We start from the raw sequence: 288,358 nt of genomic DNA, 5'->3' as shown, positions 1-288,358 counted from the left end.
TGTAAAGGTTATTTTGTAACAGGGATTCTACCCAATAACCCAAGGAAATGGTGAAAAGATTAACTCTATAAGGCCTGTATCCCTGTAGGGCCCTACACCTAATTTTGACATTTGCTGGTCTGATAGCCGAGGGCATTGGTCATATAATCACACAGGCTCACCTTCTTGCAGTGGCGTAACTACCGAGGGAGCAAGAGGTGCAGTTGCACCGGGGCCCGCTCCACCTCGGGGCCCGCCAGAGCCACTGACTTTTGTTTTTAGGTTTTTTTTTTTTACAATTTTTTTTTGCCTTTCCTTTTTTTGTGCTGGCTGGTCTGGCTCTTTTATTTGTGCTGGCTGGGCGTGCTCCCTCCGCTTTTTTTTTTTGTGCTGGCTGGGCACCTCCCCCCTGCTGTTTCTGTGGAGCCGCTCTGCTGGAAGGTATGAGGGATTCAGTCGAGGTGGTGGGAAAGTTTGCTACTGTTTTACAGAAACCTGCCGAATGTAAGGGGTTTTTGCATCCTTCGGGTAGGGCAGAAAAGGGATTTGTGTTTGATTGAGTCGTCAGTTTGAGAGGGATGGAACAGACACAAGAGGAGGCCACAGAGAGCACCATGGCTCCCACACCAGAGGGCACATCATGTCTCCACTTCAGATGATTTCTTTTTACTCCAACCCCCCAACACTCACCACCTTAAATTTATGTATTAAAATGAGGCTGCATGTCCCAATAAAGTGAGTTTAGGATGGGCAGTTGGTAGAAGGTGACTAGACCCATGTCTGCTGGGGGGTGGCATGAAGGTCCTGAGTGTGTGTGTGTCTGTATGTATGTATGTATGTGTGCATGTATGTGTGTGTGTGTGTGCATGTATGTATGTGTATGTATGTATGTATATGTGTATGTATGTATGTATGTATGTATGTGTGTGCATGTATGTATGTGTGTGCATGTATGTATGTGTGTGTGTGTGTGTGTATGTATGTATATATGTGCATGTATGTGTGTGTGTGCATGTATGTGTGTGTATGTATGTATATATGTGTGTGTGCATGTATGTATCTGTGTGTATGTATGTATATATGTGTGTGTATGTATGTATATATGTGTGTGTGTGTATGTATGTATATGTATGTCTGTCTGTATGTGTGTGTGTGTATGTATATATGTGTATGTATGTGTGTGTGTGTGTGTAGCCAAGATTTGGGAGTGGTGGGAAGAGTGAATCCGCACTGGTTTACAGTGATGTCTATTGGATCCATTCAAACCTCGTGGTTAATGTTTAAGTGATGATTAAAAAAAAAAAAAAAGAGCTGGGAATGTTCATCTTTTAAAATAAAAATCAGATACTTTTGGTGTTAGGGCTGCTCCACTTTCACCTTTCGTTGCTCCGGATTAAAAGCTCCTTAGAAGAGATATGGGTGGGTTCCAGGGAACAGGGTAAATATCACAGGGACCCTTGGAAATGCTTCTCTGCTGGGTAACAGGGGCAACAGCTCTTCACCTAGATTTCTTCACCTGAGGGGTATATGTGAGAACAGCTTCCCAGTGCCTAGCTGTAAACTACTCATCTCCTGAGCTGTGTGCCACCGGGGGTGTATGAGGCATTGGCTGACCCTGGAACTGGATCAAGGAAACTGGTGACTTTTGCACCAAACCACTTGCTTGGAATATAGAGGCTAAAACAAGACTCTGGGGACGAACAAAGCCTGCTCTGGACATTCTCCTAAAGGAGAACCCCCTGAGCTAAATACTAAAGAGAAGGAAAGCAGAATGAAGAAATTAGCAGGGTAGGTCCTAAACCATCGTAATTAATGGGTGAAAATGTCCAGTGTGTGAGAATCCCCCCACCCCAATGCAACTAGATATAACCCACACAACCTGTTGTGTAACAGCCCCGCTGCCAGTACTAGTGTGGTGGTACCGAGGTTACCAGATTACGTGAGTGACGTTTATAGGAAATGCAGCTTGACGGACAGCATTGATTGAAGTGTAAATTGTATTGGCATCTTAGATACGTTAATTAGATGTTTTCCTGACTTTTCAAGGGATCTGGTGTTGGAAAGCTGTCATTTTAGATTTTATGGCGCAGATTAGCCACTGAAAGTACTCCGGTCAGAATCATGAGGTTCTGTAGAGTCACCTGGTTACAACCCGAACCCCACTGACCCTGCCATTGTATGAGAAAGCTCGTTTTGCAGAGGTCCATAGCCCTGATCGAACTCCTGTCTGTCTCCTCCTTATAGGAATAGTTCAGTGTGAAAATTAAAAACTGTGTAAATAGATAGGCTGTGCAAAATAAAAAATGTTTCTAATATAGTTAGTTAGAAAAAAATGTAATGTATAAAGACTGGAGTGAACAGATGTCTAATAAAACAGCCAGAATCCAACTTCCTGCTTTTCAGCTCTATAACTCTGAGTTAGTCAGCGACTTGAAGGGGGGCCACATGGTACATTTCTGTTCAGTGAGTTTGTAATTGATCCTCAGCATTCAGCTCAGATTCAAAAGCAACAGATATGACCCATGTGTCCCCCCCTCAAGTCTCTGATTGGTTACTGCCTGGTAACCAGGGTAACCAGTCAGTGTAAACCAAGAGAGCTGAAAAGCAGGAAGTAGTGTTCTGACTGACTTGTTATACATCAAATCACTTCAGCCTTTATACATTACATTTTTGGCTAACTAACTATATTAGATACACTTTTTATTTTGCACAGCCTGTCTATTTACCCAGTTTTTATTTTACACTGAACAATTCCTTTAAGGCTGCCCTGTCTGCTGGATTTCATTGACCGTAATAACATAGTAAGTTAGGATGAAAAAAGACACATGTCCATCAAGCTCAACCTTAAAGGAGAAGGACAGTGAGATAATAGCCTCTGGGAAGGGACTGTGGCTGTGGGATAGCAGGTATAGTAGGGAGAGATGGTGTCTATAGTAACAGTGGGATAATAGTCTCTGGGAATGGAGTGTGGCTGTGGGATAGCAGGTATAGTAGGGAGAGATGGTGTCTATAGTAACAGTGGGATAATAGTCTCTGGGAAGGGAGTGTGGCTGTGGGATAGCAGGTATAGTAGGGAGAGATGGTGCCTATAGTAACAGTGGTAAAATAGTCTCTGGGAAGGGAGTGTGGCTGTGGGATAGCAGGTATAGTAGGGAGAGATGGTGCCTATAGTAACAGTGGGATAATAGTCTCTGGGAAGGGAGTGTGACTGTGGGATAGCAGGTATAGTAGGGAGAGATGGTGCCTATACTTGCTCTCTACTTGCTCTCCCAAACCAGTAATGCTGTATTCCAGCCCAATGCGTGGGGGGCCCAGTTTTAAATTTTTGTACCAGGGCCCTTAGGGGTCTAGTTACGCCACTGCCTTCTTGAGAAGTGTTATTAGTAATCGGCTTTCAGCATGCATGAAGAATTTTATTAGGTATGATGTTCTGACATGTAATAGATCCTACTTCAGTGTTGGATACACACAGTAGCTAGAAAGGCAATTTTATATAATCTAATACTAAAAACCTTCTATGAATCAAGTGTAGGATTCTTTGCACCAATACTATAAATTAGATGTTGGGCAACCCATGTGGACCACTCCTAACTCAGCAATAGTAGAGGATAAACAGTTGAGAGCACAATTATCATAGCATGGTCAATATATGTTGAGCAATGTATCGACTGACCCCCTCAAGTGCTACTGATGACTGGGATTAGTTGTGGTTGCCTATATTGAACTGTAACTAGCTATTTGTCACCTAGCATCCTTATAGCTTTGTTACTTATTGTGAATCAATGAAACAAAAGATCAGACCACTCCAGCTCACCGATACTCCCCTCGTCCAGGTGCTCAGTCGACAGTGTCCCCACTGTAAGTATAACAAAAACTCCACAGGCAGACAGCACTTCTGGATGGATTTATTGGGAAAGAAGCTGCTGTATACCGCCTAACCCGTTTCAGGATTGTATCCCTTAATCATAGGCTGTTGTTACTTATTGTACTTATATTGTAGAGCAGGGATCCCCAACCAGTAGCTCGTGAGCAACATGTTGCTCTTCAACCCCTTGGATGTTGCTCCCAGTGGCCTCAAAGCAAGTGCTTATTTTTAAATTCCAGGCTTGGAGGCAAGTTTTGATTGTATAAAATCCAGGTGTACTGCCAAACAAAGCCTCAATGTAGGTTGACAATCCACATAGGGGCTGCAAAATGGCCAATTACAGCACTTATTTGGCACCCCAATAACATTTTTCATGTTCGTGTTGCTCCCCAACTCCTTTTACTTCTGAATGTTGCTCACGGCTTCAAAAGGTTGGGGATCCCTGTTGTAGCGTCTACTAAGATAGAAAGTATCCTGCTAGATATGCTCATACTGTCATTTATCTCCTCTATTAATAAAATAGAAGTATTTTCATATGTAAAAAAAAACAAAAGCCTCTTTCTTAGATCTGCTGGCGTTGCATAAATCACCAAAAACAAAAGATTACTTTATTGGTGTTCAGCCTGGGTCTAAAATGGGACCTAGCTTAGCACAATATGCATCTTAAAGGAATATTACAGATTCTTTGGATTCGGGCATTAAGCTGACAAGCTATTACAATATCACATTTACATTACAGATATCAATACAAATAATTGTTTTTTACTCTGATAGTGGTGTTGCAAAGGCATGGAGTCAAGCTCACTTTGGAGAAGGAGTGGCGTTAATCCTATTTGATGAGGTACAATGCACGGGAAATGAGCTTTCTATAGAAGAATGCCAGAGGAGCCCATGGGGTGAACATAACTGTGGCCACAAGGAAGATGCATGAGTATCCTGTACACCACTGGCAGGTATCCAGCGCAAGTAAATATTAAAATATTAAAAAATGTACAACCTAAATATAACTACTGTCTGCATTTAGACTCATACCCTAGAGCAACAATGTCCTGTAGTCTCACACATGAGTGCTCATTTACCATTTGTGAAAAAAAATGAGTCAACAAGTTGCTGTCAGGTGCAATTCTTTGGGTCTCTGGAATGGCTCACAGAGACAGCAGATTGCAAGTTGGTAGGCACAACTTGCCATTTAAGATGGGCAACACAGTGGCATCCAAATGCAAGCCCTAATGTGCCCAACATGTAATTTAATTTTATAGGAAAATGCTGAAAATGTTTTGCAGATCAGGTAAACATAAGATTCTCTTGGAAAGTCTTTTTTGCTTGCAAGTACATTTGTGCATTTTGGCACGGGAAAAATATTGCCAGTAATAGTAAATAAGTATGTCAATTCCCCACCCCTTACTTCATTAGCATGCCTTCACTAAGATAACATGCAATTATGTATTTCAGCAGACATCTTGAAATTCTGAATAAACAAACCTGTCTTACCATTTAAATATATCTTTACTGTCCAACATATTTATTCAGAATAAAGTGAATATTGTACTGCCGAGTTACCTATTATCTTAAAGAAATTGTGTTTTCTAAAGGTCGTGCAGTTGTGACAACAGTTGTTTCTGTCTGCTACATGTAAAAATGTGTTCTTTGGAGCAGAAATCTTTATTTTATTTTTTTGCAGAGATGCAGTCAGTTTTACTTTATTCAGCCATATTTCTGTTGTCTAAAGTGGGGGTTTTTTTTGCTAAAAAAAAAATAAACTCATTCCTCAGGTCAGGGTGGTAGAAAACAGTAGAAGTCACCTGTGGCCACAGGGCCTGTTTAACTAAGGGTAATAAATAATTCACTGACATAATTGTTACTTGTGAGAATTTTTGTTTCCCAAGGGAAAATGGAAACGTGCAGTGGCAGATTGGGTTATTCAGGGCATTTTGCCTCCTGAGCAATTTTCAGCTCACTGGGTGGGCAACAAAGCACTTGGAATCACCCACACCTGTGGGTTTTATGACCCAAGCCCAGACGGATATTGCTTAAATGACAAAATGTCCTAAATTTCCTGTCACCATTGCCTTTACCAACAAGACAAAAAAGTAGAATAAATGATTAGAAGATAAACCAGTAAACAAAACCCTTTGAAGTAAAGCAATGGTATAAAAAAAGTTTTAACCAAAATAATTTTGACGTTGCAGAATATACAGTAACATTAATGAAAGCAATGATAATAAAGAAAACAATACAGTGTTTAAAGCACAAATTCATTGGGGCGATGCACCAACAAAAGTGGACTTCTTTTGCAATACATTTTTTGCCCGTTCAATCAGGTAAAAATATGTTTAATCCAGTTTCACTAACCCACAGCAAAGCATTGTTATCTGAAGGTAATTTTCTGCATGGGTACTAAGGGGTGCTTGAGCTGGAACAAGCATTGATTTTTTTTCTTTTTGTATTAATGAACCCTTCTTGGTTTTTGTTTGTACTTTTGCAAATGTAATTTTTACATTCTTACATATTCTCAAATAGCTTTTAGTGTTGAACCTAATTTTGCATGACCAATGCAAGTTATAAAAAGTATACCAGATATACTACATCATACCTACATATCACTCTCTATCCATCTTAAGTAAATTGTATGAACAAACACAGAAATAGCTTGAATCTCTGTAATGTGCTTTTCTACCCTGTGGAAGTATTTATAAAATTACCAATGGATGAGAAATGTCATTCTAATGCAATGCTTTCATCTCATTCATCCAGATGGTGCAATTAGACTAGCAGGTGGGAAAGGTAACCATGAAGGGCGTCTGGAAGTGTTCCACAAGGCACAGTTGGGAACTGTGTGTGATGATGGCTGGACAGATCTGAACTCACAGGTGGTGTGTCGCCAACTTGGATACAAGTAAGATTCATTTTCTGTTACTCATGCAAAACATTATAATGAATAGATTTAAATATTCTAATCTGGCCTTTCATAATGCCTTGTCTTGTTTTCTCCTTATTTCTTTAAATAAAGCATGTATGGATTTATCAGAAACTTTGGGAATATAAAGAATGCTTACCATGTTTATCATGCAACATATTGTTTTTAATTGCTTTTAATAAAATTGACAAATATGTCTTCTTGGTATCCTCTACGATTGGGATACTATTTCTATCAATTTATCCTCCCAGGTATTTGGGGCTCCAAGTTTTGAGGGCTGTCTAGGGATAGGGGTGTATTGCAATATACAAAAACCAGTACATGGAGGCTATAGATGTTAAGCTTGGTGTTACGATAAAAAAAAATCTTTTAAAAAATCTTATCTTAAATGTACAATTTGTCCATTAACTAAAAAGACCATTTCAAGCGATATTTTCTAGTTGAAGCTAGGAAAACTGTGGGTGGCCCCTGTTCGGCCCTGCAAATAAAATGACAATGGATGAATTTCACTATGAACAATGAAAACTTTCTAACAATGTCGGACAAAAAAATCATTCTGTGTGTCATTGTTTGGTGTCCACTCATGATAATTTGATGGATTTGTCGGATCGCATTAGAATTGGTTGTTAGGAGGAGAGAAATCTTAACATCTATGGCCACCTTTAAAGTTGTTGAGTGCCTATCTTACATCTGTTTTGGTGACAGAAAACAGGTCACGCACAAAGATTTAATCACACTACATTAAAACTACACCCATCTTTGCGGAGAACTGACAAAATTGCCTTTCCTTGTAGCATCTCCTAACGTGGGCCTCCTCCTGCCTGTCCACTATCTCTACTTGGATGTCGAAATGCTACCGTTAATTAAACCTCTCTAAAATGGAATTGGTTCTCTTTCCTCCAACTAACACCATTAACATCCCGGAAGTATCCATCATAGCTAGCAATTCCACTATCACCCCATCTCCCCGTGCCTTGGGGTTATCCTAGATTTTAAAAATATACTTTGCCACATTTACCCTCTCCTTTGTTCCTTTTTTCCCACACTTCCCCATTTACTTTCCGGTACAACTCCACTCTTCCCTTTTCTGGTCTTTTTCTTTTCCCATTTCTTTTTTACATTCTTCACCATTTGCTCTTCCCCTCTTTTCTTCTTTTTCCCTCTTTTCCCTTCTGCTATCCACTTTTCTTTCTCCTCCATTTTATTTTTTTATATTGTCCTCCCTTTCCTTTTAATCTTCCTCTTATGTTTTCACACTCCAATTATTATTATACTATGGTGGCATATAGGGATGTAGCGAACCGCCGATAATGTGTTCGCGAACGCCGTTCGCGAACACCGGCAAAAAATGCGGACAGTTCGCGAACAGTTCGCGAACTTCGAACATCCGAAAATCGTTCGATTCGAACGATCGAAGGATTTTAATCGTTCGATCAAACGATTTTCGTTCGAATCGAACGATCGAAGCCATTCGATCGAATGATTTCATTCAATCCAATGGCTTCGATCGTTCGATTCGAACGAAAATCCTTCGATTTTAGCGATCGAATGGTCGAACGATTTTGACGCGAACGCCTATTGGCGAACGTCGCGCGACGTTCGCGAACTTGCGGCGGACGCGAACAGCCGATGTTCGCGCGAACAAGTTCGCCGGCGAACAGTCCGCGACATCCCTAGTGGCATAATCTCATTTCTAGAAACCCCATGCTTCTTTTATGGGAAATACATTTCTATATCACTTGTAGAGCATATGGTCACTGAATAGTAATATCTGGAATGCTCCTGTTTGTTTAGGCAGATAATTGCTGAAATAAAAGAGTATTCTATTTAACTGGTAGCTTTTCAGGTGTTAATAAAGCAGAAAAACAACAAAATCAAATATCAGAAATGTGAATCTGATTGTGGATTCAACCGAACAGAATTCCTTTTTTATATGAAGCACACAGTTGTAAAGGAATCAAAGTACAGATGTTAGCCTTTTTTATTCACAGCACGTTAGTATATATTATACATGAATATGCACATGTATTTCTTATTTATATAGTGCTTACATACACAGAGCTGTACATTTCATACAATACATACGTAAATACTACAGATCAGAGGGAAAAACAGAAAAGATTAATAAAATCTGAAAAAGTACATCAAAGATGAAGTGCAAAGAGACACAAGAAAGGTATGCAGTCAATGCAAGCCATATACATAACTGTGGGATTTTATTGAAAAACAAAATACTTAAAATATAACAAGGTAAAAAAAGAGAGAGATTTGTTGAAAGGTGTCTGAAAAAAAGTCACAGAAGATGCCATTTACATGATTGGTGACAATGTTGGTTTGCAGCCTTGGTTATATTACAGGGGCGCTCTGCCTATGAGGCGAGTTGAGGCACTCGCCTCAGCAGCAGCGCCACCCTGGTTACCAGGGGCGAAAATGCCGCTCCTGGAAACTAAGAGCAGAATTTCCGTTTTTCAACCCGGAACGTGCAACTGCGGCTCTGCACTAGCGACGTGGACCCTCTCCTACCCCGTACCGGTCTGGAAAAGTGAGTGCCGTGGGGAGTGGGGGGGGGGCGGCAAAACGAAGCCCGCCTCAGAGGCAAAATGCACAGGATCAGCCCTGGTTATATATAAGCAACCACCACCCACTTTTTGGGATTCAATTTTATTTCAGCTCTGAAAGCTACATCATTTATTTAACATAATTCTTTAAAAATATCTCAATCTGATTAAAAAGCTTTATTTCTCTTGTTTGAAATAAGAGAGACAGCTACTGGAGTTAATCTGTTAGGGAATGACCAGAATTTAAAGAGTGCTGCTTTAGATGATGTCTGTAGTAATTGCTGTAAATCCATTTTCCAAGGAATATACCATTTTTATCTGTTACACCTAATGGCAGAATGCAAAATCTAGAGAATGTTGCTTTCAATCGTGATCCTCATACACAGATAGAAATATGTCCATTTAATTTTTGTTATGTTTTACTGGTCTTTCACTGTTACAATCATTTATTTTCTCTAACCAGCCATATCCTTTCCCAAATATTATCCATGCTGTAGTTGGTATGGACAAAAAATTACTTTGAAAATCACCAGTATATCCTTTTAATATTATATGAATGGAAGAAATGTAGAGTGCTAAAGAATAATATTGTTTTCCAGCATGAAAAGATTCTTACCCTTATATACCTCTTTGCATAGAAATATCATTATTGCAAAAATTTGTTGCTTCTTAAAAAAAACACAAACTTCTATCTCTTACTCACCCCATAATGAATGAAACTGTGGAGGTTTTCAGGTCTTTTGCCACTTGTTTTAAAACTACACCACCCACGTTGTCTTTTTGTATACTCATCATAAACAATGTTGCCTTCACATCTCACATTCCTAGATTGATGTCTGAAAGCCCCTGAGTGAATATACAGATTTGCTAAATGACAGCTGAACTATTTTTTTAAACCAGAAATGGGATCCTTCCAATTGTTCCATAATGACCTTTTTGCTCTGTCAGGAAATTAATCATGCAGTGCAGGTCAACCACCCTAGAGCTACATACTACATGCCAGCAAGACCCATAAAACCCAACTTATCCTATTAACTGATCCTATACAAGCTGTTGCTTTACTATCTTTCATAAAAAGATTTTCTTGGAAAATAACACTCACACACACTTTGCCTCAAAGCACAGGCGATGAAGAAAAAAAAAAACATGGCTGTCTCAAAATCACAACAATGACCGGCTACACCTTTTTAATAGATCATTGGCTACACCTTTTTAATGTGAGTGGCTTTTTATGACTTTTATCTTGGTCAGTCCATTCATACCTGTGCTACTGTAGATGGATAGATAAATGATAGATAATAGATATAGATAGACAGATAGATAGATGATTGATCAATAGATAGATAGATGTTAGATAGATAGATGATAAATAATGATAGATTGATATATGATAAATAGATGACAGATGATCGATAGATGATCGATAGATGATCGATAGATGATTGATAGATGATTGATAGATGATGGATAGATGATAGATAGATGATAGATAGATAGATAGATGATGGATAGATGATGGATAGATGATGGATAGATGATGGATAGATGATGGATGGATGATGGATGGATGATGGATGGATGATGGATAGATGATGGATAGATGATGGATAGATGATGGATAGATGATGGATAGATGATGGATAGATGATGGATAGATGATGGATAGATGATGGATAGATGATAGATAGATGATAGATAGATGATAGATAGATGATAGATAGATGATAGATAGATGATAGATAGATGATAGATAGATGATAGATAGATGATAGATAGATGATAGATAGATGATAGATAGATGATAGATAGATGATCGATAGATGATCGATAGATGATCGATAGATAAAAGATAGATGATCAATGGATGATAGATGATAGATAGATAGATAGATGGATGATAGATAGATGATCGATGGATAGAAAAAAGATAGATGGATGATAGATGGATGATAGACAGATAGATGATAGACAGATGATAGATATATAGCTTATCGACAGATAGATAGATAGATAGATAGATAGGGGCTCAATTAATTACCTTGCAAAAGTGCACACAGTTGAGTGTATTGAAAATATATATGCAACACTCTAGTGTGTCTGCTCTACCTCCTGTTCAAAATCGCACAAAATTGTACCTACTGATATTGGGGAAACCCTGTGGCTACCGCTACCTTCAGGCTGTTTATAATTCTAGGCTGGGAATGGCAAGTGTTATTGTTTTGGCTGGGTTGACTGTAAGGAGTGGTAATATGGGTACATTATTTTTTAACAGACAATAATAAAAGAACAATCCTTTGGTTTTCATCTTGACATCCATTATATTTGCTCTTTACATACACGTACCCTGCCTCTCTGTCGAACAGTTTCAAGATTTAAATTAAGGAGAATTTACATTTCATTGTGTATGGTCATCGTAAGGATGTTTGCTGTTTGCTAATTCTCACAGGATGACAGGAAGCACAGTCTTCTCATGTGTTTAGTAACAGGCATTAATAGGATCTTCTTGTGAATATGAATACAGAGCAGATTGCAGCCAGAACATGACTCTGATTTTTGTTGGCCTAAAATTAACCCCGTGAGCATAGTGACACTCTAGGCATTATCAGTTCTGCTTTTTTGGTTAAGCTAGTGTAGGGGATCAGACACCCCTTCCCCCTGTTCTGCCCGTGACATCACTGAGCCCGGTTATAGACAGGGGCATGACCGAGTGGCTGGAAGCGCCAGAGGCTGTCTGAGAAAAAGAGAAGGACCCAGGAAGAACCTGGGTTTGGAGCCAAATGTAAGGGCTTGTGAGAGAGAGGTTGTAAAAGCACCCCTGCTACAGCCTCCAGCCAGAACCAGTGCATGTGAGACTGTCCAGGAGTGCAGGCATGCTGCTGTTTCATGCTGTGCAGTTTTGGAGTAGAGTTCCGCATCTCTAGAAGTACAGAGAGACCATCCTGTTCACTGCCAAGCTGCTAGAGACTGGTGCCACTGGTAAGATTGATCCTGCTGCAGAACTGCCTGTAATCTCCAGTGTGACTGCTTCTGAGAGCACCCCAGTGAGTGAGCTACCCAATGGAGGATATTGGCAAGGATACAAGTGTGGGGCCCTGGTTTGAGGACAGGTCTTGTGTGTTTACCTGCCACGTGGGAGTGGCTGCTAAGTTCCAAAAGGAGAGGTACTTTTGGAAAAGGTAGCACTACCTTGGGTATAAGAGCTTTGGGAAAGGGACATTCCATTTAAACTGAACTGTGTGAGTAGTAACCCCTTCCAGAGTAATTTGGACTGTGATAATAAAAAGGACTGTGTTGGAGAGGCAGTCAGAGTTCTACTTAATAGTAAGTAAGGTAGGTCCCACGTGTTCCCAGTGCAGGAGTGCATTGTGAATTAGATTACCTAAGTTCTTTTATTACCATTTTACATAAAGTTTATACTTGTTTTATTGCAAACTTGTGTGTTTTATTTTCCTAGTCAAACCCCACTGAGGTCTGCTCCTCAGTGTCCACTAGGTGGAGGCACTGCGCTGTAAATCCCCCTATTGACTCATCTTACAAGATGTTGTCAAAATACTAAATATTACACAAGTAAAATATTTAGGCAAGATAAGGAAAAACAGACTCAACAGCTTGCAAACAAAATGAATCAAACATCTTACCATCTGGAAGTATGAACACAATGGCTTTCATCACATGAAAACTTGCAGACATGCAAAGTAACCCACAGAGCTTGATACAAACAGAAAATAAATAATAATGTTTGTTTTCAAAATAGTCAGTGACATAAGCAAATATCAAACCAACCCCTTGAGACACCACATACAGACACATGGGATAGTCTTGAAATCTCCGCTGTGGTCAAATAAATAAGTTCAATATACTATTTTTGTTTTATTTCATAAATAGGAATATATAAACTTTGCAAAAAGTATTTGACTGTGGTCTGGTAAATATTTTTAAAAAAAAATTGATCTGGTTTCTGTGTACAATGAGACTTTGTCTGTAGCCTATAACTAGGGTTGCCATCTTTTCTGTAAAAGAAAAAAAAATACCGGACATTATATTATTCTAAGTCACTTTTTATTGCTTTTTAGACTCAAATTCCAGATCCAATTGGCTCAAGTCTCCCAAAGTCTGTTTCTATGCCTATAGTTTCAGATCCAATGTAACAGTCTACAGATTCCCATGTTGGATATCCTACACTTTTAGATTTATGTAACCATATTCTGCTTACTCTTTCTGTTAGACTTTCAGAAAATGCTGAGGGAATTGGTCTAGCTAGTAGGACTGTTACTAAATTCAAAAACTCAATTTTGCAACTGTCTAGAGTGCGAGTTAAGTTGAAGTAATTCTTTATATAAAAAATGTCGTTGGCTCTATCTACTGCAACAGTAGGGGGTACCTTCTTAAGTATTATATGAGAGTAAGTTTAATATTAGAAGCTGAAATCTCCAATCATTATTATTTGACTCTTCTTTCTTACTAGTGTCACTGTATAAATTATCTTGAAGTTTCTCTATCTGTGCAGCTCGGATGTTATTGAATGTCTATGGAAAAGCCAAAACGTTGGCATCCTAGAGAACAGAATATTGCGGCAGGTTCATTAATGTAAACGGACAGAGAAAAAAAAATTACAGGTACAGTATGCGATCTGTTTTCTGGAAACTCATTATCCAGAATGCTCCGAATTAAGGACAGGTCATCTGCCATAGACTCCATTTTATTAAAAATTATTCCTTTTTTCTCTAATAATAAAATAGTACCTTGTACATGATCCAAACTAAGATATAATTAATCCTTTTTTGAAGGAGAACCAGACTTCGATATTCTAAGTCGAAGGATTTTAATTCCCAGTCGAATATCGAGGGTTAATTAACCCTCGATAGTCGACCCTTTGTGAATCGGCCCCTGAAGGTATAAAGATCCAAATTATGGGAAAGGTCTGTTATCCGGATAAACCCCACGTCCCGAGCATTCTGGGTAACATGTTCCATACCTGTATAACTTGTTTCATTCAAGGTGTTGTTCAGGCATTTAACCAGTCTTGGCTGAGGCATTATGTTAATTTATAAATCATTGCAAGAAAACATTTATAATGCTGTTTTGACCTTTTACGTTTGTGCTGAGCTCTTACCATCATAAACAGCATTCCATTGACATTTGCTTCAATAATGAATCTAGCAAAGTTTGCCTCATTAAGTCAAAGCAGTCACTGCTCACAGATTTGGCTTGTGATAAGAATTTAGAAAACGAAAATGTATCATTATGTTTGTTTAGCATCTGGACAGGCAGGTGTCCGGAGATTTCTCTAAAACTCCAAAGGGGATAACCTGACACTTTTCAGAAATTTTCACCATTGTAAAATTGTTAAAACTACACATCATCTTGATAGTCACAGTTGTAATCATTTAGGACAAAAAATCTTGGTCGGAAGATGTAAAAGTAGATTTGAGGCTTGCCATCATCATCCTTGAGACTTACATTTCTTTATTTTGTTGTGATTGGATAGTTCTATTACATTCACCTTTGTTCACTTCTTTCTATTGCCCCAGAGAAGTTAAATTGCTGTATATTAGTTCCACTTGGCTTTCATTTAGGAAACCCAATCATAGGCAGATGGATTTGAAAGCTTACTTTACTAATGATTGTAGCTATTTGGGGGTAGGCTAGAAAAGCAAAAGCAGCAGATAATAAAACATCTGTTTGGAGTGAAAGGTTCCACAGTTCCCAAGTGATTGACATCTCGTCATTGGAACAACAGGATTTACTGTCTGCCAGTTCTCTGCCTGACTGAGTGTCTAAAGCTGATTTACACAATCCAAGAACGCTGTCAAACTTAACATACTGCAAAACTGCCAGAAATCAGAGCACAATAAATATCAAGCTTCATTTTTTTTTTATTTATAGACAGCCGTTCTGTATTCTGACATAGAAATGAACAGCATATACAGAACCAAAATGCATTATTTAACAAAAGACTACATGTGTGTTTATTCCATATATGTAAATGCCATAACCAATAGATCTAAAAGTTTCTTATTTCATGATTTCCAATTGAATTAGCTTGAAGCAGGACAAACTTACAAGTAATTCCCCCCCTACAGCTGTTGCTGACGACTTGCTGGATTCATATTCGCAGCAGCCTACAGCTGGCTCTGTAAAATAGAACAGTAGTCCATTAGTGCGACAGATAAAAAATACAGATGTCTCCATTTTTTAACATGTCTGCTATACTAGCAGTTTAGATCCAAGCAAGAATAATTTCTCTATCCCAGGGAATAATATAGGCAATAATTATGTGTGACTTTGATTGAGAAGTCTCGCTTGTTGAACCCGTCTATACAGCCTTAAAAAAACGTATAACACAGTACATGAACCGGCTACAGATACAAACCATCTGTGCTACCCAAACCAGTGTACTGAAATACATACTATTTAATGTCCTTGAAAAGCCAAAACCCCTCATATTTCACATTTTCATTACCTCAATTTTCCTAAGACTGGTATCCGTTACAGAAGTAGAAGAATTAACTTCAACCACAGGGTGTTAGAAAACACACATTAATATTGTGGTTTGGAGTGTGTAAACGTACTTTACAAATGCATTTTATAAACATCTGTAGAAGGTTGGTAGCTAATGTAGCAATGACACATTGAGATTTGAATATGGTTAGCATTCAGGTTTTTTTGTCGAGCCTCATTTAGGGTGACATTGATAAATTACATTTCTGAGCAAAGATTTTTGCAGTTGTTGAATCTCCTAAAGCTCTTGCTTTACTGCTTTTGTAGCTAGAGGGGGCCTAACATGACTATACCTGGCTGTACCTGGTCAACTATTATTATTATAAACATGCATTTATAAAGCAAAAACGATAGATGGGTGTATACATTGAACATAAAGTGAACACGATTCCCTTGTAGCTAGGGATGGGCGAATTTTTTTGCCTTGTTTCTCCGAAAACATAATGCCCATAGACTTTAATGGGCGTCAGCGACATTTCGCCAGCAGTGAATTTTTGGCAAAGTGAAACAGGTAAAATTCGTCCATCCCTACAGCACGCACTCAATGGAACAGCAGACAGCGGTGTGATTAAAACATCTTTATTCACCAGACAATCCTCCTAACGCATTTCGTGTAAACACACACATACTCATAAGAGTCTACAGTCTTGAAATTGTAAGCAATTCATGGAAAGAACTCTGTCCCAGATTTATTTCTCTATCATCTAATAAATACAAGCCATGAAAGTGCCAGATGTATCAAATGAGGTACAGGTATGGAATCCCTTATCCAAAAACAAACAATTTATGTTATAATAAAACATCACCTTGTACTGCTTGATTCCATATTTTGGGGTGAAACAATCCTATTGGGTTTAAATGATTTTTTTAAGAGGATTAAGGAATGCTGAATCCCCAGGCTCCAAGCATTCTGGATAATAAATTCCATACCTGTATAAATACCAACCTTTATTTTTTGTTGTTGCTGGTATTGTTCCATTTCACTTGCGTTAATAACCATGATATTTACATATCTGCAGAAATTATAATTTTATATAATACATTTTTTTAAGGGTCAGTACACAGGGTCGCCTGGGGACTAATTGCCTCTTCTTCTGGGTGACAATCTATCCAAACTACCTTTGCGTGTCTTCCCTTCCGCTATAATGAAAAGTCACCTGCGCTAAAGCATATGCGGCACTTCATTTTCTGAAGTTGCCAAAAGTTTCCTCAGAAGGAAACTTCGGCTGAATTCGGAAAACGAAGTGCCGCGTGTGCTTTAGAGGAGGCGACTTTTCATTATAGAGGGCGGGAAGACACGCAAAGGTAGTTTGGGATCTGCTCGTGTGGACTGACCGTTTTAAAAGTTTTAGATCACCCAGTTATCATTCAGTTATATCTTCATGGTTTGCTTCTTAGATTTACTTGTAATGGAAACACCAAAAAAAGAGGATATATCTGTGGTAAAGCAACAGTGCTAGATTTGTCTATGTGATGCCACTACATTCAGCACTTAAAGGGATAGGCAGCTAGATTGTAGCATAGTGCCTTACGAGACAATATGTAGGTGTGTGCTTTAAGGCTTACTGCTACTTAAACATAGGTGACATACAGTATAAACGTTATTGTCATTTTTTAGGCGTAATGACCCAACGATATGTGGCAGTTCATATAGAGAGGAATGTAGGGTGCAAAGTTTGCTCCAGCTTTTTTGTATTGCCTTTCGCTTTGTAAATGTCCTTTACTATCTCTACTCAAACAAGAATATACAAGTGCAAAAGATTAATCATTTTCTATCTGCATATGATTTGACAAATATAAATGTTCTGTTGCTCTGTCTGAGCATCTGTTTTTAAGTCTATATCCTCTCTCTAATGATTTAACACAAAGTGATATTGAGATCCTGCTGTGAATGTGCAAGTGTCATTCTCTTATATGAAACACTCAGAACTGAGCCAAATGCATGAACCAAAGTAATGAATAAATAATAAAGAGAAAACAATAGACAAGAAATAATGAAATAGTTGTCTTAAAAGCCCTTTGACAACCATAAACAGTGAAGGGTGAACAGGTGAGGAAAGTTCTCTTCCTACTTATGAAATGCTTGTATTCAATAAGATGAAGAGATGAGAACTTAACCCTATCCCTGCCAGACATTTTGTCCTAGATGCGAACATCTACTGCCAAGCAGTTTTTAGATATTTTGCACTCTTTCACTTTAAGGGCCTTTCCTGGGGCGGTCTTTTAGTTTACCCAGGAAAACAATATATTGTTTTTTTCAGGACAACCTGAACTTTCAAAATATGCAAGAATTTTGGTGTAATTCTATTTCTGTAAAAAAATATAGGCTTCTAAGTGTCTAATAAAATGAAAAAAATCATGTTTCACAAAGAACAATCACATATATCAGAAACATCATTTATTTTATGTACTAGAACACAGCCGATTTGGAAAGGTCTATGTCTCCTGAATGCGGCAATACCAAATATATATTGTTTTATGGAGATTTCTCACTTGTATAGATCAAAATCTACAAGCAGTACACTACCAAATTTCCAAAGCACCGCTCCCCAAACGGCATACTTCTGTTTTCAAGGCCAAACATTCCACTAACAGTAGGTTTACCCTAGAAAACTATCCATTATTAGAAAGAACAGATTCTGGTGAATCAAAAATGGGTAAATATATCTATGTACTCCAAACTACCAAGTTGTAATTGTTTCCTAAAGTTATAATGTTTTATAGAAATTGGTGATTTTTTTTGAAAAAAACTTCCACCCTACAGCATCATATCTCCCACACATCATTAGGTATCAATGTAAAACACCCCAAATATGAAAGCCTGGGGTCCACTGAACAGTTTGATGCCCAATATCTATAGGTTTACCTAAGCATGTGGTATATAGGGGCCCTAAAATGTAGACACCTCATTTGAGCTATCAGTTCTATAATTCCAGATACTGCAAAATCAACACATTTACATAGTTTGGGGGGGGGGGGCAAAGTTAGAAAAAAATACATTCACCCCAGAAAACCATATATTTTTGGAAATTACACATTCCCTCGAATCCAAATTGGGTATGCATGTCTTTGTTCTCCAAAGTACCAAGTCGCAAGCCTTTCCTAAATTTGGCGATAAAAGCAACGGTTTTTACATTTCTGAAAATCGCATTATAATCCCCTTTTTTCTATACAAAGGAAAATAGAAGACATGATACAAGAGGCCTTAAACTTATCCATAATTGATGGGACATTAGCATGATTTTTACAACAAGCTCACCCTGTTACTCCAATTTTTTATACTTCGCCTAAAATTCAAAAAAGGTTTGACTGCCCTCCTGGGCAGCCTATAGTCTCCTGCATAGACTCTGTACTTTCACTGTTTTCTATTTTCGTTGACAACATAGTGGGAGGCTATGTTCAGGAACACAAGATACTAATGATTTCCTTGAATAACTAAGGAGTCTAAAGGACATTCCACAAGATAATTTTTACATTCAGATCAGGGGGACGGCGATGTGATCTAATATGGCCCCGTCTTATGCAAACATCTTCATGAATAATTTCGAAAATAGATTTATCTACAAGGATCAAAGATTCAGACAACACTGTATGGTGTGGTTTAGATATATCGATGATGTGTTTTCAATATGGACGGGGCCACAGGAGATCCTACAAACCTTTGTTGAATGTATCAACACTGCTTTGCCCCATATTAAATTTACCTTACACACTGATAGCAAGCAAATTGCCTTTTTGGATACTATGGTTATAAAAGAAAAGGGAGTGTTAGTAACTGATTTGTTTGTGAAGGTGACAGATAAAAATACACTACTGCACTTTAATTTGTTTAATCCAATACAAACAAGAAAAAAATAACTACCTAAATCTCTTAAGAGTTGATAGGATATTGTCGGAAGGTAATAGAAAGTTTGAACAATTAAATAAAATGTAAGATACATTTTTGCAGAGGGGATATCCTGTATCTCTTTTATAAAAAAAAAAGGGCCCTAATAGGCATACATTTCCTGGGCATAACTTTGTAACTAAAAACCCCTGTCTTTGTGAACACATGCATTTGCATATCTACTAAATTACTTAGACAGGGGCCCAGGGAATGTGCACTGACCCATTTGGTTATGTCTTTCCTTATATTCCTTATGTATTTGATATAGTATATCACCCATGCAAGGGTACCCCCATTAAAATTAAGGGGTATTATACTTGTACATCTACTTATGTTGTTTATGCTATTAAATGCCCTTGCGGTCAATTATATGTAGGACAAACTACAAGGATGGTCAGGGTAAGGATACGGGAACACAAATCAGCTATCAAACTAAAAAAATGGATCAAGCAGTGTCTGCCCATTTCACCGAGAAAGGCCATGGGGTTCAACAGCTAAAATTTCAGATAATAGATAATGTACCAATGCTACGCCGGGGTGGCGATAGAGTAAAAGAGTTACTAATTAAGGAAGCGAAATAGATAAGTACTTTTGAAACTTTAGAACCCCGTGGTCTTAATCGAGAATACGATTTGCACCCGATATTTAGATAACTGTTTTTAAAGTTTAGATGAGTCTTGCATTTCATATTTGTTTTTAATTATAATGTTACTTTATTTCTTGCAGATTATGGAGTCTAGAGAATTGGTCAAGACAGTTTTGTGTGTTAGACACATGAGTAGAAGAATAGTTATGCAAGAAATAGATAAGTGACACAATTTGTTTCAGAACAATGTATGTTTTTATTGAGGATATGTTGATACAATGTTAAAAGAAAGCCACTAGAGGGCACTGTGTAAGAACCTTATAAATTGTAACACCGTGTTTCAAACAGTATGCTTGATAAAGGGCCAAGGTTTGGTCAGAAACGTTGCATGTACCGGGTCAGAAGCCAAATGCTACAATCAGGGGCGTAACTATGGAGGAAGCAGACCCTGCAGCTGCAGGGGGGCCCAGGAGATATAGGGGCCCCATGGGCCCTAATTCATATAAAATTTCAATAAATATTGGAGAAACAAGTCAACCCCAAAACATTTTGGGGGCCTGAAAAATAATTTGCTGTGGGGCCCAGTAATATCTAGTTACGCCACTGGCTACAATAAAGGCTTTTTATTTAAATATTCCTTGAAGCTGTGCTGTGTTATACACTGGATATTCGCCAAGGGTCTACTGAACAGTTTGATGCCCAATATGCATTGATATCCCAAGGCAGCTGGCATGTGCGGACCCCAAATGTAAATAGTGCATATGAGTTTTCTCTGCTGCCGATTCACCTTCTGTAAACATAGACCCTTGACTTCATATTATGTGCCTCAAGACCCTCCTAACAGCAAAGACCCCCCCAAAACCATATATTTTTGGAAAGTACACATTCTGACGCACCCAACAAAGAAAAGACTTCTTTCTACACCAAACTGCAAAGCTTTTCTAAACGTAGAGATTTTTACAACATTTCTGAAAATCGCCTAAAAATGTTGCAGTTTGCCCCATTTATTGCAGACAATGTTTTATGTACAAAGAAAAATCACCCTAAATATGGACATCAGAGGTCTATTGAATAGTTTGATGCCCAATATGCATAGATTTACCAAAGTATGTGGTGTGTACGGGCCCCAAATGAAAAACATAGAGAATCTTGCCTTAATATCATAAATATTTGCTCATAACCCTACCCTCCCTTCCCCTCACTGAACTGAAAAAAAAACAACATTCCCATGAAAATGATTAATAACCGGTAGCAAGTGGGATGAAGTATACCCGGTAAGGATCAGGCCCTGCAGTTCTGTTACCAGTGAATAAAGTGTTGCTTAGTTTGCCAACAGACAGAAAACAGGAGTGAGCTGACAAATGACATTGTCTGGCTCATGAATCTCAGCATTGTTTTCCACAGCCTATTTTATATCAGTAATTATTACACACAGCTGTACAATTAGAAAATCGCACTTGCAAAGAAATGACTCAGTGATGGAAATGGAGCGGTGGCTTGATTTGTTTATGCTCTAAGTGGAGATATTGATGTATAACTTGCCAAGTTAAAATATAGATGGGTGAGTGGGTCAGCTGGTCCTAGTTATAAGATAGCTTTGTACATTTACTCTCCAGTAAATGTGAGATAACTCTGAGAAGCACAGCTAGTTGTCTATTCTCTTTATCACATTATTTGTATTATTAATTGCCTGTGTACTTACCTGCTGTGCCGGGGCAATAGCTTTTGCAGTCTGCCCTCAAATTAAAGGCAAGGTACTATCTGGTGCAAGGTGCAGCATGCAACTCTGTATTTCACACCTGTCATAAGTAGTTGATAAGTACAGGGCTGTATAGCACCTTGTATACACTGGATATCTCTAGATTGCCTTTTGCACAAGATAGGGACAGCAGGCCCACATATCCCCCCAGCACACCCCTCATGAACACAGCACTCCTGAATGCAGACAGCACTGTAAATAACAAAAAATGAAAAAGTGTATGTGCTCCAGAACAGTGAATGAACTATAATACAGCAGACCCTGCTGTCACCACTGCTCTAGAATGTAGTGGAAATACTTGTGCTTAAAGGGGCAGTTCACCTTAAAGTTCACTAAGTACTTTAAGTATGTTATAGAGGGGCTAATTGTAACTTTGGCCTTAATTTTTGTATGTTCTATAGCTTTTAAACTATTGGCCTTCTCACTCCCGTTTTCAATTTAGGGTCACTGACCCCTTCTAAAAACAAATGCTCTGCAATGCTACAAATGTATTGTTATTGCTAATTTTTATTACTTACCTTTCCATCCAGACTCTCTCCTAATAATAATATTTCAGCTCTAAAACCTGCCGGATTGTTGTTTTAGCCTATGGGGGACCTCCTAGAGTCATTTGGTGGACTCGTACGATTCAAATGCGATTGAAAACTGACCTATTTGGCCCAAAAAAACCTTCAATTTAATTTTGGTTGATCTTTTTGAATTCGAAATTCGACCCTTGATAACTCTGCCTCTTAAAGTTGATTTAAAGGTGAACAACCCCTTTAAGAGCACAACCTGAAGACAAAAGTGAGCAAAGTTCTAAAAACTTGGCATTTTTCCCTTGGCATTGTAACTTAGGTCTTCTATTCTAACTAACTCAACTGTATTCTTATTGAACTTCTACGGGTCCAGCAAATGCAAGGACTATGGCTTATTATGGAGAAGGAAAGGGGCCCATTCATGTTGATGATGTTAGGTGCACAGGAAATAAAAGGTCATTGTCAGACTGTATTAAGCAAGATATTGGCAAACACAAATGCCGCCATAGTGAAGATGTTGGTGTGATTTGTGATTACATTATTAAAAAGTCCACTGTTACTGCAAATAAAGGTATGTACTTTATTAAGGAAATCTAACACGCTTAGCACGCTGTGGCAAACATTTTTTGACCATGTCTAATTTGTGAGACACGCTCCCCAATAACTACTTCCCATTTTACAGATACACCCTTGGTGAATATATAAATTAACACATGTTAATGTATAATACACCAAGAAGTCATAGCAGGGTGGCACATTGGCTATTCCATTTATAAATACCCCCAGAAATCATAGCAAGTTGACACAGAGGCAATTCCATGTATGATTATTAATGGGTGAATCTGACCCATGTCATTTGGTCGAAATTTGTGAAACGGTGAAAAACTGCAAATTGTGCAATAAATTTTTGACGCGTGACAATTTTTTCCAGCCATTAGAGTCTATGGCCAGCATTTTAGTGGTGAAACTTGGTGAACAATTTCCCTCATAACTATGTATAATATGTATGGGGTGGGAAATTCAAACTGCTATTCTCTGCATAGCCATAACTCTCCTGCTGCAGCACTTCTACTTCTGGATTCTTCAGCTTCTGTTGAATACTGCCACCTGCCTGTTCCCTCCTGTGCCCCCTACCTGTAAAAACAATTAATTATGGGCCCTGATTATATTCCTGCATGGAGACATTTCCAAGTTATTTTGCCAGACAGGGAAGCTCCATGGGGTCAATTTTCCAGGGGGACTGAAGTGCTGAAACAGGGCAGATCCCTGTAAAATGGGGACGAACGGTCATCTTATACTATATGAGCACTGTATATAAACTCTGGAGGCAGAAGCAACTGCTTGTGGAATGTGAAAACCGTAGATGTCTACAGTATATATTCACATCCATGTGTTCACACCCAGCTGTGTGCCAGAGTAAGACAGTGGACAGCCTGTGCATATGTCTTGGATATACATGCCCCCTAACTTACCTTCCAATAACTACATATATAAGTGCTATCCAACTTCTGTGTTATCGAGGGACAAAATTTTCAGGTCTACATGGTGGAGTACTCCAAAGAAAGTGAGCTTTTCAAGTGTGGATAGGGATTCTTTGGATGGTTCCCTTGCTGGCTCTTCCCCTATTTCTTCACAGAGTAATAGAAGCGAGAAGGCGAAAGATGTATTTGTGGGAGAGCATCATCATTTTTTAAAGAAAGGTCATACGGGCACTGGCCAGTGGACACAGAAAAATGCAAACAGGGAACTGTGGAAACGTCAACCAGAGGAACCAACCAGGGAACAGGAGGACAAGAATCGATACGTCTTACGAAAGAAACATCCGAGAAAGTATTGAACTTGTCTTCAAAGGTCTTAACACCACTTCAAGTACAAGTATTGAGCAAGGGACTTTCTTTTTCACCAGATAGGAACTATTTTTGACACAATTGTTGATGTAAATAACTTTGTACGTAGAGTTGTACTTAAAAAACATTTCCTACAGATAGCACAGTTGAATAAGGGATTAGGAATAGAGGGAGAAAACCCCCAACAGGGGAGAGAAAGCAATGTGAGATTCAAAAACAAAAGCGATTTTTACCCAATACAGTTGAGGGGCCCCCTGGTAGAACAATTCCAGAGGAAAGTCGAAGAGAGCCTATGGGAACGTGATTCTAAGGTCAGGAGACAGGGGGATAGGTTAACTAATTTGAGTGAGAAAGAGAAACAAGTATTGAATGTTTTAAAAAAAGATCAAAGTATAACCATCAAAAACGCAGATAAGGGCGGTATGGTGGTTATACAAGACTCATGATGTATAGAGCAGAAGCCCTTAGACAGCTTAGTGATCAAGAGGCGTATGTGAGACTAAAGGGGATCCCACTAAGAGGTTCCAGATGTTATTAGAGAGCATGATTGAAAGGGGGGTGGGGGACGGTGTGATAGATGTGGTATTGCGAGATTATTTAATCCCGCGATCGATAACTATCCCCACCTTCTATCGCCTGCCTAAAGTCCATAAGAAAGAGAGACCTCCTTTGGGAAGACCAATTACTTCTGGAATTGGCTCCCTAAATGAACATCTCTCCGAATGGATTGATGCACATCTGCACCCCCTGGTGGGGCGTTTGGATAGTTATACTAGGGACACCACACATGTATCACAGCGATTAAATGATACTGGATGGGCAGAGAATTGCGCATGGGGTACGCTTGATGTGGTTTCCCTATATTCCTCAATACCACACGCTGAGGGTATAAGTGCAATCCAGTATCGTTTGATAAAATACAGTGATTACTCAGAAAAAATGATACAATTCCTTTTGAGTGCCGTCAAATTCCTTCTGGAGCATAATTACTTTGTATTTGATACCTGTTTCTATCTACAAAAGCCGGGTACAGCTATGGGTGCAAAATTTGCCCCCTCATATGCAAATTTGTATATGGGGTGGTGGGAGGAGACATACATCACTATGGAACAGAGGAAACATTAATAGGCTGTACCTGCGCTATATTGACGATCTATTATGTATTTGGCAAGGTTCCCAGGGGGAATTTGACAGCTTTGTGAGAGATTTTAATAGGAACGAGATAGGATAATAGGATAAGATTCACCAGTGAGTTCCGCCTGAACAAAATAGAGTTTTTGGATGTGACATTACGAACAGAGGGCAATTTAATAGCTACAAGTTTATTTCGTAAACCATGCAGTGGGAACACCCTACTGCATGCCTCGTCATGCCACCCAAATAGATTGATAGAGGGTATACCTGTTGGTCAGTTCCTAAGACTTCGAAGGAATTGCTCAACAGATGGAGAATTTGGGTGGCAGGCACGGGATATGCAGAGGAGGTTCTTAGAAAGAGGATACAAGCAGAAAATTATACAAAAAGCCCTTCAGAGAGCAAGAAGAAGTGATAGGGGGGATTTGCTCAAAGAAACTGGAACCAAGGAGAAAAGCCAAGTTTGGTCAGAAAAAGTGGCACTCACAACTGGATATAGCAAACAATTTTTTGAGATATCTAAAATTGTAAAGAGATTTTTGCCTATTCTTTACGGTGATGAGCACTTCTTTGAGGTGTTGAGCCTGGGAATTAATATTGTCCCCAAACGAGCTCGACCTTAAAGGATATGCTATCACCCAGCTTATTTAAAATGGAATCTAAGAAACAAGATATGGGACCACTTATGTCCGTGGGTAGTTACAAATGTGGTAGTCGCAGATGTATCACCTGTGAACATATGAAAGTGTCTAAGAAATTTAAGTCTACAGTAACAGGAAAGGAGTTTACAATTAAAGGCTACATTAACTGTAACACTACATTTGTGATCTATTTGATTACCTGTTTGAAGTGCTGCAAACAATATGTCGGTTGTACTGGTAGAAAATTGAAAGAAAGAGCGAGGGAACATATGTCAAATTAGGAACCCCAAAACAGTGGAAAAAAGTAACATCACTAAGCATTTTGCAATGTGTAGTGGAAGGGACATAAATCAATTTTCTATCCTGGGAATAGAGAGGGTGAGATTAGGAATAAGAGGAGGGGACCATCAGGAACTTTTGGAGAGGAGAGAAGTATATTGGATTTTTTACTTAGGAACACGTTTGCCATTAGGGTTTAACTATGAATTTGACGTGACATGTTACACTTGAATGTATAAAAATGGTAAAGGAATATACTTATTATATAACACTACTAACGGTATGTAGCGATAATGATGACAGTGTATACAATTTATATGAATTTGGCAATAATGTCAATAACAGGCAGAGTATGTCGCACACAGGCAGAGCAGGACACACACAGGCAGAGCGGGGCACTCACAGGCAGAGCGGGGCACACACAGGCCGAGAGGGGCACACACAGGCAGAGCGGGGCACACACAGGCAGAGCAGGGCACACACAGGCAGAGCGGGGCACACACAGGCAGAGTATGTCACACACAGGCAGAGCAGGGCACACACAGGCAGAGCAGGACACACACAGGCAGTAATTCTAAGCTCTATAACCCCTGCAAACAGTAGTATAATTATAGAGGAAGCAGACCTTGCAGTTGTGGGGGGACAGAGGGACCCAGTCTGCTTCGCCTATAGTATAGAATTCCCCCTCTCCGGCTGCTCTCTTACCTGAGACGTGAATGGGCAGGAGGGCAGGGGGTGGGTCTGGGTAGGGTTGGCTGTACGTGCCAGGATCCTCCGAAGATTATTTTTTTCCTTTACCACATATTTATGCCACTGGTTGCACTACATATAACAAGTGCTGCTGTGTATGTTTCACTTCACTGTACGCTCTGTTCTCATACACAGACCCTTTAAAACGCTGTACTCCCTCTTGTCCATTCTAGTGATTAATTTAAATGGTAAATTTGGTACATTCTATTGATCTTTAGCTGAATGCTACAGTTATTTTTGCAGTGAGAGAATAATCTTTAACATGCTATTTATTTCACATGAGGCACAATAGTACTGTAGGATTATAACAATTAATCCATTATTTTTTTGGAATTTATCATTCACAGTAACAGCAAAAATAGGTGGTGTAATCCCTTAAAGGATCTATGACAATCTATTGATAACAGCGGCATAATGATTTGACCCCCCACAAAAATTGTTTCCACCTCTTTCCCTGGTCAAAATATTGAGTCACATGCAGCACCCCAATTTTACCTGTGTGATAGGTCACCCTGGGGGCCCTGTGGACATCGAGTCTGCTTCTTATATTACACCACCAATAGCTGAACATGAAAGTTGATATACTGATTTTAAAACTATGAAAACAACATAAAATTGTCATAATGAGCACGGAAACTTCCCATTTTACTAAGCCACTGTATAAAAAATGGATAGTTGTACCATGCTTTTTACTGCATGCGTGACCAGTCTTCATGGGGTCTCACGCATAATCACAAAAGATGGCAAAGGCAAGTGCAAATTGATTTGTATTCTTATAATACAAATATACTCCCTAGCACAATTGCCCCTTCATAAAATTGCTGTAAAATGTTGTGTCTACCACTAGGAAAAAACTATGCTAGACCTGGGGCACATATTGCAACTGCATTGTTATGAGCCTCACACACCAGCACATAGGTGCTGGCAAAGGATTTGTCTATATGGTTCCCAAATGTATGTTATCTCTCTGGCACGTGCATTTTGGCACAGTGTATGAAGAGAACCCTGGACATAATTGGTCATTGACAGGTGTATTTATCAGGGCTGCCAACCGGTGCATTAAGGCTGGGTGTAAAAAATTACATGATGTTTTAGAGCAGACACATTTCTGTGTATACATTTATTATAGTAAATGAGGCCCATATCTAGCTATGTAACAGGGGCAGGTAAGGGATATGAGAAACTAGTGGGATGAATTAGGAAATGATATAACAGAATCTCTATCTCTGAAAATATAACTTGAACATTTTTATTCACAATACACTGACATCACTAGTGATCAATGAGGAGATACCCTATGCTCTAAACTTACATGTATATGATTTATTTGTTACAAGAGCAGAATCATTTCTGATTTTCTGCACATTTCTTTTTACTGATCACAGCCATTATACTTTTTAGAGGTTAAACAAATATAACCTGTCTAAGTCTACCTTTCAAAGGGTTTATGAATTTTCATTTTTAGATCTTGTATCTCATTACAAGCCTGACTAAACAAAAATAAGCAAGAGGGGGATCTGTAACCTAGGACCATGATATTTGGAAAACTCATCAGAAAAACCATTTAAACTCAAAATGTGAATTCCTGTACAACAAAGAAACACTGGGATTAAATAATATGTAACACCGTTACCTCTGCCTGTTGTTTTTATATTATATTTAATCTTATATAGTGCTACTTATGATATAAAACAGTATATAATGTATTTTTATGGTAAAGGCACATCTCTGCACCCGAGAGAGCTTGCAGTCTGTGCCTGTTGCTGTAGGGGTCAGTGGCCCTATTTGAAAGCTGTAAAGAGGAAGAATTGAACACTAAAAGTGAACCTATTTAACAAATCCGAAAGTGTGAATCTGTATTCATTTGCTTTCACTCAGTATTTAGTGTGAGTCGCCTTTGTGCAGCAATAACTGTAACTAAACATTTTAGTAGCTGTTAATCAGTCCTGCACAAGGACTAGGAGGGAGTTTAGCCCATTTATCCATACAGAACAGTTCCAGCTCTTACATGTTGGTGGGTTTCATCACATGAACCACTCACTTTAAGTCTTTCCACAATATTTCAACTGGATCAAGTTTAGGACTTTAACTTGGCCATTCCAGAACACTCACTTTGTCCTTTTTTTAACCATTCTTTGGTAGAATAACTTATGTGTTTAGGATCGTTATCTTACTGCGCGACCCAATGTCTCTTGAGATTCAGTTCAATGACATTGATTCAGTCTTGACATTTTCCTTAAGAATTCTTGCTATAGTTCAGAATTCATTCAATGATGGCAAGCCATCTAGGTCCAGATGCAGCGGACCACATGGAAGGGAAATTTGGTTTCTACAGGTGGCGCCTATTAACTGCAAAGGGTTTATCACTTTGTTGTAAGTAATCTTTACTTGTCATTTAGCAGATTGGTCATGTAAATTGCAGGAATTGTCCACAACGGTGCTACTCTCAAATGGTGTGGGGGCGGGGATCCTGAGTGTTGTAGTTCTGCAACAGCTAGAGAGTCAGCTGTAACCTAGCCTGCAGTACAGTACACTTACACTTTCATCAAGCTTAAAAAAAATGCAGCACGTTTAACTGGTTCTTCCAAAACATGCACAATTAAAATTTGCAATGTGATAAATGGCTGATGAAGAATATTACATTATATTTCATTGTTTTTCATATTTATGACTTTCATTACATTGCCTTAAAATATTTTTAAATGTTAAACCATAGTTTAGTAGTGTTGCTGAAGATTATATCATCGGCAGTGGTACAGCATGACTTTGCAGGGTCAAGGATTATCTAAATGAGGCTCACCAGGACACCGGATGGGCTGTAGATTTTGTTTACCATCTCTGAACTGCGCAGTAAATCCTTTCCAGTAATAGAAGTGCACAATATGCTAGGTAGTTCCAACTGGGCCAGCTTGTTTTCTGCTTTATTTGGTAATTACATACACAAATGCCTTTCACAGTACAGATGGAAAGTACTATAAAAATTAATAAGAAAAGGCCTTAGAGAGCAGGTTTACCTTACACTGGGTATTATTACAACACCAAAATAGAGCTGCAAAGTAAAAATGTGTTAATGAACATATCTTTTACACCGCATGTGGCAAAGTGCCAGCAGGGCTTCATTCTGGCTCGGTAATAAAAAAGCAGCCTTAGTGGTGTCTGGTGCACAGTGAAGTTGTTTTTCCTCCTCATTTTTTGTACCATATGGGTTGGATAGTGAGCAAAGCTTATTTACTAAACCTGTGCACTTCACAGACAATACAAGAGTTAATGGGTTTTTAGTGCTGATGCACTTATAGCAGCCGCATGCTAATGTTAATATTGAACCAAAATACAAATAAGTCTTATTTTACGTAACTAGGAATAGAGTTAGAGCAACCATGTCAGCCTTTTTTTTGGTATTGGTGACTACATGTGGCTCCGTAGACATAAACCTGATGCCCTAATATTCCCATAACATTCTCCTATTGATGGCTATTTTGTTAGTAGAAGGTTTGCATGTTAACAAAAATCGCCATTGCATGCCAGGCAATGTTATAAAGCATGGCAGTTACATACTTTCCAAAAAATGCAGTTGTCCTTTATGTGTTTATAAAAAATGACTGCAATGCCAGAAGAGAATGTACTGTATGTGGGCAAACTATTCCATGTCTTTAATATGGGGGCATACACAGAGGAAGAATAATTTATCAACGGGGGAGTAAGGTGCAATATGCAAATCATTGGAGCAAATTGTCATGCTTTTGTTCACAATGTGCCCCCCCCCACACACACACACACCTTTTTCAGCATCTAACAATGTCAGGCCAACACCTGAATGGGGCATTCCATGAATCCACTATGATTTCTCCTACTTGTGTGTATCATTCTTGACATGCAAGTAAGAGCATAGGCACGGCTACACACTTGGCTTTGAGTACATTGCAAGTGCTTAATGCATGTTGGTATAAGGGGGTTAATTTTATCTGGCACCTGTGTCGTACTGATACCCTATACCCTAGAAAAGGTACTGATGTAGTGCAGTTATTTTCTGAAAAAATAAGTTTGCTGGAAAAGTAATAGTTTTCCCTCCTATAATTTATTCTTCCTTCAAATTTCTCCTTTTTACCCATTCCCCAGTCTACATAAGTAAACCCCAAAAAATGTAAAGGCCATGAGCTGTTAGTACCAAGCAGTCACTAACAAAATGACCATTAGAGAGGAAGACTAGTAGACTGAGCAGAAGATCAGTTACTGTGTGTCAGACACAACCACAGAAAACAAAGACTCTTCAGGCGTCTTTAGCTTCTATTCTTTGCACACAGTAAAATGGTTCTTAGTCAAATGTCTCTACATATGTGTAGAACCAACTGTTTTAGGGTCCCTTTTGGCAGGCACTTTCTGAGTCTCACTGCATTTGTTCTCTTTAGAGAAAAGAGCCTGAACCTGATGGTGGCAGGTTTCGTTAGATGAGTAAAATATTTCTGTTTTGCCACACCTAATGTAACATTGATATCAATTATCAATGCAGAACCATCACCACTTGTCTGTGGTTCAAGATTACAACATTGTCGGCCAAAATGTATTATTGGTGGGAAGAACTCTGTAAGGTAAGTATGACATCAATATTCGTGTGCTTTGGAGGGGGTTATAGGAATAGTCTACAATGTTTGTGTTCACTAAGCACACATACTGTATACTGCACATTTAGACAATTCATCAAGTCCATTTTAGGCATGGGGCTTGTACACTGTTTATCTCTTCTCAGGCTCAATTAAGCAAGGCACACCCTCTCAACCTATCTCTGGTGCTCTGAGCCAGGAAGGATCGGCACCCCCCTAAGTGATACTATCCAGAAACAGAACTGACTCATGGATTCAATTTAATATGGGGAAATTCCCCTGTGGCTTATGCCAGTAAGTAGATACACATTTCATTGGTGTGCCCTTTTATTGAATAAACTGAGTATGAAGTTCTGCCACTTATGAATGGTTATGTTTTGTATGCATGGCACAACATCCCGTAGGGAAAAATGTTATACCCTTGGGGACACTACTATAAAAGTAACACTGATGAGAGATATTCTCTGAAACAAGTGTGCCCTATATCGATAGGTTAACAGTTAAATATTATGTTACTAAAATGCATTGCTATAACATGTAAACAAAATATAAATACTATACCTTACAGTATCATGATGGGAGAACTAATATTACAATATTCCAAATAATAGATAAATCCATTCCTTGGATTAGAGGGGATGACTTTAAAAAGCGACTGAGAAGTTAGTACATTGGATTTATCATTTAAAGGGATTCTGTTGTGCTTTTTATGGTGTCGTTTTTATTTCTACATTACACAGTTAAATTACAAATAATTCACTCTACCATATAAAAAATTTCTAAACCAAGAAGAATTTTTTTTTAGCTGTGATATTTGTGTGTAGGCAGCCATCTTAGGTCATTGTGGTTGACCCTGTGCTTTCAGAATGAGTCAGTGTTGCACAATGGAACTGATTTCAGATAAATTATTGTTTCTCCTATTCAATGTAACTGTAGGACCAGACAATTATGAATCAGAATCTGCTCTCCTGCTGCCTGCACCTGGAAGCATTGTCTCTTCTCGGTTTCAAGCAGACGCTGCAGATTTTGGTACTAAAATGCGTAATTTTGCATTTCATAAAAAAATCTGTACTGCTTACAGCAAAGAAAAGGGGAGTAGCCAGGCTGTCTGAGAATCTGTATCATATATAGCCTTAGTATTATGTGCTATTCTCTACCAGGGAGCTGTTTTCTTGTGTGAGGGAGCTGTTATTTGGTTACCTTTCGGATGTTCTGTTGGGTTGCTGGGGGGGAAAGCATACAGTATCACTCCAACTTGAAGTGCAACAGTAAAAAATGACCAAAGTTTATCAGAGCACATGTCACATAACTGGGGGCACGTGGGAAATTGACAACATGTGTAGACCCACGTCAGATTTTAAAATTAAACATTAAATAGTATGTTTGCTATTTTGAAAATGTATTTCAGTGAATAATTCTGATGGACTAGTGCTATTAACTGATGCATTTTGGGAAAAATCTATGTTTTTCTTGTGACAGAATCCCTTCAAAAACTATCAAATTTTTTGGTGGTATGCATAGAAAGTGGGAGGTTTCATGTTCCTATTAAGAGCTATTTCTTATTATTACCCGATTGAAACTGTGTTCAAATTCCTGTGTATTTATATGGATTATGAATTAATATTGCTATGATGAGAAATCGTGGCTTGTTTTTATCTCGTTACTTTCATATTATGGATAAATATTTTTACTGGGAGTAGCTATCAATGTTCTCTCTAATTTCTTCTCGGATATGTGTGCACATTTTAAACTTGTGTGTGCAGTTTTTTAAAAACTGTGTGCTCAGGTCAGAATTGATCCAAGATGTTATGTTTTCACACAAAATTGTGCGCACCACAATATGTTTTGTGCGCTGGCCCCAAAATGTGTGCACTCACGCACAAGTGTGCACCTTAGAGGGAACATTGGTGGTTATGTGTGTCTATAAAGTGTAAATTGCATTTTGGGACCTTGGGCTTGCTTCTGAGTATGTGACTAAAAGCCACTTGTATGGTAACCTTGCAGCTCCATGGTACATATATTTTATATAACAATATGGATGTAATAATCGATATGCAGTCTGTGCTACTTAGACATTGTCAGGGAGCCGGGAGCTCCCTCCAGGGAGGTAGTCAGGATCAAGGAGGAAGCCCTCTTGAGGGAGCAAGGTCGCGGTATCCAAAGGGTTAAGCAAGCGGATGGTCAGAGTCCAGGCAAGAGTTCAATGGCAGGCAGATCAGGATCAAATAACAAGAGTTCAGGCAGAGGGTCAAAACCAAGGCAGGAGCAAGAAACAAGCTGGGAGCAGGAATCAGGAAACAGGAGCAGGAATCAAGGTTGGAGCAGGGATCAGGAAACACAAACAGGAACCCAGGATCAATGGCAGCAAATCCTATTCTTGGGCGCCCTTCTGGCATCCTGGGCGCCCTTTTATAGTTGAATTTGGCGTCATAGTGACGTCATTGGCGTTCTTACACCGGCGTGCTCGTGTTTACGCATGTGTCAGTGTTGCGGCGCTGGCGTCCCAGCGCCCACATGGGCCGACTGGGTGCCGCCATTTTGGATTCTTCGCCGCCGGGAGTAGACGCTTCCCTTCGCGCTCCCGGCAGCCTTGACAGACATTAATACAAGTGTTATTAAAAGAGAAGAGATAATGGTCACCTATTTTTATTAGCTCTGTTTGATCTGTTCCCGTAATATTATGAAAGCAGGATTTGTATTATTATGTGATGGTTGTATGTGACAAGTGGACTCCCTGATACATTCAGTGATCTCCTGGGGGGATACATTTATTATGGTTATGACTATGAGTACTAACTACACCCGGCTAGTTTTCATTTTTCTGTCCTGTTGTTACCCTATAAAGGGTTATTTATGGTTCCTGATTATTTCAAAGAGCCACATATTTTATGTTGTTGACAGCTCAATACAATACCTTTTGGGAAAAAAGATAACCACATTTTGCTTTGTGTATCTTCATTGTGCAACATGTGTGCAGAATGATTAATGGGCCAAGAAATTACTCAGTCATTCATTATTATACTAAATTTACATGAAAACATTTCAGAAAAGAAATCTGCAGGGGATAGGTGTGCATATTAGTGTAGTATACATGTTAACACCCATCCTGAGAATAATAAATGATTTGCATTTTCCTCCAAGAAAAAAAGGGATACGTTTTCTTAAATTACTCACTGTCTTCTTCATATATAGGAACATCAACGTAAGAGATACTTGAAAACAATTTGTATGGAGAAAAACAACATACATATATTTATTTTATTGCAGATGCAGGTGTTCCATATAATAACATTCTAAAATGCAAAATAATGCATTCAGGACATGCAGGGCTAGGCAGGATTAATGTTTTTTTCCTGAAGGCACCAACAGAGAGAAGACATCTAGGAATGATTATTTCAGCTCGCTTGTAGTAAGTAAACAAAATAACAGAGCAGCTGTGTATATATAACATTTCTGCAGATAGATTAGCACACTATCTGCACTGAGCTTGCTCATATACATTACTTGTAGTGTACAATACATATGTAATATGCATCAGGCAAGAACATTTTCTCACTAATGACCACAAGTGACCTGGATTTCTTTCCTTTTAGAAGGGGCTGGCTATGGCAGGTGGCTTTGGAAGATTATGTGGCGCAACTCTGATCAGTAGCTGCTGGGTCCTTACAGCTGATCACTGCTTTACGAGGTAAGGGGACATACAGTAGCTGATCAGATCAGATGAGTCCCGATTAATTGCGTTTACGTTAATTTCTTGCTCTAAATAGAAATTCTTTATATAAATATAAATGCTATATATATTCTGTATATAATAGATATTAAATTACTGATTTATGTTATTTTATGTGAACCTAAGTTTGTAAGCATAGCAATATACATTAATAAAGATAAATAGGCAAGCCCAGGTAAAGAGTAACAGAGGTGCCGAGAGTAGACACAGTTCATTGGCGCTTATCTGTCAAACAGGTAGAGAATCCAGAAAGAGGTAAGACGAACTCAGAGTCAAGCCAGGCACTAGTCGAAAAGTCAGAAGCAGTTGTATCCAAAGGCGAATCCCTAAGTAGAGTCAAAGCAGGCATCAAAAACACTTAGTGTAAATCAAACGACGATCACCTCGCCCTGGGCTGCAGGCTTTGGCATCTATTGACATGCTGTGTGCTTGCATCAAAATGTGCCGGTGCGTCAAAATGTGCCACGTCAGAGACTGACAATGATTTCAGTTTTATTTTTTATTTTTTCCACTCATTAAGTTCTTAATGCTAATACACACAAAAAAGGGGGGGGGGCTTATTTATAAAAATCCAAATTTTTCTTGTTTAAATAAAAAAAATCTGACCAACTAGAATCCACAATTGGACCTTATTTATTATTTAAAAAAGCACGATTTAATTGGATCGAGGACAAACTTGACAAAATCGAGCGAAAAACCCGAAACACACGATTTTTCCGATTTTCGATTCGGTAATCAGTCGATTACTAATTGCTAATTTTAGCAAAGACCACAGAAACTTAAGACCTCTCCCATTGACTTACATAAAACCTTGGCAGGTCTGAGATGCCGGTTTTTCAGATTCAGCTATTTTCATCCTCAGGGGTATAATAAATCTCGAAAATTGCAAGTTTTTATTTCCACTAAAAATTTGGATTTTTTGAGTTTTTGGCATTCGTAATTAACCCTACGCATATATTTCTCTTTATTTCTATTAAGGCATTCTGAATTCTGCCCACTAGGTGGTGAATATGGTAAATATGCTAAGCGAAAAAATTGTCTGCTATAATGTTAGGAAACTGCATTGCTCTCAAGGTTCCAGACATGATATCATCCAGCCCTGTCAGCATTTTTATTACTGCCCTTCTATTTACTTCAATACTTATTATATATCTTGGAGTCGATTGTCGCCATAGAGTTATAATTGTAACACCAAAAAGAGAAAAACAGAATTCAAATAAAAATTAATCTTTTGAATTAATATACAGGATATTTTTGCATGTTTTTTCCCTGAAATATAATGCACGTTTTTACAGTGTAAAAACAGTGTTTGCTCTGGGCTCAGCCATCTTTGCTCTAAATAAAGGCAGCCCAGACAATTGTCTTCAGTCAAGCCTTAGATAATACATATGGTATGGATGATCTACTCCCTATAGCTTTTCAGACTGAATGTCTGCCTTTCACCCTTACAATCTTTTTGCTCAAATACTGTAAGAATCTCTTATTTGTCTCCTCATTGCGGCAGCTCATGGAAGCCGTCTGTAAGTTCTCACCCAAGTTGGCTTAAGTCTCTAATACAAAATCACAATTTAGCTGTGTCACAAATCCTTTCTGTCATTGCATTGCCAAATCCACCTTCATCTTCTGTGTCACTCTGGAGCTGGGCACATTTGCACCTGGGCAGAAGGCAACTAATTATATTTTAGCTTTCATTAGTTTACCTGCAGCTAGTTGGCGCTGCCACAAATCTAAAAACTTCAATAAAGACACATTTGGCTGTAACTCCAATGGGAGAGTATAAAATAAAAGATCATGTCAGCAGCCAATGTAATATCAGTTCTTCTTGTGAACTATGATATAATATATTCACTAGTATAATAAATATACTCCAAATAGTAAAAGTGGCCATCAAACAACATATTGGCCATTAATGTTCTATTCTATGCATCTCTGTTTCTCTGTATCTATCAACTAAATGTTTACTTTGGACTGTGGAGCTCAACATCTTGGGTACAAGTTCCCTTACTACACTTCTAGCAGCATCCAGACTCTTTACTACACATCTCCTCAATAAAGTTTGAAAATCTCTATTTCAGATACTAAATAAATCCAAGGCTGTCAGTGAATGGCACAAATACAGTATTTAAGCTTGGAACTTATATTGAGGTGATGCATGGTGATGAGTGTGGTAAAGAATCTCTGTATCTGTGAAAAATGGATTAGAATTAAAAAAAAATTCCATGTTTTGACTAATGCTAAAACCTCCAAACTCTGAAATTAAAATATGTGCATTAGATAAAAGGAAACCAAACCTGCCTCTGCAGCTTCTTCTTCTTTATTTATATAGCATCAGCATAACAAGGTACAAGTTCAACTACTTCAGCAAGTGGGTTGATCTATATTTTCTGTTTGTTTAGTTTTGTGATAAAATGACGGATATTTTTCCTGTTGTCAGTGTGTCGTTCTATGTATCTGTTAAAATGTATGTAATTCTGTATTTGTAATTGTGTGGTTCTGAACAGCAGTTCTGCTAAAGTGCATGCAGACAGTATGTACACTAATGCCTAATGAATATCCACATACAAAACTGTACAGTTGTAAAACATGTTGTGGTTGCTTTGTCCATTATCCAATGCTTGTTACTATGGCTACTGCAATTTGCAATAGGGAATGCGTGACATTTGCTTTGTGAGGATGAACGTGAGCCAAAAAACTGGCAAACCATATGGAAACAGGGAATGAATTCAAACTGCCCAGAATACCAGTTTCTTCAGCTAATGAAACTAATTAAAAATACAGAAAAGTTATGAACTTTACCCAACTCTTTTTATAATGCTTTTTGTAATATAGAAACTTTTATCTTTAAAGCAAATGTCTCTTAAAGGCCATCGATCATTGACATAATTCTAGTGATATTTTGAGTGGATACTGAATAAATCAAGAAATAAACCCATCTGAAGTCATCCCCAGTTTACCTTTTGTGTTGAGTTGTGACCAATATGAAAATAAATAGTTTAAACTGGAAGACATATTTGGAATTATTGTAGCATCCTGTTGGGCTGTAGCCTAATGTCATGGTGAAGAGAATCATATCTTCACATCCAGCATGACTATTATAATTTCCAATTGCTTAGAACCTGAGACCTTCGCCTTTAGTAATGAGAATGACAGGGCACTTCTTTGGGGAAAAATTTTTATAAAAAAATCCATACGCCACACATGGATTTTTTCTTTAAAAAAAAAGTGAGCTTTCCCCCTGGCAGCAATGCATTTATTAACAAGATGGCTTAGAGACATATTCATTTATTTTGAGTAGAAGTATTATGGTATTTGTTATCTGAAAACCTATTACCCAGAAATCTGTAAAACATGGCAAAACCATTTCTCATACTGTCCTATTTAATCATTCTGCTTATTTTGATTTGCTATTTCTGTGTAATAACACCATAGAACCTTGTAGTTGATGTTCACAATAATCCAATACAGAAAGAACCATTATGGAAAGATTCCTTATCCAGCAAACCCCAGGTTGCAAACATACTAAATAATAGACCCCATACCTGTATAAGTAATAATAATTATCACAATAAAGAACTGATCATTCTTTAGCAGCATCTTTTAATATAAACTGCATTTCTGGGAAAAAGCCAAAGAAAACTAATTTGTTCTCTTTTCTGAATAATGATAAACTGAAAATGTGCACTTGTCAATCTGTTAGTGGCTGTTAAGCGAATAAATATGTCTAATTTACACTTGTAAGCAATGAGTATAAAACAAATGATAATTGACTGGAATGTTTGCTGTTCTTGAAGATGATTGTTGAAGTAATAATTCATTGTTATTAGCGTGTGCTTTCCATTCCCAAGGATATAGTCTGTCTTTGTTCTGTAGTTGAATATTCTGTACAAAATTTGGCATGCGAGTGTTTACCACAATTAAAGGTCTTTGTAATCATTTTTAAAAGGCATAAGGGGTAATTTATTTACCGCACTGCAGTGTGCCAATGTGCCCACAATGGGGCATTTACTTCCATAATTCCAGCACCATTGCAGTCACTAGGGAGAGTTGTGCCTGATACAATTGCAGCCAAAGGATCAAACTGCACTTGTGTTTTGCTGTGAATCAAATGCAATGGCACTGAAAATTTTCTAAGTCTGGCTGTTGTCATATCTGACATTTGCAGGTTTGGAGGTGGCAATAGTTTTAGGATTCCCCTGCATCAATAGGTGCAACTGTACAAAATTCTGAAGAGGAGATGGGTATGGTGCATCACTTAGACCATCCAAAGAAGAGCTACTAATTTGATAAAGGGCATGGAAAGTCTTGGTTATAAGAAAAGGGTGGCTAAGTTGGGGTTGTTTACAATGGATAAGATGCATTTTAGGGGGAAATATAATTACTTTGTACAAATATGCTAAGATGCCATATTCTTTATTCACCAGTATGTCTTTCCAACCGATACAAGGGCACCCATTCAGATTAGAAACTAGCTGTCATCTTATTGGATGTAATGAAAATGATGGGATGTACAAATTGTACAAAAGCAAACCAGGACTAGTTTGATTTCCCTCTAGAAGTCAGGAAGGAATTTTCTCCCCCTGAGAGGCAAACTGGAGTTTGTTGAACGTGTCTTTTTTTGAACTTCATGTACAGATATGGGATCAGTTATACAGAAAGCCATTATCCAGAAAGCTCTGAATTACAGAAATAATCAATTTTTTCCCCTTTTTCTCTAGTAATAAAACAGTACCTTGATCGAAACTAAGATATAATTAATCCTTGTTGGAAGCAGAACCAGCTTACTGGGTTTATTTAATGTTCACATGATTTTCTAGTAGACATAAGGCATAAAGATCCAAATTATGTAAATACAGTATCCGTTATCTGGAAAGCCAGCATTCCATAAAACAGGTCGCATACCTGTTTTATATTAATGTGCTATCGACAATGTGTTTTTTAACATTTTATTTCTATTCCATTTTATCAACATTGAGATTGATTGAATCCAATTTTCTGCAAGAATACATATACTTTCCTAGGTGAAAGATAAAACAAGATTGATTCAGAGTTGTTCTGATATTTTTCATAATATACTGTAATGACCATTATGGCTCAATCCAATTATTCCATTTAATACTGCTATGGTTTAATTAGCTGTAATGGAGTTGTCACATTATATAAAACAAGACCACTGTATTGTTCATTGCTTTCACAGTCTCAATTTTCCTTGTTTAATCCTTTCTGAAGTCAAAACCCATGAAAAGTATTACTCATTCCACCCTGCATGTGTGACCTTAGCCTGCATTTTGGACTGCATTAAGAAAGAGCCAATGTGACTAGGTAAAACTAAGTTTTATTTCCTTCCACTCTCTGTCTACCTAGCACATTGAATATGCACTTGTAAATGAAGCTTGCAGTAATCTAAAATGCATTGGAGTTGGCAGGTCACAGAACCACATTAACAACAATGTCAATAAACAATCAATAATCTGCTATGTCATATGGTACATTGCCCCAAAAATGTCAGAAATAACTTTTACTCTAAGTAGGGTTATGGGGTCAGTCCTCCTGGGTAAATGGAAGCTTGATTAATCCGGTACATTAGCTTTGCCTTGATTAAGTACAGGAGAACAAGCAGTGGTTACATGAAATACATTTATTCAGTACATAATGTGATTACTTGCTGACAGTCGTAGTTTAACATCCGCAGCAGATTGATGTTAATAACTATACAGATATGGGATCTGTTATCCAGAATGCTTGGGACCCGGGGCTTTCTGGATAAGGGATCTTTCCATAATCTGGATCTTCGTACCTTAAGCCTACTAGAAAATCATTTAAACATTAAATAAACCAAATAGGCTGGTGTTGCCTCCAATAAAGATTACTTATATCTTAGTTTGGATCAAGTACAAGGTAGTGTTCTATAATTAAAGAGAAAAAAGAAAATTATTTTTTAAAATTTGGATTATTTGCATAAAACGGAGTCTATGAGAGACGACAATTCTGTAATTCATAACTTTTTGGATAACTGGTTTCCGGATAAAGGGTCCCATACCTGTATTAATATGTTTTTTTTTATCTGTAATCCACTTGTGGTCAATGTCTAGGTCACAATGACTGCTTGACTGATTAGAGCGCACAATTAATGTTTTGAGCAGTTCAGAGGAAGCTCTGTCATTTTTTGTTTTTTCTGTATATATTAGAAAGCAATGTCTTCCCAACCACTACCCTCTTTCACTCACATTCACGTGCATACAAAGTGACTAGCAGACATAAATATCTGTGCCAGTATTCCTTATATTGACAAGTATATATGTGCACCACTCTGATAATGAAGTAGTTTCACAACTCCAAATTCGCGGCAAATTTGCGCGATTCGCAGGCAGCGAATAAATTTGCGAAACGCCCACGAAAATTTGCGGGAAAAATTTGCCGGCGTCAAAAAATGTTTTTCCGAAAAAACGGACGCCAGCGCCGTTTCGCGAATTTTTCGCCATTTTGCGAATTTTTCGGCGAAGCAAAACGGCGCAAATTCGCCCATCACTACTCAAAATCAGAAAAAAATAAGTTACCTTGTGTAATGTAAAATGGTTTTCATGAATTCTCTGCAGATTAAATGTGTCTCCTTCCCGGAAAATTAGTCAAAAATATGACCTCACATATCAAGTCTGTTCTTATTACTTAGCCAAGAACCACTTGTGCCAGAACTAGAAATGGATTTTATAATTAGAAACAGAATATGGATGGTATAAAATTGTGCCAAGATAAAAATGAAGCCATGGATAATTCTTTTTCACCCCGTGCACTAAGCATCATAGTCCTCTCTAATTAATGTAAAAATGCATTTTTTATCATCATTGATATGGGGTTTGTATTTATAACAAATCATAATATATTATCAAGATATTATGAAAATGACAGTGTGAAATGAATTCAAATAATGATGATTAGAACACGGCATACATGTGCCATGATTTGCAAACATAGGGTATCAAGTAAAATATTAAATAAACTTGGAAATGTTTCCATATTTAAACCTGCTGCTTATTCTGGCTTGCTTGTAGGGAATATACTATCTGTATATATATTATCAAATACTGTATAAAAGTCAGATATAATCCTAATAAAATAATGATCAAATATAATCAAATGATCAGGTTCATATATTCTTGCTCGTCTAGCCATATGATTCTCCACTAGGGTGATTAAGTCTATCTTGAATTTAAATAAATACTTACTCAAGATATTAACTAGACAGCTTTATTTGAAGTATACATTAATAAAGATTAATATAATACAGAGTATTAAATAATAGCTCATACGTCCTGAAAGCTTGCGAGGACGTGGAGGAACAATTAGCAATACAGCATGCTACCATTTAACCACTTCTTCTTCCATAGAGCTGATCCAGTGGCATCCAATCATCATTCTTGTTTTAGCATAAGTGTGTCAATATTTCCATCTCCATACAATAGCCAAATAAGATACATCTACTGTGTCAGCACAATATCCAGAATGGTATCTGTGCAGTGAGTATGTTTTTGAAACTATAAGTGCTTTTCTTGGCCTTGCACCAGGAATACTTGTGACATGAGACAACAGATGTATTCCTGGTTCTGTGTAAACATTCTACAACCCTAAAAACAGAATGGCCTTTAACCTTGAGCTTCTTCTACAACATAGCAGTTCTGTACTAGTGTCATGTTGGATAATCTTTGTTCTTGATAACAAGAATATGATTACTAATATACGACTATACTCTAAAACCCTGATATCTACACTGTCTGTATTAAAAATATTATTAATCTTCTAATGAAATTTCCCTAGCATGTCATTGTAGGGTGGGATGTAAATGTGGAGTCCAAATAGAGCAAAATTAAATTTTTACCCACAATGCAACAACCATTCCCAGAATTCCACCGTAATTGTATCCACAACAATTAGATGCAAATATGTACAGTAAGTCATAAATTTAGTAAAATATGCTCAAATGGTCACAACCTGGTCATCCAAGAGAATGGGCAGCAAGTAGATACACACTTACACACCCTTCAATTGCATCTCATTCCACAGCAAGCACCTATAGATACAAGGGAGCAGGGGCGATTCTTGCTATAATGCCGCCTGAGGCGGCCTTCTTTCGCCGCCCCCTTCCCTCCTCCCGGCACTAACCATTATAGCGCCGGAGAGGGCAGGGGCGGTCCGCGACGATTCGTGCAGAGAGCGCAATAGCGCTCTCTGCGCTAGAAGAGCCGAATTTCCGGTTTGAAAACCGGAAATTCGGCTCTTAGTTACCAGGAGCGGCATTTTTGCCGCCCCTGGCAACCAGGGGGGCGCTGCCGCCTGAGGCGAGTGTCTCAACTCGCCTCATTGGTGGAGCGCCCCTGCAAGGGAGCCCTTTATTTACCAAACCAATTGATTAAATATACTCTTTTTTGCCACTCATTCTCCACATTATGCATAATTTGTGCATGGTATACATGAGTGTAATTAGCAAAAGTGCTTTGTGTATGACTCTTTAAAGGGGCAGATTTATCAAGGGTCGTAGTGAAAATTCAAAGTAAAAACATTTGAATTTCGAGCTATTTGTGTACTTCAGCTAAGGAATAGTCCAAATTTATCATGTACTGTCTCTTCAAAACTTTGACTTCAACCATTCGCCATCTAAAACCTGCCGAATTGCTGTGTTAGCCTATGGGGGACCACCTAGAACCTATATAGAGTCAATTGGTGGACTGTGAAAAATCTTGGTTTTGCTTTGAAAATACTTTGAATCGAATTCGATCTTACTTCGAATCGAACCTGCAAAAAAAAAACGTTGATTTTTTTAATCAATTTTGGTTGGTCTTTTTTTATTCAATTTTCGAAGTTATGGGATTTCAAAAAAACTCCTATTACTTCGGAATTCGACCCTTGATAAATCTGCCTTAAGTGTTTGTAACACAAAATGCATAAGGCTGTATATGTGGACAAAGTAAATGTTTTCTATGTTATTTTATCTCAAAGCCACAAACCGCTACCAAGGCACAGATCAAGAATACCAGGAATCCGGCACAGTTAACATCAACGTTCGGCTTTATTCACGCATAGGAAGGATGACAGTGGAGGGTGTACAATTCTAACGCGTTTCATGGCCCATAGCTGGGCACTTCAACAGAATGTATGTTATTTTATTTGCCTGGTGGAAGAATGCCTGAAGAGTGCCTGCTCTACAAGTTTTTCGGTTTATCCGCTCCCTATGCTGAGGGCTCAGGGCGTTGCACCTGGGCCTCTTCCTCTATGTGGTGAATTATTACTCTCTTGAGACCCTTGATCCTTTAATATTTATCTATATGGCTTTTTAAAGGTCTTCATTCACTGACTGATTTTACTTCCACTGCTGCACTTATCCATTTTTTCATGTGGGTTGTTGTCATTTGTTAATGTTTAGTTTATGTGGATTTTCTCGTTTATTTTTGTTCTGTTTTTTGCTTACTGAAGTTTTCTTATACTACAGTCAGTTGTTGTTTACAGTGTTTAGCAGAGAGTCTCATTTGAGCATATTGCAATCCGTAGTCATGCTGCTTGTGTCATACATCGATATAAAATAGATATAAAAATATAATATATAATAATATATAATATATATACATGTATACAATATATATACAAAAAACACTCCTGTTTTATAAAAAATTTTTTAGAAACATAGTGCCCTATCATGCAACTGGCTGCATGTAAGTTAAGAGTGATGACATAAAACGACTGTAGTCATTAATAAAAGCAGATGAATCCAATGACCTGATTTACAAAGTAATTTAAAATGAAGTAATACAATGAGCCAGGTGTTAGGTGCATCGGATGAATAATGAGATCCATCTGTATCAGAGAATTGGGATATGCACTGCAGCAGAATAAAGTGGCGGTGGCAACTGCAGACAAATTTTCACCACCATACAGTACCTAGCTTTACAAGCAATCCATTCATTTTTACCAGTGGTTATGACCCACTTTTACTAGTGTACAAAGGGCTCCAGTGAAACTCTGTAAAGTTATTTACCCTGGAAAAACAGTAAAAAAATAAATGGATTATAAAACTGTATATATATAATTTTCAAGTCACCCAAACCACGGATTAATATTTATGGCATAACCCATTCAAATCAATGTGTAAACTGTAGGCCACATGTAAATTCCTACAGTTAAAACTGGTATAAACACAGCACTTTCAGGCTACCAGAATTTTACACAGAAAACTTTTTATGCCAGAAAATGTGCACACTGCTTGATAAATACACTGTTTTTTACACTGCAATGCCTGACCATCAAAATAACATGTGTGGTCTACAGTATCTGTGTGTTTGTTTTTAACAGCATGATAAATAGGCAACTTGTGGACAGATTTATCAAAGGTCAAATTTTGAATTTATTTAAGAAAAAATTTGAACGTCTAATATTTGATCGAATAGTCCCGACCCGAAAATTTGAATCAAATTCAAATCGAGTCTTCCCTATGAAAAAAAAACTTGAATGTCAGGAAAGCGATTAACATATTCAAATGGTTCAACAGTCCTCTGCCATTGACTTCTAAATGAACTCGGCAGGTTTTAGGTGTCGAATATTCGAATTAGAACTTTTTCCATGGTCGAGGTGTGATAAATCTCACATTCGAATTTACATTCAAATTGGGGATAAAAATTTGAATGTGTTATGACACCAAAAAACAATTCAAAAATTCTAATTCAAATTTACTATTCGACCCTTAATAAATCTGCCCCTAAGTATACACAAGAACCTGTTAGATAGATATAGAAATCCCATCCCTTACTTTTACTTTCCTTGGAGTAAGTTGCCAGTGCCAATGCCTACAATACTCCTGGGCTATGTACCATGTACAGAAATATCATTAATAAGGGACATATTTATCAAGGGTCGAATTTCAAATTGAAAAAAACTTCGAAATTCAAATTCAAAAAGACCAACTGAAATGAAGTCCGTTTTTTTTGGTTGAATAGGTCAGTTTTCGATCGAATAGGTCCATATTTGGCCAAATTCGAATCATACGAATTGAAGGAATATCGCATTCGATCAAATTCGATTCTAAGTTTTTCCAAAAAAAAACCTTTGATTTTTCGAAGTCCACCAACTGACTCCAAATGGGTTCTAGGAGGTCCCCATAGGCTAAAACAGCAATTCAGCAGATTTTAGATGGCGAATGGTTGAAGTCGAATTTTTAAAGAGACAGTACTTGATAAATTTTGATATTCGAATTTTCAAATTTTTTTCAAATTCAAATCAAATTTGGACTATTCCTTAGTCGAAGTACACAAAAAACAGCTTGAAATTCTATTTTTTTTTTTCATTCGAAAATTCATCTCGACCTTTGATAAATCTGCCCTTTAGGAATAGTCCAAATTAGAATTCAGCTGAATACAGAGCTATTCCATCGAAAACTGACCTATTCAACCAAAAAAACTTCGACTTAATTTCGGTTGGTCTTTTCGAATTCGAATTTTGAAGTTTTTTCAATTCGACCCTTGATAAATATGCCCCTAAGTGTCACCATTGTTCCCAGGGACAACCCCTTTGCAGCCATCTTTTCAATTAAAACTGTTATCCCCCCACCCCCCAGAATTGTTAGGTGAACGTTGTGAATTCCTTCAAATATCAGAAATATTAAATAAACAGATTCTGTTCAAAGCCTGGCAAAACATAAAGAAAACCTGGCTTTAGGTCTTCCCTCTTCTTATACTCAGCATGCTACAATGGAAGGGGAGCTGGTAAAACCCCTTTACACTATATATATATATATATATATATATATATATATATATATATATATATATATATATATATATATATATATATATATATATATATATATATATATATATATATATATATATATATATATATATAAAGACAGCCAAGGCTAGAGAGAAACACTCCATGGGATAGGTTAAAGCTAGGCTATAATTTACTGGCCAAACAATTGCAAACCTTTACAAAAAAAAGGATAAATGTGTTTGATAGCTTTTGGGTACAGAACTGACTTCTTGATTTCACAGTGGCTGGTTTTCTAATCATAACAGTTAAAACAATTTGGGAGTATGAATATATTTCTCCCGACATTTTTATCGATTCCAACTGAATCAGCCTGGTCTTAGTTATCCTGAGCTAGGCTCTCTTGTCTTTTCAAAGCAATACATTCTATAAAAATATTGCATATAACCCAGGGATGTCAAGACTTTAACAGAGGATATTAAGCCATGCCTTCCCACATGCAAATATAGCAATAAAACAGGAGCGTGCCATTCAGCACTTGAAGCTGTAGTTTACCAACAGTCCTACCATCATCTATCTTACTGCCATATTCATTTGTAATCTGCCTAATGCAATCTATGTGTGAAACTCTGCAGCAGGTTGTGAGATGTACTAAACAAGACTTCAGTAGACTAGTTCAGTAGACCTGTATTTTTTATCTTTATTGTATAAGACTAGTTCAATAGACCTGTATAACAGTTGTATAACTGCATAGTAATATTTATTCAGATCATTGAAATCTGAAATACATTTTATAACATCTATTCAACTTGTTATTAAGATCACAGAATAATATAGGTAGTTCAGATGAGTTCATATCTCTGTGATAACTGCACATACTCTCCAATGTTACTGTTTTATGTTATGTACCTATTGTGTGTACACATATATATATATATATATATATATATATATATATATATATATATATATACTTTCCCTTGTTTGATCTATCTATCTATCTATATATCTTTTATACACTTTTTTTATTTTGTTATATGAGCACCATAATTTTCCCATAGTGTAATTTTCTCATCTCTCTTTAGGTACTGTGTGGTAATAACACGCGTAGCTATATGATACGGGTTAGGGACTATCATACACTCGTACCAGAGGAATATGAAGAGGATATGACCATTTTTCAGATAATAATACACAAAGATTACAGACCCGATGGAAATGACTATGACATTGCTCTGATTAGACTGCACGGGACATCAGAGCAGTGCATACAACTAAACACCCATGTATTACCGGTTTGTTTACCTCTTAGGCGAGAGAGACCCCAAAAAACTGCACCAAACTGCTATATTATCGGATGGGGTGACACTGGTAAGTAACTTCTGCAGGGGATTGTTAGATAATTGCTGATAAGCAACAGTCCACATTATAAGGTGGAAAATCATTATTTTTTTAGGGGCAATCTGTGATCAGGTCTCTAGACAGAGATGCATAAAACAGAGTTAGCTTGATTCATATTTAAAAATAAAGACACCAGTGGTCATTTATGCAAGTCCTGACTGCAAATATATGGAAGTGCAAAGAGCAATCTTTAATGAATGAGATGTTTTTACCTAACCCTGAATCAGTCATACTGGCTGATATATTAGATAGCTTTAGTAAGGGGATTGATTGCTTTTTAGAAAGTGAGGGAATACAGGGTTATGGAAGATAGTACAAGTTGATCCAGGGACTAGTCGGATTGTCATCTTGGAGTCAGGAAGTATTTTTTTCCTCCTCTGAGGCAAATTGGAGAGCCTTCATCTGGATCAAGTAGCAGGTAGGTTTTATATGGAGTTGAAGGTTGAACTTGATGGATGGTGTCTTTTTTCAACTTACTATATTTCTATGTTACACAGCTCCTGACTGCAGCTGTGATCATAAATGACCCCCTAATGCTTATGAGCCAGGAACCAACTCCAGCCATTCAGCTGCTATGTCCCATTCTGTTCTTAGATAGCCACACATTTAAGAAAACAGTGTCTGATCATCGCAATAGCAGTACTGACAGAATCAAGAATTGCTTTCTTACCTCCTAGTAGGTGAATTCCAAATCTTTTCTGAACCCAATGCTAAGAAGAAACATCAATAAAGAGGAATTGTATCTAGAATAATATTTCCTACATTGCAAATATGGCAAACCCTTGAGCAAAAAATCCTTTATAAGATATGTGAAATACGGTGTGCAAAAAATAAACAGTAGGGGGCAGATTTATCAAGGGTCGAATTTAGAGTTCAATAAAAGCTCCCATAAACTCAAATTTTAAAAAAATGACTAATCAAAATTGATCAAATTGATCGTTTGAATGGGATCGACCCGCAAAGTCAATTTGAATTCAAATCAAATTTGAACCTTATTTTTCTGAAGGCTACAAACAATTCCAAATTGATCCCATGACTATAGGCTAAAACAGCAATTCAGCAGGTTTAAGGTGGTGAATAGTACATTTTAAAAACTCAAATCAAATTTTAACTTTTCCCTAGTGGAATTCCACTAAAAAATGATAAAATTCGAGTTTGAGAATTCGAATTTTCACTTCGACCCTTGATCTGCCCCTTAATAGTCAGCAGTGAATCTACAGAATCCAAAACAAGAGGCAATCTGGTTAAGGTTGCTTTTTAGGGCAATGGCATACCAGGAGATTCATTGCCAGCTATAAATCTCGCTTCTGTTGGTGACGAATCTCCTGTAAAAGCTTTCTCACTGGCAACAATTTAAATCACTGGTGGTAAAACCCATGTTTTGCTTCAGTCTCCCAAAATCGCTTGAAGTTGACTCAAGGGGAAATTTGTGCCTTTTGCACAAATCCTGCATGTAGAGAGACATGATGTCTGGTGATTTTAATAGAGTGAGCTCTAATATATCTTCTATGCAAAATGTACAGAATATTTAATTGATTGTATTTAGAAAGTTTCTTATTTCAGTATGCTGAAGCTTATATTTAATTTTAACTTTCTCAATAATTTCCATTTAGGAAGGGTCTCCCTATTAACAACCTCCTTAATCTATAATATCATAACTCACAGAACCACTTTCACTGATAGGAAGCTTAATTAATTAAAATGCTCCCATGAATGAAAGTAAATGCTTTCATTGCATTAAGCATAGCAATGAGGTGACAGATTGAAACATCCAGTTAATTTATATTCAATCTTTTCTAGTTCTAGAAACTTGATATTTATGTTGGAAATCGATTTCTCTTCCTGATCAATTTAAATCTCATTAGCTTCAGGCAATCATTCTGTCAAAGCGTCTTTACTTGTTGTAAATAACGAAGGGATCTATTTCAGGTGTGTCCATTTTGTTCTTTTCAAATCAGATTAAGCATTTTAGCCAGTTTTATATTTGCCTTTAATCTTTGAACTCCAACAGCACAAAAAAAAGAAGATATATTGTCGAGGTGTTCAATTGTTCTAAGTAATTCACAAGATCCATAGGAAGAAATGAATGTCCTGCCTCTTCTCATTTATTTATAAAGTGCAGGCATTATAAACTGGGAGAAATAATGATGCAAACAAACTGGCAAGCATATACGTACCGAAGCAGGCTGAAGTGAGACAATATAGAATAATTTTACAGAATAACAGCACCACTGGCTGAGACACCACCAACAGTGCACATTTGTCATAATATCCTGACGAGGATCTGTCACAATCCCTCCTCCATTTTCATTGTTATTGTCAGTGATAACTTTCAAGCACTCCATTACTGGCTGGTTTTCATGGTGGCACATCTCTGTGTATTGTGCTTCATGAGCTGTAGTGTTGTCAGCTGAGACAAATAAATAATCCTCTTTTAGACACTAAACCACCAGTGCCTGTCACTGTGCAGATCCTCAGGCATCTCAAAATAAAGCTGTTGGTCCATGAAGGTAAAGAGAAGCACTTGGCACCAATCTGTAGGTACCCAGGCCATACTGTAAGTAAGTAATGCAGGCTAATTTTTCCTCATTAATGGACAGTACTATTTACAAATAACAAGTATTGTCATGGAATTGAATGTCGTCTCAGTCTGTTCATGTATGAATATGAGAGGATACACATGACTAGGGACAACACTTGGTTCTAAAGAGGGTACATAATGATCTGTTCCTCCATTTGGGTGGGTGACGCTAATAGCCTGGAATTGTGGATCAATGAGCTAAACACATGAGATTTAAAGTCACATATGATACCAAGTCAATGGACTTCCTTTACGTTAGATTATATAGAGAAGGTGATAGATTGGGCACCACTATTTAGCAAATTGACTTATGGGAACACTAACCCCCCAAAGTACAGTGAGGGGGATCCTCCTACTCACAATTTTTACTGGTGATTCGCAATAACTCAGAGCCTTTATGAAGGGAGACAAAGCGAAGGGACATGTATGATCGCTAACTCCAAAGAGGCTATATCTGGAAGCACCTTGATAAGGACTAAGCCAAAATCCCCCAAAAATGCTAGAGGGTGTTCCACATCACATACATCAAAAACATCTGACCTTCACCACTAGATAATCCTGGAGCTGTATTAGCCACTAAATTGAAGATACAGATGAAGCCACTTGGATTTGTGAGATAAATGCGTCATGACTCAGGGTTAATTGAAGAAACTGCGTTATCTAAAGTCATCTTAACTCATTTAATGCATTTAACCTTTCCATTAGCATACCAAAGCACCATTGTGAACAATGGTGAATGCTTTAATTAGATGGGATGTTGTGACGCAGTTTTCTGTGTTAAATGAGATAAATGGGATATCTGTGTTTAGTTATTCTGTGTCAAACAGACAAACCAAAGTGGCTGCATCTGTAGTTGGAACATTGTGGGTACTGACTGCACTCTAGCATGAGGAGGGGTCTCAGCCTACCAGACAATTTAGTACACTCAGTACTACCACCCCAGGACATAAACATGGGGACAAAATGTGGTTGCTACAGATGCCCTAATTACATGACATTTGGGAGCATGTTTACTGGTGACATTCCCACATCCACATATGGATAAAAGACTGAGTATTCAACATTGGGTCGCTTGTACCACAAGTCCTGCTGGTCTGTCTGTGCCCTTATCCTGAAACCCAGAAAGCTTAAGAGTTACAGGCAGGCAAAAGGCCCTATCCCATAATTCATTTTAAATGGTATAAACACAATCCTATTGCTGCCAAAGCATTGCAGGCAATATATCCTATATCTGTATACATATTTATATACATACCTGTATGTATACAGTATATATATATATATATATATATATATATATATATATATATATATATATATATCATATATAAAGTACACATACACCTAAATAGATTACTGTATGTGCACTAACATCTCTGAGAGGTACTCTTTGTCATATGGTTGTTTTAGCATATAACATAATGGGGGATGTAATACAAAGTGCACATTTTACATGTGTAGGTATAGTAACCTATCATATGTTTGATTTCATATAGGTGACTATAAAATACCAGACTGGAAGCAAACTTTACACCTTTCATTACTTTAGACTCTAAGTGGGGCATGTAGTATAACTGTGAAGCCTAATTGCCTCTTTTATAGATAATTGAGGAGTCCTTTTAGTTTTATTTTAGTTTAGGTTTGCCTAAAGAATTTCTTTAATTATATAAAATTACTTGTTTTATACAATCATTATGCTTTATTCTTTTTATGATTCCTCTTGCATGGAATCAGAAATATGCCGTACGCCTCTGATTTTTATAGAGATTGTAACCATGTTTGAAACTTGCATTTGAACGTTAGGAAAAAAAAAACTTAACAAAAGTTGGTACAAGTATATGGCAAATGTATGTTACAATGGGTTTCAAACAATAACACTATTATATGTTAGCTTTTCATTTAGGTGACAGTAAACCACATGCTGTGATAGTACAACTCATCTCATCAAACCAATATTTAAGGAGAAAATCTCTGTCAAAAAATGTTTGATATTTTGCATTTGGCAAACATTTGGCTTGTATTAACGTGGTAGCTATACTGTATAATATACTGGTTTTATTAGAACAAATTAAGACACTTGTATGTAATATTCAAGGACAAAGATTTTTTTATGCATTTTATATGTATTCTATGTGGGACATTCACTAAGATTCGTTATTGCGCCAGCGTCTGATTCGCCGCGCTTCGACGGGCGTATTTTCGCCAGCGCTACGCAAATTCACTAAAATCCGAAGTTGCATTCAGGGGAAGCATAAGGCTGCGAAGTTGCGCTGGCATTAATTCGCCAAGCAAAGCGAAGTTACGCTAGCGATGCTTAATTTGCATACGGCGCCAAATTCAAGTTACAATGGAGGTATATGTAGCATCACTACACAAGCCTGGGAAACCTTCAAAACAGCAAATAACATTTTTATTTTGCCCTACACATGTGCCCATTGTATAGTTAAGGTGCCATGAGTTAGGAAATGTAGGGGGGAAGGAGGGGAGCCCCAAAAAAAATTTCGATCTTTTTCAGCCTATCACCCATAAAAAATTAAAAAACTCCAGCGTTTTTTGGGACTTAGAAAATTTTTTAACTTTTTTTGAAGCAGTACCTATCTACTCTTTTGCACTTCGCCTGGTCTGAGGTGGCGAAGGAAGTCTGGCCTAAAAGGTAGCGTTTAAAATAATTTGCGCGTTAGTGAATTTGCATAGTTACGTCCGTTGCGGAAAATTCGCCAGGCGTAAGGGTGCGAAGTAACACTAGCGAATTTACGCCAGCGTCTGTTAGTGAATCGGCGAATTAACCGAAATGCGCTACGCTGGCGTATTCACATTAGCGTTAGGTGCTTCGTCGTTTAGTGAATTTGTGAATATGTGATACTATTATATATACAGATAACATGGAATAGTAATATGACCCCTGAAATGCATGGCTAAAAAGATGTACAATTAATAAAGAGGTATGGCCAACCTATTTGATTGGTTTTAATCAGAGGAAGGAGGGGCTGTGTTGATTTTAAATTTGTAGCTGCTGTGATGGTGACATTATCCTTATGATTAAGTACCGGGGAAGTACGAAACTCGTATGGTGGGCTGTCATTGGGTCAGTATCTAAACAATTTTTTATTATGTCAATTGAATAAAAATGGATTTTTATGGATTTTGACTCGAGCTACGCAATATTTTCTGTGAAGTATAGATAAGTAGTGCTTTGGGGACCGGGGCAATATCCCAGTAGTGCATTGCCCAATATAGACTGGCAATTGTATTTTCCCAAGAATTTTTGAATGTGTTTGATGTTGCAGAACAACGACATTAATGTAAGGCGATTTGCTTTTGGTATTTATCAATGATTTCTTTCATTTCTGTAGCTCTTACATTCAGACTTACGTATACAGCTTAATTGGTTGTTAAGCTCAAGAGAGACAATGGTTTAAGTGACACTGCATGGGAAATCCATTTGATCAGTGACTCCAGCTACTGCAGTCTGCAGATGGGCAGAATTAGAAGGAAAATAAAACATAGCAAACAATAAAATGAAACAGAGGAGGTGCCATTGGGGTAAAATACAAGCCTGACTATCTTGCTATGAAATGTAAATGTTAGATGGCTCTGAATGGTATTGAAAGCTACGGAGGGAATCTGCAAAAAAAAAAAAAACATTGATTAGGTTATAAAGGATGGTTGTATATGTAGATTCAACACAGGTATTTCTAATGACCGAATCCTGTTGTTTTAGTGGGTTTTTTTCTAATGCCTAACCAATTCCATTTCTTAATACAGTTCACCTGGTAGGCCTGTGGGGGCATATTTATCACAGAGTGAAAATAGAGTTTAGAAATAAGAAATCCATTGGTTTGTATGGGATTATTTAGGGGAATATGTGCCCTAAAATATCCTATAAAAGCCAGAGATATCTTAGGAAAATGGGGAAAATACATAGAAAGAACAACATAGGTCTGTGTTGGAGAAAGATAGCTAGGGTTTGTGTGATATACTTCTGTTAAAATTAGTATGTGCTAGTTTTATCTGTCGATGTCCGTAGCGAAAATTCGCCAGGCGTAAGGGTGCGAAGTAACACTAACGAATATACACCAGCGTTCGTTAGTGAATTTGCAAAGTAACGAAAATGCCCAACGCTAGCGAATTGACGCTAGCGTTCAGCGCTTCAGCGCTTAATGAATTTGCCCCATAGACTCCAATGGGAGCCCAAAGCAAAAAAAAAAATTGTTGCCCAAAGCAGGTCAGATTTGCCAATCACTAACTAAGATCACTTTCTCTAAAATCACGAATGTCATGAAATGTATTAAAAAATCCAAATGTACCAATAAAAAAAGGGTAATGATGTGCTAAAAAATACGAATATCTCTAAAACTGCAAAAAATTTGCAGCAATAAATATTCCAAAACTCCCTAGAAGTCAAAGTTCATTAAAATCAGTCCAATAAGATCAGCACAGCTCTCATTGACTTCTATAGGACCTCGACAACTTTTACTTGGCAAACTTATGTATTGGATGTTTTCATGGTTTTTACACTTAATAAATCTTGAATTTTTAGAGATTTTAAGAAGTATATCGAAAAGCCAAACACTTTTAGAGATTTGTGGAAAAAATAGAAATTAGATAACAAATACACATTATCATATATGCAGTTTTCTTATATTTCATTGTTTTAAATTTAAGCTGCCATATACTGTATATGTGTGCTTTTTTCCTTTAGTTATATGTGTATGAGCACTAATATACCTGCATGACATTCAACACAAATGTAGCTATAATATTCAACTGAAACCCCTCACCATTCTGTACGCTCCTATAAAATGACAGATTTTTTTTTTATGTTTTAAATCATAAACATATAATTCACTTTATATTTAAATTATATTATTTTTTCTTTATATGGGGCAAGATTATAAAAATGACCATGGACTGTAGATCAGGACACAGGTGTTAAATTACTGTATAGCAACTGTTTGAATCCTTGAAAGAAAAGTTCTGCCAAACATGCATCTAAAAGTTATTCTCCCTATACACATATTTTAGTCTCGCTGGTCTCTTTCAAATGATAGATATGTATTTGCCTGTGTATTTAGTTTGTTATGCTTGTGAAACAGTGTTTGGAAGGCTATTGCACTCTGTTGCTGTACAATGGAGGATTAACGGCTTTAGGATGGGTTTCAGTGGGACAATCTGTTCCAAATTTAATTAAAATTCCCATTACAAAGTATAGTCAAGAGAAAAAATTGTATTCCTTTATCTTGCTGTATTTTCTATGTGCCATTTCACTACAGTGCTAAGTTAGTTTTTCTTTGTTTATTCCCATGATTGGGAGCATTTCACTTGGGTTTGCTTTAAAAGGCATAATTGTTTGAATGCATGTATAAAACAACATTTATATACTAAGACAGGGATCTCCAAACAAATGACAGACTCCAATTTAAAAAAGCATTTGGGGGGAGCCACACAAGCATGAAGCAGAAGGGCTGTGATTGGCTGTGTCTTATGCCTTTACAATTTGCCAGTGAGGCAGAAATTTATAAACAAATTAAAGCGGATCTATTACCTACACATAAAAAGCTGTATAATGAAAGTCCTTTGCAAATTAAACATCAAACCTAAATTTATTTTTTCATTAAAACATCCATACCTGTTATAAAGTTCTTTTTATATTTGAGATGTCAATCAAACATTACCTGCTCCGCCTCTATGCCTGAGGCAGTCAATTACTTTCACTTTCCATTCAGCAATTCCTACATGTCGCTCACATTTCCCCTTCCCTCCTTGCACTCTATAATTGTGTAGGGCACCATGCATGGGCATTAAGCCCCCCCATTCTGGTGCAAACACAATATTTTGGGGTGATGTTTAATTTGTCTCTAAGGGCAACTTGTAATTGGTCTTATTGTACCTTTCAGTTCTGTCCCTCTTCATTCTAACTTGTTTTGGCCCCTTTCAAAGTGTTTCATGGAACTTCTTGCAAGTGGTTGACAAAATCTATTTCATCTACCGTATATACTCGAGTATAAGCCGAGTTTTTCAGCATCCAAAATGTGCTGAAAAAGTCTACCTCGGCTTATACTCGGGTCAGCGGTACCCGACCCGAGTTGCTGAGATTGCAGTCACATTTAATCATTCCTATACCAACAGTTCACTTAGGGAGAGACTGCAATATCCCACAATGCTCTCTGTTGGTTATATGAAAGAATAACAGTGCACCCTCTGTTGGTTATATGAAAGAATAACAGAGACTGCAATATCACACAGCACCCTCTGCACATGGTAGTGGGACAGTGGGACAATGCACACAGTAATCCGTTTGGCAATTCTCTGTCACCATCAACTTTGCAAAGAAGTCCGGTTGACTTTGGCAGAATGTGCGCTGCTGGGAGACAGGGCTGTAGTTGTGTCTAGGCTTATACTAGAGTCAATAAGTTTTCCCAGTTTTCATAGGTAAAATTAGGTACTTCGGCTTATACTCGGGTCGGCTTGTACTCGAGTATATACGGTACGTGTTCAAAAATTTTTTTGCTGGTAAAAACACTACATTTGTCACATATAGTGTTTTACCAGTGCAATTCTTGATGAACATAGTAAAATAAGTAGAATTTGTTGATAGACAATGCAATTGCCTTTATATTGAAATAGTATTAGTAATTCAAACATTGCTGCACAAAACTCTAGTAGTTTCATGATTGTCATTAAAAATAGCACATTAAAGTCTGCGGAGATGCAATGCAATAAAATCATAACCAATTCTCTGGCATAGATACTTATTTCAAATTATAAGAAATGTAAAGCAAAATAAGGGTTACTTAATCATTTGATCATTTTTATCATCTGTGTTATCTGTTGGTTAATTTTCAGTAATGTATCTGGAATGTCTTATATAGAGTTGGATATTTGTTTAATGAAAGTGTCAGCAGGAAAATGTGTAATAGCTATGTTTATCTATTGCTTTGATGGTTTTGGCCCTACAAACTATCCTTTATCCTTAGCGAATCATTCTATTAAACATTAAGATCCCATCTATTCTCTTCTCTGAAATCACTTTCATATTAGGAAAATGCCTGGCCCAGTTAAGATGAATATACTTTGATAGGTACTTCCTCATCAAATTGAATACATTTGCATCTTTTAGCATTTATAAAAGTGGATACATCTAGCTTTATTCAAACATTTCTATTTAATATCCAGGCTTACAAAAGTCAAATGGGTTCGCATTTTGCTTTAATTGTGTCGCTGAACCAGTCTGATGCATCAGAGAACTGCCTAGCACAAATTAGACATGAATAAAAATGGAATTAATGTATTAAAAAAAAAATTTGTAGGATGGCAGGGCCCCTTTTCTTTGTATGAACTTCTTTTTCTTGCTGAGCTTTGTAAAATTCCTTAATAATTATAAATATGATTTCTCCACACTAATTTTTCCAGCACTTTTCCTGATTTGATATGCTTTCTTCACACCCTTCTTTAAACAGAAAACAGTCGCACTGAGCGAAGACTATATAAAAATACAAACAGGTCACTTTTAATCCATCACCAGGTGTCTAAAATAACACGATTAGAAATGTCAGCAGAGTGCTATGTGTATAGCATAACAGTGCCATGGACAGTAAGATTTCAGCTCCAAATGAGACCCCTCTCTGTGGTGTTCTCACGTAGGCATTCCCTTCACAGCTATGTAGATGAAGTACCACATTTTAATGATCATGAATTCACTAGTGCCAGCTCTTCAGATCAGCATTCGGTAATGCATTAAATCCTCTGTAGACTCATTGTCAACGTTTATTCTTAGCATAATGAGCAAATTCACCGCAGTTCATTATTACAAAATTATACTCTAAATTGATTTTTCTTGTCCAACGAGAGCAAGGGGATTTAAGGGAAAAACTTTTGGTTTTGCCTTTGATTTATAACTAGGCAGTTGGAACAGTGATATAATAACTGACTCTTTCCATTCTCGGACTCAGGAGACCCTTCTTGGTGAGTCCCAGAAACCCCAGTCCAACACTGACAGACCACATGTTATTCAACCCATGTGCCTATCACTACTATGCCTTTGGAGTTGATAAACTCTTAAATTCACCCAGGTGGTAAAGACAATATATTCTACAATTTACCAATATGCTGTCCTGTGAAAAAAATCATAACCTTCACTTTTTGTGTTTTAGAAAGTACAGTTTTACTGGTTCTTCTGGGCTGCCATGGATTCATTAAGATCATATCTATAAAATTTACCGTTTTTCTCTGCAGAAATAAGGTGAGCAACTGAACTTAATTACTTATGAGCTGTGTCATCAGATTCTCACTGTGTTCCAAAAAATATATATACCTCGGTAGGATATCAAGAACTGTAGAGCTGTAACATATTTAGAACATTTTTAATTTGATCGTATGATTCTTGACTAATAGATCCCAATGACTATTAATAACATATTGACTAATGACTTGACACACTTTCTGCAGATACATGACAGGCCCCCTGTGTTAGACAAAATAGCTGAAAAAAATGTTACTGCCACCTGTCTAGCTGGTTTTATAAGATTTTACACTGTCAGAATTATGTATTACATTCTAAACTGGTTAAGGTCAGAGCTGTTTGTCTAAACAACTTTGCAATTAGTGTAAAGTAATTAGTGTAGTATTAGTAAAAAGTGTGCATAAAGGACAAATACTTTTATCTTTTAGTCTCCTTATATCCTAGAAGTAGTGATTTACAGAACAGACATTTTTTACATTCATCTTTCACCACTCTGTCTCTGCTTTATCTTCATCACTTCCCTTCTCTCCTTATGACAGTTCCTGTTACAGTCCAAGTTACTGCATGTATCACAATTGTTAGGGGTCACTCCATGATATATGAGAGTGACATATATAAAAGGACACATTTCATTGCTTCTCTCTCCTTCCACACAGTCACCATGGCTTAAGGACACCAAAACACTTCATTTCATAAACAGACCAGCCAATCTATAGGGTGATTGACATTTATGAGTGAAAAGGAGGTCATTAATAAATATCTTATATTATAGGGTACTATTTAAAAAATAAAATGAATAATACAGAAAATGGCCTGAACACTCTTCCTTCTGTCTGTGTGTTGTTTTTAATATGTTATTGAGTTGGAGAACATTTTCCAGATCTATAAATTATGCAACCCTCTGGCTACTGACTTCTCTCTGATGACATTTCATACAACTACAGTACCTCTCTGCAGTATAATCACACACCAACTTATGTCTCATAAGGGTTTATTCGCTCCAAAGAATAAGTTGCTTTTGCATTAAGTTTGTCTTTTATATGGCCCCTTTCTTTTTACCAATCCATGACCCAGGAATTGATCTGATGCAGGTTATGAATCAGGAGGCAACTTAAGATATACACTATTAATAATCAAAGCAAAGAGTGAGAGAGCTTACTAATATAAAAAAATATTTATTTTTATTTATTTTAAAAATTAGGTCACAAGGCTATTTGTCATTTTGGATACATGTTAATGTTCTGTTCATGTTCCTGTGTGCATCTGCCAAACACAATCCATCACATTCTCCAAAAAGGGTTTGGTGAAAAAGGTTACGGTTCGTTATTGTGTAGTTTCCATCCACATGCCAGCATATGGAATATGGAGCTTCTCATGGTTAATTGTAGGTGGATTTGTAGCTGGTCTAGAAATAGAATGCAGTAGCAATCGTCATAGTAAGGATTGAAAAGTTTTAATTGTGCTATCTGACTTTCTGAAGCTCTTTCCGCAACCAGGACGGTAGTGGTTGACCCAATCTGTGCAAAAGTTTTGACAATTCTACATTATGATCTTGATAATAACTTGATAGAAAAGCTCTGCACTGTATAGACATAGAAAGCAAAAAGAAAGATCATTGTTAAAAGCCAAATAAAAAGGCATCTCTATAGAAAGGGCATTACATCTCAAATTTTGTTTATGAAGTCATAGATTTTTGTGGGTCTCCAGCCATTTGTATTCATACAAAATCAAGTGTTTTCCGAAGTAACAGAAACATTAACATTTGTCTTATCTCTTTTTAGGCTATTGTCTGTTGGTATATAAGTACATAAATGTCCCATGGCCAGCCTCACCTCTGAATCCATTGGAGGGTATTTTCTACCTTTGCTCTTCCCAAGACATTTCGTTTTTCCTTCTTCCAAAAGCTGGCACCAAAATCCTTTTTGAGAATCAAATCTAAAAGCACAATATACAAATAAAAAATGACTTATGATGACAAATAATTAGAACTTGTCTTACTCCAAACAAAGCAAATGTGAATAGGTAATATTTTCTAAAGGAATATCCCTTATATATTTTCTCTTTGTATTTTTTTTCAGTTACGAAACTATATGATTGTTATCTCGAGGATAGAAAAAGATATGTTTATACATATTTTTTGCTCTTGGATATAAGCATAGAAAAATATAAGCATATATTTCAATCATATTTCCTCTCTCCTTCCTCACAGACATCCCTGTTGGGGCACTAAAATGAACTTCTTTTTAAAGACAAGCCAATCATTGGTGTCAGTCAGTTGAGTTGATACTTGTTTTCAAATAAACAGATGACTTTGAAGGAGTTGGTCGTATCCTTCTAAAAACAGGTAATTTAGTTATATTTCCCAGACATAAAGAGGGAAACCTGTCCGCTATTCAGATCTCTACTTTCTCCTTTATATACTACCCCTCCATGTACAATAAAATATTGTGTATTGTAATAGAAAATATACTCCATGCTGGAAAGTAAAGGTAATCCCTGTATGAAAGAAGAAGGACAGGTAGTATCATTGCTCCAGTGATTCTAATTCTTACCATCTACCTCAGGCTGGTTCTGCACTAATTCATAAAAATGCAGGACCCAGGGTACTGTGAGCTCCACACCTCCATTAAGTTTGCCATGTTGACATGTAGTTGTAATCCTGTACAACTAACATGCTAACAAAATTTCTTTTAACAAGCACATCTTAAAAGCCTAGGACCTAGGGTCTTGCTGATACGAACATTTATACAGATTACTGTGCATTTTGCCAAGCAGAGGGCACAGTGACAGAAAGATACTACAAGCTAAACATTTTGTGACTACTAACTACTTGAATCAAAAATCCAAAAATATATTCCCAGTCAATACTTTCAAAGTTAAAAAGTCACTCTTTATTTAGCATAAATATTAAAAAGTAGGCATACAGACCAATTGATGCTCCGCCTTATGCATTTCGCACCCACAGGCACTTATTCATAGGCTATGAATAAGTGCCTGTGGGTGCGAAACGCATAAGGCGGAGCATCAATTGGTCTGTATGCCTACTTTTTAATATTTATGATAAATAAAGAGTGACTTTTTAACTTTGAAAGTATTGACTGGGAATATATTTTTGGATTTTTGATTTGGGTGCCCTTTGGAGTTGGGGGCTATATTCCAGCATTTTTGGCCCTTTTTTTGACAGGCCTGTGTAGACTGCAGCAGCTGAGCAACAAGTGTTTTTTAATAACTACTTGAGACAACATACAATAAAGTATAAAGGAGGGTAACATAAATGGAAAATGTATAAAAGCTTACATGGGAAAAAACTGCAATACTCATTTTACTCATGTAATGTTGCAATTGCTGCCACTATATATTTTTTTTTATATACTTTATCTTTATTTCCAATTTTTCCATTGTAAAAGGAAGTTACAACATGTAAAAATAGCACAATTGTCTGAATCATATACATATTCCAAGATATCTCAGTTTCCACATCATTATTTTGACATTAGAATATAATTCCAATATACAAAGTAAGAGAGACAGGGAAAAGAAAAAGAGAGAGAAAGAGAAAGAAAAAGAGAAGAAAAAAAAAAAAGGGGGAGAAAGAGAACCCCCCAAGACATGTAGTCATCCCACCCCTCTTTCATTTCCAGCTTCATCTAGTTTCACTTTATTCTTTAATTGCATTTAACTCTAGTTCTCCTGTATAACAGTTCTAGCCATCTGCTGCCATAAGATTTTTATATTCTGATGTATCTTTGTACCTTATCCATGCCGACCATGTGGCAATATGTTTTTCCTGTGAACTATTATCATAAGAGATCATTTCCTCCATTTCCCTTATGGATTCGATTTCTCGTATCCACTTCTCTACTGAAGGGGGGTGGATCGATTTCCATTTCCTCGGTATCACTGCTCTTGCTGCTTGTAAGGCAAATTTTATAAAGCTATTTTTTATCTTCTTTATAGAGCCTGGCAACATGGACAGTAACCACACCTCCGGTGCCTCAGATAGATATCCCCCTGTTATTTGTATCAGGTGTTTGTTAATCTGCTCCCAGTACTTTCTTATTTTTGGGCACGTCCACCAGATGTGTAGAAATGTTCCAGGTTCCGTGGTGCATCTCCAACATTGATCTGTAGTTGCTGGGTATATTTTTTTTAATTTTGTTGGATATAGGTACCACCTCGTGAGAATTTTAAAGTTAGTTTCTTGCATCTTCACTGCCATGCTCATCTTGTGGGTAAGTACATAGGCCTTTTGCCACTCGTTGTCTGTAAAAGCTCTTCCAATCTCTCTCTCCCAGTTTATGGCATAGGTTGGTTGATTTTTAAACTTTATCTGGTTTATAATTCCAACTCCTAGTGATACAGTGTGTGTTGGAGGTACCTTTATTTGTATCAATTTCTCAAAAGGAGTAGCACTCTTTTTCTTGATCTCATTTTTTAACGATCTCTTATACCAATACATCAATTGGGTGTATTGAAAATTATGTATTGGTTTCTGTTCTAGTGGTGAGATTAATTTATTCAGAGATATCAGTCCTTCTTCATTCATCACCTCACAGGCTCTTAAACACTTCCCCTCCATCGCGTTTAAAAATCCTCCAGTTGTCATACCTGGGTTGAACTGGGGGTTCCCAGTTATCGGCAGAGCTGGGCCTGCATAATTTATGATCTCAGCTGCCACTATATTTAATCATTTCAGAAAGAATAACACATTCACCTCTTTTTACACCAAAATCGTCATAACATATATACCATGATTTATTACAAAGCTTTATAACCACATGTGGTTTTAGATGGTGTACTTTTGTACCAATGTGATGATCAATGTGATGCCCTTAAGTAAACTTTGCTATTCCTCCTAATTAAGTTCTGTTCACCAGCAGGTACTGTTAACTACTGTATGGTTTGCATTCAAGATCTTTATCTATTAATGGCATTAACCACTAGTTTATACATCTCTATATGAATACCTGGAAGATGGAGTAACACAGTAGGATATAATGAGCTATCTGTCATCAAAAATGTTTACATCCAGTTGGCAACATCTGATCCATACTGTAAATATGCCCCAGTCTAACTTCAGTAGGCTAATCATAGGCCATTGCTGGTTACCATAGGTTACGACATGGGGCTAAATGACCCTAAATAAGCAATTTGCATTTATATTTTTAGTTCAACTTACGCCAGTGCATCGGAATAGTTATAATATGGAGAAACTCCTAGAAACTTTTGAACTTCCTCCATGACATTTGCAGGGTCAGACCGTAGTTGTTGTCCATCAATAATGTGCAACTACAAAACAAAAAAAGTTAAAAACCCATTTAAATGTCTAGAGCAGGGGTCCCCAACCTTTTTGTACCCATGAGCCACATTCAAATGCAAAAAGAGCAACACAAGCATGAAAATAGTTCCTGGGGGTGCCAAATAAAGAATGTGATTGGCTATTTGGTAGCCTCTATGTGGACTGGCAGCCTATGGTAGGCTCTGTTTGGCCATACACCTGTTATTTTTATGCAACCAAAATTGCCTCTAAGCCTGGAATTCAAAAATAAGCACTTGCTTTGAGGCCACTGGGAGCAACATCCAAGGGGTTGGGGAGCAACATGTTGCTCATGAGTCACTGGTTGGGGATCACTGGTCTAGAGAATGTAATATTGTGCATTTGAAGGAATTGCTTTGTTTCCACTAGTATAAATATTAAAAAGAATAAAAAGTATTTCTTTATTTGACACAGTTTTTGTTCAAGGGAAAATTAATTGTGCTGAATTTCAGACTAGAAATGAATTACTGAAAACAAAATATTATATTATATTTTTCTGTAGCAAAAAACTTTTAAAAATGCCTGTTTCCTGAAATTTTAGGAGCATATTTATTATGCTGTGTAAAAAATTGTGGGATAATACACCACATCTCGCCACGTTTGCTGTGTAAAAAACTGTGTAAAATTGCTACTCGGTTTTTCTTATGTGACTATCTAAAAGCAATGTAAAATAAGGGTGTCAAATCTCGCATGGCGTACAGTTACACACAAACTTTCGCCATTTATTTTACACCGTATTTTTTTTGGCAAATTTTGTTTTACACAGCATAATGAATATGCTCCTTAGTCTCATTTTAGCATCTGGGTTACATTGCTATTTCTTTTTCTCTGTAATAATTAGACGAGTTTTGTATCTCTAGCTGAATGTTCAAATAAGAGCCAAAGGGCTAATATAAGGACTTGGAAACTTTTTAATGCACATTACTATTATTGGTACAGGTATAGGATCCTTTATCCGGAAAACCAATATCCAGACAGATCCGAGTTACGGAAAGGCTGTCTTCCGTAGACTCCATTTTATCCAAATAATCCAAATTTTGAAAAATGATTTCCTTTATCTCTATAAATGATAAAACAGTACCTTGTACTTGATCCAAACTAAGACATAATAAATCATTATCAAAATCAAAACCAGCCTATTGGGTTAATTTAATGTTTACATGATTTTCTAGTAGGTTTAAGTTATGAAGATCTAAATTACAGAAAACCCCAGGTCCTGAGCATTCTGGATAACAGGTACCATAGCTGTACTACTTCATTTATTTTATTAACCAGATTGATGCATTTTATAATATATCATTAATCCCCCTTTTTTATTTATTATTTATTTTTGCCATGGGACTTGTCCTTGGTTGGATTAAATTAAATGCAAGACCTGGACTGTTGGATCACAAGAAATTTTTCAAGGCCACACATCACTATTTTAAATCAGTATATGGCTACACTTCATCATATGGCAATAGAAAAGCTATTATATACATACATTAAAACCATTTAATTGAAAAGGTAAGGAACATGGCTTCTTGATTGTGGACAATTTGCAAAAAACACTGAAGACCTGACATTTCAGACAATGTATCTTGAATATATCGGAGTCATGTTTTCACTTGAATACAATTAGCGATTGACGAATTTGCGCCGTTTCGCTTTGCTGAAAAAACCGCAAAAAAATTTGCAAAACTGCGCCTGGGTAACGTTTTTGATGCCGACACCCGTTTTTGATGCCGACGCCTGTTTTTAACGCCGTCGTCCTTTTTTTTGGACGCCGGCGTAAATTTTCGCGCAAATTTGCCTTTTCAGTTTAGTGAGGGCCAATATATTTAGCTAACTCTCTGAATAAAGGATTAAACTTCCTTGCTGTTCACATGGATTGATCATCTCTAATAAACCTGGCTGACTTCTTCCAATAGGATAAGTACATTTCTGAACAAACTCAATATGTTAGACATTGCAAGCAAATTCATAAGGTAGGTAGTGATGGCCGAATCTGTCCCATTTTGCTTTGCCGAAAAAGCCACAAATTTACAGTGAAATTCATGAAACGTCAAAAATTTGTGACATTTCGACACATTGAGTCAATCTCAATTTGGCGACAATGTTAATATGTGCCAAATGCTTTAAAGTCAATGGGCGTTCGAATAATTTTGACGTGCATTCATTTTTATGCGTATGACTATTCTGACGCTGCAGATTTTTTCGCCGGCAAATTTTCGCTGCAGTTTCATGAATTCATTCGCTGGTGCCGAAATTCACCCTGAATTCACACCTGGGGAATTTATTCGCCCATCACTAAAGGTAGGTAATGCATTAATATATTTGTCAGATGTCTAATAATATAAGTACAAACCTCTTTGGTTTTTATGGGCATTTTAGAACATGTTATATCTGAGCTTACACTGGAGTGTTGCTTTTTTTATATAGAGATTTGCATTGTTATCTGTGGCAGCAATTTGTTTCCTGATAATATCGAAGAAATAGGATAAGGTTTTTTTCTCTAGAGATAATGCAGTGTTGTACAAACCGCTGTAAGAGCATATTACTTTTGTAGCAAAATGTTTTCCAGTTTGCAGCTTCAGGTGTCTTTAATATTTAAAGATTTGAAAATAGTAGATAGAGATTCACCAAGCAGTTTGTGACCAACGTGATTAGACAGATATACAAACACAGAATGGAGCTGTCATCTTGGCTTGCGTTGTCTGTCTCTGGATGTGTCTTGGAGTCAAAATGATATATTACCTGCAAGCACTGTTTCTGACATATTGTTGAGAAGTACTAGATATCTGAAAGCTTTTTGCACCTTTGTTTATTGATTTTGATAGGTATCTGCTACTTTTCTGAACCTTACCATTGGAAGTGTGGATAGTTCTCACAGAAAAAAATGTATTCTTTGTTATTTTGATGACTTTATTTTCAAGCTAATTTTTGTTGAAGAACTGGTTAACAATTCTAGAGCTGTTTGGATACAACATTCTACATTTTACATATCAGACACAAAATAGTCCACATGCTTTACGCAAATTAGAAAATTATTAGAAATGATTTATTGTTTTTAAAATAATTATTTGTTTTGCACATAAGCAAGCTGTTTCTTATGCATGTTTTGGTAGTAAATAAATAATAATTATATAACTGTGGAAGCAAGATGGTATAAAGTGCAAGATACGGGCTAATGTAATAAAATGTCTTAAGTTTGCCCAAATCTAGTGACCCATATCAATCAATCAAATGTATATATTAAAACAACCCACCATTATGTGCCACAGATAATGTTTTTCTTTTAAAGCAAGACACATAGATTCTACCCATGAATTAAGTATTAGTTAATGAAGGTGATATTATATATGACATACTGTCTGTACTCCAGTCATTGGAATTAACGTTGCTGCTTAAAATACCTGTGAAGGAGGAAAATACTCCAGCCATTTCTCTATATGATTTGCATACCAACCAGGGACCAAGCATTTCCTTTGAAGCAACTTAAGATGAGCTGGAGCATGGGGTCCAGCCGTTATTACTTCATAGAAACTGAATTTCAGAGCAGTAGAATCTTGATGTGCTCTTTGGTGCTGCAAAAAGATTATAATCTTTGAAAACATTTCATAAATAACATAAAGAAGCAAAGCATGATCTTATAATAAATTAACCTTTCTACATATTAGCCCTTTGATCTGTCTCAGTACGTTTTCCAATGGAAAGGGTGACACCAGAAGATCCATGTTTTATTTCTACTATTTATTTCCTGGGAAAACACTATGGCAACATAAATGTGTCTACTGGATTTTTATCCTATGCATCATTTTCTGAATTACAGTAACCAGCAGGCATTATTGCTAAAACATGCACTTGGATTATTGTAACTGAAGTATTGCAATGTGAATTACAATTTCTAGAATGCATTTAGCTAGTAAGGGCACAAAAAAATGAGGAGCACAACAGCTATCAAACTTGGTCAAATGGTGATTAAAAAGTGTTGCTTTACTATTGTGCTCCATGTTGGCACTTTTGGCAGAACCCCTCATTAAGGCTACACAAGTGCAATGGTCTCATTGTATGCAGAAACTCGTTCCTTGGATAAATAGTCTATACTCCATCATTATAATATTCATAATACTGTATAAGACACTGATGTGTCCATGTTACTCAGGTTAACACTCAGGCATAGTAAAAAGGCCTTGTATTTAACTTAGTATTTATTTGTGCTGTTGGTGGGTTCCAAGCTTTGGCTTTGATGGTGGTCCCCAGCTCTTCTCAAATTTCTTCATCATATCTGTATGTACTCCATTAGACTAACTTGATTTATGTAGGCTAGCAGGAAGATTGCTTGGGTATGTGCATTTCTCTAACCCTTTTCATCTGACCTGAGCTAACAGTGGCTGGGTTGCTAGTGTGTAGTATGCGTTAGAAAAACCATCAAGGAACTATAGGGTAGTACAAACCACCACATGTTTATTTGCCCCAGTTAAAAAGCTCAGCCAATATTTTGATTCAGTAATGAAAACAAATTCCTACTTCCCATTAGTCTTGGGGGGGGGGGAAGTTTAAAAATGGTAGAGAAAAAGTTTGAAAGGTCCAGACTTATATTGTGGGGTTTGGGTGTACGTGGGAACATGACCAAAATGCACCATGTTTTTTGCAACTTTTTTTTAACTGTTGTGCCTGCGCATGGCAGTGCTATGTACTGATTGAACAGGACATGGGCAGCACCTGGGAATCCCCTGACATTCATCAGGGAGTACATGCTAGGAGTGCTGGGGGTTGCAGCAAGATAGGGAGCCCTATACTCATCCCCTGCTTATTGTAAGCATTAAAGGGGTTGCTCAACTTTTTTGTTAACTTTTAGTATGATGTAGCAAGTAGTGATGGGCATATCTGTCCAGTTTTGCCCAAAACAATTTGCAATACGGCAAAAAAATTCAAAAACGCATTGAAGTCAATGGTCATCAAAATAATTTTGACGCGAGCGACAATTTTTATACACACGACTTTTTGTACAAATGCATTAAAGTCAATGGACGTCAAATTTTTTTTGATGCACAACAATTGCCACAAATCCATGCCTGCCGTATAAATTTGCCCATCACTAGTTGCAAGCGATATTCTAAGATAATTTTCAGTTGGTCATCTTTTTTCATTATTTGTTTGTACAGGTATCCATTATCGAAAACCCGTTATCTAAAAAGCTCCAAATAATTAAAAAATTTGAAAAAAATGTTTTTCATTTTTTTAAAACAGTGCCTTGTACTTGATCGAAACCAAGATGTAATTAATACTTATTAGAAGCAGAAGCAGCCTATTGGGTTTATTTATGTTTACAGGATTTTCGAGTAGTCTTAAGGTATGAAAATCTAAATTGCAGAAAGATATGGTATCCGGAAAGCCCTAGGTCCCGAGCATTCTGGATAACAAGTCCCACAAATTTCAGCAATCTGGTTGCTAGGGTTCAAGTTACCCTAGCAACCATGCACTGATTTTAATAAGAGACTAGAATATGAATGAGAAGGCCTGAATAGAAAGATGAATAATAAAAAGTAGCAATTACAATAAATTTGTAGCTTAACAGAGCTTTTAAAAGGGGACAGCAACCCCCCCATTTGAAAGCTGGACAGAGTCAATGAAAAGGCAAATAATTAAAAATATATATAAAAAAAATAAACAATGAAGACCATTTGAAAAGTTGCTTAGGATTAGCCGTTCTATAACATACTAAATGCTAACCTACAGGTTACCAGTCTTTTGGTAGCCTTTGCAGCCCTAGTCTAACCAAATGAGCATGAATATTTATTGGAGTCTTTTGAGGGAATGTAATAAAAGTCGTAACGGAAAAAATATTCGCAATGTGAAAAGTTATGCCTCTGTGCAAATAAATTTGCCTTTGTGTGAATTTTATATAGCTTTTGCGAACCTGGAAACTGTTTAGAGACCAGTTCCAACAGTGGAAGGTTTGCGAATTTTATAGTTAGCGCCAGTGCGCAGTGAATGTAATAAAACTTCTTACTGAAAAAGTTATGTTTGCTCCAAAAGATTACGACACCATCAAGCACTTCTTAAGTGGGCAATGCACAATTAAAATTCGCAATGTAATAACAGTTTAAGGAAGAGTATTACATTGTGAAATTAGACTTTTTATTTTTATTTGTGCTAATTGTTTTGCTTTTTGCGACTTTTATTACATTCCCCCATTTGCCTTTTATTATACTTTCTGTAACAGCTTCAAATTTTATGACTAGGAAGAGAAGAGTGCAAAGGAAAATTGCTTCTGGCATCCCTCTGGCAAACAGCATATATACTGTTTCTATGGAAACGTAGATACTTTAAAACACATCTGTGAAAGTTACAAATTGTTGTTCACAATCATAACAGAACTGTTGAAGCACAGAAGTATTCTTTTATGAAATGGTCAAACTGAAGTGGAACATTAATTGCAAGGTTGGTCTACTGTAATGATCATGCTCTGAATTCAGATGCCTTGTTTACCCCCTAACCTAGTGTAACATTTTTAGATTTATGATCATTAATGTCAAGAAATACAGGTCAAGCTCTCAAGTTGCATTTAATGAGAAGGTATAAATCTGTCTAATGAATGCAAGAAACTTATAAAAACTCATTATGTACTGTTGTTGTGAAGAACGGAACCCACATTTTCAATTTTATGCTAAGCCAAGCGTTGTAGGACAACACATTGTTACACGTTCTCTTGCTAAAAGCTCTTTGGTTATAGAGGTGTAACAATGGCTCTTGTTTGAAAGGCTCTAATTTGTACATATGTTCTTTTCTTGCTTGTTAAATAGTCTGTGAACAACTGTAATTATACTTAATTTGTTTAAGGGTCTATAGAAAAAAGAGTTACCAGTATTTTTGGTGTTATCGAAAATGAACCTCACTGATAATAAAAATGTAATTGTGCCTCAAATATTTAGGGGCAGATTTATCAAGGTTCGAAGTGAATTCGAGGGAATTTTTGAAGGAAAAAAAATTCGAAATCGAAAGTTTTGGATACTTCGACCATTGAATAGGATACTACGGGGCACATTTACTTGAAGGAATAGAATAAAAAATACTTCGAATTTCGAAGTATTTTTTTGGCTACTTCGACCATCTAATTAGCTTCTTCGACCTTCGACTACGACTTCGAATCGAACAATTCGAACTAAAAATCGTTAGACTATTCGATAGTCGAAGTACTGTCTCTTTAAAAAAAACTTCGACCACCTACTTCGCCACCTAAAACCTACCAAACCTCAGTGTTAGCCTATGGGGAAGATCCCCATAGGCTTTCTAACCAATTTCTGATCGAAGGAAAATTGTTCGATCGATGGATTAAAATCCTTTGAATCTTTCGATTAGAAGGATTTAATCAATCGAAAGAATAGCGCTAAATCCTTCGACTTGGCTATAAACGGAGCCACTTATTCTAGGTAGCTTTTAAAAGGTATTAACTCCATTTCCCAGTTCCTTTCAGAGATTTTATTTACTCTTTAAAACTGAATGCAGCATGATAAGGGAACAGCTTTGTCAAAGGGATTAGTGTCAATGAGGTTAATAAAGCAACTTTAATGCGCAGCATGGTCATATGCTAGGAATCAAGAAGTGTCTATAGTGTTAATGAGGTTAACAAAGCAACTGCAATGCACACCATGGCCATATGCTAGGATTCAAGATTTGTCTGAAGGCCTGAATAGAAAGATGAGTAATAAAAAGTAGCAATTACAATAAATTTGGACAGATTCGCTTATCACTATGCTTATCACTATTTACAAGTTATAAACACATTAAGGGGGCTATTTATTAAAGTCCAAATGCTAAACCTTCAAAAATGTGAGTTCATTTACTAGAATATTAGATATTAGGTATTATCTGCTCTGAGTTTCGTATGATAATCCTAACATTTAGGGCTTTTCTGCCACTTTCACGAAAATTTTTGTCTTTTCAGGGCGTCAAATCCGAAAAAAAATCAGATTTTTTATGCTACAATCCAAAAACATCACGTTTTTCATGCGACAATCCGAAAACGTTGCGTTTTTTGTCAATCCAATTTTTTCATGTTTTTTAATTGATAAATAAGGGTATATCGTGGATTGGTCTGCCTTTTTTTATTTAAAAAATCAGAAAAATTCAGATTTTGATAAATAACCCCCTAAAAATGAATTAAATGAGCGATGGGCAAATTTTTCCCGTTTCAGTTGGCCACGAATTTCGCAAATTTCCCGGCGTCAAATTCGGCATTTCACTAATTTTTTTCCATTAATGTCAATGGGTGTCCATTAATCATCACCGGCGTCAATTTGCCCGGAAAAAAAAAAATTCACAGCAAATTTGCGAGTTTATTCGCCAGCGGCGAAACTTGGAAATTCGCAGCTAATGTGCGCCTGTCAAATAAATTCGCCCATCACTAATTATATTTTAAGAAAATGCATATACATAAAATGAGTAAAGGGGTGGTTTACTTTTAAGTTAACTTTCCTTGTCACCCATGGCAGCGATTCACCAATGGGTTAACACCTCCCTTCGAGCCAATGGACAGGAACCTCCCCTAGCAAGATAAAAGTGCCCGCCCCTCTCATACTCACTGTCTTTTTTTATCCTGTCCTGGGCTGATGGAGTCAAGGAGCGTGGCAGACGCAGTTTCCCAGCAGCAGGGGGTATCTCTCTCTCTCTCCATAATCCCCCCTACTGTGATGGAGGTCCCGCTGCTCCCCCTTGGCTGGGGTTAGCGAGGGAAGGCTGTAGGTTGCAGGAGTAACTGAGGGCTGTGTCTTACCTCCCGCCTGTGCGGGTTAGGTAGCGCAGATACACAGGGAAGCGCCGAGCGCGCGTGTACTCGGAAGTGACGTCAGCGCGTATCGACGTAGTGACGTGCCGGTTGGAGTTCCGGCGCCAGCAGCAGGGCGCACTCAGGAGCGCTAATGGCGGAAGTCGCGGACGCCATTTTGCTTAAGGGAAAAAGTTTGAACTGGCTGATTTGGCGCCAAAAACACGCCAGGGATGGCGAAAATCACTGGGCCATGCATACTTTAAGGCAGGTAATCAAAAACACCTGTTTGGTATTGGATTGAACATATCTTCTAGCCAGGTTTATAAGGGAGTGTGCTTCCTGTTGGCAGCCATTTGCAAGAAAGTGTTCAGAACCTGATTCATCAGATACAGGTATGTGCAGGAATGGGAGTGATTTTTTCTGGCATTGAGGTGCAATCTAAAGGTGGTTCCCCTTTTTCTACAGCACGTTAATGGATTCAGGAATGCCGGGCAAGCCGCCTCACCCCAAAGGGAAAAGGGAAAAAAAAAAAAAAACTCCAGAAAGAGAGAGAGAGAGAAACTACAGGTGGCTAATGCATATACAGTATTTATTTTTGTCATTGAACAGCCTTCCTGCCACTGAAAAAAAAGATAAAACGCCAGAAAAAACAGCTCCAGCACAAGTTCAAGAGGACGTAGGAGCTTCAACTTCCCAGGGGAATCAAGCCTTGGTTGATTCGTTGGCTGCAGTGATTAAACAAGCAGTAGTGCAAGGTTTCCAGGAAGTGGCTACATCTAAAAAAAGATCGAGACATGCTTATTCAAGGCAAACAGAATCGCTATCAGAAATTTCAGAGGGAGAACTTTCAGAGTCTGAGATAGATTCTCCTTTAGGATCAGAGGAAGGCGAAATTGAAATGGATGAAGAGTCCAATTTCGATTTAACAGTCATAGAGCCACTGATAAAAGCAGTTCGTCAAACGCTCACATTTCCTTTGGAGCCAAACAAATTATTTCCTTCTCTCAGGAAAAGATCGATATTTTTCCCAGTTCATGCTTCAATAAAAGAGATAATTGCAGCAGAATGGAAGAAGACGGAGAAAAGACCCCAAACAGGGGGAAAATTCCAGAAAAAGTATCCTTTTGAAGAAGAAGATGCAAGGTGTTGGGATACACCACCGAAAGTGGATGCAGCAGTCGTGAGATTACCGAAAAAAACCACTCTGCCAGTAGATGATGCGGCAGTATTTCGTGAACCGATGGAAAAGAGAATTGAGTTTAATCTTAAAAAAGCATTTGTAGCGGCAGGGGCAGCCTGCAAACCAGCAGTAGCACTGACTTCAGTCTCCCGAGCTTTGAAGGTGTGGCTTACGGAAGTGGAAGAAGCAATCTCTTCCAACGTGAAGAGGCCTAAACTGTTGGAGATGCTATCTGACTGCAAACTGGCGGTAGATTTCATGTCGGAGGCATCGGTCGATCTGGTGCATCTCTTGGCAAGGTCCATGGCATTGTCTGTAGCAGCGAGGAGAGCCCTCTGGCTGAAACCTTGGTCGGCAGATGCAGCCTCTAAAACCAATCTATGCCAGCTTCCGTTTGAGGGGGAGATGCTGTTTGGTGAGAAGTTGGATACTATCATCAAAAAAGTCTCTGGAGGAAAAAGTGTTTTTCTACCTCAAGAGAATAGAAACAAGAGGGTGAGATATGAAGCACCTTTTCATAGAGATAGAGAAAGATCTTTTAGATCATCCAGACAGTACAAACCTGGAAAAGAGTTCTATAGACAGTCATCATGGAGATCAGGACGTCAGAACTCAAGAGGAAATTCTAAAAGATCCAGAGGTTTCTCTTCTTCCACCTCATCAACACAGCAGCAATGAGATTATCTTGGCTCAGATAAGAGTCGGTGGCAGGTTGGCACAATTTGCTCAAGTCTGGGCCAGAGATGTGCAAGATCGCTGGGTATGCGACACTCTGGAAAGAGGTTTTTTGTTAGAGTTCTCAAAAATTCCAAAGAAGGATCATTTTCTAACTTCAGTTTTCAGAAAATCTGAGAAAGTTCAAGATCTGGTCCAGGAATACATGGATCAGCTATGGGCATCCGACGCAATAGAAACAGTTCCCCTTCACGAAAGAAGAAGAGGGTTTTATTCAAGACTGTTCCTAGTAAAAAAAGCCTCAGGAGCTATGAGGCCAGTATTGGACATGAGAGAGTTAAACAAGTTTCTACAGAAGCGAAGTTTCAAGATGGAGTCTTTAGCATCAGTCATCCAAGCAATGTCGATTGGGGATTGGCACACAAACATAGATTTAAAGGACGCTTATTTTCACGTTACAATTTACAAAGATCACAGAAAATATCTAAGGTTTGCAGTGGGAGAAGTTCATGTACAATTCAAATGTCTCCCTTTTGGCCTGTTACAGTCCCCAAGGGTCTTCACCAAGATTCTAGTAACTTTGATAGCAGAATTAAGAAAGATAGGAGTCTCAGTGTTTCATTATCTAGACGACATCCTGATAACAGCAAGAACACAGAGAGAAGCAGAATTATATACAAAGAAAGTCCTGGAGTTTCTACAAGAACATGGATGGATTGTAAACATGGAGAAAAGCAATCTGACACCTACAAGATCCCTTATCTTTCTGGGAGCATTTTTTCAGACACAGGAGAATTTGGTGAGCTTGCCGGTAGTAAAGCAAGAAAAGATAATTCAGGCAGTGGAAAACTTCAGGAGTCAGGAAATGGTATCGGTGAAGCACTGCCTAAGGATTCTAGGCTTAATGTCATCAACAATCCAAATTGTAAAGTGGGCAAGATGGCATTCGAGACCACTACAAAACTTCTTACTTAGGCGAGTGAAGTGTCCTCAAGAAAACTTGAGAAGATGTTTAAAGTTAACAAAAGATCTAAGAGAAGACCTAAGCTGGTGGTGTATGACGGACAATCTGCAAAGAGGTACCCAACTAAGAGAGCCAGAGTGGACAGCCGTAACAACAGACGCATCAGGTATCGGCTGGGGAGCACATATGGGAGATTTGTTTGTGCAAGGTTCTTGGGATTTGAGTCAAGTATCCTCAAATATTCTAGAGTTAAGGGCGATAGGAAAAGCCCTGTTAGCCTTCGCAGATCAGCTATGAGGAAAAAGTGTAAAAGTCTTTTCAGACAACACCACAGCAGTATCCTATATTCAAAAGCAAGGAGGCACAAGAAGCATGGTGTTACTGCAGGAGGCAGAAACAATATTCCAGTGGGTAGAAGTTTGGTTGGAAAATCTGACAGCAGTACATCTTCCTCGTGTCGAGAATCTAAAAGCAGATTTTTTGTGGATCCAGGAGAATGGAGTCTTCACAAGGACATTTTTCAAGACCTAATAGATACTTGGGGAGTGCCAGAGGTAGATGCCATGGCAACCGTCCAGAACAGGAAATGTCCGAAGTTTTTTTTCCAGGTACCCATGCGAAGAGGCAGTAGGCGTAGATGGTCTGAGACAAGATTGGTCAAGAGAGCTGATTTATGTATTTCCACCAATTCCCCTTGTCTGGAAAGTTCTAAAAAAGATAGACCGGGAATCAGCCAATGCAATAGTAGTGATACCATTTTGGCCAAGAAGACCATGGTTTCTGTTGCTTCACAGATTGGCTCTTGGAGAACCCAAAGAAATCCCAAGATTTCAGGGGTGGCTATCCCAGGGGATGTTTCAGTTCCACGGAGAGGACCATCTAGCCTTGAAGGCGTGTAGATTGAGAGGAAGGAGCTGAAAAAATTAAATTGTAAAGAGAAAGTGATATATTTTCTGCTAAAATCAAGGCAAAGTTCTACATCACCACAATATTACAAGATTTGGGATAAGTTTGTGCAATTTTTCATTTTAGAGGGGCAGGACCCCTGTTCTGCTACAGCATCTACAGATGAAGCCACTTTGATTTGTGAGTTAAATGCGTCATGACTCAGGGTTAATTGAATAAACTGTGCTATCTAAAGTCATCTTAACTCATTTAATGCATTTAACCTTTTCATTAGCATACCAAAGCACCATTGTTCACAATGGTGAATGCTTTAATTAGATGGGATGTTGTGATGCAGTTTTCTGTGTTAAATGAGATAAATGGGATATCTGTGTTTAGTTATTCTGTGTCAAACAGACAAACCAAAGTGGCTGCATCTGTATGGTGGTAGATTTTCTTTTTTCCTGATATGAAAAGGGTCTGCACATGAATACCCTCAGAGTGCAAGTGTCAGCCATCTCAGCACTAACAGGAAAAGTTTGGGCTATTGAGAAGGTTCTTCAATGCCCTGAAAAGGGTCAGACATCACATACGAATATATTCACCACCTTGGGACTTGCCTTTTGTCCTAGACAGACTAACAAAACCACCCTTTGAGCCTCTGGAGGAGGTTTCTTTATGGAATCTTACGCTAAAGGTTATCCTGCTAGTGGCCATAACATCAGCGTGTAGAGTGGGCGAGCTAGCTGCACTGTCGTCTGTAGAGCCATTTACAATGATATTTGAAGATAAAGTTGTGCTAAGGCCTGCTTTTAAATTTTTGCCGAAAGTCATATCGAAGTTTCACATGGATTTGGAGGTATCCCTTCCTTCTTTTTGTCCATCTCCAAAGACAGAGAAGGAGAAGCAGTGGCATAAATTAGACTTAGTCAGAGCTCTCACAATATATTTGGAGAGTACAAGAACATGGAGAAAATCGGAACATTTATTCATCATTCCATGTGGTTTCAGAAAAGGGAAAGCTCCGTCTAAGAAGACAGTAAGCTCCTGGATTGTGGCAGCGATTGCAAAGGCGTACAATTCGGCGGGCAGGAAGGTTCCTCTGGGGTTAAAAGCCCATTCAACGCGTGCATTGGCAAGTTCCTGGGCGATGGAAGCCAGGGCATCGCCAGAAGCAATCTGCAGAGCGGCAAGATGGTCGTCAATCAATACGTTCATCAAGCACTATAAATTGTATATCCTTTCCTCCCAAGAAGCAAGATTTGGGAGAAAGGTTCTTCAAGCAGTTGTTCAAGCACATGTTACCAAATAAAATGTTATGTTTACTGCATTCTGTATGAAGTCCCTCCCTGTTAGCTTTGGTAGTTCCCATTGGTGAATTGCTGCCATGGGTGACAAGGAAAACAGGAAATTGTTTCATTCCTTACTGTAATTTCTGTTTCCTGGTCACTTTCCATGGCAGCATTCACCAAGGAATGTCCCACCCTGCTGGACAAGCTTTTCAACTAAGACCGTGAGTATGAGAGGGGCGGGCACTTTTATCTTGCTAGGGGAGGTTCCTGTCCATTGGCCCGAAGGGAGGTGTTAACCCATTGGTAAATGCTGCCATGGAAAGTGACCAGGAAACAGAAATTACGGTAAGTAATGAAACAATTTCCTGTTTTTATAATGTTACAGAATGGATAATTCTAAGCAACTTTTCATTTGGCTTCTATTTTTTGATTTTTAATTATTTGCCTTTTTAAATGTGAGTCACTGATCCCATCTTAAAAAACAAATGCTCTGTAAGGCTATACATCTATTGATATTGCTACTTTTTATTGATTTGAAATATTTTATTTGGTTTTCACAATAAACAATAAAAACCAATATGATAACAAATAGTATGCAGAATAAGAAGATTAATACAATGACATATTATACAGAATGTATAACTTACAATTGCTACTTTTTATTACTAGTTTGTTTTTTATACAGGCCCTCTCGTATTCATATTCCAGTCACTTTTTCAAATCAGTTTATGGTTGCTATGGTAATTTGGACCCTAGCAACCAGATTGCAGGAATTGAAAACTGTAGAGCTGTTGCATAAAAAGCGAAATAACTCAAAAACCACAAATAACAAAAAATGAAAACAAATTGCAAATTGTTTTGGAATATCACTCTTAACATTATACCGCAATGAAATTCTGAATCTTAAATCTGTTGAAATCATGTAAAAGTCAGTGGCAGATGTCCCTTTCACAAGTGGAAGATCTTTCTTCGATCCAAGGTTTTAGAGGTTTTTGGGTGTTTTTGACGCTGGCTTTTATGCGACAATATGAAAAATCGACCCATAGTGGCCAATCAGTGATAAGCTTTTTTCAGTCAACTGCAGGGTGAACATTGAAAGCAATCATCTGATTGGTTGCTATCGGTTACTGCCGAGGAGCAATTTTGCCCAGCGTTTATAAATGAGCCCCAAAAGTAAATGTAGCTGTGGTTTAAAAAAAAAAGACCTCTACAAGTTACTTTAAAGGTGAGCAACTCTTTAACATTTTGTTGTGGGTCATATTACCTTGATTTTTTTTGCATAAAAGGAAATCTATAGTTTCAAACAAATACTTAAATACACTGCATAGCATAAATAAACTTACCTGATACCAGGAATATGCTCTATCTGAAGGATCAATGAGAATAGTGATAATCTTTGCCTTGGGGACCAGAGCAGCTACTCTTTCTGGAGCTTCCTCCGAATGGAAATAGTTGGCACTTTTCTCAAACAGAAAGTCAGTGGAAAGATTGGATGGAACAGGAAAAAAATCCATATACCTAAAAAAACAATTATGGATGAGGGAAATACATTCCTTGAAAGTAGCTAATTGGTTACATTATGGTTAAATGTTTTTGGTTTTTTTTGAGTGCATTTAATATACTATATGTTTCAGCCTTACAAAAATAAATGGTGAATTTTATAGTTAAAGCTATTGTGCAGTGAATGTTATATACTGGAAAAGCCATTATTCTTCTATTGCTTTGAGCGGGTGTAAGTTTAGAAACCCTTTGGAAAGGGCAACGGTATTTTATTGTTTAGTTTTCTTTTTTGGCACCAATGATAAGCAGGTGTCAGAGCACAGCCCCTCTGGGCTTAATAAATCAGTGTAGCATAAAACAATGCAGTGGTGCCCAAAATAAAGCTTTAGGATTAACTTGACTTTAAATGGCTGCAATTGGCTTTAAAATCACTATCTCATTATTTGTTTTCTTTTTTAAATAGTCTAGGCTTAGTGCAGCTGCTGCTGTTTATAAATTACGCTACTGTGGTTTATTCCCTATGTTTGTATTTTTTTGTGGTATAAGTAAAACACCTGCATGCTTGGCATTAGGCTATATAAAATAATAATCTATGAATACTAGGCATGCAACATATCTCATGTGCGTTGTAATTTAAGTTCAGATGTAAAGAGCTGAGTGGAGAAAAGCAAATTATTAGATGCCAGCTAAGAATAGTCGAGGTAATGATTAAACTCCTGCTTATAATTCAGCACCAGGCAGCAGTGCCTTGCACTCGTTTTAGTTCCCGGGGTTAGCAAAAGTTAGGTTTTTATAGAGGAACAGTAATCAATGTGCAGCAGAAGTAAAATAAATTGACTTAATGGAATAAAGTTCAGACTTGTGAAAGTTGCTGAAATGACCTATAAAAGAAAGCCGTGATAAATATGATTGACTTGGTAGCCTGAATACTTTCTCTCGCTGTTCTTTTTTCTTTTTTATAAATAATATCTGAACATTAGTTTGCTGAAACACAACAGCAGTCTGCTGGGAGTCAGCTTTATATTTGGTTAGTTATGATCTTGCAGTCACAAGAGAGGAAAATGGGAGAACGGATTTCTGCCGGAGACGTCCTTTTTTATTGTGGTTATAATAATGTAGCGTATTGGTTTGCTCAAGAGAGCGTCTGTTTTTCAGAAACACAGTTGTGACTTGATTATTGTTTAAGTCCCCTGGCCTTAGCTGTTTTATAAAGATTTTTATTATGCATCGTTCTATCGGTCAATTGTTCCTTATCTGGCCTTTTGTGTAGGCGGATAGAATATGACTTGATAAAATTATTAACAGAGGCTTGAAATATTACATTCACACTTACCAATCCACTCCTCTATGGTAGTTATTCCCATTAAAAAACTGCATTTCTTCAAACGTTTTGGGGTTTGGCGAATTACTGATTATAGACGGATGCATGACAAGGAATAAATACAGAGCTGTTGTGCCTGTGGGCAGCAGAAACAAGGTTAAACAGCACAACATTACTTATTGCATATAGCCATTTAAATATTATTTTGTACTGAATATTTATATAGCTAGTTCAGAAATCAGTGGCATGTTTATAAAGTACACATGGATGGGATCACTTATCAGGAAACTCAATATCCAAAAGCTCCAAATGATGGAAATGACATGGTCTCCCACAGAGTCCATTTTAAACACTTTTTTCAGTTCTGTTGTTTTCAGATGGTTCACCATAAATATAGACTTTTGTCAGTTGCTTTCCATCTTTTATTTTTTATCGTTTGACAAATTTGAAGTTTAAAGTTTAGTGGCAGATTTATCAAGGGTCAAATTTCGAAGTGATAAATACTTTGAAATTCGACCCTCGAATTGGAATACTTCGACTTCGAATATCGAAGTCTAAGGGGCAAATTTACTAATGGTCGAATATTGAGAGTTAATTAACCCTCGATATTCGACTGCCGAATTGAAATCCTTCGACTTCGAATATCGAAGTTGAAGGATTTACCGCAAATAGTTCATCATTCGAACGAAGGATTTTAATCCATCGGTCAAACGATTTTTCTTCGACCTAAAAATTGTTCCAAAGCCTATGGGGACTTTGGTAGGTTTTAGGTGGCGAACTAGGGGGTCGAAGTTTTTTTTTAAAGAGACAGTACTTCGACTATCGAATGGTCGAATAGTCGAATGATTTACGATTGTACTTCGATGTGGAAAGACTTAGAAAAATGGTCTAGAAGGTCCCCATAGGCTAACATAGCACTTCGGCAGGTTTAATTTGGCGAAGTATTGAAGTCTAAGTTTTTTTAAAAAGACAGTACTTCGATTATCGAATGGTCGAATATTTGAATGATTTTACTTCTAATCTAATTTGAAGTTGAAGTCGATGTCGTAGTAGCCTATTCGATGGTCGAAGAATCCAAACAATTACTTCGAAATTCGAACTTTTTAAACTTCGAAAATTCACTCAAACCTTAGTAAATCTGCCCCTTAATATACGTGTCTCTGGTGCAGTAACGTAATTAGGTGGGGGCGGGCCCCGGTGTGCCCCCCCTCTGTGCTGATTTTTTTCGCTCCTGCAGCCCTGGTCTAATTGCACCCCCTGCTCCCCCGGAAGCTACGCCACTGCTTTGGTGTTTCTGTCTGGCAGCTCAGTCATCAAAACTGCTCAAAAATTTGCTACATTTAAAGGGCAGATTTATCAAAATGATGTGAATTTTTTTAACTCTAATAAATTTGAATGTACTCACAACTAAAATGAGAGGTTATTTATGAAAAAACACAAACGTCTAATATTCGTTCTAATGCAAACGACCTGAACATTTTAATCAAATTCAAATCGAGTTTTCCTCCAAAAAAAAAAACTTGATTGTCAGGAAGGCAATCAAACGGTTCACCAGACCTCTGCCATTGGTTTGTAAATGAACTCGGCAGTTTTTAGGTGTCAAGTAGTCAAATTTCGAATAGAACTGTTTCCAGGGTCGAGTTGTGATATATTTTGCATTCAAATTTCGAGTTGGTGATTCAAAATTCTAGTTTGTGAGTTCAAAAATCTTGAATTTGAATTTACCATTCCTACCTTAGTAAATCTGCACAGCAGCATCTGTGGAATAATAGCAACTATTGTATCAATTCTAACAGCTGCCTTTAAAGGGCACCTGTTGGGTAAAAATGTTATCCCCAACCAAAGGTGTTGGTAGTGGATAATAGTCGTTTTTTTTAAAGAAAAATGCCCCCCACCAGTGCTACACTACCTGCACCGGGAGCTCCCGGTGCGAGCAGCCATGTCCGATCACTTACATGCGCATAATGAAAAGCTGGCCCAAATTGCTCATTATGCGTGTGAAGCCACATGCAAGTAACAGGACATCGCTGCTCACACCGGGAGCTCCCTTCCGGTGCAGGTAGCATATCGCTGGCGGGATTTTTTTTTTTTTTAAAAAACTACTGTTTTCCCCAACCGGAATGCAGGCTCCATTAGCCCGCACCTTTGGTTGGGGATAACATTTTTACCCAACGGCCTGTGACCTCGGCCTGTGTTCCGACCTTGATCCTGTTACCCGTACTGCATTGTCCATTTGGTTTGACCCGGCCTATTCCTGGACTTTGCCTACTGCTCCTCCGTCAAATCCTTACACGTTCAGTTCCCGTGCTCACCCAGAACTCTCTCCCTGGTTCTCCCACAATAAGAACTGGCGGCATCTGAGTAGAAGAGGGCTCTAACTGAAGCTAAAGGCGGCTGCTATAGGCAGAAGAACGGGCCGGAATATTGAGGTTAGTTCTGGGTTTGGGAAACTGTATGTTACAGTCACCTTAAGCCTGCTAAACACTAAACCCAATAGTTGGTTTTGCCACCAGTATGGATACATGAAGCTTACTTACCATCAACTACAAGGTACTGTTTTATTATTACAAAAAAATAATTTTTAAAAATGAAATGAAAATTTAAAGTGTTAATGTGTTTATATAACAAGCTGCTGTGCAGCCATTGGGGCAACCATTCAAGTACAGGATACACAATAGATATGTATCTGTTGAGCAGCCTGTGCCTATAGTAGTGTTTCTGAAGCAAACACACCAGTTGTACTAGTGCAGTGCAAAAATAAATTACATTGCCATTCTTTTAAAACAATTTCATCTTTTGATGTTTCTGTTTCTTTAAAATGGAGTCTGAGATATCTTTGCTATAATTCTGGGCTATTGCTATTGTTGAGGGTGGGGGCAGTTGAATTTTTACACATGCATAGGAATATGTTTATGTTATATTTCTCTATGTAATGATTTTTGAAAACATATTTAGAAATACACGTTTTTTCTAGTGCAAGCAGAATTAGCTTTCCTAAGTAAGCTAAAAGCTGCCCCCAGGAAATATCTCTACACTGAAACAGCAAAAAATTTTGAAAATGTGCTAGGCAGCCATTGTGTACAGATGATAAAAACTGGCTGACAGTGAAAGGTTTAAATGCTCCTATGGGGAAAGAAGCTCATTATTAACCTCCCCAAACGAAACCCTCACCCTCTACTTCCATACTCTACATCTTCTGTTAATTACATTAAATATCTTTACTGCTAAGCTTGTTCTAAACATATATGTTTTAACTATTTTATAAACGTGGGCATTATTATTTATAGATAATAAACATTTATAATTTTCTAAAAATATTATTTATAAGCAGTAGTGTAACTTACAAAGAAATCATCTTAGATTCCCAGAATAAACAGTCCTTCCACTGCTGCTCCCCGCCCGCTTGCATATTTGGTTTTCAGATAAGTTAAAGGTAGGAGAGGGGCTGGGGAGAGGGATTATTATACAGAAGACTCCTCAGTCCCAACACCCCCTGTCACCCTGTCCCACTTCTCCCGTGACCATAGTGTCTGCTATATATGTAGTTATGCCACTGTTTATAGGTTATGATTGTTTCCTGCAAGCTTTCCTGTGATTGTATTGTATAACTAATCCCAAAAAGGTATAATGTAGAGTTTTCTGGCACTTTGTTTTTGTCTTGAGTCCTTTTTACGTTTGCGTGTTTTTGGTATTTTTAATTATTTGGTGGGTTTTAGGTTAAACAATACTGAGATGCATGCTTTTCTTCAGAGAATTGTTTTTATTAAAACAGTTGGTAGCTGCCTTTCGGTTTTATTATAACAGTTTGTAGCTGTAAATTCCCCCCTATTTGTTTACTGTTTGTACCAATTTAACAATGTAAAACCTCACCAGTTTTTTGTGGTCCAATTACTAAAAATTTGGGTAAACGATCACAGGTTTTTTCTTTGGACCAGATATCTCGATGGCGCTTGTCATCACATGGATTCTGAAAAACACAAAATGTAAAAGATATTTCTGTAATAAAAACAATCTTATTCCATTTAACAGGGATTTAAGAAGATGTCCCCATGTTTTCCCTGCATGATAACCCTGAAGAATCCTGATCCGTGTTTTTTTTTCATTTAATTAGAAAAGAAAGACCAATTTTTGTTCAACTAATTTTTTTACTATTTTCTTTATGGGAAATCTTGCCTAATGTGATTTTGCTGTTTATGTTGACATAGGTATTTTAGTGCCATATAATTTGTGGCTGAATTGCTGATGCATTCAGAGCCCCTAATGAGCCCTAGTTGTACTGAGTTGTACTGAGCTTCTACATGGATCTAGGGGTGGTAAGAGCCTCCAACAAAGCAAAGGTTGTGCTTCCCAATGAAGAGGAGCAACAGCAAATAAGATGAAAACAAGGCAGATATCATTATATCGGTGTATAAGAAAGTTATTTTTTGTATTTATCCAATTGCACATGGCAAAATGTTTGCCATGAACCAACACTGTGATGAGAATTACATGGTTATGGTAAATACAGTCTGTCATCTCAAAATGTTAATATTTTGGGTTGATAACCTCAAGTATGTATCATAACTACTTCAGTTCTTAGACAGTTATCTCAGAGACAACGCCTTGTGTCCTTATTGACCTTTTCTCTACAGACTTTTTATTTATTAACATTGGGGGAATTTACATATTTAAACTATATGTATTTACACAGATACAACATATATCTTCGTATACTTGAATATGTTTGAATTATATGATTTGTATGAATTAAAAAATCAAAAACACGAAGAAAATCCAATATATACTGCTATAGTTGTAATAATTAAACTTTGGTGCAGATGAGATTAACTGCAGCACTACTGTCTTTTTAATTCAATAATACTCCTATGGTGATATATTCACATTTCACATGTATACCGTCATTGATTGCAACCGAGGGAGGCATTGCTCTGGGAACCGCATTCAAAATCCCATAGCAGGATGCATTTATTTGCAATAACATGCACCGCATTTGTATTTCTTAAATAGATTCATTGTTAAGAAAAGTACATTTAATAGCAGGCGAGAAATGGGAATAAAATATTATTTTTCAAAAAAAAATTGTAAAGTGAAAATATTTTATTGTTTTATCCATTAATGTTCATATTCTATAAGCTATACAGCAGTAAATGAGTAACAGCTGTTGCACACTAATCAATAACTATATAAAAAAATAAAAATATATATATATATATATAAATATATATATATACATATATATATATATATATATATATACATATATATATATATATATATATATATATATATATATATATATATATATATATATATATATATATATATATATATATATATATATATATATATATATATATATAAAAGATGTGTTTGGAGCACTTAAGCCTATGAGAATAAAGCTCAGTAACAATTGTAAAGTGGATTTTTTCAGGTTGAGGGTGTGGGCTAACAGTTTCCCTGCTCAGTTCTAGTATGATATTTTTTTTACCATTTTCATAGCTATTTATTTATTATTTTTGAAATGATATGTAGCGCCATACTTTTTTAATTAATCCTCATTAAAAGGTTAAATAATTTCTCTTATATAAGGATGAAAAAATATATTTGATTAATTTTGTACAGTATGTATTCCACATGGAATTGAAATTAACCTAGTTTTGACACCACTAACTATATTAAGTCTACAGATGTCTAAAAATGTTGGTCTCTGTCTTCACAGAACAGTAATAACCAGAACATGTGGAATGCAGTGTTTTCAGATTATATATAGACTCTTTATAAAAATGTAGCAGCTATCTCTGTGCAGCAGTGTCTACCATAGTCAGTTATATTTTTAGAAGCATGGCTCCCATCACAGTTATAGAAACATTGTCCCACACTGTACATGTACTCTCTCCTGTAATATACCATTTTGTTGCCTGTGTCTGTTTGCGAAACTCCTGCATTATGGCAAGACATATGTTTCTAGACTCTTTGTTTCTAGACAGCCATGATGAATCAGGTTTTCTGAACAAAAAAGTAGACTCAGCTTGAGGAGAAACACCATACAATCCTTGCGTAAGTGAGCTGGCACAAACAGGACCTCAGTCAGTAAATGATGTCCATTATTTTATTAAAATGTTCCGACACCCTTTAACATCGTGTAAGTAAAGTCTTTGTAGATAATAAACTTGGCTGTAGCAAGCAATGCAAGTCAATCGATTTGTGGGAGGAGGGGGTTACTTATCCACTGTTTAGAGCCGTGGAAAAGCCTTGTCTAGAATTTATCATACAGTTTTTGTACTACTCAATGCTCAAAAGGGACATTATTGAATTAGAGAGGATCCAGAGAAGGCCAATCAACTTGTAAAAGTTGTGGAAAATTTCAGCTACGAATAAAGAATGGCCAAGTTGGGGTTGTTTACTTTGGAGAAAAAGTTTTTAAGGGTTCATATGATAACTATTTATATAAGGGGATCGTGTGGGCTGACCAATACCCACGGGACCTGGGGCTGATTTGGGTCAACCTCGCTATGCCATTTGCAGGGCAGGTGCGGGTTGAGCTCTTCTGCCTGCTCTCCCTGAACTAACGCTGCTGGCTTCTGGTGGTATAGGTGCGCATCTGCCCTGCCCCTTTTATGACTTCATTGGCAGGGTGGGTCAGGGCGGGTCTATAAATGAAGGGCAGAAGCCGGATGCGTGTCCGGGTCATGTTTTTCTCAACCCACACATAACTATTTGGATGGCTTTTTAGCAAGTGAGGGAATACAGGGTTCTGGACGATAGCTCATAGTTGAAGATGATTCAGGGACTGGACTGAGGCTTCTGCTCCATAAAAATGGTTTCTTTAGACAAATGGTTTGAAGAACTTGGTATGTATGGATTTTTCCTAAACCAACATGCTATATGATATTGCTTTGCTTTTGTGTACATTTGGCATCTTGTGACTATTCTGGAAGTAGCATTCTGTAAATGCATGGCATGAATCACCTGACAATCACAACTTTCTGTTGTCACTAGCTCATCATGCTACATGCTTCTCACATTCAAAGCTGGATCCCTAGTGAGATGTAGTATTAATATTATGATGGCAAACGAATAAGGTAGACAGGTATGACAAACAACTAATCAACAAGGAAATAAAATCTACAACAATATTGGCATTTCAAAAAGGAGTCATTTGTATGACATCCTCTTTCCGCAAAAAAAAAGTACAAAACATGTGTTTAAAGCATATTCATAAAGTAAAGTAGAAAATGATACCAGACATGGGATATGTTATCCAGAATGCTATGAAATATGGGAATAAACAATTACTATGTTTCTGTTATAAGACAATGCCTTGTAAATAGGGGAAGCTAGCCAAGCAAGTCCACACCAGCCCCACCAGCAGCTCAATATTCCAGTTGAACTCCCCATAGGTTGAAATAAAAAGCTGATGCTAAGGTTTGCTTTAGTCTGCCCCAAAGGCATTTGCCCTCATTTTAGGTACAGGTAGGAGATATGTTAGCCAGAATCCCATTATCCAAAATGCCATAGACTCCATTTTAATAAAATAATATAAAAAAATATTTCCTTTATCTCTGTAATAATAGTATTATGTACTTGATCCCAACTAAAATATAATTAATCCTTATTGGAGGCAAATAATGTTTGATTCTCACACTTCTATTGTGACAACAATAAGAAATAGTTGCAAACAAGTCAGATTAACTGTTAAACTCACACTGTGACAATGTTCAGGACAACTGAAGACATACAGGGGCTCATTTATAAACTTTGCGCAGGGCAGATTGGTTCACACAGTGAATATATTTGTCCTGTGCATGGTTACATTTATAAAGCTGAATAGGTGTGTGCAAACAGAATTTTTTTTTGTCTATAAGCTTTTTAAATATGTCAAAAATCGCAAATTGCATTATGAATTATGCCACAACTTTGGTGGCGGAGAAATTATTTGCAAAACAGTTTTGCAAATTGTGAATTTAAATTACTGTCAATGTTATTTTCGCGCAGAACAACCTCGCACAGTGGGCGCACTCATGCTAACACCTGTCTCATTTGTGAGCCATTTGCGAAAATGTATTCACAATGCGAATTCGCAAAAACCTGAAAGACGACAGAGCAGTGCAATAGATTAGCGTTCAAAAAAAAGCATGAGCAGTACAACCATTTGTGAATAAATATGCGCTGTGAAGTCAAGGTATGTACTTCTTGTGTTTGTATTCATTTCATCTGGATACTTCAGTTTCCTCCCACACTCAAAAAACATGCAGGCAGGTCCATTGGCCCCTGATAAAACTGGATATTGTATGCGTGAATGTGATAGGAATCTTAGATTGTAACCACCCTTGGGTCAGAGACTGATTTTAATCATGTACAGAATTGAGAAAAATGTTGGTGTTATGTAAATAACAACAAAAAAATAACAATATTAATCAACTGCTAGTGTAAATGACTTTCAAACTTTATATGGCTACATTTTGTCTTTAAGATTGTATTAATCGTTCAGCATTTTAAATATTCCTGTATTATTTCTCTATTGGATTAAGTATTCACAAAAAGAACCAGGAAGTTGTTGTAAAACTCAGACTACGGCTGTCTCTCAGAATAAGATTGTTTATAGTCACGTATGTACAGTAACACTGAAAAGCAAAGTGACCAATTTAGATGAGGAAACTAGATTAAAAATATGTATAAATCTTGAAACCTTCTGAAACAAAATACCTTTCTTGCAATATTCTCTGATAAAGTTATGGCCCAGGGAGGAATACTTGTGCTATATCATAAAGTAACTAAGCATAGCTTTGGCTTTGATTGCTTTTTGACAAAATGCGTTTGGTTCCTCCTACTTGTTTAAGTGCAGAGAAGGTGACATTTTATGGACACGTACTTGGAGAGAAATGTGTATTCAACCATTGAGTTGATTGAAGTTTTAAAAATGCAGCTGCTTACAGATGAAACACTGTATAAAGATCTAAGATGAAGAAAAATATTCCTTAAAACACAGGCACCATTTTTTAAAAACTGAGATCATCTTCCATGTATGTAAACTAAAGCTGGCTATAGACGTGCAGATATACCTGCAATATCGGACGAGCAATCGGACTTCCCAATCTCTTGACCTGCCACTAACCTTTCAGATTAAATAAAGAAGTAAATGAACAGATGAGACGATGTTCTGCACTGACAGCAATTGTACGAAAGTTATGTCCGACAAATGCTGGTGACAGTCTCCCACTGATATTGACGGATCTGCAATACATGCAGAGATATTTTCAGTAGCCAACAGAAATTTTCTAACCTGTCCGATCATCTGAACGATGCCATGGCACGCAAAATGCAGGGACACTCCACACATCATAGGAAACAAAGATTTATACGATCATATTTGCACATCTATAGCCAGCTAAAACTAACTGATACGTGTCTGTGAACCTTTGTACCATAAGGCATAATATGTTTGATACAAGAAAGTATCATGACAATGGGCTAGTTGTCTTAAAAATTCTACCTCTCAATCATTCATAGTTAAAGGGGAACGCCACAAAAACATAACTTAAGCTTTCTGACAGTTCCCTAAGCCTAGCCCCCTGGTCTTCTGCTTATCTGTCTGACTACTTTGCTGAGCTGGCTGACTACGGTTACTTTGTATCAACAGCCATCTGTCTTAAGCCTGCATCCTCCAAACCCCACAATTCCCTGCACACGTGAATTCAATAAGGAACGGAACATCAAAGTGCAATGCATTGTGGGTTATGTAGTTCCTGCATGCTGTCTGTAAGCTGTGGAGAAGTTGTTACAATTTGTAACATCTGTGTTTAGTTCCTCCTTCCCTGCCAGGATTTCAAATGATGCAGAAAGAGAAGAACTGTTAAACAGCTGGATTTCAGCATAGAAAATGGCATTCTTCATACTTTTTGAAGAAACAGGTAACTGTGATTGTGGGCCTCTTTATCCAATTTTGGTTTAGGAGCTGGAGTTCCCCTTTAATGTGGAGGAAAACTGATCTGTAACACAAGGAAGCTTAGGTATAAATCTATGAAAAATATTTTATGATTAAGTGGTACAAGTCATTGTTGTCATTACTAATTAGTGCCATGTAGTGATGGGCAACTGTATTCGTCAGGCGTGAATTTGCGGCAAATTCACCACCAGTGAATAAATTAGCGAAATCGCCATGAAAATTCAGATGCCGGCAACAATTTATAGATGTCCATTGACTTTAATGTGCATCCAAATTGTTGCCAGTGTCAAAATTCATGTTTCGCGAATTTCGCTGGAAATTTGAGAATTTTTCGGCAAAGCGAAACAGGAGAAATTCGCCCCTCGCGAGTGCCATGCATTTTAATCACATAAATAATCTATAACATAGATAATCAAGTTATTTCTATGGCAGTTTAATGCCTTTTTTACCCTAATATATTAATCAGTTTGTATATAATATGTTCCTCATATTTGATGGATGGACCCTTCTATTGTACAGTGTTGTGGAATACATTAGCACTTTAAAAATACTTTTTGATAATTATAATAATAATAATTATAAATCCCTATCCATATAGAGTAAGGATTCCTCAAGTCACCTTTTTACAAGTTGAATGCTGTTTTTTCATGCAGTTGATAAAAGTAGATTTTGCCTCTTTCCCACTGTTGCTAAATATAATGACAATGAGCTGTTTTGCAGTTCCTGTATATTTTCTCTAAAGGAAGCTGAGATTGTAGAACATTGTTACGTGACATCTATTCAAACATTCTGTTCAGCCGTAGTTATAAAATACATATTGTATATTTCCAGAAAGCCTGTGAAGACTAACTAGAGAAAAATAATGGTTTTAGGAAGCATCTTCCCGACAGTGTATACAACACTGGATTTTATTTATTCCCTTACCTGCCAAATCGGATCCCTCTGCTCAGGGAAAAGCTGAAAATATTTCTGTGCCAGTTGTACAGGAGGAAGTGTTAGCAGCTGTAAATTGGTCCAGGACTCCACAAATTTGGCCAGATTAACGAAAGTGTACAAACCAAGTCGGTCATTCCCATAGTTAGACAAGTGGGTCATGAAGATGCTTATCTGAAAAACAAGACAAAATCTGTGTTCCACAAAGTTTTTGTTATGTGTTTTACCACTGGGGGGCAATATAGCTACACACCAGATTTCTGTTTATCTACATTTTTGCTTCTGCAAGCAATTTTAGTAATCTAAGCATTTTCAAAGATGCTGGAATTATAAGCAAGTCTAATGGCATTGAAGCATATTAGCCCATTATAAGTGTTTTAGTGATAATTACTGTATCCGTTAATACTTTCTGACTTTTTTTTTTTTTTACAATATTCCCTAATACACAAAGCTTGAACTGCTTTTGGGCTGCTCGTCTGTAAAACCAGTATTACCACATAATTAAATGCATAATGCTGTATTCCACTGGTCAAAATTCAATGGAAACATCCCTTCAAAAACGCGTATGGGTGTGTAGGTCTTGCTTAGGTGTTGTAGTGTCACTCGAGGGAAACCTGTGGCATTCCTAATGGATCAAAATACAGTAGCAAAACATTTTATTATCTCCTGTGGGTGTGAATATTTCCTGTGGGTGATAAATTTTTACGTGTCTTTATCCTAAAATAGTAGAAATAATTATTTGGGTAAAGCTTACAATTTACTCGGTTAAGGTTAAAATGTCCTCGGTCTGTTACATACACTTTGCTTTTCTGCTGCCCAAACAGTTCTTTTTAGAGGTCAGATGTATTGCATATTCACGAGGCATACTGTATTGGTACCATACTGTCATGTAAAGACCTGTAGAGAGGCCAGGGTCTATACAATATTACTGCAGTACTGCATTCTCTCTCCGTTGGCCTCCAGTTAGATAACATCTGCCAGTCTGTCCACTAACTCTATGTAGACTGCAAAAAGAGTGCTACCCTGTTGTAAAAATAATACTTATGTATAAATGCAGGCAGTAGACTATGATTTCCCATGACTATTTAGTTAATGTTTATTAAATTATTTGTGTTTTAGAAAACAGGGTTTTAAAAACTCTTTATCCTCTGCTTACTAGCTATAAATCCAGTCAGATGCTATCTGAACAGGGAGCTTACTCAGGGCAGGTGCCCCTAGGCCCACTGACGTTTGTCACCCCGTCCCCTCCCTTTTATTTGCGCAAATTTTCATTATCGGGTCTGGAGCAACGGTGATTGCCGCACGGGAAATTTAAAAACCTATTTTATCTCCTGCACATCCTCAGTGTTTCTGAACCAATGTGGGTGTGGTTGGGCAGCATGTCGCCCCCTAAAATCTTGCCGCCCCAATGCCTGGGCCTTGGTGGCCTTTTCACAAATCCGGACCTGAACTTACTCACTCATTGCTATTACTGTACTAGAGGTATAGAGCAGTGTCCCTGAGCCCAGAATTTTAAGCACCTGCTTTTTTAGTGCATAATTTCTCATATTGTTTACCTTCCATTTTTTTCAGTTCAATGGTTTTCACATGATTCACCAAATATAGACTTTTTTCAATTGTTTTGCATCTTTTATTTTTTTTTTTATAGGTTTTCCAAAAGCAAAGTTTTATTTTCCTGTCTCTGATGTTTCAGTCTGGCAGCTCAGTAGTGATGTGCAGCCGGCCCGATACTTTCGTTAATCTGGCCACGACATCCGTGTTGGGTGGGTTTGGGCTGACCTCACACCCCCATTTGCAGGTGGCAGGCGTGTCCGGGTCAAGCTCTTCTTCCTGCTCTCCCCACCCGCCACCTTACACTGACGGCTTCTGACTTCCAGCTTCCGCTTTTATAGCCTGCTTGTTCCGCCCCTTTTGTGATGTCATCGGCGGGTCAGCGAAGGTCTATAAAAGGAACCCTTTTATAGACCATGGGTGGGCACGGGTGGAGGGAGGGGTGCTGGTCAGATTTTACCTGACCCGCACATCACTGCAGCTCAGCAATTCAAGGGCAGACTCAGAACTGTTACAATTTCTTACATTAGTTGATACATTTCACATCAGAGGAATATTAGCAACTATTGTATCAATTCTAACAGCTGCCTGTAATGAAACTCAGGGTCTCTGCTCCGCAGGAACAAATATAACAAATGTATCAACTAATGTATTAAATTTAGAACAGTTTACAGAGTTAGCGACTCCCCTCCCAGAGCTGCTTTAGAAAGAGATAAGACAAATTTACACTTCAATATTTGAAAAACAGTCACAAAAAGAAGAAGATAGAAAGTAACTGGAAAAAAATCGTTATTTCTGGTGAACTGAAACCAACTGAATTGAACAAAGTTTTGGACAGTAAACAACCCCTTTACATCAATTTGTTATTCTATCTTTTGCAATATTTTTCAGTATTCAACATTTAAAGAAAAAAAAATTAATATCAAGCCTCACAATGATGTTTCTGTTTCTTAGTAGCTACACTAACCCTTGCTACAGATACATTTTTTAAATTTGAAGGCAAGCAAAAGAGAAAAGCAAATACGCTCATTCAAATTTGATTCATATATTTACATAATCAAAATATTGATGTGTTAATTTGAAGGGGTAGAATGTATTTTCGAAATTGGGGTCATGGTGTAATATACAAGGGTAGGCAGGTCTGATTTTTGTAACTCCCTTTCCACAAGAAAGTGCTGAAGGTTGTCTATGATTGTTAGGCAGGGACAGTGTAAGACCTGGACACCAAGTGACCAACAGAGAAACTGATGTTGCCCACTTGCCCAAACCATAAACCTTCCCTCCTTTTTGGGAAAATCCCTGTTATCCTCATGTTTGAGAAGTTCATTGTTCAAATTTAGCTGATTAATATCAGCTTTTTTAGCCACCAGATGCCAGTTCAGTGAAGTCTATGGAAACCATTTTATTTCATATCACAGCAACCTTGGCTGCTTAAAAAAAAAAAAAAAAAGACACATTTAGTACAAATTGTATGTGGGCAGTTGTGCTTTTCTGCCTGTTTTTCTGCACCGGACCTAAGAGCTCCCCCCGGCGTATGTGACGCCCCACAGATACATGTCACATCACATCTGGCTACTTTACATCAACTTGACAGCACAAAACTTCCTATACTCCTCAAACCCCCCCCCCCCCCAGATCTGGCACTGGATTTATGAGGAAAGTCTGTGAGGGAATTTTTAAATTTTTTCTCTAAACAATCGATTTTTATTATGGCACCGAGTTCCACCCAGGGCAGGAACTAGAGGTAGGCAGAAGAGGCACGTGCCTAGGGTGCAAATATAGGGGGCGCTAGTCAGTACCTTTTCTGCCTGCTTACCTAGCGGCCCTGCTGTCACTGCCTCCTATTGATTTTGCCCCTTTGACCTGCTTGTTTCTGCTGCCCCCTGCTACCCCCCCCTCCTCTTGTTGTGTAAAGCAGGAAAATTCATTGGGGAGGGGGAGAAGCAGGAGGGGTGACAAGCGGAGGGCTTGTAGAGGTTTTGTATGTCCATGCTGCCTCTGGCTGACAGCAGATCATTTTTGGTCTTAGCTCCTCGATTGCCAGCTTGTCTGATACTGCCCTGTCCTGCTGCTCCTCTGACCTGTTTATCACTGCTGCCCTGTGTGACCTGTCCCCTCTGCTTGTAATGGGGAGAAACAGGGACACACATTGCAGACAGGGAGGAGTGGGAGGGGTGATTAGGGTTTGGCTCCGCCTTGGGCACAATTTGTCCAAGGCCAGGCACTCCAAAAGTGGCCCTAAACACAGGCTCTCGGAAGGCTATCAATAAATATGCCCTTGTGTAAGAGCACAAAGCAATACAATGGATACAGACAGACAGCAAAGAATAGCACAGACAGAGAGAAAGTGTGCATTTAGAACATCCCTATGTCTGTGTTGTTTACAGTGTGAAGCAGAACAAGGAGAGATCGGCACACAGGAACAATTGCAACATGGGGTAAACCCCTAGGTGTTTATTGTGTCATAGTTTGCACAATAAACACCTAGGGGTTTACCCCATGTTGCAATGGTTCCTGTGTGCCGATCTCTCCTTGTTCTGCTTCACATTGGAAATCGTGGGAGTGCCGTCTCCCCAGAGGATTGTGCACCAGGCCACTGAAAAGGGAAGGCGAGGTTGTGCGCTCACACCGTGTTCTATGTGTTGTTTACAGCCCAGATAATATGGTTGTTGAGGAATCTATTACAGTAGAACTTACTCTTTACAGTGTGCAAATTGTTTCTGAATGAGGAACAAGGGTAATTTGCCCTTTGATTAATACAGTATGTCATATTAATGACAGAGTAACCGTCCTCTGTTTCACATGTTCTCTAAATGCCACAACTCATAACCACTACTAATCATTCAATATAAATTTCAACTGGAATGCATCTAATTAAAACATAAACAAAATACAGTTTAATTACTAGTCAAAAAAAGTAGATAATAGACACAAATGCAAAAAAATGGCAGTAGTAAACAAATTGTGAGCTGTTAATAACTACATCGGGTTGGGATCTTAAGCAAGGAAAACAGTAACCGCAAGTATTGGTACTGAGCAACATAGTGTCAAGATTGTTGCTATAAAGTCAATTGAAGTCATTGATAAGCACTCACAGAGACAAACAAAGCATGTAAATTATATCATATGAAACATCCTAAGGGAAGTGTCTCATTTAAGCCCAGAGGGGCCACAGTGTCAAATTTAAAAATCAATCTTGATCAAGTAAGGCTTGATCACAATTACCTCCCCTGTCCAGTGGGGGGGGGGGTTGAAAGTCAATCGCCTAAGTGGCCTTTTAGTAGGAAGTGTTTAGCGACAGGTTGAAGAGCCTCACCTCCCCTAACATATATATATATATATATATATATATATATATAAAACATGTCCAAACAAGAAAAGCTGGCGCTCAATTTAAAAATAGCAAAGAAGTGTATTAAAGTACACAAAAGGTGCAAAATATAACAACCTGCATGTTACAGTGTATCCATCTAATAACGGATAAGGAAAGTAAGTGTAAAGAAAGAAAGACCACTGGAAAGTAAGCATATTTCTTTTGTGTCTGAATACAATAGCTCTAGTAAGATCATTGGGGCAGTTTTGCTCCGCCATTGGCACACCTTACAAAAAGCTTATCCCCAAATTGGAGAATTTACAGCGCCACCTGTGATGTCATACCGTAGAGGAAAAACAATTGGTAGTATGGTCACATCCTCTAGGATAAAGAAAAAACAAAGACAGATGGACACATTCTTAGTTTGTATCCGTGTAATGGCTGTATACAATGTTCTTGTGTTATTAGGGGTAGAGAATTTACACACCCTGGTATAGGATATAAAGTCCAATTGCGGAGACACTATACATGTACATCCAAGTATGTGATATATGCATTAACTTGCCCATGTGGCTATTCAATATATAAATTTGCGAGACAACCCAGATGTTTAAGTCACACTTATCCCAGCATAAATCTTCAATTAATTCGGGTAATGAAAGATTGCCAGTATCAAAACATTTTATAAATATGGGTCATAATGCAGACCAATTGAAATTTTTTGTATTAGAAGGGATTCCACCACTCAAATATGGAGGGAACGGAGAATTGAAGTTGAAGCAAAGAGAGGTGAGGTGGATACGCACATTAAATACACTAGCAACCCATGGTCTGGGATTATGACGTGAATCTATTTCTGTAAATAATACTTACCTCTGATATGTTTGCACTAAGGATTTGACTCAAATAAAAGGAGACACAGTGAGGGTTAACAGTGTTGCTATATCCATTACTAAGAAACCCCTATGTCACTTCCTGTTTGAGTCTTTTAAATGTTTGATACACGCCTGTCATATGTAAAGTATCTGCTAAGCTTGAGAAAGGGTACAGTACATACCAGAAATGTTGCTGATGGACACACTGTAACATGTAGGTTGTTATATTTTGCACCTTTTTTGTACTCTAATACACTTTTTTTTGCTATTTTTGATAAATTGAGTGCCGCCTTTTCTTGTTTGGACATGCTATATATATATATATATATATATATATATATATATAAATATATATGGGAAAAACATGGAACTTCCCCTTGAATGCTGTGTACCAAGCACACATAATTAAGCTTTAACTAAGTGAGTGCTGCTGTATACTTGTTTTATACACATAGGAGACCCTATCAAGCTCTTTAAAGCCAAAGTGGATGGGTTTTTACTATCAGCTCGTGATAATGGCTGGATCACACAAACATTATATGACTACCTGAGACAAGATTTTCTGATCTACTCGATATTATATACCCTTCCCAAGATACACACCTCCGGGCTGACCGATACTGTCTACTAGAGATGGATTACTACATCCATTGGGCATAGACTGATCGCAACACATTGTTGCATGCGACAAGTTGCCATGCCCAGCCCTTGAAACGCTCCTTATCATCGCAGTATTGCAGAGTTTCAAGAAATAATTTGAATCCCATTACATGTGAATCACAGTTGATACACATGACTGAGCGTTTCTAAGAACAGGGTTACAGTAGGCAAGTTTTAGATCTTGGCTCAGCAAGACAAAGAATAGCATCTACATCTGTCAAAAAACGGGACACTTGTCCTTTAATTTTGTCCACTGAGTTCAATGGTCTTTCTCCTTCCTTTTGTCAAGCTATTCCTGCCAATTGGAAAATTATTAAGGCAGATTCACAATTGGACAAGATTAGTCCGAATCCTCCTATGTTTGGTTAACGTAGGGGTAAAAATCTTAGGGATTTATTAGAAGTGGGAGACCCCACACAATGTTATTCCTTAAATAGCTCGGTACCATGATGGCTCCCCACAAATACAATGGGCTGCTTTAAGTGCCCTTCATGTCTGTCTTGCCGATATATAACTCCTGGAAAAAAATTTGTACATCCAAGAACTGGACATTGTTATTCTATTCACCATCATAAGCTGGCGGCAGGTTAAAAATACATTTATATGTAAACATTTAGCTTTTTTCTCTCCTTCTACATTTCTACATTTCCTTCTATCATTTTTCTGGGAAAGTACCTGAACTTTGGAAAGGTCTGAAGAACAACTCTATTATACAGCAAAACAGAAAAAAAAATATTCTGCCCTTATTTTTTTAGCTCTGTAGACTAACAAGAGCTCCCTGCAGAGAAGAAAATAAGATTTAGGAGCAGATTTCTATCACTTGCTCTGTAAACTTGTGTATCAGATATTATTGATCTACAATTGTTTACCAACTGCAGCGCTCGGAGACTAAGTGCAAAAGATAACAGGAAAGAGACAGTATTATTTTTTAAAAAAACATGATTTACAAAAATATTTGCAAAGTGGGATGAATAAAATATAGGGCTCATTTATAAGTGCAAGTGTAGTGTGCAAAATGCCATTTCAGGCGCAAGTTGCTTTGTGATTAATCCTAATTGCTGCATGTTTTTCCAGCAAGTAACCACAGGATGCAAATGTAGCTTATGTGATAAAACAAACAATTGCACATAAGCTTTGATGTGAATTAGTGATGTGGTAGTGAAAGGAACAACAGCTTTAGGGGTATATTTATCAAAGAATAATGTTAGAGGTCACCACAGTCCTCTAGCGTGAAATTCCGCCTCTCTCCATTAATTTCTATGGGATTTTTAAAGGTGTATTTATTTCACGTTCACCCTTTGATAAATACCCCTTTTAAAAATCCCATAGAGGACTGTAGTGATTTGGACTTCACTCTTGGATAAATATACACCTTAGACTTTTAATCCTACCACTTTTAACGATGTATCACAAAGGTATTTGCACCTATTCATCCTCCATGCAACTTGTACCTAGTGTCTGCTTTCACGAATTACAAATAATTAACGGTGCAAAATACGCAGTGATTGGTTGCAAATGAGCCCCGAAATCAACAGCGGTTTTGAGGAGGTGTTACTTCCAGGATCCTCTTAATGTGTTGCCCTTACACATGGAAATAACTCACCAAGTTATTTACACACTAATGCTATTTGTTTATGCAGGTGCTCACCAGAAATGATACCATGTGGACCTACGATGAAGCGACTTTGGTTTGTGTGCTTGACACAGAATAACTAAACCCAGATATCCCACGTATCCCATTTAACACAGAAAATTGTGTCACAGCATCCCATCTAATTAAAGAGTTCACAATTGTGAATAACTGGTATTCTAATGAAAAAGTTAAATGCACTAAATGCGTTAAGATGACTTTAGATAACACAGTTTCTTCAGTTAACCCCGAGTCACGACGCATTTAACACACAAATCCAAGTGGCTTCATCTGTTGGCTACCCAACTTGCGGCAATTTACCAACAAGACGCTGACAAAATTGGGCCCCATTCTCCAAGTACTTGTATCCGGATCTTTGTTGCACTTAGCAAGAGGTGCATGGCAGACGCAAGTAGTCGTGTCCGTACTACTCGCCATAATTGGAGCTCCTTGTCTTGCATGCCCCCCACCCCTCACAAATACAGTCCTGGTGTATGTGCCTTTGGGCACTCATGCGTGGGCCAGGGTACAATGTGCAAAAAACATGGAGACTTGTACCTGTGTTTTGCACTTTGCGTCATGCCCCATACATGATAAATGATCCCTGTGATCTTTTGATATGTTTACACCCTTGAATACAATTTGCTCTATTATCCAAAAAACAAAACTGTTTACCATGCCTATTTTTTTTGCAAGCCAAAAATACACCGTAATTTCCCTAGTTATGATTTCAGCAGGAAGGTTGCTGAATTTATTGAAGTGTTGGTAAATACTGTATGCTTAGTCCAATTTTAGCAAGATGAAAGTCAGGCCAGACAAAAAGACTAAAAGTTGCTAGGAAGGGGGGAATTCACCCAGTAAAAACAGTTTTCATAATTTCATTGTAGATTCCGTTTAGTTCAAATTGGTTTGTGTGGCTTAGGTTTAATAGATATGGGGAAATATTTATTTTGTGGTTTAATGGAAACTGTCAAACAATAATTCATTGAGGTAATGTGGCATTAAGCGAATCTGTCACTCTAAGAAAAAAATCCAAATTATTTTCTATTGTTTGTCAAGCAAAATAATATAAATTATTGTTTCCTTTAGTTTTAGAATCCACAAACACAGCAAACAGGAAGGTGCCATATTGTGAATACATTATATTAAGACAAGCTTCATCATCCCCAGTTCTTGTTTATGTGCCAGACTAGTGCGCCTGATAAGCATCCATGCACTGGCTACACAATAAGATGGTTACGATTGAGGGGGGATGTGAGGAGTGCAGTGACATTTAGGAAGTGCAGTATGGAAAGTGAAAGTAATTGCCTGTTTTGCATCTGAGGCACAGAAAATATATTATTGACAGCTGAGATTTTCACATAAAATTACTTTATACCAGGTAGGGGCAGTTTAATTAACAAAAATATTTGGCTTTAAAGTTGAATTTGAAAAAGACATTTATTTTACAGCTTTTTATGTCTGGGAGACTGTCCCCCTTTAAAGATGATCCATTCATATACTGCATAGTTGTGCCCCCTTTGTGTTCTCCCCTTCTTTTATTTCAGTCAGTCAGTTCTGTATATACAGTAGTACGGTACTTAGCTGCTATCCACAATCCTTAGTGCTTGGCAGTTAAACTTCCAAGCATGTTGGGAGCTGAAATGTAGGCACTTTACTGGAGGATCCATTTCTTAATGATGCCATCCATGAGCATTTCCACTATTCAGTTCCTACGTTTCAATTTAATGGCTCAATACGTGTATTTAAAACTCAACAACAACCAAACTGTGACTGTGAGCCAAACTGTGATTATTGCTCCTAGTTCCATCCGTGGTCCAGAGCAAACTAATAAAACCATTCAGTAGTACCCTGGAGTGTACAATTTAGTGCTCAGTGTAGTCTTCTGCCTATAGAACTGAACTTCATTTGTAAGTGTTAAGGGCATAAATACTAGAGTAAAACTGAATCTATATAAAGTAACAAGACAAGAACTACCAGTCTAAGGATACAGAAGCAGCTAAAGCAGATCTAGACAGACTGGTCGGGACAGATTCCAGATTGGAACTCTACCAAATTCCAGGATGAAATTGGGATTAGATTTACTGGTTTTATTAAGTCACATGCTATCACTAGAAAACTGTAACTGTATTTCAAGTCAACATATTAACAAGGCTACAGGACTTTGACAAGAGCAGGCAAAACATAGCACAGAGCTCAGCAGACAAAGAATATGCTGAAAATAAAGTTAAGAATTTCGACCTCCAACAGTTAGTAGTATAATATAATAGTTCATGTGTCATGTGTTCATGTGTCTTCAAAGAAACGGAAAAGTTCACAATGCTGGAATGTTTTGTATCTGTGGATATACTGTATGTAGCATACAGCTAATGAAAGTATGTTCTCATATTACTACTTTATAACAATTGAATAAGGTTACAGAAATACAACTATCTATTAAGTTCTACCCTCCTGTGTATCTCTCATCGTCCGGGTAAAAATGACAATTGGGCAAGCCAGGAAGAAGCTGGAAAGACAGATGGGCAGTGGCAATATTAAGGAAGTTAGGTACAATATCAATTAACTTTAGTAACACTAATTCTGCTAACGCCTGAATACCCTCTCTTTTTTAACTTATTCGGAAAGTCTTGTGCAACTAATACCCTCATATGTAACAGTTTTAATGCCTGTTAAACGTTACTTCTTGGTCATGACGTTTCGTTTATAATAACGTATGATTATTGTCTTTTCTGGGTCTTTTAATATCAGATCTATTAAACTTAGAATAATGAGAATTATGGCAAGTGTACAATTCTTTTTCTTTTTTTTTTTTTGCTGCTACATCCAGCAAATTGAATATATGTCCTAAAGCAGTTACAAATCTAACAAAGGATAGTTAATATTCATTTTTCTACAAAATGGTTTTTTTTTTTGCTTTAGAACTAAATATGGCTTGCAGTCATCCAACCAGTGAATAGAAATGATTAATGTAACGTCTTTAGAGAATGACGATGGGGGTGTGTGCCCCAGGGTACAGTTTGTTCTCTTTTTTTCTCGCTGTCTGTACAGTACACATTTGAATAGCCTCCCAGGACACATCTGTCAGGAACAGGAAATTTCAGAGCACTTTAGCATTTCTGAAATGGGACCAAATTAGATGTGAAGGCATGCAATGTATTTTTTTTTTTATATAATTTCAACAGCTATCAGATCTGTTGAATGAGACAAATTAAGCATTGGCAATCTCATTTTTTTGTATAGTAATTTGCATGTCTTGAAAGCACTGACTTCCATATTGCCAAAGGGACTTAATATGTATTTCTCTAGGGTGCTTTGTTGTGCACTGAAGCAATGAAATGTGTACAAATGTTTAATTCAAATACAATGAGAGAATAGATACATTATGCTATGATTCTCCTTAATGCAAACTACTACATCTCTGTGATTCTATTTCAGTAGCTGCACAAATGTTTACAGTTCTCTGGATTTCATTTGATTCCCAGACCACCAATTTTCCAATTAATTTTCCATTGTGTACACTACATGTGCAGTTATGATACCAGTTTTATATTACCCAGAAGGGCTCTGTTTTTAGTACCTTAAACGTGTACAACAGCTGTTCTTGTTACATTAGACTCATAAAATGACATACTAATAAACGAGTTTGCAATATATGTACAGTTTGAAACATTTAGTGCCATGGTGCCTTCCCAAGTACATTCAAACTAAAATTCCGCTAACATTTCTGGATTTGTTGGGTGCTATTTTAAACTAAAATTAAGTATACGCTTATGCAATTTCATTTGTAAAGTAAATAGAATATAAACAGGTAATACATTATATCAGTGTTCCTGTCAGATGCTAATTGTGTCTCCATGCTGCTTTGGGGCAGGTTTCACAAACTGTTCTGAGATTATATTTCATTATACTTAGGGGCCGATTCACTAACTTAGAGTGAAGGATTCGAAGTAAAAAAACGTCGAATTTCGAAGTGTTTTTGGGCTACTTCGACCATCGAATGGGCTACTACGACCTTCGACTACGACTTTGAATCGAACTATTCGAACTAAAAATCGTTCGACCATTCGACCATTCGATAGTCGAAGTAATGTCTCTTTAAGAAAAAACTTTGACCCCCTAGTTCGCCATCTAAAAGCTACCGAACTCAATGTTAGCCTATGGGGAAGGTCCCCATAGGCTTGGCTAATTTTTTTTGATCGAAGGATATTCCTTCGATCGTTGGATTAAAATCCTTATAATCGTTCGAATAATCCTTCGATCATTCAATTGCACTATTTGCGCTAAAATCCTTCGACTTCGATATTCGAAGTTGAATGATTTTAATTCCCAGTCGAATATCAAGGGTTAATTAACCCTCGATATTCGACCCTTTGAGAATCGGCCCCTTAGTCATTACAGGCAAATAAGTCTACTAATGTCAGCAAATGGTACACGATGAAGGCTTTGACAGGTAATAATTACCAATTGAGCCACACCATTCTTTTGTATAGTCTCTTTTCAGGGTGCGTGTTAAGAAGCATGCATATGAATACTCCTAGCAGCAACTCAGCAAGATAAGAACTATCTTTATAGTGTTGAAGTTCTTTTATTCCGTACATGGCAACACCAACAGGAATTGACATACCCAAGTGACAAGCTACGCTTCTATCCTGATGCTATATTAGTTGAGCCCAAATTCAATGGATAAATAAACATACCGTTCATTGGACAGTTGGGTATAACTGAAATAAAATTTGAAGATGTAATGGTGCTTTAAAGGGGAACTAAAGTCTAAAATAGAATAATGCTATAAATGCTGTATTTTGTATACTAAATATAAACATGAACTTACTGCACCAGAAGCATAATAAAACAAATGATTTATGCTTTCAAAGTTGGCAATAGGGGGTCACCATCTTGTAACTATGTCAAACAACTTTGCAAGACCATGCACATGCTCAGTGTGGTCTGGACTTCAGTTGGGAGGTGAAAAGAGAAACAAACCCTTAATAAAAAAACCCTACCCCCTACCCTACATACCCCCCTCCCTCCTCCCCCCAGCCTATCTGCCCCCTACCCCCCCCAGACAATGCGCCTAACGCTTTACTTACCCTATCATGCAGATTTTGCCCAGCAGAGTTCACGGGCACCATCTTCAGCTGCTTCAGTAATCTTCAGAATGAGACCGGCACTTCATCAATTTTCGAGTTTCAACGCATGCGCAATTGTCGTGAAACAGGGAATTGCTCCAACTGCGCATTCAATGCTTTGTCGGTTTTATAACGAAGATTACCGAAGATAAGAAGATGGCGTCCATGAATTTCGCTAAACGGGGTAAGTAAAAAGTTAGTGGCATTTGCCCGGGGAGGGGGGCTAGACTTGGGGGAGGTGGGACGGGGGTCTATGTAGGGTAGGGGCGTTAGGGTTTTGTTATTAAGGGTTTGTTTCTCCTTTAAGCTTAGAGATCAACATACATTTTCAAAACAGCACAATTCAAATAATATCTGCCGTAGAAGCTGATACAGCAAGACTGACAGACTAGTCCCTGGATCAACTTGTACTATGAGCTATCTTCCATAACCCTGTATTCCCTCACTTGCTAAAAAGCCATCCAGCCCCTTCTTAAAGCTATCTAATGTATCAGCCTGTACCACTGATTCAGGGAGAGAATTCCACATCTTCACAGCTGTTCTGTGTTTTTAGCAGACATCATAATGCCCCAATCTAGGCTCTGAAGGGCAGTCCTCAGGGCACTAAAATTAGTTTTTCTGAAATTCAGGGTTTTTGTTGCCCCAATGTATGTGTGTATTTTTTTTTGCAGCAGACATTAAGTGAGATTATAATATGGTCACTATTACTAAGGGGTTAAATTACATGTCAACATGTCACCCCACCTTCATTGACATTCCAGTGATTTGCCCTGCTATCAAGCAGTATAATTTTTCATATTTTGGTGAGGGCTTATGCATTCATTCTTTGAAAGCAACATCCATGATTCCCAGGTTTATAGGGTTTTTAGTGATCTGTTATACCTCCAGTATTTTACTTTAAACATTCAGAGCTGCTCCACCTTATGCCTTCGTATACTGTATTTTCCAAACAGACAATACTAGCCATACATATTTGATACTTTTTTTTAAATGAAATTCTAATATGTAGAAATATGCTTATTTTTTTCATCATGAGTAACAACAAAGCAAGATCCAATATATTGTAAATTAATTCTGTTATGAGAGGTTGTTGCTTAAACTATTAACATTTGTATACAAACCACTTTAGAACTTAATTGTAGCACTCAATCTGCAAATTTCATTCCAGCTTCTGTTTATGGTTTGTGGGGACAGATGTACAGATGGAGCAGATACTACTTAGTCTGAAATGCCTTAATTAGGTTACATAGCCATTAATGTAATATATGAATACATCCCTAAGAATGGGCAAGTTCTATTTCTAAATTAACACTCTCTTTGACCTCCTTCCTCAGATCATTTGAAGGGAATCCATGTTTTCCCCCAGCATGCCAGGCTGCTGCAGCAGCCCCCTAAACTCCTGACAACTCGAGCTGCACATTGTATTGGTTCTCTTGCTCAATGCTCCTCAGGGCTTATTAAAGGGACAAGTGCTGTCCACCATGTTTTCTAACCACAATGCAACATGTTTCCCCAGAATGCCTGTGTAATTGTGCTCACTGCAAATACTTTGTCCCGCGAAATTCGCGAAACTGGCGAAAAATTTTCAAAACACGATCTTAATATTTTCTGTGACAAACTCAGATCAAATCCACTCAGGTTTTTTATGCTTATTTATTATTACATAAATTTTCTTTGTGGGAAAAATCGGATTTTCACGTTTTTTTTCTGATTTTTTCATCCAATTTTCACAAATTTCAAGTTTTTTTCAGAATTTTCACCCTAAACTTTGGAGTATTGCACGAAACCCAATGCAACTTCGACGGGTCTGACATGCCGGGTTTTCAGATTCTGACTTTTTCATCCTCTGTGTTTAATAAATTCCAAAAAAATCATGATTTTTTAAAAGCCCAATTTTATTTAAAAAAAATCACGATTTTTTCGTGAATTTTGCATAAGGAGTTTAGTAAATAACCCCCTTTGAAATGGTACGGAAGCATTTTTCAGTGTCATTTTAACATTTATTTGTCTAACCTGTCTAACCTTTGCCATTCTCTGCTAACCTCCATGCAGAACCCCCCCCCCCACCTTCCTTCCTAGCCATATGAAACTCGGGCAGCACTGCTCAGCAGCCAGCGACCGTCTAGAGAACTGTGTCTGCAGAAGTCAGAGGGAGTAAAGCGAAGGGGAATAGGTCTGCATACATTCAGCTTTTTTATAAAAAGGTTTTACCTTTACATCCACTTTAAAATATATAATATAAATATCACAAAATAAGGCTGATTAGTAATTAATTAATCTTATTGGTACATGGTAGCTCAGAAAAAAAGCACATATAGAATCACAATTTAATAAGCAACCCTGTAGCATCAGCTTATATGACAGGCAAACCTTATTTTATGCTTGATGATTTGTGACAACCCCTAAACTCAGCTTCTCGACAGCTGCTCAGAGCCTACTGAGCATGTGCAGCATCACTGACACTTCTAACGGAATCCAAGATGGATCATTTCTACTACAGAGAAGATGAAGGCTTCATTTCTTCTACAGAGAAGCTGAAGGAGGGTTTAATAAGTTCAATATATAAAATATGGCATTTCTAGCCATACTCATTTTTAGGATATAGTTCACCTTTAAGGAAAGTATTAATGTCAGGGCTCTCTTTCACACACAGACACATACCGACACACACAGACACACACACACACACACACACACATACGCATAAGCAGAATTTAAACAATACAAATTTACATACCCAGAGGTTTTCTATGATCATCTCATCTACCATTCTCTAAGCTGTTTTAAGTCATTTTAAATCATGAGCATTCACTGTATTTTTTTCACTTTGTTATGTATCAAGTTCAATGCTCTCATTAAGGCCTGATGAATCTATATATTGTCAATGCGTCATCTCTGAATATACAAGTCTATATAGCACCAATCAAATATCAAAGTCATGTTCAAATTGGCATCAAATATACAATGCAACAAGCATTGTATTGCAAGACAACTTGTCGCCGAAGCCATTTGAGCTGTAAAGAATTTACTGGTCTGATGAGCAGAGGTAATCAGAATTCATGAGATTGGCAAAGACCTTGATGCAATTGTGTAAATCTCTCTTTACAGCTCTTTTTAGATAGATTAGCACATTTGATTTGTGAGATGTGTAAGTGTCAATGAATATACAAGTGTTATACATAATGTATGCCCTAGTAAAGCTGTCACTGCACCGTGCATCTCAGATATGAACAGATCCATGTTGTTGCTGTTTTCCTGGTTATTTCTAATATGTAAAGAGAAATAGAAAGCAACCCAACAAATATGCTGGAAATACTAATATTTTCTAGTTTAACTTAAAAGGGTATCAAAACAAATCCCGGGGGGGGGGAATGGTATTATTCACTTTGATGCCTTTGTGAGATCAGTGCAATTCCAATAAGATTTTGAGTGCACTATGATATGCCATACACATGTGAAAATTTCATCACCAAAACCTTGCCATAAAATGTAGGTTCATGCCTTGCAGTGTTGCTTCTTCATTTATAAGAAGCAGTGGCGTAACTAGATATTACTGGGCCCCACAGCAAATTATTTTTCAGGCCCCCAAAATGTTTTGGGGTTGACTTGTTTCTCCAATATTTATTGAAATTTTATATGAATTAGGGCCCATGGGGCCTTTATACCTCCTGGGCCCCCCTGCAGCCGCAGGGTCTGCTTCCTCTATAGTTACGCCCCTGATAAGAAGTAATATAAAGTTATATAAATACTACCTGCTGATTGGTTGCTATGAGTCGCTGCCCCTGGACAAACATAGTTCCTTTTATTACATAACCCCTAAATGTGCTAGACTGTCAGGAGGAGAATACTAAGGAGGATCTATGGTATTCTAGTTAAAGAATTTTGAAAACTTGAGCAAAACTTACAAATGGATTTAAAAAAGGAACCAGTATCAAATATTGGTACATTTGGGAAGGTATTATCTCTGCATGAAACTCCAGGAAAAGTAAAATTTTTAAACTAATATATCATGAAACTCATGATGCCCTATATTTTTGTTGCATTCACCATTGAGATGGAAACAAAGTCAGGTTTCTATATTTGCTGAAATGATTCCTAGAGCAATTTATTGCTGATCCAGCAAACAATTTGATACTATATGAGGGTTATTTATTGAAGTCCGAATGACAAAAAATTGAAAAAAAAATCAATTTTGTTTACTATAAACTAAAAACCCTCAATTTTTTCAAAATGTATTATACCCTGGGAAGTCTGAATCTGAAAATCTGGCATCTCATACCTGCAGAGGTTGAATATAAGTCAAGGGGAGAGGTCCCTAACATATTTGGAAGTTTCTGTGGTCTGTGCTGGAATTAGCCCGAAAATCTATTTTTGACTTTTAAGGCACAAATTTGAAAAATTCTGAAAAAATTGTACGATTTGGATTTACGCTCGATTTTATCGAAAATTAAAATATAAGGTCACATCGTGGATTCCAGTTTGATTGGACTTTTTAATTTAAAGAAAATCAGAAAAAAATCGGATTTTGATACATAACCCCCTTAATGTTTTACAAACAAAAGCAAAAAGCATAAACAGTGCTTAGAGGTTACATGATACGTTTGTGTTATAAATAATAATATTATAATATATGAAGCTATTAGAAGTTATCTCAGTTTCATGACCCATATTAACGGCATGCTTTACAAAGTGCCTCTTGGAAGCTTGAAACTCAGGGTACACATCCCCATGGATTCTTCCCACCAGTGTGGGCTGTAGCAAACATTCAGCAATCTATTTTTCCTAAATACACTGTCAAAGGTCAAATTAATTAAAAAATATATCATTTACTTCCCTCCCGAACCAACCCTTTCAATACTATTAATTTGCTTATAGAGCTAAAAGAGTTCAATTTGATTGTCGATTTGTGCCTCCAGCTGTACATGTTGGTATTAGTGTTCTTACAGTTGTCAATAACACATTGACCTCTGTGTTTTTCAGAGTGACTCCACTTAAATGTACATTATTGAGTTTACAATTTCAGATTTTACACTAGTTCTTATTCACAACAAAGTTGTTGACGTGAATAAAGAAAACCACTGTAAATTGTGTAAACTGGCATAGAAATCATCTAGTCAGTATCGACAGAGACATATATTGTACTTTTTACTAACTAAGTTTAAAAGACTTCCATCATAGGCGGATTTTCAATAAAGTTAGGGGAGGCTTAGCCTCCCCAAACCTGTCTGACCCCTAAAATGACAAGTATTGAAAGAAAATAAAACCTGCTCCGTTGCTGACCGCACTGTTCCTTTAAACCAGGTACAGAGTAGGCATGGCTGGGAAAACATTACAGACTGAAGGCAGCATGGCAGAGGGAAGACTGATATGAAGCCATTGGATTGGAACAATCAGCTGGGCATATTTGCAGCTTTCATTCAACTCACAGGTACTATATACAGCAGCTTCTCCACCAGCTTGAATAAGTATTAAAGGTTTTTTTTAGCTCTGTTTCTTGTTGCTTTATACTGGTTTCTCTGACTTTTTTCATTGTTGTTTTCATGGAAACAGCCCTGTGATATACCTACCATTTTTCCTGAGGCTCTTATATGTAAATCAGCATTTCATTTCCCAATGTGTATAATGTGCTAGGACCCACTGTCTCCAATACACAATATATTTACTGTTACTAAACTAGTGCTAGCTCTATTAGCCCACCCCTCTGGTGGGGTAAAATAAATTTGGGGTGACTGGCTCCCTTTAAGTTACCAAGTATATGGTCAACTTTAGCCTCTCCAAACAAAAAAAAATCACCCTCCGCCTATGACTTTCATCGTGTACATCATTTTTATATAAAACTGCTTATATATTGATATAATAACGATTTATACTGCCTTATACACAACACATGCTATGTAAAAAGCAGCGCTGAAAAGTATATTGCGAAAAAATATGCACAGAATATACATAGAATTTTGCCTTTGCAAAAATGTAATGACCATTTTGCGAACCCTTCACCCCTCACGCAACAGTGGGGTAGTGATTGTTCATTTTATAGTCTTGCCCTATATCAGTGATCCCCAACCAGTAGCTCGTGAGCAACATGTTGCTCTCCAACCCCTTGAATGTTGCTCCCAGTGGCCTCAAAGCAGGTGCTTATTTATGAATTTCAGGCTTGGAGGCAAGTTTTGGTTGTATAAAAACCAGGTGCACTGCCAAATAGAGCCTCAATGTAGGTTGACAATCCACAGAGGGGCTACCAAATGACCAATCACAACACTTATATGGCAGCCCAAGAATATTTTTCATGCTAGTGTTGCTCCCCAACTCCTTTTACTTCTCATTGTTGCTCACGGGGTTGAAAAGGTTGGGGATCCCTGCCCTATATAGATAAAGGTATGGAACCTGTTATCAAGAATGCTCATGACCTGGGGTTTTCTGGATAACCGATCTTTCCATAGTGTGGATCTTCATACCTTAAGTCTACTAAAAGATAATGTAAACATTAAATAAACCCAGCAGGCTTGTTTTGTCTCCAATAAGGATTAGTTATATCCTAGTTTGGATCAAGTACAAGGTACTGTTTTATCACAGAGAAAAAGGGAATCGTTTTAAAAAAATGTAATTATTTGTATAAAATGGAGCCTATGGGAGACATTCCGTAATTTGGATCTTTCTGGATAACAGGTCCCATGTGTATGTGTGTATATATATATATATATTTATATTTATATATATATATATATATATATATATATATACAGTGCTACGCAATATGTTGGCGCTATATAAATACATGTTAATAATAATAATAATATATATATACAGTATATATATACTGTGTATGTGTTGATAAGACACTTACCGGGTTGAGAACAAGTGTAAAAAAAAGTTCTCCTCCTTGAATGCTCCTGTCAAGTTCACTTGGGCCTCCAGGATATTCCTTATAGAAAATAGTGTGGGTGAAAAGACCACATGTTTGCCTTGGAAGAACCTAGTAGAAAACAAAAACGTAACAATATTGTAACAAAGTCCAACTGTTGCATCACACCTTAACAATGAGATGTAGATAATACTGGATTACATTTTAATCATTCATTTGAATGTATAAGAATTTATATACAAAACTTGTATGGAATCCCTTATCCAGAGACCTGTTATCCAGAAATCTCTGAATTGAGAGAAAGATATCTCTCACATTTTAAGCAAATGATTATACATTTTTACAATTATTTCTTCTTCCTCTGTAATAATAAAACAGTATCTTGAACTTAATCCTAACTAAACTGCATGAATCCATATTGGTAGCAACACAATGGTGCAGATTCACTAAAGGGCGAAGTGGCCATTGCTAGCAATAATTCGCCAAAAATCTCATCCGCAGGGACATCTCCAATTTACTAACAGGCGTAGAGGATTCACTAGTGAACAAGACCATCACTAGCCTTCATTCGCACCCTATCGCGAGACAAATTTTCACTCTGGCAAATGGTTTTTACTCCACAAATTCACTAAGATGCCTGCTATTTAAATTAACCTAAGTGAAAATTCGCTGTGAAATGCTCACCCAGCCGAAGTAATGCTAGCGAAAGTTTGCCAGCGTTAGTTCCACAGGGGCCTGTCTTTGGTCCTTTTTTACTTTTTAATGACCTGGAGGTGGGCATTGAAAGTACTGTTTCTTTGTGCAGAATTATAGGTTCCATACAGGATGCTGCCACTTTGCAGATTAATTTTACTGGAAAGCAGGGCAGCAATGATCGGGAGATGAGTGAACCTGTCCCGTTTTGCATTCAAGAAAAATTTGTTGCGTGAATATTTTTGGTTGGGCGTCATTTTTGTAGCGAATAATATTACATTCTATAAGCATTTTTTCCATGACACCATGGGTATATTTAACAAAAAGTGAAGTTAGACATCACCACAGTCTGTTAAAGTAAAATACTGCTTCTCTCCTTTCATTTCTATGGGATTTTTAAAGGTGTATTTATCAAAGGATGAAAGTGAAAGTTCACCATTTGATAAATACACCTTTAAAATCTCATAGAAATAAATGGAGAGAGGCGGTATATTACACTAACAGACTGTGGTGATCTCTAACTTCACTCTTTGATAAATATACCCCCTTGTTTCTGCTTTGGAAAGGCATAATCACACGCATTGTTTGCTCAGTGTACTGCTACATTGTTAGAAGACCTCCTATCCACTAGGTGACAAATGCTTTTCAATTGAAAAAAAAAAGGCTGCCATGTTGTCAATTTCTTAAAAACATCTGTGATTTTTTTTACATTACCTCTGGTATTGACTGCTACACTTAGTAACGCTGTTGCTGTTTAACCAAAATACCATTTATAGCTTTTATATTTTATCTACTAGCTAACACAGGCACAGCTAATAATACTAACAATAAACCACCAACAGATACTATCTGGATTTTTTATTTTGACACACAAAACAAGCCGCAGTTTTGCAAGATTTTCACCAGCAATGAAGCCCGGACGTTTACGGCGTATCTGTACATGCAGAATTTTTTTGTTCATCACTAATAACAAGTTGTCTAATTCCAGGCAGGCATTCTATCCACACTATAAATCCCTATTAGTGGATACATTATGTTAAAAAAAGACCTGGGGTGTCCCAATATGTAAGCTATATAATGAACTACATCCCAAAAGGAAATAGAACTTATCCCCAGATGCTTTAAAAATAGATCACCATTTGATATGTTACAAAATTACATAAATCCAAAATTTCATAATTCCAAGCAGTGTCATTCTGTGGCCACTAAAGCAAATAAAACATAATTTTGCCTCTTTATAGGTCCCTGGTGAGGCCTCATCTGGAGTATGCAGTGCAGTGTTGGGCTCCAGTCCTTAAGAGGGATATAAATGAGCTGGAGAGAGTGCAGAGATAGAGAGCAAGGTATATTTTTTCCCATAAAAAACAGATCAACGCTAGTGATGGGCGAATTGGTGGAGTTTCGCTTCGCCTAAAAATTTGCGAATTTCCTGCGAAATGGGGAAAAAATTCACAAAACGGCACCGGCGTCTCGTTTTCACGCCGGCATCCACGCTGACGAATTTTCGCCAATCTCGGGAATTCACCGTGAATTCGTGCCTGGCGAATAAATTCGCCCATCACTAATCAACGCACCAGAGTCCACCCCTTCAGACTAGAGGAAAATAACTTTTATTTGAAGCAACATACAGTAGGTGGTTAGTGAGGACAGTGAGGTTGTGGAATGCACTGCTGGGTGATGTTGTGATGGCTGATTCTGTTAATGCCTTTAAGAGGGGCTTGGATAATTCACTGGACAAGTATCTATATAGTTAGTATAGATATAGTTGATGTGAGAGTATAGATAGGTTGGTATGAGTGTATGTTTGTGCACTGGGTTTCATTTGGAGTGGTTGAATTTGCCCTTGTAAAGAAACTCATACTTTGATAAATCTCAATTCTTTGAGGTATAGTGATCTGTAGTATGGAAAGATCCCTTATCTGGGAAACCTCAGATCACAAGCATTCTGGATTGTAAAAGCAAGAAAAGTGATGTTCAGACCTTCCAGCTTTTTTGAAGCATAACTCTGTGTATGTTCAGACAGCAAATAAATGGCAAGAGATATATGTAATACAAAGCAAATATTTTTAATTACCGGTAAGTTTATAAGGGACAGATAATTGGCCATATTTAGCAATATACTGCACATATAAAGACAAGAAACTATAGCCAAGAAATGAAAGAATCTGCACAAATAATGATATAGTACTTTAATTTTCTTTTCATTGGCCCATCCATTTTTTCACATGCAATTAGATATGTATGGTTTTGATATTTTCTTAATGGCTTAGTTACCACTTACGGGGAAAAAGGTTCTATTGACTATGGAACTGAGCGTTTTTAAAAGTTTTCAAAAGCGGAAAAGAGAATTATAAGAATTGATGGAAAAAAGACAAGCACAATTTTATTCCAATTATCCCTGGACAGAGCTCTTATTCTAATTCATTCCATTGTAGAAAGTGATAGAAAATTGAATTACATGGGAAAACACACAGTTACCTTGATGCTAGGAAACATGATTTCCCTACAAGATGTCTGTCTCGCTGCTTTATGGCTGTATATCTGCTACAGAATGTGACATTTGCTTGTAAACAGATAAGGAGATTAGTTTAACATCAACTTTTGCTTTTATGAAATATGTTTTTGAAGTCCCTTCACTGAGTAAAAAGCATAAAAAGTGCACTAAACAACCTTGACAAATTAAAAATTATGTTTATATAAAAACAGATACATTTAAAAAGAGACATGACTTCATGACTTTAAGTTTTGGTAGCCTTTGGGACAAACTAGTTTAATATGCCATGGAATATGCCATAGGGTCTGTTAATACTTTGCCTTACAAGAGTGTTTTTATTAGGGGAGAAGTAATGGGCGATAAAAAATTCACCAGGCTTAAATGCACAGCGAATTTATGTGTTTCACCGTTGGCAAATAAATTCACAAAACTGAAGAAAAAATTTGCTGCATCAAAAAAATTTGGGCACACGTCCAAATAATCACTCAGATAAAAATTGTCGCACATCAAAATTATTTGGACGCCCATTAACTTTAATGCATTTGGACAAAACAGGCGCGTATAAAAATTGTCGCGGGCGTCGAAATTGACACGGATCAAAAACATTTTGACACACATTGACTTCAATGCGTTTCACGCCCATCACTATTTGGAAGTTATTGAAAAGAGCTCTTAGTAAAAAGTTGATCCATCGACTAGTCCGATTGCCATCTTGGAGTCAAATTCAGAGGCTTCAGAAATAATGTTGATTCGAACAGTTTTTCTAGGCCTGTTCGGGTCTCAACTATCTGTTGGGTTATTAGCCTTGTGAAACAAGAACAATAATCTGGCCAATAAATGAAAACATTTAAATATTACAATACTCACTGAGATTTTTTGTACCATCATGGCTTACTTATCATCAAGCACATCATTATTACAAAAACAAAAAGCAAATTAGTCAAAAATGAGGGCTTGCTTTTTTAAATTAGCTTTGCTGTAGTCAAAAGCTGTAAGAATAACTGATTTCTGTATAATAGAGCCCATATATTTAATTAAAGGGTAAGGACTTACTTCTCAGGCACGATATAGATAGAGATGCGGTTTTGGACAGGACAGCCCAGTGTTTGAAACGGCTGTCTCGTTAAAGACTAGTTCAAAACTTTATGTGTGCTTAAAACATTGAAAAAACTGGAAATAAATCCAGCCAATTGCATCAAAGTACTGCAAAAACCCTGACCCTGTGTCAAAACCCCATCCAGCATCATTGGTCCTGCCTCTGCTGTCATAGTAGCCACCCACAGCATCAGTGCCCAAACCCTAATGCCATTGGCCCCAGCCCTTTGTTCGAGTTTAGACACTGGCAAAGGTGTCCACCCTGTTTAGAAAGGCATTTTGCTGTCCTCTGAAGCAACTAGCAGTTTTATAGAGGCATAAAATCTTGATCTTGATGGGCGTGTGTATTTTTAACAACCTAACTTACTATGTTACTATGTTCCTAATAAGCACCAATTGTCACTTTTAGTTTGTTTCTGTAGCTTTCAAGTGGGCTGAGATAGAACAAACTTATAGTATATGTTTCAGGTATATAGATCGTAAGCTCTATGGTTTAAGAAACTAATTTTATCTCTTTAACAATCATGGGGGTAAATTTACCCTGCATCACTTCTTCAGGCTAATTTGCATACGGCACAAAATTTAAAGTTGAATGGACCCCTTTATGTTACATGTTGCATCTAATACATTACATTGACATGGACAACTAGACATGTCCAGGGAACCTTAATAAAGACAATAGAGTTGTTTTAATGCCCTACACATGAGGCCACGGTAAAATAATGTCCCCATATGTTAGAAAATGTATAGGGGAAAACAGTTACACAAAATATATTTTTAGGACTTTTGCAGCCTATCACCCTGAAAAAAGGAAAAGCCGCAGCGTTTTTTGAACTTAGAAGTTTTTACACTCAGAAAATATGATGTAAGTGACTGAAGATTGAGGAAGATCTATGCACTCCATTGCACTTCGCCTGGTCTAAAGGCAAGTGGTAACGTTCAGTAAAATCCGCATTTTAGTGAATTTGCGGAGTAAGGTCCATTTACAAGAGCGAAAAATTGGCTGGTGATAGAGTGCAAATCACGGTTAGCGTCTTTCTCTTTCGCTAGCAAAGTGACGCCTGCACCCGTTAGTAAATCAGTGAAGTCCCTGCTGGCAGTAACGCTGGAGAATTGTCGCCATTGTTTGCCACTTCACCCTTTAGTAAATCTGCTCCTTTGTCTCTTAAACACTTGACACTTAGACTTGAATGTAGCTGTATTTTGTATATTTTTTTATTTTATTATTGTATTGACCCCTGTTAGTTCTACTGAGTGTGTACAAGTAGAGCTATGTAAATAAAAATATGCACACATATGTATAATATATTGATATATTGATGACTTATGTGCACTTCATACAGTACAATCTAACTTGATATGTTATGAACATACAGAATTAATGTGTCACAATTTATTCTATAAAGCTGTAAATCAAATAGGACACTTGTACAAAATCTAATCTCCTTCTACCATTGTGAAAGGCTTCACTTATTGTGGCCACACTTGTGTAAATTGCCCCCCTCTTTATATGAGAAATCAATTATGCCATTTATAATTTCTAACTTTTAACTCATTTGCCTCTGATTTTTAGCCCCCTTTATAATGTAAATAAGCAATGATTAATGTCAGAGCAAATATGATAGGTACTGATGCAGTCTATAAAAAAAAATTACTTTTCTAAACACAGCTACTAAGTTACTTAAAATATGTTCCATTTAAAAGATATTTTGTTTCTATAAAAAATAACTAGCTAACATATGAATGAGAAGTGATTTGATTTAGTATTAGTACCTCTACGGGAATCATTTTCCCTCTTATAGAAAATGCGCCAAATCCTACTTGTCTATTAAAGTGTAAAATGGCGATAAAAGCTAAAATCCTTTCATATATAAATAAATATAACCTTACAGGAATTGCATCTCATGCAAGTGACTTTATTTTGTTATGATTTAAACATTCAGTTCATGAAAGCCTACCTTCTATTTCATTGTTGCATAGATGCTATTATCCTACATACACTGCTCTTAAAGTTATTTTTCTTTTTCTTATGGTTTTCCTGATTAAATATTACTTCATTTATATTTCAAAGACACAGAGGACAGGAGCATGGAATGGAAATGTTCCCAGTAAAGCTTACATAATGAATTTATTATAAGCTCTTCTGCCCAACTCTAAAGTTGTAGAAAATGAAAGCATTTCAAGTTAAGATTTGGTAGCCTAGGATTTTAAAGATAGAAGGTCTTGAAAATGGTTTTCGGTAAATTGGTTTCTGACACTTCTTTCCAATATCTTGGAGTTTATGATAAACCTTACAAAATACAAGCCTTGAAAAGATGTATTTTGCTTAAATTATAAAAGGAATCTGTTATTGTGAACTTTATAAGAATTCAGCCCATTATATGTGAGATCTGAGAATCCAGTGCTATGGTAATTGTAGAAAATACCATAAAGCTATTACTTTGATCTATATCCAGAAAGAGCAGCTGATTAAGTATGTAAATTACTTTGGGGCTTCATCACTTAAACTAGTTTTACAAAGTTTTAGATGAGAATATTTTGCTAATTGTGAAACAGTCTATTAAAGGAGAAGGAAAGGTTAAAACTAAGTAAGCCTTATCAGAAAGGTCCATCTAAATACACCAGTAAACCCCCAAAATAGTGCTGCTCTGAGTCCCCTGTCTAAAGAAACACAGCATTGCTTTCCCTCTATTGTGTACACATGGGCTTCTGTATCAGACTTCCTGCCTTCAGTTTAAACCTCATTGCCCTGGGCAAGAGCATGCTCAGTTTGCTCCTCTTCCCCCGCCCCCTCCCCTTTCTACTGTAATCTGAGCCCAGAGCAGGGAGAGACTCAGGCAGGAAGTGATGTCACACCACGTTAATACTGCAGCTCCTATTCTAAACAAACAGAGAGTTTCTAGAGCTTTTTACCCAGGTATGGTAAAACATTCTACAGAATAAATATAGCATTCTAGCTTGCACTATTGCGGCTAATCTATTGGTAATAAAATGCCTCCGTAGCTTTCCTTCTCCTTTAACATAATGTGTTTGAAAGTAGCAAATCGTGCAAATAACAACAACAGAAACATACATATGAAAGGGAACATAACGTTTTTCCAATCCTATATTAACAAAAACAAGAAAAAACAATGTAATTGTTACTTTATATTTCTAAAACATTATTAACATTTAGGGGGTTATTTATCAAAATCCAAATTTTATGATATTTGAAATAAAAAAGTCTGACCAAACTAGAATCCATGATTTATCCTTATTTATTATTAATAATATAATATAATTAATATTAATATAATATTAAATTGGATTGGTAAAAAATTAAACTTTTCCGTATTGACGTAACAAAACCGGGACTTTTTCGGATTTGGACGCCTGAAATGTCCGAAATTTTTGTGAAATCGGAGGAATCAGCAAAGAAGTCCAAAAAGTTTGGATTATAGTACGAAACCCACCGCAGATGATAATATCTTCAAATTGCAAATAGGACCTCTGCCATTGACTTTTATAGGACCTCAACAGATTGAAGATGGAGTTCTTCGGATTCAGACTTTTTGCATCCTCAGGGGTGTAATAAATCTTGAAAATGTTTTGTTTTTTTCCACTAGAAATTCAGATATTATAGTAAAAAAACAAAAATTTTTCAAGTTTTTGGCTTTCGGACTTTAATAAATAACCCCCTAAAACTGAGCTGTAATCATCCATGTAAAAAAATATCATTGGGGCAAAACCATAAGAACTGTGTCAAAACAGAGAATTTACCAACACATTATTCAAATAGTTGAGTTCTTTAGGAGAGGAAAGATAATTCCAGCCTCTCTAGTGAAACATACGATTTGGATCTTTAGTTCTGAAATGGAATGTTCTGAAATAATAATCCTCAGTTAAAAACTCACCATGATATTTTTGTGTATAAAACCCTGTCTGTAGCGTGCTGGTTTCAGATGTGGGTATTCTTCTGTACTTGTTACTTTTATACCCCAGATCTTTTTCCAGGCTTCGTAGAGCTGCACATGAACAGGGTAGACACCTGAGTGATGTGGAGCCACTGCATAACCCATGTCAGTGGGAATTCCATGCTCCTGCAACATGCAATAAGATATTACATATTTTATACATATATATATATATATATATATATATATATATATATATATATATATATATATATATATATATATATATATACATTTATTTATATATATATATATATATATATATATATATATATATATATATATATATATATATATATATATACACATACATGCAGTACATGTTTTTCAGGGGACCAGAAAAAATGGTGGGAAATCCAGAAAAATGTAAAATCAGGGACATGTATTATGCATAATATATAGGTGGGACCACAAAACAAGAATGTGAAATTAGGGAAAACTTAAAATCAGGGGATGTAAAATGGGTGTGCTTTATTGTGCTGTGAACAATAGGAACAGGGCAATGTGGCTTTTTATTTGGTTCTGTTAACTTTATGAAAAGATCAATACATCTACTTTTATGTGATTCTAATCTCTTATTATGTGCACTGTCATGAAAGATACTTCAGTAAAGTACAAGTTGTAATACTTAATTTAAATTTTAAATATATTCTTAATCCTTTAATGTTGTTTCAGACAGTTTTTTTATTATCTGAACATAATCAGGAGTCGAAATATTAAAGAAATATGCAATTGTATAATGCATGTATGTGTATGCAATGTATAAGAGAACATTCCATAGACATGCAGAACTATGCAAGAGAAGAGAACAGCGATTATAACTTGTTGAGGACTCACTGATGAGATTTTGGAGGTGGACTTAAATTTGTTTTGCTTTAGGGCCCAATGACTGAAAGTTTCAACTTTGCAGCTGTTCATTTATCGGAAACAGGGTAGCTGAATAGGTAACTTTTATGATAAAGTCCATATTACAAGATCTGAGTAATCAACACAGGTTGCTTCTAGTAAATATCAATAGTAATTTTCTGTGACTATAGTAAATATGGGCAATTTTTGCTCCTAAGGCAAAATAGACCTTCAATTAATGAAAGGTTAGAAAAAGAGGTGTGTAGTGTGGACAGGGAAATAGTAATACAGAAGTAAGATACAGAATATGTGCAGAAGAGTAAAAATGGTCTGGGGTGACAAAAATTCATCCAAGAGTTGATATGTTGATGTTTCTGTTTTTCAGCAACTCCATTTCACCATCATTCAATTTTTTATGATCCATCCATTTTCAGCTCTGTTTAAGATTATTTCCTTGTTATTGAATATTTTTGGATTAAAATTTTTAGCAGCTTCAAAACATTATAAATCTCAAACAATTCGAGTTTTTTCACTCTAAAAATTCAAGTTTTCCCTATTAAAACTTGAAAACTTTGAGATTAAATAAGTAGGCCCCTTAGTAATAAGTTTAACATTCTGTTCCCCCCAACTTTGATTAATTAGAAGCACTAACTGCTGCCTCTTACTTTCTGGGAAATAGTATACCAGTTTCTATGACACAGTCATAAACCAATAGATTTATTGCAATAGGTGGAATATACATAATTAATGAGAAAAATCTGGAAAGAGCAGAGCTTTTGTGACCTTTAAATGAGAGAGCATTTTGAACGTTTTGCATTCTGAATTGGCAGTTTTATAGAACAGAATTTACATATACCTTAGATTGTAACACTTTAATGGTCATTCATTTTAATAATGTCTACCATATAAATGATGTACCTATATGTTCTCCATCTTTGTATTTGCTATCAATGTAAAGCTCCAAGGACTTGGTGTTGATGCATAAATATACATAAAATCTTGAATGTACTGTACTGGCCTTACTAAATAAAATGTGCTGAATAAATACCTTGTACGCAGGGCATAGCTTAAGACTTCCTTAAAGTGTTTTTGCCTGGGCATAGCATTGATAGAGGTGCCATCAAAGGGGTAAAAACAAGACAGCAAACAAGCAACAATTAAATGTCCAGGAATAGAAAGGGCTTGCTTGGTGTCCTAATATGCAGTCTCAGTACATACTGTATGTAGAGTCACAAAAATTGCTATAATGTCAATCTATAAAAATTACATGCACAGGTAAACTTCTGAAGAGTTCTCATAGATGATAGGGTAGTCCTCTTATATATCCATTCCAACTCCAGAGTCTGTTAACTACCTGGACCTGATGACTACACCTGGGCCAAAATTTGGATTTATGCAATTTTTCCACTTTAAATAAACTCACAATTTAAAAAACCACAAATGTTACCTTGGTTATTAAAAAAACATCAAATATAATACAATTAAGTGAATAAAATCGTAAGAAGAAAACTCAAATACCCCGAATTTGTGTTTTACTCATCATTTTTTGCGAGCTCAAAAAAACTTGAAAAATGCAAATTGAATAAATTGTTAAAATTTAGTCTAGGAGAGCTCCCATTGACATCTATATAACTTTGCAAGCTTTTACATTTACGTTTTTCTAATTTTTATTATTTTACGAATTTCTAAACATTTGTGGTTTTTCTATACTTCTTTAAAACTAATTTTTTCTTATATTTATTGAATGTAAAAACTAAGAGGAAATCTAATACAAAACTACGCCAAGTAAAAGCTGTCAATGGGAGCTGTGCTGATCCTATTGGACCATTTTCAGTTTAGACTTTTAGAGGTTTACAGATTTTTTTCCGCTAGCAATTATCGGAGAATCTTTAATTTTAAAAGTTTTTTTTATACATTCTAGTGCATCGTCCAGCGTTTTTTTTTTTCATTCGTACTTTTTATAATTGAATCTTAATAACTTTCATAGCATTCGTGATTTTAGAGTAATAGTGTTTAATCATGATTTCAAAAAACCTCTAAAAGCACTAACATTCGACCTTTAATTAATGGGCCTCCAGCCTGATTGATTCTTAGGTTTATATATATAAAAAATAATAAAAAATCTTGCCAAGAATCAAATTTTAAAGTTCATGGATTAGCTCTTTAACCTAACACATCATTTATATGTCCTTAGGGTAATGACAGGCATGAAGACTTGTTGCCTGCTGGCAACAAAACCTCCAAAGATACCTTGTAATGCAGAAAAATTGTTAATTGTGGAAAACTGCGAAAGGTGCCTGTACAAATCTGATTTTCAGTGCGCTTAATATATAAGCCAACAGGTTTAGGGAGTCAGCTTCATAGTCTTCAGGCAAGAAAACAGCAAGTTTCCAGGGCAGTGAATCTCCTGCGTTTCTAGTGCTGGACTAGTAAGACACGCATTTGCATGTACACAGATGAGGGGGATGTGGTAGGGTACAGGATGGGGCTAGGCTAGGGGACAGGACAGGGAGGAGAAGGGGAAACAAGTGGATCTGGTCTAGGGGCACATGGTTAGTAAATCCGGGCCTGGTAATGAATAACAGTGTATTAAAAACAGCTAAATGGAAATGTGGACGATCATGGATCATTAGGGAAATCTGCAAAAAGGGAAAGAAAACACCCTTTTCCACCCAATTTTGTTTTACATGATTTTTTCTTTTTTTGTTTCTAACGAATCAGTGTTTCTACACAAAAAACAACAAAATGAATGAACTATGAAAGAACTAAAACCTTTCTCTTGTCTCACATAAATATAGATACTAGATATTGAAATCAATCAATATAGAAAGCAATGAAGTGTTATTTTCAAAGGATCAAAAATCCCATTTGCCTAGGCAGATTGAATCAGAACACAACAGGGAAATGGCAATCTGTTCTTTGTATGACGGTTGAGTAGTACACAAAATGCTTACCAGAGCAAATTTTTTGTTGAGCATCATTTGTTCCACCAGTGAAGACTCATTATGAAAGAGATGAGGTTGCATGTGACTCCACATGTGGGGAAACCACCAAAACTCATCCACCGAGCCCAACAAAAGGTCGTCTCCTTTATCTTCCTTTTCAGTACCTGAGTAGTACATCAAATAAAAGATCACTTATCAAAATGACAGCGAGCTTATCAAACTGCATTTTCCGTTCATGGTTCATTACCAGAACCTGTCTAGATTTGTTTTTTTTTTTGTTTTTTTTTTTTTTTTTTTGTGCTCTTTAAGCAAACTATCCTCATTGCTGGTGGGAGGAAATCTAAGAGTAAAAACAAAAGAATACGAGAACTTAGTGCTTTATATTGAAACTAAATTAGGAAATATTGATTTTTAATAAGCAATTTTAAGAAGTTTTATTCATTGTGCTCATTTGAACATATACAGTAGGTGTATTGGTGTATACCGAATCTTTAACCCATGATTCCCAGTTTTATTTAAAGAGACCGTATCCAGAAAATTTCTGGTCATACGCATTCCCGGCAACAGACTCATAACTGTGTGTATGTAAATATAAATATTTAGATATTCTTTGTATTATTTATTTAGGTGCATACCTGTGTGGTAGAATTTTCCAGAGAATCCCAGATTAAAAGTGAAATTTGTAACTTTAGATCTGAGTAACATTTGAGTTTCAAGCAAAGCCTGAAAAAGATATATAAAATGCAAGACATAAATAAGATGACAATACACTTGTTTACCTTAAATTGAAATAAAATCAATATTTCTAATTAAAAAATCATAGATGTATTTTACAATTTGAGTACAGTGTAAGGTCATGGATAACTGGTAAATAAATACATCAAAGTCACATCTCAAAACAGTGGATTGATGGCAATGTGTTCCTGCCAGCTAAAGTAGCTACCCATAGCCTAGCCAACCTAGTGGCAGCCAGTATTGGACCCTATAGACAGTTTTTGACCTGTATATGTATATGGCCCTTGGGTCTGCTGTGTTTGAAGATACTTGTGCAAGTGCTATCCAAATATGAATGATCTGCCCAAAGAATGTCCCCTTTGAAAAAAAAAAAGACTTACCGGCAGGCTGATAGGATAGCACAGTGCACAAAGAGTGCTTGTGTAAAATAGGGTTTTAATGCTAATGTAATGTAATGTTTTGTATAGGAAAAAGATGAAGCCAAAGTGGATTCACCAAAGATTAGTATACCAAAGAACATTTGCTAGTGGTGTGTAACCACCAATATATGGTAGATATATTGCAACCCAAAGGGAACTTGATAACTAGCCCTTTCTTTGTCCATTGTAACAATGTAATACTACAGTAATATTGTAGAAATGCAAACAATCTTTTAATACTACAAACTGATATTCAGATCTGCTTCCATTTGCGGCAATCATCAAGTTCAAGTAAATATTGGAAATTGCAATGGTTACATGAAAATGCCACATTCATTAACCTATTACACTGCCACACACATGACTTTTAAAGGTAAATAAAGTTTTGGCATTCACTCATACCCTTCTACATTAAGTGATGACAGAGTGAATGACTATATGTAAAAAGGAACAAATGTTGATCAGGCATGGTGGCTTGCAAGGGGTTTGTACAGTATGTCATCCCTGTGTCTGTGGGGGAGGGTTTCCTCCATGCACTCTACATTTTTCCAACACTCCAAAAGGATACAGGCAGATTAAATAGCTCCTTAGGGGACTTGCTCTAATGTGTCATTTGATAGGGAACTTAGACTGGGTACTGTGCAACATGACAGCACTATATAAATAAATGATAGCAATTATATCTGTATGGCAAGTTGAACAGTAGCTTTCACTGAAGGCTTAAGCGGTTAGTTAGTTACACACTGATATAAAGCATATAATCTGCATTATTCATAAAGTGGGTAAAGACCATAAGTATACAGTATGTACAGATGAAGCCACTTGGATTTGTGTGTTAAATGCGTCATGACTCAGAATTAACTGAAGAAACTGTGTTATCTAAAGTCATCTTAATGCATTTAACCTTTTCATTAGCATACTTTGACGCAATATTCTATGTTAAATGGGATAAGTTGGTTAAATGGGTTTAGATATTCTGTGGTAAACACACTAACCAAGTAGCTTCATTTGTATGTCTCATAGGCATGAATAAGGATGCTCTAAAATACATGGTTATAATAATGTATAAGAGAATATCTTATTTACACACATTTCTAAATGAATTCTAAATGAATTCATTCTTCTTATGCTAAATGTAATAAAATGTCAGCTCATGCTGCTGCCACTCTACCATCTTCCTGATCTACATGTAATAGTTTAGTAATTTGTCCTGTTTAGGGTCACATTTTGTCTCACCTTGAACAGTTTAATTCAATAATACAATGTGGATACAAACAGTTTTGACTCCAATTCTGTAGGCAACCATGGCTGCTTTCTGACTGCTTGCATTCTTTTCTTGGACCCGCACACAACTAGGGCACCTGCCCCAAGAAAATGGGGTATTCATAAAAAAAGCACTGCGGGTAGTAGTACTACATTAGGGGGTTATAAGTGTGTGTGTGTGTACATATAGGACTTTGTCCTTGTTAGTTTTTATCATCCTATAAACCAATACTTTAATAGATGCCTGGTGTATGGCGACACCTATCATTACTCATCATTTTTTTCTTTCTAGATTAATGACAAATGTAATCTATCTATCTATCTATCATCTATCTATCTCTATCAATCCATCCATTATCTATCTATCTATCTATCTATCTATCTATCTATCTATCTAATCTGTCTGTCTATCTATCCTATAGTCTAATGAACCATGCATCTTGTCTTTTATCTGTTTTTCAAAAAGGAAACCTTATGTTCTGAGTTGGTATTTTGACTAGTGTGACTACAAACTATGTCCTTTTCATCCAAGTATTGTTTGTCTTTTTTGTGTTTGTTTTATCCCTTTATCTATAATTTCTCTTTATTTTCCCCTGTTACCTTTGATTATTATCTGGAACTCTACATTCCTTTGTGGAACAGATATATAGGGAGTATTAAAGCAACTAAAACACCTTCATTGTACAAAATTCCCATAGGAGAAATAGGAGTGATCAAGGTTAAAATCTGCACCTGCATTCCCACACGCCTGTGAATACAAGTCATTTTTATCTATTGAACTGGGCATATGTTTCATGAAACTTCATATAATTTTTTTGTTTATATGTATTTAAAATGTCTTAATCTATCAATTCTGGTGACGTTCTTTTTTTTTTTTTTTTTTTTGTATTCACTTTTATTGAACAGTAAATAGTCAATTACAGTATATCTTTCACCATGTAACATTCAATATATATAATATATAAAAATTTGAAAGTACAAGGTTTTATACATTTGTTCAATTTACAACCTTATAAATCTGAAACATATGTAACATATATAACTTAAAACAAGTCATTTGTCCTAGTATGTGATGTATCGTAACATATAGTGTACATATCTATCTTTTAATTTTAATATTTTCGTTCTCTTTTACTTTTCCTTTGTCATTTCATTTGCAATTACAAGATCAGCTACAAGGATACCTATAGGAAGTAGGCCTTATATGTGTGCATCTTATGCTTTGCTAGAGATGTACTCTTTCCACGGGTACCATTTCGCTACGTAATTCCAGTACTTATTATTCATTGAGGCAGTTATTTCCTCCATTAAGCATATCTCATTTATTATCTGATACCATTTCTCCTTACTTGGGATTGTTTTTCGTCTCCAAAGCATGGGGATTTGAGATTTTGCAGCTATTAACAGTTGTAAAAGTAAGTCTGTTTTAGTAAAATTTTCGGGTTCAAACTTGAAAAATAAAAGAATAGCAGAGGGGGACCTATTCACCTTTTCACCTATAATGGTTGAGCAAATATCTAAAACGTCTCTCCAATATGATTCAAGAAGTGGGCATAAGAACCACAAATGTTCCAGAGTTCCAGGTTCTAATTCGCATCTCCAACAGAGATCATTTTCCATTAAGCCCATTTTTTTAAGAATCACCGGCGTTCTATACCATCTAGACAGTAATTTGTAAGAGGATTCTTGTACTTTATTGCTTATAGAGCATTTGTTGGTATAGTGAATTATCTTTTCCCATTCCTCCTCACTTATAGAAAGTTTCAAGTCTTTTTCCCATGCTTTAGTGAAGGATGGGAGTTTAGGATATTTGTTATCAATAATAATTCTGTATATTCTAGATAAAACCTGTTTTTGAGACCCCTCAGAAGTGCAAATCTTCTCAAACTCTGTTAGAGATCTGGCTGGTTTTCCCTTAATCTGTAGGGTTTGCAAAAAGCTTTGCACTTGCTGGTATCTCCATATGTCCCTTACCGCCCATGAATCTTTTAATGAGTCCGCTAGGGATGGTTGTCCAAGGTTAGAGCTCAGAAAATGTTTTAACTGAGGGAATTCTATGTTAAAGGCTTTGCTGTATCCTTGGTCTATAATTCCAGGCATAAATTCACTATTATTGTAGATGGGCATTAATGGTGAAGGAAAACTGGATAGTTCCTGCTTTCTGTTGATTTTACGCCATACCTTCAGACTATTATCAAGCAAAATATGAGAATTAATTAACTGTGGGGTATTCTCTTTACAGAGCCAGGTTAGGCTATTCAATTGACCTTGAGTCCAAGAATTTTCTAATGCATGCCATTGTTTGGGGGAAAGGGGGTTTGGGTATTCAGCCACTGAGGAAAGCACTGCCGCTTGGTAATAAGACTCAAAATCAGGCATTGCCAGACCTCCAAGAGCTTTAGGTTTAAATAAAGTTTCCCTTTTCACTCTTCCCCTCTGAGCTTGCCAAATGTAATTGAATATAGTTTGATTTAGTTCTTTAAAGAATGTTTTCGGAACAGCTATGGGTAAAGCATTAAACAGAAAAATAAATTTAGGTAAAATGGTCATTTTGATACTGTTAATTTTCCCTTTCCAAGTAAAGTTCTTTTTAGCCCAAATCTTTAATGTTTTTTTAGTTTCTACCAAAAGAGGAATATAATTCAACTCAAACAGTTTTGATAAATCTGCAGAAATTTGAATTCCTAAATATTTCAGGTGCGTTTGTTGCCATTTAAACGTGAAAGAGTTTTGTAGTTGGTGTTTTAAATGGGTATGAAGATTTAATGATAGGGCTTCCGATTTTCCCATGTTGATTTTATAATTAGAGACCTGACCATATTCTGATAACTCTTTCATAATATTTGGTAAGGATATCGTGGGTTCCGATATTATCATGAGCAAGTCATCTGCGAATACCGCAGCTTTGTAGTGCCTGTCTGCTATTTCTAAACCCCTAATATCCTCGTTGTTACGAATAGCGATTAATAAAAACTCCATACAAATCACATATAAAAGTGGAGACAATGGACAACCTTGCCTGGTGCCATTCCGTATCTTAAAAGGATTTGATAAAGTACCGTTTACTCGTATTTGGGCTGCCGGGACCGTATAGAGTGCCATTATTTTCTCCTTAAACTTCTGTGGAATACCCAATTTTAACAGTGCCAGTTCTAGAAAGTCCCAGTTAATCCTGTCAAAGGCTTTCTCTGCATCTGTGGAGAGAAGCATCGCAGGTGATTGCTGTTTGTTTTTCCATAAAATCCAATTTATCACTTTTATTGTATTTTCTTTAGCTTCTCTCCCTAATACAAAACCAACTTGGTCCCTATGTAAACAGCAAGGTAGTATAGGCTTCAATCTTTGCGCTAGAATTTTAGAGAATATTTTAAGGTCTATATTCAAGAGTGATATAGGCCTATAATTACTACAAATTGAGTGATCTTTTCCAGGTTTCGGTATTAGGGAGATATGTGCCATAAGAAATTCAGAGGCCAAAGGAGCCGAATCAGAAATCTCATTCAGAAATGGGAGCATAATTGGGGTGACTATTGGTTCTAGTTTTTTGTAAAACTTTGCGGTAAACCCGTCAGGTCCCGGCGCTTTGTTTAGCTTCAGTTGTTTTATTGCTGTTAGTATTTCTAGGCCAGTAATTGGGTCGTCCAGGCTCTGTCGAAATTGCTCCGGTATCTGTGGTATGTCAATCTTGTTCAAATAGCGTTCAATTTTTCCTCTAAGTCTCATTTTACTGTCTTGTGTGGGAGGGTTCAGGTTGTATAGTTTCTCAAAAAATTCTTTAAACACTTCCGCTATTTTGTCTGGGGCCCAGTGGAGTTTGTTTTTTGCATCTTTAATCTGTTTTATATGGGATTTATTTTGTTTACTTTTCAAGGCCCTTGCCAGCATCCTCCCAGTTTTGTTCCCATACTCAAAATATTTTTGACGAACTTTAGCCAAAATATTTTTATTCTGGTTATTTAAAAGTAAATGCAAATCCAGTCTAGCCTTTGTCAATTGGTGAAGAACAGCTTCGGATTGGTGGGTCTTATGTTGTGATTCGAGTTCCCCAACTACCGTCAGCAATCTACCTATCTGATTTTGTCTGGCTTTCTTTAACCTTGAGCCATGTTTGATTAATATTCCTCTAGCTAAACATTTGAGGGCCTGCCACTTTGAACCCAGTGAAGCCGGGTCTGCTTGTAGAGCATTTTTATATGTGATTAGGGAATCTTGTAGCTCTTCGAAGCAATCTTTATCGTCCAAGAGGGAATCATTCAATTTCCATCTCCATGGAGTCTTAATCATGTTTGGGAGTGAAAGTATAATTTGGACAATAGCATGATCTGACCAGATTATATTTTGTATGGCTGCTTCCTTGATCCAATTAATATTATACTGAGAGATTAATATATAATCTATTCTGGAATAATTCTGCTTTGCATGCGAGTAGAAAGTAAAATCTTTGTCATTGCCATGAAAGCATCTCCAAGAATCAAGAAGTCTAGCCTTATTCAGTACTTGTTTTACCTTATTGATTGCGGAGAGAGGTATTGAGGAAGACCCTTTAGACGAATCTAGTTTAGGATTGAGCATCATATTCAAATCTCCACCAATTATAGTAAGCCCTTCCAGAAAGGGTTCAATTTCTCTAAATAATTTGGTAAAGGTAGTTGCTTGATTCTGATTCGGTAGGTAAATGCTGCCCAGAGTGCACCTATTTCGAGATAGCATGCCCTTTACAAATATGTATCTTCCCTCTTTATCTTTCATTATTTCTTGAGGCTGAAAATCAACATTTTTATGTATTCCAATTGCCACTCCTTTTGTTTTAGTATCCTCATTATTACTGTAAAACCAATGTGAGTAATTTTGATAAGCATTCAGTATCCTAGAATCTCCTTTTAAATGCGTTTCCTGTAACATCAATATAGAAACTTTCTGTTTATTCATTTCTCTAATCAAATTATTCCTTTTTTCAGGAATGTTGAGCCCATTAATGTTTAATGAGATAATCTTTATGTCCTCCATTAATCAACGGTAAGTATGACAAATCCTTCGCAGCTGACCCAGAACACTATATTGTCCCTTACAATTAACCATTCCTGTAGTACCATACCTAGGATAATGTGCAAAAATATAAAACATAGCATAAAATTACATAAATAACTTGTAACCATTGGGGTGTTATTAGCCTTCCCTTAGATGGCTTTGACTGACAGATACAACCTGTATATCTGTCTAGACCCCTGGGGGGGTGGAGGGTCTACTGACAGTTACTTTCACAAGCCTACACCCCTGTCTCTACTACCAGCTAAATTATTAATTTGAATCATTAACGAATTTCAGGTAGCCCAATTTGGCTACTTGAACTAGAAAGTGGACTTCTTAAAAAAAAAAAAAAAAAAAGGCAACATAATACTCTTGTACCTATAGTTAGGCATCAAAGAACACAATATACCATACAAGAGCATAATAAAACATATTATAGCCAGAGAGTATAATCAACATAACAGTTTGAGGAAAATATGAAATTTGTTAGGCGAACCTAGTATCAGACTCATAGTTACCATTTCCGAATCTAGTGTTCTTTTGAATGGCTGAGAAAAAAAAAAAGGATTTTTAAGTAAAAATGTTGTTGTCCTCCCAATCTCACTCAACTGGGCCTTTTCTTTTTTCTGGAGTTGCTTTATTTTTCTTCTTTTTGTTCTTTGGAGAGGACACCTCAGACCATTCTTCCCTGCGTGGTAATTCTGGAATTGCCGGCGTGATAGTGAGTTTAATCCATTCTGTCAAATCTGGCACTTTGATTCCACAGGTCTTGCAGAATTGGGTGATGTCATCTGGACATGTTAGTGTTGCAGTAACTCCATCCCTGGTCACCTGGATTCCAAATGGGTATGTCCATCTAAACATCAATCCTTTGGCTTTCAGGCTAGAGATAATAGGCTGTATTAACCTGCGTTGTTGCAGTGTGTGCCAAGAAAGATCTTGGAGAATAATGATGTCTGAGTTCAGGAAAGATATATTTTTCAATTTTCTGGCTTTATTGAGGATATCTTCCTTTATCCCAAATCTTGTAAGGCAACAGATAATATCCCTGGGTCCGTCTTTTGCTGAGCCTTTGGGTTTCAGGGCCCTATGAACCCTTTCAATATCTATGGCAAATGAGTCAGGTTTATCCAGGACTTGCTGGAATAGCTGTATCACTTTAGCTTGCAGGGATTCCCCTTCCTCCAATTCAGGAAGGCCCCGTATACGCAGATTGTTCCTCCGGCCACGATTGTCTATATCGTCTAATCTCCTTTGCATTGTTGAAATAGTTTTTATGTGATGAGCATTAGCTTTTGCCAATGCTTCAACTGTGTTCTCTACACTTTCGTTTCTATCCTCAACTTCAGAAACTCGTGCGTGTAAAGAAGCTATCTCATTCTTTATAACCCCAATTTCTTCTTTCAGGGTTGCCTTAAACTGGGTAATCATATCCGCTAGGTCAGATTTGGTCGGAATCGATTTTAAATGAGATAGAGTGATCTGCTCTGTACTTACAGACTCACTATCGGAATCTTCTGCCGAACTGCGCGGTCTGCGTTGCGCCGCCATTTTGGATCCGGGCTGTGAGAGGTCGCCTTCCGACGAGACAAAATATTGTTTCAATAAGCGTTGAGAATCTCTGGGTTTGCTCTTCTTGGTCTCCTCTCCTTCCGGATCTTTGTACTTGCCGTGTTTGCCCATTACATTAGTCCACAAATAGTATTAGCTGGAACGTAGTGCAGGAGCTCTCTGATCAAGCAGCCATCATGCTCGACGGTCAGCCACGCCCCCGACGTTCTTTTTTTATTTAAGTTATATGCGCATTCTTATAAATTAGGAAAATAAACAAATAAGACAAAAAAAATCTTCTTTCTCCCGGAAAAAAAAAACTGTCAACCTACTGAGAGCAAACAATGGCAGGCGCCCTACAGCAGTAAAAGACTTGCTAAACTGCAGACGGCAGATGCTGGAAACATCTTCAAGTACATATGGAATGTTATCAGAAGCTTATCATAGCTAAATATATCACTGTTATGTTGAATTTCTTTCTATTACAACCTGCTTATATGTCTATTAAAGGGCACAACAGGGAGTCAAACAGGTGTAGACTGGCTAACTAACAGACAATAGTTAGCAGCACACAATGGGAAATATGTTGGTTCTATCATTGCACCAAGAAGCCATAGATTTAACCCAGTGACTATTCCCTTATATTCGCCACTAGCAGAACTTTCTTGGAAAAGGAAAAAATTCTGCTGTGCTTCACTGTATAGACTGTTTTGCAATTTTTGAACAATGGCTATAGAATCTAAAATTAAAAATATTGATGTTAGTATCTAAAATATATATGGATTTTCTGCCTTGATTTCAGCATGAGAATCTTAAATGCAATTAGGTTATTTTCAAGTCTAAGGGCGATATTTATTAAGTGTAATTTTTTTCTGGTCATGGTTTTAGGGGATATTTTTTTTTTTCGAGATTTATGAAACCCCAGAGGCTGCTAAACCTGCAGTGGCAGTGGTAGGAGTCAGTGACAGATGTCCCGTTCACAAAAGGAAGATATTATGATCTGCGCTGGGTTTCATACAATAATCAGGAATAATTTATGGTTTTTGGGTGATAATCCCAAAAAATTGGAGTTATCAGGCATCAAATTCGAAAAAATCCTATGTTCTGAATTTTTTTCAAGGTTTTATCGAGTCTTTTCCAGCACCAGATTTTTTTGAGTTAATTTATTGATAAATAAGAGAAAAATGTGGATGGGAGTTTGGTTGAAATGGTTTCACTAAAATAATGAGAAATTTTCAGATTATAGTAAATAGTAGATGAAATAAACAGTATACAAAAAGAGTACCTTTATATATGGGTAGTTCTTAAAATGATCATTGATTCCACACTGTGTTAAGCATAAAGAAAATAATAATTCAATTATGTTAACTATGAGAAGTGTAAATAATGATTACATTCATCCAACAAAGTTGGTGCTGTTTCTGCCATGAGGTAAGGTAAGAACCTTGCGAGGGGTAGAAAAAAGTCACATCTAATCTCAAAGAATAGTATAGGAGAAACATTATTTGAGCTGTAATAAGTACAAAAGAAAAGTAGACATGGTCTATGGGGGACATCAAATAAATCAGCTATAGATTGAAAGGAAGTTGACACTTTTATTATTCTAATTCATCAAAAATAATTTGGTACACATACTAGTATCTAACACCATATAATAAGAAAATACTTTATTTAGAGAAAATGGATGCAGCATGAAGCTAATGTGTCACCATAAATCTGGCATCAGCTTATAGTGTGTAGAAATCTTCTCACCAACATCTAAGTAACAAATAAAACATACTAAAACATACTAACACATCACATGAAAACCACAGCAACACATAACTGGCTATGTGGTAATGTAAATAAAGAGGATTTACAATCTTTATTCTTTCCCAAAATTAACCAGAAGAAGAAGATCAGAACATTTTTTTGCCTTAAAATATTGAATGAAATTCCAGAGCAGGTGTTTTTTTTCGCAAAGTTTTGCTCTTTGCGAATGTTATTACATTTCCCCCATAGAGACCCTGGACAACTCTAGATAAAAAAAGGGGAGGATTTTATATTAAGTCATCCCCTTTTGTATCTAGGGTTGTCCGGGGTCTCTGAGTGCATTAAACAAAGGTCAAAAGGCAATATTTTTACAAATCACAAGAAATTACTTAGCTTGATGTATTCGCAACATTTAGCAGCATTGAAGTGCCCATGCATGGGGTGTTAATAATTTGCCTATTACAAAAAAGGGCAAGAAAGCTACAGCATGTCTTCTTTCAGCAGCTGTTACTAATAATAGCTCTGTCAACTGTTATACCAAAAAGATTGAGGACAGAACACAGTAAAAATATAAATTCCAGCATCTTTCTTAGACAATTGAATGGTCTTGGCATGTCAAGTAATTGTGCAGTGAAATGATGCAGAAGCACAGAAACACAGAGCTGACAGCAGTTTGGTTATAGAAGAGGGACATTTTCTGGTATTGATTTTAGATTTTAGATCTTAGGTGCCTGAATATTTGATTCAGTAACTATATTTCTTCCACTCTTTATATTTCTTTGTGTATTATTATTATGGGATCCTGTCAATACACATAACAATCACAATAAAATACTATTAACAGTATTGATAAAATATATTTCATGAGTGTTTGAACCCTATAGAGGATATTAAAAATCCAGTCCTATTCACGTTTAAACGTGAAGGGCAAATTAAGGAGCAACAGGTTTTTCATTTCTATTAACTCATAGAAATCCATTAGCAGGTAGAATAGCAAAGGCTTTGGTTGCTTTGGGTTACTAGACCTGGAAAAACCATTGTGGCTGTAATTACATTACCATGTAACAATGGTGGTGGTTTAGAAGGTAAAAATGTCAAGTGGTATAATTATATCTGTACTTGTATTAGCAGAATTGATTTTATGGGGGTTATTTACTAAACCCACCTTTTTCTCACTTTAGTATAAAAAATTCAAGCACACTCCTAAACCTGAATCACCTTAATTTACCAATAAAAATTCTCCAAAAAATGAGTGTGACAATATTGGGTGTAGTGCAACTTTATCGAATTGTTGCTCTGAAAACTTGACTTTATCAAATTGATGCCCTGAAAACCCAAATTTACTGGATTATTAGATGAAAACCAGTGCAAATAGCCCAAAACTATCAAGAATCCAGAAGGTAAAAAACATTTTCCAATTGTTAAAAGGGCCTTTGACTTCTACATGATTTCGACAGGTTCTAATATTTTCAGATACAACTTTTTAGAAGACTCAGAGCATAATTAATCTTGAAAAAATTTAACTTTTTTTTCCCTCTAAAAATTTGAGTTTAACCTTCAACCAGTAAAATTCAAGGTTTAATAAATAGGCCCCTAAGAGTTAGAAGGTCTGGTACCTGCCAACTGCTCTCTCCCTGTGCTTGCATGGTTTCCTCCAACTTCTAAAAACATATGGAAAGGTTAACTTGCTCCTGATAAAGTGACTCAAGTGTATGTCCTGTGAATGAGGGTTCTTAGAAAATAAATTCCACTGGGAAAGAGACATAAATGATATATAAAGCACTGAAAACATGTCAGCAGCACTATATAAATAAATGATGATAATAATAACTCTCAACAAAAACAGTAGTTTTTTTTAATCTCAGTTGAGTTTTGCTAAAATCCCTGAATTTGCTGTTCTGTTGTTGAGGTTATCTTACTTGTTAGTAGCATCTCAGTGAGCCATGTAACATGATTTCAGAAACTAGACCTTATCTATTCTTACTAAAAAAGGTGAGTGAACCAACAATTGTTTCTCAACCATATCAAAATGGTAGGGATATTACAAGTAAGTAAATTAACCTTTGTGTTACACCAGTAGCGAGTTGACCTGATCTCTAAATGAGGTGGTATGTTCACAATTAATTTTAGAATTACCTACACTACTGTCACTGGCATTGGGGCTCAAAAACCCCTCAGGACTCCTTGGGGCACACTTAATTCTTGAGTCAACTGGCTTATTGTAAGTAAAACTTGTATAAGTGTGTAAAATGTATAATGAAGCAGTAGGACCAGTAACATAAAACATGAAATTGATTTAAAGTAATAAAAATATAATGCAGTGTTGCCATGCACTAATAAAACTGCTGTGTTTGCTTCAGAAACAAAACTATTGTTTATATAAATAAGCTGCTGTGTAGCCATGGGGGCAGCCATTCAAAGGAGAAAGGCTCAAGTTACACAGCAGAAAGCAGATAAGCTCTGTAGAACATAATGTTATCTGTTATCCACTATTTATCCTGGACCATATAACCTTTTTTCAATTTCTGCCATTAGTGTTTAATTTTTTGGTGTTACTGTTTCTTTAATGCATCGGCTAATATATACAGTATATGTATGTCGGTATATGTCAGTGAGTTCCTCTGTGTTCTAAAAATGCTCACATTTTTACTTAACTTCGAAAACTTTATGTAACTGGTTTATATCAAGCAGGATGAATTTTACATTGTTTAGATTGGTGTGTTTACTAGACACAATTATCAAATACCTTTAGAACAGTACTAAATGAAGTAAAAATATCCAAATATATAAATATATAAAGAGCGGGTGCATTCCCCAAGACAAATAAGCTAGCCAATGGAAACAACTACAGATAACAGAATGTCTCAAAGCATGAGTGCAGCTTTTAAGGATTGAATCTTATTTGAGGACTTTAAAACACAAATAGGATTTTGGGATATTCTAGAACACTCTGTTGATTATCTGTTGATTGTTTGTATTAGGGTCTTCATTTAGGCCTGCAGCTCTGACTGGTTGGCATCTGTTTGGAAACAGCAGAAATGATCATAGGAGATTCTTCTCCCACCCATCAACCAACTCTACTGGAAACAAACTATGTGCCATGCAAATAGCATAGAAAAAGTCATTGCTCACCCATCTCATTCCCTGTTTTCTCTCTTGCCATCTGGAAGAAGGTTCCGCAGCATTCAAACTAGAACTGCAAAAGCTTCTTGCTGCAAAAGTCTTTAACTAGAAATATCGTAGAACTAACTGCTAAAAGTCCAGTCCATGGCCCATTTAAATTTGCAAATATGTGAAATATGAGCATGTAAATTGACACTTGCCCCTGTCACTTTATATCTGTCTTTCCTCTTTTTTATATTTATTCTTATGGAAATGCACCATTGGGGGGGTGCTGTGTGAAATGGGATTTCGATACTCTTTATAACTGTATATGACAATGTTTATTGACAATACAAAGAATCTTGATCTTGATATCAAGATAGTATTCATATAAGCAGCATTAAAAACAAACACCCACAAACTTACCAGTTTCAACATTTTACACTAGTACCCTGTGTTAAAGACAAGGCAAGGTCAAGCTGGCCTGTGCATAACAAGCAAAACTGATAGGATTTTTTTTTTGAAGAAAGAAGTGTCATCATAATCTGAATTTTTGAAGTGATTGATGGGATGCAGTTAAAAAATACCTTGATGGCCATATCTTTAATTCTATTAGTGTATAGTAAGAACAAGTATATAATATGTCTCATATATAAAAGCTGTTGCTTGTCATGATTTTATTTCAGAAATCAGGCGCAGTTGCATTTCAGGTAGCTGTTCCTGCTTACTACAACAAGCATAAATTATTCTTTTCTCCTATTATTTCACTGCAAACGGCTATGCTCTTACAGTCAAATTGATTGCTTCAGGGCTGAGAAATTTCTTTATGGGATTGTTACATCTCTATATTTGCTGTGCTTAGAGTAAGTACATTTCATCGTTGATTCAAAGCAATTGTATGCATTTTATGTTTTTGCAAGCATTATATATATCCAAGTTTGGAATTTTACATTGGGTATACTTTAGTACATGTTTCATAAAACCCCATCATTGGAAATAGATGTGTAATGCTTCAGACAGATCTATTTATCACAGCATTTTGTATATGATGTTCAGCTAGCCATGAGGAAAACTAGCTACACTGGATACTCTGGGAAATGTTTCAGATCATTTATGATCTTTAGGCAGAAAACTACAGTAGGTATTAAAATGGGCACTTAAAAATTTAGTACTCAATTTGCTGTTGCCTAGTAGCACTCATCTATACTAGTGCAATCTGCCAATTTGCCAGTTGTGCCTACTTTGATTCAAACAGCACAAAGTGTTGTGTACTCTGGTTTCCTGACAATTTTGCAAGTGCAATCTAAACTAAAAAAGTTTGTACCAACCAATCATGTTAGCTATAGGGCTATATAACTAGGGCCAATATATCAAAAGTCAAAATCCAAAATGTATTTGTTTCTATTCACGATTTGTTTCTCATTCAAACCAATTGGTGCCTCATTGTTTAATGGAATGGAAATCATCACACTTCTTTCTCAACAGTTATCAAGAGTCAGGAATGTTTGATTTGGTTGACAATTAGATTCCATAAAACCCCCTAGCTCAGTTATGCATGATTGAAAAACATTTTTGGAAACTTTCGCAATCAATAAAATCAAGCAGCAAATGATAAATACACTAGAAGGAACATTTATTACATTTCAATTCAAAGATTATTTATTTATTACATTTCAACAAGAAAGATGCTGAAAAATTTCTAAGACTGCCCCTTATGACAGCAACATGGGGCTGGAGAGGCCAGGTAACAAATGGCGAGCAACCCTACAGGCTACTCACCTGGCCAAATGGTTAAGGTACTGTATCAAGCCAGAAACCCTGGCTCGAATCCCAGCAAAACCTAACAGCATCCCCCCCCACAAGGCGACTTCATGGCGCCACAGTGACCAATATTTTCATACACCTGGGGAACTGGCAATGCTATGGGAATAATCACCTTTGTGGGTGCCCATGGTTCTGGCAGTGATAAAGGTAAAACCACCCTTGCTGACAGCCAAGTATAAGGAAATGCTATAGTGCCATGCGGGTGCCCTGAGACACGGAAGAGCCACCCACGCGGGTGCCCTGTAACTTGGCAGTGGTATAGACAACTCTACCCTCATGGGTGCCCTCCACATGAGTTCCTGGGGTACTGGGAGTAGTACAGGCAACTCTGTGCCCCCTTCATGAGTGCCTTGGGTTCTGGCAATGGTACAGGCAACTCCACCCTCGCGGGTGCCCCCTTCGTGAGTGCCGTGCGTTCTGGCAATGGTACAGGCAACTCCACCCTCGCGGGTGCCCCCTTCATAAGTGCCTTGGGTTCTGGCAATGGTACAGGCAACTCCACCCTCGCGGGTGCCCCCTTCGTGAGTGCCGTGCGTTCTGGCAATGGTACAGGCAACTCCACCCTCGCGGGTGCCCCCTTCATAAGTGCCTGGGTTTTGGAGGTTATTTTTTGAGTTGTTACAGTCACTATGTTAAGACACGTCAGAAGCCCCCCTCCTGGGGGCACAGGACACGTCAGAAGCCCCCCTCCTGGGGACACAGGACACGGCAGATGCCCGCAGAAGCCCCCCACCTGGTGGCACAGGACATGGCAGAAGCCCCTCTCCTGGGGGCACAGGACATGGCAGAAGCCCCTCACCTGGGGGCAGCAGCTGGGGAGCTGGCACGGGTACAGGAGGCAGCTGCTGGGGAGCAAAGGCTGCTGGGGAACTGGCTCTGGAGCTGAAGGCAGCTGCGGCTGCATGGAAGGCCCCACTGGAGCTGTAGGCAGTGATGGCTGCTTGGATGGCCCCTCTGGAGCTGTAGGCAGTGATGGCTGCTTGGATGGCCCCTCTGGAGCTGTGGGCAGTGGCAGCTGCTGTAAAGGCTCCTCTGGAGCTGTAGGCAGTGGCGGCTGCTGGGGAAGCCCCACTGGAACAGTAGGCAGTGGAGGCAGCTGGGAAACTACCTTTGGAGCTGTGGACAGCAGATGCTGCTGGGGAAGCCCCCACTAGAGCTGTGGCCAGCAGCTGCTGCTGAGGAACCAGTTGCTGAGGGGTAACGGGCCCAGGAATGGAGGCAGGCTGCAGAGGGATAGCCAGCCCTGGAGCAGACTGCAGAGGGATAGCCGGCCCTGGAACTGGAGCAGACTGCAGAGGGATAGCCGGCCCTGGAACTGGAGCAGACTGCGGAGAGACAGCTGGCCCTGGAACTGGAACAAATTAATCTAGAAATGCCATCAGAAACCGAGCAGTATTGTAGATTAAAGGGGATTTACTGCACAGTAAGTTCTTGGCCCAGGAACAAGCTTTACCTTCTAGCAGGAAAAAATGATCTCAGAAACTTGCTCCACTGGAGGAGCACTCAAGAAGTGTTCTTTCTATGAAAGGAGCAGGACATCCTCTAGAAATATTGGAATTTTGCTTGGGGAGCCATCACAGTATCTGCCGGTCAAAATAGAGTAAGTAGTCTTTTTGGGAATCAGGTCAGAAGGCACAGGAAAAGCCCTTGCAGATTCTTGTGGCAAGAGCATTCTGTCAAGGATTAGGTAGGGGGCGCTGTGGAGACTGATGGGGAAACGGCGAGTCTTTGAGGCAGGAACTGTATGTGCCTAGGGAGCACATAAGGGAAGGCAGGAATAGGTTGATGAGGGCGAAGAGTCAGACTGGATCAGGTGCAGAGCAGAACAGGACGGAGAGGGCGAAGATCAGGACTGGACTAGGCAGGATGAAGAGGGCAACGACTCAGGACAGAAACAGACTGGATGGAGCAGGATTGAAACAGGAACAGACTGGATGGGACAGGATGGTGCAGGCGTAGATCAGATCAAACTGGGGATAGAGTGAAGAAGGAGACTAGATAGCAAGAGAGGACTGGATAGCAGGAAAGGACTGGAGAACAGCATAGCAAGAAAGGACTGGAGAGCAGGCTAGCAAGAGAGGACTGGAGAGCAGGATAGCAAGAAAGGACTGGAGAGCAGGATAGCAAGAGAGGACTGGAGAGCAGGATAGCAAGAGAGGACTGGAGAGCAGGATAGCAAGAGAGGACTGGCGTGCAGGATAGCAATAGAGTACTGGAGCAGATAGCAAGAGAGAACTGGAGCGGAAAGCAAGAGAGGACTGGAGCGGATAGCAAGAGAGGACTGGAGCGGATAGCAAGAAGAGGACTGAAAAAGGCAGGGCAAGATGAAGACAAAGTTAAAGCAAGGAAAGAACAAGGTTTAAAGCAGGACAGGAGCAGAACTGGAAGGGGAAGGTAAAGCAGAACAAGACAAGGTTCAGAGCCAGGCAGGACAAGACAGGGAAGAGTTCAGACAAGACAAGGAAAGGAGGCTAGAACTGAAACCCTTAGCTAGGGACAATGCCACACTGCTAGTCTGGGAAACAATGCCCTGGCAAGGTGTGTTTGGAGGGCTGACCTTAAATAGGGCAGCGTCAGCCCTGATTGGCTGATTGCAACTAATCAGACAGCAGCTGGGCTGGGGCTGCAGAGGACAAACAGACTGCAGCTGGGCTGGGGCTGCAGAGGCCAGGTAACAAATGGCAAGCAACCCTACAGGCTGCTCACCTGGCCAAATGGTTAAGGCATCAAGCCAGAAACCCAGCACCTCATTGTTTCTTGAGAAGTGATGATCACTCATCTTACCCAACAAATGACAGGTTTATACATTTTTACAAGACCCGTTGCGAAAAAAACATTTTTGGGCAACAAAGAAATTGTATGTGACTTGTATTACATGTAAAATTCAACATGCAGATACATGTTCTAAGTCTGCCTGTTATGACATCGATACATGGGAACAATTCATACTGTACCATTCAAGGGGTCACATACAATATGGTCAACAATTTTTTATGCTTTCATTCAGGCAGCTGCTCCTCTTTGCTCCCTCCTGTCCAATAAACCATGCAATGGCTAGTGTTTATTGACTGATAGAATTTTCAAATCTGCACAATCAACAGCTGCCTCACAATATACATTTACAATATACATTTTTTTTGTGTTTATATGCATGAGTATAGGTATAGAAAGAGAGAGAAACTAGTCACTCCTCAACAAACAGCGAACATGAAGATCAACTGGCACTCCCTTGATTACACAAAAGCCTGTGAGCAATACAATTCTTTTTCAAACACTTTTAGCGCAAGCAATGTGGCTTCTCCAATATGACTACATGTAGGCAATCAAATATCCCAAAAATTGTACACCAGGGAAGCCATTGCATTATATTTTATTTTTTTTTAAATGAGGAAAAGTAAAATTAATATCCCTATGAATAATATACACTATATCCCCCCATTAAATTGTCATTGAAACTCAGTTGCATTTATAAATAATGATAACAATGCAAATGCTGATAAGTAAAAATATAATATAAGGATATTCCATGACTATGTCACATTGCTGAATGCCTTAAATTACAGGGCAGTCACTAGAATTGACACTGGCTAAACTTTAATCATATACACTTTGCACACTACATTCTGTGGTTAAGCCAAACTGGGAGACATTTTGAGTTGCACTTCAGCAGAAATTTCTGAAGGTTACCAGGTTTCATTGACATATTGATTGTCAGAGTCCCATGGCAATCTCATGCCAGATTAAATAGATTATGCGTGTCCTTCAGATAACTCACCTTATAAATGAACAAGCCTTTCTACTGATGGCATCACATCTGAATGGCAGCAGATTGACAAAGAATGAGTTGCATGGGGAGATTAAGAGGAGCAAGGGACGACAGCTTCTGATTGCATTATTTACTCTGAATTCTTTCTTCATGACATGAAAACTTAACATTTTGGAACGTAAGCAGTTAAGGGAAAAAGCAAGTCGCAGTACAATTATATATAACATCAGTACATGAGATGCATTTACACATTACAGATACTGTTATGGAACAATCCAATAAACTAACTATAATGGTAGTTATGGAATAGAGATGATTTGGTGAGGTCATTATTTAGGTTACTCACAGAGAAACCCTACAGTGTTTTATGGCATTATTATGAATGCAGTACTAGCATTTGACATATGTCCCCTGAAATGTATGCATTCTTTGCAATTTTGGTGGCTGGTCATGCCCTTAATGATATTAAATTATGATGGCAGGACACAACCTCTGGTGGCTTTTAGTAAGGGAGTTATAATTTTACAGAATAACTGTGTAAAGTAATAAATCTGCATCTCTGAATTTAAGGTATACAGGGGTGTAAATCACACAGCCCTCATGTTGATCTTATCTGTGTTAATGTCTTTATAAAATATATGGACAGGAATCCCCTTCAGTGCTTCTGATTTTATCAGAATATTATGCCCCATTTGTAAGTTGGATTTAGCTTCTATTTTTATTTCATTTTTATTGCCTCGTCAGCTATTTGTATGCAAAGATAATTTCTTCAAGGAGCATCTGCATTTATACCAGCTCAGCTCGAGCTATTTTACCTTAATATTCTATGGAAAAGACTTCAACAGAGCAATATTGTCACCCTTACTCATGCATAAATGTATTCTTGTTCTCTGCACAAAATGACAATCAGTGGTATCTAGTGATTTCAGATTTACCTCAATATAACCGTTACGGTTATAGTCTATATTTTCATTTTCAAGGACTTGAGGAGGCCCATTTATTGAAGGTCAAATTTTAGTGGTTTTAGAGTTTTTCCAAACCACAATTAAACTCTTCAGGGGAATGTAATACACATTTTAAGTGTTGTTTAGAATGCTATTTTTGCGAATGTTTAGCTCTGTAAAATTGTTCCATGGGGAATATTTACATTGCTCATTATTGCTAAGCAAAGGTTAGCGATAACACCTGCTCTGGAGTTTCGTTTTTTGTTGCAAAAAATGCTTTCTGATTGTGAGATAAAAGTTGTAGTCCCTAATATTCACAATGGTCTTTGCAAAAGTTTTTTGTGCCAACGAAATATATTACATTCCCCCTTATTTCTCTGAAATCACAAATGCCGCAAAAGTTATTAAAAAATCAGATTATAAAGTATAAAGTACAAAGAAATTAAACGCTGAACAATGTGATAAAAAAAATACGAATATCTCTTAAACCTCTAAACGGTGAGTTTTTTGGATAATTACTAGCAAAAAAATTCCAAGTCCTCTAAAAGTCTGAATGGTTAAAAATAGGTCCAATAGGATCAGCACAGCTCCCACTGAATTCTATAGGACCTTGACTACTTTTATTTGGAGAAGTTTTATATTAGTATTTTTTATATTAAACTGTATTTTTATATTAGAATTATATTATCATTTTTTTGTGGTTTTTGCAATTCATAAATGTTGTATTTTTAGCGTTTAAGAGAAATGTAAAAAAAAACTAATTTTTTGAGAAAAAATACCATTCAAGAAAAAAAAAATTTGAACTCAACCCCTTAGTATTACAGGGGTATTGCTTTCTAAGCTGCACTATATGCACTTCTTTACTTGCTAGCTTTTGCACCTGTGCACACTACTCAGTGAGCAGATTTTTACTTTAAGTTGGCAATCCTAAAATCAATGGATCAATTTGGATCAAATTTGGCATTTACCATTTAAAATATCACATTGATTCTTGTTAGTCTACAAGGAAAACATAAAGTTGGTAAGTAGTGATTGGCGAATATCTCCCGTTTCGATTCGCCGGAAAATTTGTGAAATGGCGAAAAATCGTGAAATAGGAAAGTTCCCGGAAAAATCCCAAAATTCGACAGTTTTCATGAAAAAATCGTGAAATTCTAACATTTTCACAAAAAATCGAGCACTTCAAACGTTTTCATGCAAAAATCTAGCAATTCGAACCTTTTCAAGAAAAAATCAAGCAATTCAAACCTTTTCACGGAAAAATCGTGAAAATCTGAAATTGCCACCGGCAAATTTTCGCGGGAGATTTGCGAATTTATTTGCCGGCGCGAAAAGTGGGAATTCACTGCAAATTCGTGCCAGGCGGATTTATTCGCCCATCACTATTGGTAAGCATCCAACAATATCAAACTAAACAGTAATTAAAAATAGAATAAAAATTATATTGCCCAGGTTTGGGGGGGGTGGAATATTGTCTTTAAAATGTACACTCTAGCATGGGTTTCTCTCTGAGGTAGTCAAGATATCCCAGGGGTGACTGTGTTCATTCTAGCTTCCCAAAAAGGACCAAGTATTGTGCCCTAAGTATTGTGTCTATTCATTTCTAGAGCCCTAGTTATAGTGTATTAATAAATTCTTTTTGGTGGAATAGTCCGTTTAGAAAGCTTCAACAAGTTTTTCACAAAGCTGAAGGGATGCTGAAATAAATGCTAGCATAGTGATGGATAAAGCATAATTGAGGAGGATGTATGCTGTTCCATCAAATATATATATTATATTCTTTATATGGCATAATTTTTCTGGCCTCTGTGCTTCAGTGGCTGCAACCAAAAAAATTTATATTTTCAGCATTTATATGGCATAATTTTTCTGGCCTCTGTGCTTCAGTGGCTGCAACCAAAAAAATGCATATTTTCAGCATTTATATGGCATAATTTTTCTGGCAACTGTGCTTCAGTGGCTGCGACCAAAAAAATGACTATTTTCAGCATTTATATGGCATATTTTTTCTGGCCTCTGTGCTTCAGTGGCTGCGGCCAAAAAAACTGGGCAAACAATGCCTACAAGGTCAACGACGTTGACCTTGTAGGCATTGTTTGCCCAGTTTTTTTGGCCGCAGCCACTGAAGCACAGAGGCCAGAAAAATATGCCATATAAATGCTGAAAATAGTCATTTTTTGCCATACGTTGACTCAACGTATATGGCAAAAAATGACTATTTTCAGCATTTATATGGCATATTTTTTCTGGCAACTGTGCTTCAGTGGCTGCGACCAAAAAAACTGGGCAAACAATGCCTACAAGGTCAACGTATGGCAAAAAATGACTATTTTCAGCATTTATATGGCATATTTTTTCTGGCAACTGTGCTTCAGTGGCTGCAACCAAAAAAACTGGGCAAACAATGTCTACAAGGTCAACGTATGGCGAAAAATTACTATTTTCAGCATTTATATGGCATATTTTTTATGGCAACTGTGCTTCAGTGGCTGCGTCCAAAAAAACTGGGCAAACAATGCCTACAAGGTCAACGTATGGCAGTTGTTTAAAGAGAACAGTAGATTACTAGCCAGCAAAGCTACCTAAGCTAAAATGTCCCTCAAATCCCTGCAGACTTCTGTCCCTCCAATACAGAGCAGTATCAAGCAGATTACTAGCCAGCAAACTTACTATCATCTGTCCCTGAAATCACTAACAGCTCTCCCCCTACACTATCTCTTCCAAGCACACACAGGCAGATTTTTCAGATACATTTTTGCCCTTGATCCCCCTCTGGCATGCCACTGTCCAGGTCGTTGCACCCTTTAAACAACTTTAAAATCATTTTTCTGGCCAGAAATGTCTTTTCTAGATGTTAAAGTTCGCCTTCCCATTGAAGTCTATGGGGTTCGCGAACCGTTCGCGAACCGCTCGCGTTTTTGCGCAAGTTCGCGAATATGTTCGCGAACTTTTTTTCCGACGTTCGCTACATCCCTAATGGTTGAACTTTACTTTTCTCAGTTCATGAGCGAATACAGAAGGCCGAGCGACTATGGATTATCTATTGAAGTCAAACTATAAAAAATGTAAAATATTTTATGCAATATCTGTAGTAATAAGTCAAATCAACTGGACTTGCTCCTTAAAGACATTTCACCAATCATCTGACTGACTTTCTCAATTCAGAATCACTTGTAACAAAGATCTTTCTGGAAGAAATACCCTGGAATGTTGCTCCAATCAGCATAATCCCTTTATTATAATCAGCAAGGATCTCATAAAGGTTATCCTGAATTGAGGAAGCCAGCCGGATGACTGGTGAAACATCTTCAATAGGGATGTAGCGAACTGCCGTTTTGGTGTTCGCGAACGCCGTTCGCGAACACCGGCAAAAATGCGAACAGTTCGCGAACAGTTCGCGAACTTCGAACACCCGCAAAATCGTTCGATTCGAACGATCGAAGGATTTTAATCGTTCGATCGAAGGATTTTCGTTCGAAACGAACGATCGAAGCCATTTGATCGAATGCTTTTCATTCGATCGAATGCTTACAATCGTTCGAACGAATGGAAATCGTTCGATTTTAGCGGTCGAAGGAATCGAATGGTCGAATGGTCGAACGATTTTTATTCGAATCGAACGCGAACTCAAATTGGCGAACGTCGCGCGACGTTCGCGAACATTCGGCGGACGCGAACAGTCGAAGTTCGCGCGAACTAGTTCGCCGGCGAACAGTTCGCTACATCCCTAATCTTCAAGAGAAACGCAGCAAGTCCAGTTAATTTGACGTATTACTACAAATATAACATGACCTGGATGAATGAGAATCTTCACAAACATATTTTAAGCAGGATTCTTACAGAGCATTTGTTTTTTTAGATGGGGTCAGTGGCCCCCATTTGAAAGCTGGAAAGAGTCAGATGAAAAAGGCAAATAATTAAAAAACAATAAAAAATAAAAAAATAAGTCAACTTAAAAATTTGCTTAGAATAAGTCATTCTATAACATACTAAACATTAACTTAAAGGTGATATGCCAAATAACCAGCACTAGTCAGCTACTCTACAAGTAGCAGCTACTAATCTCCATGTGTGGCATAGGCCTTAATCATTAATCATTTTATAATCCCAATGATGGATGATATCTAGTGTGTGAAAAAGCGTTTGAAATGCACATACAATATATATATTTTTTGCTACGATTATATGATATTATTTCAAATCACTTAAAATCCTTCCAAGTTGGATCTGTTTTTTATTGTACAAACTGAGCTAATATTTTGGATGTAATACCTTTGATTTTTCTACATGACCTGACATTTTGCTTAGCATTTAAGATCTCAAAACAAGATGTTGAATCTCATAAAAAATATATTGCAGCAGATGGCAAGAGTTTCTTTAGTGCAGCGGCGTGTTTGGGAAACCTGGATTGATGGAAAAGAAATGTCACACAGAAATTGCTTTATGTTATTAAATTAAGTTGCCAATATTTTTTTTTATTATTAATATGGGGCAATATTTAAAATTACTGTTTTTTCCAGTTTTTAGAATGTGATGGCCAGATGTTTTGTAAAACACAATCAATTCTTTCCTTTTGTACTAGTCTCTACTAAAATGGTAGCTAATTCAAATATTGTATAATTTTCAGCGTCATGCTTTTTATTGTATCTTGGCAAAATTAACAGTTGCTTCCATGGCAATTTTTTTGTGTACCCACGCTAGAATTTTGCCATGGGGGTCTGTATCAATGAAAAATGCCGAGGTATGCTATGCTGGGAAAAAAATGCAGATGCCATTATTATCCACCCCTTGGGGCAGATTTACTAAAGGACGAAGTGGCTGTTGCTAGCAAAATGTTGCCAAAAAATTCAATCCGCAGGGATATCGGCAATTTACTAACAGGTGTAGAGGACAATTCGCTAGTGAAAGAGACCGTCACTAGCATAGTTTTGCACCCTATTGCCAGGCGAATTTTCACCTGGCAATAGCCCAGGCGTTTGTTACTCTGCAAATTCACTGTGCAAATTTTACAGAACGTTACCACTTTCCTTCACCACCTTAGACCAGGCAAACTGATAAGATGAAACTACATCCTCCTCAATCTTATGTCAGTGACGTTATATCCTATATGCCGAAAAGTCATAAAAGTTGTAAAAAACGCTGGCATTCTTTCATTTTTTAAAGCTGAATTGTCTTCAAAAGTCCTAACTACAGTATTTAAATTTTTTTCCAACCATTTGAGAGGCATGCCACATTTTCTTTTAGGGTCGGCTCACACTCACTGTTCACTGTTCACACTCCTGCCATTTGGAAAAAGGTAACGAAGCATTAGGGCCCTCACTACCAGACTGTGTAACAGTTTCTTCCCCCAAGCCATAAGTCTCCTGAATACTCAGGGACCGGACAGATCTCTCTCACACACACACTCCATCTGACCTTACTATATATACCACAACGTTACACAGCCACTGTACGCCATTGTATGGATGAATAGCCATTGGATACAGTTGTTCCCTATGAGCACATCTGCACTTTGTCATGTTCTTTATCATATTCTTGCTACTGTCGTGTCACAATGATACACCCATCATGTCTGACGTTTAGCATTATTTACTTAACATATTACATCTGCTCAGTGTGCACTGTCTTGTCCTGTCCCTGCACTGTGCTGACCTGTCTTGCAGGAGTTGCATATTTTTGCACTTGCACTTTTTTGTCGGTTGTCCGGTACATCTATGTTGTGTTGTGTAGCACCATGGTCCTAGAGTAACGTTGTTTCGTTTCAATGTGTACTGTACAAACGTATATGGATAAATTGACAACAAACTCACTCTTGACTCTCGACTTGACTCTTATATCTAGGGCAGATCTCTTTTGTCTTTATTTTGCTTCCTTGGACATTTGTAATAATAAGTGGCCATTTCAAACTATAAAATTCACAATCTTTCTTCCACTGTCAGAATAGGTAGCTAAACAGTTCCCAGGTTCGCAAAAGCTATATTGAATTCGCACAAATAAAAATGTGCTCATGCAAAGGCATACACTTTCCCATTGTGAATAGTTAGCGACTTTTATTACATTACCCCGGTATTCAGCTGGGCAAACTGCTGCAGGTTTGATAAGAGCCATTCATTCTGCATATTTTGGTGTGTTAATATAGAGAGATGTCTAAAAAGACCTACCTTTGCCCTAGGAATAGTTAAGTTAGGGAGAGCGGTAGGTGGGCTGCTACAAAGCCCTGTGCATACTATTTGTCCTCTGGCAGCCAGTAAGGACTAAGATGTGTTGTGCTCTACATTTAGCACCATATTCAGATTGCAGTCAAACCCTGGATGCAAGTGCTTTCAGAATGAATATTATGGGGCAGACATATCAAAGTGTGAAAAACTGAAAATAAAGCTCACCACAGTAAAATTTCACTATTCATTGAATTATTAGAAAGTGGTATGATTTTACTGTGACAAGTTCTAATTTCACACTTTTGTGCCTCTCATAGCTCCATCATGATTACATAAATTAACATTTTACATGTTCTTGTGCTGATTAAAATTAGATAATTGAATAAAAGATAATTGGGCAATGTTATATCTATAACTTAACAAAGAAACACTTTTCTGTTGGCATTAAAACTTCACTTTGGCCAAGTGATATACCATCAGTAAAAGTTACCAAGGGTTCTACATTTAACAGTTATTTATTGTGTTGTGGAAAATAATCATCCTAATTCTTTCTCCCAACATATGATACACATTGGGGAGCAAGGATTTGTACATGTGATAGATCAGAATGAAGCTCACCTGCTCAGAGCAGTCAAACATATTCTGATGAGCAGACAAAGGTATCAGGATTGATAAATGTTCCAATTCCTTAAAAACTTTTGCTTACTAAAAGTAACGTGTTCGTGACAAGAACGATTTGACAAATGGGGAAGATATTGAACAGTTGAGAATCCTTTAGGATTCCCCAGTTCAATACTTGATAAATCAACCCCTGTAAGTAGTCAACTTGGCATTAGTATTAAGTGGGATAACTCTGACAGTGTCAGCCATGTCACCCTTGTTCTGCTTGTCCTGACATTGAGTTGCCCATAAGGAATAAGTAGCACAATAAATGCAACAAATGGTTTCAGCTTACATAATGCCTATAACAATCATCTAGTAAGTAAATTCATTGGCATGAATAGTGTGTAGTGCTATGTGTTTACCTCATGCATTAATACACTCTCCTCTAAATCACAACTCAACTAATAAAACCCCAATGTGATTACTAGTTTTGCATAATCATTACAGTTATAATGAGACAACCAATTTATAACTAGTGATGGGTGAATATATGTGGCAGGCATGGATTTGTGTGAATTTCCGCGTTTCACCGTCTGCAAATGTTTCCGCGATACTGCGGTGAAAATTCAAAATTAGCGCACACGTCAAAATTATTCGGACGCCCATTGACTTTAATGCATCTGGACAAAATAATTGTGCGTATGCTCGCTTCAGAATTGTCCCACATCAACAATATTTTGACACCCATTGACTTCATAGCGTTAACTTTTTTGCCATTTTGCAAATTTTTTCACCATTTTGCAAATTGTTTGGCGAAGCGATAAGGGACAGATTTGCCCATCGCTATTTATAACCAGTTTACATAGCTGATATTTGATTTTTAAAGGTTTTTAAAACCACAACTAAACTCACAAACTCTAAAACCACGATTGTCATTGAATTTTTGGAAAGATCCAAATATCCAAAAGTACAAACTAATGATGCAGTAAAAAATACAAAATAACTTAAAAACCTCAAAAAATTCAGACAAAATTGTAGCAAAAAATAATCTGAAAACGTCTAAAAGTATGAATTGATTTAAAGAACAGCACAGCTCCCACTGACATTACAGGACCTCAACAACTTTTACCTGGCAAGGTTTTGCATTAGAGATTTTCATGGTATTAACACTTGGGCGCACATTTACTTAGCTCGAGTTAAGGATTAGAATAAAAAATACTTAGTATTTTTTTGGCTACTTTGACCATTGAATTGGCTACTTCGACATTCGACTACAACTTCAACTTCGAATCGAACGATTCGAACTAAAAATCGTTTGACTATTCGACCATTCGATAGTCAAAGTACTGTCTCTTTAAAAAAAACTTCGACCACCTACTTCGCCACCTAAAACCTACCGAGCACCAATGTTAGCCTATGGGGGAAGTCCCCATAGTCTTTCTAGGCAATTTGTGATCAAAGGAAAATCGCTCTATCAGATGGATTAAAATCCTTTGAATCATTCGATTCGAAGGATTTAATCGTTCGATTGTTCGATCGAACAAACTGCGGTAAATCCTTCTATTTCGATATTCCAAGTTGAAGGATTTAACTTTGATGGTCGAATATCGAGGGTTAATTAACCCTCGATATTTGACCCATAGTAAATGAGCCCCCACATAAATCTTTATTTTTTAGAGCTTTTTAGAAATATAGGAAAACCACAAATCTTTCGAGATTTGTGGAATAACTTTGTGATTGTTAGTAAATGGGCCCCTAAGTGTAGGTATCTTGGGCTCTTACTATATCCCATTAAAGGACTGCTTATCCCCTCTCCACAGCCCAACCATGAAAATTATAACTATGCATAAAGCAGAGTATTTAAAATAGAAAAGTCCACTGTCATCCAGTATATGAAATAAAGAAGGATAATGAAGCACTTAAAGGGTACGTTATGGTATTGGCATGTCAATAAATGTCATTTTTGTTTCCTAGGTGAATCCTAATATTGATAGCTATATCGAAATGGGTGTTGTTTGCCTTTAGAAAAGTTTTAGTCTTCTATTAAATACTTTTGTACACATTATAGATGGTTTCTAATGATTTATTGGATTATATTTGAAAAAGTAAAGCCTGTTATTCAGAGATAAAAAAGAGCACACTCTACTTATCAGAACTTTTAAGATACAGTAAATGATGTTTGGAGGGAAGTATCTGACTTCATTGCAGTCACTATTGAGTCAGTGTTATGTGGCAGATGAAAGTTGTAATGTTTATGCGGATCCCCTGGCTGAAGACCTCAAGCAAGCCCTCTGTCAATTAGCTTGCTGAAGGCTTGTCATTGTAATGCCTCCGGCAACTTACAGCTACCTATGTATTTAATCACTTGAGCAGGGGCTGGTATGCAGGGAGGCCCCCGGGAAACAGTCAGTGAAGTGGTCCAGATCACATAGCTCTTTATGAACCACTATTTAGCTTGGGGCCCCTCTGGAGCAACTCAGATTCTGCAATATTCATGAATCAAGCGACCAGGCACATGAGGAGCAGCAATGCAAATGGTTGTTAGACACTTGTGGTTCTGATCTAACACGGTGAAGTAAAGCACACTTGGATATGCAGAAACAGGCCATGTCAAACACAATGCATTCAATTTACAGCTGTACACTACAACAGTTTATTTCTAACCAGGGTTACTTGACATCTGGACTATAAAATATACAACAGATAACTACTGCAAGGATTGGTTAAAGCATGCTTTTTCAGTCTTAACCTCATTTATATTATTGGCTTGTTACAGTTTGTTTACTTCATCGAGATACTATCAAGTCCAAAACAGATGCCATTGCTGGTTGAAAGCTTCATTTTCTCCAATCCTAACTTTGTTTATATTCTTGCTCAAACTTTGTTTGTGGTTAAGGACTTCTAAGCAGTTTCTGAATGGCAGCATTTTTTTGCAACTATTCAATTGAAACTTGATAAATAAATACATTCTTATTTAAATGTAATTTAAAAATGGTATTATTCTTATCCCTTGGTTATTGTTTCAGTAATTGGCTATCCAGTTTTGGAACTGAGACAAAGGTGTAGAATTTTTCCCACGCATTACACTAATTTACTAATCAGTTACTAGATCTTAAATTAGTCTTAAATACAATGTTATCTTTAAGTAGATGGATATTTATAGTTCTTAATGTGAACAAATGAGCTGGAACCAAAATACTGGTTATAAATTATCCTTTGCACCAAATCACTGCTTGACAACTATGTCCTGGAGCATGGGGACCATGATGGAAGGTCCCCAGAAGGTAATATCTGATATGCCTGCATGGAGTGGCTGTTAAAAAGCTGCACAGCAGCCCAATATCTTAAAGGATTCTGGCATAGTTTCTAAACATAATATATTATAGTATTTATAGTATTTTTTTATACCTTATTCATAAAAAACCTTAGTAAGCATCACCACAAACTGCACATCAGCAAAGCATCTACCATGTATTTGATTTCAGAATATCATTATAAAATATCCTACTCCTACAGTATTTATTAATTTGGCAAGATATCTATAATTGAGTATGTGTATTGATGATACTTCCTGCAGGGCAAAAATATTTTTTTAGAGTATTCTCACTGTATCTAGCTAAAGTCAATGTCAGGGCACCTTGCAGAAAGAAATTTAAATCAGCCAACTATCTTCTAATCCTTTTATTAATTTGTAATTATTCTGTTTACAAAGAGAATGATTGAACTCAATAACGGATCACCATTGCTGGTAAATACATTGATAATTTGATAAAAACACAAAATATATATTATAAAGTAACTATAAATGGCTAGGATGTTTATTATTGCTTTCTTAATTGGTTTCTAGGTTTTTGACCTGCAATCAAAGCAAAAAGAAAAGAAATGTATCTTTCCTAACAACACAATAACAGAATCACTAGGTGGAAATAATTGGGTTTTAAGCAAAGCAATGTTTTACCAATTGCTAATGATGCAGGGTCCCCAGCTTTAGCACACATGTATTAAACTGCTAATTGCATTACCTTGTTAGAATCATCATTTGAGACATGCATACAGAGCTGCTGAAATCATTTCAATATCAAATCTATTTTTAATCCTAAAATATATGGCAAGGGTGCACGTTCATATTTCTATGCATTTTATCCCTCTATATGTATAAAATAATAATTATTATTTTTCAATTCAGATACATTTAATTATTTTGTTGTCATACAAGTTACTTATGGATTTGTATAAAGCTCCATGGAATGCAGGGTTGCCCAATCTCACTCTGGGCAGGGGGCAGGGATGTGATGTAATGGGGCGGAGCCATGACACATGGGGCAGAGTTGCGATGGCAGGGGCGGGAGTACTATGTGGCAATCGACAAATTGACCAATCGCCACGTCAATCATAGGGAATCCTGCTTGGTTTTCCTAATTGGGAAAAAAGGGTAGGGAGGCAGGCCTTCAAAAAACTGGGTTTTAACCAGACAGGTGGCAGCCTTAATGGAATGTGACAAATTTATTCAAGACTGGTGCCTAAAGAACCCATAAGGGCAACTGAAAAATTACAAATAGAACCTAAAAGAGACATTTAAAAATTACAAACAGAAGATAGAATCAATGCCAGAGCTGAAATGGAGATAAATGGCATTTTATCTTCAGAGCAACATATTATTGTTTACAGCTGCTATTATAGGCGATTAAAAGATACTAGTTCCTTACTGAGAAAATATGTAAAGCAGCTACTGTATATTCAACTGTATATGCAATTATATGCATTGTTAGCATGAAGGACAGTTTCTCTATTATCTCCTTTGTATGTGTGTACGCAGCACACCAACATACTGTAGTGAGCTGAAGATGCTGTCAATTATCACTTTTATAAACAGCTAAAACAGCAATTAGACAGCATTGCAAGGAACAATGTCAAGGTGGTCATGGGGAATACAGTATAAAAACAATTTAGAATGAAAAATGATAAATAAGAAAGATTGCAGCCACACAGCATGTTATGTTCTGTGAGATAAGAACCATAGGACTGCTTAGAAGATCACACTCTTTGATAAGCAGGAGAGCTGGAACTTATCTTCACTGATGCTTTTTTGGGGCCCCCAGAACTTTCTACTGCAGACCAAAGAGATCCTGATCACAGCAGATTCTTTGCTGTACAGATAAGAGTTTTCTATAATCATGGTCAAGGCAGATAAGATGTCAGGGCAGGCAGAAAACAATCAGAGTCAGGAAAAGGCACAGAGTCAATAACCGGTAGATCAAGTAGGAACAAAAGGCATAGGCAGGACTGTACAAACAGAGTCAGTTTGAGCACCAAATGTGACATTATAGGGGTATATTTATCAAAAAGTAAAGTTAGAGATGGTCACAGTCCTCTAGAGTGAAATTCTGCCACTCTCCATTCATTTCTAGTGGATTTTTAAAAGAGAAATTATCAATGGATGAAAGTGAAAGTTCATCCTTTGATAAATATGCCTTTCAAAATCCCATAGAAATGAATTGAAAGTGGCGGAATTTCACTCTAGAGGACTGTGGCAATCTTTAACTTCACTCTTTGATAAATATACCCCTATGATTGCACAGCGCATGCACATCCAGACAAATGAAGATGTCAGGCCAGTGGCGTAAATACCGGGGGAGCAGGGGATGCGATTGGGCCAGGGCCCGCAGCTTCTCAGGGCCCCCCGGCAGGTCGCGTGCCACTGACTCCGGCGACAGAAAATGGCACGTCCTGCGCCAGCCCCCCTCTAGTTACGTTACTGTGTCAGGCCTTGTGTTGCCATGCAAGCATGTGCAGATAAATCTGGGGACTGTCAAGCGGAAGGATGGTGTGCCAGTCTCCTGAAGGAAAATCAGAGCCATCATGGAAGGAACAGCACTATTTGTGGCAGTATATAGTGCAATGTTCAAAAACCAACCACAACACAGCAGGGCTCCCATCACCTGTGGACTTGTTATTCCCCCTTAAACACAGTGCCTCTGGTCCCCTAACTTCATAGTTAAATATAAATGTATATAAAGAAACATGGAATGTGACAAATCTGCACTGATTCCCTACAGAACATAAAAGAGGAACTGAAATATTGTTACCATAGCCTGCATACTGTATGTCTTGTAGTTATATACAATACAAAGTTGCCCTCCTGATTTGTGCATGTTTCTTTAAACTATAAATAACATTAAGGGGGTTATTTACTAAAACAACTTTTTATCACTTTATTAAAAAAAGACCAAACTCCCAAACCCAAATTCCCCTTATTTATCAATAATTTTTCTCAAAATAGGTGTGAAAAAACATTGTGAAAAATCGAGCATCAATTTGAATTTTGCAAATTTTTCGTATTGACGCTCTGTAAACTTAACTTTTTTGAGTTGTCACCCCCCAAAAATTTTTTATAAATCAGTCTATCAATAAAAACAAACAATACAAACAGCCCGAAACTTTCGAGAACCACAAAGGCATAAAGCATGTTCCATGGATAAACATGGACTTATTGACTTATACATGATTTTGACAGGTTTCAGCTGGAGTATTTTCAGATTCAAATTGTTAGATTCGGGGTATAATAAATCTCGAATAATTTTAGTTTTTTTTTCTCTAAAAAATTTGAGTTTCTTTTCCCTTAAACACTTGATTAGAAAAATGTGAGTTTTAGTAAATAACCCCCTTAATAGTGTAAAATAAAAAGATGCACATGCACAGGATTATCAAAAAAAGAATCTTGATTCTGTTTTTTCTTTCTTTTTTTGACATGTATTTGCAGCCTATCAAATTCCACTAGTTTGTCATTTGGCATTTGTCCCCACAAATTAGACTTATTTTTATGCTCCTGATTTTTTCATATTGCTGCTTAATTAAAATCAGGACAAACCTATGTCTAAAGAAGACATAAAAAAAATCCTCTGAAACTCTATGTTTGATAGTTGACACCCTATGTCATGTGCCTAATGCCACGCCCCATACGTAGGAGTTAGGGGGGGCAAGGAAGGAAACATACTACACAAATTACTTGTACCCATCTTTTGATTTCCACACAAACCTAACAACAGCTTTTCTATCAATATATAAAGTAGTAACTGTTGCACATGTATAGCATTGCCATTCTGTTAGTGAAACAAACTCATTGTTTGCCAGGACAAGACTTGGTATTTTCTACTTCATTAGCACAATTACTTGCCAGTGGTTTGTAGAATGTTATTCCCTCTAGATTTCTAGTTACAGTTGGATACATATAGTGACGCTTCCATTTTACATATCCTTATTTTACGTTTTTCCATCTTTTATACCATTTGTTGTGGTCCCACCCATATATAATGCATAGATTGACTAGCATTGAATCTATGTTTATACATTCTATTTCAATCTAGGGAAAAGCTGCTTTGTTCCCAAAGTTGCAGAATGGTTCAAATATGAGTCATCCAAAAAGAAACAATGATAGTGGATACAGGACAGGAGCAGGAGAGGGGGGGTGTGGTGCAAAAATATATATCATAATATTATAGATATTTCTATCTATACAGATATATAGAATGATGCATTGGGTTATTAGCAAGGGAGATGTGAGTGTGGGGTAACTCAGCAGAATGAGAAGGGAAAGGGTAAAAGAGGACAGTGAATAGAGTGAGGCCAGGGATAGGTGGGGGATTCAATGGAGCAGTGGGCAAGAAACTGTAGGGGTTAATGTGCTTTGTGGCAAATGCACAAAGCATAGGCAAAACCCACAGCCAACCTGTACCAATAATATTCAATAATCAATATAGTTACACAGCTATACACAGGTTCATTTATAGTTCTATAACACACACAGGGTTTGTCACACAGTTGCCCTTAAAAACACACATTAACACGACCAGTTAATTTACAAACGGACATAGATAGACACACACATACACTGCCATTCACAACAGATTCACTCTCATCTGCCCTAGGAAAGAAGCTGCTTCGTCAGGAGATTCTGTACTGTGATTCTTAATGGTAATTTTAAGAAATGTGTTCATATAAAATAGAACAAAACAATATATTTACATATGGCAAGAGGATATCCTTTATTATGAAGTACAAGTCCAGGGAGGGGCAAGTAGGGATGCCCATGCTGTTACCCACTCTTTTAGTTACTCACATGTTTAATTGTTTCTAGTTAAGTCAGTGTACAGATGTGTTTAAAGAAACTGGTCCTGTTTTATAATTTGTGCATCTCCTTCACTCAGCACTAGTGATGGGCGAATTTATTCACTAGGCGCGAATTTGCTGCGAATTTCCGTGTTTTGCAGTCAAAAAATGTTGACGCTGGCAACAATGTGGACAATTCGTGGCAAAGCGAACCGGGACAAATTTGCCCATCACTACTCAGCACATATCATGTGGCTACACAAGATGATTTTTGGAATTACTGTATATATGGTGCAGCCAGCTATTCAAAGGGAATATTAAACCTTCCTGATCAATATTTCAAGCCCCTTGGCTGACACATACATGGACCGATAACTCGGAAGTAATGGGCACCTTTTATTGGCCCATTTAAGGCCTTAGGAGTCTCTTGGCAGAACTGAACATTTCAGTACATTTTGAATGCAGTACCACTCAAAAGCTTCCAAAGGACATTTTAACTAATTATCCTATGCAGATGCTATCTTTTTCCTCTCCTTTCATTCAGGTTGCTTCTGTGTTTAATCTTTGTAGCTATGCTTTTACTAGTATCCTCTTATAGAAACCCTTCAGTGCTTAGTTTATTTAATATCATCTACATTATAGAAATTGCCCACTATGTACTAAAATGATATCCTTAGAAACAGAGCATCAGCATATCTCCCAATCCTCTCTGTATGTGTTATGTGTCTGGCTTTAATGTCTTTGCACTAACTAAAAAGGAAATATTAATGGGGTTAAGGCTTAAATATAGTATATGGCACAGTCCATAGAAAATGGGGAGGGGAGTTAGTTGGGCTGACAGCTCTCCTTTGTTAATGCCAATATCAGTGTTATTTACAAGGAAGAACTGTAGATTATAAAGACACTTGTACCTCCTACTAAAATGTAAGAAGTTATTTGAAGTCACCTTGGAAGCCTTTGGTGACTTTAACAACCTTGTAAATTACAGTATAAGATACATTTTTTTCTATATAAATCTGCTAGCTTCTAGTAAAAGCTTTTCCTTAATAGTAGAGATGCTATACTAGAGACTGAATATCATTGCAGTATTTCCAAATAATTGTATTTTTTTACTGCATCACGGTCAGAACCAATGTATGGTTGCTGCTCAAAATACCCACTGAGGCACTTAGCCATATATATAGGTGCAATTTAAGGTTTTACTGGATTATATATAATAATACACAATATATATATATATATATATATATATATATATATATATATATATATATATACATCACAAGGCCACTGCACACGCTTTCCTGGTGCTCCCAGAAATTCGAATATAGGTAAGTAGATGCCGGTGCACACAAGGAATTTTTTTAAATAAATCCTTCTTTATTTTATCAACGTTTCTGTCCTCTGCTGGGACCTTTCTCAAGATGCAAGGTCTTGAGAAAGGTCCCAGCAGAGGACAGAAACGTCGATAAAATAAAGAAGGATTTATTTAAAAAATTCCTTGTGTGCACAGGCATCTACTTACCTATATATATATATATATATATATATATATATATATATATATATATATATATATATATATATATATATATATATATATATATATATATATATATATATTTGCCCTGTTTCTTTTCTACCATAGGGCAAATGAAAGCACATTTAGGGAATCCGAGAAATCCGAGCAACTCTGGGACCTTCCCCATTGACTTGTACAGGACCTCAAGAGCTTTTAGATGCCAGGGTTTCAGAGTTTTCAGACTCGCATTTTTCAAATTTATTATACCCCAAGGATGGAAAAAGTCTGAAACCGAAAATCCGGCATCTCAGATCTTGTATATAAGTCAATGGGAGAGGTCCCTATGCTATTTGGAATTTTCTGTGGTCTATACTGGAATTAGCCCAAAATCAAAAAAAATGGACTTTTTGGGCATAAATGCAAAAAAATCTGGAAATTCAGAAAAAAACTTTCAGATTTTCACTTGATTTTTTCGTGTTTGCCTTGATCCGATTAAATTGTGCTTTTAATAATAAATAAGCTCCAATTGTGAATTCTTGTTTTGTCACTTTTTTAATTAAAATACTCAATAAATTCGGATTTTGATAAATATGCCCCATAGTGTCTACCCAAATTTATACATCTTTAAATGTACAGCTTAGTGTGTTTTTGTTATCAAACTACACGTCATTGTCATTTTAATTTCTTACAATTTTCTTTTTCTGTACTTAACTGATCAGTGATGTTTTCATGCAATAGCTGAACCTCTTCCCTTGTCCAGCAACTGCTAACATTAACTTTGTGCAACACTAACAGTGATGTTGATGTTGATTTACAGCCAATTTGTAATGGATCAACATAATATCAGAGTCTACCACAGCTAGAGAAGTGCAGAAACAGTGATAGGCCATTAGTGTGCCTCTGCTGAAACCTGAGACTAATGCTTTCTATAGTCAGGTGATTTCCTTCAGCCCTATCTCTCATGTTCACACAGTGTTTTCCTATGCTACACATACAGTTGAATAGTTAGGCTTCTTAAATGCTTAAAAAACAATTCTAAAAATACACGTTTTCGAAAGAGAAATATATCCTTACTTTGCTCTTATGTTTACGTGCAGTTGACATTGTTGAGTATTCTATCCATCAGATGCTCAAAATATAAATTTGAGTATTTTGTAAAATGTTAGTGGTAGCCATCTCTGATATTGTAACTAAACACTGAAGACCTGTTTTTTTCTGGTTGGAGTTTTGAAGGGTAAAACACAATTTTTTGAAGAGGAAAAAACCTAAAAATTTTGGCGCTTTATTAAACCCTGAGGCTGCTAAAATTCTGAATAAAAAAGTAATCCATCTCAAACCTGTCGAGGTCATGTAGAAGTCCATGGCAAATGTCCCATATACAATTGGAAGATATCATGATTTGTGCTTGGTTACGTACAATCATCCAAAGAATTCCTGGTTTTTGTGGTGATAATTCAAATAAATCTGAGTTTTCAGGTGTCAAATTCAAAAAAATTGTATGATACGGATATTTTTTTCATGATTTTCTTACCCCCGATTTTTTCTAGTAAATTTAATGATAAATATGGTGAAAAAAGTGCATGGGAGATTTTTTGAACTGGTTGTAAGAAAATAGTGAGAAATTTTCGGTTTTAAGTAAACAACCCCCTGACTGTGTATACATTTATGCTTCTTAAAATATAGATTGATTCTAAAGGACAAGCTATACTCTCTGGGGGTGGCAATTCGAATTATATAGAATGTGCCACCATCTAACGGTTAAAAAAGGCTACATAGCATGTACGTTTTTAAGTGGCGGTGGAATGTTGGTAGTTGGATGTAATATGAAATGGCTTAAGCAACTTGATTAAAAACCCATTGCTATGAATGACAAAATACATTTGTAATTATATTAAGACTCTTAAAAGGTCATTTATGTGACCCCCGGAGGCAAATTCTAGATCACTAAGGTCCACAGAATGCATCTTTGTAGCAGTCATTCAATAAGGATAACAATCTGGGGCTTGCTAGATTCAGAACCTTAAACTGCAGAGTGTATCACTGGGATGTAGTGGTGTATACCAGATGCTTCAGTTAAATAGGTTTCACCTGTATGCCAATTATCAAAAGCCATTGATCTGGTTGTTTAACCCATAGGAAATTGTAATTGTTGGCAGGCATCAGTCCGGAACACCAAAGTTCTACTCCTGCAATGCCTGTCTGCAATTACAATTTCCTGTAGATTACTGTCACGGCCGGCAACCAACACCAGAACAAGTGCCAAGTACCCTGGTCTCGGCTCGGCTTCACCAGTAGTGTGACCACCGTTGGGCTTCGGGAGGAGCCCTCAGCTTACTTGGGTGCCACCTGGACTTAACGAGGGGTACAAGGCAAGATGTTCTGGCTAAGCAGAGGGGCACAGCAGGTAGCAGAGTCTTTTGGGCCGAAGGTCACGGTACAAATGGAACAGGTAAGAGAATCGTCAGACAGGCTGGGTCGAGGCAGGCAGATAACAAGAATCGTCAGGCAGGCAAGGGTCAAACCGGGTTGTCAATCAAAAGGGTTAATCAAAAGAGGTAGTCGGTAATCATGCAAGGGTCAGGATCCAGAAGTCAGAAATAGTCAATAGTCAGGCAAGGGTCACAACAGGAATCAAAAACAGGTTCAGACAGAAATAGCTTAGCTCAGAAGCACCAGGAACAAATCCTATCACAAGTGCTTTTGGACAGAATGGGCTTAAATAGTTTGAATTTCGCGCCTTTGCGCGCTGACGTATTTAAATAGAAGGAGGCGCGCCGCGCGTGCCCTATAGAGAAGCCGGCGCCAGCGAATACACGCTGGCGCGGCTAGGAAGAAGGGAGGTGCGGCGGGCGTCCCCGCCGATGGCGCGGTGGACGACCCCGCCGCACAGGTACCCTCACAATTACTCTACAATGCCGAAGGTCTGGGCCAGGAGCACCTTGACCCACCGTTGAAAGCGGTAAGCTTACACATATACTGTATGTCCAAGGACTTTAGCTTCTTTTGAAGAAGCTTCTTTAGCTTCTTCAAAAAAGTAAAAATTGTCAACTGAGGTGATCAGCTCTTATAGAATTGTTTTTTTGTGATGCCCCACACCAAGAAAGGGCTCTACAAATATGACCACAGTTATCAAATGTTTCACACTATGGGGTATATTTATCAACAAGTGAAGTTACAAATCGCCACAGTCCACTAGAGTGAAATTCCGCAATACTCCATTCATTTCTAACATTTTGAAAGTCAAATTTATCAAAGGGTGAACTTTAACTTTCATCCTTTGATAAATACTCTTTTAAAAATCCCATAGAAATTAGTTTCATAGAAACGTCACTCTTTGATAAATACACCCCTATGTGAAGCCGGCATAAGAGTTGAAATAGTGTTGAGAGAGGAAGAAAAGCCAAGTAAATCGATGTTATACTGTGTCAGCGTAGTACTGTGATTAGTTTTGAGTCTGAAATTACACTTACCTTTACATCATTGGCTTTCATCCTAGTTCCCTCTTTTCCTACAAAAATATCATCTATGTCCACAAGAATATACCTTTTCAAAGACAGCGTTAACCTTTTATTTGTTAGAAAGGAAATAGCATCAACAAAAATTAGCTTGTGCAGCCAAAAGTTTAAGTTATTGCCAAAAAATACTCTTTGAATTCCGTCATGAAGACCCAAATCATAAATAACTGTAGCAAACATAGAAAGTTTAGATAGCTGAGCAGGTCCTCCAACAGGCATTTTCACTTTTGTAAAAACTACAGGTTGATAGAATGAGTTATTGACTTCAAAAACTGTCCATTCATTTCCAAATAATTGCCCTTTTCCAGTGTTTGAGGACTTTGTTATATGAAGTAATGATGTGTGCCGATTAATACAACAGTTTTTGACAGCCATGTTGCTGTTGACTCTAAATGAAAAACCTTTTGGATGGAAGCTCTGGATGCTATTTTCATTGCCCTTAAGGAAACCAATGATGCTGACGCCATACTGAAGACAATATTTATCCAGAAGATCTTTGTTCCACATATCCATGTTAACATATTTCATAAAGTTTTCATATATTATAAGTGCATATTTTCCAATATGGTTTTCTGTAAGATGAGGAAGGTCTCCTTTTCCTTGAGCAATTTCTGCATTAAATTTAAATCTGCTGGATTCTAGAACACTTATGATGTCTTGTCCAAGTTGAGAGTATTGACTTTCTATAAACACTAGAATAAAGGGGTCTGTCCTTAAAAAAACAGAGGGCCGTCCAGTCTGTCCTCCCAATAGTTTATATGGTAATGAGTCAAAGTCTTGACAGTCTACTTCCACTGATACTTCTGAAAGGTCATTGTCCTGTTTATAACCACTGTACAAATAATATGCTGAGATTACAATGCTTACCATGCAAAAAGTGGAGAGCAGAAGGACTGTTCTCTGAAAATGTCTGCGAATTTTCATAATATAATTCATTATTGAAAAGTCTCTTAGCAAGAATGGTCAGTGAATGAACAGGTCTTAAAAACCCAATCCAGTGCAGGTAAATCATTTATGTAACCATTGCAGCACCACTGTTGATTCCCAAATCACTTCAAAGAATGCGAAACCTAAAATAAAGGAAAAAAAATCTCATGTTATTAACATTAATGATATGGTTGAGTTGATTCAATTGATTAAAGCAGTTTATGTCTAGACAGAAAATACTGCCCGATAATAAATGTTTTGCAAAAATGTCTCATACTTTTATAATATACTCGAATACTGATAAAGGGTAACAAAAAAGCTGAGTGTGGTCCTCCATGTGTTCAGTGGTGTTTGCACATGTGGGGGCACATTTACTAAGGGTGGAATATCGAGGGTTAATTAATAGAGATGTCGCGAACTGTTCGCCGGCGAACTTGTTCGCGCGAACATCGGGTGTTCGCGCTCGCCGGAAGTTCGCGAACGTCGCGCGACGTTCGCCATTTTGGGTTCGCCATTGTTGGCGCTTTTTTTTGCCCTCTCACCCCAGACCAGCAGGTACATGGCAGCCAATCAGGAAGCTCTCCCCTGGACCACTCCCCTTCCCTATAAAAACCGAAGCCCTGCAGCGTTTTTTCACTCTGCCTGTGTGTGCTGAAGAGATAGTGTAGGGAGAGAGCTGCTGCCTGTTAGTGATTTCAGGGACAGTTGAAAGTTTGCTGGCTAGTAATCGTTTTGATACTGCTCTGTTATTGGAGGGACAGAAGTCTGCAGGGGTTTGAGGGACATTTTAGCTTAGGTAGCTTTGCTGGCTAGTAATCTACCTTCTACTGCAGTGCTCTGTATGTAGCTGCAGTGGGCAGCTGTCCTGCTTCTGATCTCATCTGCTGACTGCTGCAATAACAGTAGTCCTTGTAAGGACTGCTTTTATTTATTTTTTTGTTGTTTTACTACTACTACTACTACTACTATAAGAGCCCAGTGCTATTAGTCTAGCAGTGTTGGGGAGTGGGACTGGTGTGCTAATCTGCTGCTCCTAGTAGTTCAGCAGCACCAACTTTAATTTTTTTTTTTAATATTCATTTTTTTTTTATTTTACTTTTTTTATTTTACTACCGCTGTAGTAGTGTATAAGTTGACCTTTTAGGCATTATTTGCCCTGTAGGCATTATTTGCACACTGTTTTCTTCAACCCGCCATCTAGCTGTGTGACCTTGTTCACATTCTGTCTAAATATCCATAATATTACCGTCTCCAGAAAAAACACCGGAGTGACTTTTTTCAAGCAGCCATAATATATTTTACGTAATCCGTATCCACCGCTGTAGTAGTGTATACGTTGACCTTGTAGGCATTATTTGCACACTGTTTTCTTCAACCCGCCATCTAGCTGTGTGACCTTGTTCACATTCTGTCTAAATATCCATAATATTACCGTCTCCAGAAAAAACACCGGAGTGACTTTTTTCAAGCAGCCATAATATATTTTACGTAATCCGTATCCACCGCTGTAGTAGTGTATACGTTGACCTTGTAGGCATTATTTGCACACTGTTTTCTTCAACCCGCCATCTAGCTGTGTGACCTTGTTCACATTCTGTCTAAATATCCATAATATTACCGTCTCCAGAAAAAACACCGGAGTGACTTTTTTCAAGCAGCCATAATATATTTTACGTAATCCGTATCCACCGCTGTAGTAGTGTATACGTTGACCTTGTAGGCATTATTTGCACACTGTTTTCTTCAACCCGCCATCTAGCTGTGTGACCTTGTTCACATTCTGTCTAAATATCCATAATATTACCGTCTCCAGAAAAAACACCGGAGTGACTTTTTTCAAGCAGCCATAATATATTTTACGTAATCCGTATCCACCGCTGTAGTAGTGTATACGTTGACCTTGTAGGCATTATTTGCACACTGTTTTCTTCAACCCGCCATCTAGCTGTGTGACCTTGTTCACATTCTGTCTAAATATCCATAATATTACCGTCTCCAGAAAAAACACCGGAGTGACTTTTTTCAAGCAGCCATAATATATTTTACGTAATCCGTATCCACCGCTGTAGTAGTGTATACGTTGACCTTGTAGGCATTATTTGCACACTGTTTTCTTCAACCTGCCATCTAGCTGTGTGACCTTGTTCACATTCTGTCTAAATATCCATAATATTACCGTCTCCAGAAAAAACACCGGAGTGACTTTTTTCAAGCAGCCATAATATATTTTACGTAATCCGTATCCACCGCTGTAGTAGTGTATACGTTGACCTTGTAGGCATTATTTGCACACTGTTTTCTTCAACCCGCCATCTAGCTGTGTGAGCTTGTTCACATTTTGTCTAAATATTGATAATATTATCGTCTCTAGAAAAACCACTTGAGTTACTTTTTTTCAAGCAGCATTCATATATTTTACGTAATCCGTATCCACCGCTGTAGTAGTGTATACGTTGACCTTGTAGGCATTATTTGCACACTGTTTTCTTCAACCCGCCATCTAGCTGTGTGACCTTGTTCACATTCTGTCTAAATATCCATAATATTACCGTCTCCAGAAAAAACACCGGAGTGACTTTTTCAAGCAGCCATAATATATTTTACGTAATCCGTATCCACCGCTGTAGTAGTGTATACGTTGACCTTGTAGGCATTATTTGCACACTGTTTTCTTCAACCCGCCATCTAGCTGTGTGAGCTTGTTCACATTTTGTCTAAATATTGATAATATTATCGTCTCTAGAAAAACCACTTGAGTTACTTTTTTTCAAGCAGCATTCATATATTTTACGTAATCCGTATCCACCGCTGTAGTAGTGTATACGTTGACCTTGTAGGCATTATTTGCACACTGTTTTCTTCAACCCGCCATCTAGCTGTGTGAGCTTGTTCACATTTTGTCTAAATATTGATAATATTATCGTCTCTAGAAAAACCACTTGAGTTACTTTTTTTCAAGCAGCATTCATATATTTTACGTAATCCGTATCCACCGCTGTAGTAGTGTATACGTTGACCTTGTAGGCATTATTTGCACACTGTTTTCTTCAACCCGCCATCTAGCTGTGTGTATTATCGTTTCCAGAAAAACCAACTGAGTTTTTGTTGTTGTTGTTGTTTTTTAAAAAATAATGCCAGGCAAAGGCAGGCCGCCACGCAGAGGCCGTGCTAGGGGCCGTGCTGCTATGCAATCCTGTGGCCCTAGCAAATTGCCCAGTTTTAAAAAGCCAATGACCCTGAACTCCCAAAATGCTGAAGAGGTAGTTGACTGGCTTACACAGCACACCCCATCCTCTACCGTTTCTAACTTTACCACAACATCCTCCTCATCCTCCACTGCTATGGCCACCCACGTAACACTTCCTCCACCACCGGTGCCCCTTCTTCACTGGGGTCAGAGGAGTTATTTTCCCATGAGTTTCTTGAACTGAGTAATGCGCAACCATTATTGCCAGAAGAAGATGAAGGAGATGAGGACCTTACACCAGATTTAATTCTGGCAGAGAACACGACAGAGATGGACATAATGAGTGATGAGGAGGAGGTCCCCGCTGCTGCTTCCTTCTGTGATGTGTCAGAAGAAATTGATGCATCTGAGGAGAATGATGATGAGGAGATTGATGTTTTGTGGGTGCCTAGTAGAAGAGAGCAAGAGGAGGGTAGTTCAGATGGAGAGACGGAGAGTCAGAGAGGCAGTAGGAGAATAAGACTTAGAAGAAGCAGGGAGGACAGCCCGCAGGGATCAGTAGGGCAACAACATGTATCGGCACCTGTGTTCAGCCGGCCAACGCACCCGCCATTGCCGCCAATGCCGCCAACTTCTACTGTTACCGCCAGATCGCACACTTCCAAAAAGTCAGCAGTGTGGGATTTTTTTAATGTGTGTGCCTCTGACAAAAGCATTGTAATTTGCAATGAGTGCAGTCAGAAACTGAGCCTTGGTAAGCCCAACAGCCACATAGGTACAACTTCTATGCGAAGGCACATGAGCGGCAAGCACAAAGCACTTTGGGAGCAACACCTCAAAGGCAACAGGCAAACTAAAAGCCACACTCCTTCTGGTCCAGCATCTTACTGCTCTACCTCTGCTCTCCTTGACCCGTCTGAACCACCCTCCACTCCGCCTTCCACCTTGACCACCTGTTCCCATTCCCAGTCATCTGCCACCAGCCAAGTTTCTGTGAAGGCCATGTTTGAGCGTAAGAAGCCAATGTCTGACTGTCACCCCCTTGCCCGGCGTCTGACAGCTGGCTTGTCTGCACTCTTAGCCCGCCAGCTTTTACCATACCAGCTGGTGGACTCTGAGGCCTTCCGCAAATTTGTAGCAATTGGGACACCGCAGTGGAAGGTACCCAGCCGCAATTTTTTTTCTAAAAAGGGAATACCACACCTGTACCAACATGTGCAGAGCCAAGTTACCGCATCTCTGTCACTTAGTGTTGGGCCAAAGGTCCATATGACTACTGACGCATGGTCCTCCAAGCATGGTCAGGGCAGGTATGTCACCTACACTGCCCACTGGGTGAACTTGGTAATGGCTGGGAAGCAGGGAATGGGTAGCTCAACAACAACAGTGGAGTTGGTGTCACCGCCACGGATTGCACGCGGTTCTGCCACCACCTCTACTCCTCCATCGCTCTCTACCTCGTCTTCTTCTTCTTCTTACTCTGCTGCTGGGTCCTCCTTCTCCTCCTCCACACCTGTGCACCCCCAGCTCCCCCTAGGCTATTCGACGTGCCAGGTACGCCGTTGTCACGCTGTCTTGGGATGACGTGCCTGGAAAGCAAAAACCATACCGGATCTGTACTCCTGTCATCTCTGCAGTCACAGGCCGATCGGTGGCTGACCCCAACCAACTGCAGATCGGAAAAGTGGTGTGTGACAATGGAAGCAATCTGTTGGCAGCGTTGAGACTAGGCAATTTAACACATGTGCCCTGCATGGCACATGTGTTAAATTTAATAGTCCAACGTTTTGTCTCCAAGTACCCAGGATTCCAGGACGTTCTCACCCAGTCCAGAAAGGTGTCGGCCCATTTCAGACGTTCCTACACAGCCATGGCACGCCTTGCTGACATTCAGCAGCGCTACAACATGCCAGTCAGGCGTTTGATTTCTGACAGCCAGACTCGCTGGAATTCAACGCTCCTTATGTTGGAACGTCTGCTGCAACAACAAAGGGCCGTCAACGAGTACCTTTTTGAACTGGGTGGTAGGACTGGATCTGCACAGCTGGGGATTTTTTCCCCGTTACTGGGTGCTTATGCGCGATGCCTGCAGGCTCATGCGACCTTTTGAAGAGGTGACAAATATGGTCAGTCGCACCGAAGGCACCATCAGCGACCTAATACCCTTCGCTTTATTCCTGGAGCGTGCCGTGCGACGAGTGACAGATGAGGCTGTAGACCAGCGTGACGAGGAGCTGGAAGCGCACGATTTCTGGTCGGAATCACCAGAACGAACCCAGGCACCTGCTGCAACGCAGGGAGAGGTGCCAGAAGTGGAGTCAGAGGAGGAAGGTGGCTTTGTGGAGGAGGAGGACCAACAGGAGCAGGCTTCCCAGGGGGCTAGTGGTGACCTTTTGGGGACCCCTGGTCTTGTACGTGGCTGGGGGGAGGAGACCGTGGATGATGCAGTCCTTGATAATGAGGAAGCGGAGATGGATAGCTCTGCATCCAACCTTGTGAGAATGGGGTCTTTCATGCTGTCATGCCTGTTGAAGGACCCCCGTATCAAGAGGCTTAAGGAGAAGGACCTGTACTGGGTCGCAACGCTACTAGACCCTCGGTACAAGCATAAAGTGTCAGAAATGTTACCAACATACCACAAGTCCGAAAAGATGCGGCATTTACAAACCAGCCTGCAAAACATGTTGTACAATGCTTTTAAGGGTGATGTCACTTCAGGAACTCATCAACATTCCAGGGGCAGAGGTGCCAGTAATCCTGCCACGAGCACACCTGCAAGGACAAAGCCCTTTGGCCAGTCTGTAACGTCAGACATGCAAATGTTTTTCTGTCCAAGGCAGCGCCACAACCCTTCTGGATCCACCCTCAAAGAACGCCTCGACCGGCAGGTAGCGGACTACCTGGCATTAACTGCAGATATCGACACTCTGAGGAGCGATGAACCCCTGGACTACTGGGTGCGCAGGCTTGATCTGTGGCCAGAGCTGTCACAATTTGCCATGAACCTCTTGTCTTGCCCAGCCTCAAGTGTGCTCTCAGAAAGGACCTTCAGTGCAGCAGGAGGGATTGTAACTGAGAAGAGAACTCGCCTAGGTCACAAAAGTGTCGATTACCTGACCTTTATTAAAATGAATGAGGGGTGGATCTCGGAGGGTTACTGCACGCCGGAAGACTTGTTCTGACTTCTATGCAGCTGTCCTTCTCTTCAAGCCTCATGACTCCACACACAGCTGTCCTTTAGCGTCCTCCTCCTCCCTCCGCCACCGTTACAAACTAGGGTGCAAACCCTACTGGTTTAATTTTTTCTGGCCTCTGTGCTTCAGTGGCTGCAACCAAAAAAACTGGGCAAACAATGTCTACAAGGTCAACGTATGGCAAAAAATGACTATTTTCAGCATTTATATGGCATATTTTTTCTGGCAACTGTGCTTCAGTGGCTGCGTCCAAAAAAATGCATATTTTCTGCATTTATATGGCATAATTTTTCTGGCCTCTGTGCTTCAGTGGCTGCAACCAAAAAAATGCATATTTTCAGCATTTATATGGCATAATTTTTCTGGCCTCTGTGCTTCAGTGGCTGCAACCAAAAAAATTTATATTTTCAGCATTTATATGGCATAATTTTTCTGGCCTCTGTGCTTCAGTGGCTGCAACCAAAAAAATGCATATTTTCAGCATTTATATGGCATAATTTTTCTGGCAACTGTGCTTCAGTGGCTGCGACCAAAAAAATTACTATTTTCAGCATTTATATGGCATATTTTTTCTGGCCTCTGTGCTTCAGTGGCTGCGGCCAAAAAAACTGGGCAAACAATGCCTACAAGGTCAACGACGTTGACCTTGTAGGCATTGTTTGCCCAGTTTTTTTGGCCGCAGCCACTGAAGCACAGAGGCCAGAAAAAATATGCCATATAAATGCTGAAAATAGTCATTTTTTGCCATACGTTGACTCAACGTATATGGCAAAAAATGACTATTTTCAGCATTTATATGGCATATTTTTTCTGGCAACTGTGCTTCAGTGGCTGCGACCAAAAAAACTGGGCAAACAATGCCTACAAGGTCAACGTATGGCAAAAAATGACTATTTTCAGCATTTATATGGCATATTTTTTCTGGCAACTGTGCTTCAGTGGCTGCAACCAAAAAAACTGGGCAAACAATGTCTACAAGGTCAACGTATGGCGAAAAATTACTATTTTCAGCATTTATATGGCATATTTTTTCTGGCAACTGTGCTTCAGTGGCTGCGTCCAAAAAAACTGGGCAAACAATGCCTACAAGGTCAACGTATGGCAGTTGTTTAAAGAGAACAGTAGATTACTAGCCAGCAAAGCTACCTAAGCTAAAATGTCCCTCAAATCCCTGCAGACTTCTGTCCCTCCAATACAGAGCAGTATCAAGCAGATTACTAGCCAGCAAACTTACTATCATCTGTCCCTGAAATCACTAACAGCTCTCCCCCTACACTATCTCTTCCAAGCACACACAGGCAGATTTTTCAGATACATTTTTGCCCTTGATCCCCCTCTGGCATGCCACTGTCCAGGTCGTTGCACCCTTTAAACAACTTTAAAATCATTTTTCTGGCCAGAAATGTCTTTTCTAGATGTTAAAGTTCGCCTTCCCATTGAAGTCTATGGGGTTCGCGAACCGTTCGCGAACCGCTCGCGTTTTTGCGCAAGTTCGCGAATATGTTCGCGAACTTTTTTTCCGACGTTCGCTACATCCCTATTAATTAACCCTCGATATTCAACCCTTGAAGTAAAATCCTTCGACTTCGAAGTACCCCAAAAAAAAAACGTCGAAATTCGAAGTTTTTTTACTTCTAATCCTTCACTCGAGCTTAGTAAATGTGCCCTGTGGTGTTAAATTCAACAGAATTTCTCTGAACTGGCTACATATGCATTGGAGATGATTGGATGGCATTGCTTAAGTCACAAGTTTACCTCACCAGGTCCAAGGGGCAGAAAATTCAACAATTTTAACTAATTTCCCTGTGGAAAACCAGCCAGATAGTAGTACATGTGAATGGTGAAATAGCACTTGTCTCTAGACTGTCCTTTTAAGGTATTGGTTGGATTATCTTTCAGAGATACAGCAACATTTGACAATGCATTTCTAGGCCAGAATATGACCAAAACACAATCTAAATCCACTATGAATTATGCTGGTTTTAATTTCATTTATTTCAATAGGCTGTACACGCTCAGATAATAAAACAGCTCAGTCATAAACTGATCAAGCTGCATAAAAACATAGTAACATAGTAAGTAAGGTTGAAAAAAGACACATGTCCATCGAGTTCAACCTTTTTTTTTTTTTTTTTTATTAACTACCTATCTGCCAGTTGATCCAGAGGAAGGCAAAAAACCCATCTGAAGCCTCTCCAATTTGCCTTAGAGGGGGAAAAATTCCTTCCTGACTCCAAAATGGCAATCGGACTAGTCCCTGGATCAACTTGTACTATGAGCTATTTCCCATAACCCTGTATTCCCTTACTTGCTAAAAAGCCATCTAACCCCTTCTTAAAGCTATCTAATGTATCAGCCTGTACAACTGATTCAGGGAGAGAATTCCACATCTTCACAGCTCTCACTGTAAAAAACCCCTTCCGAATATTTAGGCGGAACCTCTTTTCTTCTAATCGGAATGGGTGACCTCGTGTCAGCTGGAAAGACCTACTGGTAAATAAAGCATTAGAGAGATTATTATATGATCCCCTTATATATTTATACATAGTCATCATATCACCCCTTAAGCGCCTCTTCTCCAGCGTGAACATCTCCAATTTGGCCAGTCTTTCCTCATAGCTAAGATTTTCAATACCTTTTACCAGCTTAGTTGCCCTTCTCTGTACCCTCTCTAATACAATAATGTCCTGTTTGAGTGATGGAGACCAAAACTGTACGGCATATTCTAGATGGGGCCTTACAAGTGCTCTATACAGTGGAAGAATGACCCCCTCCTCCCTTGACTCTATGCCCCTTTTAATACAGCTCAAGACCTTATTTGCCCTTGATGCTGCGGACTGGCATTGCTTGCTACAGCCAAGTTTATCATCTACAAGGACTCCAAGGTCCTTTCCATAATTGGATTTGCCTAGTGCAGTCCCATTAAGGGTATAAGTGGCTTGGATAGTTTTACATCCCAGGTGCATGACTTTACATTTATCAACATTGAATCTCATTTGCCACTTAGCTGCCCAGATTGCCAGTTTGTCAAGATCATGTTGCAAGGATGCCACATCCTGGATGGAATTAATTGGGCTGGATAATTTTGTGTCATCTGCAAACACTGATACATTACTTACAACACCCTCCCCTAAGTCATTAATGAACAAGTTAAATAAAAGTGGACCCAATACTGAGCCCTGGGGGACCCCACTAAAAACCTTACTCCAAGTAGAGAATGTCCCATTAACAACCACCCTCTGTACCCGATCCTGTAGCCAGTTTCCTATCCACGTGCAAACGACTTCATTAAGCCCAACAGACCTTAGTTTAGAAAGCAGTCGTTTGTGGGGCACAGTATCAAACGCTTTGGCAAAATCCAAATAGATCACATCTACTGCCCCCCCACTATCCAGAATCTTACTTACCACATCATAAAATGCAATCAAATTCGTCTGACATGACCTATCCTTCATAAAGCCATGCTGATTGTTGCTCATAATGCCATTCATTAGGACAAAATTTTGAATGTGATCCCTTAACAAGCCTTCAAATAATTTGCCCACCACAGATGTCAAGCTTACTGGCCTATAATTGCCAGGCTGAGATCGTAATCCCTTTTTAAATATTGGAATAACATCAGCTTTTCTCCAATCCATAGGCACTATACCAGATGACAGTAAATCTGAGAAAATCAGAAATAAGGGCTGGTCTAAAACTGAACTAAGCTCTCTTAGAACCCGGGGGTGTATGCCATCAGGCCCTGGAGCTTTGTTTACATTAATTTGTATTAAAGCTTTTTGAATCATATCCTGAGTCACCCACTGACTAGATTGAGCTGAACCATTCGTGCAGTTATTAAGTGAGCCTGTGAACCCAGACTCCTCTATTGTATACACTGAAGAAAAGAACTGATTTAACACATTTGCCTTATCTGTATCTGTTACAACCATACTGGTACCATTATTTAATGGAGCAACACTCTCAACCTGCATCTTTTACTATTAATATATTTAAAAAACTTTTTAGGGTTAGTTTTCACCTCCACCGCAATTAACTCTTCATTTCTTTTCTTAGCCTTCCGGATTGCTGATTTACAACATTTATTACAGTGTTTATATTCATTAAATGCAGCTTCTGTCCCTACAGATTTGTAGTTTTTAAATGCCTTTCTCTTCTTTCCCATTAACTTCATTACTTCTGTATTAAGCCACACAGGATGATTCTTAGAGCTTCTACGTTTAGTCCTTAAGGGAATAAATTGAGAACAGTAATGATTTAATATCATTTTAAAGGACAACCATTTCTGTTCTGTGTTTTTAGCTGAAAACCTAATGCCCCAATCAATGCTCTGTAGGGCAGCCCTCAAGGCACTAAAATTAGCTTTTGCAAAATTCATGGTTTTTGTTGCCCCAGTATATTTTTGTTTTTTGCACCAGACATTAAAAGATATAACCTTATGGTCACTATTACCCAGGGGTTCAATGACTTGCACATTTGCTATAAGTTCTGGGTCATTTGAGATCACTAAATCAAGAATAGCATTTTTTCTGGTAGGCTCCTCAACAACCTGTGCTAAAAAATTGTCTTGCAATAAGTTTATAAACTTGTTCCCATTAACTGATCTAGCAGTACCGTTGTTCCAGTCAATATCTGGGTAATTAAAATCCCCCATTATCATTACTTTACCTAAACTAGCAGCCTTTTCTATTTGCATTAGGAGCTTTGTCTCTTCCTCCTCACTTACATTAGGTGGTCTATAGCATACGCCTACAATTAAATTGCTGGATTCTTTACAATTGGTGAAGAACTCCACCCATACGACTTCTGCCCCCTCATTTTCTAACATAACCTCCTCCTTTATATGAGCTTTTAAATCCTGCCTAACATACAGACATACCCCTCCTCCTTTTCTATTGCCTCTGTCCCTCCGAAACAAAGTATAGCCACTGATATTTACTGCCCAGTCATGCGACTCATTCAGCCATGTTTCGGCCACACCAATCACATCATATTTTCCTTCCATCACCAGCAGCTCCAGCTCTCCCATTTTACCAGTCAGACTTCTTGCATTTGTAAACATACATTTAATACTGGCACCATATTGAACATATGACATGTGGTCCTCCCTATCCTTAACAGTATCCCCAGCCAAATCTCCTCCCCCATTTTCCCTTTCTTTGCCCACTATCTCATCTAACCTGTCTACCACTGAATCTTTTACTGAACCCTCCCCCCCCACACATAGTTTAAAATCTCCTCCAACCCTCTAGCCATCTTCTCTCCCAAAACAGCTGCCCCATCATCATTGAGGTGCAGCCCATCCCTAGCAAAGAGCCTGTAGCCGACTGAAAAATCAGCCCAGTTCTCCAAAAACCCAAAACCCTCCTCCCTACACCAATCTTTCAGCCACGCATTAATCTCCCTACGCTCCCGCTGTCTCCTTAGCGTTGCTCGTGGCTCAGGTAATATCTCTGAGAAAATTACCTTGGAAGTCCTCGCCCTCAGCTTTGAACCTAGTTTTTTAAAATCATTTTTGAGGACTTCACCACCTCCTCTAACTTTGTCATTGGTACCTATGTGTACCAAGACCGCTGGGTCTTCCCCAGCCCCTCCCAATAATCTGTCCACTCGTTCCACCACATGCCGAACCCTAGCACCAGGCAAGCAGCAGACTGTTCGGCATGTAGGGGCCTTGCGACAGATTACCCTATCCACCTTTCTAATAATTGAATCCCCTATAACTAGAACCTGCCTTTCCTTCCTTGCACTCCCCCCACCACCCGTATTAGAGCCACTGCCTCCCGGGGTGCTCCGAGAGTCAGCCTGCTCCATATACGCCAGTTCGGAGTTTTCCTCCCCAGCATCTTCAGCCAAAACGGCGAATTTGCTGTTTTGGACAAACTGTGGACCAGCCCCCCTACTCTTCTGTCCCCTACTTCCCCTCTTGACTGTCACAAACCTTCCTCCCTCATTAGCCTCCACTGCCCCTTCTCCTCCCCCCACTCCACTAGCCCCTGCCAGTGGTTGCTCTGCGAGCCTCGTTTCCTCCCCCTCATTTGCCGATGCTCTCAGTGCTGCAAGTTCACCCCTTAGAGTCTGCAGCTCAGATTCCAAGATGAAAACCCACCGACATCTCTCACATGTAAATACTGCATGGAACTGCTGCTCCAACACCACATACATGTGACAAGACACACACTGAGTAATACCAGCAAACCCACTCATATTTACACTGGGTACTTACAGTCTCACACTGGGTACTTACAGTCTTGTACTTGTAGATATATATATATATATATATATATATATATATATATATATATATATATATATATATATATATATATATATATATATATGTGTGTGTGTGCAGGATCAGTATTCTATTTATTGGTACAGTGACACTTTCATAAGACCAGAACAGACAAATTGCATTTTGGATTACACTATTATTTTCAGAAGTGTACACTGATTTGACACTGTTATTCTAACACAAAAGATTTAACAATAAATATAAATATACGATTTGTTTACAAAGATATCTTCTATGCTTTTTATTTTATAAAGCTTTGGCACTGAATTGAGATGAGAAGTGAATGAAACAGATACTTAACAATTTTGGCTCATAGCGTATAACAACAGTTATCTAACTATCTCTCTTGCTAAGATTTTTTTATATCTCCTTTGAAACCCTTCTTATTTTTATTTCAAGTCTTCCTTTTGCACAGCCTCTCCAGAGCCCCTATACTACACAGATCAACCTCCAGCAATGATCCTCACATTATACCACCTGAACAAGTACAACAACCACATTGCCTATTGTTCTGTAAATATTGCAGAACCTGCTCCAGTATCTGCCCTATAATATGCTATTCCCTTTATACTTGCCTGTACTAAAGCAGTTCCTGTGCAACAACATGACTGGCACTATTATCCATAAATAGTGATGGACAAATTTCTCCCGAGAAATTCACAAATTTCCTGCAAAATCTGCGAAATGGCAAAATTTTTGTGTAAAATTGACGCCAGTCCAAAAAATTTTGACACTGGTGAATTCTCCCGGGAGTTTTGCAAATTTATTCGCCGGCATCGAAAAATGAAATTTATTCGCCCATCACTATGCATAAAAAGTTTACATGAATTTGTAATAAATTCTCCATAAACATGAATAACTTCTAAAATATAGCATTGGTTTTTCTGCAAGTATCTAACTGTTAAACTGCAATTTGCAGTATTGCCTGGCAGTATGATTCTGGGAATGATCACTGAACAGAAACTGAAAGTGGCATAAAGCCTTAAGGATTTGGAACAGACAGGGGCGATCCTGGCCCCTTCGCTGCCTGAGGCAGCAGCAGTTGCTGCCGCCCCCCTCCCCCATGCGCTTACCTTTTTGCACCTGAGAGAGTCCACGAGGGCGGCAGAGAGGGCCAGCACACTAGCGCAGACAGCCTAACTGTGCTCTCTGCCCCAGAAGAGCCGAAATTTGGAAATTAAAAATTCCAGGATTGCCATTTTTGCCACCCCTGGTACCTAGTGGGGCGCTGCGGCCTGAGGCAACAGCCTCAACTCACCTAACTGGCGAAGCGCCGCTGGGAACAGATTCATTATAATTTTAACTGTGGTTCCTGCTGGATTCCCATTAGTTCAGATTTTATCATGGTTATTAATACTTCCCTGACAGTGAGGAAATGTAATGAAATGTAATTAATTTGTACCATTATCAAACCCTTTTGCCTTTTTAATTGTGCCAGTTTTAGTGCTTTGAGCAGTCTTACCATTTTGTAATTGACTATAACTAACAATTTTCATCCCAAAAATAAGGTGCATTGTGTTACCATTAATTTAGGGGCAGATTTATCAAAAATCTAATCTGATTTTTGCCACGATTCGAATTTTTTGCACCCAAACTCATATATTCGAGTTATATTTTCAAAAACTTGAATATCTGATATTTGTTAAGCAAATAAAAAAAATCTCAAAAATTAGATTCACTATCTTAAAGCTGGCAAGGTCATGTAGAAGTCAACAGGAGTTGCCAGAGCTCAAGTTTTTTGGGTTTTTATCTAAAAACCAAAGCAGTTCGAGTTTTTTTAAGGACTTGAACTCGATTCTTAGAGTATTTTTCCCCGTCGTTCTTCATTCGAGTTTTTGACATTCAGATTTTTTTCAGAAATACCAAAACATTTGAAATTCAAGTTTATCCAAAATAGAAAAGCCTTTCACAACTCACAAATTCTATTCTTGATAAATATGCCCCTAGCTTGGGGCTTTAGTATTAAATTGGTCCAAATCATTTTCCACCTTGCTACTGATTTGTTTTTTTTTTTGTCATTACTACTGTTTACTATTGTCTTTTTTTGTTTTGTTTGTTTTTGAGTGGTTACTATATATAGTGCTTGAAATGAAAACTACTGCACAGTATCAGCCCCTTTTTGATCCAGGCTAGGGATGAGCAAACTATATTCTATATAAAAATTAATGGTGGCAACTCATTATTGACTGCAACATAAAAGTATAGCATACAATTTAGATTTTTTTTACATTTTTGACTAAAAAGAAGGTTGCATATATGTCTGTGATGTTACACATTGCACTACAAGGATTTTATGTGTTATGATTTTTATTTTGCATGCTTTATATATGCAGTTTCTAGACATGTTTGGGGGTTTCAATGTCATATATTTTCTATTCATTTCTATCTATTCGATTATCTATCTATGACCGAATTAAAAAAATTGGAAACAGAGAAGCTAATCAAAGAAAATTGGTTTCTATAGAAACTTACTAAACAACATATTTTCAGTGTGAAATTGACCTTTTCAGTGTACATTTCATCTTAACGGTTTATTACCATATTTTGTGCTGACGTGCATAGTATAAACACATTTCTTGAGTACTGGCAAACAGAGAAGCAACAATGAAGCAAGAACAAAAAATCAAAGCCTAGGTCATATTCATGGGTTCAGATTTGTTCCATATTAAGGAATGGTCACTATGTCAAACACAAATCTGTTCAAATTAGAGAACACTTTTTTTATAGGAATAACTTATAAAGAAGACATCTAAGAGCTTTTTATCAAGGCACAAAATATGCATGTTTATGGTTTCTCTTCATTTTGCCAAATTTGTCCCCATATGGTGTTGGTGTAAGTCTACAAAAAAACTATTTATGTACAGACAGTTTTATAGAAAATCTATTTATTAACAAGAGTATTGGAGAGAGCCATCTGTAATACTGTATGTGTGGGCTACAGCTCAAGACCCTAAATATATTACAAATAGAAAACAAAACATACAGTAGCAGTTCCACAAATTTATATTTTCTAATAAGACAAAAGTTTGTACCAACAACATAGGTGTCTTGGTGGTAAATACCTAAGCTCCTCACTCATAATGAGTTTCATGCTATGGGGCACTCTATTACAGGACGGGTCAATAGCTGGCAAATTTAGTAACACTGAACTTCGAATTTTAGCAAACATTTTGTTTTATGTGACAAAAATCACAAATTTTAATTTCTCAAACTTGAAATTTTGAGATGAATTAAATGCAAACTGAAACTCAAATATAAAATGTTGTCATTTGGCTAGTTCATATAGAAGACCATGGGAATAGTATGAACAAAATTCAAGCTATCTTTCAATTAAAATTTTCCAGATCAATATAAAATGTTTCAGACTCATTGAAAATGATGGGGTTTTTTTTTTCAAGTTCAAGTTTTGATTTTGGGTTGTTTTTTTAAAAAATAACTGCACATTCAAGATCGAATTTACAAATTTTTAAAGAAATAATTTGTTAAAAATTAGATTTTAAAAAAAATAAATGTGCCTCCCTAATACTTCCGCCATTTGAAATGGTATTAACTTTTGGGCTTACTGATTATATACACAAATCCGAAATAAACTTTTTATAATGAATCTGTTCCCAGGGGAGCTTCGCCAATGAGGCGCGTTGAGGCTGTTGCCTCAGGCGGCAGCGCCCCACTAGGTACCAGGGGCGGCAAAAATGCCGCACCTGGAACTTTTAATTTCCGGATTTCGAGCGAAGATCCGAATCGTATGATTTTTTTAAATTATTTCCTAAATTGCTTGATTTTTTTTTGTGTTTTTTCCTAAAAAGTACACATTTTTAGAATTTTTCCCTGAAAAGCCCCAAATAGTCAGCTTTTCAGGCTAATTCCAGAGCAGACCACAGCAACTTCCAAATAGGACAGGCACCTCTCCTATTGACTTATATACCACCTCAGCAGATCTGAGATGCCAGATTTTCGGATTCTGACTTTTTGCAACATTCAGCTTTAATAAATCCCGAAAAATTTTAGTTTTTCCCACTAAAAACTTGGATTATAATGCCCAGTCATTGACTTTGTAAACATAATATCTCCATGCATAGTATGAAAGGATATTCACGTTTCCCCACTCACAGCAATTTTTTTATTTTTCTCGTGGCTGCTCTAACAATTATTTTATATTACTTATATTACTGGACTGCAATTAAAAGTAGTAGTCTGTCAATTTTTAAGCAAATTAAATACAATAGACCTACATGCTTGTATGCTATATAATTGCCTAATATAATGTCCTTAACTCACAGTTAGAGAGCAGGTCTTTTACATTGCTGGTGCAAATTTTTTGCTGGGAAATCTATTTTTATTAAATCTGGAAGAATTGTTTCATTACAGTAGCCTCTTTTATTTACATGGGGTCATGATTCATCTGTGCATATGTACAGGCTTTCTATCTGCTTATCAATATAATAGATTTCTCTTATGTTTCCATGGTTATCCACAACAGTATAAGTATCTTCATTTCTCCAGCCCACGTGGAATGTATTATGGTAACATGACAGCTGTGCTGACTGCTACTCATATGCTACTGTACTGTAGGTCACATTTATGAGCATATGTTCTTTCCTAATACTAATATTAATGTATTAATCCTTTTTAAAGGCAGTGGACAGTAAGCTGTTGCTTGAAGCCAAGTCATTCATACATTGCTGCAGGAATGAACATACATTAAAGAAGGGGGGCAGTGATTATTTTCTTAATTTCCGTGCAATCCTAGTCAAGTTGCTTTTCTCCCATTACTTCAGGAAAAAAGAAACTGGAGAATAAAGATGTTAATAATACAGGTATGGGATCCGTTATCCCTAAACCCATTATCCAGAAAGCTCTGAATAATAAAAAGGCTGTGTTTCATAGACTCCATTTTATCAAATAATCCAAATTTTTAAAAATGATTTCCTTTTTCTCTGTATATATAATAAAATATAAATAATAAAACAGTATCTTGTACTTGATCCAAACTAAGATATAATTAATCCTTATTGGAAGCAGAACCAGCCTATTGGGTTTATTTAATGTTTACATGATTTTCTAGTAGTCATATGGTATGAAGATCCAAATTACTGAAACATCCATTATCCAGAAAACCCCAGGTCCCAAGCATTCTGGATAACAGGTCTTATACATGTACGTTATCCTGTAGCCTCATTTTTTTTCTCATTCCCTGGTAAGTTTTATGCTTGTTTATAGGGCAAATTTGCACCTGGGCAGTAACCCATAAGAAGTAATCAGTGATTACATTTCTAGCTTTCACAGGTTCAAATAGTATTAACACTAATTATAGATTCCATATGCTCAGAAGTAGAGCTTTTTCTGTCACATAAAAACAGCAACCTTAACCTGGTTCCTCAGCATGGTTTGTCCCTTGATACTAATTAGAAGATGCTGGGAGTTTTGTATTACCTAGAGGACAAAGCTTGGAAATAGGTTCAATCCACTCCCCTGTTAGCTCACGTATGTGCATGCAGCATGTCAATAGCTTGGCACTCCACTCCTTCATCCACCTATAATTCCAGTAAAAGAAGATTATAATTTTACCTCAGTTAAACTTTAAGGGGCACATTTACTATTGGTCGAATATGGAAGGTCCCCATAGGCTAACATTGGTGCTCGGTAGGTTTTAGCTGGCGAAGTAGCTAGTCAAAGTTTTTTATAAAAGAGACAGTACTTCGACTATCGAATGGTCGAATAGTCGAACGAGTTTTAGTTTGAATCGTTCAATTCGAAGTCGAAGTCGTAGTCTAAGTAGCCAATTCGATGGTCTTGGCAAAAAAAACCTTTGAAATTCGAAGTATTTTTCATTCTAATCCTTCACTCGAGCTAAGTAAATGTGCCCCTTAGTATCAGAGGGGGGTCAGCTGGTTGATGAAAACAAAATAAAAGCGCCGATTCTGAATTGATATTTTTCGTCTGTCTACACAAATAAGGAACCAGTTAATGAAGGTTTCCTTCTTAATAGTCCCAATTCTAGTAATACAACTAATGATGCATGGTTCACACATGAGGAAATTCAAAAGAGACTAGAACATGTTAAGATAAACTAAGGTCCGGGGCCAGATGGTATTCATCCCAGGGTACTTATCAAGTTTAGCTCTGTGATTGCCAAACCTCTTTACTTAATTTTTCAGGATTCATTGAGGTCTGGCATAGTGCAGAGAGACTGGCAATTTGCTAATGTGGTGCCTCTATTCAAAAAAGGATCCCGTTCTCAGCCTCAAAACTATAGGCCAGTTAGTCTGACATCCGTGGTAGGAAAGCTTTTTGAAGGGTTGATAAAGCATAAGATACTGGACTTTATAGCAAATCATAATACGATGAGTGTGTACCAGCATGGTTTTATGTGTAATAGATCTTGCCAGACTAACTTTATTTCTTCTAAGCAGGGACCTCGATTCTGGGATGGCAGTGGATGTGATTTACTTAGACTTTGCTAAAGCATTTGATACAGTGCCACACAAAAGGTTACTGGTTAAATGAAGGAATGTTGACCTGGAACATAGTATGTGTACCTCGATAGAGAACAGGCTAAAAGATAGACTACAAAGAGTGGTGGTAAATAAAACATTTTCTAATTGGACCAGTGTTGTTAGTGGAGTACCACAGGGCTCTGTACTAGGTCCCTTGCTTTTCAACTTGTTTATTAATGACCTGGAGGTGGACATTGAGAGTACTGTTTCTATTTTTGCAGATGATACTAAATTGTGCAGAACTATAGGTTCCATGCAGGATGTTGCGACTTTGCAGAGTGATTTGTCTAAGTTGGGAAACTGGGCAGCAAACTGGAAAATGAGGTTCAATGTTGATAAATGCAAGGTTATGCACTTTGGCAAAAATAATATAAATGCAAGTTATACACTAAATGGCAGTGTGTTGGGAGTTTCCTAGAATGAGAAGGATCTATGGTTTTTTGTAGATAACAAGTTGTCGAATTCTGGGCAGTGTCATTCTGTGGCTACTAAAGCAAATAAAATTCTGTCTTGCATAAAAAAGGGCATTAACTCAAGGGATGAGTTATAGGTTCCTGGTAAGGCCTCATCTGGAGTATGCAGTGCAGTTTTGGATTCCAGTTCTTAAGAGGGATATAAATGAGCTGGAGAGAGTGCACAGACGTGTAACTAAACTGGTTAGTGGGATGGAAGACTTAAATTATGAGGGTAGATTGTCAAGGTTGGGGTTGTTTTCTCTGGAAAAAAGGTGCTTGTGAAAGGGACAGGATAACACTTTACAAGTACATTAGAGTACATTATAGACAAATAGCAGTGGACTTCTTTACCCATAAAGTGGATCACCGTACCAGAGGCCACCCCTTCAGACTAGAAGAAAAAAACTTTCATTTGAAGCAACGTAGGTGGTTGTTCACAGTGAGGACAGTGAGGTTGTGGAATGCACTGCCAGGTGATGTAGTGATGGCTGATTCAGTTAATGCCTTTAAGAGTGGCTTGGATGATTTTTTGGACAGACATAATATCAAAGGCTATTGTAATACTAAGCTCTATAGTTAGTATAGGTATGGATATATAGAATTTATGTGAAAGTATGGAGGGGTGTGTGTGGATGCTGGGTTTTCATTTGGAGGGGTTGAACTTGATGGACTTTGTCTTTTTTCAACCCAATTTAACTATGTAACTATGTAACTATGTATCCATGCACCAACATGCATGCAGTAGTGTTGTTATATTGTTTGTATATGTGTTACAAATGCAGTTGATGTAACTCACTAGTGGAGCCCTGGAATTGCTGCTATGTCTAATCTGAAGGTAATAACAGAGTTCCCCTAGCATCAGTTCATGTACTTTATATCAAATCAGGCTCGGTGGGTGCTTTGGTGCTATGGACATGTTTGGGGGCAAGTTCCTCATCATCATCATCATCATCATTTATTTATATAGCGCTGTCAAGATACGCAGTGCTTTACTGCAGTTATAGCAAACAGGGAATAAATGGTGGATAACAGACAAGGATTACAGAGTACAATAGGGTTTATAAACTAAAAGGTTAGGGTACAATTGAGACATTAGGATTATATAAACACTTTGTCATTTTTGATACAGCAATGATTAATTAAGGTACATCGAATAGGCCTCTTTAAACAGATGGGTCTTTAAGGAGCGCATGAAAGTTTGGAAGGAAGGAGAAAGTCTGACAGCTTGTGGCAGAGAGTTCCAGAGAAAAGCAGAAGCCTGAGAGAAGTCTTGTAGACGAGAATGGGCATAAGTGACCAGAGGAGAAGTGAGGCGAAGATCAGAAGCAGAGCGTAGGTTTCGTGAAGGAGTGTATTTGGAGATTAGAGATGAAATATAGGGAGGGGTTTCATTATTAAGTTCCTTTTGTGAATGGTGTCAATGCATGCTCAGTGTTGCATCAATTTATTGCTCATTGTTTGCTGGGGCATTGCCATATTTTGCTAGCACAGAGTTAATAATGCATTTAATAACCCATTTGCAAATCATGGAATTAGCCACCAGCACACTCACAGGTAATGCAGCAAATTAAATATGCCACAATCACTACAACATATTCTAAAAAGTTCATGTACACAGAATATGCATTCAGTGGGAATATGTAATCTTTGAAATTATCTTGTTTTACTTTGGTATATTAGATAAAAAACAAGTATAAAATATTAGATTTTATGGTGCTTTTGTGGGTTAAATTCCCTGGGTCAATGACAACGGTAATGTTGCCACTTGCATAGAATTATAGGTGCTCTTCTACCATTCAGCTAATGCTGTAAATACAGAAGCTGAATTATATATTAAAGGGTGCTAAATTACTGATAATTAACATGTACAGGACTAAAGTGAGCGGAAACCAGTGGCCCCATAAAAAGATTTCCATTTAAGGAATTTATAATTCAGCAGCTCTATATTTAGCACAAGGCCATTATGTTGTGAAAATGTGATGCCCCGTGCATTTTAGCATAAAAATCTGCTTTGGTTGCAAAGCTACAAATTGACTCATGAACATCTTCATGCTTATTATTTATTAACATAAAACATAGCATCGTTTTCCAACATCTAAAAATTGATTTCAAATAATGCCGGCATCTCAGTGAGGTACACTATAACATAATGTTTATAACATTCACAAATGCAATTAGCAAATTATGAGCTATATTTCACTCAGCACTTTCAGCAGGCAGGCATAGGCTTTTTCAGTTGATTTAATATGTTGGATATCTCCTTGGCTTCAAGCATTTGAAAGTACTTCCTAATTGCGCAATATATTTTTAACGAAGAATTCTTTTAAAGAAGCTTCCGTTTTACTAGGAATAAATGTAACAGTTGAATTAGTTCTTAGTGGCTTCAGTGAATACATTTAAAGGGTAGAGGGAGTTCTGTTTTAACAATGGCAACATTAACCCTAACCTACAAGCCTAGTGCTTTTGATTAATTGCATCTGGCAGCAAAATAAACTAGTACTTAATGCCATGCAGCTGGGGCAGGTTTTTACTATAAAACACACAAACAATCACTAATGTATTTCTGTAAATAACAGGAGCTTCTGGGTGTGCCAGGCCCTTGTATCCAGAACTTACTGTACCTCCAGTGCTTGGGCTAGGGCACTTGCAGCAGATGCATTTCCAGTTAAACATAAATTTGGCTCTTATGTTACCATGGAGGCTTCTAACTTTGCCTCATAGCACTGCCCGTTGTGAAATCTTGTTGGGCAAATGAGTCTAGAGTGCTGTTATGGTACATTGGACAGGATGTCCAAGTACAGTTTGGAGACCTTCATTAGTTAATTTTTTTGCATTCCACGCTGGCTTGCCAAGATATTAGTTGGAACTGTTGACAGCAAACCCATGCATCAAAAATCAGGTTTAACGGGAGGCGCATGCGCGGCGATCCAAGATGGCCGCTGTTTGATTGAGCTCCGGTGCCTCGTCCGTAGCCTAGCCACTTATTAGCTGACAGACGAGTGACCGGGAACCCTGGGTGAGCGGAATAGGAGTCGGATACTGCGGTCATGGGTAAAAAGAAGCCGAAGGATGCCAATACCCTATCTCCTTTTCTGAATCGCAGACCGCCACGCGGTCCGAAGGGGCAGGCCCAAGATGGCGCCGAGCACTCGAGTAGCGCTTCGGCATCTCCTACGCACTCCGCTATCACGGATTCACAGCATAATACTGCTCCCGTGTCTCCCCAGTCAGTGACCCATGAGACTTCCAGCATTATGTTGCCAGAGGTGAGCAGACATGGTCGGGTGGAATATGAGGTGGATGTGGTGACGTCAGCAGATCTTTCTGTGCAGCTGGAGGGGCTGTATGATAGGCTCACCAAAACGATTACAGACAGTATAAAGTCTTCTGTTACTGAATTACAGAAGGATATCAGGGACTTGGGGGAACGTACGGATCAGGTGGAGAAGGCCTCGGATGCGCTCTTGCAGCGCCAAACTATCCTTGAGGAAGAAAACGCTGAGCTCCAGGAGGAGGTGCATAAACTGCAAAACATGCATGAAGACCTCGAAAATAGGGAACGGAGGCAAAATTTGCGCATAAGAGGCATCCCCAATACTGTTTCTGCAGCCGATCTCAGAACATATCTCAGATCCCTCTTCTCTACAATTAATCCTGACCTACCCCCAGAGGCCTGGCGCATGGACAGAGCGCATAGGGCCCTAGGCCCAGCTACGCCAAGTAACAACACATCCAAGGATGTCATCTGTAGACTCCACTACTACGAAAGTAAGGAATCAATTATTATCAATCTGCGCAATTAACCTTCCTATTCATTCCAGGGACATAAGTTGCAAGTTTTCAACGATCTCTCTCCACTAACGCTGGCTAAGAGACGAGCTATGCGTCCGGTTACCCAAAAGCTGAGAGATGCGCAGATCCCTTACAGATGGGGTTACCCCTTCAGGCTGATTGTGGCCCGGAATGGCCAGCAATTTATTCTCAGGGACCCAGCCCTCGGGCTTCAATTTCTTGCCCAGGTGGGTGTTCCAGCACAGACGGCTGAAGCATCCCTGACGCAGCATACGTCTCCGAGAAGACCGGACCAGAAGCCTCTCTGGACAGAGGTTCCATCCAAAGAGAGGGGTTTACCCAGCACACCTACCAGGCAGTCTGCCTCTCCGCAGGGAAGCCCACATCCATCCCAGAATACTTGAGCACCATAGGACTGTGCTTTTTTTCTTCTATTAGGACTGAGGTCTCGGACTTTGGTCTGCGATTTGTAGATGGTTTCTACGGTTCCAGAATGACCCGCGGCTCTACCTTCCGAATCATTGTGTGATATCTGGACTTTGGAGGCACCACTCTCGATTTGACAAGGTCCTTAGTCATCCCATGCCCTCTGTGGTCAGGGGATTGACCCCTACATTGGACTTCTCCAGGTTTGGGTGGGAAGCCGTAAGTTGTTTGTTTTTTTGTTTATTGCTGCACCTCCATGTTGGAGTGTATGGTATATTATTAATGCAAAGTTATTTCACATTACCTGCTATGCATGACCGGTCCTTAGGAATTCTAGGCTGCTGCCCCCAGTATAATATGGAGCAGTACCCCACCAGTCATTATTCCTGTACAGGAGTTCCTGAAGGCACACTTAGCAAATTACTGATATTGGGAAGAAACCCTAGTATTGGGATAGGTTGTTTTGGATCTTGTGGTGATATCAATGCTTTGCGTATTTGTTCCTCACAATGGTTAAAATTATTTCTGTAAATGTGAACGGGTTGAACTCTCCCCTTAAAAGGCAACTAGTAACGAAAGAAATTCATGCCCTCAAATCGGAGATTGTGCTCCTACAAGAAACGCACCATAGGAGAGGGGATCCTTGGCGTTTATACCATAAGTCTTTTCCTAACCATATTCTTGCTTCTGGTCTCACTAAGAAGGCCGGGGTAGCGATACTGTTCCGTAGAGACTCTAGATTTCAATGTGAGAATGTAATACGAGATCCAAATGGTCATTATTTAATTGTCCGGGGACGTATAGATAAGATTCCTCTTTTGATAGTTAATATTTATGTACCGAACAAGCGCTCCTTGGCGTTTCTCACGAAATGCTTTCATAAAATTGAATCTCTCCATTGTTCCAATGTGATTATAGGGGGGGATTTTAATATGGTGTTATCCCAAATTAAAGACCGGGCTCAGCTGGAATGCAGTAAGATCATCCCCAGTAGCGAACAAATGTCTATTAAGTTCAGGGACTTGTTGAGAGCCCATGCTTTAATTGATGTTTGGAGGGTTGGACATCCTACTGACCGGGAATTTACTCATTACTCCCATGTTCATAAGGTACACACCAGAATTGATTACTTTCTGATGTCTTCCCAACTATGCACTATGCGGCATTTCTCCAAAATTCATTCTATCACTTGGTCGGATCACGCCCCTATAGAGTTGACCATTGAGATGCTGAAAGCCCAAAGGAATAGACATGCTTGGCGTTTGAATGAATTATTGCTGAAAATTCCAACTATGCGGGAAAAAATTGGGGAGGCCCTCGTGGACTATTTTGCGCTTAATGACGGGTCAGTAACTTCTCAGGGGATATTATGGGAGGCCCACAAACCGGTCATACGGGGTCATTGCATTTCGTTGGGTGCAGCCCTTAGGAAGTCTACCCACTTGGCTATCCTGTCAACGGAGGCCTTACTGAAGGAAGCCGAGGAAATGCAGGTTAAGTTTCCTAGTAGATCTAGACTGGCTCAAATATTACAGCTACGGAACCAAATTAAAGATCTAAAAATTCACCAAGCGGAAAGAAGTCTGGCTTCTTTGAAGCAATTGTATTACGAGAGGGCAAATTCCTCCCATACTTTATTAGCACGTAAGTTGCGCCAGCGAAAGGCAATGACTACTCCACAAGTGATTCACACTTCTTATGGCCCTACCTCTGACCCTAATAGAATAATGAGGGAGTTCAGTACCTATTACCATAACTTGTATAATTTGGATCGGACAGGGACTCAGAAGGCCCCACATATTAACGGGATTCAAACCTATTTAAAGGATTTGCATTTACCAACTTTGACAGCCGAGGAGCTAGATACCCTTAATGTGGACATCGGTGAAGATGAATTGTGGGAAGCGTTAAAAACGATGCCCTCCTCTAAAACCCCCGGACCTGATGGCCTTCCCTATAGCTACTATAAGACTTACAAACAGATTCTGACCCCACATGTCTTACGTATGTTTAACGGTTTTCTGAGAGGTGAGAGGGTCCCCCCTACCTTTAAGGAATCCTTCATCACACTTATCCCGAAGGAGGGCAAGGATTTGACCAGGTGTAGTAACTATCGCCCTATTTCCCTACTCAATTCCGACTATAAAATTTTAACTAAAATTCTCTCACTACGGTTAAATCGCCTGCTCCCTAAACTAGTCCATATGGATCAAGTGGGTTTTATAAAGGGCAGGAAGGCTGGGGATAATACACGGAGGGTCATAGATCTGATTGATATAGCTAACAAAAGACGGGATTCCATGTTACTCCTGAGCCTGGATGCAGAGAAGGCGTTTGATCGCCTGGACTGGGATTTTATGTTTCTCACTTTACAGCATATGGGTTTCTCGGGTGAATTTTTGGTTATTTTACACTCCCTTTATACGGATTTAGGAACAAAACTTAAAATATTGGAGAGAGTATCCCCGTCCATACCCATCACTAATGGTACGAGACAGGGATGCCCTCTCTCCCCGTTATTATTTGCAATTAGCATTGAACCGCTGGCTCAAAAGATTAGGGACAACCCTAACATACATGGCCTAACAGTAAGGGGGACGCAGTACAAAATTGCACTATATGCCGATGACGCTATTCTCTCGATCACTCGTCCCCAGACGTCCCTTCCTAACTTGCATGTCACGCTAGATGGGTATGGGAGGTTCTCGGGGTATAAAACCAACGAGTCAAAGTCCGAGGCCCTACATATTAATATTTCGGATCCCCAGCTTAAACTTTTAAAATTGAACTTCCCATATAATTGGCAACCTACGTCCATTACATATTTGGGAGTTAAATTGACCCCCTCTCATAGTTCCTTATACGCGGCCAATTACCCTAGGCTAGTGGAGGTGCTGAAAAAAGACCTGCTTGAGTGGAATCGGTACAATTTGTCTTGGTTTGGGCGTATTGCGTCTGTTAAAATGAATTTGCTTCCCCGTCTATTGTACCTATATGACACTTTACCAGTAGCGGTTCCTAGGCGGACCATAGATGATCTTCAGCGAGCAATCACAAAATTTTTATGGAATCATAAGAGACATCGTGTGGGACAAAAAGTGCTGATGGCTCCTAAAGCCTTGGGGGTTTATCATTGCCCAACCTGTATAGCTACTATTTAGCGGCCCAGGTCAAACAGGTAGCGGGATGGTTCTCGGAGTTTCCTTTGACTACGTGGGCGGAAATTGAGAGGAATTATATGCTAAAGGGGTCCCCTGCATGCACACTGTGGACGAGATGTAAGCAGGCTGCTCGTATTCTCCCTTTAGAATCTATGAAACAGACGGCCTCCTGTTGGAGTACGGTGTCTTCCCATTTAGGATTCCAACCTCACTTATCTCCACTAACCCCGCTACTCGATAACCAAGACTTTCTGCCAGGTCTGACACCTTCTACTAGGGAACAACTAATTCTGGCCAAGATCACCCATCTTTACTCTCTATTTCACAAAACGGAAGGTACTCTCTGCACCTATAGGGATATAATTGGGAGGGACGGTGGAGGCTCAATTTCTCCTTTCTTATATATACAGTTGAGACACTATGCAATGACCATATTTCCAGCGGCACGACTTCCGCAGAATCACCCTGCTCTGGCACTTTGCAGACTTGCTCCTACTCAAAAGGGTTTGATTACAAGGTGGTATCTGTCTCTTAATGCACTGGATCTTGAGAAACATCCTCATAGGTATATGGCACGGTGGGAGCATATGCTGGGAACTGAGATCCCTCTCTCAACTTGGGATAACATTTGGGAAAATGCTAGGGCGACCTCGGTTTGCGCTACCATTAAAGAAAACATCTATAAAATTATACTGGGTTGGTATCATACCCCACAACTCTTACACAAACTATTCCCTGATTCAGCTGATTCTTGTTGCTGGAGATGTGGGGATGTCGGGGGTTAGCTTCTCCATATGTTTTGGACCTGTCATAAATTGAAACGGTTTTGGGATATGGTCAGGGGTTGGGTTGAAAAGGTAACTATGATAATAGTGCCTCTGGATCCCTTAGTGTATGTGCTGGGCAATAAAATCCCTGTAATTCGGCATCCCACACAAAAAATGGTTAATTGCATACTTACAGCGGCTAGGGGTTTAATAGCTAAAAGTTGGAAGGCTATGGCTCCCCCATCTGAGAAGGAATTCCTGGATAGAATCCGATATGTTCGGAGGATGGATTATCTAACGGCACTCAAACATGATGCGGTAGATCAGTTTAATAAGATCTGGGGTAGTTGGGATGCTATTGAGGCCTTGTCACACTCTTGCGCTACTGTCGGGAATTGATGTGTAACGGGTTGTGGGGATGTTAAATGCTGTCAAATAAAGTCAATAAAGATGTCTTGGTGGGACGGTCGGGGATTTGATATATCTGTATGATGGGGAGGGGCAGGTTGGTGATTTGCCGGTATCATTGGGTCAAATATTTTACGGTCATGCATAGGAAAAGTTCTGTTTTCTGTGGGCTTGTATTATGGAAATTCATTTTGAGATGTTTATTTTGTCATGAAAGAACATGTCATGGCCCTCTGAGGGCAAACTGTTTGCTGTCTGTGTGAAATTTGAAAAATAATAAAAATTTTCTTTCAAAAAAAAAAAAAAAATCAGGTTTAACATTTTGTCTAAGTAAATCCTGCTGTGAAATTGCTGCTAAAAATGTGCAAATTAAACCTTAACCTGCAATTTGTGTTAGCCCCTGATTCACCCCTTATAGTTACACCACTGGATAAAATTATATTATTTGCATAAAGTGTACACTGCCTGTATAATCACAGCCAATATCTTATGTATTTTCCATGGATATAGGTCGCTTGTCAACTGGAAATGTTTGAAAATTGTATCGGCCTATCCACTACATCGGGCTCAACAAATGGGACAATAAAAATCTGCCCATGCTGCATATGGTCCCTCTTAAGGTTTCCAGCTGTTTGGCCCATGGCTCAATCAGTTGCATGTTATACAGGATTGGCCACGTACTATATGTATATATGATAATGTCTAGCTAATCCATGAGAAAAATATATTTAGTATAAATATTTTATTTGTGTGCAGGTCAGTTCTTTGATATTCTGCAGGCAGGGAAACAATGACATGCCATATATAAAATATATAAAAGAGCCATTTGGAAACACAAAATATACAGCCCTGGACCTTTTTCTATTTTTTAAGGGAACCCCAAAGGAAGTAACCTTACAGTCAGAATAAGGCACAGTTCATTGCTCTATAGCAGTACCTAGAGTTGTACTTTGGGGCACAACACTCAGGGCAAGGTGCTCTGAGCCTATTTTTTGCATCTTGTGGAAATGATTTGAATTATTGGTAAATGAACCTTGAGTAGCAACTTCTTTGGGAACTCCAAGCAGGGGGGTGGGGATGACATCACGGTGGGGGAGGGAATTGTCATGGCAGAACTGTGACATCAGGGGCTGAGACTATGATGCAGCAATTGGCAACTGCCCAATCACCATGTCAATCATGAGTCTTGTCTGGATTTCCTAATTTGGAAAACTGGGCAGGCATTTTAAACCTGGATAGTCCCTCCACAAACTGGGCTGTGTGGGACAAAACCAGAAAAATGGCAATCCTTAAATTAGCCCTAAAATATGTATCGATGTTTATTACTTAACCAATGGCCCTATTTATTCTATGAGCTACAAATGATGCTGAGGTGACTTGTATTTTGGTACAACACATTGTACTTAAATGAACTCAGGATCATGATTTCTGAGCCGGCAAATGCTGATATAAATATTAATACTCATTCTAATTGCTGCTTTTTTTAATATATACAACTCTATTTAGAATCTGGCAAGGGAAGTCTTTTGAAATGCTTGCTGTAATTACCTTTTCTTTTAAGCCATAGGCATGATGTTGAAATCACTTTGGATATTTATTGTTCTGCAGAAAAGTAGGTCCATGCAGCAATACCTCAATTTGCTTGGGAGATTTAATTTGCTATTACCCTGGCAGTGTACAGTATTTGTGCTTTTCCAACATTATTTTTTAAATCACGACTGCCTAAATTAAACTCAACTGACACTACCCATAACAAGGGAATTCCACGTAAATATGGTTGAAATGGTTAAATACGAAACTAGTATGAAAAAAGCAAGCCGATTTTAATAGAATAAATGCAAATTAGCCCAGTCAACTAGACCCTAGAAAGTTGCTTATAGATATAGTGATCGCAGGACATATAGTGGTTACAGTGATTAGAGAAAAGGTTATTGCTGCAGTATTTCATTGTGAGAGTTATGTTGAAAGGCAAGTCATTTATAGTAAAGATTTCCTTTAGATGATGGGCCTTCAATGTATTGCAGGGCATGTGGCGGTCAACGACAGCACTGCAGGGATAACAATTCATTTACAGAGAAATCACAGCAGAGGTTGTGTTTGCATAATAATGAAAAACTCATGTTCATTTCAATAAACAGTTTGCTTGCAAATGTAATGCCATAACTAAAGGCAAAATGCAGACACCAGTTGGATAGTGTCTAAGCTTCAGTCCAAATGATTACAGCATTCTTAGCTCTTTGTTAGAAAATCATTAATCCACCACTCCAAATGAATTGATTGCTTTGATGTTCAATCTCAGGTATCCATGTTGTGAGAGCTGTTATTTTCTCATGCACTGAAAAACTGGTAAACTTCGAAGCTAGTGACACCTCTGTTTTCCTTTTTTCCATCAAATAATTCAGAGGAGAGGTTTTTAGGCATGAGTAAATTATTTTGCTTTGCTTTGCAGAGAAAAAATGTCTATAGACTACAATTAGGGGCAGATTTAATTGAAAAGTCGAATTCAAAATTCAAATTTTTGAATTTATTAATGGTCAAAACTGTAAAATTCGACTAGGGAGTTATTCAAATTCGTTTTTAAAAAAATTCAAATTCTATTTTTGAGATTTATCATACTTTGGCCCTTTAATAACTCAAATTCGACTGTTTGCCACTTAAAACCTGCCGAATTGCTGTTTAAGTCAATGGGAGAGTTCCAGGGATCAATTTGGAGTTGTTTGCAACCTTCCTGACATTCGAGTTTTGTTCGGAGAAAAAAACTCGAATCGAGTTTTTAAAATTCAAATTGAATTCGATTCGAATTCTATTCGAGTTTTCAGGTTGATTTAATTCATCTGAGTTTAAAAAATATGAATTTATTAATACATTTTGATTGGTCGAATTTCTAATTTAGGGGAGTTTCTAAAAACACACATGAATTCGACCTTTGATAAATGTGCCTTCCGGTGATGAGTGAATCTGTCCTGTTTAGAATTGCAGAAAAATTCGTGAAAATGCAAAAAAAATAGTGAAACAGTGAAAAATTTGCAAAATGCATTGAAGACAATAGGCAACAACATTTTTTTTATGCACAAGACTTTTTTCGCCTCACTCCAAATGCATTAACGTGGCAACTTTGCAACATTTTTGTCTTGCTGACTTTTTTGGCGCAGTGACTTTTTGCTGCAGTTTCACAGATGGAAAAATGAGGCATTTTGTTGAAAACATTTCCTCACTACTAACTAACTACAACGGATAGTAAAAAAATGTTGTGCAGTGTTGTCCCATGGTTTGAAAAACTGTTGGCTGATAAATGTAATCTGATGTTATCTACCTAGACTTTGCTAAAGCATTTGATACAGTGCCACACAAAATTTTTCACAGTTTTGCAAATTTTGCAGGAAATTTGCTAATTTTTTCAATGAATTGAAACGGGACAAATTCGCCCATCACTGGAGGGGACATGATTACACTTTAAAAATACATTAGAGGGCGTTATAGACAAATAGCAGGGGAACTTTAACCCTATTAAATGGATCACCTCCCACAGATCACCCCTTTAGTTTAGAGGAAAAGGAATTTTATTTGAAGCAGCATACAGTAATTGGTTCTTCACACTGAGGGCAGTGAGGTTGTGGAATTGTCAGGACCTTGCGGCACTGAGGAGGTGAGTAGGGACCAAGGAGGAAGCTGGAAGCAACACAGACCAAAGTGAGGTATCCAAAGGGTTGGTCAGTTCAGGCAGAAAAGGTTCACCAACATTAGCCGAGGTCAAAATCAGGAAATCAGTTAAAAAAAGCAGAAGAATCGCACCTAGGAACATACCAAATTAGAATTTATTTTTGGGCAAGGATCCTGGGGCTCTGGTATCTCTTTAAGTTTGAATTTGGAGTAAAAAATGGACGAGCTGCAACATGGTGCACGTGGATTATGGGCACTGCCATTTTACCCGAGGCATGAATATAAAAAAAGGTTTTATTGTCCTTGGCTGAAGGCCTATATGGTTATGTGTCAGCTGGAAGAGAAGAGCCTAAAACTGCCTTTCACTAACTTTAATGTGCCACAACTGGCAGTTCTTTGACCCAAGATGCTGCAATGTACATTTTCTGGTTTGGGGCTATCAATTCTGAAGCTTTCACTATAAGTTTAATGGGAAGCTTTGGGGATGGTTTATAGTGCTTCCCTATTGGCTGAAGTACACCTGTGGAGTCATTGCCCTGTTTGACTTTAGGGGGAATAAACTCTGTTTCCGAGGCTGAAGTCGCATGATGCGTTTTCTCTTTAAATATATCCCAGAAGGCAGAAAAACATTTGAAATTGCCCCTGCCATCTCCCATTGGCTGCTGAAATATGCCAGTGATGACAACACCCTTCTTGGGCTCATTTATCAGCACTGGGCAAATTTGCCTGTGGGTAGTAACCCATAGCAACCAATCAGTGTCTAGATTTTTTTTCAGGTAGCTCCAGTTAGAAAAATGAATGCAACAATTTGATTGGTTGCCATGGGCAAATTTGCCCAGTCTTGATAAATGACCCCCAATTTGTTGTTTCAGCCTTTTTCAGAAAATATAAGAGAAAATATATCAAAGTTCATGTTCCATAGACTGAATACAATTTGCCTTTAAATAATAATATAAACGTATTGCTTTACATAAAGTTTGCTGCAACTTTTAACAGTCAAAATGCTTATCTATTTGACTGTCAAGTTCTGCATTATTATTTTTAAATAACTGCTCAAATGCTTTAACAACCGTATTTGTTCAAATGTCTTTGTCAATATCTTTCTGTGCATAAAAGTGATATTGTTAAACTGCACATTTCCTCCACAGAATTGCCACCCACAAAATCATTTTCTATTTTATCCTCATGATTGGGTGACTCACTAGCTGGGTTACATAAATAAACCAAATGGGAAAACGAGAATGGAAAATATGTGAATGCTAATGAAATGGGCAAATGTAACTGAAATGTCTATTTTTATTGTACAGCTGTTGCAGTCATAAAATATATACGTCAAAGAATATATATAAGCATATATATAAATATATCAAATTACTGACTAGCAATAGGACTTCACTGGTGAGTGGAGCTACTATCAATTAGAGTAACCCTTGATAAAGGGTTTAAGGACCCGAAACATATTGTGTAGTGGCCTTGAATAAATATAACCACAGCATATTTTTGCTACTTTTGAGTGCTCTCCTCATTTAGTTATTTATGGAGCTACTATCAATTTCCTTAATAAGTGAATATTTTGATTTTGGAAAGCAGTGGGGTGTCTGCATGAGATTAAGGAAAACAGCACCAGAGAGAGTTTTGAGTTTTGTCACTTCAGCATTTTGTAGCTTGTTCAGTGGGAGGCAATATGCTGCAAATACCTACTCTATTCACTTGAATATGAATTGTTTAACATCTCCTGTAGCACTTTCATAGCATGCAGTTCTTTCTGTAAAATACTTTACATTTTCAAGCTATTATTGCCTGGTATGAAAGTGAATTAGGAGCTTTTGGGCAATACCCAATCAAGTGAATGGAGAGGCAATTTTAAGGGGGTTATAAAGTGAGAATGCCAAAAACTTGAAAAATTCTAGCTTTTTTAGTAGAAAATCCAAATTTTTTGTGGAAATAAAACCTCAAATTTTTTGAGATTTATTATACCCTGAGGATGGAAAAAGTCTGAATCAGAACATCAATGAGAGAGGTCCCTATCCTATTTGGAAGTTTCTGTGGTCTGCGCTGGAATTAGCCTGAAAATACGACTATTTCGGACTTTTTGGGCAAAAATCAGAAGAATTCTGACTTTTTTTGTACGATTTTGAAAAAAACTCAGAAAAAATTAGGGGCACATTTACAAAGCTCGAGTGAAGGATTCGAATTAAAAAAACTTCGAATTTCAAAGTGTTTTTTGGGCTACTTCGACCATCGAATGGGCTACTTCGACCTTCGACTACGACTACGAATCGAATGATTCGAACTAAAAATCGTTCGACTATTCGACCATTCGATAATCGAAGTACTGTCTCTTTAAGAAAAACTTCGACCCCCTACTTCGGCAGCTAAAAGCTACCGAAGTCAATGTTAGCCTATGGGGAAGGTCCCCATAGGCTTGCCTGAGATTTTTTGATCGAAGGATATTCCTTCAATCGTTGGATTAAAATCCTTCGAATCGTTCGATTCGAAGGATTTAATCGTTCGATCGAAGGAATAATCCTTCGATCGTTCGATCGCAGGATTTGCGCTAAATCGTTCGACTTCGATATTCGAAGTCGAACGATTTTAGTTCCTAGTCGAATATCGAGGGTTAATTAACCCTCGATATTCGACCCTTCATACATCTGCCCCTTAAAGTTTATTTAGTTTAATACTATAGAAAATAATTTGGAATTATTTCTTAAAGCGACAGGTTCCCTTTTATGTAGCTGCATTTCTACAAATAGGATCTTGGTGTATATGGGAGCTGAAGGAATTGTTTGCTTTTCAAGGTTTTGCAGAGTTGTGATAAATTGTTATTTTTTATAAAACCAAATAATAATGGAGAGACAAGTCTGAGGCTGGGACAGTGAATCTTCTTTGGCTGTAAGAATTAATCTTACTAGGAAGGGAGTCTGGGGTGGCAGGAATGAATTCTATAGGAGTTTATGGGGGTACAGTTTAGCTGGAGGGGTTATATTGGGGGGGCAATAGCTCATACAGAGGGGTAACTATGGGACCAAATGGAGATGGAAAAATGTATTTTATATTAAAACTATATTTTACATTACCTTGCACTGCTACACCTGCATTTTTCTTAAGTGCATTAAATATTATCAACAAACAATGTTTTGTTTAGTTACCCTAATACATTTTGTTGCATTCCCAAACAAAAAAACACCACCAAAAAAATAGGCATTGCCTGCATAGAGCAGCCCAGTATTCTTAAGAGAATGGTGTGGGAAGATATAAGTAAATAACCCGTTATATGCTTGTAGGATCCATAAAAGACACGTTCTTTACACTATGGTAGTTTATTTCGATACAGAGATGAACATATCACCATAAAAAACAAACAAATTGTTGTTGGTTCCCATACTAAACTGAGCCTCTTGTCGACTACTAGCAATAAAACACATGTATTGGGGTCACCCCTGTACTCACAATACTTATTTGGGGGGGTTTGCTCAGCCTCCTGGCATTCCTCAATTCCTCAGACACTCAGGGGTCTATTTTCTAACAATTAAATTTTTTCCACCAATCTCAAAAAATTCATGTTTTTTCTATATTTCTGTAAAACTCTAAAAATTCAAGATTTATTAAGTGTAAAAACCACAAAAAAAACTCTAATACAGGTATAGGATCCCTTATCCGGAAACCCAATATCCAGAAAGCTCCGAATTACGGAATGGCTCTCTCCCATAGACTCCATTTTATCCAAATAATTAAATTTTTTAAAAATGATTTCCTTTTTCTCTGTAATAATAAAACAGTACCTTGTACTTGATCCCAACTAAGATATAAGTAATCCTTATTGGAAGCAAAACCAGCCTATTGGGTTTATTTAATGTTTAAATGCATTTCTAGTAGACTTAAGGCATGAAAACCCAAATTACGGAAAGATCCGTTATCCGGAAAACCCCAGGTCCCGAGCATTCTGGATAACAGGTCCCATACCTGTACATAAATTCAACAGGTAAAAGTCGTTGAGGTCCTATAGAAGTCAGTGGGAGTTGTGCTGATCCTATTGAAGCATTTCTAATCAATTCAGGCTTTTAGAGGTTTTCTCATAGTTTTCTTTCGTTTTGTACGAAAGGAATTGTTTCGAAATTGTCAAAGGCATTTTTTTTTCCGATCACTCAGCTTGATTTATTATTTTATATTATTTATCTGTGCTTTTTGGATTTGGATCATTTAATAAATTCAATTGCAATTATGGTTTTAGGGTTTGCAAGTATAGTTGTGGTTTCAAAAAACTCTAAACCACTTAAATTAAACTGTTGATAAATAGGCCTCCTCGATCTTTAAAGAATACTCTAGCTTCCAGGGCCTGACAGCCACTGTCTTTAAAGGACAAGTAAAGGCAAAAAAATAAAATCCCATTTTTACTTTCTTTAATGAAAAAGAAACCTATCTCCAATATACTTTAATTAACAAATGTGTACCGTTTTTATAAGAAACCTGACTGTATGCAGTGAAATTCTCCCTTCATTTACTGCTTTATTATAGTTAGGTTTATTAAGGTAATTGGTATACTATCTTCATGCACTCCAGCTAAGGGATAGAGATGAAGGTCAACCCCTGACATTGTACCATTTCTCCATTCCTCACTGCCCATAGTTTTGGGTGTGTAAGTGTCACAGGCCACATTCAGAATCACCTGACATCCTTCTTTTAAACAAAACTCCTCCGCACATCACTCACTTCATTCTCTAGGGTGCATTCCCTTCCCAGGCCGCTTCCAGGCCAATTGGTATCCCATAACTTCGTATGGAAGAAGCATACCTACCAGCAAATGCCTTTTAATCCATTTATTTGCAGCAGAAAAAAAGAGCACAAGCTGGGATATCCCCCAAAAGGTGTGCTTCTTCCATCCTTCCTTTGAACGTATGCATATATTGTTTTTGTTATCCCAACTCTACAAAAATAGACCAAACCATAAGTAATCAATAGAGGAAGAATAAGTTAAGGAATGGAGTTTTGTGTTAGAAATATTAGAGCCTGACCCCCCCCCCCCATGGGCTTTACTCTAACAGGTGAAAGGTAATTCTTAGTTAAGCCCCCTTAACTTTTGTTTCATTGCAATAACTTCTTTGCACTCACAAATGTATCTGGCCCAAGACAAATGTATCTGATCAACAGCTGTGTGCTCACTTGAGATATCAGTAATTTTATGAATTATTTAATTCACCCCAATTAAAACTGGAGAAAATTGATGTGTTTCCAATACTAAAAAAGGGATTGATGGGCTTTTAGCCCGGTAAGTGAGGAGGGGACTGTAGAGCTGTGAGTATAAACGCTTACCCAATACCCTAGGCTAGTGCTCCTGTTAGCAGAAAGCTGCTCCAGCCCAATATACTTTTGTGCAATCACCATGGAGCAATCTTTTTCCACATATTTCTTCTTCATGCTGGGTGTGCAAAAGCAGTGAAAAGCTGGCTTTTTCGCTCCACTTTGCATGCATTGGCCCAGGGCAACAAAGGAAAGAAAAAGAGGATCACTATGTGGCACTTGCACAGAAGTACCCCAGGTCATACAGCTTTCTGCTAACAGGTACAGGGGCCCAAGGTATCAGGTATGTTTTTAACATCACTGGGTGTTCCTAACATTTTGCACGCAAGTAGTGATGAGTAAAAATTTTTGGCAGGCATGGATTTATGCCAACATTTCACGTTTCAGCCATTGACAAATATTTTTGTAAAGCCAAGAGAAAATTTTGCTGTGCAAATTTCACTATGAAAAAAACATGTTACAAAACTGCGCCACAAAAAACAACAATAAACCTCACAGCGTTTTTATTCTCATCACTGCTACCTAGTGAGCAAATAAACGCCCACATAAACAGCAAATAAATGCCTATTGCCTACAGTCTAGTTTGTGAGGGATAAATTGCCATGAAAAAACATCCATTGACTCCAATGTATTTTAAGCAAAAGACTTTCTTCCTTTAGAGAGCAGTACCATCAGCTGAAATCATCATGGGATTGTTTGATGCTGTTAAGGGCATACATTCACAACTCACAGCCATAGGCTGCTAGTTAGTGGCATGAGCTGTAAGTTACCTTACTATACCTAATCAGCTTTTAGCCAGCTTTCGTGATTTTGGCAGAATCCTTTGACCTGTTTACAGGCAACTTGCCAAGTGTTAAGCATGTACTTATATTAAATTACCTTCTGTCCTTGTGCCTTAATATGGCATAGAATTATTTTACATATATTATACAGCACACAGTATGTTATTGGTCAGCACAGGAATATCAGTGTAAAAGTATTACTTTCTTATTAATCAAAAAACTACAACATACTGTGCTTGTATAATACATTTCATTAATTTTGAACTAAAATGCAGCTTCTTTTGCCAAAAAAATGATAGGAAGGGACAGTAAAATGTCATTTCAAAAATTCTATTTATCAAGGCAGCATCTGGATAGAAAAAACTAGGCAGCACTGAAAGAATGTCATAATTAACCTGCCAGAATCTTGTTGGGATTGTAGGATGATTCTGCCAATGGCAGATTTTTTTCACAAGCCATCACAAACCTGCTGCTGCTGTAGATACATGTGCTTCTTATCTTAAGTACCAGTAAGAAATATTGTTTAGACAGCTAGCAATCAATCAAAGTGAGAATAGACTATGTTCTCCAGAACAGCAGTGATTAAAGTCAAATTATAACAATGTGTATTAATTCTGCGGATTTCATTGTCTGAACTGCTGACAGCACGTCACAACCCATCAACGGAATAAGAGATTTACAGAATACACTAATCATTTATTAATGTGTTTTATATAATTATATAAAAAAGGCATCTCACCTTCATCAAACAATATTATATAAAAAGTGTTGTGCAAAAATAATTGTAACAATTCCTTTTTTTTTAGTACGACAGCCATCAAATATCCAGGACTGCTATTATTGGAGTTAACAGGAAATATTTTAAAGAATCCAGGACATATCTGTTCTTGTTGGGAGGCCAAGGTCAGACTGGGTTTTAGAGTATTTCCTAGTGGGCCCTGGCTTTAGGGACCCTAGTTTTGGAAATACCCATTAGCATTTTCTTCTTACCAAGATACGTTTATATATAATCTATATTTTTTACATTTGTCACTGGCTCAGTCTAATTGTTGTGAACGCGGCCCCTGGATGTCAAGTTCTCTGATGGACTTTCAAGACCCAGTCTGACACTTTGGGTGACTCCGACAGCTTTCTTCCTAGCAGGGACCCTTCAGCCCTTCCAGTCATGAGCAGACACACAGTGGAATAACTACCAAAGTCTGTTTCCTCAAAATTATGAACAGTGGGGGGGATCACAGGTGACCAGCGTTAATGTGCGGCGGGGGATTGAGGATGACTTGCGAGTATGTGTAGTGGAGAATTGTGGATTGCCAGTGATTATGTGCAGAGGGGGCCTGAAATAAATATTCGTGGGGGGCCGGGCCCCCAATGTTACACCCCTGCAGACAAGGCAATATTTGGGTTTTTAAGATTAGGTTTATATTTGATGACAGTGTTTGAGATATAAATAGTTCATTAGTGTGCTTCCTCAACCTAGCATTTGTTTTGCTGAAAAAATCCCAGCCATTCTTCTTGTCAGCAGTCCTTTATAAACCACTAAATGATCTGCCAGTAAGAGCAGATGAAATCTGTCAGTGACTCACTCAATATCTTGGGCTAAATCATTAAATACATTAACAACTACAGAAGAAAAAAAAGGCTGCCTGTCAAATTTATCTGAGTGGATATACATTCAAAATTGTAGTTCCCCTTAAAAATGAACCAGCTACAGTATATTCCTATCTTTAACAAGCAATGTGATTTACTTGTGCAACACCCCAAAGGTCCAGAGTCAAAAAATACAATCAAGCACTCCTAGCCTTGTATACTAGTGATGTGGGGACCAGGTCAAAACCAGGTGTGACCGTGGGTTCGGACAGACACTTACAGAAAGTATTTAGGCTGCAGACGGGTACAGGCTGCTTTCTTCCTGCTGCCCTTCCTGCAACTTAATGGTGCTGGTATATAAATCAAAACAGACCCATGGGTTGGGTTGGGCATGAGTTCTGAGTGGCCAGTTAGAGTTGGGTGTGAGTCTACCCGCATATCACTAATGTATACTAGGTTTCTTCTAATTTAGTATAGTAGTCATTGTATAATTTGGGAACCATTTTAGTATAGGTATGGGACATGTTATCCAGAATGCTCAGGACCTGGGGTTTTCTGGATAACGGATCTTTGTATAATTTGGATCTTCATTTCATAAGTCTTCTAGAAAATCATGTACACATTAAATAAACCCAATAGACTGATGTTGTTTCCAATAAGGATTAATTATATCTTAGTTTGGATCAAGTACAAGGTACTGTTTTATTATTACAGAGAAAAAGTAAATCATTTTTCAAAATTTGGATTATTTGACTATAATGGAGTCTATGGGAGACAGCCTTTGTATAATTTGGAGCTTTCTGGATTATGGGTTTCCTGGTTAACAGATCCTATACCTGTATACTCCCATTCATATTTTCTTGATTTAATTATCTCAGAAGATAATCAAACACACTCATATAACACTAATTAACACTCATCTATTTATATGCTCTTATAGGGACTTCCGTCACTCCAGATGTTTGCAAATTTTGTAAGGGGATACAGGGGAAATTGAGTTCAGAAAATGTAAAATGCTTTTGGGCAATGAAATATGTGTCGTTAGAGCATAAATCATTAGCAGACACCTTTGCAAACGTTAGCGAACATTTTTCCATCCTTTTTGACCGATTACAGACCTCAGCCATTTGGTTGCAAACTTTGCAACCAAACATTTAGGGTCTGACCACACGTGCAGATTCGGGGAGATAAGTCGCCAGGCGACAAATCTCCTCTTCTTCGCGGCGACTAATCTCCCCGATCTACCTTCCCCTGCCTTCCACCGGCTAAAATGAAAATCGCCTGGGGGCAGGCACTCGGAGCGCTTCATTTTCCGAAGTCGCCCGTAATTGAGTTAATGCACAGTACTTCTCAATTATGGATTCCACCAAAACATCAAGAGATGAGTGAAATATTTTACCACATTTTGCCGGTGAAAATTTGTTGAAAAAAAAATGTGTGTACTGAAAGCTCCTCCTTCCATGACCTGACCTCTTTTCTATAGACCACCTTATAAGGATTGATACATAGGTATATTTTGGTGATACCATGAGATTATGACTTACTGTAGATCCTGTATTTTGAGTGTTATAGTCATTACCACAAATGGATATTGTATAACAAAGCTGTATTTAACTATGTATGATTAAACTGGAAAACTGGGCAGAAAACTGGAAAATGAGGTTCAATGTTGATTATGCAAAAATAATATAAATGCAAGTTATACATTAAATGGCAGTGTGTTAGGAGTTTCCTTAAATAAGAAGAATCTAGGGGGCTTTGTGGATAACAAGTTGCCTAATTCCAGGCCATTCTGTGTCCAGTGTCATTCTGTGGCTACTAAAGCAAATAAAGTTCTGTCTTGCATAAAAAAGGGCATAAACTCAAGGGATGAAAACATAATTATGCCTCTTTATAGATCCCTGGTGAGGCCTCATCTGGAGTATACAGTGCAGTTTTGGACTCCAGTTCTTAAGAGGGATATAAATGAGCTGGAGAGAGTGCAGAGACTGTAACTAACTGGGCAGCAAACTGGAAAATGAGGTTCAATGTTGATAAATGCAAGGTTATGCACTTTGGCAAAAATAATATAAATGCAAGTTATATACTAAATGGCAGTGTGTTGGGAGTTTCCTTGAATGAGAAGGATCTAGGTTTTTTTGTAAATAACAAGTTGTCGAATTCTGGGCAGTGTCTGTGGCTACTAAAGCAAATAAAATTGCATAAAAAAGGGTATTAACTCAAGGGATGAGTTATAGGTCCCTGGTAAGGCCTCATCTGGAGTATGTAGTGCAGTTTTGGATTCCAGTTCTTAAGAGGGATATAAATGAGCTGGAGAGAGTGCAGAGACGTGCAACTAAATTGGTTAGAGAGACGGAAGACTTAAATTATGAGGGTAGACTGTCAAGGTTGGGCTTGTTTTTCTGGAAAAAAGGCACTTGCGAGGGGACATGATTACACTTTACAAGTAGATTAGAGGACATTATAGACAAATTGCAGGGGACCTTTTTACCCATAAAGAGGATCACCGTACCAGAGGCCACCCCTTTAGACTAGAAGAAAAGAACTTTCATTTGAAGCAACGTAGGGGGTTCTTCACAGTCAGGACAGTGAGGTTGTGGAATGCACTGCCGGGTGATGTTGTGATGGCTGATTCAGTTAATGCCTTTAAGAATGGCTTGGATGATTTCTTGGTATAATATCCTAGGCTATTGTAATACTAAAATCTATGGTTAGTGTATGAGTATATATAGTTTATGTGAGTGTAGGGAGGGGTCACTATTAGTGTGTGCATGTATGGATGCTGAGTTTCATTTGGACGGGTTAAACTTAATGGACTTTGGTCTTTTTTCAACCCAATCTAACTATGTAACTATGTATTGTAGTTGATGCAGAAACATTCCTCATGTACTGTAAATTGTTACTCAGTTTGCATTACAATTCTTCCTTTTTATAGATTTCTTCTTCTTTTTGTTATTCCTTGATTGCAGTTTGAAAAATGTTGCATGAACATACGCCCATGTCAAAATGTTTGAGGAATTCTTTGAAGTTTTCACAAATTTTCGGCGAAGCAAAAATGGGACAGATTTGCCCATCACTACACACTACCATTGTATAAACTTACATTTATATTATTTCTACCAAAGTACATAGTGTAACCTTGCGCTAATCAACACTGAACCTCATTTTCCAGTTTGCTGCCCAGTTTTCCAATTTAGTCAAATCGTTCTGCAAAGTGGCAGGATCCTGCATGGAACTTATAATATTAAAACTACACCATTCTCTTCAGAGTAAAAGGTTTGCTTTTAAATAAAAGAAAAAACAGTTTACTAAATGTACTATTTTCTTTAGAAAGTATACTGTTTAAGCTGCTGCCTAGTGCGATTCATGAATGCAGGCAAAAATACAGACAACCAAAGAATATGATTAATATTAGACCTGAAGAACACCCCTTCTCTGTTAAGCTAAGCTTGATTCTGAAAACTGCAGCTTTCTAAAAGGGCCACTGCTACAGGATAGCACTTTCTCGTTAACTCTACTTTGTAAGGGAAATTCTTATTATGACATATGTTGTTGCATATTTTTATACAGGAGATATAAAAACCAAGGGGGGTTGTTAATCGTACTGTCACACCTAGAATTAGCAATTACTGTTTTGGCTGAACATACCTCCTATCATATATTGCTCAATGAAAAATCAATTGCAGACTTCCAATATTGTATGTTTGAGCTCCCTTGGTTCCCTTTAAAGGAGAACTAAACCCTAAAGTTAAAAAACCCTACACCCTACCCTATATAGACCCCCCTCTAAATTCCGCCCAGCCTAGCTGCTACCCCGGGCAAATGCCCATAAATCTTTACTCACCCCTCCTTGCAGATTCTGTCCAGCGGAGATCACAACAGCCATCTTCTTCATGAAAATTGCCGGAGCGCTGGTCTCATTCTGAAGATGACCAAAGCGGCTGAAGATAGCGCTCATGAACTCCGCTGGACAGAATCTGCACGTAGGGGTAAGTAAAGACTTTTGGGCATTTAGTAAAGACTTTTCAGGCATTTGCCTGGGGTAGCAGGTAGGCTGGGAGGAAGAGGGGGTAGGGGTTTTTTAGCTTTAGGGTTTGCGTCTCCTTTAAGTGCTTCTTTATTCAGCTAGTGCTGTAAGGTGAGAGGCTATGCCTTTTGAGGATCCATGCATCAAGTCTTACTGACAAGCTTCTATGAAAACAGCCCATGCCCACCTAACTGGCATCCTAAACCCCTTCCCATTTTATTCATAGAAATAGGTTATAACACTGCAGAAGGGTTATGAGAAGAGAAATGGTAAATATTGCCAAAATCAAAACTCCAAGTCTGAAACTGCATTGGACAGAAACCAGAAAGCACAAAGCAAAATTATTATTATTAAAAATATAAATTGAAAACAAATATGTTAAGGCTATATTACATTAACGGCATTTCAAAGGGTGAAAAGAGAAGTTGTGTAGAATTGTCTAAAAATGACTTCCTTGACCAATTCAATTAGGCTTTTGGAGTAATATTTGGTGATTGAAAAGAGGGTATTTGCTCTCAGTTTCATTCCAAAATACCAACAATTGTTGATTTGGTACTACAGGTATGGGACCTGTTATCCAGAATGCTCGGGACCTGAGGTTTTCCGGAAAATGGATCTTTCCGTAATTTGGGTCTTCATGCCTTTCTAGAAATTCATTTAAACATTAAATAAACCCAATAGGCTGGGTTTGTTCCAATAAGGATTAATTATATCTTAGTTGGGATCAAGTACAAAGCACTGTTTTATTACTACAGAGAAAAAGGAAATCATTTTTTAAAATTTGGATTATTTGGATAAAATTAAGTCTATGGGAGACAGCCATTCCATAATTCGGAGCTTTCTGGGTATTGGGTTTCCGGATAAGGGATCCTATAACTGTATTAACAAACTGTAATACATTACGCATAGCAAATTATGAGAATAGCATTTTATTACATGTGACCCATTAAGAGAATTAACTGGTTCTGTAGTGCACATGGTTACATATGAGAATGTATCATATTTTCTAAGGCTATTTCTTTTCATAGGGGAAAAACTGGTTTGTGAAGCTACCTAGTCAGAGGGGCGCCACTTTTGTTTATAAATGAACTCATCTCTTCTGAATATCACAGCCCTGACAAGAACCCACTCACTGACAAAGACTGTGAAAAATCCCAAGACATCCCAGCACTATTTACAGCCACATTGTGAATCACAAATTACATTCTAACAACCTTGTGCGTTTTTATGACAGTAAATTTGACAAGTATAAACCACCTGTTCAACTTATCTGACAACTTGGCAATGTTTAACTACTCACCTCTGAAAATCTACAGTTCCTATCAAACTTGAGAAAAATGATAACGGTTAGCAATACCATGATGTTTCTCACTTTCAGAAGGATTCATTTCTCTTAACTTAGTTAATGAAAAATGTTCTTACTCAAATAAGAGAAAAATTGCTGGCCTAAATATCTATATTTTCTTGTTTTATCTTTTGCAGTAGAACAACACTTTGCTGGCTTGTATTGATTCTGTAACATTCATTTCCTGAGTTGCAAGGTGTAGTGTCAGAAAAATCATCCTTAACAGTGGTGAATTGTTTTATTTCCTTCTGCGATTGCCTCCCAAACAACGACTACCCTGCCTGCAATAAATCACTCTTATAATTATAAAGTGTAGAAAGCATTCTTAAGACATCGCCTATATTTTCTACAATTTTATATTCTGTCGCCTTCAGATCCCCAATCCTTCTTCAAAATGGGACTGTCTATCGATTGCTTGATTGATTTGCAAGATTTAAGGCACATTTTGCTCCATCAAGTCTGATATCTCAATTCTGTAACCCCAGCAGTCAGGAAACATTGCAGTTTCACTAAGTAGTGGACATTTATATAAAAATATATTTATGTGCATGTACATAGACATAACTAGGAATATACAAAGAGTAATGTGCCACATATCAGTCAGGATGAATAAAATAATAAATGTAAAGCCCACAACACAAGAGGGCAATCATGCTACACATACAATACATGATTCATGCTGTTCACAGAAATGTTCAACATTGTAACAGAAGTAACGTTAATGCATGAGTAATGACACAATACATATTCTAAACCATGTACATATACATACTCCATTAAGTACTCCATACCATTAATAATAATTTCATTAAATTAAAGTTATTCCAGTATCTCAAAATAAATGTTTTATGCACAAAGAAACATGTATTTTAGCATTGCTATCCATATACTGTTATTTTCATAATTTAGTTAACAGTCCTTATTGTTACACCAGGATAAATTAAAATGCAGTTTTACAAGCCGTATGGTACATATGCAGAAATAAAGGAACTTTAGAAAGGAACTTTTTTTTTTGTCTGTTTTACATTCAAGTTGGCAGAGACATTTTATGAGTGATAGCAATACCTGGAAATTCTCTGGGTCAGCATGTCAAACATAAATGTTTGCCGATGACGCTTCTGCAGAAATGTGTTAAGTGCTGTGGGTCGTTCGCGTCTTCCTTGGGACCATCCAACCTGCTAAAAGGGACCTTCAGTCAGCACCAGGGTCAGCTCCTGGAAATTGAGAGTAGGGAGGGGCTGACAGAAGCCTGCCCTCAATCACTGCAATCCTTTCACTTTAATGGGCACTGTAATAATGTGAAACAGAAATGCGTGGTTCCTTAAAAGGAAATTATTCATTCATAGTAATAAAAAGAGAAAAAAAAGAGAGCAAAAGGTGTGATTTACCACCTTCCCTGGTAAATGAATAAAAAGCATTAAACAGAGAGGAGCAGAGATGATACCTCACAGCTATGAGAAAATAATGAAAAGCAAATAAATTGGCTGCTGCTGTTTTCCGCCTACTGAAGCCTGTGCATTCTTTATACCTTCAGCAGCCTCTCCTCGGCTGCTCTCCCTCTCACTCTCTTCTCCTTCTGTCAAGAGTCCGTGCAGAGGGGGAAGGGAAAAGCTGTATCCAACACTGCAGCTCTGTTTGGCTGACTAGTAATGACAGACACTTTCTGTGTCTAGTCTATTCTTGCCAGGAGGCAAGGGGCCTGGGGAGAAAGGATTGTGATTTCTTTGTAAGGGTCTGAGTTGTTAACAACTCTCTGCCCATGGAAGAAGTCAGGCAGACTGACCCAGCCTGAGTAAGAAGAACACTTAGGGTCAGCGTTTGCCGTTCCTGAGTTCACCCTCTCTAAAGGGCATTCTGATTTTTCATGGCCAGGGTTTCGAGACAAAGACCTTCTCATTCATTTTGTTCATGCCATTTGCAAAGCTGGGAACTGACTCTAATAGCATCAGGTATTTATCTGAGACCAGTTCACTAACATCAGACAACAATTTAAGACCAGTTCACAACCAGATATCAAAATAATGGTTATAATTATATTAAAAGTTATTATTAAGGTCTGGTGGTGTATTGCACAATCCATCCCATAAACAACCTGCAACAGATCCTTCAGAGGTAGTTGCATTTTAAAACATAGCAGCCCTCAACAGCTCTAGGTTGCTTGATCAAAAACTGTATGTTCTGCCTTACTGCAGCATTATTAATCTAATATATAGCGAAATATAGATATATGCATTATATAAAATGTTTGTTGCAGGTACTGGATAGGTCTAGAATGGAAATCACCCAGTCATATAAATATGTCCATGCTCTTAGTGTGCTGAAGTGTTTGCACAAGGAGATATTTATCATGGTGTTTTTATATTTTAATTACAAAATTTGTGGGAATTAGCAAACTGAACATAAAGCTCATGACTTGTCTGCTTGTATAGACTACAAGCCAGCCCAAACATAGCTGATGATGCTGGGATTCATACTTTAGATCAGTTGGAGAGCCACACATTTGATAACTATTTGATTAATTTAATACCAAAAATAAATATGATTAGCAGGTTTCAAACATCTGCAGGTAATCTTCTTGATAATTAACTTTTTTTGGGCACTGGAAAATTACACATGCCTAATATGGAGTTTTGAAACTTGTGTTCAGCACATTTGCTCATTCCTGAAATTCAGTGGTAGATGCCATATTTCAAATTATTGGTCATAACCATGAACAGATTAATAGACAAGTACAGAGCAGGTTACCCAAACTGCATACTGCACCCGAAAGTTTAATTATGAATGCAAGATGAAGTGCAAAATTCCCCAGTGGATGCTAAATTGAGTGAACTATCATAAACCTTTGCCATTACACGGTCCTTTGCCACTTGTTGTGAGTGCAAGTGGTCTTATGAGTTACAAGCAAGTGCATGTATTGACACAAGGACAACATAGAATTACCATCAACCTGAGGACAATTACAGAACTCCCTTAACAATGGTTGACAAACTTTTTCAGTTCAAGATTTGGCAAGGACAAACTTTTGCTTGTGAAATGGGCAGAGATACAGAAATGTATATGTGTATCAGTCATTCAGCCATAGTACCATGAATATGTAGCACAGAAAAACATATTCTTCCAAGATCACACCCTGAAAGACTTTCTAGAAGGACTCTTTGATGTATCTAGTAGAAGAAATGGCCCAAATTCTCAACCTAACTGGCATACAATTTTAAGTCAACTGCAATAGTGAGTTACATCAATAGCTGCAACTGACAATAGATGGAGTAGATGCTAATTATTAATGCCACATGTCAGAAGTGATGCCACTGGAACAAAAATGTGTGCGGAAACCAAAAGGGGCACTAATGTATATCTTTGTGATGTGTTGGTGGACGCAACTTAGTATGCACCTTTAAATACACTGTAATTCTTCAAACATGCACTGCATCTCAAACATGGAGGGTTACATGCATTTTCAAATTCACTTGAAATATTGAATTGCATTTATAAGTTGGCCCCTTGGTCTAATTTACAACTTGCAGTGCCCCTGCCAAAAGAAAATGCTGCAGTCCAGAAATAACTGAAAAATTGGAGGTTCTGCAGGCAAAAAGGACCAGGCAGGATTAACACAGAAACAGAATAAGATAGCCTAAAACTGTAGTTCCCAAATGCTGGGGCTGGTCACCTAGAGTGCGTGAAACAGTGGCAGTGGGGGGGGGGTGCTCAAACTGAAGGCCAGTTGGGGTGAAAATTGGGGAAAATCACTATTTGATCTCCTAGATTCTACTAATTTAACATATCATCTAACAATAGGCAAACTGCCCTTCAGGTGCTTTGCTTGCTCAATAGTTTGATGTTAGGAAACGGGGTCAGGTACAGTATTCCTTATGTCAATACAGTATATACTACACAAGTAGAAAATCAATGACTTGACAATTTTCTTTTAAAACCACTTAATAAACCTATTTAAGAGCTAGTCAAATAATAGTTAGTCAATTGTGGCAGTTGTTGACCTTTATAAATATATTTTGCATTACTGGTATTGGGAGTATTGTAAAGTTCAAACTGTAGATCATTATCAGACAAGGGAAGCAAGTCATTTTTATGCAGCTTTATATGTGCAGACACAGTTTTAGAGCAAGGTTATTAATACGATTGACAAGCAAATGGTTGCTAACCTAGTGCTAAGGATATATTTTGCTTTATTAGCTGTTAGCATAAGCTTTCAAAAGAATATGAAAGTCATACTTTCTGCATTAAAGGACTAGATTTAAATTTTCCTGGCAACCTTTATTGTAGTCATTTATCACAACCTGATTTGGGAACAACGTTTTCAAGTGATAAATTACATGAGGTCTGCACACCTTGAAATTCCAGTGCAACAGCAAGGCCACATATTTAAAGGAGCCGTATACTACCCTTTTCAACACTGGTGTTATGAAAAGATCTTGTGCGGAATACATTTTGCTATTCTTTTAATTAGGAAACATCTATGGGGTTTTTTTTGGTAACTTATATTTTTATTAAGTTTCAAAAGTAATAATGAAAATATACAGAAGAAAAAAAAATGAAAGCAAGAAATGCATAGTAAAGAGTGCAGTGGTAGCATTATATCTTTACGTCCATCATTTATCATTATTCATAACCGATTTAACATCTATCCAGAGAACATCAGTTAACATCTATGGTTGTTGTTATTTCTTGCTCTAAAGAGGGTAAATTTCTGTTCCCAAAGAGCAAAGTCAAACAAACCAGCAGCCAAATGAAAAGCATCTGAATAATTAAACCACTTCCTTATACAGTACTGTTACCTTGCACTAGTAAAAATAGTGTTTGCAAATAGAGTTTGCAAACAGTTTATATAAATAAGCATGGGGGAGGGGCTACAGTTAACAGATAGGGGGTTATTTATTAAAGTCTGAATGGTAAAATCTCTAAAATTTTTAGTTTTTTTACTATAATATCTGAATTTTTACTGGAAAGAAGTCTAAAATTTTTCAAGATTTATACCCGAGGATGCAAAAAGTCAGAAGGCAACCTGTTGAGGTCTTGTAGAAATCACACTGTAGTGGCAAATGCCCAGCTGTACCTGTACCTGTGCATTATGGGGCAGATTTACTGAGGGTCGAATATCGAATGAATTGAAGGATTTAGCGCTATTCCTACGATCGAACGATCGAAGGAATAATAGTTCGATCAAACGATTAAATCCTTCGAATCGAACGATTCAAAGGATTTTAATCCATCGATCTAAGGATTTTCCTTCGATCAGAAAATTGACCAGAAAAAGACCTTCCCCATAGGCTAACATTGGCCTCGGTACGTTTTAGGTGGCGAACTAGGGGGTCGAAGTATTTTTTAAAGAGACAGTACTTCGACTATCGAATGGTCGAATAGTCGAACGATTTTTACTTCGAATCATTCGATTCGAAGTCGAAGGTCGAAGTAGCCTATTCGATGGTCGAAGTAGCCATATTCGACCATTCAAAATTCAAAGTATTTTTTCTTATAATCCTTCACTCGAGCTAAGTAAATGGGCCCCTATATTTTCACTACTTTAATACATTTTATGGTGTTACTGTTCCTTTAACAATAATATTATGGGGCAGATTCACTAAGGGTCGAATTTCGAAGTAAAAAATACTTCGAAATTCGACCCTCGAATTGAAATCCTTCGACTTCGAATATCGAAGTCGAAGGATTTAGCGCTAAACGTTCGTTCGATCGATCGAACGATTTTTCGTTCGATCGAACGATTAAATCCTTCGTATCGAACGATTCGAAGGATTTTAATCCAACGATCGAAGGAAAATCCTTCGATCAAAAAAAGGTTAGCAAACCTATGGGGACCTTCCCCATAGGCTAACATTGACTTCGGTAGGTTTTACCTGCCGAAGTAGGGGGTCGAAGTACTTCGACTATCGAATGGTCGAATAGTCGAACGATTTTTCGTTCGATTCGTTCGATTTCGTTCGTATTCGAACGAATTTAACCAATTCGATGGTCGAAGTACCAAAAAAATACTTCGAAATTCGAATTTTTTTCATTCGAATCCTTCACTCGAGCTTAGTGAATCGGCCCCTATATGTCTGTTTTCTGCCTGTATTCCAGGAGTGCCTCTGTGAATTTGATTGCTATTTGTAATAGCATGGAAACCTTGATTTAGAAAGGCGATCCTTAGGTAATGATGTTTCATGCCTTCCTCTTTACTGTTTAATCATATACAGTTACTGATTCCTGAACTTGGTCCATTTCATGTTCTGAGTGCAGTTCTGCTTGATTAACTGTTCTTATATAGTATAAGTATAGGATATATTATCGGGAATGCTTGGGACATGGGATTTTCCATATTAGGGGGTTTTTTTTACGTAATTTGGATCTCCATACCTTAAATTGATACTGACACTTAAAAAGTGCACATTAAAAGTTATCGATAGGTCATATTGAGCATTTTTCCCTGATAGGTTTGATTTTGTAAGTACAGTACAATCCTAACTGAATTTTGCGTTTTCCCAGAATTGATGGTATATGTCCTGTTTCTCCGATTTGACATTTTCCCTATCACTAGGTGGAGCATGGGAGCATTTTTAGCAGTACAGGTGTCTGAGAGTTGATAGCTGGTTACCTACCCATTGTTCTGTTGATAGGCTGTTTGGGGGGACGGAGGTGGGTGATATCACTTCAACTTATAGTGCAGCAATAAAGAGTGACTAAAGTTCATCAAAGCAGAAGTCATATGGCTAAAGTTATGTGGAAACTAAGAACATGTCTAGCCCCAATAACATTTCCAATTGTACTAATCTGTCTGGATTTGTCTGGATCTGATCTCATGACATTTAGCTATATTGCCTTCTATGAGTTCTACTATCAAACCTGCGACTTGAATTTTTAAAAAAAATCTATCTATCTATACTACATATCCAAAACTATGTACTGATTTTTTTATGAAAGATTGCATATATATTTCCATTTAGATTTCTGCTTTTATTTTCAATGGTTCTTCAGCAATACTGATTCCAACAGAAAAAAAAAATCAATTAGAGCCATACAGCAGATTATAAGAGTAAAGTGAAGAAAATGATTTCCAAACTTTTTCGCTAAAATAATATATTTTAAACATTAAATCAGTCCTAAAACATAAAAGTATACTAAATGTCTTGATTCATCACATAGATGGTCATAAAGCCAATAAAATTTCCATTTTGCAATTCCGTGGAAAAAACCCAACGGTATATTAAAACTGTAGTTATCTAGTCATTAAAAGCTGTTAGAAATATATAGTAGTCAAATGTATCTAAATTATCCCCAGTAAGACTGTAAATGGCTTCACTTGAATTTATTTATGAGTGCTAATAGACATAAAGATTAATTTACCACTGGGGAAAAGTGCAGAAACAGGTGCCAATGAGTTGGGCACTTCATACCAAAGCCAATAATATACCTGCTTAAGGCAGGGCAATTTTTCTCCACCATTATCATGTAGATGGTTAAAAGGAACAGATTTATTAAAGATCAACTGGGGAACTGACATTTGGGAAAGTGTTAATAAATTGGAAATTAACTTAATCTGCTGGGGATCTTTGGGTTCTCAGGTTTGATCATTAACAAATCTGCCCTTATGAATGTCTACATGATGATAGTAGCACATTTATCAAAGTTGATGAATATGTCAATTTGTTCGAGCAGTTTCAGCTGTCAAAAGCATTCATTTCTATAGGTAGTAATACCCAGTAGAAATTAGCAAATATGAGTTAAAGGAACAGCAACACGAAAAAATTGTGTTTTAAAAAGTGTTTCACAATATAATGTTCTGTTGTTCTGCACTGGTAAAACTGGAGTGTTTGCTTCAGAAACACAAGTATAGTTTATATAAACAAGCTGCTGTGTAGCCATGTTGACAGCCAATCAAGCACAGGATACACAGTAGATAACAGCTAAGTTCTGAATAGTGATGGGCGAATTTGCGCCGTTTCGCTTCGCCGAAAAATTCGCGAATTTCGCGAAACGGCGAAAAATTCGCGAAACGGCGCCGGCGTCTCGTTTTTGACGCCGGCGCCCGTTTTTTCGACGCCGGCACCCGTTTTTGACGCCAGCGCCCGTTTTTTACGCCGGCGAATTTTTTCGGCGAATTTTCGCGGGCGTTTTGCGAATTTATTCGCTGGACGCGAATCGCGCAAATTCGCCGCGAATTCGCGCCTGGCGAATAAATTCGCCCATCGCTAGTTCTAAAGAATCCCATTGTATACTATAGAGCTTATCTGTTATCTGCTTTGTATCCTGTGCCTTTTCTCCTTTTTCAGGCTTGAATGGCTGCCCCCATGGCTACACAGCAGCTTGTTTATATAAACTATAGTAGAGGTTTAGTCTAAGACACTTTCATTTTTTTTTGTTACTGTTCCTTTTAGGGGTAAGGAAAGCTGGATTCATAGATATTGTTAGCCACTAAATGTATGCTATTAAGTTGGCACAGCAATATCTTTTTACTCAGAATGGAGCATTTTTCCCTAAAAGAAGAACTTGGGGAGCTTTTCTTGTCCTTGAAATGATTCATTTTCCATCCTGCAATGACTAGTTTGGGTGTAAAAAATATATTGTTAGACAGAAGAAAGTTTGGTGTGTGTGGTGTGGGCAGTAGGAATGCCACCTATTCAGTTTTGAACTGGGCACTTTGGCTTCGTAGTATATAGTGTATATGGACTCTCTGGTTTAAAACTGGCTGCTTGGGATATAAATGAGACAAACTTCTGCCAATCTCCATATTCTGCATCATTACTCCACCCTGATATCATTGATCCTGTCTCTTGTCTGGATCAGGTGGCAACATAAGTAAGTAGCAAGCATGGTGGCACAATGGCTAGATAGGCTTCTTTCTAGCCAGAGCACTATCTACAAATATGAATGATGCCAGTTAATCCATATATTCTCTCTACACTTTGCCTGTGTTACATAATGCTGTATGAAAAGTCCAAAAAAACTTACTACTCAACTGCTGCAGTCTATACAGGCCTGTCAAAAAGGGCCAAAAATGCTGGAATATAGCCCCCAACTCCAAAGGGCACTCAAATCAAAAATTCAGAAATATATTCCCAGTCAATTCTCAAAGTTAAAAAATCACTTTTTATTCATCATAAATATTAAAAAGTAGGCATACAGACCAATTGATGCTCCGCCTATGAATAAGTGCCTGTGGGTGCGAAACGCGTAAGGCGGAGCATCAATTGGTCTGTATGCCTACTTTTTAATATTTATGATGAATAAAAAGTGATTTTTTAACTTTGAGAATTGACTGGGAATATATTTCTGAATTTTTGTGTTACATAATGGTCTTTTACCAAAAACAAGGTAAACTGTGGGTACCCATTATTATTGACCCCTTCTGTCCATAAGTACAGGGCCACAGGGGATGGTGATTTTTTTTATTTGGAGAGGTTAAAAAATGTATATATACAGAACGCTGACACTGTTGGCGACTACTCAGAAGGGCTTCCCCCTTACCGGGGATAGGTAAACCTAAGATGCATATGAACTCTTTCTCTATATAAGAAACCGTGTTCCTTTATTTTTCTGTATAAAGTGAAACAATATGCTGATTCGATGTACACAATGTCATTGCATAGATGTTGTAAAGATGAAAATGAAAACTCTATGTTAAATAAAGAGTTAAAAAAAAATGTATATAAATATGCAATGGCAGTCAAAAGTAGATTTAACAAAGCATTTTTTGTTGATAACTTTTAGGGGCAGATTTATTAATGTCGAAGTGAAAATTCTAATTCGAATGTTGACTTTTTTTTTGGTCAACACTCTCAAATTTTAATCGTGAATTATCCAAACTCAATTCGAGTTTTAATTCGAATTTTGAGATTTTTCATACTCTGGCCCATTAAGAACTCAAATTAGACTATTCGCCACCTAAAACCTGCCAAATTACTGTAATGGGAGAGGTCCAAGGATCTATTTGGTGATGTTTTTTTTTATTTGATTCAAGTTTTTTTTAATTTGAATTGATTCAAGTTTTTTTTAATTTGAATTGATTCAAGTTTTTTTTAATTTGAAAATTTGTTTATTAATACATTTCGATTGGTCGAATTTCGATTTTATGGGAGTTTATGGGAGTTTTAAAAAAACTCACATGAATTCAAAATTTGACCCTGATAAATGTTCCTCCAAATTTGCTTTGTGCACTGTGTGGGGCATTGTAAATTACCCCAAATATATTGTATTTGCTGTATAATACTTCAGTTGTAAGCTCTATAGTGCAGGGACTTCCTTCTGTTTAGGTCTTTAATACTGTATTTATCACTCACTTTTTTGAATGTAACTGTACTTTATTATTGTGTATCCTATATTTTATTATCATGTTGTACCTTTTTGTAAAATTAATGTATAATTCTGCTGTACAGTGCAGCTTGCAAAAGTAGTGCTATATAAATAAAAATATACAAACATACATAACAATAGTCATTTCATACTCTTCATTTTTGCTTCAGGTCATACCTGTCTTGTTACATAGTTACATAGTCACATAATTAAATCGGGTTGAAAAAAGACAAAGTTCAACCCCTCCAAATGAAAACCCAGCATCCATACACACACCCCTCCCTACTTTCACATATACCCATACCTATACTAACTATAGAGCTTAGTATCACAATAGCCTTTGATAGTCTGTCTGTCCAAAAAATCATCCAAAAATCATCATTAGCCATCACAACATCAGCCGGCAGTGCATTCCACAACCTCACTGTCCTGACTGTGAAGAACCCACTACGTTGCTTCAAATGAAAGTTCTTTTCTTCTAGTCTAAAGGGGTGGCCTCTGGTACGGTGATCCTCTTTATGGGTAAAAAGGTCCCCCGCTATATTTGTCTATAATGTCCTCTAATGTACTTGTAAAGTATAATCATGTCCCCTCGCAAGTGTCTTTTTTCCAGAGAAAACAACCCCAACCTTGACAGTCTATCCTCATAATTTATGTCTTCCATCCCCCTATCCAGTTTAGTTGCACGTCTCTGCACTCTCTCCAGCTCATTTATATCCCTCTTAAGGACTGGAGTCCAAAACTGAACTGTATACTCCAGATGAGGCCTTACCAGGGACCTATAAAGAGGCATAATTATGTTTTCATCCCTTGAGTTAATGCCTTTTTTTATGCAAGACAGAACTTTATTTGCTTTAGTAGCCACAGAATGACACTGCCCAGAATTAGACAACTTGTTATTTAGTCAAAGGTACATATATGGAAATAAGGCCCAGTTAAAGGTATTAATATACAGTAATCTGCTATCAAAACATTTCTAGGCACCCCAATCATTTTAATAGCTTAATTTATACCGTGGACCAATGCTCCTGTTAGAGGGTATTTTTTTGTGTGTGGAAGAAGATTGCAGTGCTCCTCTAGGAACACCCTGGGCTGGTGCAGATTTCCTCTAACAGGAGCACCAGCCAGGGGTATCGGGCAAGTGGATATAAACAATATGAAAGTGTATACCTAATGGAATTGTATAGGGGCATCCTAATTAAAGAATAACAAAAGTTGTAATGACTGTGTGTGGGGGGGAGGTAGCCCCAATACAATTTCATTAGTCATAGAACGTTCAAGTTGTTTTTTCCCAAATGCATTACCTTTCTCAATGTAATCTCAATGCAATTTGCCAGTTTGCAGCCATGTCCTCAAATATATTCAAATCTCTTATAACTTGTACAATTTAGAATATCCAGCATTATAATAGTATACCAACCTCAGGGTCATTTATGAATTCATTTAAATAAAAAGGACCAAGGACATACCCATAAAGTATTCCACTAGCAACATTGGTCCTACTAGAAAATGCTTGTATTCTGTCTTTTAGCCAATTTTTTAACCAAGTACAAACAGTACGTTCGAGGCCATTATGTCTTAATTTAATCAGTAACATTCTGTGCAGTGCTGTATCTGTACTGTAAAAACACATCCTTTGCATTCTCAAGGTCTTAAGTAGCTTTTGCCCATTAAACCATGCTGGCCCACATTTTTAACACAGTGGGGGTTATTTATCAACAATGGGCAAATTTGATCGTGGGCAGTAACCCATGGCAACCAATCAAATTGTTGCATTCATTGTTCTACTTGCAGCTGGCTTTTAAAAAAAACAATCAGTGATTGGTTGCTATGGGTAATTGCCCACGGGCAAATTTGCCCAGGGTTGATAAATAAGGCCCAGTGATTTTTTATATAATATTTTAGCCTCATCTTTTCTACCACACCTGTTAAGTTAAAAGGCCTACTGTTACTTACCTATGAACAGGATACCTTTCTAAATATTAAAACCATATTAGTAGTTTGCCAATGTCTTAGTATCATGGCAGACATCAAAGCATTGTGGATAATAAAGGAAAGAAGTCTAGCAATAACAGAGCTTTTTTCCTTATCTACAGTGATGGCAGAAATGCAGAATACTTCTTCATGTAACTCAATTATATTGGGGGCGACTAATCTCCTAAAAATATTTCCAACAATAATGTAAATTGTCACCAAATAACATAGGAATTGTTTTGGCCTTCTGATGTTACACTCATGCTTCCTCTCTGGCAATTTACATTATATCACTTATTAGAATGAAGCCTTTTATTTACTGGTTCTTCACTAACACATGAAAATAAGAAGATTAAAACATATGCAGTTTCCCTGCTTCCATTAGCCAAATTACCCGATTACTGTATCTAATGAGCACACATTCATTTACAACTTTTACTGGCTCAGTTCCTCCTACAGATGGATATCTGAATACTTTTGCAGGATTCCAAAACCTTAAATCTCAAATATGTGCACAAATGAAAAATGTTTGTTTTGTGCATATTTTGCCCCATGAATCCATTGCCAACATTACTCCATTAAAAACAAAAAAATGCATGTCTCTGTATTCCTAATTCTATAGTTTTTGTATTGCTCAATTCAGATTTTTCTATTTTTCATTTCCCCTTTAAAAACGTAAAAAATAAAAAATCTTTGCCACCTAAGATCATTCAAGAAAGTTGGGACATGGAAAAGTAATAGACAACATGCCCCCACCACACACAATCTTGAGAAATAAAAAAATATTTTTTGCACTAATTGTGGAAAAACACGGTCTCAAAAATTAATAAATAAGCCGTATACTGTATGTGCATATCTAGAGCAAATGATACAGCTATGGGATTCTTTAGCCACAAACTATTTATACACGAAGTCTGAATTTTAAGCAAACAATCCAAATGTTTTAATTCCCTTTTTCCTGTAATAATAATACAATGTCTTGTAGTTTATGGTAACTAAACTGTACCCATATTGCTGGCAAAAAATCCTATTGCGTTTGTTTAATGTTTCAATTATTTTAGTAGATATAGTATATGGGCCCAGATTACATAAATATCCCTTATCCAGAACACAGAGCATTCTGGATTATAGTTTGGTCAACTATGCACTGCATAAAACTTTGGGCAGTACCTCTGAAAAATGCTGTGAATTCATCTAGATATTGTTTTTTGCATTTGTAGGATGTCACATTTGTAAGACATAGGAGTCATATAATGATCCAGTTTGATCCTGCATGATTTGTACTGTAGCAGCAGCTGCTGGAGTTCAAATAATGTCTTCATGGTGCCAAATGATGGTATTAATGCATCAGTAGGATATGAAGGCAAGACTGTGCCATACCAGTGACTCAGTCTGCAGATAATAGTTAACACCGCTAGAAAATGAATAATATTTATAAGCTTTCCAGAGACTGATGTGTGTGTAAAGGTTAACACCATGGACCATTTATTCATTGCTTTGATGATTTTTATTTATTCTGTTAACATTTTAACTTCCCTTTAGCATATTTAGCATGGTAGGGGGAATGTAATGTAATGCTTTTTTTTGTTGCTATTAACAGTCTATGTCTCAAAGACTCACATCTGGACTCTTCACTGGTGTTCTATTCCTCAGAGCTCTGACTGTTTTTGTTCGCTTATACCAACTAAACACACCACTAAATGCTAACAAGTTGACAGCCTGCCAGAGCCTAAGGGATTGTTGCTGAAATTCCACATCCCCTGTTGTACGTTCACCTTATGTTAAAACATTTATTACAACTCAAGAGCAAGCTCTTAAAGGAATAGCAATTTGATAATGCAATGCCGAGTGATAGGGAAGTAAAAAATACTACAGGTATGGGATCCATTATCCAGAAACCCTTTATCCAGAAAGCTCCAAATTATGGGAAAGCCATATCTAGTGATGGGCGAATTTCTCCCGTTTTGCTTTGCCAAAAATTTTTCAAATTCCCCCTAAATTTGAGAAATGGCAAAAATTTAGCAAAACATGAAGAATTTTGACACCAGCATCACAATTTTTTTGACGCCAGAGACAATTCTGACGCCAGCGACAATTCCGATTCACATTAAAGTTAATGCCCATCTATTAATTGTCTAAATAATGTTTATATAATATTTCAGATGATTAAAGTATGGAGAAAAAAAAACAGGTTTTGAGCAGTTTGGATAATAAGCCCCTATAAATATATTTATATAGCAACAGCAAATTTTATATCTTTACCCAGGGTCGGACTGGAGGGGGGTCAGGGCCCACCCGGCTGACACATCCGGGTCCTGCCGCCCCCCCCCCAGTAGCGGGGACCCCCATCGTTCCTCCCCAGTGGCAGCCCCCCCCCCCCGCTGCCCCAGTCTCCGGATTCCCTCTCCACCCGCCGGCGCGTATCTGCATTGTGATACCTTCCTTTTGCGATCAGGTGGGGGGAGGTCAGGAGCGCTGGCTAACAGAGCTGGGCTCAGGGTCGGACTAGGGGGGGTCAGAGCCCACCAGGGCTGACACATCAGGGCCCCGCCACGGCCTCTGTCCCTCCCTCCCTGACAATGCATACCTGCTTCAAGTATCACTCCTTCCTTGCACGATTGGGCGGTGGGGAGGTCTGTAGCACCAGCTATGTCTAGTGATCCTGTCTGGGCGGGTGGGGCCCATGAGGGCTTGGGCCCACCGGGTATTTTCCCGGTGTCACAATGGCCCAGTTCGACACTGTATTTACTCAATCCAGGGATTTGTATGATAAGCCCCCCTCACCATGTGAATTCCAACCCCACCATATACAAGCTGTACAACTGTACATATTAAGAAGCAGATTTATAGGTTGAATAAAAATTCAAATTCAAAATTTTGATACTTTTTTTATGGTCAAAACTCTCATATTCGAACTGTGAATTATCCAAACTCGATTAGAGTTTTAATTTGAATTTTGGAATTTATCATTCTTTAGTCCTTTAAAAACTTCAATTCGACTATTCACCACCTCAAACCTGCCGAGTTCATAGTAAAAGCTAATGGGAGAGGTCCAGTGACCATTTTTATGCTATTTGTAGCCATCCTGACATTCAAGTTTTTTTTTTCGGAGAAATCAAATTTGAGTTTTTGGGTCGGAAATATTCATCTGAGTTTTAGAAATACTATTTTTTAATAAAAAAAGAGCACTCCCTTGGTTATAAGATAATCTTAATTATTTTTTTTTTCTTTCCTATTTATATAACCTATGTAAATGGAAAAACATTGATATGTGGCTTTGGAACACTTAATCTCATCCGTTGTCAATGAATACAGTCTTCTTATATTTCACCATTGCATTTCAATAGGAAGGTGTAGGCTTAACTCAGCAAGAAACTACTCTCTGTTCCAAGGCAGCATAGCAATTCATCATAAATTCACCTTTTCCTGCAAATGGTTCCCAGTAATGCCCTTGGGCAGAAGAAAAGCCATGCTCATTGTTACATTGCACTCTCAATTTAACCCATCCATGAAATACAAGAAAAAAATTGGAATTATAAAGAGGTGGCATTATATGACTTTTAAAATAGATAATGCACTTTGTGGAGTAAGGTGAGAAAGTACAGTTTAATTGTGCATAGTCATTTCATCCTTTCAAACAATAAAGTAATTGTAGATAACAAGAAAGACATTGAAAACAGGTAAGGATGGAGACATATGGGATGGAACTTAATGCATGAATTCAAAAATGTTTGCACTGAAACAAGAGCATAAATGCAGAGAAAGCAGACCCTGCAGTTGCAGAGGGGCCTAATAAGCAGTCTCAATATATCTTGATAGAATAGGTCCAACTGCAATGTTTTGGGGCCCTAAATTGGATTTTCTGTGGGGGCCCAGTAATGCCACTGCACTGAATAATTAATTTGCTTCGATAACCTGCCCCTTTCAGTTGAAGAATTCTGAGTTAGTATACTGTACCCCTCATTGCAGATTCAGGCATTTTGGCAAATTCCGTCACATTCGACGCATGCACAGTTGTCAAAAAACGGGAAGACTGCTCCAACTGTGCATGTGCCGATACGGTGCTTACTACATTAAGATTACGAAGAGCCGGAAGATATATTTTCATTATTAAGGGTTTGGTTCTCCTTTAAGGATCTAAAAGAACCCTAGCCTGAAAGTGTGTAACTGTGTGCCTTATCCCTCTGCATGCTGAATGTATGCTAGTAACCTTTTGGTGGCTGTAAAACCACATGTATTTATTGTGTAGTTTAACTGAGGTGTCTCTCAAAGACAGAGTGGTGGCAGCAAGTTTTGTGGATGTTGTGGCATTGTAATGTGTGTGTATATATATATATATATATATATATATATATATATATATATATATATATTTACACACACAGTCATGGTTTGATTATTATGACTCTTAACAGTGAACACTAATAGCTTGAAGAATCTTGTAATTTTGCTAACCATTGGCTTTGGTTAATCAAGTACGTATTCTAAGCCCAGTAAAATAAACATAAAAATGCAATGTGCTAGGCAAATGGAGAAAATATAAGTGATTCTTTTTATCTTTCAAATAAAACTCTTCAACGAATACATTATAAGTGATATCTCTTTCTACAGTTATACAACTGAGACATCAAACACTGTGCACTTTGCCCTTTTAATATCCTACAAAAAATCCCTATATAGGCACTATAGAGAATTTTTGATTTGCAAGATACTTCAACAAGTTCACCTCTGTTGTAATAAGTATATTAGCACTGTGCATTTTATTCCCTATGCATAAATGTTTTCTACTCTTAATAAAATTGTTCTTGTAAAAGGAAGCCAGCTTGACAGCTGCAACCATGTTGGCCACATGAGTACATTTGCTCATGATTGCAGTGTTTCCACCTTTGAGTAATATCTGTTACCGAAGATGTAGATATATTGTCTGAATTAAAAGGGCAAGAGCTGCTTGTAAGCGGTTGTCTTTCTTTTCTTATTTTGCTAAGATGAAAGGACAGGTAATATCTTTGAAAGAAAAATGAAATCAATAGTGTTGTTATACAGGGTCAAACAATGAGATATCTATCACTTTTATAGATTTTTCATTACAAGAAAAAGGTTGAGCTAGTGGAACTATTACTGCTGCTGGTTGAAATTTGTTATGTCTCCAGCCTACAAGGTCTTAATCGTTGTTTCTTTCAGCTTTACTGTTATTTGCAACATATTAAAGTTAATGAAAAATACTGGCATAAAATGATTATACAATAAATCACAATTACAACTCCTCATTTTAAAACAGGAAAAAAAAAGTTTTCTTTTCCTCTATATACTTATCCATTCCAAATGTTATGCTTTCTGCAATTTCCATTGTTTTGTATTGAACTTCCTTTAACCAGCCACCTATTTTAATTACTTACCGTATATACTCGAGTATAAGCCGTCCTGAGTATAAGCCAAGGTACCTAATTTTACCTCCAAAAATTGGGAAAGCTTATTGACTCGAGTATAAGCCTAGGGTGAGAAATGCAGCAGCTTCTGGTAAATTTCAATCAAAAAATTGAGGGTTTCTGCTCCCATTGGAGGTGCCGGGTCTCGTTTTTGGATGCTGGCGACCATTCTTGGACGCCGGCGAATATTCTTGGAGACTATTCTTGGACGCCAGCGACTACTATTGGACGCCGGCGACTATTCTTAGAGTATAAGCCAAGGTAGAGTTTTTCAGCATATTTTGGGGGCTGAAAAACTCGGCTTATACTCGAGTAAATATTTATCAAAGGTTGAGGTTAATTTTCGAATGGAAAAAATTTGAATTTCAAGCTATTTTTTGTGTACTTTTTGTGTTCTTCGACTAGGGAATAGTCCAAATTAGATTCAAATTTGAAAAAATGCAAAAATTCGAATTTCGAAATTTATCATGTACTGTCTCTGGACTTTGAAAATGTAAGTTTTTTTGGGGGGGGGAAACTTCGAATTGGATTAGATCGAATGCGATATTCCTTCGATTCGTACGATTTGAGTTTGGCCGAATACAGACCTATTTGATTGAAAACTGACCTATTCGCCCAAAAAAACTTCAACTGAATTTCGGTTGGTCTTTTGAATTAGAATTTCGAAGTTTTTTCAATTCAAAATTTGACCCTTAATAAATATGCCCCTTAATGTTTAATTAATCTCATGTTCACCACAGTTTTCTGGTTTTCTATATTGAAGTTTTTTAAATAGTTTTTATAAAGTTTTAAAGATTTATATTAATTATGAGTGATAATTGGCCAGTAATTGTACATAACAAGAAGAAACATAGTGTAGGTTAGCAATGCATTTGTGAATATAGCGAAACCTCAATTTCACATTCCCTGATTTTATTTTGTTCCAACCAATATATAATGCATACTACATTTCCCTGATTTCAATTTTTTTCTGATTTCACATTTACAAAATTTCTTTCTGGTCCCCTGAAAAACATAAACTGGTTCCACTGTGTTATGCTATCATACTATCTTATATTAAAACAACACAGGTCACAACTTCTGTGTCTTTTGGCAAAACTTTTTTTTGTGAATGAAAAATAATGTTTTATCTTATTTCTAGGTTGTTTACCAGTTACTTTGCTCCTAAAGCATGTTTTAATCTTAGTCATCAGAGTAAGTAAACCTGTTCAACCCCCCATATAGCACCTCTCCAACCTGCTCAAACATTACTGTTCACCTTGTCAGTGGCACACTTAGTGTAACAAACGTTTACTCTGGTGGTCCAGTGGCTATCCCTGGTGGTCTAGTGGCCTCCAGTGGGGACTTATGGCGCGTGCAGCTGCGCGCTTCCTGTTTTATGTGCCGGCGGGATGATGTCATTGCGCAGTGGCGCGAGATTTAAACTATTTAAAGGGGCTTTGTAATTAAACACATTGCCTGTTGCTAGGTTCAATTAGTTTGTTCCTGGTGCTATTCTGTGTGTATCCTGTTGATCTTCTGGTTATTGATCCTTGCTTTTCCTGACTATTCTGAACTTTGTATCCTGACCCTTGCCTGGCTATTTATTCTGAACTCCCTTAGCTGATCTTTGCCTGTCTGAGTATTCTACGCTCTCCAATCCTGATTCCAGCCTGTCTGACTATTCTTACTTTGCTTGTGCTGGCCCGGCCTGCCTGTTCCACACTGTATTATCTGGCCTGCCTTCCAAGTTGTGTTCTTCCATCCAGTATCCTTGGTGAGACCATCGTGCCCCTTTGCTAGTCCAGAACCTGTAGCTTTGCTCCTCTCTTAGTAAGACCTGGCAGCATCCAATTAGCCGAGGGCTCCTCCCGAGGTGAAAGGCGGCTGTTAAAGGCAGAAGCAAGAGCCAAGACCAGGGAGCCTAGCACTTGTTCTGGATATAGGGTGCCAAACATGACACTTAGACATTGCTGAGCCCCACAGCAAATTCAAATAAATTCAATTTAGGGCCCAAGATCATTGGTCATCTACCAAGATCCTCATTATTTAGGGACATTCTGGGCCCTCTAAACTTTTGGACCACCCTGCAACCTCATGGTCTGCTTCCTTTGTAGTTATATCCCTGCACCTTGTTCTTTTGAGCCGTTAAGTGGGATAGGTTGCTGTCATGTTCGGCCAATTCATTTCCATTTCAAGTTTGAGTGCATACTGATGGATGGTGATCTATAAAACCGATTAACCTCCATATTAAATCCACTTAAAATTGTTAATACACTTTTGTGAACCCCCATTAATCTTTTCTCATTACATACTATCTTCTATCATTGCCTGAGTTTCTCCTCTGTGTTCTGATCTGAACTGAACTATGTTATGCCCATGATATAGAAATTAAAACCAGTGTTGGGTGAGCAGAAATAACCACTGACTTCTGGGCTCACTGGGCATGTTACTGGCATCCTGGTAAGCCGATGTGATATTGACGTGGTCCAAAGTTGCACTGCAAGCTATTATGGGTTTCATACCAGCCACAGACATATGCAAAAATTATTTTCATACAAAATAAAAATGCGTTCATACTATAACATCAAGTTAAGGAGAAAAAGATAGAACATAAATGTAAACTTGACTTTAACATGGCTGTCTGCTTCCTTAATGGCTTTGTTTTTGTTCTGATGCCTTGGGATAAAAGATTCATATCTTCCTTCAGTAGCATTTGATTATCCCCTTCTAATTTCTCTTCCAGCTTTGAACCTGATCCATGTATTCACTATCCCCATTAGTAGGCTGTCAGTCAAGTATTGTTTGATGTTTCCTTAATAATCCACTACTTGCTTCACTAAATTACTTTGGTGTATGAGAGCATGCTCTATTCCAAATATACACAAAGCATCAGCAGATAACACTGCATTGGCTAATACCCATCAAACTGCATTATTTCTTGTTGCAAAAAGCCTTCTGGAATGATAAAATAAGATCATAAATATTTAAAGCAAAACGATTCAGAAAAAAGCATTATTTTCTAACAAAAAATGTTATACATGCTGATGTAAGATCTGTTCTTTTAAGATGATTACTTTTAGAAAATATATATTACTGCCTTTCCATCTGAAAACACAGACATATATTATAAAGTACAATTTATTTGAAGCAACTGTTTATTGGTGAGATAAACCTAAATAATCATCATAAGAAAAATTAAAACTCATTGGGGTTAATTTATGAGTGAAGTTAGAGCTTGCACGGTCCTCTAGAAATCCTCTGAAATTCCACCACTCTCCATTAATTTCTATGGGATTTTGAATGGTGTATTTATTAAAGTATGAACTTTCACTTTCACCTATTGAATTCTCTTTTAAAACCCCTAATAGAATAGAAATGAATGGAGAATGGCGGAATTTCATTCTAGAGGACTGTGCGATCTCTAACTTCACTTTGATAAATATACCCCTTAGCTTTGGTTTTATGCATTGTGAACCATTGTGAGTTTCTGAATTGTGAGCCATAAGTGCAAATGCAATCTGATTTGCCTTGGAGTTAGTTCTGGATTATCATTCATTTCAACAATGGTCTTATTTTGCTCATTCTTATTACCATATGTATTTAAACACTAACTAAACCCTAAAAATGAACATCAAGGTTCTGCATCTCTATAACAGCTATTTATTGTTTATTAGCAAGTGACTGCATGTTTATGCAAACACTACATAAAGGCAATGTAAATATTTACTATTTTTTTCCCTTCCCATATTTTCTACAGTCTACAACTTTTTATTTAAACCACCAACATCCTCATGGCAAAATGCACAGTTTTCACATGGAACTGCATTTCCTACTTCAAATGGAAAAATCTATAGAGTTATGTCAGATTTTCATTAATTCAACATAATGTACAGCATTATCCCGGAGAAAATAATTGAATACATTCTCTTTCCTCTCTTTAGCAAATGCCACCTGTCTCAATTTCCCAATCGATACCCTTATTCATTTTCATGAGCATACTCTAAAAGGGTTTTGGATGACTTAAGTATTTGACAAATATTTCCCTTTGATAACTCATTGGTATACTAGAATTGTGGTGTTTGATAAATAATATACTGTAGACTAGGACAAACACCTTCTCACTCATATACTGTGTTATACTGTTGTTTACTTCTGCCAGCAGGCGTCAGTGTTCACGTTGTATGTTCATAAAGTTTTATTGAAACATGTACATTCTGGGACTCCATGATTTAATGTTATATCCTTCCTTTTCTCTGCATGTTGTGAGAATAAAGTATTAGCCATGTTTGCAGCATCATTCTGATTGGTAAGAGTCCTGACTGCTACTGTTCCTCCAGATTACCCAGTTACTCTGCTGGCTTTGTGCTTTCACAATTATAAAAGGTGTAGGTGTGTGATTGTCTGTCTCCTTTTTTTGAGGGGGGGGTTGAAGACTTTTGCCCTCTTCTCTTGGTTTTGGGTCTTTAGTAGATTTGAAACTTTATTAGATTTTATTATAAAGAGGGACTCATTTTTTAACCTGGATAAATTGGAACCTTGGCAGTAAATTATCGTAACATAATGTTTGTTTTTTTGCAGGTGTTATTAACTGAGCATGGGGGGGATTCACAAAAGTAGAATAAACTAAAGTTGTGTAAAAAAAAGTATTGTACATGAACTGAAGCACTGCCTGTTTTATGGCTCTTTCACATGGGCGGTTTTCCCTGTGTTCCTCCCCGGATGCAAGTGGTTATCAGGGGGCAGATTTATCAAGGGTCGAATTTCGAAGTTAAAAACACTTCGAAATCTGACCATCAAATTGGAATACTTCGACTTCGAATATCAAAGTCGAAGTTTTTTTCATCGAATTTGGGTATCCTGTGGTCGAAGTAAAATCGTTCGATCGAACGATTAAGTCCTTCGAATCGAAGGATTTTAGCGATCGATCAAATGATTTTACTTCGACTTCCAAAAACTTAGAAAAATGCTCTAGAAGGTCCCCATAGGCTAACATAGAACTTCGGCAGGTTTAATTTGGCGAAGTATTGAAATCTACGTTTTTTAAAGAGACAGTACTTCGATTATCGAATGGTCGAATATTCAAACAATTTTACTTCGAATCAAATGTCGTAGTATCCTATTTGATGGTCGAAGTATCCAAAAAATTACTTTGAATTTCGAATTTTTTTACTTAGAAAATTCCCTCGAATTCACTTCGACCCTTGATAAATCTGCCCCTTGGTGTACACTAGGGATGTGCGGGTAGGATTTTTCCTGATCTGCACCCGCCCAAAGCCCATATTCGCCCATCACTACTGGTGATACATTTATTTACAACTGCTCTTTTGATGACCTGTTTGGAAACTTTGTTTATACTCTTTCTTAAGATAAATATATATATATATATATCTGTTAAAAGAAAAATGTGTTTGAAATTGCAATTTGCCCTATATTCTCACATACTGAAAAAATAACATATATCCAGTACATATGCTTCCTAAATTCTTTTCTAATTTCCTAGATCCAGCTTTGAGAAGGAGTTGTATTCATCAAAATCATGACATTGCCGCCAGCACCTGATCTGGTTTGACAGCTGCAGCCTGACACATGCTTGGTATGTAAATTATGGCTCAAGTTGTTATTTTCAGCCAATGTTTTCTTGCAGCTTTAAATATGTTTTATTGTACAGAGAGTATACGATTATCCAGATGCTAGCAATGTGTTCTTTTTATACCATGTCATTTTTACCTTTAACATGTTCTAGTGCCAAAAGTGTAATTTTCTTCAGTTTCTATAAAGGACTTTTTTACCATGTATGGGGCAACGGGCAAATGGTGACAATGGGCAACTGCTTTGGACCCTAAGGGGGGAATGTCATTTAAAATCGTAAGCTTTATTTAAAATAGTGTTTTTGCAAATGTTTAGCTCTGCTCTCAGAATCTTTTGCTGGCAAATATTACAATGAATATAATCGTTAAGCAAAGATAAGTGTTAACACCTGCTCTGGAGTTTTGTTAAAATTTTGTGTCTCAAAAACCTCTTTGCAATTAAGAAATGTTATTACATACATTGCACATGTTTGCAAAAGCCATTTGTTCACAAACACTGAGAGGAAGTTGCTGAGATCTCTAATCGGTCAAAAAGGACACAAACATGGTCACTAACGTTTGCGAGCGCTTTTTGCTCTAATGAAAAATATTGCATTCCTCAATTAGGTACAATTTTCTTTTCTATATTACTAGTGATGGCACGAATTTGTGGTGAATTTCTGCGTTTCACCGCCGGCGAATAAATTCGTGAATCTCCTGTGAAAATTCGCCGGCGTCAGAAGTTTTTTGGACGCGGGTCCAAAAAGTTGCTTGCGTCAAAATCGGCACGCGTCAACACTATTCGGATTTTTTTGAGAAAATTTTTGATTTCACCATTTTCCCGTGAATATTCCGCTGCTTCGCGAATTCCGTGAATTTCATGAAACAGGAGAAAATCGCCCATCACTATATATTACTATTTAAATTGACTATCCTGATAAAATCTCACTTGCATTACATTTTCTTAGTTCTCTCATCAATTTAACTAAATTAACTTAATTTTGTTTTTGCTGTACATCACTGTTGATTTAAGCACTAAAATTGTTTTATTATACAGAATAGTAAAATAGTAACAGTTTTGAAATGACGTTGGTTGAGACTGTTGATTAGAGATTTAGTTTTTATTACCTAGTTTCTTAGCAGTTTAAAAAATATTTTTCCCATTACTTATGTAAACCAAGACAATATAATAGAACCAGTAACAAGAGAAGACGGTAAATTACTGCTGAATTATTTTCTTCCAAAAATTCTTATTGACTTACTTATTGACTGACTTATTGTTAGGATGGATTTCAAACCAGTAATTGCTTTTTCGCTTATTCATAGGTAATGAAAAAGCCATTTTAATATTTTAGACTCTGACATTGAAAAGTTACTATTTTTTTTGATGCCCATAGACTTTAATGGACGTCGGCGACATTTTTGGAGAAACAAAACGGGTCAAATTCGCCCATTCCTATTTATGGGGCCAGTTTATACAGTATAATTCTGTTTTTCTCCACAAATAAATAATAAAATGTTAATTATAATGAAGAACCGTAAGCTGCTCAAATATATTTATTATAAAGAGGGCAACAAGATGAATAACCCTGAAAAGATAGAAGTGATAATCTTTCAAATGAAGTTTGTGTGGGAGTGATGCCATAGTTTCTATAAAAACGAAAATGTCTAGATATTCAGTGAGGAAGAACATCCCTTTTCATTCAAACTATGCTTTGACAGCACTTTATGTCCAAGGTTTAAACAATGCATGTCATAATGTTCAGTGGTGCATTCAGTGCAGTACTGTCACTAAAACCAGCAGTATAGAGGAAATTTGGCATTACTTAAAAATAGTAATTCTTTTTGAGACTGAAATAAAAGGGCTTAGTTCTGAAAAATATTCTTATGAATAAAAAGCCAAAACCAAAGCATGTCAGACTTTGCTTGAATGCTGTACTCATATTAATACTGAAAGGTAAAGAATTAATGTGTTGAAGTAGTTTGGAGAAACAAGGTGCCCCAGAATAAATTGTAAATGACTCACCAAATAGTAAATGTGGTCCGAGTGCACCAGCCCCAGACCCCCAGCTTTAGGGAGCGGTACGGCTCCTGACATTATACTTGGGCCATGGACCCCACAGAGGCAGCTACGCAGGATGTCGGAAGAGCCGTCTGGGGGCTGGCGTCCCGCATGGAAGCGCATGAGACTCAAGTACTTGAGTCTTACTTGATACGCTTATTTCTCGTATGCCTCCTCCTTCTCCGGCCGCTGGGAATCCTCCTGCTGATGTCGTTCCTCTGTTAGCGGTTTCTCCGGTTCGTGAGCCGCGCATCCCTCCTCCTCTTCGCTACAATGGGAAGCCACAAGCCTGCAGAGGGTTCGTTACCCAGTGTCTTATTCAATTTGAATTTCAACCCTCACAATACACTTCTGAGCGAGCGAAAGTGGGTTATGTGATGTCTTGTTTGGAGGGTAAACCACTTGAGTGGGCAACGCCTCTTTGGGAGAAGAATTCTCCACTTATGTTTAATGTTAAAGAATTTCTTCAGCCGTTCAGGACTATTTTTGATGCCCCGGGTCGGTCGCTAATGCCTCATCTCGCCTACTGCAAATCTGTCAGGGAAGTCTCAGTGACAGTGAGTACGCTAATGACTTTAGAACTTTAATGGCAGAGACCTCTTGGAATGACAAGGCATACAAGGCTGTGTTCTACCAAGGCCTGTCAACATAAAGATGACCTAGTCTCCAGGGAACTTCCTGAACTGCTGTAGGATTTGATTGCTCTCACCATTAAAGTGGACATGCGTCTTAGAGAGCATCAAGCTGTCAAAGAGTGCAGTAAGAAATTTCAACCTATGCTGGCACCACGCTTCCAAAGACTTCTGTTGCCTGCACCTTCCCAGCAGCCTTCCGTTATTCCTCCGGAGGAGCCTATGCAAGTTGGAAGGGCTTGTCTCTCCGAGCAAGAAAAACTTTGAAGGCGTGTGGCTGGTTTATGTCTGTACTGTGGTGGACAATAACAATTTGCCAATTCCTGTCCTGTGAAGCCAAAGGGTTCTATTCCTCAAAGTTAATCCGGGGTGACACATGTAGGTGGCATTACTCCTAAATCTCAAGAGAACTCTCACAGGTTTCTTCTGCCTTTACAGATTTGTTTGGCCACTAAGACTATTGTCGGCTCTGCCTTCATAGATTCAGGGGCGGCCGGGAATTTCATGGACGCTCTACGGGACCCTGCGGGTTACAGCAATTGATGACAGGTAACTAACGTCCGAGATAATTTCCATGACGACAGGGGAATTGTCTGTTGATCTCAAAGCCCTGCCATCCTTCTACAAGGAATTCTCCGATGTCTTCTGTAAAAAGTCTGCAGAATTCCTTCCTTCTCATCGTTACTACGACTGCCCCGTCGATCTCTTTTCTGGAACCATGCCTCCCAGGGGTCGCACCTATCCCCTCTCTCCTGAGGAAACCTCCGCCATGAAAGACTATATCCAGGAGAATCTTCAGCAGGGATAATTCTTCCTTCTACCTCCCCGGCAGGAGCTGGCTTCTTCTTCGTGGAGAAGAAGGACGGTGATCTGCATCCCTGCATAGATTACCGTGGACTTATAACAAGATTAAGAACCGATACCCTTTGCCCTTTGATCACTGAACTATTTGACCAACTGAAAGGGGCTACGATCTTCACTAAGTTGGATCTACGCGGGGCATACGACCTAATCCGCAATCGTGAAGAGGATGAATGGAAGACAGCATTCAACACTCAGGATGGGCACTACAAATATCTTGTGATGCCCCATGGCCTCTGCAATGCCCCCACCATCTTCCAGGAGTTCGTGAACGACATCTTCCGGGATCTCTTAGGGAGATTTGTGGTCATGTACCTTTATGACATCTTAATCTTCTCCAAGGACTTGGAAAGTCATCGCTCCCAGGTGAAGGAGGTACTCTCTAATTTGAGGAAGAACTCCCTCTTTGCCAAGAATGAGAAATGTGTCATCTCTCCAGAGGGTTTAAAGATGAATCCTGCTAAAGTGTCCGCGATCCAGGAGTGGCTCCTTCCTTTGAGCACCAAGGAAATACAAAGATTTATCTGGTTTGCGAACTACTACAGACGGTTCATCAAGGGGTTCTCCTCCCGCATTGCCCCCATCCTTACTCTCATCCAAAAATGGGGTAAACCTAACTCGTGGCCCCCTTCAGCTATTGAAGCATTCCAATCCCTGAAGGATGCTTTCAACTCCGCCTCTGTCCTCAGACATCCTGATCCTGCATTACCCTTCTTCATTAAGGTGGACACATCCGAGGTTGGAGCCGGCGCTATCTTGTCCCAAAGACATCCTGCTGATGACCATCCCGATCACTATCTATACTAACCATAAAAACGTAGAATTCATACAATCTCTCAAGAGGCTGAGGTGGGCCCTCTTCTTTCTCACTTTAACTTCGTCTTGACCTATCGCCCTGGCTCCAAGAATCGGAAAGCTGATGCACTATCCCGAAGTTTAACTCTGGTGAATCGTCTCCCTGAAAGGCAAGGCAACGAATTATTCCTCCTGCCAAAATTATTGCATCTCTGTTCCCTCAATTTGCCGAACAAATCTTGACTGGCCAGTCTTCCGCTCTTACCGATACCCCGATTGGGATGGCGTCAGATTCATTGTTCTAAGCAAGCTGGACATCCTGGTCCTGAAAAGACTCTTGAGCTGTTACGATGCCTAGTTTGGTGGCCGTAAAGACATCAAAGACTTTGTTGCTGCCTGTACTATTTGTGCCACTTCCAAGGCTAGCCATACTCGCCCTAGCGGGTTATTACAACCTCTACCCATCCCCTCTCATCCATGGACTCACTTAGCAATGGACTTCATTGTAGAGCTTCTACCCTCAAGAGGGAACACTGTGATCTGGGTAGTTATTGACTGCTTCAGCAAAATGGCACATTTCATCCCTTTGCGAAAACTTCCCTCAGCGGTGGAACTATCCCAGCTCTTCATCCAATTTATTTTCCGGTTGCATGGCTTCCTGACTGAGATAGTCTCTGACAGGGGATCTCAATTTACAGCTAAGTTCTGGCGCTCCTTAGGTAAAGACTTAGGTATCACTCTTCAGTTCTTCTCTGCCTATCATCCCCAAACCAATGGGGCAGCGGAGCGTGTGAATAAAGCTTTGGAGCAATTCTTGAGGAATCATGTTTCCCTTTGTCAGGATGATTGGTCTGGTCTCCTCCCGTGTGCGGAATTCGCTCATAATAATGCATGCCACACTTCGACTGGAAGGTCTCCGTTTATGACTGTGTACGGACAGCATCCTCAAGCCTTCCCACAAGACTTCATTTTATCTGACGTCCCTATTGCAGACGATCATGCAGACCATATGTCTGCTATTTGGGCTTGCGACCAAATCAAGTTTGGAAACGATTGCTCTTGTGCACAAGACTTTTGCTGATCGGAGACGCAGGTCCTCTCCTCCATAAAAGTTGGTGACAAGGTGTGGTTGTCCACTAGGAACATTCGCTTAAGAGTGCCTTCTCCCAAGTTGGGACCAAAATTTGTTGGTCCATTTTCCATTGTGGAGATTGTTAATCCCGTGGCTGTTAGACTTCTGCTTCCCCCTGAGATGCGAATTCCCAACGTGTTCCATGTATCTTTGGTAAAACCGACAATTGCTTATCGCTTCTCTTTGGAACAATCTCCTCCCACTTCTTTCTCCGTGGATGGCCAACAAGAGTACAAAGTGGAAAAGATCCTTGACTCAAAAATCTCCAGAGGGTCTCTACAATTTCTGATCCAATGGAAGGGCTTCGGAATGTTCTTGGGAGAAACACTCTGATGTACATGCTCCTCGCTTGGTAAGAGAGTTTTACCGTCTGTTTCTTTTGAAACCTAGGCTTAGTGGTCCAGTGGCCCCCCGTGGGGGGAGGTACTGTCAGGAGCGCGCATCCTTCCCCGGTAAAGTCGGATCCAAGATGGCGCCCTTCAGTCCCACGTAGGTAGCAATGCTGGCACAGTGATGCCGGCGTCAGAACGCCGGCGGGATGATGTCATGAACCGGCGCCAAATTCAAATAAGAGGATGCCCAGGATGCCGGTTTGATGCCCAAGTATAGGATTTGTTTGCTAACGTGCCTGGGTGCTCTATAGTTCCTATTTGTTTGATTATTGGACTTTGACCCCTGCCTGGACTTTGTTTCTGAAACTATTCTGCCTGCCTGAATTTTTGCTTGGACTTGGATACGATTTTGCCTGAACCCTTTTTTGTACTGCGATCTTGGACTTTAACCCCAAAACTTCCTCCCTGGTCCTGACACTTCCCGCTGGGAGCCGATATGCTTCCTGACAATTTCTCATCTTTCCTGAGCTCAGAGATTCTCCACATGGGCTTCCCAACCCACACCTGTATTACCCATTTAAGAGTTGAGTTGACAGGTGTTGGCCATCACCATACAACTTCAGATCCTGAATCAAAAAGATCTGATTCCAATTCACTTTCTGGCCATCCCACTGACTCTGAAATACTTTCTAAATTGCATAGATCCTCCATCTTGCCCACCTGGCAAAGCAGATGATGGATGTCAGGGTGCAACATACTGTACCTGCAAATACAGGCTTTCCATAGCCTTTTATCTGGCAGCATAGGCTTTTTACGGGCTTTAGTAGCACTGACCCAAGTATAATTTTTTTCTGAAAAGGGGCATGTCAAGGAAACATCCTTTAATTCTTCCCAATGGAAAGTTATGTAAAATCAAACGATTTTGACGCGAACGCCTATTGGCGAACGTCGCGCGACGTTCGCGAACTTGCGGCGGACGCGAACAGCCGATGTTCGCGCGAACAAGTTCGCCGCCGAACAGTCCGCGACATCCCTAAAAGTAACAACGATTTTCAGTCTTTACTATTGTAAAGAATCAGCTACTGGCATTTATTCTGAGATAAAGTCCAGGTATTTTTCCCATCATAATCATAATCTTCATTATTTTTGCTTTTTATCATATGCCTATTCAACCCAAGCAAGGTGCATACATGAATCAATAGCTAATTTATAGCCTGCATTAATGGAGGTGTCCACAACACTTACTTTAAATTGCCATATATACCCACACCAATATGGGACTTAACCTCCAAATGCAATTGAAGCAATATTAGATAACCAATGGCCATACAAAAGTAGTTGAATTAAAAAGCAATATTTATTATCACCATGACAAAATTACTAAAACCATTTAAAATAAGCAGCGCTGCTTGGGGGGTGGGGATCCCAATATCCCTATTAATTCTCACTATTAAATACAATATAATGGGGGAGACTGCGTGCACGCTGTTGGTAGGAGCCGCCTATTGTTTCCAGTTGTAACGAATTTTGGGCAGTACACGAAGCATCAATCTAGATAGATCTGTGAATAAATGTTCATGTAAAGAGGATAGCGATGTGCCATCGCAACTGTGGTAGGAGTCGCCAGTAGGGTGCTTAATTCCGTGGCAAAAGAGATGGTTGATCCCGCAAGGTTAATGAGTAGTATACTTTGCGGTATGTGGGAGCGGAGCCGGTGTGGGGTTAAATATTTGGTGCCCAGTATAGTTCAAGCTGTATGATGTAAACATTAGGCACTGAAAATGATTATCAATTATGTATATCCAATGGACATCAGAATCACACAGCCTTGGTTGTGTAGCAATCGCTACAGAATCGTGTTCATCCGACTACGCTGTGGCAGGCTGCTGTTTAGGTAAGAAAATGTACTGACCGTAGCTGATCACATCCCACACTGGATACTCAACGCTCAATGCTCACATCCAAATATCAGAGCCACTTGTTCCACTGTTGCGCATCATCCTCAAGAGAAAGGGGGAGAGGGATTCCAATATTCCCCGTGCAGCACTGTACCTCGACAGCTGTTTTCGCCACTACCTGCGGCTGTTTTTGCTTTTTATATACTGAAATAAAATGTAAAAAAGAACAATCATATAACTTGAATCTTCAATGATCTTCTAATTGTTCCTGAGGGCCTCGAAAGTTGCATTCTCTAAGCCTGATGCCTGAAATCAGCTCACAGCTTTTTTGAACTATTGAGTGAATATTAAAGGGTAATGTGTTAATAGTGTTTAAATGTACACCATTGTATACAGTTTTTCTTGCCCTTGCTTTCATAAATGAAGCTGAGTGGCACAAGTTAAGCACCTATGTATAATAGGATGCTTCATGTTGGGTGTAGAGGAATACAATCGAAAATATAATATTCATTACCTGATTGAGAAAACATTTCACTTATTTTAAAAAGAAAATCTAACTTTGTGATGTGAATCACTCAGCAAATATGAAAGCCATGTACAATTGCATTTAATGCATTACCCTGTAAATGTGTTGTTTCATGCTGAACTGGTTTCTGCTGAATAAGGATATTGCTACAGATTGCTCAATACATCTTAAGAAATCTGGAGTCTGGATTTTGGGGCCGATAACACATATTTTCTTTCAAAGCCAGAAACTGCTGCAAATATGTGCTTTTTATTTTATTCAGCTTAATTTGCAACTATTGTTATGTTGAAACAGACATTTTTTGAATGATACTGCATATTTAGAAAAGTCTGTAAAGGAGAGGAATTGTCATTGTGTCATGCCTAAAATCAGTTATCTTTAATATGGGAATACTTGGAGGACAAACCTGTGCTCTTACTTTAGAGTGGAATAAAATGTAAAATGTAAGTGGGTTATTTTCTATAGGAAGACGAAGTACATGCAAATATCCTGTTCACAGTTTTTTCTTTATGAAAAGAAGAGAATGCTTACTTTTGAATAGGTTTAATGTTGCTCTGGAAATTTTCATATTATTTTTGCTCCATATGCTGACTATTTCACTGAATACAAGTTGCTTTCAAATGTCTGCTTCATTCTTGATCAGCTGCGTGCCTAGAGCGTGAGGTATATAAAAAAAGCTGGTGCTAAAATGATTATGTGAAATTCATGCAAAATTTACTGAAGGTTATTTAGATATTGGATCAAAATCATTCTGCAGATTAAAAAAAAAAGGGCAAATATACATGGAATAAACCTTTCAATGTTTTTGTGCAGCTGTCTTACCTTATAGGACAGTAGTGTTTGCTAGTGATTGGTGAATCTGTCTTATTTTGCTGAAAAATTAGCCCTGAAAAATGCTTTGAAGTAAAAGGATTTTTAATGGCGACTTTTCCAGCAGACAATACATTGAAATCTATAGGCGTTTTTTTGCAGCAAAACTTGGCAAAAAATGATGTCCATCGCTGGTGTCTACCTGTGACCCTCTAGGTGCTGCTAAATTGGAACTATAGGGAGTCCTCAAGTTACATACAACATACACTTACAAACAGAGGCTATTACTATAATGTACTGTGGTTTGCTTGGCCTTTATTAGCATTAAGCTTTAATAAACCGCCTGCCCAATCCCCTCTGGCATGTGTTGTCTACTGCAGAGCACAGAAAGGTAAAAATAAATGCTATGTTAAGACAAACATCTGTCTAAGTTGCATTTAAATGGATATGTTTCAACTTACATACAAATTCAACTTAACAACAAGCCTACAGACCCTATCTCGTACGTAACCCCGAGACTGCCTGTACCAGCATCTCCTACCATCCTTTGGCAGTTAAAAGTGTCTGGTATAAGCTCAACTTCAGCTAAATGTGTTTGTAATTACAGTCTTTGTTTTGGAACTCAAAAATGTAGATTTTAATGTTGCACCTGTTTTTCTTTGTGGCAGTAATCTTAGGGAATTGGGAATTTAATTATCTGCTGTACATGTGAACAGTATTCCTGATATACAGTACATCTAAAAGTACTGTGTGAATCTAGAATGGAACAGGAAAGGAAAACCAAGGTTATCATAGAACACACATCAAGTTGAAACCAGCAAGCATGAGAAAATTAAAATGATTTGTCATTTTATTGTTATTCCTTGAGCTCACTTTCATTTTTTGGTGTTACTGTTACTTTAAGTATGCCTTATGTATAAATTAGTTACACATTAGTGTGTTTCATTTGGAGGAACAGTACCACCAAAAAATTAAAGTGAGTTGAAGTAGTAATAATAAAATTTACTGTTGCCCTGCACTGGTAAAAGGTGTGTGTTTGCTGATGATGCATTTAAAGGTGCAGGTGCGCTGGCATGATGACGTCAGCGCGCAAGGGCGCGAAATTCAAATTGTATAAATAGCCTAATTGGGCTTCCAGACCTTGCCCGTTATAGGAGTTTTTCCTGGTGCTTTCTGAGCTTTTGCTAATCCTGTTTTGAACCTGTTTGATTCCTGTTGTGACCTCTGCCTGGCTTTTGACTATTCTGACTTCTGGATCCTGACCCTTGCCTGAATTCCGACTACCTCTTCTGCTTAACCCTCTGATTGATTTCCTGGTTTGACCCTTGCCTGCCTAACTACGTTTATTCTCTGCCTGCCTCGACCCGGCCTGATCTGACTACTCTATTGCCTAACGCTTTGTACTACGACCTTCTGCCCAAAGACTTTGCTTTACAGTCGTGCCCCTCTGCTTATCCAGAACCTATAGCCTTGCACCTCTCGTTTAAGTCCTGGTGGCATCCAAGTAGCTGAGGGCTCCTCCCGAGGCCAAAGGCGGTCACACTACAGGTGAAGCAGGGGCCGAAACCAGGGTGCTTGGCATTCGTTCTGGTGCCGACCGTTACAGTGATCCTGTTAAGCTATTTTATGCAAAAAGCCAAAAAAAAATACAGAGCAATTATTAGGCAGAATTTAAAAACATGTCTGTTTGTTTCTATATTATGGATTTGGCCTACTGAAATCTGTGGGTGTTCAAAACTGAAGGCAGTAGTCTGCTCACTATTAAGGGTGCCTCACTGTGAGAGTTGTCAATAAAACAGGTTTTCAGTTGCATCTAAATGGCTTTCTTATGTGTTGAGACACTGTTCCTGCTGACCTTGGCAATTTTTGAACGTAGTGATCTGGATTGCTTTATCAGGCATCTGCGGCAATGGGGGCTTAAACAACTGTGAAATACACTGAGATCTGATAACGAAACCAATTTTCTTAGGGAAGGTAGATATACTTTAGGGAACGTTCTGCTCTGCTTGTTTCAGTTTTTCATTTTTTTGAAACTTTATTTGCAAATAATAACTCCCTAAGTATAAATGCAATCAACAAGAAATTTTTTTTCTAGCATTGTCCAAGGAACCCTGCCATTATTGTATTCTACTATCCTATTTAACCTATAGCAAAAAACACATTATTTATTTACTTTTATAACAAATTATGTAAGGATTTTCAAATGCCATAGTACAATAGCAGTTTACAATATAGAAGAGACCCATAGAAAATGTTTTCAAACGGTAAGGATGGAGAATAAATCATGCATAATTCAGTGTGAATACAGCTAAGCCTGTTTTAATTTAATGTGAGCTCCAAATAATATTCAGATTATTGTATTCACTTGTTTGCGACTAGAATAACGTCATTCAAAGGATAAGCTAAAACTAGGGATTCCATGAAGTGGTTTAGCAAAGTAAAATTGGCTTTACTGCAATGGCACCAAACATCACTGGAAAAAGGCTTCTCAATGTCCTTGTTACCCTCTTGTAGATAGATTACAATACATTTAGCTAATGTCAGACAAGGTGGTTTATCAGCCAGCATGTTCCCATTAACAGAGTAATACCTAAAACCAGCCATGCCACCTTGATGTTTTTTGGGGTCTTTTACCAGAGTTGTCATGTGGTCATTGTCAAAAGAAAATGTATAAGGTGTATTTTAAGTGATATGTGATTTCCATTTTACTTAATGGGAGGAGTAATTCAGTTGTTTCTCCTGTGGTGGAAATATGCCTGCAGAGAAACCACCTCATCTAACATTAGTCTTAAAGCACATATGCTGCAAGGTCTGGATCGGAATAATTGTATAGCAGGAGAATGCTGATAGAAGATATATGGGCAAATATATCAGCCTTGTAGCAATAACAATATATATCTTTAATCAGAATGATGGCTTTCTTTAATATATATCTAAATTATATATACAAATAAATAAATAAAATAAATAAAAGAAAAAGAAATAAAACACTTTTAATACAAAACAAGTGCCCTTCAAAAGAATAAAATCTTTTTGGAATGGTCCTCCTAATAAAAAGTATATTTTTAGGTTTCATTTAATAGAATAATATATTTTTAATATAAAGCCTCTGGTTTTGCTATGAGGTGTGCATACAGGTATGGGGCCTGCTATCCAGAATGGTCGGGACCTAGGGATTTCTGGATAATGAATCCTTCTGTAATTTGAATCTTCGTAAATAGCGATGGGCGAATTTGAAACAGCGCCGGCGTCTTGTTTTTGACGCCGGCTCACATTTGCCGGCGAAAATGCACCGGCGTCCATTTGCGAATCGTGCAAATTCATCGCAAATTTGCGCCTGCAGAATAAATTAGCCATCACTATTTGTAAATCTTCTTAAATCTATTTGAAAATAATTTAAACATGAAATAAACCCAAAAGGCTGGTTTTGCTTCCATTTCGTATTAATTGGATCAAGTACAAGGTACTGTTTTATTATTACAGAGAAAAAGAACATTTTAGATTGTTTGTATAAAATGGAGTCTATGGGAGGCGGCCTTTCCGTAATTTGGAAGTTTCTGGATATAGTGTTTACAAATTGTATTAATCTCCAATCATGGTGAGTCAAAGCCTTTTACACTGTTCCTCATAATTTACATTTCTTCCTGTACTTGAAGAAATGAGAAAAGACACTTGGCCAAAATGATAAAGACCTGAGTTCAAATTAGAATTTTAGCTTTAAATATCACTTGTCATACAAAAGCCATTTATGCTGCTCAAACAACTTTCTATTTTTATTCATAAAAGCACATGGCACATTGAAGAAAAGTTGATTAATCTCTGACCTTGTCAAGCTGAATGTAAAGATCAAAGAATAAGGATTTATTAAATTCAAATTAGTCGTCTAAAACCCATTTACATGTTTTTATTATTAATATCTTTTACCAGAGGCTAAATTATTACATTGCAATTTTTCTTCCTCCCTATAGTTTTCTAAAAAAGTATTCACCCATGACATGTCACATGCCGTAAATTCAAAAGATCGATTACAGTGCATGGGTTGTATATTATTAGATCATTTTACCCATACTACATTATGCACAAAAGGCATTTGTAGCTGTAGAGAAAGAATGTTAGGAAGAAAGCAAATAAAAAGCCATAATCAGAAAATATGATGATTCTAATAATAAACAGCTCTAGGGTTATTTTTCTTCCTTTTGGTCATATTTTCACCCTCTTTTGAATTATTTAATCAACAAATAAAGGCAGCATAGATACAGTAAATGGGAAAACTCTTATCTTGAAGTGAGGATTAGAGTATTTAATCTTCTAGTTCATTCATTCCCATTAAACATGGAGCCATAAATATGCATTTTCACTCATATAATAAAGATTAAAAATTAGGTCATCGCTAAATGTTAATAGACTTTAATTGTTTTTGAAAGCTTATCAGTGCTAAACTTTTATTGGCTGCTAAACGCCTGCTTCTTTAATTTTTTTTCACCTTGTATATGAACATATTTGTATTTTAGCTATATTACAAGGGAAAAATCTTTTAAAATAATTAAAAATGCATATTCTGTAAGAAGATATCGGGAAGTCCCAGTACTGGCATTCGGGTCTCTATTGTTAAAAGACTGTGGGTGGACTGTTCTATAGTAGTAATGGGCGAATTTCTCCCGTTTCGTCTAAAAATTTGCGAATCTGATACGAAATTTGCAGACTGTGAAAAATTTTCGTCAATTTTGTAAGCACGTCCGAGAAGTTGCTCGCATCAATTTTGATGCCGGCTTTAAAGTCAATCGGCGTCCGAATAGTGTTAACGTACAGCGATTTTGACGTGAACGACTTTTCGGACACATGTCCAAAATTTTTTGATGCCGAATTTTTGCGGCAAAACGTGGAAATTCACCGGGAATTTGCGCCAGGCGAATTTATTCACCCATCACTATTCTAGTATTTTATGTTCTTTATTCTAGGGAATTCTTGCTGTTTCTTGTCATTTGAGATCAAATAAACATAAATTACCGCTGCAATATTTGTTCTTTATTTAAAGGACTTGTACTTCATATCTATAGTTTTGAAAGACATATATGTTCCAGAGTTATTCAGCTGCAGGTTCAGTTGTTTGTAGATGTATTGTTGCAAACCCATTTTTGATACTTGCAAGGCCACTTACTTGTTTGGTCCAAGGCCAGCCTTTTCCAAAGGCACCAGTACAACAGTGACATCAATTTAGCTTTATTCTTCAAATAAAACAGGCTTTGAAATGTAAAAACAATGGAAAAAAAATATGTGCAGCATATCACTTTTTGTAAAATGGCTAATTTACAGCCTACAGGTAAAACATATTAGATTGTTGTTGTTTAATGTAAATGTGCAATACAATAAACTACATTATTTGATGTTGAAGCATTGCATGTCTAAATCTATCAATAGTTATTGCATACGCTACTCTATAACTGGAATGTAATTGGCAGTTAATGGATATATTGCTGGGTTGATTCTGTTAGTGGTAGACATATTCCATTTTCAGGTGTGAATATATCACTATAAATCTTGTTAATCTTTTTAATATTGAGTAATAAAAATATATTCCAAATGTAGTTGCCAATGGAATGTGCTGATTGGGAGTCAGTCTCATCACATTAATGCTGCCATGTGCAAACAACAAGTCAATGCTGTAAGTGATGTGCACAGAGAATTGCAGACTGTGTACAAGCGCTTCAGTGACCTGAAGCAATGGATTAGGGCAAAAAATTTTTTGATTTTACTGTTCCTTTAAGTATTTCCGCGCCTGTTTTCTTACAGGAAAAAAGTTTCACCCAGCAAGAATCATTTTTCCATACATTTTCAATGAGGCTAAAAATATAAAATAGTAACATTGGTTAATATTGAACCTCAACGTTTACTTGCCAAGTTTTTTCAAGCATCTTTTTGTGGGTTTTTTCTTTGATAAATACTGACTATTCAAGTTTCTGAAGAACATTTTTGTTCGTGTTTGTGGTTTTGTTCGTGTTTGCGGTTATATGCAGCATTTCTCTGGAATTGTTAAGAAAACACAGGTTAGAATTTTGATAAATTGACGGTTTAACTTTATTTATATTGTCATGATAGACAGTTAAATTATTTTCTTTATGCTTACACAGCATTGGTGTACTTGATTATATAATGTTGTTTGCATTGATAATATTGGTGTATTATACCATAGAAACTGTAATAAAGACTAAAAAGTTGGTAGACTCTTTGGTTGTTTCCAGTGGTTGCTATAGTTACTGTTCTCATTTCTGTGCCATTTTCTGGAACAAAAGTTGTGATTTTTTTAAAGGACAGCAGAAAGTGGCAGCTATCATCGATTGGCCTATTCTTTCTTCCCAAGGGTCTGTTCAGCGATTTATTAGCTTCACTAACTTTTCTAAGAATTTCATCAAAGACTTTTCTTGGATTATTTGTAACAGTTCAGAATGCTCCTGGATCACTGAGCGGCCAGACTGAAACACTAGAGACAGGAACATTAAACTTAAATTGTGGGAAAATGGTAAAAAATAAAAGATGGAAAGCAATGAAAAGTATTTGGAAAGTGATTAACCCTTTTAAGTGTGTATTGATGCACTAATTTGTGCCTACTTTTGCTTTGTCCCACTAGATCACATTTTGACACATTGGTGCCTAAACTTTTGCTATTTATCATGCTACCAGTTATACTTTATTGCATGGTTGTCTTGGTCTCTCCTAGAAGCCTGGTCTGATCTTGATTTATTACTTTGTTGACCCTGCCCATTTGACTTTGTTCCTACCTCTACTATCCTGACTCAGGGCGCTGAGGGAAACCTAGAGCTACCGCCTGGCGGTAGCTCCAAGGTTCACTGTGTCAATAGGTGCAGCAGTGCCTGATTCAGAATTAAAGGAAGGAATGACTGAAAGTCATTGAGTACAAATATATGCAAGTACACAGAGCGAATTTTGATGCCAGCACTTTTAAGGAAAGTGGTTTAAGATGCAACTTACTGCGAGGAAAAAGCACAAGTTGCCCACTGCTTCTGTGGTCATAAATAAGCCCTGTTGTCTCTTGCCTAATATTTGTGCACCTCGCTATTTGCTCCCTGTTTAATCTCCAGGTGTGTTTTATGTTGTGTGAGGTGCTTGTGGATCCTTCTTTACACTAAACAGTCAACAAGAAAATAGCCGCTCCAGACTCACCCCTCACAACATTGCCTCCTCCTCTCTGTTTGTTCCACACTAAATCCAGGTGCTCAGCCACCAGCACCCCAGCTGTACATATATAGATAAATTGTAAATCTACAATTTATGCTTCTTTACACTTGGGGGCACATTTACCTAGGGTCGAATATCGAGGGTTAATTAACCCTCAATATTCGACTGCCGAATTGAAATCCTTCGACTTTGCATATTGAAGTCGAAGGATTTAGCGCAATTCGTTCGATCGAACGATTAAATCCTTTGAATCCATCGCTCGAAGGATTATCCTTCGATCAGAAAAACCTTGTAAAGCCTATGGGGACCTTCCCCATAGGCTAACATTGGCCATGGTATAGCCCAAAGCTGGCTGAAGAGCTCTGTACACCCTTTTTAAGACATCATAATTTTTATATACTCTGATGCTTAGACAGGTGGTACAGTATGACAAATAATCAGCCTACTGCATGGTAAATGTTTGACAGCAGTCCTGTGTTCCCTTACTGTGGATATTTCATGTGTTCTACAACTGAGATGCAGGCAAACTTTACATGCAGGTGCAGGGGAATGCAGGAAGGAATTCCTGTTTGTGTGTTTGTTTTAAAAGCAGAGTCGAAGTTCTGCTTAAAGTTACAAAGTCATTAGAATGTTTGCTGTAGAACATATGAAAGATCCACTGCAGGGGAATGTGGGCAGAAATGCCTGTGTGTAAGAGGTCTTAATGCAGTATATATATTATTTTGAGATTAAGTAAGAAAACACTCTTGTTAAAATCTGAAAATAAAAACAACCAGCGTGTGTCTAATTTATTAAAGCAAACAATTCCATTGCAACTCAGTAGTGTATTTTTATTTTACTCTGTACTTTTCTTACAAATTTTGCCTTTTGTTTTAAGCAAGCAGACTTTGATTTATTTATCTTCTCTGTAATTTCTTCTTAGCTCATACTTGTTATTCACTATCTGCTTTCCAACCAGTTTGCAAACTAGGCAATTTTAAGTGGAAACGGACTATTAGTATCCCATTATTTATAAATTATGCTGCAACACCCTTTCTCTTACTCTTACTCTCTTCAACTAGAAAACTGGAACACAGGACAAATTATATGTTATTTCAAATTAATATTTTATGTTTTCTGTTCTATTCAAGCCACAGCCACACAGACTAGGTTACTTGAATTTGGCCTATATAGGACACATATAACAACCTCTACTCTTTTGGGAAGGCTTTCTTTCCACTATGCTTTTCTGTTGCCACATAGTAGCAAGCATGGTATTGTTAACAATGTAATTGTAGACTGTAGCCTCCAATATGCTTTCACTAGAACCAGAAGACCTGGGAAAAACCATGAAAGACAAGCCCAGAAACCTAAAGTTTTCATTAGGCTGGCACATAGTGAAATTCCATATATCACTTTAGAGGATACATTTTCATGGCGGAAAAGTCCAGTGGTAGTGACCTAAATGGCTTGGTATTAAGAGTAGCCTTAAGGTGGCCATAGACGTAGCAATTACGATCTTTCTTGGAAAAGATCTTTCCAAGAAAGATCGTTTTTTTCAATACACATGTGTAGAGCTGAATTGGCAGATTTATAAGTAGAAACAATAGAATTCTACCTGTATCCGGAGATTCAGCACAATGGCTGATGTTTGGGTACCTTCAAAGGCACCCGATCAAAATCCTCCGTCCAGCTCGATCGACGAGCCGACCGATATCCAAATCTTCTGCCGATATCGGTCTGCTCTTTTCCCACCATACACGCACCGAATACTGTACGAAATTTTTTTTCGTACGATATTATCTTTGCGTCTATGGCCACCTTTAGACATGTTATTTGACTGATGTACATACAATTATCCACAACACACAGTGAGGATCAAAAGTAGAAGCAAATCCTGGTCCTGAAACTAACTTATTATTATTATTATTATTATTATTATTATATTATTATTAAGGATTCTATTACAAATATTTACAGTATGTATAGGCTTAGGGAACAGTATATTGATCAGCATTTTTATCAAAGGCTGAAATGGTGAAACAAAATATTCCAATACCTCATACAATTATTCCAATTATCCACAAAATTTTGTGGATAATTGTCTTTTCATCATTGATTAATTTGCAACCATTGATTAATAGCAACAGGCAGTGATTCATTCAATGTTAAAATGTGCAAAGTTGCTTCCTGTTTTATAACTTCAGACCTGGTATGTCCTCATCTAACTTGTGCAGGAAAAATATGTGTCCTGGGAGCTAGAGCAATGATTTAGAATTCTTCCAAGGAAAGGCATGAGGAGTGAAGATAAAGTTAGATTGCAAATACACATAACAATCTCATAACTTACTAACATCTATTTAGTGTGCTGGATATCAACACTTGTGACCTTCCACTACCAAGGTTTGTACAAAATTTCAGCATTGGTTATTTGTAGCTCGTCTCTGCAACTATAAAACATGGTAAGCAAGTAACATTTTTATCTTCAAACAAGCAATCATACTTCCAACTGAAACTTTTCCAAGGACCACTTGTCAAATATCTCTTTCAGAGATAAAAAGAAATAATAAAGTTGTGTGACAAGATATCAGAGACAGTTTATGATGAAAGCAGTGATAGTTAATCACTTGCAGAGTTTCGAGTAAGATTACTTTGGTATGCTAGTTTCACACATAGAGTCCAAAAAAAAGTTATTTGATGAGATTGCAAGCAAACTGAATTGCTGCCAGTAGAAGCCTTCATGAAATAAATGATCACAAAACACAAGTCATTTTTTTCGATTACTTTGATCTGAAAAGCTACAAGTGTGTATACAGGATTTCTGTAGCATAGTAATTTATGGGCACATTCTCTTAAATGAGGAACAGAAAAACATTGTTATTTATAGTAAGTAATCACTGGCAAATTTATGTAAAGGGGAATTGCAATGTAATGATTAATAAACTTAAAATAAGAAGATAATTGTATCACTTTGGCCTGCCAAATAATATGTTACGGTATAATCAAAATTCAGGAGGTTAATTGGCCCTTGTGTCTGGTGCTGGAAACAGACACCGTGAGACACTATAGTAACACAGGAACTTTATTGGGATCAGGGCATCCCTTGAGTAGAAAAAATCCTATAACTGTTCTTACATATGAATGCATTCTGCATTCATATGTATGGAATGTCTAGATGTAATGGAGTGTTCAGTGGCCATTTCTACAGTCATTATACAGTCATGTCTGTGGTAAACATGCTGTCCTGTACAAATTATAGTGGTACAATTTAGGTTAATATGCCCATTATATATTTTATTTAGTAATTATACTGTCTGGACTGGGATTAATATGCTTGTTATCCATTTTCTGTAGTCTTATAGCAGCATGTCTGCAGTATATTTTAGTAAAATGGGTGTGGTATTTGAGTATTTGCTTTTACAAAGTGTATGTTAGGGCTAGTGTTGACAACATTTCTGGAAAAAAAAATACCAAACTTCATATATTTTTATCCTTCCTGCAAATTAATAACATTGGCATCAAGCATCAATTTTATTGGCTGCAGAGCATTATCTTTGCATCCAGGGAAAATAGCATAGTTGTTATCATATAGTCTGTTGCTCTACCATTGAGCCACAAGGGGATCTCCAGTTATATCTCGCTCAGACAGGGTAATAATGATGACCAGTGGCCTATAAAGTAACAGTTCCCTGCTTAATAGAAATAAAAACCAAGATAGCTGCACATTCCACTGTGGAATGCACGGCCATCTTGGATGTTTTACATGAGCTAGGCCATGAGACTGAGATAAAAAACACGGGAAGAAGCAGGAAACAAGAACTTTGGTGTTGGTATTCTACCTGTACAAGTGTAAGTAAGGGAAAGCTTTAAATCAATCCATGTCTGCATTCATTTTACTGGAATGTCTAGAGTTAATGGAGTGCTCATTGGCCATTTCTGCAGTCATCACACTGACTTGTCTAGGGGTTAATACATTATACTGCATATCTGGGGTATGTTTTGATAAAATGGGTGTGGTATTTGGATGTGTTAGTCAAAAAAAAAATTTAAGTGTTGTGCACATCATATTTTCATGGTTTTATAATGGGTTATGGCCTATATTGTTAATACTAGAAAAGATTTTTTTATATGTATATATGTATGTATTGGGTACATATATTTTTTACATATAATTGTCAATTCTAAGTTATAAGAAGTAAAATGTATGCAGGCAAACTTCCATTTTGAACGGCTTTGTAGGCTATATGAATGATTTCTCTGTAAAACTTCCCACTTTGAACTTTGTTTGTCAAGGGAACCTGTAAACCAGTAATAACATGTCATTTCAGATTAAACATACAGCCAATTATTTCAATTAAAACATCAATGTCTGATATAAAAAAGGATCAGACAAATCCTTCCCCTGTTTTTCTGTCTGTGACATCATCCAGCCCAGTTACAGGCTGGGCAACCCAGTGCATCCTTGGGAGAGGGGGAGTGCCTGACTTTGGATCCAAATGTACAGGATTTTCAACAGAGATTATAAAGGGATCCCTGCTGCAGCAGTCAGAGAGATCCAGAACTGTGGTAAGTGACAGTGCTGCTTGAAAGGTTTTTCCAGGAGGAAAGAGAAGGAAAGGCTGTGTTTTGCTCTACTGAAGAAAGTATTTGAGCATTATGGAGAGCCAGTTTCTAACTCCTGCCTGTGGATACTTTGGCTACTGTGTGTTTCCCCAGGGTGAGGACAGGTCTTGCTGGTGTACCCACCACGTGAGAGTGGATACTACTTTCAAAGGGAAAGGTACCAGGTAGTGCTACCTGGGGACATAAGAGCTCTTGGGGAAGGGAGATTGAACTGACCAGATTTATTTTACATTTATCCACCTGGTGAGGAGTGTGGGACTGTGGCATTGAGAGACAGTGTCAGGGGGTGATAGTCCACACAGGTTCCCCAGAGCAAAGTAATATTGTGTGATTTGCATTTACAGTTACTTAATACAGTTTACATAAGGTTTATATTTGTTTTATTGCTCATCTCAGGGAAATCCCCTGAGGTGTGCTCCTCGGTGTTCCCTATGTGGAGGCACTGCACTGTAAATCCCACTGTACATTAGGTTATGTAAACTTTAACATTGGATCTGCCAGTCATATATTGCTTTTCCTGCCTCTATGCCTGAGGCATAGCAATCACTTTCACTTTTCAATTCCTTCGTTATGTCTTCATCTATCAATTAAGCAGATAAAAGCCCTGGAGTTGATTTGAGGGGGGGTTGCTTGTGTGTGGAAGATTTTGCTGTGAACAGACAACATGTGGTCAAAGGAGCTCTCCATGCATGTGAAACAAGCCATCCTTAAGTTGCAAAAACATAAAAAACCCATCTGAGAAATTGCTACAATATTAGGAGTGGCAAAATCTACAGTTTGGTACATCCTGAGAAAGAAAGAAAGCACTGCTGAACTCAGCAATGCAAAAAGACCTGGACCATGTAAGACAACAGTGGTAGATGATCTATGGTGAAGAGAAACCCCTTCACAACAGGAAATTAAGTGAACCACACTCTCTAGGAGGTAGGCATATCGATATCCAAGTCTACCATAAAGAGAAGACTGCATGAAAGTAAATACAGAGGGTGCACTGCAAGAATAGAAAGGCTAGATCTAAATCTAAAAAATCTAGTAGGGTTCTGGAAAACCATTCTTTGGATATATGAAACCAAGATCAACCTCTACCAGAATGATGTAAAAAAAAAACATGACAGAGGCAGTGTGATGACTTGGACATGCATGGCTGCCAGTGGCACGGGGACATTACAAAGTAAGTTAGGTTGAAAAAAGACACATGTCCATCAAGTCCAATCACTAATGTTTATCGATGATGTGACACAGGACAAAAGCAGCTAAATGAATTCTGAGGTGTTCAGAGACATACTGTCTGCTCAAATCCAGCTAAATGCAGTCAAATAGATTGGGAGGCATGACCCAAAACATACAGCCAAAGCAACCCAGGAGTTTATTAAAGCTAAAAAGTGGAATATTCTTGAATGGCCAAGTCAGTCACCCGATCTGAACCCAACTAAGCATACATTTCATTTGTTGAAGACTAAACTTCAAACAGAAAGGCTCACAAACAAACAGCAACTGAAAGCCGCTGCAGTAAAGGCCTGGCAGAGCATTAAAAAGGAGGAAACCCAGAATCTGGTGATGTCCATGAGTTCAAGGCTTTAGGCTGTCATTGCCAGCAAAGGGTTTTCAACCAAGTATTAGAAATGAACATTTTATTTTCAGTTTTTTAATTTGTACAATTACTTTTGAGCCCCTGAAATTAAGTGATTCAACCCACTGAATTAAAGCTGAAAGTCTGCAGTTCAACTGCATTTTGTATCATTTAAAATTCATTGTGCTAATGTACAGAAACAAAATTAGAAAACAAAGTTGTCTCTGTCCAAATATTTATGGACCTAACTGTAAGTATATCAGTATAAGTTTTTGTTGAAGCAGAATTTTACATTTTGCCAACAGGTCTGAAGTGAATTCGAGGGAATTTTCGAAGTAAAAAAATTTGAAATTCAAAGTAATTTTTTGGATACTTCGACCATCGAATAGGATATTACAACTTCGAATTTACTTTGACTTAGAGTCGAAGTAAAAATTGTTCGACTATTCGACCATTCCAAAATCAAAGTACTGTCTCTTTAAAAAAACTTCGACTTCAATACTTCGCCAACTTAAACCTGCCGAAGTGCTATGTTAGCCTATGGGGACCTGCCAGAGCATATTTCTAAGTTTTTGGGTTTTGAAGGAAAATCGTACGATCATATGATAAAATCGTTCGAATCGTACGATTCGAAGTACGATCGTACTACGATCGTAATACGATCACGCGATAAATAAAATCCTCCAACTTCGAATTCAAATGTCGGAGGATTCTATTCGATGGTCGAATTTCTAAGTATTTTCCACTTCGAAATTCGACTCTTGATAAATCTGCCCCCAAATATTCATTTGTACAGTTAAAATATTTTTTGTTTCATTTATCTAATCATTAATACTACTTTTTCCTCTTTAATTTATTAAAGCTTTGCAATCACATTGTTTATTTAGAGTTAAATGTAGTCATTTATAGAAAACATGAAACTGAGTAGCCTTTGTATACAGTCATCTTACACAACACAAGTTGAGTAACAATTCTTGCTATACTTTATTGTTGTGTTTTAGGATGCAATAGTACTGTTTGCTTGGACTGAAACAACAGAGAACACAAGACATTAAACTAACATGACTCCAAAGGGTAGAATATTTACTCAGCTTGTATATTATTTTATAGAAGGCTTACATTAATAACCTAAAAATGTCTCTGTTTTTCCTATCAAAAGATGACATCAAGTTTTAAATATAAAAAAAACCCCTTAAATATATTGTGGCTCACAAATTATATTTGTTTTACATTTCAGTATTCTAGATTCTTTGCAGATAGAGAAATAAATTATAACCTCTAAGTAGTATTAAGACTCCAACTCCTCTGAGCACCCAGTTTTTGCCATACTCTATCAACTTCCTGACAGCTTGCTATATTTTTATGCACTAAGCATCTTGCTGTTGTGTTTTGGAATGTCATTTGAAAACTCAAGCCTATAAATCACAGCTCAAATTCCATAAAGCATTATTTAATTATTAAAAACACATCTTTCTTTAAATCAATGAATGTTATAAGAATGGACTAGCAAGAAATAGGTTATTATAATCCAACACCAACCTACATGTTCCAATAATAACTTGCTAATTTAATTGTATGACTTTTTTTACGTTGGCTTTCCACTGTGGAATTTCAGCCTTATTACAGAAAGATTTTTTACAGAGTTCTTGTTTTTATATCCAATAATTCTTACGAAAAATTTGTAAATATATTCCTAAGATAATAAATCAGCTTCTTAAAAGATAGAACTTGTTTTACTTTGCTAACCTCAAAATTGTTCTTGTTTGAGGGCACTGAGGTTTTTGTGAATGTGAAAATATAAGTGATATGACTGTAGTAACCTCTTTATGATCAGAACATTAAATAAACCAAAAAGTATATTAGTATTCCAAGATATGACCCACCCACTAACAAGCAACTGTTATCCCAAAAGTACAGTGGCGGTTCCTCCTTTGAATGGGTCTCCATTCCTACACCAGGCCTAGTCAACTGATAATATAGAAAATATTGCTCCACAGAATGGCGCCTGATGTGCAAGAGAAGATTGTATCAATAACTTACATGTATAGAGCAGGCTGACTCTTAGAGCAGCAGGGAAGTGAAAAATAGGAGAGGCAGGTTTTAGGGCAGGTTAATCTGTCATAAGGACCCTTCATGCTGAACAGTCTGCTACTTGCCTGGTGCTAGGGTTTGGCATGTGGTGAAACAAGTGGACAGGTTATTGGGAGGGGCTGGGGAAGACCTGGCAGTATTGGTACACATAGGTACCAATGACAAAGTTAGAGGAGATGGTGAAATCCTCAAAAATGATTTTAAAAAACTAGATGTAAAGTTGAAGGTGAGGACTTCCAGGGTAATTTTCTCAGAGATATTACCTGTGCCACTGGCAACGTTAAGAAGACAGCGAGAGCTTAGGGAGAGTAATGCGTCACTGAGAGATTGGTGTAGGGGTTTGGGTTTTTGGAGAACTGGGGTGATTTCTCAGTCGGCTACAGGCTCTTTGCCAGGGATGGGCTGCACCTCAATGATGATTCAGACATAGATTGGGGCATTATGTTTTTTGCTACAAACACAGAACAGCAATGGTTGTCATTTCAAATGATATTAAATATTTACTGTTCTCAATTTATTCCCTTAAGAAGTACATTTAAAAGCACCAATAGCCACCTTAGGTGGCTTAATATAGAAGTAAAGAAGTTAATAGGAAAGAAGAGAAAGGCATTTAAAAACTACAAGTCTGTGGGGACAGAAGCTGCATTTAACGATTATAAACACTATAATACAGTAAATGTTCCTGTTTTTGTTGTATCTGCTGCTGGACTGATCTTCACAGCTTAAGAATGCCAAAGCAGTGTCAAAAATGTTTAGCATGTTGACACCAAACATGGAGCTCTCCTGTTCTTAATGGCCAACAAGTTCTAAGACACTAATGGGAAATGTAATAAAAGGTGCAACATCTTCTATTGGTATAAAGCACATACAGCAACTAATCAACAGGTGCCATTTACTGGTCACCTGTTTCAAAGCAAACATCTCATGGGTTGGTGTGGGTTACTGTACCTGGCTAAACTTAGTGCCTTTATTTAATACGTATTAAAAAAAAAACAAGCACAAGTGCAAAAACACTAAAATGGGTGTACATAGGTATCTGTTCTCATACATGACTTGTATCTTGCGCTGAACAAAAATGCACTGGTTCAGCTCTGCAATAAATAACTGCCCTGAGGCCAGGGTTCCTATGGCATTTGGCAAAACGAATTACACATTTATGCTGTATCAATATTAGCGCACAAAATGCCATTTACACTAAATTGCACACATTTTACTTGCACACAAGTGGGGGCACAAGCTATTTTGCAGGACCTGCTATAACACTGTAATTCTGTGACAAAACGCTGCATAGAGGATTAAATGCACGGTGATTTGCAAAAATTTTTGCACTGTTAATGAGTCTTGCAGGGTGACTGTTTTGGGCCTCCTGTCCTCCCAGAGCTCTCTTTGTGTAAGTGTGTTTCAATTCAAATACAATTACTTCTTAATCTCTTCTATACATCTCCCATTCCTTGTGCTTTTACCATCCCAACACTTTATATTGGTGTTTCCTTTATACTGACAGCTACCTATATTTTAATAAAGTAATAAAAGTCAATGCCTTAGTGTTTCACTAAAGATTTGAGTTTTGCAATGTAATTGAGAGAGATATTGTCTTTCTGACAACAAACTATTAGTCCAAACACACTGTCATCATGATATTCTTTCTTGTTTTACAGTGTACAGTGACAATAATACCTTGCAATTCTCCTCTATGCTCCCTGTCATTACTTAAACAATTACACTCAGTTATTACTTCTAAGTGGTAATAGTTGCTCTGAACAACAAAAAATACATGTCTTTGCAATTAAGTGCTGTTTAGTGCTGCACAGCAATAAGTGCATATTGGCAATAGAGATATATGACTATAGTTGGCTGCCACAGGGCCTGGCAATATTTATTCACACTCACTTGACTTCCTTTTTCCTGTCTCAGTCAATTCCCTAAATCTTGGCAGAAAATACAATTCAGCAATTAACTTACAACCTATTATTTTTCCTGCTATGTAATTAACAAAATGTATTGTCAAAATGATAATAGCGAATTAGAACTTTTAAAACAGCGCAGTGTTACACAATTTAATATTTAGTGTTTAAGTCATAGATTTGATCTAAGATGAAATATTTGTATTGTGCCATAAGGCATTCATCTTTTCTGAATGTAATTCAAACATTAATAGGTATTTGATCTGGGCTGTCACAGGTTACAAGGCCAATCATTATATGTTCCATTTCTAAACTTCTGAAGCCATGGCTTGGACGCTTGTTATACACAGTTAATTATTTTTCATATGCAATACTTTGATTAGAAAAACATTTAATTCTAAAAATATATATCAAATTGTATCAAACTACAGAAAGATGTTACCTCCAGTTATTTGAGCATAACCTTTGCGCATAAATCACTTTATTTAATAAAAATATGTGAACATTTATTTTAGAGTAACACTGCTAATTCCTTATTCATCTATTAATTTTTTTAATGGAATATACAGGGTATTTTCAGTCATATATAAGATTGTAGTGATGTATTACTTAAAGTCTACCACAATTCACTTTCTGAAAAACAATAGTAGAGTATCTGCAATGCCAAAATGGTCTATGTTTAAGCCAATTGTTTTGGTTCTTGCAAGCTTCCTTAGCTCATTGGCATAGCATTCTTATTTTATTTTATTAAGCATTGATGAGAATAAAAGAACACAACTGATTAGGGTATGATTTCAGAAATAGTAGCAATTTCATTATGCTCATACTAGTATGAGCTTTGCCTGGTAGGTACAACTGGCTTGATTTCAGTGAAAGTGAAGATTTTTCTATTCTCTGTAAAGTGAGTACCCTTCTTATGGAACCAGGCATGGTGTTGCTTCTGCATTCAGGTATTGTGATTTGTTTTGTTTTTATTAGAACCAATGAAAGGTTAACTGAAGTAAGTGCTGTAGTATCTGCTAACAGGGATATACTAAAGCTTGAAACCTTGCTTGATACATTGTAGCAGTTGTCTTTTACCACTAGCACCTAGCTCTTTTTTAAGTGAAGTAATTGTTCTTGTTTGTGGACGTTAACAGAATAAGTAGGTAAGTTAGTGGGCTTTTGTCCTCTATAACACTTAGGAAGTCAGTATCCCATCTATAACTCCTTAAAAGACTTACAAGAGAAGGCAAAGTGTCATACCATAGGTTGGGGTGGACAATATAGTCTTAACATTCATCATCAACTCCAGGAAATACAACGTTCATTGCCTTTCTGCAGATATAGGGTCAATATCCTTTTATATTTATAACTTTCAGGTATAAGTGGAGATAAAAAAAACCACCAAAGTTTTATCTATCATATATAGGAAATACATAGTTATCTAACTTAAGGACAGTATATCAATATAACGGAGTTTGACCTTGACTTGAATTGAATTAGAAACTGTATTAATAATACATTTTAAATCATTTTGTTTACATTAAATTTATAAAGTAAGTGAGTTATTAAAAATATGGTTTCTATTATGTAAAGTGATATACTCTACAGCAGTTCAAACTATCGCTATTGGGTTGAAATCTCAAAATTTCTTATCCATCTATGAAAGGAGTTAAGTGTAATATTGCTATATATTTGTAGGGTTCTATTTAGGGGATTAGTGGTCTACTAGGGATGCAACTAGGGGTAGACAAAGCAAGGGCACAATGGGGGGTGGGGGTAATCCTGAAACCCAAACCCGTCCCTACTTGTTAACTTACTTTATGTTCCTCACCAGGTGAGCTGGATTGGACAGGCAGAATCCAGGTGGCCAATTTATGGCCTAGCCTTGGGCACCAGTACTATTTTACTTGCACCATCTCTTTGGGTTACCTAAAGGTAAACATGCAGTATGTACACAGTCTTGCCTGTTCAATTACAAAAAAAAACTCTTCTTAGGACTCACCCCTCTTAGTTACTGCCATAATCCCCTGACGCTGTACCGCATACCACTTTGTTCACCCAGGTGCTCTCTCCAATAATTCTGTAGTCAGTTATAGAAAATTGCAAGGAAGGCACTCCGGTAAAAGAAATGTCACTTTTATTCAGTTAGCCATTGTGGATGCCAGACACACATCAAAGAGGTGTTTTTTAGTCACAAAACACACTGTTGAGTTTTATCTATTGAGTCACACTCTGGGCTCATTTACTAAAAATCTAAAAGTGTTTTTTTCCACAAATCTCAAAAAATGCTTGATTTTCCTATATTTCTTTGAGATTTATTAAAGAGGTGGTTCACCTTTAAGGTAACCTTTATGTTACTGAATGGCTAATGCTAAGCAACTACAGTATATGATGATCTTCGTTTTTCTTTTTTTATGTTTTTTAAATTTATTGCATTCTTCTGACTCTTTCCTGCTTTCAAATGGGGGGGGGTCACTGACCCCATCTAAAAAAATTAATGTACTGTTATTGCTACATTTTATTATGCAGGCCTATCCTATTCATAGTCCAGTCTCTCATTCAAATCAATGCATGTTTGCTAGGGTAGTTTGGATCCTATCAACTAGATTGCTGAAACTGCAAACTGAAGAGCTGCTGAATAAAAAACTGAATGACTCACAAACCACAAAAAATACAAAATTAAACCGAACTGTAAATGGTCTCCTAATATCACTCTCTGCATCACTCTCTACATTTTGCTAAAAGTTAAATTAAAGAGGCACAACCCCTTTAAGTGTAAAAAACCTCTAGGGTAAACTTCGCCAAGTAAAAGTTGTCAAGGTGCTATAGAAGTCTATGTAAAGTCTATGTAAATCAGGCCCTGGTTATGGGTGCTCCTTGCAAAGAGATGGTATCCTTTAAGAACATTGAAAAACACAAAATACTCTATGATACAGGGTTAAATGTAGCATAACCACATTTTATACTGTATTTTGCCTTAGCGTGTAGCTTATGAATACTTTTACAAAATCAACTTCATCTTGACCCATGTGTTTAATTAATAGTTGATTTTAAAAGTGTAAAATAAAACGTGGGTTTGTTATGTAATAATATTGGTTGTCATCTGAATGTAAACCTGTAAACCAGTCATATTGACTATTTGTTGGACCTGTTATCCAGAATGTTCAGCACCTGTTTTTTTTTTCCAGATACGGGATCTTACCGTAATTGGATCTCCATACCTTAAGTCTTTAACAAAATTGTATCAACATTAAAGAAACCCAATAGGCTGGTCTTGCTTTCATCGAGAATACATTATGGGGCAGATTTATCAAGGGTTGAATTTAGAGTTCATGTGAGTTTTTTTAAACTTCCATAAACTCCCATGAACACGAAATTCAACCAAAATTTGACCAACGGCAATTTATTAAAAAATTTTAAATTTAAATTTTCAAGCTTGGGTGAATGGGATCGACCCACAAACTTGAATAGAATTGGAATCAAATTTTAATTGAATTCGATTTGAGTTTTTTCTCCGAAAAAAACATAGATTTTTAGAAAGGCTCAAAACATCCCCTATGGGGATGTCCCCATAGGCTAAAACAGCAATTCGGCAGGTTTAAGGTGGCGAATAGTCAAGTTCAAATTCTTAAAGTGTACTATGACTTCCACTAGGCGTCACGCTACCTAGGCTCAGTGCCACTCCTGGGAGGTGACTGTTGTATCTGTCTGCTCCTCTTTCTTGCCATGACGCATCTCTCTCTTCACTTCCTGAAACCTTAGCTTTTATAACTTGCTATTCTCTGCCCTCTGGGGACTTTTAATCACAAATGTTATACTTTAGCTCCCCCTGTGGCCAACTTGAACATGCAAATTAAACATTTATTACACACATATATTTAACAATTGCTTTTTTTCTCTCTAATAGTACCTTGTACTTGATTCAAACTAAGATATAATTAATTCTTATTGGAGGAAAAACAGATTAGTTAAATTAGTCGATGTAACAAATGGAGATCCAAATTATGGAAAGATCCCTTATTCGGGAAACCCCAGGTCCTGATTATTCTCGACCTGGGGTTTCCCGAATAAAGGATAACAGTCCTACTGTTATCACCTGTAGTAAAATCAAGGAAATTATCCTCTTTGCTAATGTTTCCCTCCCTGAAAGCATTGGAGCCTAGGGACTTTGTATACCTTCCAAAGCAAAATTCCTAAGAATTTATTGCATACTGAAGCTTATTTATCCTGACTGGCCAAATATATTCCTGGGCACTAACCAACAGAAACCTATCCATGATTAGTTGTGGATGGAATAATGAAAGCACACATTTGGTTGGTTGCTATGGATTACTATGCATGTGCCCAGTGTTGATAAATCCTTACTATATTTACTTATTTTTAAAGTATCTGGATAGAAAATTCCTTCCAGCTTGATAGAGTGACAATGAGCCTGCAAGCAAATAAATGTATTAGTACACTGTTACAGTTCATTATTTTCAAATGCATACACAATGATTTTTAATGCAATTTGCTCATAAAATGTTAAATGAGTTTATATTATATTGTACACATTTGATGGCCAGAAATTGTATCATAATGCAGTATTTTTTTTCATGGAATGTTCTGTTATTCTTATTGCACAAAAGCATATATGGTTAGGGGATCCATAAGTGACTTATGATATCTGTTTAATGTAAGCTCTTTGGAATTTTTTGCCACAAATGCTTTAATACGTCAAAACCTGTAGGTACATTCTATCAATAAAAAAGAAGTAAGGAATGATTTTTCTGAAGATAAAATACAAGTGTCTACAAACCCAAACAGGTGGTTACATATCTTACAGAGCTTATCTGTTATCTGCTATGTAACCTGTGCCTTTTTTCCTTTTTCAGCTTAAATGGCTGCCCAGTGGCTATAAATCAGCTTGTTTATATAAATTATTGTAGTCTTTCTAAAGCAAACAAATAACTTTTACCAATGCAGAGCAACAGTACATTTTATTTTAATTACATGTACTTTAAAACACTTTTATTTTATGGTGTTACTGTTCCTTAAAAGAATATATAATATACTGTAAGTAGACATGTATGGGATTTGGAAAGACCCTTGGAAAAATTTACATTTTGGTACGTTTAAATAAATAGAATGATAGAAAAGTTCAAGCCATTGTTCAGAGCTGGACCAAGCCAGCTGGACACTCTGGGCACGACTAGCCACGCTCACATATCTCATGAGCGAGCCCATGCACTGACAACTCAGCAGCACATGGATGAACCAGCAAGAGGTGAGGGTACAAGGCCCAGAACAGGGGTAGGCAGCAGAAGAGGTATGTGCCTACCACTAGTTGTGGCTAACACAATTTGGCTTCTAGCAGAAAAATTGTAGACAGATTTGGTTTCAGTGTATTGAGACTGCATTAGTGAAATTGCAGTACAATTTGGAACTCCATTGTCACTGACAATTAGGAATAATGAGATAGCAAGCATTAATTAATTAAATGTTACAAGGCAGATTTATTAAATCGAATCTATGGAATCCTACAGTACATTTCAGTTCACAGTTGCTATACACTCCCCTGATTGGCATGAAAGGTGGCACATTTATCAAAGCAGACAAATATGACAGTTTGTTATAATATGTTCAATTGTTTTGATCATTCAAATATCATTCTTGGACAGGTAGCTTTTCTGTTCTGTGTTCCGATCAGTGAGAGCTTTCTAAGTACCAATAGATAGGACAACCTTCCTATGGAAATTCTTCTCCAATATATGACCCGTATTAATGGAATGGAATGTGTGGCCCACCCATTCCTTTTATAACACTCCACCATCCAGGACCCAACAGCAATATTTTATTAACAGAGAAAACATATTCTCTGTGTAGTGATGCCCTCTATGGAGATGACATGTCCTGCTGGGGAGAAATAAACACACCTTTTTACTTATCCTTTAGTTACTTGGTTACAGTTACATTCTAACTTAGGGGCAGATTTATCAAGGGTGATGGGAGTTTTTTTAAACTCCCATCAACTTGAAATTCGAATAAAAAAAAACCAACAGAAATGTATTAAAAAAATATAACATAGGCTGTATTTGATCATTTGAATCGAATTCGGTCATATTTGATCGAATTTGATTCGAAGTATTTGTGGTACTGTGCTTTAAAAAATAATGTTAATTCTTATTATTTAAAAAAATCTGAAAAATTCAGATTTTGATAAATAACCCCCTAAATGTTAGATTGTGTAGAAATGGTAAATTCTGCATGTTGGCCTATCTGCAAACAAATGCACAAATAATAAGTATATAAAAGGTAATATTTAAGCACAAACACTGCACATGCAGTATCTGTTTCGTAAACATTTCTATGTTGCTGCAGTACGCAGCTGTTATAAGATTAAAAACTGGCTTTATTCATCTTATCATTGAATATGCAAATGAATACAAAAAATTCCAGGGCATTCTATCTCAAGTTTCTACTTGCACCACATAAAACAGCAATCCAAATCATCTGACAATGAAATTTTCAAGGGTGCTTGAGTCTCTTGTGCAGGCTTTGAAACTTTGTGACAGCTCAGACATACTGCAGAGCCTTAATCTCTTCACCTATTGTCACAAAACAAATTTTCAGTCCCTTCAGAGTCATTTTGTCTTCTATTTCACACTACTTTTCTCTCTTCTTATTGGATTTTGAGGTTGTCATGGTTGCAGTTTTCTTGTGTTGCTATCTCTAGGCTAAGAGAATGTCCTCGGGCTTTGAGGTTTATTAAATGACTGAGCTATACCTCCGTAGAATTTTTTTCTCTTTAAAGGTGCCCTCAATCTGAAATTAGGAAGTGTGGTACACTGAGTGCAATAAATTGTTTTACAGATCATACAAAATCATCTGCTATTGAGTACGTGCATCTGAAACAAATAACAGAACAGATTATTTTGCATTTCGGTTTCTAATTATGCATTTACAAACTGGCTTTTTATGTTTTTTACTGACATAAAAATCTACTCTGAATGTTGAAAACACTTCTGCACAAATTATTTTGCGCAAAATCTGAAGATGAAGTAGGTGTTTTGTGTCTAAAAGATACTATAATAAAAGTATTCAGGTCTAAATCCATTGAAAACAATAGTATCCTGGCCATAAATTCTCAAACTTATGCTCGGATTTTTGGTGGCAGGTTACTGTGACATGACTTCATTCCAGTCTCTTGGTACTTGACATGGTCTTAAGTAAAAAGGTCACTGCACAGAGATGGCTTTTTTCTATAGATTTGTTCCATTATCTTCTGCTTCGCAGGAACTTGCTAAAATCACTGCACTTTTGTGCGCCAAAAAACATTCATTTCTAAACATAAAACAGTGTTATTGAGGATTTTAAGGAGATAATCTTGCAGCACCCTTCAATATTGATCAAATGTTTGAAGTTTCTATTAAATGTTGGCTAACTTTTAGTTTTTAGCAAAGATAAAGTATTTACAGTTATCACAATTACTAGATATATAGCCTTTTCACTGGAATATTTTGTAACCCTTTTCATTTTTGTTAACTATATAATTAGCACCAAAAAAACACCATTACCCTGCAAAAAATAGTGCCGAAATAATATTAAACCTTAAGTGGCAGCCCTCTTGCCTATATAGGGTTGAACATCTTTCTAGGGCGCAAAACAAACTCCCTTATTCTCATTGAAATGTCAAATAAAGACTGCTCCATCTGTTGTGTATTGTTTGAGCAGAGGTCGCATGCATAGTCACACAGACATAGGGAGAGCATTGAAAAGCATTAGGTGACCTTGAACCGTAATGGCTGTAAGTTTGATTCTAGGTAGACACTGTAAAAGGTAAGTGGCATGTTTGAAAAAAAAAAAATGCAAATGATTAAATCACAATTTATCTGCTCAAAGGTAACTGAAGTTCTGCTCTGCAATTGAAGAAATATAGAATATGTGTAATAGAGACAATAAATTTCACTTTATCTCAGTGAATCAACACAACTCCCATTGACTTCTTTAGCACCTCGTCAACTTTTACGTGGCAAAGTTTGGTGTTTTTTTCACTTATTAAATTTCAAATTTTTAGAGATTTTTAAAGGTATTGGAATACCACACATTTTTTTAGATTTGTGGAAAAAATTGCAATTCCATTGTAAGTAAATAGGCCCAATATTTTCACATTAGCATTGGTGGTATTAGAGGGGACCTTACGAAATGATTTCAATTCCTTCTTTATGCCAGTCAAGCAAATTAACCAAATTAACACTATAAAAATTACAGTATTTAAATCATGTAGGCAGGTTAATTTTTTTAGACACTGTTATAAAAGCAAGCTTTGCATCATGCCAAAATCAGTTTTTTTGCCATAATGGGGGACCTGATACCCATGCCCATGCACTGGCTACACAATTAGATGGTTAGGAGGGAGGGGGAATGTGAGGAGCGCAGCGACATCTAGGAAGTGCAGAATGGAAAGTGAAAAGAATTGCCTGCCCTGCCACTATGCCTAAGGCAGCTGAGACTTTTAAACAGCTATATCTATTTTAAGAACAAAAATTATTTGGATTTTATGCTTCATTTGAAAATGACTTTTATTACACAGCTTTTTATGTCTGGGTGACAGGTCCCCTTTAAACGTTGAAATTACAGCAAGTTGAAATTCAATTCAAAGTGCAGTTGGGATTGTAGAAACAATGTTTAGCACTTGTGCTTATTACCAGGTGGCGAGAAAAGGAATTACATGAGTGTGAGAAAAAGACTATACCAGGATTGTTTTATACACAGCAGACAGACAGGATTGTGACTGGTTAGTATGCATGCTAAGTAGCGATTAAACGCAACTAATGTTTTATAAAACAAATATTAGAAAATGGTTCCAGTTTCCCTAAAATTTAAAATAAAATAATAAATGACTGTATTCTTTGCCTCTTTTAGCATTGTAAAGCCCAGTAGTATTGTTTCACTGTCATTATGACTTACTGTTAGCTTAATTAACAACAAGTACAGTACAGAGAAAAAGCAAACTAGTCAGAAACAAAGAATTGTTTCATTAATGGTAAATGAAACCTCCACCACCCTGTTGAGAAAGTGGTTACTCTGCACAAGGCTACCTTCCCCATCCCTAACTGCATCAAGTGCTGTTCCCTTCCTATGTATAATGCACCAGGACCATGCTTGCTGGAACCAGAACCAGTTCACCTTCCTCGATGCAATTTATGGAAGGGCATCATTACCCTTTCAAACCAGGGTAGCAATATGTTCTTTGTAAGTACAGTATATAGTGTACTTACACAGTTACATTACTGTTCCTTTAAGTTTTTTTTTTAAATTAGATACAGGTATGGGACCTGTTATCCAGAATGCTCAGGACCTGGGGCTTTAATGATAATGGATCTTTTTGTAAGTTGGATATTCATACCTTAAGGGGCACATTTACATAGGGTTAATTAACCCTCGATATTCGACTGTCGAAGTTAAATCCTTCGACTTCGAATATCAAAGTCGAAGGATTTACCGCAATTCGTTCAATCGAACGTTCAAACGAAAAATTGTTCGATCGAATGATTAAATCCTTCGAATCCTTAGTCATCTGGTAAGTTCTTCTTATAAAATAAAATGCTTTAAATCTGTCATAAGCATATACTGTCAGGCGTTCATGGAAAAATAAATGCAATTATCATTTTGTTCTATGAAACAAGTAATGCCTCAAGTTTAGTAATTCAATATTGGCCTGGTATGGTATAAAGTAATGAGGCCTGTACAGATGCCTCTTATCCTTCATATAAAAGTTCCAGACAGTAAATACAAATGTGGAGAGAATTTATTCCCCAATGGGCCTAGTGTATATTTATATAAAGTGATTGTGTACTCATTCTGTGCCTCTTCTGTGCCTCTTCTCCATTATAATCAACATAGCCTAAAGCAGGGGTGCCCAAAAGGTAGATCGGGATCTACCAGTAGACCTTTAGCTGGTGAGCAGTAGATCTCAAGACACTGTCAACAAACAGCTTGTCTATATCAACCTCCTGTTTCATACTTTTCATTCAGATATTTTCATGCTAAGGTTGTTTGTTAAACATAGCAATATGCATTCTTTCATAAATCAAAATAATATTTAAGTAATATGTTCCATGGAACAGAATACTAACAATGCTTTTAAGGATGTAGATCATGATGGGAAAACATTACTAAAAGTAGACCCCGCATTAGTAAAGTATGGGCACTCCTGGGAAAAAGCTTATATTATATTGATTCATTTAATTGCCCCTGATTTTGAGTGTATTGTCATTCAAGTTTTTAAAGCTAAAATGGTATTATACTTTTAAAAAGAGTTCTTCACAGAGCAAAGTGATTGTCAAATAAACACATTCTTTCAGTATACCAGAGTTCATGAGATCCACTGCAGGGCAAACTTAGTGGTATTATCCATATTAAATGTTAATATTACTTAAAATATCCTTGTTATTCTGAATATTATATTATAATAAAGGGAATAAGATAATATCTGCAGTACACTCCCTTTGTTAAAAGCCCGAAGGACAGATCCAAAGAGTAAAAAAAATGGTCTCATACTCAATACATTATTTCTACCTTTCACAGGTCTCAGAAAATGATTTCACTCCCATCTATATAGACTGCTGCACATAGTTAACTAAGGTATGCTATCATGTTAAGATGCTTTGCCATCTGTAGTTCTCTTTAGAAAGGCCCCAAATGTAAAGGTTTTGACATTCATCAGCTTCAAAGGCTTTGCCATATTACTTATAATATTATATCTCTAGATACAGTCCTGGGTCCTCTCTAAAAGAGGTTCCTGACATAATGGGACAACAATGGGCAAATTTGCCACAAGGCAGCAATTTAATTTTTGCTTTTTCTACCTCATCTAGCTAAAAAATGCCAACAACTAATTGGCGGCTATTGGTTATTGCCAGGTACAGATTTGCCCGCTGTTGATAAATGACATACTTAAGCCATTCTTTTCTTTTTCCCTATGTCTAATAAAGATGTTCTTTTCAACAAACCCCTGCCTATCACTTGTTGTCCTAAACTTCTCAAGGTTTTCTATTCATATTTTGCAGCCATATTAATCAATTAGAATGTCATAGTAACAGTCAATTTCTTGTATTTTGGACTAAACTACTATATTGTTTTAGATCAATTTTTGTATACTTAATTCCAAGGGTTCATTCTGCAGAGTTCAGCATTGCTGTTTTATAAGTTCTTCCAATCAAGCTATGCACCACTCTGGGTGAGGATAATACAACTACAGTATCTGTATTTGCATAATACAGCTATCACTTCTTCAACCAAGATTGTCAGAAATCAACAACCATCAAAGGGAGTCACAAATCCACACAGTACAGACGTACTAGTATTCTTTTACTTTTGCATCCCAGACCTCTATTATATACATATAGATATAGACCCAGCTTTTCCAGAGTAGGCTAGTGGGAAAAGATATCAATTAGTTCCCACAGGAAGAATTTAATGGATGTGCTAATGAAGAGCTTGCAATATCATAAAAGCAGGCTGGATTTCACTAGCGGGTGCCCCTAGGTCATATCGCCCATCTGCACTACTCCCCCCGGTGTGAGGAACATGGACAAAATAGTCGTAGCACTAGGGAGCTGCGTGTCCCCAGTGCTTTCAAGAAAGCAGCTGGAGTGGCAAGCTGCCCTTAATACTTTGCCGCACTAGGCCCGGGCCTTTGTGGCCATGCCACAAATCCAGGCCTGCATAAAATAGAAAGACCCAGGCAGGTGTCAGACAATCACAATGAATAATAGACCAATCAAAAATCAGGATAAAATATATCCTGAGTCTGAGTTTAAACATAAACATTGAAATACAAAACAACACCCTAATAGTTTATGGAATGACCCTATGGGTATATACAGGTCAAAGGACAGCTGTACATCTTGAATTTTACTACTGTCAGAATGGATCTACTACAGGTTGCTGAATGATGCAGGCTTAAATAGCCTTAGCCTTAAATTGGGCTAATGCATTCAGCTGGATCATAGGCAGCTATCAGAAATCACAGACAGGTGAAAAGTTATTTATATTATCTATCTGGAAGCCTTTAGCTCAACCCAGAGGAGCAGCAGTGAAACACAGTGAAGACCATGGGCATTTGTTGCAGCTACTTTTCCACACAAAATACTTTGGATGGGTGTTTTTTTGTGGGGGCTTTTTCTAAAGTACCTTTTTTCCATTCACTGATGGTGAAATGCAGAATTTCTATGCAAATCATACCTGGCTGAACAATTTGCTCATTGCTTCTTTTCTATCTGTAACATGTACTTAAGACATTTAAACATTTAAAAACTAGAATGGCTTTGCCATGAACATGGGGTTATGTTATCGTAACATCAATAGAAATAGAAAATCTCAAAAAAATTGTTGGGAGCACTATGGGAAACTGCATTGCAGTATTTAGAGATAATTGCTTTCTTAATAATACCTGTAAGTGTGCAAGACTAAATAATGTAACATACTGTACCTTGGCATCAGCTAAGGGATGTTATATTATTTAGCCTCTTTGGGTAAATGAAAATATCTTCATATTACAGAATACACAGAACAATTGAAAGATCATACATTGTTCAATTTAATTTTATATGGTCTTATGACTTGTCCTGCAGTGTTTTCCTGCACTGTGAACAAGATGGCAATACAATTATTACTTATTATTTTTCTTACAAACTTGATTATGTTATGTGCACACTCCAATGACCAAAGTCATATTTTCCTCTGATATGATAAAAATTAACTCTGATAATATATTGTGAAATGCAACTAAATTACAGTAGAACATTCTTATAAAATGCCTTGTGATTAAATTAATCCCTAGAGTACCAGGTGCATGTAAAGGATTAATGTGCTCAGTATTTCATTAGATAGGCCTTCCTATTCTCTACTCACATATACATATATATTTTGCACACTGCTATGCTCCTCCTCTGGGATTATATATATAATCAAACAAAACACCAGGGGCATAGGTGATTCATTGATTATTGTTTTAGTTCTTCTATTCTTCTTCATTGCTTTGCTTTGTTCTTAATTGTAATTGTTAAACATGTGTATTCATTAATTTGAAATAACTGAACCCTATCTGGTCTAGTCTGTAATTTTCACTTCAGACACACTGGTTAACTGGTGTACTCTTGCTGTTCCTAATTCCTGCTGCCTGCCCTAACCTTTTCTCCATCCTTGATTAGGATATTGCCTCATGTAAGTCAGTAGGCTCCCTGCTGATATCAAAAAAGAAGGTTCTGGGGCCCAAAATTGCATTGGTGAAGACTTGTGCTAGCAGGGGTTCTCCTGATCATTGTATATCATCATACATAGCCTTTTTTATGCTGAACCATGAGACACAGGTCCCTTGGGCATTTCAAATTACTGTAGTATTTAATGTCCTGTCCCAATTTCAATCTCTAAGTGTTTATTCTATGTCTATATTTTGGAACCTGTGAGGTGAACATTAATTTGCATTAACTGTTGCATTGATTTCCAGGTAAGATTTTACACCATAGAGGCTCCTTTACAATATTTTCTTAGAACATTGTATTCATTCTAATAATCTACAAATTTTGCACCTCCAACACTCATCCAGGGCAAAAGAGAATATTGTTTATCAACTCCTTCTCATAACCTTCAAAGCTCCTTATTCTTCTACACTTTGCTACATCTACACACAACTTTCTGCCTTGCTGCTTTTCACATTTGGCATACTATCTTTGAATTCCTCTGGAGAGTATCTTCCCTTAGTCTCTTCAGAACTAAAGTCACAGTCTACCTCTTGGGGCATTCTGAAATAAAGTCTAGTTTATTGGTTTCAGAGTTGAAATGCCCTAATTTCTCCTGTATTAGTTGAGATGTTTCCCTTTCTTCTAGCGTTTGCTGAACTCTTATTTTGTTATGGGACAAGTTCTTTATATTTCTATCTCTTATCATTAATATATTTAAATAGTATATTTATGTTATCTTGTTTTATCTCCTTTCATACGTTATTGTATGTATTTTTTGCAACAGTACAACTTTTTAAAGGAGCATTGTATTATAATACCTCATTAAGTGTGGGACTGACAGTCTCTCTAGATATTTTGGTTGTTTGAGAATGTGCTTTTTTTAGCCTCATATTTTTATGAACACAGATAAAGGTGTTAATTATTCTCCCTGCTTCTTTAAAAAGCTTTGTTCAATAAATATTAGTAATTCTTGCATTAAGTCAGTCAGTTTTGGTATTCATTTTTATTGCATAAATTCTACCGAACAACATAGCTATATTTTTCCAAGTATTTATTGAAATTGATAAATAATGGCTTGAAATTCAACTTAAAGGTTTTAAATTTTACAGATCTATGTCAGTAAGCACATTATATAACTGTGGCCATCAATTGGCTGGCATATTAGGCAGTGTTGTTAAGGGCTTTGTTAATGATCAGCAACAGGTTGCAATTCTGTGTTTGTCCCTAAGGTTATACCTGCCATATCTTTATTACTTTTAATGACTGCAGTCAAAGCATCCCTAATTAGATACACAAAGTGAAAGTGGGCAGCCTTGCTGTGTGCCTTAAAATTTTTGTTTGAGGATACATGATACCATTTACTTGAGTCTTCTGAGCCAATTTTAGTGTTTAGCAGTCCTAAATCATCTCTGCAACTGTATTCCCCCATTTCTTTTCTCTTTCTCATACACACAAAATAAACACATGTTCATGTATTCATATACACCAAGCACTCACTTTTCCCTTCATATACATAAACACAATTCCCCTTACAGCTATTCTACAGGCATATGAATATATAGTTCTGAGAGCACATGCAATTACATGCATTACAATTACTATATTGCTTAAAACTACAAAAAATAGATTACAAATCCCATGCAACAAATTTAATGTACCAGAATGAACCTGCAGCTTATCACATTGCCTAGTGCCTAGTACAAAAACACTCTTATTTATTACACATACCTAGGCCCCTTTATTCCATAGCAATTGATATTGAAATATTCCAGCACACTTCACAATCCTTTATCTAGTTTAGTTTTGCATTACATAATGACGAGAAACTTATATAGTTATAGCATATCCTTTTTTCTACTTGACTTCCCTCAATCTATCCACAATCTATCCTTCCCAGCAGACTTCAGCATAAATGATAAAATATTGATCTGTGATTATAGATAACTTTTTTACTTTTATTTGGGGGGTAAAGGAAGAAGTAATAATACATTTAAATAATAAATAACCATTTCTTATTGATTAGTATGAATTACCATACTGTTGCAAAACTGGGCTTTCTTGATAAATGTGTATCATAACATACTCTGATGTTTAGAACAGACAGGCACCTCACACATGTACTGTAACATTAACTGGGGATAGAAAGGACACTAAGAAGTATAAACCTAATTTGTAACTGAAGCTCTTGGTTCAGAGAGGTCACCAAAGGCAGAAAAGACACAGGTTAAGCAAGACAGACAAGACAGGCAAAGCCAGGATCAAGATTACTGGAAGACGATTTACAAGGAACACAGGCAATGGTGTAAGTTCACAACAAGAGATCTATAAGACTATAGCTGTTGAACTATTGAAGAATCAGGCCTGGATTTGTGGAAAGGCCACCAAGGCCTGGGACTAGGGTGGCAGGTATTTTAGGGGGCAGAATGCTGCCCAACTACACCTACAATGGTTCAGAAACACTGGGGAGGTGGACACCTTGGAAGGGGACGTGGACACACACACACACACACACCAATTCCCTAATAGTAATTTTAAAAGTTTTAGAGTTAGATAGCGGCCATATTTTTGTCGTGAAGGCAATAAAAAATATTTAACCCACAAGTCATTAAATCAACTGTATATCATTTTATTGATTAGCAAAACTAAAGTTGCAGTATACTGTATATTACATTCCTCTACTCTCAACCTATTAAACTTGTACACTTTTATTGCCATCAGTCATGACCTTTTTATATAATTTTTATTTCAGTTAATTCAGTTAAGGAGTGCTGCATAATTTATAAGCCTTTTTATAAATAAATAATGCTAGAAAAGTGTGAATCAGTATTTATGATCACTGAATATAGTATATCCCAGCTGATAAAATGTCTTCCTTTATAGGACATTCCTTCTTTACACTGCGTTAGGAGAAAATGTTGCCCATCCTGAAACATATGACTCCAGATTGCCCACTGAGAACATTCTGCAACAGCTGCACACCTATATCATGACTAGTGATGGGCGAATTTGCGCTGTTTCGCTTCGCCGAAAAATTCGCGAATTTAGCGCGAAATTCGCGAAACGGCGAAAAATTCGCGAAACGAGCCGGCGTCTCGTTTTTGACGCCGGCGCCCGTTTTTCCGACGCCGGCGCCCGTTTTTGACGCTGGCGTCCGTTTTTGACGCCGGCGTCCGTTTTTTCTGAAAAATTTTTTTTGCCGCCGGCGAATTTTTGCCGCAAATTTTCGCTGGAGTTTCGCGAATTTATTCGCTGGCGGCGAATCGCGCAAATTCGCCGCGAATTCGCGCCTGGCGAATAAATTCGCCCATCACTAATCATGACCGTTACTTAAAAAGCAGTATGTCAATAAATAAAACCAATGGCTGTTTTCAGAAGACTGAATGTAAGCAGATGGGGAGATAATGAAGTTTTTTTTTATTTTGACTGAAAAGCTCAAAGCTCAAGCTACAGTAATTTATTTAAACAGTTTTAAAAACAAACACTCTTTATTGGGTGGGGCATATGCTATGAATTATATCAATTTAAATAATTGTTGTATTGATCCATGATCAATCAGTTATATTGTTTCTCAGTTATGATGAAATCAGCCAATTGGAACAGGTGAAATCTGTCAGTGACTAAAATCATGTGTTGCTGCAGCTATAGATGGAAAGGTTAAGTTGGTAAAAAATATTAGTTAAATCAATTTATTTAACTCATTTATGTATCTGCTTCAGTTTCACAATTTTTTATAATACAGGTAGTTTCCCTTTATGTTATGTCCTTTTTATAATTTGTTTCTTTTTTTGTTTATATACTGAAACCAAATGATAAGCTATCGGACACATTTATAATTCAAATTAATATTTTGTATATTTTTATTTGTCTGCCTTTTAGATAAATCAAGATAAATACATGTTTGTGCACGCATGTGTAAGTAAAACGTGATGTCAAAATGTAGTTTTTTAAAGGAAAGTTTCATCACCTGAACCTTTGACAAGTAGAACAAATTAAGGCATTCCTGTTCATAGGATCCAAACTCAAAACAACACCCATGTGAAACTAAAGATTTATATTACCTATATTTACTGTATATTATATACAGAGTGCCACACTTATATGTAGACCAATTACACGTAAAATAACTAGTGATGGGCGAATTTATTTTAACAGGCGCGAATTCGCAGCGAATTTGCCAGTTTTGCTGTTATCGAATAAATTCTTGAATTTGCCGCAAAACAATTTCACAAAACAGTAAATAGTTTACATAAGCCTCATGGTACTATATATGCCAAATATTATATTTTTGCTTAAACTTGTGTCATAGTGAACTGGTTTGAAGCTCCCTGCTGCCTAACCACACCCCCCCCCCGCCATTCATTCTTGTTGGAGGTATGGAAATTGAAAATATAAAAGCTTACATATTGCATAGGATGGGAGTAAGCACACAGGTTAAATTGGGCAATACTCTTCTACATCCACTTGGGGTTGGGAGTTGCAATATCTCCTATTTTGGCTTATTATTAACACTAGAGGGTCTGGTGGAATAATCAATGCCAATGCCTGACATTTCTTCTGTGATAAGGAATATTGAATTTGTGGGCATTTCCACATCTTATGAAACAAAATTGCAGGAAGCTCATTATACCTGGAACATGTGCTTGATGTGATGGGTGGGATTCATTTATGGAACCTTTGAGGAGTTAAGGAGTTAAGTAGGGTATGTAGGAACCTAAACTGTATCACCTTGTCTCTGGAAGTATATACAGATTTAAGAACATCTTTCCATAGATCTGACTCTGGTATATTTGTTGACCATGTTTTATGTAGTTTAGGGAATATAGACGGCTTGGTGAAATGGTAGTTAAACCAGGGTTAAGTGAGTCGTTTCGACCACTTACATAATTTTTCTAGGAAGGGTAACAATATTTGTACCATAGCTCCGAATTGTATGTGTAGGGCAGTTGTAAACAGCATATTATTAGGGAGGTGGTTTCTTTGCTGCAGTGTTGTAAATGTAATATCTTTAATGTATTTGGTTTTTTATTTGGCCCAGAGCTGAGGGTCTGGCATACATTTGAGATGTAGCAATTCAGGATTGAGCCAGAGGATTTACCATTATTTTAATTGAATTCAGTTAATAACTCCAGCTCATCTGCCACATTTGACCTTGTTATCTTTCATGTCATAAGAAACTGTCTAGCTTTAAAGTTGTCAAACGAAAGAATTGTTTCACTGGGAAGGGGGCTATATTTGAATTAACAAGCAAAACGGGTAAACATTTTTAAAGCAGTGCAGTTGTATCATAACATTGTTAACATTTAAAAATCAATGTTATTAGATATACTTATTGTACTTCCAGGTTCTGTTATTTTTTGTATTAGCCTGCTTCAGTACAACAGGCTCCTCAGCCTTTAAAGTTCACATTGCTAAATAATCACACAGTAAAGGATAGATTTTGTAAGTACGATGTATAATTTTTTTGCCTAATTTTTTTATTGCAGTTGCACTGGTGATATTTTTGGAAGGTCTTGACTCATTACGCCTTAGCACAATCAAGATGAGAATAACTCTAGAGCTTAATAAATTACCTGTGCCTTGTAACCTCTCAGTTGGCTCCCCTAAGAACTTGAGAGATGATTTTATAAATAAAGATAAATGACGCACAAATCAGGGAAAGGCTATTAAAATATACTAAAATGCTTCCAAAGCATTTGAAGAAAATGAGACCATGTGAACTGGTAATCATAGGGTTGAATATATTAGAGGGCCTATATATGACTGCTCAAGCTCTTCAGCTTAAGCAGTCATTAAAGCAGTAGCGCAAAATGAGGGGGTGTGGGTGCACTCCTAAGGCTAAGTAAAAATGTATTAAAAGCATAATGGAAGTGCTAATGACTTGGCCAATGAATCAGTGCACATTCCCTGGGTCCCTGTCTAAGCAATTCAGTATATATGCAAGTGCATTTGTTAACAAAGACAACCCCCCTTTTTGTAAAAGTGTCAATACTTTACTAATGCTAGGTCTACTTTTAGTGATGTTGACCCATTATGATCTACATCCATAAAAACATTCTTAGCAGTTTGTTCCATGGAAATATTACTTAGAGATTATGGCAAAATGTACATTGCTATATTTAACAAACCACTATTTGTTATGTAACCATAACATAACAAATATCTGAATGAAAAGCATGAAATAGGAGGGTGATTTAGATAAGTTGTTTGTGATCTGCTGCTATTGGGCACCCCTACATTAAAGGAACAGTTCAGCGTAAAAATAAGAACTGATTAATTAGATGTGCAAAATAAAAAATGGTTCTAATACAGTTAGCTAGCCAAAAAATTTAATCTATAAGGGATGGAGTGAATGGATATCTAACATAATAGCCAGAACCCAACTACCTGCTTTGTAGATCTCTAACTCTTAGCCAGCAACTTGAAGGGGGCGGGGGCAGATGGGGCATACTGCATCTGTTCAAGTTAGTTTGCTTTGATTCTTAGCATGCAGGTCAGATTCAAAACCAAATACCCAGTGGGGCAACACTTCTGCAGTCTTCAGGACATGCAGGTCTTAATTCCTAAAGGTAACTTTAAAACTGAACAGGAAAGGAAGATTTATTAATCCAAATGTATGGAGTTTTTTAACACATTAAGACAGGGCCTTAATTTACAGTCAGATTTCATGTCACACTATGTGACCTGAGTGAATCCAGACTCCTGGACTATTTACAAACCACCCTAATGCATTGTATAATTTTGGCCATAATGTGGTTATCTTTATATGTATGCCAGGTCCCTATTAGTCTAATAAAACTGCAATTTGTGATCCTTTGTGGTCACAAATGATTGAACATGTTTGAATGTATTACCTTTAGCTGGCTACAACATACAGTATGGAGACTATAGAGGCATTTGCGGCTGCAAGCACAGTTGCGCTTGTGCGTGTTTCCCCATCGCTTGTGTGTGAAACCCTATTCATTAAAGGCATTTTAGTCAAATACTTCCATATAGTACTTGCTCGCTGCTCACAAGTTTAATATTTTGTATTTTGTTAATGTATATCCGATATTACTTTAGTAATTACATTTCTAGGTATAAAGTTTGTAGAGTATTGTGTCTTCTATTGATATCATTATATTTTATTACTAAGATCTGGCATAAAGTTTTAAAAAATCAGTTTGTTAAATCAGAAGACTGAATTTGTTTTAATGACAGACTCTGAAACCTAGCAGCTTGGATGGTTTTACAAATAGACCTTTTAAATCCACTATGTGATATTAGTATGTTTGAAAAACCTTATTTAGATGAAAAGACGGGCTAGATCCACTGAATCATGCAAGTGCTTTTGTGCATGAAATTACTGTTGAGATGATGAGTGATTGCACCTGCAAAAGAACTTTTACTTTTAAAAGAATTTCGAAGGTAAATAGCATTGCTACCAAACTACATTAAATGGTCAGAATGCTTCTGATCAAGAACAAGCACCCATAATGTTTTAACCCTGGCTAATATATTATAATATTAAAATTTGCTACATTTGTATTCTAACGACAATGGTTAGGTCTCTTTTAAATCAGGTACACTCAATGGGGCAAGTATGCACTGAGGTCAACATGTGCTTAACACTGGGTTTAAAAGTTTTCTATTCATGACAGTGGCTAACCAGTGGGTTAATCACTACTGATTTGTGAATGAGACAGGAAATAGTAAGCTATAATGAAGAACTTTCACTCCCCACCACTACCTTTTTTCTTACAGCCATGCTTCCTCCTGTTTGCCAGTGGTAGAGCTCCCTTACAGTCTTCTATGCTTTATACAGTCATATACAGCCAAAAAGTTTGGTAACCCCTTTTAATTCTTTGGAGTTTTGTTTATCATTGGCTTAGCAACTTCCTTTTTATATTCTGGCTCCAGGGGTGAGAGGCTCAGGATGAATCAAGGCTGATGTTTACCTCTGATATATATACATATTATTGTTTTCCTGATAGAGATGAGTAACACTTTAAAAGGAAAGTAGCTAAGAATGAATGGAAATCTACTATCCAACCCTTGAAATCGAAGTCTGACAAGATCAAGGCATGAAGGGTTTGGCTGTGAAGGCTTAACCTGTGGCAGATCTGTGGGTTATGGATAACATAATAAATGATTACTGCCCAGATCTCCAGTCAAAATCTATAAGACATTTCATCAGAAAAAGGAGTAATAGCCCTGTCTCTAATTTCATTAATTTAAGAAAATCTCATATATATTCGTATATATTCATTTCAAAAGTTAGAATATCTGGGAGTGACTATAAACATTCTCCCAGATAGAAGAAGATGTATTATCCAGGGGTTTGGAGTTGCTTTTACATCCTATCATTAGTGATGGGCGAATTTATTCGGCAGGCACAAATTTGCGCGATTCGCCCCTGGTGAATAAATTCGCAAATTTTTCGCCATTTCACAAATTTAGCTGGAAATATTTCGCCAAAGCGAAACGGCACAAATTCGCCCATCACTACCTATCATTACAACAAGAATTTGTCAGCAAGTTATAGGCAAAAATGATTTCCACAATAACCTCAAATGGGCAAAAATTTACTCCAGAAATCTACAATTTAACCATCCATCACAGTGGAGTCACAATCTTTTTTTTACCCTGACTAGTGATGGGTGAATTTGACCGTTTTGCTTTGCCAGAAATGTGATAAGCGGCAAAAAATTTGCCAAATGCACTGATGTATCTGGGCGACAATTTTTTGATGCACAACAAAAAAAATTTTAATGCACGCAATTCTTTTCACCCATTGGAGTCTATGGGCATATTTTTAACAGCAAAACCTGGCAAACATTTTTGCTCATCACTAACTAACCCTCACTAGATTATCTTCACAGCCCAAGGTGAAGGCTCTAGCCAGCCCAATTGTCCGTTCAATGCCTCTAGCTGTGTCAGCCTGTATCACCCACATCATGCATGCCAGCAGTCTACGCTAGGGCTGCTTTCCTCCTCCTTCAGAACACAGGGGATTTGGTCCCAATAAGAGAGCTGCTGGTCCTCCAGATGGAGGTAATTGAAAGCTATCCATCTAGTAATCCTGGTTTTTCAAATTCTAGTCTAGTCCCAGTTATTTTTACCGGCCAAAATACTGGCCTGACAAAATGGATCTAATGGCTTGGCATTTGAAAGTATTATAAAATGCAGGGCAACTGTATGTAGCAATTTTATTTCTACCCTATAAGCAGTTAAACCGAAATACTAAAATACTACTAAAAATACTTCCAAGATCTGGAAAAAGTTGTCCTCATGGTTCTTAGAAAGAAAGCATAACCCATATTTAGCTTTAAAGTTTCAAGTCATGGAATTTCTACAGAAGAGAGTAGAACTGAGTCAACTACAGCAATTTCTTACTTTATTGGGATTCTCTGGAACCTTAATCAAAATATTTTTGCAGGCTGTAAGAAACTATATTGAAACTATGCTATGGTATAATAAACAAGTAGAAAACTTTAGATCATGTATTTCATTACCATTATTCATTACTGTCTAAATATTGTTGTTTTATATGTTGGTTGTTTTCATTTTAACGTGTGATCAAAAGTATAATAACTTCCAGTATATAGAGTTATTCACCACTGCTGATTTATTTGTATATCTAAAAAAATGTGACAGTGTTGAAATGCTCAAAGAACTGGAAATAATAAGAGTCAGAGCTTATACGTTGTAGTCATAGTTTATCTTAAACATGATATATTTGTATAACTTAAAGAAGACCTTTGTGAAATATTTTAAGACCATTTTGCAGAAATACTGCTGACCTTGTTCTTCAGTCAGTGCTTATTGCATGAGATGAAGGCTAAAATGAACATAAAGATGAGCAACAGAGCATGGAAATGTTGCATCACATTGACCTTTCATGAATATAACATGCAGTATATTAATGCAAAATGTCATAAAGCCAACAGAATATTCTAGCACTAAAACTATTCACAGCCAGTATGCATTTACATAAATGCTAAGCCTGTAGAACAAAACAGCTTGGTAGTCTATATCCATGAAAATGGTGTACAATTACATGGTGGTGTTCTGTAATAATGTAATTGAACCGGATGGACTTAAAATTACTTAATAAAAAATAAATTGCATTTAAACATATAAAATACATAATTTGAAGCAGAAGGAGTTGCAGTCATGAACCCAGAAATGTAAAAACTATTATACCTGGCAGTCAAGTACAGTACTTTATTACCAGCATTACGAGGTATGTTAATGGTTAGTCACTACTAGCCTTGTTCTTTTGTTATTATTGCTGATGAGGATAGCAGTAGTCTGCTTTAGATTGTACTGACTTTGTGTTCCTACCATGTTCTTTTTTTTCTTACCATGTACAGTTTAGCATCAGCATAGACAATAATCCTATTCTAATATTGCTCAGTTAAACTGGCCTAGTTTTCTTAAGAAAATTACCAAAAAAGAAATTTAAGATGCAAGAGATATCCACAATTAGAATCTGGTTTACTGGCACTATATTAGTCATCTTGCAACTACAGGGCCCAAAGTACTTTAACCCATGATAATATGTTAAGCTAAACACTCAAACACATAAGCAGCCAAGTGCAGAAAAGATTAGGTTTCCAGCAATCGTTACATCTTAACCCGCAGCAAAAATAGTTTCCCCTACCACTTTGTTCTGCATTTCTCACTTGATGGTTGTTGAAATGCTTCCTTTAAATGTTATATTTTTGCATACATTTCAACTTTTATTACAAGCCAGTCAATTTGCCCTACCCTGCCTTGCTATGAACTGCATTAACTCCCACCCACATTTTTATTCTATGAGATATAATTACCTGGTTCCTCATACAGGTACAAATTTTAGGGTTATGCAAATTTCATGGCAAAATATTTTTGAACAAATATCACTAAACAAAGATTCTAACTAGAATTTCTGCATGACATTTTGCACTCATAAAATCTAATTTTCCATAGTCCCTGCTTCACAAAGTGTAGGCTTGCCTTATATAGTATGTCAGGGAATTGTGATTCATGTTTGAAAACAAACACACTTAGGGGCAGATTTAACAAAGATCGAAGTGCATTTTCGGATTAAAAAACGTTGAATTTCGAAGTAATTTTTGGGTACTTCGACCATCGAATAGGTAAAATTCGACATTGATTCGAATTGAAAATACTTTGAATATTCGACCATTCGAAAATCGAAGTACTGTCTCTTTAAAAAAACTTCGCCACATTAAACCTGCCAAATTGCTATGTTAGCCTATGGGGACCTCCTAGAACCTATAGTTTTTAGAAGTCAAAGTTTTTTTTTTGAAAATCGTTCGATGGAACGATTAAATCGTGCGAATCATTCGATTCGAATGATTTCTACGCTCGATCGAACGATTGTAATTTGATTGCAAACAGCTAAATTTAAACAAAAAAAAAAACTAGACTAAAAAAGACTATCTAATTTTTCAATTCGATGGTCGCATTTTGACATTTTAGCACATCGAAATTCGATCCTTGATAAATCTGCCCCTATGTGTAATTGACTTATAATAGCAATGTTTAACTTTACAGAAATCCAAAATTTTGCCTAAAGCTTTTGTAATAAATTTTCACCCAATGAGGTCTGAATTTACACAAATGCTCTCTTTTCACTGGGGCCTTCCTTACCCAATGCTCAAGGTACCATTAGCCTTAACCCATGAGAGGAAATTAAGAAAGCTAACATGACTATCCTGCTACCTTAAATACCACTAGCATAAAACCACATGACATTGTTATACCAGTTGGAACCTTCCCGCCATTCACACAGGACCTACCTAAACCTGTCTTTATCTATAGAAATTGAACACTGTAAGAAACCTTAGGGGAAGTCTGAATCACTGCTCACCTACATTTCTGATGGGTAATAGGTGCCATTTAAGGTTTTGCATGAGATTAACATACATGGGCAGATTTAATAAGCTCGAGCGAAGAATTAAGACTTAACATCACTTAAAATCATTCAAATCGTTCGAAGCGATTTTTACTTTGATCGTTAGATCAAAGCATTTGCACTAAATCCATCAAATTCGATATTCGAATTCGAAGGATTTAACTTCGAGGGTTGAATTTGAGGGTTTATTAACCCTCGAAATTCGACCCTTGATAAATGTGCCCCACAGTATCACTAACACAATTGTTGATATTGGATGTTAAGTTAAAGGAACACTTTACCCGGCAGGCAGATGGAAGATGCTGGTGGGGAGTAGGCTAACAGGGAGTGGGTTGGCAGGGGTGGGGAGTGGGTCGGTTCCAGCTAGGGATGGCTGTACCCTGGAACTCTCCAAGATGTTTTTTGCCAACAGGCCCAGTTATACTATTGAATGTACCTTCAGAATGAATACTTCACCAGCAGATAATTTATATTATCATAAAAACCCTATTAAAGAACCTGCCAAAGAATCTTTATATCTTTCCCCTTGAGCCTCCATTGTGTGATGTTCTTTGTATCAGTGGCTGGTCAGCTGAAAATAATGAAGCTGTAACTGTATCAGGAAAAAGTGTGCAAGTAAAAGAAACAGTTCTGTTTTTCATTGGCTGATGTAACTTAGAACGTCTGTGTTTCCTTAGTTTGTGTGAGTACAGTGCCTCATACAAACCAGAGGGTGGGGCTTAGTGTTTAAAATAGGATTACCAATTGGCACACAATATTAAAAAAGTAGTTTTTCCATAAAATGCCTTATTTTTTTAGAAACAGTGTTTTCCATATGGGCTATTTTATGTGATTTATGTCTACAGAAACCTGCAATGTTTAGTGGTATAGTTTTTCTTAAAGAGGTTTTTACAAAACAAAACTGTATGAATAATTTTTCTTACCTCAAAATTAGGCTGAAAATTGACTGGTTAGATGGAGGAGACAAACTGAATTGAATTATAGAGGAGCATTGTTTGTCATTGTCTCAATGGAGGAATGCCAATTTTAGAAGGAACTTTCATCATCAAGGTGTTGTTTATCATTATTTCCTTATAGTATAAGTTTGTATTTTGCCTGATGAAGGGGCCTGTGTGCTCCGAAAGCTTGCAATTGTTACTTATCTAGTTATCTAGTTAGCCAATAAAAGGTATCACCAAACTTTACATTTTCTGCTTATAGTATGAGAAACACAGTGCAATTAAGCCAATTTTCTGTTGATCATTTCAACTTTTTCTGTTTTGAAATCGTTGAAAAGGGTTTACTTAACTTGGCAGCCAGGCCAGTGACTACAAACCAGAAAATAAAATTAAAAAGGATGTTTCGAATACTAGAAAAGTCAGTTTTTTGACCATGGCAATCAGCTATTTTTTTAAATTTAGTCAAGAGAGATGTAGAATATGATATCAGATACTAAAAAGTATTCTATTAAAATCATATAGACTAATTAGGTTGTTTAATAATCCATCTAAAGGTTAATTTAAAGGTTCATTTCTTGTAAGCCTTTATTTAGTTTTTGTACATGAAGGAATATACACAGAGTAACAACCATATCATAGCCTGCCTTTAGCAGCAAAAGTGTTGAGTATAGAGTTAAATGTAACTAAAAAAGAAAAAAGCCATTGGTTCTGGGTTGTCTTGAAATCCTGGCTAATCTTTGCTTATATAGTGTGTACCGTGTAAATGAATTTAGCTTAGATATTTTTTAAGATACTTCATATTCAGTTTCAGCTTCACTGTATCATGGAAATTCCTCTAGCTTAACTGAGATTTTCTTTTTTACATAACTATATTTTTTATGGTTATTACTTTTATTTTAGAGTGTTACAGTCTGTAGGGGTTTTTTTTGCATATGTGTACAACAGCACAATCACAAATAATCAACTTTGAGGCTTCCATATTTGTGCCTTTTGAATTTCAATGAGAAAGACTGATGTGTGCAAATTAAAGATTATAGACTTTGCAATCATAATTTAATTAGTGCTCCCTAGACTATTTATAGATCAAAAACATAACGTAAGCGTGCAGTTTTGTGTGTGCTATTAAGCAAACAAATTGATGTTTTCTAGCTTATTACCTCTTGTGGTAAATAGTCAAAAGATAATTGAATTAGATAATTGTTTTGCAGTGTGCTACATACAGTATTGTGGAGGATTACCCACAAATGAATTGGAAAACATAATATAAATATGCTTAGTGAAAGAACTTACAGCCTTCCCCACACAACAAATACACACCATTTACGTATCTGCACCTGGCAGCCTTGGATAGCCTACCTAAATAAGAATTCTAACTAGATTATGAATCCATAGGCATTGTGCCTTAATTTGGAAAAATGTTTTTTCTCTTGTACTTAGGATGAAACCTGAAATTAAAACTAATTTCATATTCTTCTTCCTGATCACTACAAGCACAAACAAAACAAACCAGCAATCTGCTTTATACATAAATCCCCTTCTTTCCCCAGTCCCAGCCTATTAAGATTATAGATAAATAGCAGCTCATTATACAGCAGGGCTCTTAAAGAAAGTCTGATCTGTTTTGATTCTGCTCATAGGGACACGAAGTAGAATGTGGCAGTTGTGTAGAATGTGTTTCAGATTTTATTCTGTATAACAAAAACCATATACATATTTCCTAAACAAAACATTTGGCAGAAAGTAGTCATCTGCCTTTAACTAATGCTGAATAATGGCAAGTAGTGATGGGCAAATTTCGGAAAATTCCCAAAACGGTGCCGGCATCTCGTTTTTGACGCCGGCGAATTTTTGCCAGCGAATTTTCACAAATTTATTCGCTGGCGGTGAATCGCGCAAATTCGCTGCAAATTTGCACCTGGCTTACTAATGGCAAGTACTGCCCTTAAAAGGTCCTCAAATTAAAATTTGAAGCACAACCATAGATGCTGAAATTCAGGAAAAAAACAATGCATTAAGAGTAAAAACAATATTTTTTTAAAGAGGGATCTGTTATGGTTCACTCATATATTAAATTTAAGTTACATCTATTTAATGCTATATAGACCTGACCCTGTCATCCAGCAGAAGGAGTTTCCTTCTAAGTTTTTTTTTTTTATCGCTTTGTAGAGCTATGTAAATTTGCAGTTAGGTCTGCAGTTGGTTAAAAGGTGAAATGGGATT

At 37.5% G+C, this 288,358-nt stretch overlaps 1 protein-coding gene across 1 annotated transcript; it reads right to left on the bottom strand.

The window, feature by feature from the left end:
* Nucleotides 1-60,907: 60,907 nt before the first annotated feature.
* On the bottom strand, nucleotides 60,908-211,607 carry LOC108706715 (bifunctional heparan sulfate N-deacetylase/N-sulfotransferase 3-like). The gene is made up of 14 exons (XM_041579647.1): nucleotides 211,493-211,607; nucleotides 164,572-165,686; nucleotides 124,964-125,051; nucleotides 124,338-124,492; nucleotides 120,478-120,663; nucleotides 112,285-112,413; nucleotides 92,274-92,456; nucleotides 85,274-85,370; nucleotides 81,416-81,539; nucleotides 79,926-80,100; nucleotides 68,230-68,400; nucleotides 64,697-64,806; nucleotides 61,350-61,452; nucleotides 60,908-61,099 (listed from the first exon to the last, which is right to left on the bottom strand). Exons 2-14 carry the CDS (start codon nucleotides 165,550-165,552, stop codon nucleotides 60,980-60,982), a joined length of 2,622 nt encoding a protein of 873 aa, XP_041435581.1. The 5' UTR covers nucleotides 165,553-165,686; nucleotides 211,493-211,607; the 3' UTR covers nucleotides 60,908-60,979.
* Nucleotides 211,608-288,358: the final 76,751 nt, after the last annotated feature.

Source organism: Xenopus laevis, chromosome 1S (genome assembly GCF_017654675.1).
Source record: "Xenopus laevis strain J_2021 chromosome 1S, Xenopus_laevis_v10.1, whole genome shotgun sequence".
Classification (NCBI taxonomy): Eukaryota; Metazoa; Chordata; class Amphibia; order Anura; family Pipidae; genus Xenopus; species Xenopus laevis.
The sequence above is the reverse complement of the archived record's forward strand: the minus strand, read 5'-3'. Positions and strand labels throughout refer to the sequence as shown.

Coding starts and splice junctions, on each gene's coding strand:
- LOC108706715 (XM_041579647.1), bottom strand. CDS start 165,552: ATGAATTATATTATGAAAATTCGCAGACATTTTCAGAGAACAGTCCTT. Junction 120,664..124,337: donor TCAACAAAAAATTTGCTCTG/GTAAGCATTTTG, acceptor TGCATGTTGCAG/GAGCATGGAATTCCCACTGA. Junction 64,807..68,229: donor AGTATTTTCCTCCTTCACAG/GTATTTTAAGCA, acceptor TTTGTTTTGTAG/TTGCACATTATTGATGGACA.